At 42.4% G+C, this 288358-nt stretch overlaps 4 protein-coding genes across 8 annotated transcripts; 2 read left to right on the top strand and 2 right to left on the bottom strand.

Annotated features, from left to right (window-relative positions):
- Nucleotides 1–148296: 148296 nt before the first annotated feature.
- Nucleotides 148297–227532, bottom strand: asb3 (ankyrin repeat and SOCS box containing 3). Of its 3 annotated transcripts, none has more exons than XM_033025237.1 (10): nucleotides 227433–227532; nucleotides 213911–214120; nucleotides 211536–211694; nucleotides 206370–206482; nucleotides 202876–203011; nucleotides 181773–181950; nucleotides 180734–180931; nucleotides 169349–169600; nucleotides 153077–153210; nucleotides 148297–148853 (listed from the first exon to the last, which is right to left on the bottom strand). In XM_033025237.1, exons 1-10 carry the CDS (start codon nucleotides 227494–227496, stop codon nucleotides 148627–148629), a joined length of 1671 nt encoding a protein of 556 aa, XP_032881128.1. In that variant the 5' UTR covers nucleotides 227497–227532; the 3' UTR covers nucleotides 148297–148626. The 3 variants fall into 3 exon arrangements, with proteins under 3 accessions (XP_032881128.1, XP_032881130.1, XP_032881131.1); XM_033025239.1 differs by lacking the exon at nucleotides 227433–227532 and adding an exon at nucleotides 227191–227364; XM_033025240.1 differs by lacking the exon at nucleotides 180734–180931.
- A 118-nt stretch (nucleotides 227533–227650) lies between these two features.
- Nucleotides 227651–242674, top strand: chac2 (ChaC glutathione specific gamma-glutamylcyclotransferase 2). 2 transcript variants are annotated; one of them, XM_033025235.1, is made up of 3 exons: nucleotides 227661–227934; nucleotides 234385–234420; nucleotides 240937–242674. In XM_033025235.1, the coding sequence occupies exons 1-3, from the start codon at nucleotides 227800–227802 to the stop codon at nucleotides 241324–241326; spliced, it is 561 nt and encodes a 186-aa protein (XP_032881126.1). In that variant the 5' UTR covers nucleotides 227661–227799; the 3' UTR covers nucleotides 241327–242674. The 2 variants fall into 2 exon arrangements, with proteins under 2 accessions (XP_032881127.1, XP_032881126.1); XM_033025236.1 differs by lacking the exon at nucleotides 234385–234420 and having other exon boundaries at nucleotides 227651–227934.
- Nucleotides 242675–252083: 9409 nt separating this feature from the next.
- Nucleotides 252084–275772, top strand: erlec1 (endoplasmic reticulum lectin 1). 2 transcript variants are annotated; one of them, XM_033025232.1, is made up of 14 exons: nucleotides 252084–252340; nucleotides 253087–253191; nucleotides 256043–256123; nucleotides 259145–259222; nucleotides 259308–259374; nucleotides 260618–260670; nucleotides 266231–266454; nucleotides 266621–266759; nucleotides 268071–268232; nucleotides 270334–270393; nucleotides 271290–271414; nucleotides 273429–273506; nucleotides 273698–273773; nucleotides 275039–275772. In XM_033025232.1, exons 1-14 carry the CDS (start codon nucleotides 252176–252178, stop codon nucleotides 275108–275110), a joined length of 1485 nt encoding a protein of 494 aa, XP_032881123.1. In that variant the 5' UTR covers nucleotides 252084–252175; the 3' UTR covers nucleotides 275111–275772. The 2 variants fall into 2 exon arrangements, with proteins under 2 accessions (XP_032881123.1, XP_032881124.1); XM_033025233.1 differs by having other exon boundaries at nucleotides 252163–252340; nucleotides 259311–259374.
- A 6833-nt stretch (nucleotides 275773–282605) lies between these two features.
- Nucleotides 282606–284108, bottom strand: gpr75 (G protein-coupled receptor 75). Its single transcript, XM_033025234.1, has one exon. It carries the CDS (start codon nucleotides 284083–284085, stop codon nucleotides 282649–282651), a length of 1437 nt encoding a protein of 478 aa, XP_032881125.1. The 5' UTR covers nucleotides 284086–284108; the 3' UTR covers nucleotides 282606–282648.
- Between the last annotated feature and the right edge of the window lie 4250 nt (nucleotides 284109–288358).

The following is a 288358-nucleotide window of genomic DNA, read 5'->3' as shown; positions in this document are numbered from 1 at the left end:
AGCAGGAAACTCATATCATTGCTGCTAAAGAGATTGCCCTCCCATTCAAAATGGCCTGGATGTGTGTAAAGACATTCACTGATCCCCGTCCCGCTCACTAGGTGCACAGCTGAAGGCAAGGCTGGAGAGCAACCTGTCAGAGTGCAGGTGTTTCTGCATTGCATTCTTGCCATTATCAATACAACTGTTGCTGAGGTTACAGCCAGTGGCTGGACTGGAACTAGAGGTCTTGGGTGCCCAAACCTTTGGGCTTGGAGAGCATTTTCAGGTTGGAGCAGAAGACTGGAAATTATTATGTGGCATTATTTCCATTATTGGAATAACCCATTATTTCGGTATCAGTGTCACAAAAGTTCAAGATATCTTCATACTTAATCCTTCTGCTCAAATTCTAGTTCCCTCTCATCACGCAATTACCCACACTACACGGGTGGGTTTAAACTAAATAGCGGGGGCAAGGGGTTGACAAATTGGGAGTATAAGGATGGAGTTAAAGGGGAAGAGAGTGCAGGAAAAGTTACGAAAAACATACAAATTAATGGGACGGAAAGTTCAAGAAGGGATAAGAGAGTAAGGTCAGGTGAAATAGGAACTGGTGTGAGAGGGGAGGTGAATATCAAATTAAAAGTGTTATATATGAATGTGCAAAGTATAAGAAAGAAAGTGGATGAGCTTGAGGCTCAGCTAGAAATTGATAAGTATGATGTTGTGGGAATTACAGAGACATGGCTGCAAGACGAGCAGAGCTGGGAACTGATTATTCAGGGGTATACGTCCTATCGAAAAGATAGACAGCTGGGCAGAGGGGGTGGGGTGGCTCTGTTGGTAATGGCCAGTTCTTACGGTGCGACCTGAAGCAAGATGTCACCCGAGTGAAGTGGTCGTGGTCCAGCACGAGTTCCGCACGATAAAGAGTTCTCACGATAAAGAGTTCCCACGGTACTCGGCATTTCTGTTATTTGTGCGAGTGACTTGTCAGTCTCCCGATCTTTCCCGTTAATCTTGAATGAACATCGTGGACTGTAGTGTTGTTAATCACGTGGCACAAATGATGTTACTTTTTTTCACACGCTATATTGGGTTTTTTCACCCGAGCTCTTTAATGAGCTGAAGAATAATCTGTTTTTTTTTTAGACAAATGTTGTTTGGTGTGATGCACCTTCTCTCAATATGTGCAAGAAGTCGTTTTTTTTATTTTGTCAAATAGGAATAAAGACTGTGTCTCACATTGACTGTGATGATTGTCTTATTTTATTATCTACTGAGAGGTGAAACTTTCAGTCTGAAGAAGGCTCTCGACCCGAAACGCCACCCGTTCCTTCTCTCCAGAGATGCTGCCTGTCCCGCTGAGTTGCTCCAAGCAACTGGTGTCTATCTTCAAAGGACTGACCACCGGGCTGGATGTCGGGGCTGGTATGTTGCGTTTCACAGACCGAACTGTCCAATTAATAGTAACAGATGGGCACTCCCTCTCAATCACATTCTCTTGCCTTCTCCCCATAATCTCCTGACAGCCGCACTAATCAGGAATGTATCTATCTCTGCCCCTATTCTTCACCCTTTTGACAGTAGTTTTGTTTTATTGGAGACGCGGGAGACAGCGGATGCTGGAATACTGAGCAAAACACGAAGTTCTGGAGGAACTCGGTGCATTTGTGTTTAAGAAGGAACTGCAGATGCTGGAAAATCGAAGGTACACAATAATGCTGGAGAAACTCAGCGGGACAAGCAGCATATCAGAAGGGTCTCGACCCGAAATGTCACCCATTCCTTCTCCCCAGAGATGCTGCCTGCCGTCGAGTTACTCCAGCATTCTCTTTAAACCGGCATCTGCTGTTCCTTCCGACACATGCACAAGAAATAGGCAACTTTTTGGGCCGAAACATTGCCTATTTCTTTCGTTCCATAGATGCTGCTGCACCCGCTGAGTTTCTCCAGCATTTGTGTGTGGGGGTGGGAGTTGGGGGGAGGGGGGGGGGGGGAGAGATAAGGCAGCCTGAAGAAAGGGTCGCATGTCCATTTCCCTCCGTAGATGCTGCCTGGCCCGCGGAGTTCCTCCAGTCTTAGAAACTGCTTTAGACAAAAAGAGACACAAACTGCTGGAGTAAAATAGCTCAGCAAGTGAGGTACCTGAACACTCAAAAATGAAAAAGAATGAAAATGTGATTATTTCACCTCCCTTCAACTATTTTGTGTTTCAGCATGAGAGGGATTATAACATTAGAGACATTCATCTTGTAGTGATGTGTTAATGAAGAATTGCAGACATCAATCTGATAGTAAAAAATATATTTATTTAACAATGAGGTAAAACAAGCACTGACAATCAAACTGCTCAGTTACTCACCGTTCGCAGGAGTTCCCACGGTACCCGCAAGAGTTATTGCGGATATCGCACGGGCCACTGCGTTCATACAATATTGCAACGCTCACCAAAAAGTGCTCTAGGCACTCTTGGAGAAATTCAAAAATGTTTGAATTTTCTCCCGACCTTACCAAGTCACACGACTACCTGCCGTTAGCGCCACGGAGGTCCTCGGTGGTCCACGAATGCCGTACTGCTATCGCAGAAGGTTCCCACGATGTTAAATCTTGTTAAGTCTTGCTTCAGGTCGCACAGTGAGAAAGCCCTTTAAGGAATGAAATTCAGTCCCTTGCAAGGGGTGACATAGGATCAGGAGATGTTGAGTCAGTATGGATAGAACTGGGGAATTGAAAGGGTAAAACGACGCTAACAGAAACCCAAACAGTAGCTTGGAGATAGGGTACAAGTTGCATCAGGAGTTAAAATTGTCATGTAACAAAGGTAATGCTACGGTTGTTATGGGAGATTTCAACATGCAGGTAGACTGGGAAAATCAGGTTGGTACTGGACTCCAAGAAAGGGAGTTTGTAGAGTGCCTCCGAGATGGATTCTTAGAGCAGATTGTACTGGAGCCTACCTGGACGAGGCAATTCTGGATTTAGTGTTGTGTAATGAACCAGATTTGATAAGGGAACTCAAGGTAAAGGAACCATTAGGAGGTAGTGACCATAATATGATAAGTTTTAATCTGCAATTTGAGAGGGAGAAGGTAAAATCGGAAGTGTCAGTGTTGCAGTTGAATAAAGGGGTCTAGGAGGCATGAGGGAGGAGCTGGCCAAAGTTGACTGGAAAGGGACCCTAGCAGTGTTGACAGCAATGGCAGGTATTTCTGGGAATAATCCAGAAGATGCAGGATCATTTCATTCCAAGAAGGAAAAAAGATTCTAAGGGGAGTAAGAGGCGACCGTGGCTGACAAGGGAAGTCAAGGACATTATAAAAATAAGAGAGAATAAGTATAACATAGCAAAGATGAGTGGGAAGCCAGAGGATTGGGAAACTTTTAAAGATCAACAGAAGGTAGCTAAAAAGGTAATACGGGGAGAAAAGATAAAGAACGAAGGTAAGCTAGCCAAGAATATAAAAGAGAATAGTAAAAGCTTCTTTAGGTATGTAAAGAGGAAACGAATAGTTTAGACAAATGTGGGTCCCTTGAAGACAGAAAAAGGTGAATTTATTATGAGGAACAAGGAAATGGCAGACGAGTTGAACAGGTACTTTGGTTCTGTCTTCATTAAGGAAGACACAAACAATCTTCCTGATATAGTAATGGCCAAAGGATCTAGGGTGATGGAGGAACTGAAGAAAATTCACATTAGTCAGGAAATGGTGTTGGGTAAACTGATGGGACTGAAGGCTGATAAGGACTGATGGTCTGCATCTCAGGGTACTCAAGGAGGTGGCTCTAGAAATCGTGGACGCATTGGCGATAATTTTCCAATGTTTTATGGATTCTGGATCAGTTCCTGTGGATTGCAGGATAACTAATGTTATCCCACTTTTTAAGAGAGAAAGCATTATCGACCAGTTAGCCTGACATCAGTGGTGGGGAGTTGATTATTAAAAATGTAATAGCGGCGCATTTGAATAGCAGTAACAGGATCGGTCCAAGTCAGCATGGATTAACGAAGGGGAAATCATGCTTGATAATTATTTTCTGGAATTTTTTGAGGATGTAACAAGTAAAATGGACAAGGGAGAGCCAGTGGGTGTAGTGTACCTGGACTTTCAGAAAGTATTTGATAAGGTTCCACACAAGAGATTAGTGGGCAAAGTTAGAGCACATGATATTGGGGGTAGGGTATTGACATGGATAGAAAATTGGTTGGCAGACAGGAAACAAAGAGTAGGGTTTAACGGGTCCCTTTCAGAATGACAGGCAGGGACTAGAGGGGTGCAGCAATGCTCGGTGCTGGGACCACAGCTATTTACAATATACGGTACATTCATGATTTAGATGAAGGAATTAAAAATAACATTAGCAGATTTGCAGATGACACAAAGCTCGGTGGCAGTGAGAACAGTGAAGAGGATGCTATGAGGACGCAGGGTGACTTGGACAGGTTGGGTGAGTGGGCAGATGCATGGCAGATGCAGTATTATGTGGATAAATGTGAGGTTATCCATTTTGGTGGCAAGAACAGGAAGGCAGATTATTATCTGAATGGTATAAGAAAGAGCCGCAGATGATGGTTTAAATCGAAGGTAGACACAAAATTCTGGAGGAACTCAGTGGGACTTTGGAGAATTAAGCTGAGATTTCTGCTGCGTCTGCTGCTCCAGACTTATGATTGCTGTGAGTAAGTCCTTGGCATCAACGTTACCCATACAAGGGCCCTACTTTTATGGGGGTTGATTCCCGCAGCCCTATTTCAACATCAGTTGTAATACAATGCCAAAATTTAATGACAGTCGCCACTGAAACCCATTTTCTTTATCAAATAGTTTATTTAAAGTCTTACCAAGTAGATGGAGGAAGATACAAGGGAATATAAACAACTGTAGCTTCTTTTCATGTTGAGGTAGAAACTAATAATAATTTAATTCAGTTTACTCAATAAAATCAACGCAATATCTCCATATGAATGGATCATATCCCTTGAAAGGGGCAAGATTCAAGGGGCAAAGGTCCATCAGTATTTCTCATCACTTTGTCCCCAAAATATCCTCACACACATCACTATCTGGAACAAACTGCTTTGCAAACCTTTTTACCTTCCTCTTTTCTCACCCAGTGGAGATCAAAGATAATGACAAAATAAATAATCTTCAGTCTTGCTCTATTTATGAAATGAAAAAGAATGATTATTGCCTCAAACCCAGAGGGTAATCAACTTTCATTAACTTTTTAATCATTTACATCAATGAAAAGTCAGATTATTGGTTGAATCATTTAATGCTGATGTTTATACAATAAAATATCAAACTTACCCATCCATCCCTATACTGTATATCTTTTTGTCACTTTCTTCACCCACCTAATCAATTTAACTTGAATCTCAATATCATTTCTACCTCAAACATTACCCTGGAAGTGAATTTCAGAGGCTGCAAACATCTCTCACTTAATCTATGATAGACACAAATTGCTGGGGGAACTCAGCGGGACAGGCAGCCTCTCTGAATAGAAGGAATGGGTGATTTGTCGGGTTGAGACCCTTCTTCAGATTCGGTTAAAACCTGCATCTGCAGTTCCTTCCTTCACTTACTCTATGTTCAATACCTATCACATGTCACCTTGTATGTCACATCTTATTCTCGAGTTGAAAAGTAGTTTTCTAAATGCTCTGCCCCAATCTCTGGATTTGGAAAGACAGTGGTCAATTAGGGATAGTCAGCATGGTTTTGTGGGTGGGTGGGAGGTTGTGTCTCATGAATATGATTTTTTTTTTTTTAAAGTAATCGATTGTGTTGACGACAGAAGGACCATAGACTTGGTCTAAATGGAGTCATAGAGTCGTAGAGTGATACAGTGTGGAAACAAACCCTTCAGCCCAACTTGCCCACACCACCTAACATGTCCCAGCTACACTAGTCCCACCTGCCTGTGCTTGGTCCATATCCCTCCAAACTTGTCCTATCCATGTATCTGCATGGTAGGCTGCTCTGGTAGTATCCATGACTTCTGCAAGGAAGACTGCTCTGGAAGGTTTGATTGTATGCGTTCCAGGGAGAGCTAGCTAACCAGATGAGGAATTAGCTCCATGTTAAGAAGCAGAGGGTAGTGGTGGAAGGTTTGTTTTTTTTTCAACTGGAGGCCTGTGACTAGTGGTGTGCGTCCTAGATCAATGCTGGAGCTATTGATGTTTGTCATCTATATCAATAATTACGATTAGAAAGTGCAAGGCATGGTTAGTAAATTTGCAGTGGTACTAAAATAGGTGGTATCATAGACAATGAAGAGGGTTATCAAGAATGACAGCAGGATCTTGTCAAGCAGGGTTAGTGGGCTGATGTAGATCAAATAACGGAAGAAATGAATTTTGGGAGTCAAGCTGACAAGCGGTCAGAGAAAGTAGTTGAGGCAGGTACAATAACTACATTTGGATAGGCATATGGATAGGAAAGGTTTGGAGGGCTATGGGCCATATGCGGGGAATTGGGCAATGCTCAGAAGGGTTATCTTGGTTGGCATGGATGAGTTAGGCTGAAGTGTCTGTCTCTGTTCTGTATGACTCTATGACCTTATGACTATCATTCTGATATTTATTTTTAATTTCTCTCATAAAGTTCATAGGTGCTGCCTTACGGGCAGCTCTTTCTCACAGCTCCAAAGACATGTATGAAACAAACAGAAAATCCTGTAGATACTCAACAAGTCAGACAGTAACTGTGAATAGAGAAGCAGAGTGAAGTTTTCAGGTCAATTCATGTGAACAGAATTGGAAAAGTGAAAAAAAACATGCATCGACTGAATTGCAAAAAAGGATAGAACGGAGGGTCATTGCTAAGATGAAAACCACGAGGTGCCAATGGACACAAATGCTATTGATAACATCTTTGAGACGGTGATGAATGCTTGTTAGTCGTAGCTGAGTTAATTTGCCTCTGTAAGTCTCCACATCACATGTAAACACCGTAATGGACCTGCCGCTCCGAAGCATGTATTCCAGATAAGGCTCTGATTACAAGCATCTCCTGAGTGTAATTCTCTATTGGAGAGGGGAGACAAATAAAATAATAATGTGGCTTATTTTCGTGAAATGCTGTAGTGTTGGAGTAGCTCTACTAGTTTTCAGTCCTTCACACATGGGCCATATTCGGGTGTCAAGGGTTATGAGGATAAGGCAGGAGAATGGGGTTAGGAAGCAGAGATAGATCAGCCATGATTGAATGGTGGAGTAGACTTGATGGGCCGAATGGCCTAATTCTGCTCCTATCACCTATGAACATAAGTTAACAGTTCTCAACAGTTAATTTTGTTCGGTATAATCAAACAAATTTACATAAAGGCAAGTGCACTTCTGCAGCCAAATTGCATTTTATTTTATTTTTCCCCCTCTCCCTAATGTTTACTAATTCACACCATGTGAAAGCAGTTCCCTCAATTCCTTTTACCCTCTATTACATCTCTTGGTTTCCATTTCCTTTAGACATATAAGTCAGGAGCAATATAAATAAGCCTCCCGACTCACTATCCTACCAATCGCACTATCATCTGAAATATGATCAGAAGATGAAAATTCAATCCCACTCATTATTTGACATCCACATAAGCTCGGATATTTCTGCACTTTTGCAAGAAGGGTTCACTGAATGAAAGTGAGAGTAGAAACGTTAGTTTATCTTTACCTGACGAGCTCCAGGACCACATGTATTGGCTTGCTGGTTCATTTTAATCTCTTTACTACAGATGGGAGATGAAGCCCAGGTTTGTTCAATTTTGCGAGGCTCAGCGCCACATTAAGCTGCACACTCGCTTCCTGAGCTATCTCGAGAGCACTCACCGAAAACTTGTTTCCTTTCAGGAACTCTTTAATCACTTACAGTATAGTGTGTTAGTCACAAGGTGTGTTTTCTGCTTTAAAATATCCTGACAGTATTTTCAAAATCTATAAATGGAATCAGCATTCATAAATGGAAACTCGTCTTGAAAGGAAATGATACTCTCAACACCTCACAAGATAAATTGAAGAATTTTCCACGAAGAGATGATGAGGCACCTGACCCACTCCACATCTACACAAAATCGAGAGGACAAGAAAATGCCATTTCTGAAAACATGTTCACAAATTCTTCCGCCACATTTTACCTATTCATCGGGCACATCTTAAATACTCAACACATGGGAGTGTTGATTCTAAATCCTGTAATGGAACTTAGGAAGCACTAATGTGTTTCAAGTGATTGAATAAATTATTGTTATAATCATCTGCTGAACCTACAGTAGATTAAAGCGGTAACAAGGGTAAATTCTCTGAAGCAGCCAGCCTGGATGGAGTCCGTGAACAGGTAATGAATTCGTGCAACAATCAACTGACCAAAGTCTTTACTGAAATCTTCAACCTTTCACATTGACAGTCTCCCGTCCCCATCTGCTTCAAGGAAACTTCCACATCCAAACTCCGAGGAAAGTGAAATGACCTGAATCAATGACTACAGCCTAGTATCTCCACCACAACTATAACAAAGTGCTTGGCAATATTAGTAATGGCCCAAATCTGCAACAGTCTTCCAGACAATCCAGATCCCTTGCAATTTGTGTTAAGGATAAAGAGGTCTATGGAGGACGACAACTCCCTTGCACTATGTTCAGATCTGGATCACTGACGATCAGAGCACCAGGATGATATTCAATTAGTACAACTCAGCCTTCAGCAGGATAATATTGAATAAGCTTGTATGTAATATCCTTGACCACGACCCTGGGACCTCCATCTGCAACTGGGTTCTGGGCTTCCTAACTGGCAGACCTCAGTCAGCTAGAATGGTTGTAACATTTTCTCCATCCTGACCCTCAACAATAGTGCTCCTCAAGGCTGCTCAATCCCTAGCTCGACTCCCTGTACACCCATAGCTGTGTGACGAAGCACAAGGCCTGTAAGTTCACCACGATACCGCTGTTGTCCGCCAGATCAACAACAATGATGAGACGAAGTATAGGAATGAGATCAAGAACCTTGTGTCATGGTGTCAGGACAATGATCGAGCTCTTAATGTCCGCAAGACAAAAGAGTTGTGGAACTAAAGAAACGAGGGTTGAATGTAACCCTGTACTCATCAATGGTGGTGCTGTGTAGGATGCCTTCCTATGGTGCATCTGTAGAGGTTGGTCATTGTTTTTGGAGACGTATCAGGTGTTTTCTTACCATAGATTCACTGTGTTTCGTACAGGACAAATCATTATTGATATTTACATTCTCCACTCTTTACCCTATTTGGCTTTACTTTTATTGCACTTTAGTTATTTTGTGTACGGTCTCAGATTGCATTATAATCTTTGCATCGTTCTGCTGTTTTGCATTTGTCATTGTACTCATTGTTGCATCTGTCATTGTACTCATTGTTGCATCTGTCATTGTCATGTATACTCTGTACTCTATCAGCTTCATGCAAATTATAATGATTTCATTGCACTGGTATATATGACATTAAACTAATCTGCATTTGATTCAATCTCATGGAGAGGTGGCTGTGTAAGAGGGAACTGCAGATACTGGTTTACACCAAAGACAGTCACAATAAGCTGGAGTAACTCAGCGGGACAGGCAGCATCTCTGGAGAGAAGGAATGGGTGACGTTTCGGGTCGAGACCCAAAATGTTACCCATTCCTTCTACCCAGAGATGCTGCCTGCCCCGCTGAGTTACTCCACCTTATTGTGTCTGTCTTCATGGAGAGGTGGCTGCAGATTGGCACCTGATAGAAGCTCACCGAATCAGCAGGACATGAAAGTCGAGTACAAGTGTAAAAACCAAATGGGTGCCATCCAGCATTGCAGTCCCCAGATATGGCTACCTGTCTCTGTAGTAGTTTTACATGAATTTCAACAAACTCTAGATGATAAATAATATTTTCTCCCATGTCTGAGGATTTGTAACCCAATTTGGCAGGAGTAGACCATCTCAAACCTGTGCCAACTTGCTGTAAACAATGAAATTCAATGCAACATGAGAATTATCACCCACAAGAGGCTGTACTCAGATACCTGAGCGAATGATTGAGGTGAAATCAACATCAAAAATAGTCTGTGCAAAAAATGGACAAGATACTCAGGAGAAAAAGTATTGTCGGCACAATTAGGATTACAATCTCATTGCGGCACGGAGCTACTGCTTTACAGCGCCAAAGACCCAGATTCGATCCTGACTACGGATGCTGCTTTGTACGGAAATTGTACATTCTCCCCATGACCTGCGCGGGTTTTCTCCAAGATCTTCAGATTCCTCCCACACTCTAAAGACGTACAGGTTTGTGGGTTAATTAGCTTGGTATGAATATAAATTTGTCCCTAGTGTGTGTAGCGCAGTGTTAATGTGCAGGGGTCGCTGTTCGGTGCAGTCTCTATGTGGTATTTGGAAAAATAATAGCAATATGAAGACGCCATGACCAAAGCAAAGATACTAGAGCGGAGACGGAAGCCGGTTATGGAAATGGCGCTAAAGATTACCCATGACCTACTACGGCTTTTTCATCGAGTGGACTATCTTGCTCCGCTATAGTATCTTTGGTGCTGTCTGGGTGGAGTTTGTACGTTCTCCTTGTGACCGCGTGGGTTTTGGATGATGTTTCGGGTCGAGGTCTGAAGAAGGGTCTCGATCCGAAACATCACCCATTCCTTCTCTCCAGAGATGACTCCAGCGTTTTGTGTTTATCTTCGGTGTGCTGAAGGGCCTGTTTTTGCACTGTATCTCAAAATTAAACTAAATTCTCTATAACAAGCCCTCCAATCCAGGCAACATTGTCGTGAATATTTTCTGTAGCCTCTGTAGCTCAATCACAGCTCTCCCGTAGTGTGGCAACAAGTCTTGAACCGCTTCAATGCTACACCAACAGAAGCATTGGAAAAGAAAGTTTACAGCAGCCGAGCGAGAACAGTTCCAAGGAAACAGAAGGTCACAGCTCCATCTGTGCTTGACTGATTTCCTACTGCAGAGTTCTCATGGAAATTATAGACAGCCATGTGTTAAAAGCCTGATTTATTTGAAATCACTTCAACTTGTTACATTGGGAAGCCAGGATGCAAATGAAGGTGATCCAACAAGTTACAAAAATGAGCTTATCTTGGCACACAGATGACAGAGTAAAAAATATTTTTCAGAAATTGGAAACATTTCTCCTGATATTCACTGCACCTTGCTGTTTTGGCATATTGATATCTGTTTTTGCATGCTGAGACTTAATTACAGAGGTAAGCCCAGAGATTTCCATCTGAATTATCTCTCTCAACATGTAAAGTGGAATCTATTGTGAGACAAGTAGCAATGAATCCTGTTGTGATGTTTCGCTTTTCCTGATTGCCATAAAAATTGATTTAAAATGATTGAAATAACTATCAATTCAAATAATGTAGGTACCCAAAGTATTTAATATAAACACTGTTTTAAATTTCAAACGACAACTAATTTTTCCTTAAACACACACATTTCAGTTTTAATGATTGCATGAACTTGATGAACAAGAAACTTGGTTTCAGAAGACAAGATGTTCATATCTCCATTTAATTTTAACTCTGGGCTATATTGTTTCCAAGACCTTATGAAAGGGAATGCAGACTGTCGGATGGAGTGCAAAGTATTTTTTTATGCTTATGACTTTTTCGGACCCACCAAGAACTATGTATTTCCCCACCTATCTATCCATGTGATCACTACCAGCATTGCTCAGGCACCAACCCTCACCTGGTTATTACAACTCCCTTCTCTTGGTTCTCTCAGATCTTATTCATCTATTATCCACAATCTTGACCACTCAACAACCTACCATCCACACCCTTCAAGATAGAAATGTCTGAAGATTTGCAACCCTCTGACTAAATATGTTACTCTTCATCTCAGTCCAGATGGCTGGCCATTTCACTTAGACTGCATCACCTCGTTCAATGTTCAAGCATCTTCCCAGTCAATCCCTCTAAGAATCAGAATATTTCAATTAGATTATCTCTTACTATTCTGTGTTTGTGAAAGTATGATGAATGCTATTTATTCTCTCCTCTTGGACAATCCTCTCATCAAGGCATCATCGGTGAAACTTTTTTGTATACCCTTAAGAATAGCTTCCCTTTCCAAAAACCATGTTAAGTAAGATTAATTAATTTATGATTTACCAAGTGTACTACTATTATTTCCTTTGGAATGGATTCCATCAATTTCCCAACCACTGGCCTCAGATTAACTAGTCTGCACACCACTTTCTCTCCACAATCAGATGGTAGTGTTATTTTTGCCACTGATCAATCTGCCGGACCTCAGAGACCTTGCAAAGACCACAATCAACACATTCTCTACATCTTCACTTATCTGCTTTAGAAACCAGGGAGGGCAAAACCATCAAATCTAAGAATCCTATTCACATTATTCTCTTCCTTAATTTCCTCAATGTCTTCTTAAAAACAAGTCTTTATTATCTCTGCCATTTCCTTATTCCCCATTGTACATTCTCACGTCAGCCTCTGCAGAATCAACATTTCCTGGGCTACTTTCTTCTACTACATTCTTCATTTCTACATGAAGAAAGGCCTTCTGCACTCCTCGAGGAACAATGTTATATAGACATAGAGACATAAATATAGACATTCGCTTTGCTCGCCCTCATCTTTTCTGTTACGTACACTAATGCCCCTGTCCCACTTAGGAAACCTGAACGGAAACCTCTGGAGACTTTGCGCCCCACCCAAGGTTTCCGTGCAGTTCCCGGAGGTTGCAGGTGGTTGCCGGAAGTTGCAGGTAGTGGACGCAGGTAGGGAGACTGACAAAAACCGGGAACCTCCGGTTCCTCCAGGAACCGCATGGAAACCTTGGGTGGGGCGCAAAGTCTCCAGAGGTTTCCGTTCAGGTTTCCTAAGTGGGACAGAGGCAATACACATCGGCGAGACCAAATGTAAACTGGGCGATCATTTCGCTGAACACCTTTGCTCAGTCCACCTGAACCTACCTGATCTCCTAGTTGCTAAACACTTTAATTCCCCTTCCCATTCCCACACTGACCTTTCTGTCCTAGGTCTCCTCCATTGTCAGAGTGAGGCTAAACACAAATTGGAGGAATAGCATCTCATATTTTGCTTGGGCAGTGGTACGAATATTTTCTCTAAATTCAAGTAACCTCGTCATTCCCTCTCTCTATCCCTCCCCCACCCAAGTCACATTAGCTTCTCGTTTTCAGCCAACAAACAGCTAACAATGGCCTGTTTCCTTTATCCTTGTTACTTTGTTACATATCTTTCATTCATTGTTCTTTATCTCTCTACATCATTGTCTATATCTCTCGTTTCCCTTTTCCCTAACTAGTCTGAAGAAGGGTCTCAACCTGAAACATCACCCATTCCTTCTCTCCAGAGATGCTGCCTGTCCCGTTGTGTTACTCCAGCACTTTGTGTCCAACACATTCAGACATCTTGGTCAGCACAGACTAGCTGAGCTGAAGACCCTGCTTCTGTGCTGTCTAAAACTATGACTACTGATGCTTGGACCAAGAGCGTGCTGATTTTGGCATCCGACTGGCCCTGACAAATCTCAAACTGAGCATCAACGATTAGGATCTTATGCACAGAAGATGCTTGAAAGCACTATCAATTACAAATGCCATCATTTAGCTGATGATAAAGTAGATTATGTGTGTGGTAGTTTACTGGACTGTATTTCTTCGTGCTTTGTGAAGGGGACACACCTGGCCAATTTTCTACATTGGTGGATAATTCTGAACTATGTGTCATTGGCGCCACAGCTGGGTTGTTGTTAATGATATTTCCAGTGCTCAGCAGTTTCTGATTGAATCAAACTGACTGGGGAGTGTATTGATGGGGATCTCAACAGGAAGCTTCGCTGGATCATCTCCTCGTTACTTCTGGCTAAATGTGGCTGTGAATGCTTCAGCCTTTCGCATGCTGCCCCAACCATCATTGAGAATGGGGATGACACTGGACTCTCCCCCTCACAGTCGTTCCATTCACTAGGACTGTATAATGCCCCTGTCCCACTTAGGAAACCTGAACGGAAACCTCTGAAGACTTTGCGCCCCACCCAAGGTTTCCTTGCGGTTTCCGGAGGTTGCAGGTGGTTGCCGGAGGTTGCAGGTAGTGGAAGCAGGTAGGGAGACTGACAAAAACCTCCAGGTCAACTGGTTCATCTTTCCACAGATGCTGCTTGTCTGGCTGAGTTCTTTCAGCATTTCAGCTTTTGTTTCCGATTCCACCATCTGCATTTTTATTTGTTCTCCTACAGTTTGTTTCTCCTGGTAGTTTAATCTCCTTTGTCCCTCTTTTACCTGCTATCAATTTTTCGAACTCATCCTGTTTACTCAAACATTTCTGATCCTTGGGCTTTCTACATGGAATATTTATCTCCCATTTATAACTTACAATTTGCTAATAATTGGATTTTGATCCTGACATTGAATTTATTTACTTTCCATTCTTTAGTTTTATCATTCCTAATTCATTTAATCAGCTAAGATAGACACAAAATGCTGGAGTAACTCAGCGGATCAGCCAGCATCTCTGATGAAAAGGACTAGGTGACGTTTAAGATTGAAACCCTTCTTCAGCTGTTTTGATATTATTTCCTACATTTTTTCTGAACTTGGAGTATTCATGTTACCTTTAACATTAATGAAGGCTTCACTTCTTCACCTTCCTACAAATCTTGAAATTATTTTTAGTTTATTTGTATCTGAGAATTATTTTGCAACACCATCCATAACCCAAAAATCTTCTTCCCAACACTGGTATCACATCCCAACTCCTATCTTGCCTTAAAATCCTTTCCACTATCCCAGCAAGATCATTTTTCTAGTCTGGTTCAAGCAATCCTATGGAGAATAGAAAACCTGGGAAGAGACACAATAGATTCATTAATAGTTCAAATAACTGAAAATGATTTTATCCTTTAGGCAGGAAACTTCCTTTGATCAGTGACAGAGCTTCTGGCTCACAGTTGGCTTTCAATATTTGACATGTTTATTTAATATATTTCTTACATTTTAATATTTAATTAAATGGAACTATATTAATTTAGTTGAGTTTCACTTTGTTCATCCTTTCATGAAATTAGATAAACTTGTTTGAGATCTTGGCCAGAAGGATCTTGGAAGCATTTACATTGTATTGTCAAGCTCCCTGAAGTGAGAAAATGGGTGGGAAGTAGTTGTGTAAAACTGGCTGTGCTGGGATGTCTATTGCTATCAGAGAATGTATCTCCAGGAATTAATTGCCTTCAGTTTTCAGCAGTTAATATGAACATGTGAATGCGCATGTGGAAGTGATCCACCAAGCTTGTTCAATGACTTCATTTGAATGAACTTGTTGGTATGATTTCCACATGCAGTCACTCCGAAACTCTCCTGCTGATCCATTAGCCAGCAACTTGCAGGAAAAGACAATTTAAGAATATAAATTGTTTTGATGTTCCTCACATGTCCTAAGAATTATGAAATTCCAGCATAACTCAATGACTGGGACAGATCCTACATTTTAAATTTACTTGCTGGTCCATTGGCTGGTCAAACCCAGCAATGGATCCAACTTTCTTTTAAATATTTGTGCAATTTCAAAAACAACTGCATACTCACAGAAGTAAATGCCTACTGATTTATAAATCTATGTTTATCGAGCTTATGCACTGGACATTTTTGGCAACTCGCTCCAATTCTTCTGGAATGCCTTGCGAGTTTGGTTTAGTTTGATTTAGAGATACAGCACGGCAACAGGCCCTTCAGCCCACCGAGTCCACATCGACCAGTGGTCCCCACACATTAACGCTATCCTACACACACAAGGGACAATTTACTATTATACCAGGCCAATTAACCTACAAACCTGTACACTTTTGGAGTGTGGGAGGAAACCGGAGATCTTGGAGTAAACCCACGTGGTCACAGGGAGAATACAAACTGCATACCGAGTTTGTTCTGTACATATGTTCTGTTAATATCATCCAGAATTTGCAACGGGAGCCCAGGGATTCCGAGAATCCTTACAAATATATTTGCCCAGAAATCTGATGCCACAGTGGCGCAACGGTAGAGTTGCCACCACACAGCGCCGGAGACCCAGGTTCGATCCTGACCTCGGGTACTAGATGTGTGGAGTTTGCTCGTTTTCCCTGTGACAGCGTGGGTCTCCTCCCACATCCCGTGTGGGTTTTAGATTAACTGGCCTCTTTAAATTACCCCCAGTGTGTTGTTGGATAACTAGTGTGAATGGGTGAACAATAAACAGCCTGTTTATGCTCACTGTTCAGTGAGCCAAAGGGCCTAGTTCCATGCTGCAACTCTAAACAAAATTAAACTAAATCGTCAAATTGGTAGTCAATCCCAAATCAAAACCAACAGCTTTTCCAAATGTTTCTCCCATCTGTGATAAATGCCTATCTCAAAACGCTACTATAGTACACTCTTTAGTCTCTTGCATAAAACGTCATAAATTCTGGAATTTGGAATTTTCACAAAATTATTTTAAAATAAAATTGAACCCCAATACAGAACTGATTATCTTTGGATCAACGGAAGACGGATGTAAGCTGACCCCGTTTCAAAAATGTCTACTTAATTGTGGCTTAATAACGGCAAAAAAACGTATACCTAAATTCTGGAAAAATGCACCCACACCGACGCTCAAAATGTGGATCTCAAACATGTCGGAAATGTTACACCTTGGAGATATGAGATTCGTCCTATCAGGCAAATCAGACAAATTCTTAAAGATTTGGTCTCCATTTATCGATCTATTACAAGCATGTGGTGCAACACAACCTTAGAAATTAAGTCTTTCAAAACCGGGTGAGAGGTGGGTAAAGATATGAAGGAGGCATATCCCTTTCAATTTCTTTCTCTTTTTTTTCTTCTCTCTTTTCTCTCTCCTTTTCTTTTTCGTTTTGCTTAGTTCACATCACCTCTGCTTTTCCTTTTCGAGCTATACAATACTCTCTCTCTCTCTATATTTCTTGCTTTTCTCACCTTTTTTTTTCTACTATTAAATTTAAAATAAGAAGTTGTACATGAAATGTAATATGTTATTCATGTCTCATATTATTGTACATCACTTCTAATAAAAATATTTTAAATTAAAAAAAAAAAAATCCCAAATCAAAACCAACAGTTAAACAAAGAAGGTGCCTCATAAAATACAGGATGATTAGGGTGCAACATGCCTAGGAACAGAACATTAATTAAATTAGGGTCGAGAAGTAAATGCTACCTTACAGAGAATGGAAAACAAGGCAGCATTGACACAACCTGAACTAAACAGCAGTGTACTGATACATTCAATGCTTGGAGGATTACAGCTGGCAACAGATTGTTCACCTACAGAGGCAAAAGCTAGAAAAAAAGTCAGAGAAAATCATGACAGATAGTTCATAGCTCTGATCAGAGCATGTCCTGACAGCCTGACTAGTTCTGGTCACAGAGAAAGGCCACTTGACTTTTCTTTCATGTTAACAAGTTGAGATGAGAGCAGCTCCAAAGCACTCAAAAACATTGTCACCATCCTTGACAAAGTAGTTGCTTGACTGTCACCATGTATATTCACTTCCTTCATCGCCAGCTGGAGTGTGTACCATCTACCAAATGTTTTATTACTCTCCCAGCACCTCCCAATCCCGTGACCTCAGTTCAGTTCAGCTTATTGTCACCTGTACCAAGGTACAGTGAAAAACCTTTGTTGCAGGCTTACAGGTCAGCAGAAAGACAATACATGATTACAACCAATGCGTTTACTGTGTATAGATACATGATAAGGGGATAACGTTTAGTGCAAGATAAAGCCAGCAAAGTTCGATCAAGGATAGTCTGAGGGTCATCAAAGAGGTAGATAGTAGTTCAGCACTGGTGTGACCTCTACAAGAGCAGCAAGTGTATGGAAACTGCAAGTCGCACACTATCCTAACTAGGGAATTTATACAGGTGCCCTCTTTCAGTCTAATAAAATGGATGACATTGAAGCTTTGAAAAAGAGTAGAGGAGGATTGATAGGAAGTGGCTTAGTTATCCAGAAGGCTAAAATAGTATCGATGAAATGTTTTAGAGAAGCCTAGACTTGGGAGTAATTTGATGAGGATTTTCAATTATGTTTTTCACTAATGTTTTGCCTTACTTAGATTGATTTAAACTGGAGTTACATTCTGGTTATATTTCTGGATGTGTCATTCCCAGTGCTCACTATAGACCACTGGAACACACTGTCATTTCATGCAATGGATGCCAATACACTCAACTCCTTGCAAGAGCTGGAATTAGTTTAGCATTGTTGCAGTATGCACAAGTAGGATTTATATTTATAAAATTACTTTCCACATTTTTTTCAAATGTATCCAGGCATTTCCAATTCCACACTGCCAGTGAATTATCCACATCTGGCTCCATATTCACCAAATGAATACAGACAGAGCTTCATCAATAGCTTATTTTCTGGGCCACACAAACCAGTACATAATTGAATCATCCTAACTCTACTGTTCAGTGATTTCATTGGCAAACAAAGGGGCCAGATCCTCGCGCAATCCAGTGATGGTCGAATTCTCCACTTTTCCTTCTGGTCCTCGCAAATACCTCTACCATGTCCAACTAATTAGTGGTAGTAGTGAATGGGTCGATGCATCCTCCAAATAACGTTTGAAACAAATTTAACATTTCCTTTTGGACTCTCGACATAAGATCTGTTCACCATAAGCAGCATGTCCCTCCAAACCCTTTCACCCAGACTGGTTCACATCGTTCAAAGCTTTGGCATCATGTTCAATGTGGAAGTTAATAACCCCTTTCTAATTCAACAGCCAGACAGCTCACTCCCTATTTAAGCTTCATCATTGCTGGAAGGGAAGGACCCTTCATACATTAGTTCAACTTAATTATTCACTCTACTCCCTGTCCCACCCCTCCCAAAATACACAAACCTTCGCTGCCTGCATCCTTACTCATTCTTCATTCATGACAACATCTTCACCAGCATTGTTACCCTGACCACAGAATTATCAAATTCTTAAATGCTTTCTCTAATATCAAAAACATTTTTCAGCCATATAAGCCGCCACCCCCAGCCCACCGCCACACTCACAAGCCGGGGTCTTTCTTGAAATCTTCCCTGCTTGACCCTATTATCAGCCTTTCACTGAAACTCCCTCCATATCCCTCCAGTTCTGTTTATTTATTTATTCTCACTGCAAAGTACCTTGAGTTGGTCTCTGCATTGAATAACATAATCTAGGCAGGCACATCAATGAAGTGGTGATGGAGTTACTGCACTTTAAGTAAGACATCAAACCACGGTTTCATCTGCCTGTTTAGATGGAATTAAAAAATCCCACACACCACTCAGATAACAGCAAGCAGTTCTTCCACGGGCCCTGGTGAATATTCATTCCTCAGCATGCAACATGGAAATGCAATCGCATTGCACCCATCTCATGCATATAAAACTGGAAAAACAAAAAAAGATCCCAATTTCGGTCAGATATTTATTAAGGACTGGATTGCTACAGTCCTTAATAAATATTTGACCTTCAGTAAGTTAAAGTATCGACTTTCATGCTCAGTATTCAGCTCTCCTGCAATAATGGTGAAAGAGGGCAGTGGCAGGCATTAAAAATGAATCACTGTTAATTTTTATATTCTCAGCACCAGAGAACCAGGTGCGATCCTGACTACGGGTGCTGTCTGTATGGAGTTTGTACGTTCACCCCGTGACGGCGTGGGTTTTCTCCGAGATCTTCGGTTTCCTCCCACACTCCAAAAACCTACAGGTTTAAGTGTAAATTGTCCCCAGTGTATGTAGGCTTGTGTTAATATGTGTGTGTGTGGGGGGGGGGTCACTGGTCAGTGTGGACTCGGTGGGCCGAGCTGCCTGTTTCCGTGCTGTAAAACTAAACTAAAAAAAAACTTAAACTTTTTATAATTAGCATAGAGAATGAGTCAAGAAAGTGGTCAGAAATAAAACCAAATGTTTCTGAAGACAGATTTTGTAAAAATAAAGTTTTGGGATTACTGCATGGGACCATTAGTACTTGTTCCATTGCATGGGCTAATAAGGAATTTAATGTCGATCAGCATTACGTTCTGCCAAATTGAGCTGCTATTTTGATTGCCTGTCAGATATATTTTCATTTAGAATCCACACACTATAAAATATTCACCCTTTGTGATATTAAGGATCTGAGGTTTTTATTTAAAAAATGTAAGTTGCAATGAAGTTTAAATCAATCTTACTCATCCAACATTCTTCAAACACAGAGATTCTTCCTTTTAACCAAAGGAGCCCTCCTCTATTGTCAGAGTACATGTCATTGTGTCAATTCAGTTACAGTCTAATGTCTATTTTACTATTTCCATTACTTGATAAAACAATGCACAATATTCAAATCAATAATACTTTTTTTTTAAACATTGGTTTCAATATACTTGTTTAAAATATATTTTCCAAGGTTCACTAATGTGAAGCAGCCTTCACAGGGTAAATTACTACTTCTGTCTCTGCAGATGCCACTTGGACTCTGAAGCAGATTAAGTATTTTATGATTATATTTCACTTTCCTGCATTCATATATTTTGATTTCTGAAGACTTATCTGTTATAATAGAAATATTCATATGTATTCATAAATATTCAAGCCCTTTGCAGTTTACGTCAAAGATATGTGTGAGTAACATAAATGTATGTTATTATCTCACCACGTTATTTTAAAATGATTCTTTCAATCATTGTGAAGGCAGCTAAGGTACAAGTTGAAAGGTTTAATCTAGGAAGAATTATTTCAAAGATGGATATTTCAAAGGATAGCATCAGCTAGAATTTTTTGCTTTATTGATTTATTGCAGCTGCTCTTAGCAAAGACCAGCAGTTACACAATATTAAATTAACAATTGCAAAAAAGGGCCCCAGGAAATGTCACTGGTTATAGATTACTCTCTCGATAGCCATGCATGATTTCACAGAAGTGTTCCAAAAAAGAGCATGGTGAAAAGTACACTACTGTGACAAGTCCACAGGCTGAAACATATGAATTTGAATACACGGAGCATTCAGCAAGGGAGGTCGATCTCTTTAACTCTTTGACCACTGATTATTGCCTTAAAATATGTAACATTTTGAAATATCAGATCAAAATCTGCTGCCAAAGTAAATGTCAAAGGGAATGACACAGCTGTTCTTTTATATGTAAATGTCACAACTTTACCTGAGTGGAGATGAACCATTTTACAGTTTCTCTCCTGGTGTTGCTCCACTCCGGAAAATGGTTCTTCTTCACTGGCTCTACTTTCAAATGTATCAAGTCTTGGGAAATACATGTACTTGTTCATTATGCAAGAATTCATTCGTATTAGTTGATTAGCACAGGATTAGAATTGGTGTCAGAGGTTATGGGAAGGCAGGAGAATGAGGTTAGGAGAGAGAGATAGATCAGCCTTAATTGAATTGCAGAGTAGACTTGATGGGCCGGATGACCTAATTCTACTCCTATTCCTTATGACCTTATGAATTCAATAAGAAAAGTTAAATCATGTATTTCCAAGTCTAAGAATACTTTAAATGCAGTTATATTATTAATTACTCTCAATCGATTGCCTTAGTACTTAAAAGTGTTTTACACAAATGTGAAATCTCAATTTATCACATTTTAATTGTTTCTGAAGAACTTTGAAACTGAACTTTTTTGTTAATGTTTTTCTAATTATTTCAGTCGTTTTCATCTGTTAATCTGCATTTTGTTTTCTTTCCAATGAATCAAAAGCAAAAAAATTACAGATGCCGGAAATAGGAAACAAAGAGGAAAATACAAGAAATACTCAACAGATCAGAAAGCCTGATTATTTTGCTTAAAAAAAATAAGATTTGCCAGAATGTTACTAGGTTTGGATGTCTTGGGTTCTAAGCAGAGGCTGAAAAACGAGAATGATTTTACCTGGAGTTTAGGAGGATGAGAGTTTATGGAGGAATATTAAATCATGAAGGGCTTCGACAGGGTGGATAGTCATAGTCTTTAACCCAGGGTAGGAGGCTTTAAAACTAGAGGGCACAAGTTCAGAGTTAGCAGGAAAGATTTAAAAGGAATTTTTTCACACGGAGTGTGGTGGGTATAGGGAACAAGGTGTCAAGAAATCTTATGAGGCTGGTACAATTACAACACTTGAAATACATTTAGACAGGTACGTCTAAATGCTTGGAAAAAGGTTTAGTGTGATATGGTTCAAATGCAGGCAGATGGGTCTAGCACATTCAGACTCTTACACATCGGCGAGACCAAACGTAGACTGGGCGATCATGTCGCTGAACACCTTTGCTCAGTCCACCTGAACCTACCTGATCTCCCAGTTGCTAAACACTTTAATTCCCCTTCCCATTCCCACACTGACCTTTCTGTCCTAGGTCTCCTCCATTGTCAGAGTGAGGCTAAACACAAATTGGAGGAACAGCATCTCATATTTTGCTTGGGCAGTGGTATAAATATTTTCTCTAAATTCAAGTAACCTCGTCATTCCCTCTCTCTATCCCTCCCCCACCCAAGTCACATTAGCTTCTCGTTTTCAGCCAACAAACAGCTAACAATGGCCTGTTTCCTTTATCCTTGTTACTTTGTTACATATCTTTCACTCATTGTTCTTTATCTCTCTACATCATTGTCTTTATCTCTCGTTTCCCTTTTCCCTAACTAGCCTGAAGAAGGGTCTCGGCCTGTGTCCGAGTGGCCCTGACAAATCTCAAACTGAGCATCAACGATTAGGATCTTATGCACAGAAGATGCTTGAAAGCACTATCAATTACAAATGCCATCATTTAGCTGATGATAAAGTAGATTATGTGTGTGGTAGTTTACTGGACTGTATTTCTTCTGTGCTTTGTGAAGGGGACATACCTGGCCAATTTTCTACATTGGTGGATAATTCTGAACTATGTGTTATTGGCGCCACAGCTGGGTTGTTGTTTATGATATTTCCAGTGCTCAGCGGTTTCTGATTGAATCAAACTGACTGGGGAGTGTATTGATGGGGATCTCAACAGGAAGCTTAGCTGGATCATCTCCTCGTTACTTCTGGTTAAATGTGGCTGTGAATGCTTCAGCCTTTCGCATGCTGCCCCAACCATCATTGAGAATGGGGATGACACTGGACTCTCCCCCTCACAGTCGTTCCATTCACTAGGACTGTAGGGCTTCAGTCTAATCTTCTGAGATTGCTTGGTTCTATCTACTGTGTGTAACATAACACAAATTTAGATATGTATGGCAGAGGGGAAAAAGAGTTATTGGTTGAAATCTTTCATTAGAGTCATTGAGTCAGGAAACAGACCTTTTAACCCAACTTACCCATGCCAACCAACATATCCCATTCAAACTAGTCCCACCTGCCTGCTTTTGGCCCATATCCCTCTAAACCTATATCTATCCACGTACCTGTCTAAATGTTCCTTAAAAGTTGTGATACTACCAGCCTTAGCTACTTCCTCCGGCACCTTGCTCCATATACCCCCCACCCTTTGTGTAAAAAAAGTTACCCCTCAGGTTCCCATTAAAGCCTTCCCCCCTCACCTCAAACCTAAGTTCTCTGTTTCTCAATTCCCCTTTCCTGGCAAGAGACTCCATGCATCTACCCAATCTATTCCTCTCATGATTTTGTACACCTCTATAAGATCACCCCTCTTCCTCCTGCGCTCCAAGGAATAACGCCCTAGCCTGCTCAACCTCTCCCTATACCTAACTCCCTCAAGTCCTGGCGACATCCTGGTAAATCTTCTCTGAACCCTTTCAAACTCAACAACATCTTTCCTATAACATGGTGACCCAAAACATAACACACTAATCTGGTTTTGAATTCATTACCGGATGTTGCACATTATTTCAGGTCTTCACACTTTTAATTTCATAATTCTTCCATATGATTGGTTAAGTAGATATAGTTGCTTGCCCTGTGCTCTTATGTCCCAGATTCCCTACAATAGTGTTTCATATTTTTTATCCTTGCGATTCCAGGAACCATGCAAATATTATGAAAACAGAAAGGGAAAAGGAAAATTCTTCCTAACTCTGGACACCATCTATAGATTAGTCACAATAAATATTGGACCATTTTAAACTTTAATTTAAATTTGTGACAATTAAATTATCCTTTGATACGTTCAATTTCAAATCTAAGTGAGGAAGGACCAAGAAATTGTCAGCCTACTCTATTCAGGGCTCTTACATCAGTTCCACGCCAGTCACACCTTCCCATCGCTACCCCTTCCCGCCTTCCACAGAGGCCGCTCCCTCAACAACTCATTTGTTCACTCATCCCTACCCACCAATACCACCCCCTCCCCTGGTACGTCCCCCTGCAACTGGCAGGGGAAAGTACTGGATAGACTCAGTTAGTACTCGCTAGAATTTAGAAGATTGAGGGGGGATCTTATAGAAACTTACAAAATTCTTAAGGGGTTGGACAGGCTAGATGCAGGAAGATTGTTCCCGATGTTGGGGAAGTCCAGAACAAGGGGTCACAGTTTAAGGATAAAGGGGAAATCTTTTAGGACAGAGATGAGGAATAAAACTTTCACACAAAGAGTGGTGAATCTCTGGAATTCTCTGCCACAGAATGTAGTTGAGGCCAGTTCATTAGCTGTATTTAAGAGGGAGTTAGATGTGGCCCTTGTGGCTAAAGGGATCAGGGGGTATGGAGAGAAGGCAGGTACAGGATACCGAGTTGGATGATCAGCCCTGATCATATTGAATGGCGGTGCAGTCTCGAAGGGCCGAATGGCCTACCCCTGCACCTATTTTCTATGTTTCTATCTAACAGCAGGAAATGTAACACCTGTCCCTATACCTCCTCACTCGCCTCCATCCAGGGACCCCAGCAGTCCTTCTAGGTGAGGTAGACATTCACGTGCACCTTCTCTAACCTCATCCACTGCATCTGGTGTTCCCGATGTGGCCATCCGTACATCCGCGAGACTGAGCATGGACGCGATGACTATTTCGTTGAATACTTGCACTTGATCCACTGAGGACTACTGGATCTTCCGTTTACTAAGCATCTGAGCTCCCCTTCCAATTCCCATGCTAACCTGTCTGTCCTGGGCCTGCTCCATTGCAGAGTGCAGTTACACACAACCTAGAGAAACAACACTTCATATTCCGCTTGGGTAGCTTACAACCCAATGGTATGAACATTAAATACTCCAATTTTAGGTAACTTGCAACGCCCCCCCCCCCCCCCCCCCCCCCCGCCTTTCACTAACACATCGCTATATCCTCACCCCACCCTCTTCCCGTCTCCCCCCGTCCTCCCTCCACTCCCCCATCTGGACACCCACCTATTTCACCCCTCCTCCACCACCTCCTCCACCCTCCACTTTTCACACCTCTTCAATCCATTCTCACACCTTTCTCTAGCCTTTGTTCCAACTGTCTACCTATCAAACCCCTACTCGCCTGTGTCCACCTATTATCTACCATAGTTTGTCCTGCCTCTCCTCCCTACCCTACTTGCTTTCTCCCCTCTTTCCCCCCACAAAATCAGTCTGTAGGGTTCTGACCTGAAATGTCACCAACCCATGTTTTCTGGGGATGCTGCCTGACCTGAATTACTCCAGCACTTTGTGTTCTTTTGTGGAAACAAGCATCTGCAGTTCCTTGTTTCAACATCCTCATAAATCTACTGAGTTACTCCAGCATTCGATTTAAACCAGCATCTGCAGTTCTTTCCTACACATCTTCTAAAATCTTCACTGCGCTCTTTCAAAATTAAACAGCTTGCTTACTTACTATTCTTCACAAAACATTTAAATATTTTAAAATAGATAGAATGTTTGCTCTCTATTTTCCTTATCCTCAGTAAATAATTTCTGACACTTCAGCTTCAACCAAGGCGTGGAAGTACCATAAATGTCCTCGTGCAACTACAATGTCACTGAAATAATGTGCTCATATTCACTGGCGCAGCGTTAGAGTTGCTGCCTTACAGCACCAGAGACACGAGTTCGACCCTGACTACGGGTGTTGTCTATACACGAGTTTGTACGTTCTACCTGTTACCGCGGGGTTTTCTCCAGGTGCTCCGGTTTCCTCCCACATTCCAAAGACATACAGGTTTGTAGTTTAATTGGCCTGTATCTAAATTGCCCCTAGTGTGTAGGATAGAATTGTTGTATCAGTGGTTGACGCAGACTCGGCGGGCTGAAGGGCCTGTTTCCACACTGTATCTCTAAACTAAACTAAACTAATCTGGCTAATATGTCAGCATGGTTGTAATAAGTGTCATACAAAGTATTTTATTGATAATACGTTCACACTATCCAATAGCTTTCAAGGGTAAGTCAATGACTACCTCAAACTGCTTTTCAATTACAGTTCATTTTCTGTATATTTACACCTAGCTGGTACTGGTCTACATTTATCAATGTTAAAATTCATTCTAGCATCTGTCACTTTGCGTGCCTACACTGATCACTTTAATCACGCCAAAGAGAATCAATTATTTATCTATTCAAAAATCACCCATTCTGTGTCAGTCTCAAATATAGACTGGTGTGGAGAACAGAACAGATCCACGTGGTATAGTCAAGTGCCTGCTTTAACTATGCCACCAATTTATTATTTATTGCTACATGCAACCTGCTTTGGTTAAAGTGATGTTCAATCCTTCCAGACAACTCACAGTATATTAGAGGAGATCATCACTGATCTAACCTTGAAAATTGTTGGATAGTGTGACGCTATCCCTCATCTGCACCCCTGTCCGTTCCTCAAAACTTATTCATTCATGGAGATATTTGTATGGGAGCCAGGTTTGTCAGCAGAGAATTATGGATTTGCAGTTTGAACGGAATATAAGGAATAAAAGAACAAGTCCATATTCTGGGTGATCAAGCGGATCACTTTTCCACTGAACCTTATGTCTGTTGATTCCTTTATCCACAAACCCTTCAGCGTCAGAGCACCACAGCCCTGTGGCAATAAATTCCCATTATGCAACCTACTGCATCAAAACATTCCTTAGTATCTCAGTCTTTATCCTGAGATCAACTCCTTATTCTAAACTCTTCAGCAAGAGGATATTGCCTTTCAGAATCATTCATTTAATTTTCTCTCAGAATCTTGCAGTAATTATTCTGTAATTTAATGAGGCATGATCAGTTATAATCCTGCTCTCCACCTAGAGCAGCCCCCTCTTCATGGAGTCAATCGAATGTTCCTGTATTGCATTGACTTCACAGTACAAACAATGCAAATGTCCTTCTTTACATCTGGAGATCAAAACTATATACTGTTCTCCAAAAAAGGTCTCAAAGTCTAATACACTTTCTCCAAGACTTGTCATGGACCAGTACACAAAGAACATTCACAAGTTTCACACTGTTTTAAACCATTTTGTTCTTCTATTTTCCTTTGTATTCACTGAACAATCCTATATTTTTTACATACTGTGCTTCACCTTTCACTTCTTGCTCTTCTTAGTCTTAATTATCTGTATCTCTTTGAAGGTTCTCTAGGTCCTCGGCTTCCTCCTAATTTTTGTAACATCAAACTTAGAAATAAAGGCACATGACACACCTAAATTATATTCATAAGGCCCTGTATTGACCTCTGTGACACCACACCAGCACACTCGACTCAACGCCTGCCTACCTGAAACATATGTCCTGCTTTCTATCCTTTCACTAATCTTTAGACTTTAGAGAAACAGCATGGAAACAGCCCCTTTGGCCCACCGGGTCCTTGCAGTCCAGCGATCATTTTCCACACACAAGGGACAATTTAAAATTTACAGCAGCCAAACTCGGTACAGAGAGCACCCATCATCAGGATTAAGCCCGGGTCTCTAATAAGACCTATCCTGCTAATTATATCATCAAAGACAATTAGATTTACCAAACAAGACCATCTCCTCATGCCTAATCATATCATAATTTTATAAGCCCTGATACTACATCTTTATTGATGATTCCAGCAATTTGCCAACACATCAGGCAGCTAGGTCCCTGATTCTTATTTCCTCCCTCCTTCCTTTAAAAGTAGAAAGTGATTTCAGAAAATAAGTTTTAAACAAGCATGTTGCCGAGTTGCATATTTAGTGCCAAGACCAGAGGATAAATTTTATGCATAAAATTTGTAACAACCATATAAAGTACTTGTAAAATTCTTTGTCGAGCCCTCCTAATGATTAATGCAATAAATGTGGTCAATATAATATGTGCAGATCAAAAGGGTTCTGGTTTCAGTTTCCAACCTCTGCTGAAGCTGTGTGATCTTAGCCAAGATCAAGATGATTGCAAAGGCGCCACAATTAGCTGCGGGATCCTATGCCAGATACTTTTACATACAATCAGCGTTCTTGCTGTTGTTAATTGTGCAAAATACATGTATGCAGAGATTGCACCAGGATTTTGCTCAGTGTGATGTCTCCCTGCAGTAATGGTGCCAGAACCTCACAGTCAGGGAGTGAACCACTGTAGGTGTTAAGCCCCTGTCCCACTTTCACGACGTCTGCCGAGTTTGCCCTTGACTCATACTCGCAGCATGGTCGTCACGAGGTCGTAAGGGGTCGTAGGTAGGTCGTAGCAGGCCGTGATGCTAGTCGTAGGTACTCGTGGCATCAAGTAGGTCAGGGAGTTTTTTCTAGCATGATGAAAAATGTCCACGAGTAAAAAAGGTTGTGAATTAGGTTGTGAAAGTGGGACAGGCCCTTTATGCTGCTGGCTGGTCATAACTCTGGTGGGAAAGCAACAAAACACAGAGTGAAGGATCACAATTGACCAGATTCACTAAAGGGCAGCCATTTGAATAAGAGACTGAAAAGTGGTCAGTGTCACCTGAAACCAAATACCACCCCAGCATCAGCAAACACAGGAAGAAACCTGGTAGATATAATCCTTATGCAACAAAACTAATGTTTTGATTGCTCAAAAGTAAAGAATTCAACGTAAACAATAAGTGAAATTTAAGATTGCCGACCATGCAGAATCCTTATTTGCAAGAAACCATGTTTTTGACATTTGAATCTACATTTCAAAGGCACATGAGAATCTGTGATATAAGGTATTATTTTTACTGAGCAACAATCCAAACTAAAATACTGCAAAATCACTTACGACCAATATCTCAGAGAAACTTCCCAGATACAATACAATACCGTTTATTTGTCATTTCAACCTCACATGAAGTTCAAACGAAATTTGGTTTCTGCAGCCATACAAGAAAAGAACCAAGACACACACCAACACAATTTACACAAACATCCATCATGATGGAATCATGAGAGCATAGATGAGGCCATTTGCCCATCAAGACTGTGCTGATTCTTTGTAGAGCAATTGTAGCCCCAATCCTGCGGGACTTTAACATCTCGGAGCGGGCGATCCCTTTGGTCGCACTTTGGTGCTCCAACCTGCGGGCTTTAACATCGTGGAGCACACTGTCCCTGGTTAGGGACCGATTTCGGGGACTCCAAGCCTCAGGAGCTTTCAAGCTTTGAGAAGTGATAACCCACTTGAGAACCATGGGCGATTTTAAAATTTTACAGCCAGATTTATCATTTCTGAAACTTTTTAGATAACAAAGGAATCAAGAAAAAACACAAATAATGCCTTACTGTTGATGAAATGCAGTGAGCAAACGCGATAATTCCCAACATTTTCAATCTCGATATCTGCACGGCCAATGTTCGCCAACCACTTTAGCTGTTGTTGTCCCTTAAGCTCTCGCTTCCCTCTACCGTCATTTCTCCTCACTACTGGAATTCTGAAGTAGGATAAATGTCTCTCACGCTTACCCCGATTTCCATAATTATTTACAGCGCACAAAATTACCACTTCGGCGGTTTTTAACGGGCCCGCTACGCTGGAAACAATGGTAAGTGCTTACCTGCAGTTCATCGCGTGTACTCCAGTTGGCGTAGCGTCACAAAAGTACGGGTCACGGGGGTCGTGACCCGACTGCCGTGCAACCTCCCTATATCATTTACCCGTCACTTTGAATCTGTAACTCCTGATACATGAACCATTCGCTAATGTGAACATCTTCCATCTATTTTACTTCGGAGTCACGTGAGTGACTACGTGAAGACCCCGCCAGCACGCATGCGCTGCATATCATCTCTCGCATTGCGCAAACGACAGGCTGTTGGACCTCTGCTTCCAACAGCTCGGACCTGAAGGTAAGTTTTTCACTTTTTCAGGTCTTTTTTTTACTGCAGGAAGCGTTCAGAGCTCCTGCTGGACGTCCGAGGTCGGAACCCCAGCGCCAACCGGCTCCCTTCTACAGGGACTGCTGGGGGGTGGGGGGGGAATCCCGGCTGCGAATCGCAGGGATATCCGAAGCCGACCACAGAATCGCGGAGAAGCCCTTTATCAGGGACCGCGAGGGAAACCCTGTTTACTAAGCCACGCCGGCTCGGGGGAAGCCCAAAACCGAGGGAGCATTCAAAGGGGAAATCCCGGCTCCCGACACCGCAAGGATCCCTGCTACAAGGTTCCATAGATGCTGCTGCACCCGCTGAGTTTCGCCAGCATTTTAGATCCCAACTACAAGGGCCATGGGGAATGCCGACCGCAGGAAGAAGCCTGGCTGCGGGGACCACGGAACCTCAGAAGCCTGCAGGTAACCTGCCTTCCGGGACTGGGGGAAGACCGCGGGTAACCCGTTCTCCGAAACCGCGGGTAACCCGTTCACCGAGACCGCGGGAAAACCACAGGTAACCCGACTTCAGAGACGTGGACCGTGGGAAAACCGCGGATAACCCAGTTTCAGGGACCGTGGGAAGACTGCGGATAACCCAGCCTCGGGGGCCATGGGAAGACCACGGATAACCCAGCTTCAGGGACCGTGGGAAGAATGCGGATAACCAAGCTCCAGGGACCTTGCGAAGAACACGGGTAGAACCGTGCTTGGGGGAAACCTCAGCCACGGGGACCGTGTGGAAGACACGGCTAGGACCGCAGAAGAGCGGGTAGCCGGCGGCGAATTCGGACTCCGGCTGCCCGAGGAGGGTAATAGCCAGTTCTCACGGTGCGACCTGAAGCAAGATGTCACCCGAGTGAAGTGGTCGTGGTCCAGCACGAGTTCCGCACGATAAAGAGTTCCCACGATAAAGAGTTCCCACGGTACTCGGCATTTCTGTTATTCGTGCGAGTGACTTGTCCGTCTCCCGATCTTTCCCGTTAATCTTGAATGAACATCGTGGACTGTAGTGTTGTTAATCACGTGGCACAAATGATGTTACTTTTTTTCACACACTATATTGTTTTTTTTCACCCGAGCTCTTTAATGAGCTGAAGAATAATCTGTTTTTTTTTAGACAAATGTTGTTTGGTGTGATGCACCTTCTCTCAATATGTGCAAGAAGTCGTCTTTTTATTTTGTCAAATAGGAATAAAGACTGTGTCTCACATTGACCGTGATGATTGTCTTATTTTATTATTTACTGAGAGGTGAAACTTTCAGTCTGAAGAAGGCTCTCGACCCGAAACGCCACCCGTTCCTTCTCTCCAGAGATGCTGCCTGTCCCGCTGAGTTGCTCCAAGCAACTGGTGTCTATCTTCAAAGGACTGACCACCGGGCTGGATGTCGAGGCTGGCGTGTTGCGTTTCACAGACCGAACTGTCCAATTAATAGTAACAGATGGGCACTCCCTCTCAATCACATTCTCTTGCCTTCTCCCCATAATCTCCTGACAGCCGCACTAATCAGGAATGTATCTATCTCTGCCCCTATTCTTCACCCTTTTGACAGTAGTTTTGTTTTATTGGAGACGCGGGAGAGAGCGGATGCTGGAATACTGAGCAAAACACGAAGTTCTGGAGGAACTCGGTGCATTTGTGTTTAAGAAAGAACTGCAGATGCTGGAAAATCGAAGGTACACAATAATGCTGGAGAAACTCAGCGGGACAAGCAGCATATCAGAAGGGTCTCGACCCGAAATGTCACCCATTCCTTCTCCCCAGAGATGCTGCCTGCCGTCGAGTTACTCCAGCATTCTCTTTAAACCGGCATCTGCTGTTCCTTCCGACACATGCACAAGAAATAGGTAACTTTTCGGGCCGAAACGTTGCCTATTTCTTTCGTTCCATAAATGCTGCTGCACCCGCTGAGTTTCTTCAGCATTTGTGTGTGGGGGTGGGAGTTGGGGGGAGGGGGGGGGGGGAGAGATAAGGCAGCCTGAAGAAAGGGTCGCATGTCCATTTCCCTCCGTAGATGCTGCCTGGCCCGCGGAGTTCCTCCAGTCTTAGAAACTGCTTTAGACAAAAAGAGACACAAACTGCTGGAGTAAAATAGCTCAGCAAGTGAGGTACCTGAACACTCAAAAATGAAAAAGAATGAAAATGTGATTATTTCACCTCCCTTCAACTATTTTGTGTTTCAGCATGAGAGGGATTATAACATTAGAGACATTCATCTTGTAGTGATGTGTTAATGAAGAATCGCAGACATCAATCTGATAGTAAAAAATATATTTATTTAACAATGAGGTAAAACAAGCACTGACAATCAAACTGCTCAGTTACTCACCGTTCGCAGGAGTTCCCACGGTACCCGCAAGAGTTATTACGGATATCGCACGGGCCACTGCGTTCATACAATGTTGCAACGCTCACCAAAAAGTGCTCTAGGCACTCTTGGAGAAATTCAAACATGTTTGGATTTTCTCCCGACCTTACCAAGTCACACGACTACCTGCCGTTAGCGCCACGGAGGTCCTCGGTGGTCCACGAATGCCGTACTGCTATCGCAGAAGGTTCCCACGATGTTAAATCTTGTTAAGTCTTGCTTCAGGTCGCACAGTGAGAAAGCCCTTTAAGAGCTCAAACAGGAGACTGAAAGGCCTAGACTGAAGTCAGGCCAGGAGGGTCTCCTCCGACATGGGTTCGTCCTCGGACATTTTACCCATCCTAATTGGCCAGGGAGGGCCATATCAGCGCAGGTCTCCTCGAGAGCCTGTGGCAGCACCCTTTTCAGGGCTGCCTACAAAACTCCCTTCTGCGAAGGTGAGTGCGAGGAGTCTGAACTCGGAAGCATGTCCGAGGAACAGGTGCCGGCTGGGAGTTACCATGCACCTGGAAAGACATGGGTCCACATACACCAGCAGCCCTATGCTCCAATCAAGGATGGAAATCGAACCCGCATCGGGGACCTTTTGGGCTTACCATAAAGCCACCGATAGACATGACGGTAGGTGGGTCTGGTTCTTTCCGAAACGTGGGGTTGTGGACCATTTACAAGAAGGTTGGATGAGATAGTTTATATTGCACAGTACAAGCGAGACAGTCTAGGAATATGGCTGGAGTTGCCTCTTTAGGCAGGCTCGCTATTATGACAAATGAGGCCTGTTTATTATCAACAAGCCCAACTCGCATGTGCAGTATAGACATTGAAACTTCGTGACTATTAATTCCCATGGGGTCAGCTTCATTCACAGGGCACTGGAAATATCTGAAATTTAACTGGATGGGGCAATGATGGTTAAAACATTGCAAAATAGGCTAACTTCAGTTCCCAGGTTATTTACTAAATGAGTGCTTCGGCTGCTCAGAGTTTAAAAATATTGTTAAGAACTATCTGGATGAGATTAAACGCTGTATTTTGCTAAGTTAGCTGTATCAGCCACAAAACCCATTTGAGAAATTGGGTTCTCATCTGTCTAGATAAATTTAAATTGATACCAACTGAACTTATTGATGATTGGGATTACCTTTAACTCTATTTAATCGTCTGGGACTCCGCCCTGAGGTAAGGGATTGGAATTAATTGAAGCCCGTAACAAAACTGATCAAGCAACCTTCTATTCATCAAGTATAATTGGCTTACAGCTGTGCTATTTAGGCCTTTGCACAATCAGAACTATACAGCATGCAAAAGAAGTAAGCACTCAAGTACCATGTGGTCATTGTTACCAGCTCTATGCTATTCCACTAAATCAGTAAATCTTCAGTCAAATTACAAACTGATGCTATTGTTCAGGATGAGAAATTGCTCATGCCATCTAATTACAGATGTGGATGGGAGCGTTACCAATTCCTCAGTTACATGGTATCAACTACCTATAGACACTGGGTGCATTCTGTGGATTAAAGGTTTATGCGAATATGCCTAATCTGCATGCTCTAGTCCAAGTTGATACACTTCGGTGGTGGCAAATGTCTGTTTACATGGGTGCAAACAAGTCAAAATATCCGGTGATAGTTTACCCAACCCTCATTACGGTACATAATATGGGTGTTGGATCACAAAGTATTAAAATGCATTGTGAACATTAAAGACCAAGAAACTTGCATCCAGGCTCAATCACCAGTGGAAAATATGTGGCATATCAGTAGCGTTGGTTACATTCTAGCTACATTAAGGAGGAATGTTCTTTTATGTCTTCCTCCATTTCTGCCTCCTCAGACGGGTTTGCAAAATTCAGCAAGTTCCCGCCTCAGGCATTTTTATAGTGCCTGCCGGGCTTAGCCAACCATGGTTCCCACTGATGTGGGGAATGATAGAACCATATATGGTTATTCTAGACACAAGTATTGGTCTAGCCGTGACGCGGGAAACCGTCCTCAGCATGATATAATCAATTCTTTGACTTACAGAGACTGAGAAGACCGTTCCTGCAGCTGGGGTTGTTAAACCAACCATGAACGTGCTCGCTGCAGATCGCAGGGATAGCACCAAAAAATATCAATATTTCCTCATAAGGAGATGGGAGGTATTTGTTTTATAATTATATTACATATTCGGCACGGATGACTGACGTCTTGTAGTTCAGGCTCATATGAGGGCTTGACAAATCATGATGTCTAAAGTGCCATCTACCATACCTAAGTGCTTCATCATATTGGCTGAGAGGAGTAGAATCCACTCTGGGGGGTCACCCTCTGAGCTCTAGATTATGAAGGAAGTATGCAACTCGAAAACTCCCAGGCCTAGGGTCGCAGAGATATGGGGTGTTAACGTTGTGCGACGTCGCTTCGCTGAAGGGCTCCAACTACATCCCTGTCCTTGGGCTAACTCACTTTTAAGTGGTTATGCTCATAGCCCTGCATGCAGCACTACGGGTCTGGTCATTACATAAACGTTGACTGGATAGGATGATTATATCAGCAGGCTAAATAACACTTATGTTATGACTTAGTCAAGCAGTATAGACCAGGGGCACCAGATCTCTAACTAGATGTTCACATATCCCATGAACCTTCGATTGTGTATGTTCACACATCTACACCAGAATGTTAGATCACTAGAGCCTAGAGATTCTGAACTAGCAATATTGTTAGTTACATCTAGCGTCAAAGAAGGTATCACTTCAGACCATCTTCAGGTGGTTATGGGTCTGGCTTATACAGGAGTAAATACTGACATTTCAAATCACTCCACCAAGGCTGTAACAACCTCAGCAGCAGGGTTATGGAAGTTAGCGGGACCACATCCTAGCGGTTGCAGGATGGCCAATCTAGCAATTTTCCACACATTTAGTACTAACCCATTGCCAGATGGGGGGGTATTTATGAACTCTATGTTAAGTTCTGTTCATAGTTCCTCCCGGGTGAGGGAGGTTGCTATTGTCATTTTTCATGTCTGAATACGATAACATACTTCCTCCCCTGGTCAACTAAGACAGTGAGTGAAGCATGGACTCGTTCCACGGCATGAAATCACAGATCTTTAAAATCTTCACGTAGTCACTGAACAAAGAAAGTAGATAGTAAGATTAAACGAGAACTTGCCAGTTTGCGGTTTGATCTTTATTTTATGAGTTACGATGAGGGATTACGTGCCCTCCTCTATCATAAAGGTCAACTGGTATTCTAGGTCTTCTTATCTTACTATGTTTATTTCATCTACTGTTGTCTGTGATTTCACACCGCTGCTTTGAAGAATGTTGCGCATGCGTGCTGGCGGGGTCTTCACATAATCCCTCATCGTAACTCCTCATAAAATAAAGATCAAACTTCAAACTGGTAAGTTCTCGTTTAATCTTACTATTTACTTTCTTTGTTCAGAAATATATTTAGACATAATCTCCAAAAACAGGTTACAAATGTATTCTAGTCATAGTCTGGATAAAACCAATATCTTACAGGGCCACGCTCCACACAAGCAGTGAAAATGATCAGTGCAATGAGGAATTCTAATTTCTGAATAAAGTTCCATTAAAGAAACCACCCAGTTTGCATAAGCTATTAATTTCAATTTTTTTCAATTTCACAGAAGAGTGGTGTCAAACAGAATGGTTACTTTAAGGGGGAAACACTCCATCAAGTTTCAAAAATTAGAGTAAATTTAGAAACAAAAAACTCACATCATGGATTGTAACCCAACAGCTTAAATGTGCCATGGTTTAAAGGACAAAGGACATTTATTATCACATACACCAATTGGTGTAGTGAAATTTGACTACCAATTGGATAATTGATTTGAAAATCATTTGTTGCCATAGTGAAGAAATTCTCAGAAGAAAATCATTTGCTAAATCTGGGAAGATGAGAATTATCAGTTCATTATGGTCTGACTCAACTGAAAATGTTTAGTAAGAAATAGATGCAATGTTGAAAAAAAGTGTAGGTAAGATGTTAAAATCAATGTAGTTGGAGTCTTAGAAACCCAGAGAAGTGATACTTACTAATTCAAGATAATTAATGAGATTCCTTTCAGCAGCCTTTAAACACAGGCTATCCAATCTCTCCCCATAACTCAAGTTCTCCAATCCAGGCAATATCCCGGTGGAAAAATATGAACATAGAAGCCAAGCTTTGAATTAAGACTGTAATCAGTCCTGTCATGCAATGAGATTATAGAAAGGTACGTGAATTAATCAAAGTAATTAACCAGGATTAAATTTGGGGAAACAAGGTCAGAAAATGCAATTAAATTCCAAGATGTATAATTAGGGACTGTCTATTGACCAGCGACTACATAAAAAACGCTGTTTCTTAGACAATTGGTTTTAGGCAGGAATCTCGTCAATCTGCGTCAAACTCTACTGCCTCACCTTTACCACACACCCTTTCTCTTTTTATACGGGCCATCTCCCCTCTCCATTTTCGGTCCCGATGCAGAGTTTCAACCTGAAACATTAACAATTCCTCCGTCCCACCTCAAACAGATATAGCTTTACCTGCTGAGTATTTGCAGCGGGTTGTTTGTTGTTACAGATAGTAGGAGATCCAGCAGAACAGTTAATTGAGAACTACTGCTGAACAATCCCTATTGTGTCTTGTTAATTGAAATGAGCAACCTTCAGTATTAGACCCTTTAATCCTGCATCTGCTTAAATATCATCTTGCTATTCACATGACTTAATCATGCAGTTGCCCACTGCTCCAAGGATACTTTCTCAAAATACTCATTGAGATGAAGTACCACCTATGCTACTGGCCCACAGATCAGATGGCCATCCAATATGAACAAGGGAAAAGGAGATCAGTGTAAACAAGAGTCGTTCCAAACATGCACAGAGCAGCAGGTTAACAGTAGAGACTGCATGGCTTACGGCTGAATATCTCCAGCAAGTCCAGCTCAGTGCCTTCAGAGGTTTCAATGGTGCATTGAATAGCCCTCTTCCATCAAAGCAGGGCCTATTATTGTCACATGAACCGAGGATTACAGTGAATAGCATTTGTTTGTGTGCTATCCAGTCAGCAGAAAGACAATGCATCTTCTTCTTCTTGCGTTTGAGGCAGCAGAAGTCCACACCAGGGTGATGCCATCCGGTTCGACATCCGTAGGTGCCCGCCCTAAAAAGGGCGAATGCTCCGGGTTGGCGACAAGCTGCGGTGCTGCTGCTGTGTCTGTTTGTAGTCGTTCACCTGACTGAGGTCAGTTGACAGGGCTCACCACGGGGAGGTCGACAACATGAGCCCCAGACAATACATGATTACAATCGAGCCATTTACAGTGCCTAGATACATGATAAGGGAATAACGTTTAGTGCAAGGTAAAGCTAGCAAAGTCCGATCAAGGATAGTCCGAGGGTCACCAGAGAGGTAGATAGTAGTTCAGCACTGCTTTCTGGTTGTGGAAGGATTATTCAGTTGCCTGATAACAGCTGGGAAGAAACCGTCCCTGAATCTGGAGGTGTGCGTTTTCACACTTCTATACATTTTACCTGATGGGAGAGGGGAGAAGAGGGAATGGCTATGCTTTGCATGGAGCTCCATCCTTGCACTTTTATTCAAGCTGTCCCAAAATCAGTTCATGATGCTGCTGAAAAAACTCACCCAAAAACTCGAGCATTGCACCACAGGAGAATTATGACAGAATCCAATATCATTCATAAGCCTTTGAATGTAATTGTTTGCACGAAAGTCCAGTGGGACATAACACAAGACCTTGGATCCCAACTGTAATCGGTTGTGCATTTTCCCCATTGTTTGCTCAAACTTATAAACTAAAGCAGATGATACAGAAATCACAATAAACACATCCAGTAAACCAGGCTCCATAGTGTTGTGCTTGCTGTAAATTCAAGAATGTGCTTCCTAGATTTAAGTCCTGATTATTTAAAGCCCTGGGGCCCTGGTTCTGTCCTCTGGAGGTCACTTTGTATATGCCTCTCCATTATCAAGCCATACTGTATATTAACTATTAATTGCTTAGAAATTAGATTGCAAAGCATTGTTTATTTCAGCCCTGTGGACTGAAAATAACCTATCACAGAGTGAAATATGATCATGACCAATGTAACATCACTCTGGAATTTCAACCAAGCACTTCTCAGCTTGAGGCACATCTTCACATCCAATGTAATTTTCATAAGAGACATGCATCAAATAACAACATTTCCTGTACAGCTCTCCTTTTGAGTAGCTGGGGAAATTGTACAAAGCTGCCTAGGAATGAATGACCATCATTGGGTACTCTTTGATGACTAACCCATCAAAGCTAGTCCCTTCTTTGTCTTTAGTCAAAGTTTCCCACCACCACCCAAGATATCAGCTTTCACCCATTAACTTCACCCCCCGCACTAGCTCAGGGCCCAACATCCCCCACACTCCCAGTTCTCTCCCCGACCCATTGCTCAATATTCCATCCCACCCTCATATTACTTAGGTCCTGATACCCATCCATTAGCCATGGCCATTTATTTGAAAGCTAAACCAACTGCAAGCCCATTGGGACCTACTCACAGCCTCAAAAGCAGATGGAACATTTTTGTTTGCATCCTCAAAGCAAATGTAAGCTTGCAAAAAAAACCCACAAAGTGCTGGAGTAATTCTGCAGGTGAGGCAGCATCTTTGGAGAACATTTCCGAGATATGGGACATTTCCGGTTGAGACCCTTCTTCAGATAAGGTAGCAGTGCCAGGCTCTTGACTGAAATAGTGCTTGGTATGCTGTTGTTACAACCATTAGCACCCATTGGAATATCTCAGCCATTGCGTTTAATCTTCTTCAGTCAGCTTCCTTTAATATTGTGCAGCAACTTTATCCTCTCAGCCAAAGGCTTTGATATGCTGGACAAACAATGCACTGCCATTTGCAGCACCTATTTCATCAAGTAAAATAAAATAGTCGCAGACAAATTCTCAAAATGAACTATTTTTCATTCATGGCTCATTCATGGTTATGGTTCTCTCACTATTTGGCATTAAAGTCTTTACAACATGCAATAAACTAACCTACATCAATACTACATATTATTCACCATTTATTTGCCTGAATAAATTCTAATTTCCTCTGAGCTACTTTGGGATGACATGTCCACCGACAATGGTCTAACCTCATCAGACATTCAGCTTACAGCCCCTTTTTCTGATCATTAACATTGTGAATAGTAAAGGTTGCAGAACTAATGCTCCATTACAGCTCATCATATTCCACTAATGACTCCATCATTTTCCACTCTCTTTGAAGCATCCATTTTTGCATTTCACCTTTAATACTCAGCTCTGATGCACTTACTCAGAAGAGTTATGGGCCTGTCCCACTTGGCAATTTTTTAGGCAGCTGCCGGCGACTCTCATAGTAGTAGCAGGTCGCCTAAAAACAGGCTACGTCATCCTGGCGACAACCTACGACAGCACCTACATCAAAAGAAGTCAAGCTACGCTCATTGGCGTCACACTCACTGTCGCCAAACAATTTTCAACATGTCGAAAATTTAACGGCGACCAGAAAGGCACTACGACTTTCTGCGCGACTGAGGAGACTACTCCCAGCGACCACTGGCGAACATGGGGCAACAAACTAGTTGCCTGTAGTTGCCTAAAAATCACCTAAGTGGGACAGGCCAATTAGGGTGCAACCTAACCACTGCACATTGGCGATGCACTGAAACACAGCCACTTTGAAGCTCCAGGCGTCAGATTCCACTTTTCCCCTTAAGGTTAAATATGAATTCAGAAACAGAAAAGAACCCCTTCATCCATCCATCGCAACTACTTACAAGAATCAGCATTTTCCAATTCACTCTGGATTGATATTTGTTGATTGGTACAAAAAACTAAAGTACTGGTCTGGCAGCAACTGTGGATAGAAAGAGTAAACTTTTCAGGCAGATGATCTCAGTCTGCCTTGGCCTACGCGTTCTTCCGGTTGCCAAACATTTTAACTCCCCTTCCCATTCCCTTTCTATATTGACCTTTCTATCCCTGGCCCCCTCCACTCTCAGAATGAGGCCACATGCAAATTGGAGGAACATCACCTCATATTTCATAAAGGCAGCTTACAATCTGACAGTATGTATTCATTTCTCTAATTTCATGTAAATCCTGCATTCCTCCCCCCACCCCTCTCTCCCCCCGCCCTAGTCACCCTACCAGTTCCACTGCTCGCATCCTTGTACCCCTGTCATCAGCACATCTTCCCCAGCCAACAACGGGCCATTATGGACTCCACCCTTGCTGAGGTCATCTGTTGTCTGCCCTGTTTTGTTCTGGCCTTCTCTATCTTTCAATCTGAAGAAGGGTTACCTGAAACGTCAGCTATTCCTTTTCGGAGACGGGGAAATCGGCGATGACCCGCATGTTGAGCACGTTCACGTCCATCTCAATTTCCCTAATTGCCTCCACTTTATCGAATGTCAGGTCGGGTCCAATCGGTAGACAAGACAGCGCAACCGCATTGGCAGCTCGGCAGACTGTCGGTAAATAACTGAGATTTCCCCCCTGATGCAGGAGCTAGATCGCCCCTTTGCGGAGGGCCCGACCGCCAGCTATAGGAGTAAGATCATCCCGTTAATGGAAGGCTCGAAGCCCCCAACCGCGGGAGAACAAAAGGGAAGAGATTTAACTTATTTTCCACCTTCCATCACAGTGAGGAATGCAGAGGAGTCACTGTGGTGGATGTTTATGTTAAAATGTATTTTATGTGTTCTGTTGCTTTTTATTTGTATGACTGACTTGGCAAATTAAATTCCTCGTATGTCACAAAAGATACTTGGCTAATAAAATATTATTGTATTGTAATGTATTGTAGTGACACTGTGGAAGTTGCAGTATGACAATGGTTAAGATAGCTGTACAGCACAATGTGGAAACTGCCACAACACCTGAAGACCCTGCCTCTGACCTGCTCTTGTAGCCACAATATTAATGTGGCTGGTTTTGTTCAGTTTCTGCTCAGTGGTGACCTCTAGCATGTTGATGGTGGAGGCCTCAGTATTGGTAAACTAATTGAATGTCATAAGTGATAGGAGCAGAATCAGTCCATTCGACCCATCAAGTCTACTCCGCCATTCAATCATGGCTGATCTATTTCTTCCTCCGAACCCCATTTTCCTGCCTGCTCCCCATAACCCCTGACACCCGTACTAATCAAGAATCGATCTATCCCTGACTTAAAAATATCTATTAACGGCTTCCACTGCCTTCTGTGGCAATTAATTCTACAGATTCGCCCTAGCTAGTCATAGCTAGGTGTTTTGACTTACTCTTGTTGGAGATGGTCATTGCTGGCACTTTTGCAGAATAGACTTTACTTGTTGCTTTATCAGCCTATACCTGAATGTTATCTGAGTCTTATACCCTGCTGGTATCGACTGCTTCAATTGATCCAGAGCTGTGAATGGAATTGAACATTGATCAATGTTGGTTGGACATCGCCACTTCTAACCTAAATGATGGAAAGAAGGTCGCAGATGAAACAGCTGAAGATGGTTGGAGATTGAGTCCTGCCCTGGAGAACTCCTGTGGTGATGCCCTGCGGCTGGGATGATTGAATTCTGACAACCATAATTATCTTGCTTTGAACAAGATATAACTTGCACCACTGACACTAACTTCAGTTTTAGCAGGTGCCATGATGCCACTCTCACTCAAACGCTGCCTTGATATTAAGGGTGGCCACTCTCACCTCACTTCTAGAAATCAATCCATTAATTAATGTTTGGATCAATGCTGTGACAAAGTTTCGACCAAAGCTGTGATGTTTGGAGTTCACTGGTGCTGTTGATGATGAGAATCAATGATTAAATGCCCCCGATAGCACTGTCAATGACTGTTATCGTCACAAATATACTGAAGGCTGTGGTAAACTCGTTTGGATTTAAAAGCTTTCCGTGATTAGGATACACTTGGGCAACTCCGCACATTATCAAGCAGATACATGCATGCATTGTACCTGCATGGAACAGATTAGCCATGGGTGCTGCTAATTGAGCACCGGTCTTCAATAGATCTGGTGGGACATTGTCAAGTCAGCTTCTGTAGACCTTGCTGATCCAGAGGTTTCAGCTAGAGTTTGGTGTCACATGAATTGCATCAACACCAAAGTAGGTTGGTTTCTTTGAGGGTTGGGAAGTCTGGAAGAAGGAAGATGGGTCATTTATTTTGACACTTCTAGTTGTACGTGGTTTCTCAGCATGAGGTAAAGAGCAAAAATGTAGACAAATCGTAGAGGGATATAAGAGCAAAACCATTAATTTAGGTGAGATTCCAACTTCCATAATGATATCTAGAATTACTTTGGTGTGAAAGATTTAGAGAAGGTGGAATTTTTAAAGTGCAGGAAAGCATTTTGAGCCAGGACATATAGTCTGACTAGGGAAGGGACAGTACAGAATGTACTCTTGGCAAATGTAGATGGCCAAGTGTCAGAACAAGAATACTTTTGAAGATAGCGACCAAAACAGTGCATTTCTAGGTAATTATAGGAAAGGGATAAGGACTGTCATGTTTCAGCCACTTCTCTGGTATTTTAACAGGATCTGCTATCAGTGAGCATGTTCCTGAAGTCACCTCCTCCTGTCAGCCATCATTCCTCACTAGATGTAGCAGGATTGCAGAGCATTAATCAAATCAATTGGTTGCAAGAGCTGTTAGTTCTGATTGTTGCATGCAGATTTATGGTGCACATGAAGACCTGTATTGCAGCCTAAAGGGCCTGTCCCACTTTCCCGAGTTATTCACAAATTTTCCCGAGTTTTCCCCTTGATTCAAACTCGGAGAATGTTCGTAACAGGTCCGCATATTGTGGTAGCCATACACACATTGGAGGTGTTCATGGTGTGAAGATGGGGATTTGTCTCCACCAGCCCCATACGACTGTCGCTTCTATCAATGCTACCATGGATAAATGCTACTGCCAAAGGTAGATTGTAGCAATGTTACAAAATTTTGAGATTTTAAAAATCAAGTCTGTAATTTATCCCATCAGATAAAGCATAAAAATAAGTTTAATTTGACACCTAATTCACTTTCATATCTCAAGTATTTAAAAAGTTATGGCCATTTTCATACTGGGAAATGAGCATCTTGTTCCCTATTGATTTTCTATGGACATAACAAAAAAGCTGTGATCGTGAACAGTCAAAAGCCCATAACTTTCTTAAAAATTAAGAGAACTGAATGAAATTTTCAGTTATCATAGATTGAAGCATTCTGAAACAAATATAAAATAATCTTACTTGGATGACCTGAAATTAAAGCATATAATTAGTTAGTTACCTAATTGTAGCTAATTTCAGACTTCAATTACTAGATCTAAACATCTATCCATTTCTTAATAAATGATTAACATTTTTAAATAGCCTAAATGTCCAAATAATATTCACAAATAATTCACAATAAAACATGATTTTTAAATCTCATTTACATTAATTTATAGGCCAAATGGAAGGAATTTAGTGTTTAATTGCTGTAAATAAATGTCCATTTAAATCAGCTTTCCAGTGGGTCCCCGTGGAACGCGCTGGTTTAGAACGTTCACATTGCGGTAGATTTGTGCCCCAAATGCCGAGAAAAATACTGCGGGATATAATGGGCCCAAAATGAGCTACTCGCAATATTAAACTTTGTATAAAGGGATCTTTAGAAGCCCTTTTTAATGTAAAAATATACAGCCTACCTTCTGTGGTTTGCTTTATGAGACCCTGCGGTTGCTGGCGGTCGCGGGTTTAGAGATTGATTTTTAAACTACTATAACTATTATTCAAAGCCTTTAAACCTAATAATAGCTTTTGCGACGGGGTCTTTCAGCGATTTTTCGTTAATAATTAACTAGGCTGAACATTTTCGATTGGAACAGCTTAGAGAAAATCGCGTTTTAAACCCGCCCCCTCTAAACGGCGCCAAAATCGCGCACACCCACAGCGACAGATTTTCAGCGACGCTTCAGGTAGGCTTTGCAACATACCTATAGATTGGCAGCAAATGTGGAAGGAATGGATAGACGATGTTTCAGCCGGGACCCTTCTTCAGACTGATCGATCAATCTGAACAAGTGGCAAAATGTCTTCTGTCCATTTCTTCCACAGTTTAAAGGAGATGTGTGGAGCAGGTTTTTTTGAGAAATTGGTGAGTGCCTGGAACATGATGCCAGGTGTGGTGGTGGAGGCAGATACAATAGTTGGAATTTAAGTTGTCTTTTAGATTGGCACGTGGATACGCAGGGAGTGGAGAGATATGGATCATGTAAAGGGAGAGGAGATTAGTTTAACTTGGGGCACTGTGTTTGGCACAGTTATTGTGGGCCAAAGAATCTGTTCCTGTGCTGTAGGTGTTCTGTGTAATGTAGATCACTCCACAAGGACAAAACATCTTCTTTGCAAGTAGCTTTATGTGGTATTTGATGTCCATAATAGTGCAACACAGTGGCGCAGCTGGTAGAGCTGCTGCCTCATGATGCCAGAGACGTGGCTTCATTCCTGACCTCAGTTGCCACCTGTGTGGAGCTTGCGCATTCTTGCTGTGACCGCATGAATTTCCTCCACTTTCATCCCACATCCCATAGACGTGAGGGTTTATATGTTAATTGGCCTTTGTAAATTGCCCCCATATGTATAGGGAGCGGATGAGAAAGTGAGATAATATGGAACTAGTGTGAACGGGTGATCAATGTTGTGCGTGGACTTGGTGGGACTAAGGGTCTGTTTCCATGCTGTATCTCAAATTAAACTAAACATGGTTCCCTCCTGAGACTTGCTAACCCATTGCAGTCCGCAGGAGGAGCCATCTTGGTGAACGGCTGCTAGCCAGCAGCCGTCCGTTTTAAATCCGTTTTTTAAATAGTTTTTAGTGAGTCCTGTTTTTTGTTTGTAGGGGATATGGTCTTTTTAATGTGGGGGGTAGGTGTAAACTTTATTTCTAGGTCCCTACCTGGTCGGTGTGGCAGCCTTTTCTCCGGGCTGCCCATCGACCCGTCTTCGTGGCCTACCTGCGGGCTTGGAGCGCCGTTTCCTGGCGGGGACCGGCCAGCACCTCAGCCTCGGCGGCGGCACAGCATTGGAGTGCTGGAGCGGAGCTGAGTGGAGCGGGCGATGCCTTGCCTGGGTCGCCGCGCTGGAGCGACGCGCTGGAGCTTTGGCGAGCTGGACCGCCGAGAGCAACATCTCCGGGCTGCGGGTCTGCGGAGCGGAGAGGCGGCGTGCGGAGAGGCGGCGCCGACTTTTTCATCGGGAGCCTGGGAGCTCCAAACCGGCGCGGCCTTGTCGGCTTCGGCAGCTGCGGGATCCAACCAGCGCGCTTTGGCTGCCGCTGCTCCCTCTTCACACTGTGTTTTTGATTTTCTGTTTTTGGATTGAATTCTGTTTTTAATTTGTGTCTCTGTGATGTCTTTATTACTTGTTATATTCCGATTATATGTTCCGATTACTATGTAAGGTGTCCTTGAGATGTCTGAAAGGCGCCCATTAAATAAAATTTATTATTATTATTATTATTATTAATGAAAATGCTAGAGAATAGACTGCTTAAATCAGAAGCAGCCTCCCAAGGTTAGTTGCTGAATGCACTTCCCACGCCCTCTATCAAATTTAGTTTCCCACAAATTTTCATATTCAACGATCTTCTAAAGGAATGGTTATTTCTTTTAATTCAACACAACTCTCAAAAAAAATCTTCAGATTATACTTCTCTCCCCTCAATTGCCAACTAACTTCTGTAGATTTCACTTCAGATGTTTCTTTGTTTCCTTTTCATTTTATTAAGTCCCTCCAACATCATTTCACCAAGGCCATACACTGTTGTTAAACTAGAGCACTTGAAAATTCACTTAATATCTTTTGTTAAATCCATTGTCATAAAATTCCCAGATGCTTTGGGTTTGTTTGGTTAACTGCTGTCAGAATAATCACATTGACCCCTGGACCATGACTGAAATATCACACAAAAAAACACCCACAAATGCTGGAAACATGTGGTCATTTTGGAAAGTACGAATACTTCCTGTCTCTGTCCTCTCTTCTGATGGCATGAGAACCATTTTCTCCTAATGTCATGCAGCCTATGAGAGCATATCTAATGATTCTATGACTAAATAGTAATTAAAGCTTCAAACTAATTTCATGCTGCTGGTAAATTGTTGCAAAATGTCAAATGTGGCACAGTCTCATGATAATAATTAAAAAGAATAAATTTACAGTTCTCATGCTATTTTACAAGAATTAATCATCTCTTCTTGAAATCATGCAATATTGTCATATCTTGGTTCGTAACATTCTCATCTGTGCTGTGAGGTTGTGGATTTACACCCAATTTCAGGCCTTCAGTACATCTTCTGGACTAAAAATCCATGACTGCATTGAGAAGGTGCACTGGAGCCACTGCCTTTGGGTGAGCCGTCACCTCCATCTACATTATCTACATCTCGTGCTTTCCATGTCTCAAATTTGTTAATTTTCTCGTAAAAGGAGATGTCTGCAAGCAAACGCTACCAACCACCACAGTCCAAGCTGCAAGAGTGTGCACTGATGGATGCAGTGAAGTTTAGTGCAGCTACCTCAAGGACTGCGTAAGGAAGGACCGCAGTCTTTGGTCCTAAGGAGCTGAGTCCTGCACAATAGCCTCTCAAATGCATTAAGGAGAAAATATGAGTGGCGATGATATATATTAAGAGACAATAGTATATTAATGGTGCAATGGCTGCAGAGGCAGACATGCATTTACTGCATGTATTTGGAATAAAGTATTTCTGATGTTTAAATATCTATTTTCCCACAGTGCTAGATAATGGTATCTATCAAGTGTATTGATAAAAATAGTCATCGTATAATACCGATTGCCCAGATGGCAATATTCATTTTGGTTCAGAATGTAATGTAACGTGTCAACATATACTGTAAATGCATGACAGCATTGTAAATTGGCAAGCTATTTTCTGTCAGCTAAGAGGAGACTTTTGCAGGCCTCCCATAACACTTTTGCAGGCCTCCCATAACACTAAGTGACCGATATCTGAGGAAGGATGCGCTGGCTCTGGAGAGGGTCCAGAGGTGGTATACAAGAATGATCCCTGGAATAAGTGGGTTAACCTATGCTGAGCATTTGATGGCACTGGGCCTGTATTTGCTGGAGTTTAGAAGAATAAGGGGGACCTAATTGGAAACGTACAGAATAGTGAAAGGCTTAGATAGAGTGGATGTGGAGAGGATGTTTCCACTAGTAGAAGAGTCTAGGGCTAGAGGTCGTAGCCTCAGAATTAAAGGATGTCCCTTTAAGAAGGAGATGAGGAGGAATTTCTTTAGTCAGAGGGTGGTGAATCTGTGGAATTCTTTGCCACAGAAGGCTGTGGAGGCTGTCATTGAATATTTTTAAGATTCTTGATTAGTACAAGTGTCAGGGGTTATGGGGAGAAGGCAGGAGAATGGGGTTAGGAGGGAAAGATAGATCACCATGATTAAATGGTGGAGTAGATTTGATGGGCCGAATGGCCTAATTCTGCTCCTATCTCTTATGATAAGCATTGCATCATGCACACTCATCAGACTGTTACTGTTATCCGGACCACTCCTTTCCAGCGAGGCCCATGTGTAATGCTGCCCTCCAACGAGATCCGCCTGGGATTTGCTTTCCAGGCCATCAGGTCACCCTTCACCAATGTTACATGACCATCCTTTAAATTTTACACTCTGGTGTAAAATGATAAATTGATTGTGACCTCGTCTTCAGCAATGTGTTGTTTTTCTCCAACCATCCACTCATCAATTAGGTTCTCAGTTCTTGATGAATAAAAAATACATTGGAATAGGGCTAGTGCGATGGATAAGGAAGAGAGCAGGCGCTACATGCTTACAACATCCGTACCTAATTCAGTTCCGACTTTAGTTTCGTTTAGTTTAGAGATGATGCATGGAAACAGGCCCTTCGGCCCACTGTGTCCGCACCGACCTGCGATCCCCGCACACTACACTATCCTATACATATTTTTACATATATACCAAGCCAATTAACCGACAAACCTGTACATCTTTGGAGTGTGGGAGGAAACTGAAGTTCACGGAGAAACCCCACGCGATCACTGGGAGAACGAACAAGCTCTGTACAGACCACACCCGTAGTCAGGATCGAACCTGGGTCTCTGGCGCTGTAAGGCAGCAACATTGGCGCTGTAAGGCAGCAATACTACCGCTGTGCCACCATGTCTCCGCGTTCAGGCATGGATGCTTGGTCAGTCCGTTTTTAAGTCCAATTCCAGTCTCACAGCAATGAGGTTGCTTCTTAACTGTTTCCTGCATGGTCAGAGGAAGGGGAGCATGAGAAACATATTTAGATTAAGAATACTGTAATTGTGGCAGGTTACAGCTTCAGTGATATGGCAACTCCTGTTATAGCAAGCACAGTCCCCTCCATGGGACTGACGCCGCCTGTTGGTTTTATCTCATCCTGGAGGCCGCGTCGGTGAATAGCTCACCTGACATGCTTTCCAAAATTGGATAAATAATAGTTTATGCAGAAATGAGGTGACAATATCAGACTTGAAGGTACTCAGTGTGAGAATTAAGAGCAAGAAATAAATGTCAAGGACAAGTCCAGCAAGCAGGCTATGGGACAATGAATGATAGGAGCTTGGTGCATTGAGAAGTATTTGTCTCATAATACAAATACAGGAAATGGCAATGAGATGATGCATTCGTTGAGCTTGACTGGTTATCTAAGACCATTATACCTCTTGCAGCACTGCCATCCAATTCTTTGGACTTGACCCTTAACTTTGTCCTCCAAGCCAATTCACTTCCATTGTAGACACAAAATGCCGGAGTAACTCCGAGGGACAGGCAGCATCTCTGGAGAGAAGGAACTGTGACGTTTCAGGTCAAGACCATTCTTCAGACCTGAAACGTCACCCATTCCTTCTCTCCAGAGATGCTGCCTGTCCTGCTGAGTTACTCCAGCATTTTGTGTCTATCTTCGGTTTAAACCAGCATCTGCAATTCCTTCCTACTCACATCCATTGTAACCAGCTGACCATAGAGTCATAGAGTTGTACAGTACAGAAACAGATCCCCTGTGCTAACCTTTTTCTCAGTCTATTTTCCTATTTGCACACAGTAGGCCCACATCCTTCTATGCCTTGTATATTTGTTGGCCTGTCTAAATGCCTCTTAAACGTAGTATTTGTACCGAATTCCACCACCTCCTCTGCAGAGAGTTCCAGATATCAATACACTTTGTGTAAAAAATAACTTAAAAATAAAACAGAACCTAAAATTAAGAAACCTATCTCTTTTAATACCAATAGTTAATAATCCATCGTTTAAACCATCAATTATAGACAAATCATTCATACAATGGGAAAGAATGGGAATCAAAACGCTCGGAGATCTGTATGAATTGGGAAAATTACTATCATTTCAACAACTACAACTGAAATATAATTTGAAAAATAATCAATATTTTAAATATCTTCAAATTCGTGATTATCTGAAAAAATACACAAAAGACTATCATAATATGCCTACAGACTTACTGGATGAAGCAATGAAGACAAAGGCGGAATCAGCTAATCTAATATCGTACTTATATAACATCATCTTAAACATAGAAATACCCACAACTGATGGAATTAGAAGAGACTGGGAACAAGAATTAGCTATAAAAATTTCAAAAGAGAGCTGGGATAATCATTTACTACAGGTGCATAAATGTTCGATCAACGTACGACATACTCTCATCCAATTCAAAACATTACATAGACTATATTATTCAAAAACTAAAATAAATAAATTCTTCCCTAATGTCTAACCCATCTGCGATAAATGTCTGTGTCAAGAAGTTACCATAGCGCATTCTTTCGTTTTTTGTACAAAAATACAAAAATTCTGGAATGAAATATTTGACATCTTTACAAAATTAATTAAAATAAAACTGGTACCAAAACCAGAATGGATTATTTTTGGAATATCGGAAGGTAACCCTGAACTAAACGTGTTTCAGAAGAATTTACTCAATTATGGGCTAATAATGGGAAAAAAGCTTATACTTAAATTCTGGAAAAATGCGCCCACACCAACAATAAAAATGTGGATATCAGATATGTTTGAAACACTACATCTGGAAGAGATGAGATTCCTCTTAGCAGGCAAAGCAGCCCAATTCCAAAAGACGTGGTGTACGTTTTTGGAACTATTACAAGCATGAGGTGCAATAGTAATTTTAAAAATAAATAAATAAATAAATAGTACCAGGATCTGGCAACGGGGGGTAAAACAACAAAAACAGACTTGGTTGGTAGTTCCCTTTCTGCGGAGTTTAATGTTATAATAGAGCGATTGTTTCTCCTTTCTTTTTCCTTCTTTTCTAGGGTCTACTTTCTTTCTTTCTTTACTTCCTTCTCTAACTTCTTTTCTAAGGGGCTTTCTTTTCTCAACACTCTCTTGCACCTGCACGACTCTTGCGCACTTTCCTTACTTTCTTTACTTCTATCTTTTTCTTAAAGCTTAAAAAATGAAGCGGTACAAAAAAATGTATTAAGACATATGTGTTGTGTATTATTGTAACTTACCGTACTTCTAATAAAAAAAAAAAAATTTTAAACAAAAAAAAAACGTAGTATTTGTACCGAATTCCACCACCTCCTCTGCAGAGAGTTCCAGATATCAATACACTTTGTGTAAAAAATAACTTTCCCCTTAAACTCCTTCCTATCAATGTCAACCTATACACTCTTGTTCTTTATACCCCTATCATAGGAAAAAGATTCCAACTATCTTTCCTATCTATGCTTCATAAAATTATGTATATATCTTTGTCAGGAAACCCCCTCAGACTCCTTTGTTCTAGAGAACAACAAACCCAGTCTATCCAATTTTTCCATATTACTACATCCCTCCATTCCAGACAACAACCCAGGTTTACTCCCTCCAGCACAACCCCATCCTTCCTATAATAGACATAAAATACTGGAGTAACTCAGCGGGTCAGAACTCAGCTTCAGAAAGGTTCTTGGCCCGAAACTTCGCCTAGTCCTTTTCTCCAGTGATGCAGCTTGACCTGCTGAGTTACTCCAGCTTTCTGTGACAGTCTTCAGTGTAAACCAGCACCTGCAGTTCCTTCCTACACATCCTTCCTTTTGTGGGGCAACCAGAACTGCATACAATAGTCCAAGTGTGATCCAACCACTTGAGTTATCTTCTCACTTTCTATAGGGAACTTTACATCCATATTTGAGCAGACCTCCTCCTCTGAGGCTGCCAGTGTAATGCCTAAAAATCTTTAAAACTCACTCTCCCCAATGGCACATGATTGATTCATCCTTTCCAAGTCAGAATGAGCTCCCGCACATAGGCCAGCAGCTGCTGCTACCAGAGTGTCTCCTCTTTACGTTATGCAGGCTAACTTTTAGAGCTGAGCACTGACTCTGTTGGATTTTGTGCTGAGGCAAGGAGCCAGTGAACAATGCCATCAGTGCGGGTTGCACATTCGTGTGAATTGGCAGGCAGAACTAAATTGGCAAATGCTTACATTTATACAGGGTCTAGGGACACAATCTACTGCACTCCATGGAGTCGGGAATAGAGGTGGCCAAAATTTGCCTCACAATATCCACAGGTATTTTTCTGTCCTAAGGAAAGTGAAAGAATTTACAGGGGGCGTACTTATTGGCTTGTCCCACTTTTTAGGCGACTGCAGGAGACCATGCAGTCATCACATGGTCGCCACATGTTCGCGGGTGGTTGCCGGGGAGCCGCCTTCATGGTCGTAAAGAGTTCCCGCAGTCTGGGAACTCGTCACGGCTTCATTATGGTCACCGCAAATTTTTCAACATGAAACATTATCGGCGACCAGAATGAAGCCGCCATGAAGAGTAGCGAGATTTCTCGTGCCGTAGGTGGGTCGCCAGGAGGTCCCAGTGGGTTGCCAGGAGGTCAAAGGTTCTCGAAGGTTCTCGTAGGTTGTAGCCGGAGCAGACCGGTGAATTTCATTGGCTCATTGGGAAAAATAAACGTAAGCAGTAGTTTTCAAAACTAAGGACAACCAACTGGTAAAGCTAAATGTCCGCCGAGCTTCACAGCCGTGTATCTCTGGCTTCTTAAAAGTTATCTCCACTCCTTCTCCCCGTCTCCCCCCCCCCCCCTCTTTTAAAGGACTTATCGTACACTGTGATTTAGCCGTCTTAATTACAGCGCCAACCTTCCTGTCTGTATCACATTGGCTTTGCACCGTGTGAATTTCACTCAGACAGCACTCTCCCACTTGCCCTGACCCCCGCCTGCATAATGGGCTGGTGAAGGAAGCAGTGTGTGTGTGTGTGAAGATCGACACCAATCTAAAATGGGGCTACCTTTTATAGGTTCACGAAACTTGAGGGGCCGAACTACATAGGGGTGGTCTCTTTACAGTCCAATCAATCATATTAATTACATCAATACATTATTGACAGTTCCCCAAACAAATTACAGTCTCCCATACCATGTTTCTTGCAGAAGCTTCAGGAAGGAAGCCAACTAACTGAATAATGTAACATTTACTCTGGAACGGAAAACAAATCTGCCAGGACTTAACACCTTGGCCAATCAACAAACAGCAGGATAACTGTCTTGCAACATTATTTATATTATTTACAATGCCTTTGCAGCAATCCAATCATATCAATGCATTTAAATTTATTTACAGAGTTTTAATACATATTATTAATTAAGAGGAAATGAGGAAAACACCTGGATCTTTCACCATCCTGCATATCAATCTGAGGCTCAGATTGGTCGGCGCCATCCACAGCCTGTAATTTTCTACTGACAAAGGTTAAGCAATTCTGACAAATGTAGGGATTCTCCATTTTATAATGTCTTTAATTTGGTCAATATTAACATCAACATATGACAGTCCCGCCATCCGGGGAATTAAACTCGTGAAGCTACGCTGCACTCCCTCAATAGCAAGAATGTCCTTCCTCAAATTTGGAGACCAAAACTGCACACAATACTCCAGGTGTGGACTCACTAGGGCCCTGTACAACTGCAGAAGGACCTCTTTGTTCCTATACTCAACTCCTCTTGTTATGAAGGCCAACATGCCATTAGCTTTCTTCACTGCCTGCTGTACCTGCATGCTTACTTTCAGTGACTGATGAACAAGGACCCCCAGATCGCGTTGTACTTCCCCTTTTCCCAATGTGACGCCATTCAGATAATAATCTGCATTCTGTTTTTTGCCACGTGTGACTTAAAATTAGACACATTGCGATGTGGACAACCTTCGATGAGTCTTTCTCTCAGTCACATGGTTATCTGGTTAACTTAAGAAAAAGCATTGGCGCAGATAGAATAACGACACCTCTTCCCGTACTTGAGGGTCTCTTTAATATTGTAGACATCAAGTGTGTAAGAAAAATAAGCATTGATATATCCTAATTTCATATATGGTTGTGTTTGCTGGCAGAGGTGTGTAATATAGTGTCAATGTCACAATATCTGTGAGCTTTCAGTTTTGAGACTGTCACCACTTTAAACAATCGTTTCACTTTCTTGATTGGACTGCAGTTACCGCATGCATAGTGAGGCAGCAAACAAGAAATATGGCTGATAATTAATATAATTTTCCAGCAAAGGACTGTACAATGCGAGAACACATTTAAAAATATTTGACTCAAAAATGTTAAACTGATGAAGATGAAGACAAATGATATCCACTCTGAGCTCTACTTCACAACAGAGATAATTGTATCTTAATGACTCTTGATAGCTCCAGCTGAGAAAGTCATTTGATCGCTAGGCCATTTTACACGAAAATGTCACAACAAACCAAGGCTGATAATGCCTTGGATTGGGCAACTATCAACAAATAACTAAACGGCAGTGATTTATAGCTGGACATCACAAAGAATAGTTGAATATTTTCATAGGTTTACATCTACAAGTCACAGGTCTGTTATTGCGACGTTTACTGTAATTAAAGCAAAACTGTGGAAAGTGGCATAACAATGTTTTCAACAGAATGCTGGGAGCAAAGTTTTTTTTTCTTAAAGAGTCATTTGGGGTCAAGGATGATTTGCTTCCACACCAGTTCTGTGGGCGTAGATGTGTCTGATGTTACTGTTACACAAATGCAGAGAATGTTTGAAGAGCAGGATGGGTGGGTAGTTAGGGAGGTGGTGCACTCCTTCCACCATTTCCTTTGGGCCTCCACATGCTTCCAAAGACATCCGACTTTCTCAGTGCCATGATAAATACTCCTTCATTTTAAGAGGTCTTTGCCTGGATTCCCAAGTCAATGAGAATATTATTCTCCCACCATCCCACTCGACCCCTCTCTCTCTCTCTCTCTCTCTGCAAGTAGCCTAAAAAACCCTAGCTTTGAATAGATTCCTCTGGCCTCCTAGTAATCCTACCACAATGGAGTTTAGAGTGTCACTTTTCAGGAGCCTAGTGATGGGCATACAAGCATCCTCTGGCTAAATAAATTCCTAAACAATTCCTAAATCATCTCCATTCAAACTGATTCCATCTCACTGATCCAAGAGAAGTTGACCTAGAAGGGGATGCTGCTGTTGGTTTACCCATTCTGTAAGTGGTCTTGGCAGAAACAGTGCTGGTGCTACCTCTCTGGTCATTTGGAATGCCTTCCATAGATAATCCTTGCCTTATGTACAGGAGGTTGGGACTCAATGCTGTACAGAAGGTAGAGAGTCATTTCTTCCAAAGGCACCTGGAACAAACTTCCAAACCACATCCAACTTAGAACAATTTCCCAAAAGGAAAGCCAAAACCTTTAACAAAGTTATCCATGCACTACCAAAAATGACCCCTTGTACTGATTCAGCAATATAATGAAAAATCTGCCGACTCTGAAGGACTATTGTCGGATATGATGGATTGTTTTGATTTTTCGCTGATTCATATATAAACTAAAAACCTAGGCCAGAGATCTTTTGTCTATCCCACATCTGAATTCCACCAAACCTTTGGACTGACTGCAGTCAAAATCTGTATGTTTTACAAACTCTGTTTCACATGAAAGAAAGCTTGGAGTACCTGGAGTATTGCATACAGTTTTGGTCTCCTAATCTGAGGAAAGACATTTTTGCCTTAGAGGGAGTACAGAGAAGGTTCACCAGACTGATTCCTGGGATGTCAGGATATCATATGAAGAAAGACTGGATAGACTCGGCTTGTACTCGCTAGAATTTAGAAGATTGGGGGGGGGGGGATCTTATAGAAACTTACAAAATTCTTAAGGAGTTGGACAGGCTAGATGCAGGAAGATTGTTCCCGATGTTGGGGAAGTCCAGAACAAGGGGTCACAGTTTAAGGATAAGAGGGAAATCTTTTGGGACTGAGATGAAAAAAACATTTTTCACAGAGTGGTGAATCCCTGGAATTCTCTGCCACAGAATGTAGTTGAGGCCAGTTCATTGGCTATATTTAAGAGGGAGTTAGATGTGGCCCTTGTGGCTAAAGGGATCAGGGGGTATGGAGAGAAGACAGGTACAGGATACTGAGTTGGATGATCAGCCATGATCATATTGAATGGCGGTGCAGGCTCGAAGGGCCGAATGGGCTACTCCTGCACCTATTTTCTATGTTTCTATGTTTTGTGGAAACAGTTATACACTTCCAAAGATTGTAAACTTGCCATTGCATCTGCCATTGAGGAACATGAATCAAATGTCAAGTCAATCGTCTACAATCTTTAGCTGCTGATCCAAACAAAATTAGTTGCAATTGTCTCAAAATGGTTTCAAAATTGGTTTACTTGCAGGACCTCTCATCAAATCCAGCACTGCAGGGTTTAAGCAATTTTTAGATTCACTCCTCAATTTCATATTGCAGGCACATTGCACAGTGTTGAATCAGCTCACCACAAGTGATGGGGCAAGACAACAACTCAGGCAGCCCCATGAACGAGCCAAGTTGGAAGCAAAAGGCATGGTGCAGAGATGTGCATAGTAGGGCAGATTACTCAGCAAAGGGCAGAAAGGCCTCATAAACAAACGCCTCAACTTACCCCCCCTCCCACCTTGAATGTTTCAATTTGCCTTTAGAGTAAACATCAGTGTTACCTCCAACACTGTTTATACCCAACTATAAAAAATAGTTCCTTCAATAAGCATTGGACCCAATTGATAAAAAACAAGGAACTGCAGATGCTGGTTTACAAAAAATAACACAAAGTTCTGGAGTAACTCAGCAGGCCAAGCAGCATCTCTGGAGAACATGGATAGGTGACATTTTACGTTGGGACTCTTCTTCAGACTGCACCCAATTTAGCAGTTTCGGGTAAGATCATGTTTGCCCGATTACACTCAGACTGAGGGAAGATGAGTTCCAGGGATGGAGCTACCACTGGGTTTACACTCTGAACCGTCGCACAGATAAGAAACGTGTAACAGCTGTTACAAAGGTGCTGACCTTCCAACCTGTGGCATTAAGCTCATAAGTGATAGGAGCAGTATTAGGCCATTCGGCCCATCAAGTCTACTCCACCATTCAATCATGTTTGATCTATCTCTCTGTCCTAACCCCATTCTCCTGCCTTCTCCTCATAACCCCTGACCCACGTACTACTCAAGTCTGTCAATCTCTGCCTTAAAAATATCCATTGACTTGGCCTCCACAGCCCTTTGTGGCAAAGAATTCCACAGATTCACCAGCCTCCGACTAAAGAAATTCCTCCTCATCTCCTTTCTAAAGTAACATTCATTGAGAATTCATTGATATCAATGTACAAAGTAAAACTATATTTAAAACATAGACACAAAATGCTGGAGTAACTCATCGGGACAGGAAGCATCTCTGGAGAGAAAGAATGGGTGACGTTTCGGGTCGAGACCCTTCTTCAGGCTGAGTCTACCTTTGATTTAAACCAGCATCTGCAGTTCTTTCCTACACATCTAATTAAAACATGTTCCAATGGTATTTCCCAGCCATTCAATTGTTTAACAAAATTGCAAGTGATGTTGTAAAACATTCCTGCATTTTAGAAAAAACAGGCTTTAATATAGAGTAGCAAATTTAAAGGGGCTTTCTTGTTGGATGCCTGCTTGTTGCATTATTCTGTGATGAAGGGAAATTATATTCAAATCAGTGAGAAATATTCAATCAAAGAGAACCACTCTCGAAGGATAATTTGGATGTGTTTAGCGGAGAAATGAGAATGAACCGAAAAAGGGCTTAAACTGCTTGACTTCTCCATAATTCAAATGCCAGGAAAGAATGGACCTCACAGGATTGGTTTTAATACACTGGCAACGTGAATGACATTAGGTCTTGGGAAATAATTGTAATGTAATGTTTCTGCAACAATTAAAATCATATTGAATGAATCCTGAATGCTGTGCCTGAAAATACAGTACAACCTAAATATTCCCAAATGGTGTTCCGTGTCATGGCGAGTATAAATGTACTTAACTTTAACATACAAATTAATCTGAGTTATGTAATTGTACAAGCAGCATGCACATTGTCTAGCCCCATTCTTTCTGTAGCATGGTGATACATCCACTTGTATTACATGGGTAATTGCTCCAGTCAAAATGGCAGAGAAGAATTTGATACAATTTCATTCGGCATTCATGCAGTAATACTACCAACAGTCATTTACAGGCGTTAATGGTTATCATAATTGATTGGTCATTCGTAGTCAATGGGCAGAAAATCTGTCCCCCGATGTGTTACACTAAATTGTCATACTATATCTTTGATTATAGCAAAATGCTTTATTGTTAATACTTTTCATGGAGAACAGAAGCATGGAGAATAGAGAAATTATCAAAACGTTAATATGTTTAATTTAAAACAATTAACATTTTATCACTCAAACAACAGATCAGACATATTGCTTGTCCAAAAAACAGCTAATATTGTGAATTGACTGGAACAGAATAGAACTATGCTTCTATCTTAAATTTCAGTTGTTAAATGTCTCTATTTTATAAAGCATCCAATTTAATCTCATACATTTTTTATCAGCAATGTCATTATGTCCTGACTTCAACCCCATCAGAACGATAACTGTAATTTAGTTGGAAATGGGAGAGATTGGATATCAGTGATTCAGGAAAATCATTACCATCATAGAAGCTGAGAGTGAAATGTCTGGATCTCACTGGAATGTGTTCTGCTGGTTCAACTTTTCTATTTTTCACTGCTGCAGGTTTGAGCTGAGAGCAGCCAGTGGGGGCAATGGGGAAATCAGGAACCTTGAGATGGTGTTCAAGCAGGACATCTCATGGTCTGTCAATATCAGAATTTTCTGAAAACCTTTCAGTGAAAGTACATTTTACCCTGTCACTGGGGCAAGGCAACTCAAGGGTCGCATGGTAGCGCAGCGGTAGATTTGCTGCCTTACAGTGCCAGAGACCCGAGTTCACTCCTGACCACGGGTGCTGACTGTACGGAGTTTGTACGTTCTCCCCATGACCTGCGTGGGTTTTCTCCGAGATCTTCGGATTCCTCCCACACACCAAAGACGTGCACATCTGTAGGGTAATTGTCTTGGTAAAATTGTAAATTGTCCCTAGTGTGTGTAGGAAAACATTAGTGTGCAGGAATCGTTGGTCAGCATGGACTCAGTGAACCAAAGGGCCTGTTTCCACGCTGTATTTCAAAAATAATCTAAAACCAAACACCATGCAATCATCATGTGATAATGGCGAAAACACCACTCTTCCTAATAACCTGCTGTACCATCATGGTGCTGTCCAGTGATTAGTGTACCAGGACATCCAGGTCCTGCTGAAAATCAACGTCTCTCAAAAATATTTCACCCTATTTACCGAAGAGGATGACCTCACATTTTCCACCTTGCATTTCATCCTTCCTTGTTCACAAAACCTGGACAATATCCCCCTGGTGCCAACCTGCAACTTTGTTGCATTTACAGCATTTTGACAGTTTAACATTTGTCGGATATCAAAATGTACAATTTATCACCAAAACTAGTCTCCTTGGTCACATTTGCAGACAAAGGTGGGATAGAAAATAATGAAAACCATTGCAAAAAGAAAATCAGACACTCTTATAAATCTGTGTATCATGGAATATTATTCCTATGATAATGATTTGACGCGCTTACCTTTTACATTGATCGTCCACAGAGGCGTTGCAAAAAGTAAATCAATCTTTCATCACTGCATTTGCCACCTCGGTTTATTCTCAGCGCTGAGAAACAAAGCACATGAAGTTCAGCAAATGTATGACAGTCAATGAATGCAGAAATAATCTTTGCCATTTGAATAGCAGAAATAACAAAAAAAGATTATTTTGATCTGAAATTGACGAATTGGAACCACTCAGGAGTGTACAAAGGCAAACAATTTACAATGAATGTAACCTACTCCATGTGAAGCACACTAGCACCAATGAAGTGTAGAATACATTATCTTCATTGTTAGCAGTAAATGATTCACTTCATCCAGAACATCACTCTGAACAAATACTAATGAGATAATGAGAGAATGATTTGCTCAAACATTTCTAGTAAGTTTGAACAGTTTCTGGTCTCTCTACTTAAGAAAGGCATTCTGGAAACAACCAGTTGGTAAAAACCAGTCCACCCTCACAGCCCCCATTGTCACCACCCACATATCGAGAACAAATTGGATAATCAATGAATGAATGAAATAACTGCTTTGTTTTTGTTTCAGTTTCACATTGTAAATACACTTTCTTGGACTGCAGAGATCCAAAAGGCAAATCACTGAAACTCTTGCATTAGAGTAGCTAGGGCAACATTCATTTGTCTGAATTCAAACCAGATGTTTTCTTCTACGAAGCATTTTAATTAAATCTTTATCACATTTTCAACTGCTGGAAATAAACACTCGGGTAATTTATCGTGATTGGTTGGTTAGTCTGTGATTGGTTTGCCTTAGTCACAAATGACAATGATATTTAAAAGTGACAACTACTTCTTTGCTATATCTTGTAAGTTATGTTTTATTTATTTTCTTTCCTATCACCTGATTGTTGGTGCAGACAGCCAGTGTACACCTCAGATTCAGTTCATGTTGCTCGTGGGCCACCTGCTGGAAATTTTTAAAACACTGCAGCTCAAAAATAATCCCTGTCAATTTACCTTCTTTTAGGGGAAGAGCAGCTGCCTGGACCCATCAGAGTTCAGCTCTTTGCAGAAATTGACAGATTCAATCAATCCCAAGATACAAGGGGTTAACCAACGATATACCCTCTTCCCCTCTCCACACAACCCCACCATGTTTTCATGTCCTAATAGTTTACTTCTTCGCAGAGATTTGTAAATGAATCGATTGGAATCATGCATTGTCTTTCTGCTGACTGGTTGGCACGCAACTAAAAGCTTTTCACTGTACCTTGTGGCAATAAACTAAACTGAACTGACGATCATTTTAGATTGTGTTTTGCTATAAATCAGAAAGGTCACTGCAACAACAGAACATTTTGTTTATTCCCTTTATCACCAGGAGGAAGAAACTTGTGAACATTACTATTCGGTTACTCCCGGTCTAGAAATAACAAATAATGAAAAGGAAAATAAAAATACATCAGGCTCATTGATGGCCACAGAGGGAACAACCCATTTTTGCCGCTCACACACTACACCTTTACATCCCCCCCCCCCCCCCCCCCCCAAACTGCCTCGCAATTTCCAGTTAACTACAAGGAGAAACTATACAACAGAGGTGAGGTGGGAAATCCAGCACCAATTTCAAGAAAAGCTGCTGAAATGTCCCCCTTCCCTTTCCAGTTATATTCTGTGTGTTCAGACGTCTTGAGTCCTGTGACATTCACTTGTTGCTATGGAAGCCTGTTCCCCACAGAGCACTACTTTAGGAAGCGTACTTTGTTAATTAATGAAATGGCTTCATGCCAACGGCAGAAATATTTTGCAGCAGTGACATTATTATTCCACGTATTCTCACCTCGAATCAAATTCTGCAACTTTAGTGACAGGTTTGTTTGGTGGCCTTATGATGAATTTGCTGGGACTGGGAATATAATAAGGATAAGGAGGAGCAAATTCCAACTGGGAAGCAGCTTTCTAGCAGAAAACCTTCATGAGGAATTAATTTTCTATCCGAGAGACTAAAAGGGGAGGGGGAGGGGGGGGGGGGGTTAGATCAATCAAGACTGCTGGGGCAAATTTAAATGCAGCAGGTCTGTTTCCTACCAGAACTAAGCAGGAAATGAGTACAGAGTGGTTGCTGACAGCAGACAAGCAACATTCCTGCTGGCTTCCAAACAGGTGATGAGGAGGAGATTGTGGAAGGATGGGAAGGAGATAGGAGAGACTGTGACTTTCCTCTCCATCGAAGGACATCTCTTCATTTACCTTGAGAGCCTTTGTCCTTCCAGCAGTTGCAAATTGATTTACGTAGACAGGAAACCAGTGACAGTTTCCCCACCAAGGCCCTGGTTAAAATTCCACAAGGTCTTCCTGACATAAATAGAAATGTGATTTGCATAATTGTTATCTCCTTCAAGGAAGATGTTCATCTAATCTACAGCATCTCAGAGATTAATCCCAGTGAAAGATTCAGATCTGAAGACGTAGTGCTGACTTGTTCATTTCTTATCCCCATATGACAGTTTCCACAGTATAAATGAAATTAAGATCAAGCCATGGTCATAACAGTGTTGTTATGTTGGAAAACAAGTCTTGACTTTGCATTCTTTACAGTGATGCTATAGAAAACACATATGATATTGCTAACAAAACCATTATATTATTTGTAATGTTAGTCTGCAAAATAATAAGAGGATGAGCAAATCTTTTCGATATTTTTAATTCAACTCAGCACCATTGGCAGATGCAAAACCATGATATATCTTCCAGGTGTGGGAATGACCTTTCTACTTCCGTGCAATTATTTCTTTCTTGTTAACTAAATATGTGGCTATCACAGCATCCACCAATCTCCCTGGGGAACTCATAATCTGAAAGGGTTTTCAATCCACTCAATGTTATAATTCCAGTCGTTATATGATACCGATCATATATGTGTATTTCCTGGGATCTGTGCACATCTGCTTGTTCCAGGTAATGTTATCAGTGTGGGGAAGTGTAAGATACTTGATGTCAACTGAGAAAACCAGATAAACGTGCACGATGACTTAGAGCAAGCCTAGGCCTACTGATAGACACAAAGTGATGGAGTAACTCTGTGGGTCAGGCAGCATCTCTGGAGAAAATGGATAGGTGACGTTACGTGTTAGGACCTTTCCTCAGACTCTACTTAGGCCTTAGTCTACAGGACTCGTCTTTAACAGCATTACTGAGACTTGGGCTGCAGTAGCCTGCGCTAGTGAGGGGTTGAAAAACAAATCCTGTCACACTAAAAAGGGGAGATGTTTTGTGCTCCACAGAACCCCTTTCATTTTCCTTGGACATCCTTATCAATTGGTTGTATTACAGATTGCTGGACTGCTACAGAACTCCACAGTGCAGTCAGACTTTTGAAGGCAGTTGTCTGAGTTTTTGTTGCAGGACTCAAACCCATGGTCGACACAGTGATGACAGTAGATGCTGCATTATGGAGAGATATAACGGGTGGGTTCCAACTGTCGATCACTCTGCAGAATGTTACAGAGCTTTTCATCATCCTTGGCATCATATGATTTCTGGAAAGTTTTCCAATATATGGAATATTTGGATATGTGCACACACCAGTCTCCTTGTACACCATGGGCCATGAAATTCCTCACCTGTCCCCTCTGCAACATAGGTTCATAAGTTCATAATTTCGAAGAGCAGAATAAGGCCATTCAGTACATCAAGTCTACTCCGCCATTCAATCATGGCTGATCTATCTTTCCCTCTCAATCCCAATCTCCTGCCTTCGCCCCATAACCCCTGTAACCCCTGACACCCTTACTAATCAAGAATCTGACAATCTTCGCCTGAAAAATATCCATTGCGTGGCCTCCATAGCTGTCTGTGGCAATGTCCACAGATTCACCACCCTGTGACAAAAGAAATTCCTTCCCATCTTCTTTCCCAGGTATGTCCTTGTCTTCTGAGGCTATGGGCTCTGGTCTTAGACTCTCCCACTGGTGGAAGGATGTGTGTTCCATCTCATACTCTGGAAACTTAGTAGCTGCATAACTCTTCAGCCTGCCCTGGCTGCTGAACATTTTTCCTTTAGAGTTCCCTGCCTTAGAGTTCTACCTCCCCCCCCCCCCCTCCCTTCCCCCCACCACCACCATCCCCGAATTCAAGCTCCTGATGCATAAATGCATATGCAAATTGTTTAGATTATCAGCTTGAAAGCCATCTTTGCTGTATTCTTCCTCTTCCTGGTTAACTATAAGATTTCACATCGGATTCCATGTGATTTAACCATCTTCTGTCTAGCATCTGTCTTCTACCTTCAAGCACATTTTGTTCTTAATTGGCTAGCTCTCCCTGGGTCCCATATAATTTAAACTTTACTTTAGACTATAGAGATACATCACGGAAACAAGTCCTTCGGCCCACTGAGTCTACGCTGACCAGCGATCACCCAGTACACTGGCACTATCTTACACACTAGGGACAATTTACAATTTCACCGAAGCCAAGTATCCTACAAATCTGTACGTCTTTGGAATGTAGGAGGAAACCTGAGCACATGGAGTAAACCGACGCATCACAGGGAGAACGTACAAAATTAAATACAGAGAGAGAGCACCCGTAGTCCATATCGAACCAGAGTCTCTGGTGCTGTAAGGCAGCAACTCTACCGCTGCACCACTGTACCGCCCCAACCCTGTAAACTTACAGACTAATCTACCATGTGGTACCTTGTCAAAGGCCTTGTCTTTATAGACACGTCCTACCACCCAATCCTCTTGGTGACCAGAAAGATGGAAGAGTCTACTCCTGCTTCTGTTTCTTACTTTTTTTAAAGCTTGCTTCACCGTTCAATTTGGACATGACCAAACCTTATCCCAACTCCACTTTCCCACGATCTCTCGATTCACTTATTCCAAATAAACATTGACCTTTGCCTTGAGCATACAAAGGAACTGAGCATACACAGCCCTCTGGGATGGAAAGCCACAAATATTTACAAACCTTCAAATAAATCGGTTCCTACTCATCTCAGTCTTGATCCATCTGACAATGCATATTAATTCTTGACTCTCCAACTGAACAACCCTTTTGAATCCAACGGAATTTCGCATGTCTCCTTGAGATTGTCTCTGATTCTTCTGAACTCCTGCCATTAAATACCAAACGTATGCAGTCTTTCTTCAAGAAACGATCATTCACCCCCAGTCAATCTGGAGAATCTGCACTTCATCATCTCCTGTGCAAGTAAATCCTTCACTAAGTATGGAAATCAACACAAGGTCTCATCCTTTTGTACTCCATCCTTTGCAATGAACATGTGGTAAAAGAAAAAGGAATTAGACTTGAGACTTTAGAGATACAGCGCTGAAACAGGCCCTTCGGCCCACTGGGTTCACGCCAAAGATCTTAGAGTAGAGCAAGATGGTTCACTCTGCGAAAAAGCCGTAGTAGCTGATGGGTAATCTTCAGTGACATTCCCGTAACCGGCTTCTGACATGGCAGCAGAGCGTACTGCTCCGCTATAATTTGCTCGAATCGCCAATGTAGACGACCCGACCTGTCTGCAAGTTACCCACGAAAAACGAAAAGGTAAAGAAAAAATGTATTACTTTCTGTCGTATAGTGAAAATATTATTTAGCCTGCCCGATCTCTCCCTACGGCTCAGATAATCGAGTCGCATTATTTAGCTTGCCCGATCTCTCTCTATAGCTCAGATAATCGGGTCGTTGCCAGGACTCGACTATCTGAGCTATCAAGTGGGAGAGATCGGGGAGGCTAAATAATGACATTTCTTTCTGCCTCTCATACAAATTCAGCTGAACTTCTAGACCAAAGATCGTAGAAGGGACTATGATCTTTGATCTAGACTCTGTTGCACTTGTGCAGCTCCCATATCTAAGGGAACAACGACATGCCACGAGGAGCACACATTAAAGCCTTAATTTCCTTCCCAATGTATGATGACTGTAACCATATACATAAAACATATAACCATATACAATTCTATTCTTATGATCCCAACAATGTATTATATTATATGACATCATTTTTTTACTTTTATATTAATCTCTGTTAATGTCCAGCATCCTATTTGCTTCATTAATTGCTCTGTCAACCTGCCCCACCTCCTACAACGATTTATGCACCTGGTGTACATGTTTGGTTTTGTTCTTGTTGTAAGGCATGCATGCTGGTGTAAGAAGATTTTAATAAACTCTTCTACATTTAAGATAAATTGACATATTAGAGGAAAAATGTGTCTTCAATATACATGTCTCTCCCCATCCCTGAAAATATTTTTTGCATTTAAGTGATATGTCATCCATTCTGCAGGTATGTAGTTATAATCAAATTTGTTCTTATAAGTTAATCCTACATGATATTCTTATGTTAATCCTATATGATATTCTTATGTTAATCTTATAATAAGATTGTTCTTATAAGTTAATCCTATATGATATTTTCTGTAATTTCAGATGTCGACAGAACACTCAACAAGATCTCCAACGCTGAACTACGGAGTACCTGTCAATACTTGTCACCAGAATACTCGTCAACAAGATCTCCTACACCAAACTACGGAGTACTTGTCAAAGAACTGCTGTCATTGGTTAGCTGATATTCGAAATACTGCAACCCTATATATCACGCACACAAAACAATGTCAACTATGTAAATCTTACCATGAATGACAGAAATAAAAAGTGTTTATGAATTTCGATGGTGAATTATTTAAAATTGAGTGGATTGGTGCATAATCCATAAATCACAATAAAAAGTCAAAATGTGCCTATGTTCCTTCCACACCGCATGGGGAAAGTGGCCCGGGTCAGCACGGCTGGGCCGCCAGGGGTAATGTTGCGGGGAGGGCAGGAGTGTTGAGAAGGAGGGGGTCAGGGGATCATGCCAGCAACTCACTCAGTAGCTCGGGTGGCTGCGAGCAGCCGCTGGGACCGGACAGCGGAACTGCAGCTAGACCAGGGGCTCGCAGGCAACCTGGGAACTGCAGCTAGACACCTGGCCTCTTTGCAAAAAAGGTTGCCACCCCTGGACTAAACCAAACACTTGATCCTGTCCCGCCAGCCTTTGTGTAATTTATATTTTATTCACAATATTAGGATTTCGTAGAGGGAGAGAGAGAGATAGGTTGAATGAATGAATGAAAGAAAGAAAGAAAAAGGTTGCTCAACATATAATAGAGATCACAAGAAAGAAACAAGAGTATATATATATATATATATATATATATATATATATATATATATATATAATTAATATATATAGAAAAATATATGTTTGTGTGTTATATAATTATATGCATCTATATCACATATATATATGTGTGTATCACACATATACATATAACAAATATATATGTGTTTATATATATTATATATATATATATATATATATATATAATTGCCTTTATGGGTGCATACAAGCAGTTGTGAACAATGGGATTAGATGAATTACAGAGTGCAAGTTTAATACAAAAATTAATTCAAACATAGGACATGAGCCATTTAAAAAGAAAATTAAAAAAAACATTTAAAACATTTAAAAACACACAAACTGTTCCCCTGCAACGCTGATTACAGCAAGTTTAATACAAAAATCAATTCAAACACAGGACATGAGCCATTTAAAAAGAAAATTAAAAAAAACATTTATAACATTTAAAAACACATAAACTGTTCCCCCGCAACGCTGATTACTGAAGTTGGGTCGGGTTTAATGAAATGGCGGAAGTTACGCTCTGTTGCGTACTACACGTCAGTCCATTGGATTTTGCAGGAGTGGACCATCTTGCTCCGCTCTAAGATCTTTGGTTTGCGCTGTCCAGTGATCACCCAGTACACTAATATACACACACTAGGGACAATTTTACAACTTAATAAAGTCAATTAACCTACAAACCTAACTGTCTTTGCAGTGTGGGAGGAACCCGGAGAAAACCAATGCAGTCACAGGAAGAACCTACAAACTCCGTACAGACAACACCCATCGTCACGATTGAACCCTGGGTTCCTGGTGCTATCAGGCAGCAACTCTACCATTGCGCCATTGTGCCACCCACTATGTTTATGTTTGTGTTTCTACAGCAGCTTTAGTACCTTCAGGTTTTTCCAACTATACCATTGTGCCACCCCCCCCCCACACACACACACACACACACACAATGGTGGAGAACCTGTTTTTGTCATTTGGAATGAAAGTCAAATACTAGATGGGACACCACAGATCATCCTGGGCCCGTTTATAAGTTACTGTACATTTGTCTATTTTATCCCCTGTACATCCCCTGTTGCAGTAATGTAGTCAGTGACCCAGGGAATCTCAGCCTTATCTATCACTTCAATATTCTGATAAAAAAGACGAGAAACTTTAATCTGTTTCTTCCTTCACAGAGGCGGGCTGGCCAGTTTTCTGTTCTTTCGCATTCGCAGTATTTGCAAGGACTTTTTAAAATCTTCAAAAGCAGATTAATTTGGAATAGCAGATGCCCAAACAGAATGGGTGGTGTTCAAGGCTGATGACTGTATTTCTCAATTGAAACATTTTGCAGACATCTGCACAGTATTTTGATCACCCCAGCTGACTGGTAACTCCTTTTATGATGTTTTTTTCCCCCTCAGTGAACTCACTAAAATGAGCTGTAACTATCTTTCTGAACGTTCCCTTTTCTCTCATTGCAGACATCCCAGGCTGCAGTCTTTGCCGTTCTTGTGACTGATGAGAGCCAGTCCTTGCATTACTATTGCTGTACTGCCAAAACCGCCTCCCAACCCAGCCAGCCACAATGAGCAAGAGGGATAGACCATTCATTGCCACAATGAGCAAGAGGGATAGACCATACATTGCCACAAGCCCATTCTGTCATTTAGTTAAATTATGGCTGATTTGTACGTTGATCCAGCACATTTTTATCTATCACACAACTGCTATAAATTTTAACTGACCATATTAGTGCCATCTTCTACAAATATTGAATACCTAATAAGTTCAGTAGGTTCAGTAATATTATTTTTCAGAGATATTACATTTGCATTTGCAATCTTTGCACTGCTGTACTTCTATGAATGCACCAAAGAGATTGAGAGTGTGATTTGTAATGCCCAGCAGGATGGGTAAAATTCAATTTTTGAGAGACATTCAAATGAAAGCAGAATAAACTGCAACTGTGGCTTTCAGCCAGCAAATGTAATTGTAATTAAATGGCGTTAAATGAAAGGGCATTTCAAGCAATAATACTCCTTATGCATTGATATTTACCTAAAACATTCCATTATCAAACGTTATAATGGATTATAAAGTATTGTATTCCAGAGCAGGAAACTGAATCCTAACTGTATCTGAAAGGGACAATTCGAGATAATGCTCAGGAATTGGGAATGTAAGCCCAAACCACAATTAATGCATTAAATTCAGTGGGAGCATTGTTTTATTTTACCTTTGAAGGTGTCATGCAGGAAAATGCATTTGCTAATTATATTTAATCATATTTAAACACTTAGACCTCCTTATCACATTTCATTGCTGTGCAGGTCAAGAACTGATATTGTTCAGGTTTCCTGTTGTGTCCTTTAGGATCTAAGGTTCCTAAATTCTAAAAGAAAGCTTAAAAGCTTAGTTCAGAATTTAAACTGCTGCTCCGCTTCTCTCACAGATATATCTCCCCTATCAGTAGTGAATTCATTGTTGCTGGAATTTTCTCTGCAATTATGCATCGCAAGATACCTTTTGTCAAAATTATTTTACCACAACACTAGTGTTGCCAGCAGCTGCTCCAATACTGACAATCAGTTCAATGTGCAATTCTTGCGAGTATTTCTATGATAGCCATGGATTTGGAGGTAGAAAAGTAGTTGAATAGCAGATAGCATTAATTATCTGGTTCCTATTTAGCTACTTTATTGCATTAGGTTTTTAGATTACAGTTGGAAAGACAGTTTCTTCCCAGCTCCTATCAGGCAACTGAACCATCCTATCACCAACCAGGGAGCAGGTTTGACCTACCATCTATCTCATTGGACACACTCAGACTATATTTAATCGGATTTTACTGAACTTTATCTTGCACTAAATGTTATTCCCTTTATCCTGTGTCTGTACACTGTGGATGGCCTCATTGTAATCATGTATGGTCATTCCACTGAATCTGCTATCCTCTGGATAGCACACAACAAAAAAGCTTTTCACAAAATGACAGTCGACTAAACAAGATTTATTCTGGATATGCTACATGTGGGACTGCATCAGAGAGATTCCTCCCGTTCAAGTTCTTCCACAGAGACAACCCTCTGTGTAGGCGAAGATGGCATTGTATTTTTACATGTTGTGATGGGTAATTTTCTGTTCGGCAAACTCTACCTATTGGAGTGCCAAAATGGATTTGTGCTAGGGCCTCAGCTATTTATAATCTATATAACTGACGTAGATGAAGGAACAGAGGGCACTGCAGCCAGATACACTGATATTACAAACATAGGACTGAAACATAAGTTGTGAGGAGGCTGGAAACATAGAAACATAGAAAATAGGTGCAGGAGTAGGCCATTCGGCCCTTCGAGCCTGCACCGCCATTCAATATGATCATGGCTGATCATCCAACTCGGTATCCTGTACCTGCCTTCTCTCCATACCCCCTGATCCCTTTACCCACAAGGGCCACATCTAACTCTCTCTTAAATATAGCCAATGAACTGGCCTCAACTACCTTCTGTGGCAGAGAATTCCAGAGATTCACCACTCTCTGTGTGAAAAATGTTTTCCTCATCTCAGTCCTAAAAGATTTCCCCCTTATCCTTAAACTGTGACCCCTTGTTCTGGACTTCCCCAACATCGGGAACAATCTTCCTGCATCTAGCCTGTCCAACCCCTTAAGAATTTTGTACGTTTCTATAAGATCCCCCCTCAATCTTCTAAATTCTAGCGAGTACAAACCGAGTCTATCCAGTCTTTCTTCATATGAAAGTCCTGACATCCCAGGAATCAGTCTGGTATTTGCAATGTCATATAGATCAGTAAGTAAGTTGGCAAACATTTGGAATGTAATACAGGTTCACCACTGATTTACTGGCAATTGATGGCCTGGCATCTCCTTGAATCCGGACAACAATTATGAGGGCATTGCATGTGGCGCACGCTCTTTTGGGACATGTCCCTCCATCCTGAAAGAGTTAATCGTTTACTTCTTTGTTAATTGTTAATTCATTATTTAGGTTTCCAGCTTTAGAGACTCGGGAGGGGTATAATTAATGGGTCAGAGGTGTATTGATGAATTATTATTATGTGACCTATATTGGTCCAGCAAAATGGATAATCTGGCAAGGTTCTGGAACCGGAGTTGTTCTGAACTGGGAAGAAGTTCTCGACCCAAAACGTCACCCATTCCTTCTGTCCAGAGATGCTGCCTGTCCCGCTGAGTTACTCCAGCATTTTGTGTCTATCTAAGGCTCTGGAACCAGGGTTACCGGAAAGTCGATGGTGACTGTACAGGCAAATTTGAAATTATTCACATAAGTAGAAAATCAAAATATAGTTTAAATGGAGACGTTAATGAGCAGAATATAATGTTAAAACTACAAAGAAAGTGTACATAAAAAATGCAAGGGCTGTGAAAGTAGATTGGAAGATTGGCAAATTATACTTAGCACATGAGAGGTCTGTCCAAGTGCCTGATATCAGTGGGGAAGAAGCTGTCCTTGGATCTAGTGGTACGTGATATCAAGCTTTTGTACCCTTCCGTCAAACAGGAGGCGGGAATGATCATGCAGCGAGTGGTCCTTGGTTATGTAGGCTGCTTTCCTGAGGCAGCATGAAGTATAGATAGATAAGGGAGGTGTAGGATAGGAGGACTGTATCATGGACTGGGCCACGTTCACACTCTCTGCAATTTCTTGCATTCTTGTCCAGAAGCAGTTGTCATACCCAGGCTGTGAGGCATCCCGATAGGTTTCTTTCTATCGTGCATCCGTAGAAAATGGTAAGAATCATTGGAGACATGCTGACGTTCCTTAGCCAGCTGGGGAAGCAGAGGCCCCAGTGTTCTTTCACAGCCGTAGCAACAATGTGGTTGATCCAGGACAAAACTATTGGTGATATTTCCACCTAGGAACGAAGCCCTTAACCGTCTCCACTTCAGCATCATTGATACAGACTGAAGTTGATAGTCTACCCGCTTCCTGCTCAATTACCAGCCCCTTGGTTTTGCTGATATTAAGGAACAGATTGTTGTGATGTCATTTTACCAAAAAAGGTCTTTATTTCCTTCCTGTACTCGATTTCATCATCGTTTAAGATCCAGCCGACTACAGTGGTTCATCTCAAACCTGTAAGAGGAGTTAGAGCAGAATTTAACCACAGAGCCATGAGTGTATAAGGAACATAGTGAAGGGTTGAGAAGACAGCCTTTTGCTGGGTAATGATTTTGAGAATTATTGTGGAGGATGGGTTCATTGATAGAGAGGAAGGTAGTCTAAGAGTACAGCAAAATGTAGAACATTGGAAAATAGAGCAAAGCATTGATATGGAATTTAAACCTGACAAATGTTCGATACCAAATGCAAGGTGGTGCATTTAGGAAAATCAAATACGGAAGGGTATGTAAGGTAAATAGAAGGGCACAATGTTCAACTACATAGTTCCCGAAAATAATTAGTTCAGAGAATTATTGTGAAGGGTGGTTTTGTAGATAGTGAGTAAGGTGATCTAAGAGCAGAAAATATAGATCAGATGGAAAATTGAGCAAAGCATAGGTAACGGATTTAATCCTGACAAATTCTGGATGATGGAAGTCAAATAGGGGTAGGATATGTAAGCTAAATATTAGGGCACTATGTTCAAGTACATAGATGCCTAAAAGTGAGAACACATGTAGATCGGGTGGTGAAGATGGCAGAGTATGGTTTCTTCATAGGTTGGGCCACAGAATATAAAAGTTGGGAAATTATTTTGCAACTTTACAAAATACTGATTAGAGCACACCGATTATTATGTGTAGTCTGGTCACCACACTATAAGAAGGATGTAGTTGTATTGGACAGTGCAGAGAAAATTCATCAGGATGTTGCCCAGAATGAAGAGATTGTATAGATTGGGTTAGTTTTCCCTTGAGCAAACCATACTGTGTGACCTGTTAGAGGGATATAAATTATGAGGCATAGATGAGATAGATAGTCATAATCTTTTACTTATGGCAGAGGTATCAAGAAAAAAGAGGGCACAGGATTAAGGTGAGGGGACATTTTAAAGGAAACTTGAGAACGTTTTGTTTTACATGGAATGTAATTGATATAGAGAACTGGCCTTGGTTTGCAGTAAACTGGTTTGATTCAGATTTAATCCATTAATATTTCTTGTTTCTGATGATATCAGTGTGATTCTTTGAAGATCTTATCATATTCGGATAATGGTATCTCCAAACATGACCCTGACCAGACAAAAGCTGAGTAAGTCATTCCAAAAGTTTCAATTGGCAATCATTACCCCTGGAGTCAAACACAGAGTATAGCCTACAGCTTCTGTTGATAACACGACTCTGGCCATCCTGGAGTACCATGCATGACACCTGCCCCAAAACATACAACAACTCTCAAGCTTATCTGGAAGTTGCTCTTTACTAACAGCTGGTGCTGTGGGCAAGGTGACTTCTCTTCATATAACAACGTGAAACTATCTTGAACTTCATCATTAATAACTTGACAGCAACCGGGAATGTGACCTTAAAACAAAAGAGAGGAGAGCAGTTGGAGGAACTCAGCAGGTCTCAGCAGGTCAGACAGCATCTGAGGAGAAAATGGATAATTGATGTTTCGGGTCGAGACCCTTCATAGAATATAGAACACTGCAGCACAGGAATGGGACCTTTGACCCACAATGTCTGTGTCAAACATGATGCCGGGACAAACTCTTATCTGCCTGTGCATAATCTATATTCCTTCATTCCCTGTATATCCATGTGTTTGTGTATCCTGTTTATCCAAAAGCCTACGAAAAGCCACTGCTTCCACCACCACACATGGCAGTGTCTTCCAGGCACTGTCTGCTCTCTGGGTAAAAGAACTTGCCTCGCACATCTAAACTTGCTCCTTTCACCCTAAAGCTATGCCATGTAGTATTTGATAATTCCATCCTTGGAAAAGACAATTTAGACATTTCACCCTATCTATGCCTCTCATTATGGTATATACTTGTATCAGGTCTCCCCTTAACTTCTGATGTTCCAGAGAAAACAATCTAAGTCAGTCCAGAATCATCTTGTAGCTAATGCCCTCTAATCCAGGCATCATTTTAGTAAACATTTTCTAAATCTTTTCCAAAGTCTCTACATACTTCCTGTAGTGGGCAACCAGAACTGCACACAATACTCCAAATTTTTAGGCTTGTCTTGGCAGAAAAACCAGATCAATTTCTTAAGACATGGACACCCTTTACTGAATTTTTACAACAATAGTATGGTGAAACACAAATTTATATTTAAATCCGATGCTATGTTGGGTGAGGCGCAGGGGGGGGGGGGGGGGGCAAGGTATATCTCCATTTTTTCGTATTCCTCTATCTTTCTGCTACACTGCTTTGGTAGTTCAGGGGACTTTTTCTCGTTCTTCTTTACTCTTTCCTTTCACTTTTTTCTTTCTTCTTTTCTTGCTTTTCCTTTCTTTCCTTTTTTTCATTTTCACAATTTAGGTTATAAGGTTAAAAATGAAGCTGTACAATAATTGTATAATTCTAGATGCCGAACGTTTTATCTTTGTACAACTAATAAAAATTTTTTTTTAATTTCAAAAAGGAAAAAAGGGGGAAAAAAAACTCCAAATATGGCCTAACCAAAGTCCTATAAAGCTGCATTATGACTTCTTGATTCTTATACTCAATGCCTCAACCAATCAAGGCAAGCATACCATATGCTTTCTTTACTACTCGAGACTGAAAGACTACCCTTCATCTAAACTGAAAGAATGAAGGAGAAGCAGCCAATATAAAGAGGTGGGGAGAGGGGTGCAGCAAAAGTTAGCAAGCAATAAGTGTGTACTGGAAAGGAGGCATTGATCAGCACGTAACTATCAGCTGGGGGAGGGAAGGGTAGAGATAGCAACTGAGGCTGGGAGGTGATCATGTTGAACAAAAGGCTGCAGATTCTGGAATCCGATAGGAAAGGAAGGTGAAGAATGAAACTGATTGAGGAAGGGTGGTGGGAGATGGGAACAAGAGTGGAAAGGGAGGGGTGAGCAGTCGGAAGGGGACAGGATCCAGTAGTGGGAATGTCTGGGGTGGGGTTGAAAGAAATAGGGTGATAGGAGGCTAGTAAGTAAGGCAGGATGAACTGATCTCACCATTGCCTCTAATTCCTCAGGGGAATGAGAACATTCAGCATGTTGGCGAATACTTTACCAAATTTCTATAGATGTACGGTGGGGAGCATACTGACTGGTTGCATCACGGCCTGGTTCAATAATTAAAATGCTCAAAAATGAATGAGGATGCAGAAAGTGGTGAACGTTGCCCAGTCCATCACATGTATTGATATCCACACCATTGAAGGGATTTACATGAAGCGCTGCCTCAAGGTGGCAGCTAATATAATCGATGACTCACATCACTCGGGCCACGCTCTCATCTTGCTGCTACCATTGAGAAGAAGGTACAGGAGAATCATAATCTCCAGGTTCAAAAACAAAAACATCTTGAACCATACTGCACAAATCTAATCACAACCCAACCTCAGTACCAAATCTCTATGGACTACACATTATTAAGGTTGCAATACGTACTTTAGATTGCACTAGCAATATCTGGTTTACCCAAAATAACTGACTATATTATTACACATTACAACACATAATCCTCCGCCATTTCCTACACATTATTAAGGTTGCAATACGTACTTTAGATTGCACTAGCAATATCTGGTTTACCCAAAATAACTGACTATATTATTACACATTACAACACATAATCCTCCGCCATTTCCGCCACCTCCAACGTGACCCCACCATTCGCCACATCTTCCCATCTCCCCCCATGTCTGCCTTCCGCAAAGACCGCTCCCTCCGCAACTCCCTCGTCAATTCTTCCCTTCCCTCCCGCACCACCCCCTCCCCGGGCACTTTCCGTTGCAACCGCAAGAAATGCAACACCTGTCCCTTCACCTCCCCCCTCGACTCCATTCAAGGTCCCAAGCAGTCGTTCCAGGTGCGACAAAGGTTCACCTGTATCTCCTCCAACCTCATCTACTGCATCCGCTGCTCTAGATGTCAGCTGATTTACATCGGGGAGACCAAGCGTAGGTTGGGCGATCGGTTTCGCCGAACACCTCCGCTCAGTCCGCAATAACCTACCTGAACTCCCGGTGGCTCAGCACTTCAACTCCCCCTCCCATTCCCAATCCGACCTCTCTGTCCTGGGTCTCCTCCATTGCCAGAGTGAGCAACAGCGGAAATTGGAGGAACAGCACCTCATATTCCGTCTGGGGACCTTGCGTCCCTATGGCATTAACATTGAATTCTCCCAATTTTGCTAGCCCTTGCTGTCTCCTCCCCTTCCTTAACCCTCTAGCTGTCTCCTCCCACCCTCCCATCCGCCCGCCCTCGGGCTCCTCCTCCTCCTCCCCTTTTCCTTCTTCTTCCCCCCCCCCACCCCCCATCAGTCTGAGGAAGGGTTTCGGCCCGAAACGTCGCCTATTTCCTTCACTCCATAGATGCTGCTGCACCCGCTGAGTTTCCCCAGCACTTTTGTGTACCCCCGACTATATTATTTGTTGTGTTTGTTGCATTTAATGTGCATGTAAAGCTGTAAAGCTGGATTTAATTGTTCTGGTCCCTTGCAGGTACAATGGACTCGGGAATTCAATGATCATGCTGTTGGGGTTTAGAGTGAAGTGCTATTCTCCTGGTTTACGCCTGGTCTCACCCTGGCAATGGATGAGTCTGAGGACAGATAGGTCTGTGTGGAGCAAAGAACTGCAGATGCTGGTTTAAACCGAAGATAGACACAAAAATGTCCATCTTAGATCGGTGTAGAAATGGGAAGGGAATTAAAATGTCCGGTGACTGGGAGATTCAGATGTAATTCGAAGACAGAGCACAGATTGCACCTAGTCTGCATCCGGTCTCACCAATGTAGAGGAGGCCATATCTAGGGCACCACATTCAGTAGAGGAGGTTGGAGAAAGCACAGATGAATTTCTGTCTCACCTGGAAAGGCTGTTATGTTTCCCTGGAGGATGAGATACTTGTCCTGAGCTAGCAGGGGAAAGTACGTGTGCAGGAAGAGGGATGGATGGGAAAGGATGAACAAATCAGGGAATCACAAAGTGAGTGGACCCTGTGGAATGCAGAAAGAGTTGTGGTGGGGCAGATGTGACTGACAGTGGGATCATTTTATAGGGAGCGGAAATGTCACAAATTATGGATTGGGTGCAGAGGCTGGTGGGATGAAAGGTAAGAACTATTCCTGTTCGGCCTGGGGAAAAATGGGATGAGAACAGATATGCTGGATGCAGAGAAGATACAGGCGAAGGCTTGGTTACCGATAATAAAAAAAGTGTGTAGGAAGCTATATTGCATTTCAGATGTTCTGGAGTGGAAAGCCTCATCTCAAAGAAAGATGTTTCAGAGACGGAGAAACAGAGAAGAACATGATGACATCCTTTCGAGACACAAGCTGGGAAGTCTAGGTAGAGCTAGATAGAGCTCTTAAAGATAGGGGATATGGGAGAAGGCAGGAACCTGATTGTGGATGATCAGCCATGATCACATTGAATGGCGGTGCTGGCTCGAAGGGCCGAATGGCCTACTCCTGCACCTATTGTCTATGTATCTATGCATATATGTATCTAGCTTTCGAATCTGGTGGATTTGTGTTGATAACATATCTCCTGAGATGGAGACAAAAAATATCAGGGAAATTTGGGAAATGGTCTGTGGATTTGAGGGCAGTGTGGAGGTTAATGGTTAAATCGGTAAAACTGATGAGTTCTGTATGGGCGCCAATGCTGTTATCAATGTAGCAAAGAAAGAGTTGGGAATGCAGACTTGGGTGAAAGACTGCTCCACATATTAACATAGTGGCAGGCATAGCTAGGGCCCATGTGAGTACCCTTGGTTACATCTTTAACCTGTCCAAACTGAGACGAACAAAAGCAAACTTGTTAAGGGTGAAACCAGTTTGCACCAGATGGAGGAGAATCCAAGTTGAGGGGAACTGAAGCCAAGTTCTTGAAAGAAGTGAAAGTACCTACTCGGTGTTCAGTCTAAAATAAGTCTCCGAAGTTGCAGTGCTGTGAGAGGTTTTTCAACATGACAATATAATCACTCACTGTTTCTCCAGCTTGCTGATTGTACGTTCCAAATATATAGCTCTCCTTTATTTCAAATGGCCAGGAGTTCTCTTTAATCACTAATGTACTCTTGCAAATAAGGAGCTTTTCGCTTTCTGTGGAGCTGCAAGATTAATAAATGTGTGAAGTGTGTTGGAGCTAATTTCTATGATTAAAGTCATTTCCTTTCATTCCCACACTGCAGCTTTCAAAGCTGGGAAGGTCTTAGCACAGCCTGCACTACAAGAACGTTAATGAATTCAAAACAACATTTCTATGCTCACAAGATAGAATGTGATCAGTGCATAGTGCATAGGACGGACAGTACAGCACAAGAACAGGCCCTTCGGCCCACAATGTCTGTGCCGAACATGATGCCAAGTCCATCTCTTATCTACCTGCACATAATCCACCTCGCTCCATTCCCTGCATATCTATATGCCTATCCAAAAGTCTTTTAAATGTCACTATCATGTCTGCCTCAACAGCAGCATGTTGGAATTTTGTAGAATTCTCTGCCACAGAAGGCAGTGGAGGCCAATTCACTGAATGTTTTCAAGAGAGAGTTAAATTTAGCTCTTAGGGCTAACGCAATCAAGATATACAGGGAGAAAGCAGGAACGGGGTACTGAGTTTGAATGATCAGCCATGATCATATTGAATGGCAGTGGTGGTGCCAGCCCGAATGGCCTACTCCTGCACCTATTTTCTATGTTCCAGGCATTCACCACTCTGTTTAAAAGAAGTTACCTTGCACATCTCCTTACAACGTTGCCCCTCACCTTAAAGCTATGCCTTGGAGTAGTTGGGTTTTTTTTCCTTCCTGTGAAAAAGGTTCTAATTGTCTACCCTATCTATGCCCAGCATAATTGTATATATTTCTATCGTGTGTCCCCGTGACCCGTGTCCCCGCGGGAATGTGCCAACTCCACGAGGCAGCAGCAGAAATCAGGATTAATCCTGGGTCCCTGGCAGCTGTAAGACCATACTAGCTGTGGCACCACTGTGGCATCCTGCACATTTCTGGAAACTGAACGTACAGTATTCCAGAATTGTTACTGTGAAATGCTCTGGTTTAATTTGAACCATCGTAATGTTGGCTTGACACAGTTCCTAAATCTCTTTCGTTCTATGTATTCCAATTGCCTTTGCAACAATATAAAAATACAAGTTAAAGCTGCTGGATAGGTGGCGATTGGGGTCGGGACCTTTCTCAGACTTTTTAATGTCAATCAACACAGGTCGAACTTAAATATTAATCTCATCAGTTTCGTAAAAAACACAGCATTTTTTTTCTTGGGCCATCTTTCATAGAAACGTTGTTGAGGAACCTGCTAATGGTTACGGTTGCCTTTAATAAGAATACGTGCCTTCATATTTATTATCCAAGAAAGAAATGTCTATAATCATTCAAGCAGATGATGTAGAACTCCAAATAGGGTGCAAAGAAATATTGCTACACTAATGACCTCATGTAGAGATTTTATAAGGTGACATTACTATTGATAAGATGACTTTTAATTGGAATTCAGTGTAGTGTAAAGTGGACATTCAGCCTACTCCACAGTTAATTACCGCAAAAGATAAATGCAATTGGAACAGTTTAATTGAAGAGGGCCTCATTTTAAATAAGTCTGTGATGATTTGAACCTGCAGCCGCACTCTTTGTGAGCTTGTTGCTATGTTCTAAAATAAACAAGAAGGCAGTGAGCTGGAAATTCATGAGGCTTCACTCTACTGATGTAACTAATGAGACCAGAATTTAGTCGTTACACATTATCAATCTTGCCCAGAGAACCCAAACTAATCTCTGTTTTTTTTAACTTGGTCACAATCAGCTTCCACTGCCCCTCACCACCCTGACCCCATCCACTTTTACAAAGCAGAGTGCAATCTATCCTAAGATCTAAAAAAAAATGATCTCTGATCCTTTCTCCTGCTTTGTGACCATCCATCTAGAGAAGACAATCGATCATCCCTGGGCTAGAATGCGCTCCTGTGAAGATTTTGGCTGTAAAACATCCATGGCAGGTTCCAAGGAGCATGGCTGAAGCCTTTCAGGAGTTAAAATGTGAAGTTTCCCCAGAAAGCCTAAAATCTCCCACAAGACAACCAATTAACACAGGTTGTGTAGGAAAGAACTGCACATGCTGGTTTTAATCGAAGATGGACACAAAATACTGGAGTAACAGTGGGACGGGCAGCATCACAGGATAGAAGGAAGGGGTGATGTTTTGGGTCGAGACACTTCTTCAGACAATTAGCAGAGGGAATGAGCAGATATGTCAATAGCCCTTCACTCTCCCACCCAACTAGACTCACACCCAGAATTTAAAGTTCCGTTTCTAAAGAGGCTGAGCTTAAACATTGTTTCTCTTCTGCCGCACCAACATAAATGTGATTTATATCTTCTACATATCAGTGTTCCAATGACTGATCAATTTGTTATTGATGCATAATTATAATAACCTGCTTACGATGGGTTTACACATCATTGAAGAGAGTAGACTTCAACCTATAATAATTAGGTCTGAATAAAATTAGTAGTGAAGGCTCATAAAATAAATTATTTTGGGTGAATGTAACTGAAATTCTGTATCATTACTATGGAATGTTAAAATGGTTTTGCATGGGTTCAGTCAGAATGGAAAATGTAGGCAGATTAGAAATGTGGGAAATGTTAGAATGGATGAATACTTTATTGTCACATGTGAAAAGTCACAGTGAATCTATTTGTTTTGCATACCCAAGGTATGCAAAGAGTCACCACAGAGGGAGTTACTTCTATTTTTCAGTTATGCCCCTGTCCCACTTAGGAAACCTGAACGGAAACCTCTGGAGACTTTGCGCCCCACCCAAGGTTTCCGTGCGGTTCCTGGAGGTTGCAGGTGGTTGCCGGAGGTTGCAGGTAGTGGAAGCAGGTTGGGAGACTGACAAAAACCTCCGGGAACCTCCGGGAACCGCACAGAAACCTTGGGTGGGGCGCAAAATCTCCAGAGGTTCCCGTTCAGGTTTCCTAAGTGGGACAGGGGCATTACTCTACCATTCTTAAACCCATTGCTTTCTTTCTGTTTCAATACAAAATCATCAGTATCCCTCTGGTGAAAATCAAAAGCTGCAGTTGCCAGAAATCTGAAATAAAATCAGAAAATGCTGGAGGTACTCACCAGGTCAGGCAGTAGAGACCGTACAAGAAGAAATAGTGTTCACAGTGAAGGCCAAAGGCCTTTCACTAGAACTTTGATTCATTGTGTCTATTTCATTATTCACAGATTTTGGCTGACCTGCTTATTGGTTCCATGATATTCTGTTTTTATTCAGGATCCCTTTAGTACCTGGCAGATGAACAGGCAAAAATATTCAGATTGGTCAAAAAACATTTTTAAAAGAAGGTAATATTCTCACAGATCTTGGCTCACAACAGTCAAAGTGATTTGGGAACAAGTAGGGTGGCACTGTGAGCCTCAAGTCCATGCATCAGGAGTCTAACACGAACAGGAAAGAAACGCACCATATCACTGCCCTCCAGCCCATCTGCAGAACAATCTGTAAGTGCCCTCATCTGCACTTGTCTGAAGAAGGGTCCCGACCCCAATCGCCACCTGTCCATTTTCTCCAGAGATGCTGCCTGGCCCTTTGAGTTACTCCAGCATTTTGTGTCTATCCTGCATTTGCCTTGTTGATCACCTCAGAACCAGAGTGGAGCTAATCATCCTCAATCCTCAGAGACTACCTAATAAAATAGACCACCAAGTGTTGATCTCTTCTGTTGTTCAGGGGTTAATGGAGTCAGTGATGTGAGAATATATTTACGGGACAAATGATGACCATGATTCCAGTTGAATTTCAAGTACTTATACAGATAGAAACATAGAAACATAGAAAACAGGTGCAGGAGTAGGCCATTCAGCCCTTCGAACCAGCACCACCAGTTCTGCACCTAGTTCCTGCTTTCTCCCCATATCCTTTGATTCCAGTTGCCCTAAGAGCTATATCTAACTCTCTCTTGAAAACTCCTGGTGAATTGGCCTCCACTGCCTTCTGTGACAGAGAATTCCACAGATTCACAACTCTCTGGGTGAAAACGTTTTTCATCATCTCAGTCCAAAATGGCCTACCTGTTATTTTTAAATTGTGACCATTTAAGAATAGCACCATTGGGTATGTGGTAGGTTTACTCATCCTGTAGGATGGTAGATGGTCTGCACAGGCAGGAAGATCTGCACAGCACCTTGGAGCGCTGAGCTGACTGAAAAGGCAAGTGAGATATTCAGCACAGCATGGAGCAATATCAATAGTTTGATATTGACTGCAACAGTGGGCTTTAATTTAACTTACCCCATTGGTGCTGAGATGAGGCCTGCTGTGGCTGACATTATAAAGTTGGCACAAGGCATTGGAAGCCTACAAAGATAGGGACATTTTAGAAACCGATCTCTCGCTGCAACTCAGTTGTTGGCAAGCATTGCGTTTATCAGATTTCTGATTCATTCCTCGACACCAGCAGAAAATGTGCTTCAGAAGATATAGCATCTTTTGAAAGATCAGTTGTGTGCAAGGCCACTGGACAGCAATATTTTAACACATCAGGAGGGGAAAGATTTAAAAGGAACCTGAAGGGCAACTTTTTCACACACAGAGTGGTGGGTATATGGACAGAGCTACCAGGAGTTAGCTGAGGCAGATACCATAATAGCATTTAAAAGACATTTGGACAGGTGCATGGATAGGAAAGGTTTAGAGCGACATGCACCAAATGCAGGCAGGTGGACCAGTATAGTTGGGGCATCTTGGCTTGTATGGCCAAATTAGATAGAAGGACCTTTTCTCTGCTGTATAAGTTTATGATTCTATGACTCTATGACCACATACATTACTCCTGCTCTCCATAGTGCGTTGTGCTTCAGTATGAAAGTCCACACTGATTATGAGCCTAGCCTAGAGAGAACAACTTTGCACTTGGAACATCGAAGTATTACAATGTTTAATATAATTTCACACTTGTGTAGTTAATACAGTCATATAAACTGTTATAGGTTCATAGTCATACATTCAGCAAAGAGGTCCTACAAAAATCCCATTTTTATTATTCTCCCCATGTTCTCATGATCTCCACCATCCCTGCCCAGATTGTACCTCCCATCTTTTGCTCCCACTAGGTGCAGCGTAGACTGCTCAATTAACCCACCAACCGCCACATATTTTGGATGCATGAGGAAACCAGAGCAGCAAGAGGAACCTCACAAGATCTCAGGGAGAATGTGCAAACTCCCAGTACCTTTGTGTGCATGAAGAATCCAACATAAGAATCTGGACAACCAGAAGCCAAACACATTTAGCATTCAGGTTTTCAAACATTATATCAAGTAATGCCCAAAAACCTTGCAATGCATTTTCAATTTTCTGTGCCATAGTTTTCCCTTATAAAATAAAGGCTGCAGCTGTATCACTCAATCTATTGCATTTTGTATTGGTGCTGCTGTACTAGAACTCCTCCCTAAATTGTTGATACTGCAGCTGGTTTATTGTTAAGTGTCACCATTGTATTTATTGCGATTAAGATATGCTCATCATGATGCAAACTGGACCCTTGTTTCAGAGGGAAGACAATGAGCATGCAGCGACTGCAGTTCATTCGTGGTGGCGGTTGGCGTGTAGCAGCAATGTGGAGTGAGAGGGAGCAATAAAACAATGTTGAGGAGCAAGGCATTAGGTTTGTGTTTGCAGCGACTGCAACAAAGCAAGGTCCCGGCGTGTTGGATGCAGACACAAAACATAGAAACATAGACATAGAAACATAGAAAATATGTGCAGGAGTAGGCCATTCGGCCCTTCGAGCCTGCACCGCCATTCAATATGATCATGGCTGATCATCCAACTCAGTATCCTGTACCTGCCTTCTCTCCATACCCCCTGATCCCTTTACCCACAAGGGCCACATCTAACTCCCTCTTAAATATAGCCAATGAACTGGCCCCCTTATCCTTAAACTGTGACCCCTTGTTCTGGACTTCCCCAACATCGGGAACAATCTTCCTGCATCTAGCCTGTCCAACCCCTTAAGAATTTTGTAAGTTTCTATAAGATCCCCCCTCAATCTTCTAAATTCTAACGAGTACAAGCCGAGTCTATCCAGTCTTTCTTCATATGAAAGTCCTGACATCCCAGGAATCAGTCTGGTGAACCTTCTCTGTACACCCTCAATGGCAAGAATGTCTTTCCTCAGATTTTAACCATGCTGACTATCCCCGATATTGACTATCCCTCCTTGCCCTGGCAATGTGTGCCTTGGTGGCTCCACGGCCTGTGAATCCCACCTGGTTTAACCCCCCCCCCCCTCATGCCTCTTCCCACCCTGCCTTGGATTAAACTAGTTCATATTTATCCCCCCTTACTCGGTTATAGCGGACAATCGGAAATAACAATTTCTCCCTCCCCCCCCACATGATCAATTAAAACGATGGAGAAGCTATAATTTGTTTGATAATGCTGCTTAACATATACTTTGTTTCAACCATGCTATGATTTTATATATCAGCTGTCATAAATAATGATATAACAGCACTGATCTTTCTGCAATAAAAACTGAAGAACAATAAATGCTGGAAATGCTCAGCAGGTCAGGCAGTATGTGTGGAGAGAGAACAACAGAAGAATTTTCAAGTCTGCACCCTCTCAGTTCATCCGGAACAACTGGAAAAGAAATACCCTTGAAGTCGCAGAATAAAGCAGGGTGCTAATGGTGTGCTGCTCTTTTTGAACGGCTACAAAGAAAAACTTGGGCACTATTGACCAGTAAGCCTAATATCTATGGTAGGAAAGCTCCTGGAGAGGGTTCTGAGGGATAGGATCTTGGAGGACAGTGCTAATATTAGGGATAGTCAGCATGGTTTTGTGCATGGTTGATAAACCGGGGAGGGGGGGGGGAGGCTGTGGACATGGTCCATATGGACTTTGGCAAGGCTTTGTGTAAGGATCTGCATGGTTGGCTATTCTGGAATGTTAGATCAAGTGGGATCTAGGGAGTGCAAGCTAACTGCATACGGAATCGAGTTTAGTTAGTTTGGTTTAGTTCATTGTCACGTATTGTACAGTGAAAAGCTTTTGTTGCGTGCTAACCAGTCAGCAGAAAGACAATATGTGATTAAAATCGACCCATCCACAGTTTACAAATACATGATAAAGGGAATAATGTGAATAACGTTTAGTGCAAGATAATGCCCAGTAAAGTCCAATTAAAGATAGTCCGAGGGTGTCCAATGAGGTAGATAGTAGTTCAGGCCTGCTCTCTGGTTGTGGTAGGATGGTTCAGTTGCCTGATAACAACTGGAAAGAAACTATCCCTGAATCTGGATCTGTGTGTTTTCACATGTCTATACCTCTTGTCTGATAGGAGAAGGAAGAAGAGGGAATGGCCGCGGTGTGTCCTTGACTCGTCTTTGATTATGCTGCTGGCCGTGCCGAGGCAGCATGAGGTGTACATTGAGTCCATGGAAGGGAGGTTGGTTTGTGTAATGGTCTGGGCTACATCCACTATTCTCTGCAATTTCTTTCATGGATGGAGCTGTTCCCAAACCAAAGACGAACGGCTTCAATCATGAAAAGAGACTAGAAACAGAGGGGGAGGGTCCCGGCCCAAAATGTCACATATTCCTTTTCTCCAGAGATGCTGTCTGATCTGCTGAGTTACTCCAGCTTTTTGTGTCTATCTTCTAGAAACACTGAGATTGTTCATTAGCAGGAAAGTTTAAAGGCTGATTTGCCTCAGTTGCTCCAAATCTTAAGGGACTTTAAAAGAATAAATAGTGAAAACTGATCCAGAGGGCATCCGCCTACGCAAACTGGCCAAAAAAATAGAAGGCAATTGAGAAAGATTTTTCTTGCATGCGAGTTATTATTGCTGTGGAATGGACTTACTGAAAATGATTGAAAAAGCTTTGTTTTTTTATTTACCTAGAAAATTGGATATATAACGACAAAGGTGGAATCTGCAGGTTGCTGGGAAAGAGAAAGAAGTAGAAATAATTAGATAATATTTTCAAAAAGCCAGCATTTGTATTATGGTTCCATCTGTGCTATGTATCCATATGATGCTGTGCCTTGGCTAGGAATGGTTGTATTGCTTCCCATTCGGTTCATATGACAAACCAATAAATTTATCTCCGCTTAATAGTTATTCTGTAACTCATCTAAAATATGATATCGAACGGTGATATTGGAAACTATGCCAAACTCAGCTACTTGTTATATTTTTTGATTTAATCTCTGAATAAATTGAAGGGACGAAAAGGAGTCAGGACATCCCTAGTGTTGCAGCCAAAGAGACATTGGGGTCAATTTTTAAAATGGACTGGAAAATTGCCAGAAATTGCCAGACATGATAATAAGTATAAGAATGGACAAATGCGCCAGGTGACAGGAACTCCTTTTAACTTTGAATGTGGTTTCCGACATCCAGCAAAGTAAAGTCGGTTGGGACAAAAAAGCATTGTTGCCTCTCACACACGGCTGACAAACACCCAAGATCACCATCTCAAAGATAACTAGAGATTAGCAACAAATGTCAGCCCTGCCAGCACCACCCAGAAAGTAACGTTAGCATTACAGAAACAGGGTTGTATTGGTTAAAACTAGAGGAAAATGTATTTAATTTAAGCGGCATGATGGCGCAGCGGTAGAGTTGTTGCCTTACAGCGCTTGCAACGCCAGAGACCCGGGTTCGATCCCGACCATGGGTGCTTGTCTGTACGGAGTTTGTACGTTCTCCCCGTGACCGCGTGGGTTTTCTCCGAGATCTTCGGTTTCTTCCCACACTCCAAAGCTGTACAGATTTGTAGGTAAATTGGTTTGGTATAAGTGTAAATTGTTCCTAGCATGTGGAGGATAGAGTTAATGTGCGGGGATCGCAGGTCGGTGTGTACTTGGTGGACCGAAGGGCCTGTTTCTGCGTTGAATCTCTAAACTAAACTAAAACTACTGCATGAACAAAGCAAAAAAAATATTAAGCTGGAAATAAAAAAAATGAAATTGAACACTTAAAATACATTTCATGTCAACCTGTCAGATTCACTGTATTCTTCTCACTTTAGAAGATATTTGTATTGCCTCGTCATTGACTAATTTGCTGTCAATGCCAAGAAAATGGATTCTAACAAGCATTTTAGAGGTGAAGTCTGGATAGTAATTGTTTAAACTGTTCATTTCAAGAACTACAGTATATAAAGCAAAGCTTTGGCTGTGCCTTGTCTAACCTCCAGTCAAGTGCTTCACAAATTTTCAGGGAATTTTTCGGTTCATACACAGTGAAAGGTGGTAATTTACTCACAGCTCATACTTCACAGTTTAAGGATGTCCCAATGTCACCTTAATGCATTTACATTGTGTAAACTGGCAGGTTGTAGAAGCGCAAGAGAACAGGGATCTGCTCAATTCCCAATGTAGTATTTCTAACTGGCACCTCATCCATACAATGAGAGTTCGGTTTTCTTTAACAGATATGTACAATTCTATCTGATACATTTGTGATATGTGCATGTTGCTAAAATCAATGCTAATGTAATGAAGCTAGTCGACTGTAGTGTCTGTGTTTCCCATGTTTTGTTTGCATTTGAAGGCCATTAGCTAACCATTGTTCATGGGGTCAGGGGTCATAAATTAGTTAAACACAAGATAGGCACAAAATGCTGGAATAACTCAGCGGGACAAGCAGCATCACTGGAGAGAAGGAATGGGTGACGTTCCGGGCAGAGACCCTTCTTCAGACTTCAGTGCTGTAGTAACTTTAGTGTTAAGAAGGGTCTCGACCTGAAACATCACCCATTCCTTCTCTCCAGAGATGCTGCCTGTCCCGTTGAGTTACTCCAGCATTTTGTGTCTATCTTTGATTTAAACCAGCATCTGCAGTTCCTTCCTACATAGTTAGTTAAACACATTTCACTTCATCTAACAAATAGGACAAACCTTTCAACACTTAAACTGGCATTTTCTCTACTTACCATACTTGCTGACTGGTTGACTATTTTACAAATTCTACAAAACCCCTTCAGGACTGGATTATAACTATTAAAATCATTCAGAAAATACCAAACATGGCCTGCTGTAGCTGAAGCAACATCTGCTCAGCAATAACATAATCCCAAAAACTGTGCTGTCATAGTAATAAATGCATAATTCGACAAAAATGTACCCGGGCCTATCTACTCAGTCACAAGCATGCAAACTCTTTCACTGGCATTAATAATGCAGGCTCAACAGCAATAAGACGATGGATGATCTCCAGTTTCATTTGTCATTGCAGTCAGGAAGAAAATAGTTAAATCCAGGCTGTAGACAGCCAGTTATTTTTCTTCAGCCTTCGTCTTCCTTCTCCCCATGGCTTCATGAATAAACATGACAAGACTAAGTGGGACCTGTTGGGTCCCTATCACACAGGAAGCCTGGTCCCCCAACGCAATATTCCACCACTCACACATAGCCCCCAACTGCACAGGCACAGCTCATTTCCCCTCATCCCTAGCACTCTCTCCCCCTCCTCATCACCTACCCTCTTCTTTCCCCTCTCCTCCTCCCCTCCCCAATCTCTCCTTCACCTCTCTCCCCCTCATTTCCCCTACCCTCAGTCACTCCCTTCCTCCCTCCCTCCATAACTCCTCTCCCCTCCCTACTCCCCTCCACTCCCTCTATCCCCTCTCCTCCCCCACTCACCCTCCCCAGGATCTCGGGGTTGCCACTCCTCTCCTTTCTTGCGTGGCCCGGAGGAGCATCAGCCATCGGCGCCCTTAGAGCCAGGCCTTGGTTCGGCCCGGAAGCACCAGCAGCTACGGCCGCGCCGGCGTGTGGGCGGGAGCAGGGGGGGGGGGGGGAGAGCTCGGAGAAAAGATGGGGGAAGAGCCATGGGGGACAGGGGGGTATCACGGGGAGGGGGGCAGGAGCCAGCGAGGGGGACCAGAGGGGAAGGGGCTGGAGCTGCGGGGCATTGCAATGGTGGTGAGTTTGGGACTCACAGTGGGCTCTCCTCCGCCAGTATCGGACTCTCCGCTTTCCGTTTGTCGACATCTCCAACTCCGCCCCGGGCCGGGCCAGGCCAGGCCGCTTCCAGTCCCTCCGAAAATTGTGTCCGGTTCGAGACCTCTGCCGGCCACTTACAGTGTCCCTCAGCTCCAGTAAAGACGCGATGGTGCAGGAAGGGGCGGACCGTCCCAGGGAGTGACAGGAGAAAAGACCAATCCGTGCTGCGCTGACTGGCAGGAGAGGAGATCGATCTGCACACGCGCGGCTTTTACAATTTTTAATGCCTCACCCGCTGAGTTTCTCCAGCATTTTTATCTACCGTCGTTTTTTCCAGCATCTGCAGTTCCTTCTTAAACTAACCATATTTGCTGGTATCTTCCACTCTGAGGACTGACGCAAAAAATAGGTTCAGTTTGTCTGCCATTTCTTTGTTCCCCTTCACTACTTCTCCGGCATTATTTTCCCGTGGTCCAATGAAGTGCTTTGAAAGATTGGTTGTGGCATAAATCAATGCCAGACTCCCAAAGTAGATCCCTCGGAATCTACATACAGGAAGAAAAGGTCTCTGCAGATCACGATTTTCCTTTTACTACATTCAGTTCTGGATCACCGTGACAATTAGAACAATGGTGTCAGGATGCTGTTCATTGACTACTGCTCAACCTTCAATGCAAAAATAACAATAAAAAGGCATCGCTAAAGAACTAGACCTTGGCTTTGGGGCCTCCAACTGTAACAGCTTCTGGATTTCTTGACTGGCAGTCCTCAGTCAGGTAGAAATGGTCAAAAGATTTCCTCCGCCCTGCCCCTCAGCACTGGTGCTCCTCGAGCTTGTGTGTTCAGTCCTTTCTCTAATGCCTGTACACACATGACCGTGTGGCCAAGGACAGTGCCAACTCGATCTTTCAGTTCACTGATGATACCACTATTGTCGGATGGATCACTTACAAAGATGAGATGGAGTACAGGAAAGACAACAACCTTGCCTTTAACAAGAGCAGGGCAAAAGAGGTGGTAAGGAAGTGGGAACAGGGAGGGTTTGAAGAGGTTAATACAACCCTGTTCTTCTCAACAGAGCTTCTGTAGAGGTGGCTGGCAACTTCAAGTCCCTGAACATCCATATCACCATCAACCATAACCTGGTCCCTGTATCTGCAGATTTACTTTGTTGGACGTCTAAAAAGATTTGGCATGCCCACGAGGATTGTCTTAAACATCTACAGATACATTATGGAGAGTATTCTGATTGGCAACTGCTCTACTCTTGACCGCCTGACACTGGAGAAAGTGGCCTCTCTTCTACCTTCTGGGGGAAGATACCAGAGATTGAAAACCCAGAGGCCCAGACTGAAAAATGGCTCCTTCCCCATGACTAGCAGATTCCTGAAGCAATCACCTGTTCCCCATCCCATTTCTGGAAATGCTACCACATACTCTTACTCTACTGCTGTACTTAGGCATTCTTTTTGCACAACTTCAGATTACACTACAATCTTTGCTCCACAGTGCTGTTTTACACTTGTCATTTATTTACTGCCTGTATTTATAATTCCTGCGTGCATACAGTTTAGTCTGAGCTTCATTCAAACAAGGAATTACATTGCACAGAGATATATGTATATGACATAAAACTAATCTGGTTTAATCTTCCCGTTTTCTGACCCATTCCTGTAATAAAGTACTCAAGTCCTGCAAGGCTATGTCATGGCTGACAGGACAGAGAGTGTACTTACTGCTACTCACCATACTTACTGCTTCTCGTATATGTTGAAGCCACTTTCTCTATAGACTTTTGGTATCTCCCCAAACATCTCAAAATCTGGGTTCTTAGGGCGAGTGTAGAGTGACTTACTTTGGTTTATTTCTCCCTAAATCTTCTGGCAGTCTGCAATGCAGATCTATTGTAGACCTTCCATTTTGTTCTCGTTACTACTTCCTTTTTTCTCTTTCTATCTTAAAACTTGTCTTATTTCTAAATTTGCATTGCTCTGAAATATTTAATCAATTTCTCTTACCACAGATGCTGCCTGGCCTGTTGCATATTTTCATCATTCTCTATTTTAAAAGAGACTATTTGCTTGATTGTTGACTTTATAGCTGAAAGGAAGGAAAACAAAAATAGAGCAAAATAAAACACAAATTGCTGGAATAATTCAGCAGGTCAACCAGCATGTCTGGAGAATATGGATAGGTGACGTTTCGGTTCAGGACCCTTCTTCAGACCTGAAATGTCACCTATCGATGGTCTCCAGAGATGCTGTGTGACCCACTGAGTTACTCCAGGACTTTGTGCCCCTTTGTGTAAATCAGCATCTGCAGTTCCCTGTCTCTACATGGAGTAAATCACATATGTTTAATTATTTGAGTGTTTTAGGTAGGTTTATTTAATTACAATTTGAATCACTTAATTGTTTATCTAATTTTTCAGTTTTCTTATCGTTTGGGTCATTCAGAACCATTGGAAATGTCCTCAGCAGTGTGATAGATGAGGATTGCCCAGAACCACCCTTCGGACAAACAACACAAGGTCTCCCTGCAGCCAAGCAGGGTTTCAAAGTAGACACAAAATGCTTGTGTAACTCAGCGGGTGAGGCAGCATCTCTGGAGAAAAGGAATAGGTGACGTTTCTGGGTCGACACCCTTCTTCAGAATTTGAAACTTCAGCGTTGTCCCATGGCAGTCCGGTGCAGAGAAGGCCATCCCATTAAACAAGGCCGGATTCCTGACCACATGCAATATTTAAGTTTTCCAATTCTTTCACTTTATTTAAATTTTTTAATTATTTGTTAGTATTTTCATTTTGGTTAAATTGACATTTTTAATTTGTTCAATCATTGTTATTTGGATTATTTAAATTAATTTGACTAGATTTTAATTCTTTCCAACTACTGAAGTAATCTAGGAATAGTCCTAGGCAGGAGGTATCATCGAAGTTCATTGTCCCAAGGGTAGCTCCTGGATGCCAAGGGGAAGGTTGCTCGGCCCTCCTCGTCTGGGAAAGATAAAGAGGGGCAGGTAGGTAGAACAGACAGCGAGTCTAGCCCCCAACAGAAGACTGTCTGTCAGCCTATGGGAAGAAAGAGCATGCTCCAATCCCAGGTGACAGGAGAAATCAGGCAGTTTGTATGTCAGTGAAAAATTCTTCCTCATGGTGCAGCGGTAGAGTTGCTGCTGTCTGGTGCTGGAGACCCGTGTTCAATGCTGACCACGGGTGCTGTCTGCACAGAGTTTGTACATTTTCCCCGTGACCTGCGTGGGTTTTCTCGGGGTGCTCCGGTTTCTCCAAAGACATACAAGTTTGTAGATTAATTTGGCTTCAGTAAAAATTGTAAATTGTCCCTAGTGTGTAGGATAGTGCTAGTGTACAGGGATCGCTGGTCGGCGCGGACTCAGTGGACTGAAGGGTCCGTTTTTGCGTCGTATCTCTAAACTAAACCATGGTGCGCCTTACCAGTTTAGGCTTGTAATTGTTAAAAATATTCTTTGTTAAGATTCATATGGAAGTGAGATTACACATAATATCTTTTAACAGATAGGTGTTATGTGTAACTGTAAATGTATTGTAATTTTAATATAAAAGTATTCGGTGTAATTGCAAGGTAAAGGTATAATTGTTAAGGTAACTAATGGGTGAATTACATTTTTTATTCTTACATTTATGAGCACTGCAAATTAGTTATTTTCAGGTCCATTTTGTCAAAAAGATCATGTCATAATTCTAATGAAGCTACAGGAAGCTACAGCCATATTAATGACAATAAAAGATCAAATTGCACACTACTTTTAAATGTAATAGAATGGCCTTATGTATGTCTATCATGTCACTGAGCCAAGACAATTTGATTTAAGAAACACCTTGTTCAGAAAAATAATGAATGAAAATGGAGGTTCAGCTCCAATCACATTTAGTGAAATCATGATTTTTCCTCATGTATTCACAAGGTGTAGATGTCACTACAAACGCATTGTTTACCTAATTGCCTGGTGAACTGAGTGATCATGTCAGGCATGCAAGTGAAGTCTGGAGAGATTTGTAGGCCACACCAAGTAAGTACAGAAGATTTTCTTTCTCCATTACGATTGAGACCAGGGGGTTTTCATTCTAGATTTCAGTTACCCAGCATCATTCAAATACATGGTTCAATAAACTAGATCTTTGATTGTCCATCCAGCTACTTGACTACCATGTGTGACCAGGGACCCAATGCAGTGATAAGCTCTGAGAACTTGCTCACTTTATCTGATCTACCTATTTTCTATTGGTAGTGAGTGGCTGCATGGATTTTCTCCGCGATCTCTGGTTTCTTCCCACACTCAAAAGACATACAGGTTTGTAGGTTAATTGGCTTGGTATAATTGTAAATTGTCCCTGGTGTGTGTAGGATAGAGTTAGTGTGCGGGGATCACTGGTCGGTGTGGACTCGGTGGGCCGAAGGTCCTGTTTCCGCGCTGTATCTCTAAACTAAACTAAACTCCAGCTATCAATCAATAATGTCGTTTCTAGGATAAATGGTTTTGATTTGTTAGGCAGCAGCGGTCATATGTTAAATAATTATAATGGCATTTTTTTTAGTTTTTAGTTGCAAGCCAATTTTTTTCATTACTAAAATGTATGAATTTAACAAACATTTGTATTATTATTTTTTTCTCATCGCCCAATCCCTCTTGTAATGATTTGCCTGATCAATTGTTCAATCAGTAATTTTCTTGATTTCTTCATATTTCTATAAGAACTTGTGACACAATGGTAAATGGATCTGCTTATAGTACCCTTAACTATGTCTGCTGACTTGCCAAAGGAAGTTATCTGTCATCTTAAACAGTGTCAGATGAAGAGTTTAATATGAAATAGTGATCGAAAATGAACTAGCAGTAAAGGAGAAACACAAAAAGCTGGAGTAACTCAGCAGGTCAGGTGGCATATCTGGAAAAAAGAATTAGGTGACGTTTCGGGTCGAGACCCTTCTTCATACTGAGAGTCAGGGGAAAGGAAAACGCATTAAAGGGAATCTTCTTTCAAGATAGTTTCAGATTGCATTGCTAACTTTGCTGCAATAAAAATCACTCTTCATCCAATCACTTTTTTTAAATAGAATTTATCCCCATGGAACCATTTTTAGTTAGTAAGGGAATCAGGTGCCATCAGAGCAATTTAACCTTTTTCTCAATGATAAGTATGTGAAAACCTTATGTGTTGACAATCAATAGCTTACAGTCCCTCTGGATAGTTGCAGCAGCCTTTTTTAAGCAGCGTATTATACAAATTTATTTTAAATGGGATTGGTTGGAAGGAATTGCAACATGGGATTGATTAAAAATTAATTTTAATATTTAGATATTTTCCTTAGATTTCAAATTTAGGTGTTGTAATTTCTTAATAGTTTTAAGAGAAAAATAGTGCACTATTCAGAGCTTCATATTCTCTTCAATACAATGTGAATTAGGTGTATTCAAAATATTCCATAGCATTATGAATATAAAATTCATACAATAAGAAAAGCAATTTATAGAGTTGGTCATTCTGTACTACTATGGAATAAAAAGGATTAATCAAAGTCCGAGTTTGATCAATAATACCACTACCTACTTCTTCACTCTTGAAAGATGAGCTGTGTGCTCTGCAATATCTCAACATGCTGTACTTCTGTACTACAAAGGTCACCTTCTGAGTCATCCAGGTTCTTTGCAGCATATGGTGTTCTGCAGAAATTGTTTGTGGTAGAAGAGGCTTTGATCTTTTATGGTCTTAGCAGCAATTTCAGCAGTGATGTCGTTTTGTTAACATAAAAAGATTCTCCTGTCAGCTATTTGTAAAGTACTTGCGTTTTTAACAAGGATCTAAACCCTTCATTAATGCATATAGAAAGTTCTGAAACTCCAAGGATTATCACAATTTATGTGGTGCATGCTAACTCTTAGTTCCCTGATAAAATTAGTATGCCTACATTCACACATGGAAATTAAAACACATGTTAAACATCATTTTAAAATAAAACATACCAATTGAGGTCCTGCTCTCTATGAACAATTTTGAGAATGAATTTGACTGCATGAAAGTTTGCATGTCAGGTAATTCAATTCTGAGATACTCGGCACATCAATCACGATCTGTGCCCATCTACACCACAGGCACCACATTCACAATTTACTGGCATGTGCTTTCAAGAATGGTATTCCCTGCCAATAGCATCAAGTTTAAAGATGGCTTCCCATAATTTCAAGAGTTCGATTTTTTCCCCCTCATTTCTGCTTTTTTTTTATTTTTTTTTTTTTATTTTTTTTTATTAGAAGTACAGTAAATTACAGTAATACACATCACATATATCTTATTACATTTGTTGTACCACTTCGTTTTTCGAGCTTTAAAAAAGGTAGAAATAAAAGAAGTAAGGAAAGTGAGCAAGAGTCGTGAAGGTGCAAGAAAGTGTTGGGAAAAGAAAGCCCCTTAGAGAAGAAGTTAGAGAAGGAAGTAAAGAAAGGAAATAGACCCTAGAAAGAGAAGAAAAAAAAGGAGAAACAATCGCTCTATTATAACACAAAACTCCGCAAAAAAGGATATACCAACCGTGTTTTGTTTTTTTACCCCCCGTTACCAGATCCTGGTACCATTTATTTTTTAAATTACTATTGCACCTTATGCTTGTAATAGTTCCATAAATGCAGACCACGTCTTTTGGAAGTGGTCTGCTTTGCCTGCTAGGAGGAGTCTCATCTCTTCCAGGTGTAGTGTTTCGAACATGTTTGAAATCCACATTTTTATTGTTGGTATTGGAGCGTTTTTCCAGAATTTGAGTATAAGCTTTTTTCCCATTATTAGCCCGTAATTAAGTAAGTTCTTTTGAAACACGTTTAGTTCGGGGTTACCTTCCGATATTCCAAAAATGATCCATTCTGCTTTTGGTACAAGTTTTATTTTAATTAATTTTGTGAAGATTTCAAATATTTTGTTCCAGAATTTTTGGATTTTTATACAAAAAACAAAAGAGTGCGCTATGGTAGCTTCTTGTCACTGACATTTATCACAAGTGGGTGAGACATTGGGGAAAAGTTTATTTATTTTAGTTTTTGAATAATATAGTCTATGTAAAGTTTTGAATTGAATTAGAGTATGTCGTACGTTGATCGAGCATTTATGCACATATAGTAAGTGTTTATCCCAGCTCTCTTTTGAAATTTTTATAGCTAGTTCTTGTTCCCAGTCTCTTCTAATACCATCGGTTGTAGGTATTTCTATATTTAAAATAATGTTGTATAAGTATGATATTAGATTCGCTGATTCAGCCTTTGTCTTCATGGCTTCATCCAATAAGTCTGGGGGCATGTTATGATAGTCTTTTGTGTATTTTTTCAGATAGTCACGGATTTGAAGATATTTAAAATATTGATTATTTTTCAAATTATATTTCAGTTGTAATTGTTGAAATGATAATAATTTTCCCAATTCATACAAGTCTCCGAGCGTTTTGATTCCCATTCTTTCCCATTGTGTAAATGATTTATCTATAATTGAAGGTTTAAACGACGGATTATTGACTATTGGCATTAAAAGAGATAGATTTCTTAATTTTAGATTCTGTTTTATTTGTTTCCAAGTTCTAATTGTGCTATGTATCATTGGATTTTTATTGTAATTTTTGTTATTCAGATTCATTGGTGAGAGGAGAGTCGCTCCTGTATTACACGGAGAGCAGTCCTCTCTCTCCATTACAATCCAGTCCACCTGCTGGGCAGAGTTGTCCAGCAGGTGAATCATATTTTTAATATTTACTGCCCAATTATAGTACATAAAGTTAGGGAGCGCTAGACCACCCATCTCTTTTGGTTTACTAAGGTGTGCTCTTTGTATTCTGTGGGATTTATAATCCCATATAAAATTTGTAATGTCTGAGTCTAGTTTTTTGAAAAACTTTTTTGGAAGATATATAGGTATTGATTTAAATAAACATAGGATTTGTGGTAAAAAGATCATTTTTATAGCATTTATTCGACCTATTAAAGACATCGGGAGCGTTTTCCAGAATTTGATTAGATTATTTAGTTTCTTAAGTAAGGGACTATAATTGGCATTAAACATAGCGTGATAGTTTCTAGTAATTTCAATTCCCAAATATTTGAATTTTTCTGTGGCTATTTTAAAGGGGAATTTCAAGAGATAGAAACATAGAAACATAGAAAATAGGTGCAGGAGTAGGCCATTCGGCCCTTCGAGCCTGCACCGCCATTCAATATGATCATGGCTGATCATTCAACTCAGTATCCTGTACCTGCCTTCTCTCCATACCCCCTGATCCCTTTAGCCACAAGGGCCACATCTAACTCCCTCTTAAATATAGCCAATGAACTGGCCTCAACTACCTTCTGCGGGAGAGAATTCCAGAGATTCACCACTCTCTGTGTGAAAAAAGTTTAAAAAGTGGTGTTACATTAGCTACCCTCCAAACGTCTGCTATATTTGTATTTTTTATATATGTATTTAAGAGTTCACTAGTTTTAGATTTCATATTACCTCTTTGTTTTTGCATCGATTTATCTAAGTACGGATCTAAAACACAGTTGAAGTCTCCTCCAATTATAACATTTTGGTAGTTAAATTCTGCGATTGTATTCAAGATTTTATTGAAAAATTGAGGATTATCAAAATTGGGCGCATATATATTTACCAAAGTGATTGGCGTAGCATGGATCTCTCCTGTAACTATAAGATATCTCCCTTCCTTATCTGATATAATGTTCTTTGATTTGAATGGTATTCCTTTGCGAATAATAATTGCGGTGCCTCTGGATTTCGAAGTATGTGAGGAGTGAAATGTTTGGCCTATCCAATTCGCCCTCAATCTCATCTGATCTTGATGTTTAAGATGCGTTTCTTGTAGAAAAGTAATGTCCGTGTTGTATGATTTCAACTGAGCTAGTATTTTGCCCCTTTTAATTGGTTCATTAATACCCCTTATATTCCAGCTACACAGTGTGGTTCCTCCCATTTTCTTTTGTTTATCATCTTGCATTTTCGCTGATTTTAATACCCTTATTTATTACGGTGCATCCATACCTCAGGACTGGATATTTGGGGGGCATTTATATTACTAACTTCCTTTTGTGATTGTCCTTGAAAAAAAAACACATAGTAGTGACATATTGTGATTAAAAAAAAATTGAACAAGTAAAATTACAGTGTCTGGAGTATTCGACACTGTAGTGAGTGTCCCACCCGACTGTGGGATTCGACATCTATTCGACTTCCGAAGTTGATGTTGTACAATTAGCTCCGCTCCCTTTATTACTCTAAACCTAGGAGGGCGGTACCATTTCAAAATCAGTTATATTTCACCCAATTACACTATATATATATATATATATATATATATATATATATATATATTTCATTCAGACTTATCAGATCTTGTGTTCAGCAACTGTGAAATTTATATATCTAACACTTTCATCTACTAATTATTTATAATTAGTTATACCTTTGATAATAGTAAGCTGTTGGTTGAAAGGGTTAACCAGAATCAGGCTCCTGGAATTATGCCAGGTGCCTGAGTCTCCTCCCTTCCCCACACGAACTACATAGCACTTAAACTTTCAGTATTATCTACATTAGTTCTAAAATTTGTTATTTATTATTTCTTTATCCCTGCTTAACTGTCTCGCTCTATATACGAGCTAGTCAGTCTTTTTAACACATTATTACATTTTGCCCATTATATAATTCAAATTAGTTTCCATTTATATTTCTATATTAGTATTGTTAATTATTGTTAATTCTCTATATTTTGTAAAGCTATTTTAAGATCATAAACCGCCATTTGTCCTTGTGATGTTTTTCACATTCGGCTCTGCTGTTCGTCTCTGCGTTGCTTATCAGTCTTTCCTTCATTTTGAACAAAGAATGTCCTTGAGTTGAATTCCAAAGCATCCAAAGGAGATAAGGTGTCTAGACCAGCGCACGTGGAAATGCTCTTCCATTTTAAACTTTTAGAGAATGGTGTTTCTTCCCTTATCTTCAGGTGTTCTCTGTGAAGTAATAAAAGGAAAGAATTTGTCCATATCGTCCCGCTGCCTTGATTAATCTTCTGTTTCTGCCACAATCTCTTGGGCATATTTATAAGATGCGTCCGAATTAGTGAAAGTTTTCTCTTTTCCCTTGAAAGTAATACGCATCCTGGCCGGATAAAAAACGCCACATCTGACATCTTTAACTCCATGGAGAATCTGTCTTGTCTGTGACAACTTTCTTCTCTTTTGCACGATCTCATAGGGATAATCCCGGAGGAGTTTGATAGAGTCGTTTCCAAACGTCATCTTCACTCCGTATTTGATTTTTTTCATCAGCTCTTCAAGTGCTGAAATGTCCCGAAGTTTGATTATGATCTGTCGTGGGTGGGCTGGATCTGCTTGTGATCTTGGCTTAAATCTGGGTATTCGATGTGCCACTTCAATTTCCTGTTTGATTAAGTTAGCAGTGAACTCACGGGCGTTGTTTCTCTCTGCCCCTTCTGTTACTCCCAGTATTCGTAAATTTTGGCGTCTTGAGCGAGCTTCGAGATCAAGACATTTATCTGAGACTTTCGCCAGTTGACCCTTGAGGCTGTCTAGTTCTAGCTTCATTCCCTGCATATCTTCAGCCATTTGTTCAACAATTGTTTCCATGTCTTTCATTGCAGTTACATGTGAAGAAACAATTACATGCACAGCCTCAAACTTCTTCGTAGACTCTTCTTCCCCTTTATTAATTCTCCCCGTTAGCTCTTCTTGCACATCCTCAATTCATTTTTGTATAATGCCAATGCAGTCAATAACTTTTTGATTACCAGCATTGATGTTCGACATATTTTCCATCAATTTAACATTAATATTTTCCATCATTTTTGAGTTTCCAGCCTCAATATCCTTTCTCAGTTCTCTTACCGAGTTCTTTATCTCCTCCATTTCATTTTTCTCCTTAGTAGCCATCTCAGTCTTGGATCTTGTAGCCATTCCAGAATCCACTTCAGAGGTCTGTTCTTCCGTTTTCTGGGTTTTCAGTTGTTTTGAGATTGTTCTCTGAGGGCTCTGAGCTGGAGACGTTTTTTTCATTTAGAAGCCTTTATCCTCCGTTTAAATCACAGCGCTTACTGATGATGTCATCAGCGCGACGTCCCGGGGCTCCGGTAAGTTTTTTTAATTGGTCCTGACCTCCAGACCCGATTTTAACGCGAAAAATCGCGATTTTACAGCAGCGGAGCTAAAAGTTGCGACTGCTAGTCCAGCATGGCGCCATCGGAAGTCCTCATTTCTGCTTTAATAGTAACTTTAATTGTTACCTTGGTTCTAACCAATTCCAAAGTAATCTGCCTATTGTGGTCATTTTTTTTCAGATGCATTGAATTGATACACAATTCAAATTTGTCCTTTGGCAATTTTTTTCAAATTTCTATGAGGCCGACTTTTCAACAAATATTGTGATTTGACGTATAAACTAATACATCTGTACACTGTGGATGGTCCGTTTGTCTTTCCGCTGACTGGTTAGCATGCAACAAACGTTTTTCACTGTACTGAGGTACACGTGACAATAAACTAAACTAAACAAACGAAACTAGAAAAAATATCAATAATGAAGAAGGCAGACTGCACTAACATTCCAATGTGGGAAACAACAACAGTTGATTCCATAATCAAGCAGTCACTGATACAAGGTACACAAAAATGCTGGAGAAACTCAGCGGGTGCAGCAGCATCTATGGAGCGAAGGAAATAGGCAACGTTTCGGGCCAAAACCCTTCTTCAGACTGATGGGGGGGGGGGAGAAGAAAGGAAAAAGGAGGAGGAGGAGCCTGAGGGCTGAGGGAGAGATAGGAAGGGGAGGAGACAGCAAGGGCTAACAAAATTGGGAGAATTCAATGTTCATGCCACCAGGATGCAGACTCCCCAAGCGGAATATTTCCAGTCACTAATACAGTCTCACTGATTTGGTGAGTTCAGTGTCTACCACTGGGCTTAACAATAACGGGATGCCTATAATTTTGTGGTCAGTGGCAAAATGAAGTCAGTTGCCATTGACTTTGTAGAAGTTTTCCCTGCTGATCCAGCATTTTAAATTGTTTTTTATATGTAATTTTGCAATAATTATTCAGAGAGATGGGGAGACTAAAGTTAAAATGTTTTTTCAGGCCAAAAACAATAATTATGGCTTGGTATATCATTCAAAACTTAGTTATAGCACGTTAAACAGTGCATTATATTTTCAGTAATAAAAACAAAGAATGGTGGAAACATTCAGCTGATCAGGTTGCATCTATGGAAATATAAATGCAATTAACGTTTCACGTTGAAGGCCCCTTGTAGAATCTTTCAAAACTATGTTACAGCAAGAATATGTAAACAGTTAAAGTTGTCATCAATTCAGGAATTTCATGAAGATTGTTGCCTGCATGCCTTATTACTGTGCATTGGGGAAAGAAGCAGAGATCACCAACATCAACTTGAAGATACAGGTAGACACACAATGCTGGAGTAACTCAGCGGAACATGCAGAGAAGGAATGGCTAACGTTTCGGATCAAGACCCTTCTTCGCGACCCGAAACGTCACACATTCCTTCTCTCCAGGCATGCTGCCTGTCCCGCTGAGTTACTCCAGCATTTTGTGTCTATCTTCGGTGTAAACCAGCATCTGCAGTTCCTTCCAGCACCAACATCAACTTCTTGGTTTCCAGTATATCTGCACATGCATTGTCCACAGAGGTTGCTGTCACTTTCACAGCATAATAACAGCGATTCATGAGTTTCAGATTCAGATTCAGATTCAGAAAACTTTATTGTCTGTCGTAACAGAAAATCTTCTTTGACGTGGCTCAACATACAACCAGGACAATGTACTGATAAGCAGTCATACAACACAGATTTCTGCGAGCACACACAGTGTGTATAGATCTTAAAAGCAAGTATAAAGATTAAAAACTGTAAAAATAGACAAGATAAAAGTTGTGGATACGTGTAAAGTGACAGTGCGTCAGGGTTAATTTGTCCATTGTTCATTTTTTATTTAAGCTGTTTATGGCAATGGGTCTGATTGAGTTTTTGTGGATGTTTTTCTTGGATGGGGGACTTTATATCGGCGGCCTGATGGCAGAAGTTGGAAGGACTTGTGCAGGGGGTGGGTGGGATCCTGTGTAATGAGGTTGGCTTTCCTTTTAACTGCCTGGGTGTGGAGTACTGATAATTGATTTTGAGTTTTGCCAGTTATTTTGCTTGCTTGATTGATGATCCGGGAAAGCTTTGAATTGTCTTTGACAGAGGTGAGGGTGAACCAGGATGTGATGTTAAAGGTGAGTACAGATTCTATAAGTGATTTATAGACAGCTGTTAAAATGTCCTGTCTGACATCAAAGCTCCTGAGTTTCCTCAGCAGGAACAGATGTTGTTGTGCCTTCTTGTACACTTTCACTGCCATCTCAGTGTCAAACCCTAAGTTTTGAAATCAATACGATACGATACGATAGAACTTTATTTATCCCAGGTGGGGGAATTGATCTGCCAACAGTGATAAAACACAACACAAAGAATCCAGTCAATTTTTAGATAATTCTATGTAAAGCGATCCCAAGTTCAAATCAATCTTTTCCTGTACTGTATCAAATAAAATTCCTAAAAGCCACCTCATCTTTTAATCTCATGAAGACTCCATCAGTTTTGTGTCTTGTGAAAAACAATCATCATGTTTACTAAAGAATGGTTAGTTAAGCAAGTTTTTATTCCTAAATCAAAGATAATGTCTCTCGGCAACTATTATCTAAAATCACAGTTTCCACATCATCTTCGCGATCGGACTGTGGTTAATAGGATGGCAGGTTCCATTCATGCCACTCAAACTAACACCTACTTTTTGTACTTACAGCTAGAGGATTATAAAGTGGCTGAAAAAGTTCGCCAAACAAACTTGCCAACGTCTTTGTTCAACAGTGATCTATGGTATTAAGATGCAGCTTCATTGTGGGCTAGATAAGCACCAGGGAAAATGACTTCACTGCTGCTGTAAAGCACGTCAATGTATTGAAGGCAACAAAGATCATGGAACAAGTGTAGGACAATGTACTGACAACAATACCACATTACTTCCATTAAAGTGGATTTATGCTGATTATCCAGCAGAACGTGAACTCACTGCAGAGGGAGGATCTATCACAAAATTAACCGGACCAGCATTAAATCAATAATGCTTGTTGGCAGTTATAATTTGAGATTTATCTAATGTTACTTTCTATTCTTATGAAAGCTGTGAGATAGGTTGTCTTTCACATAAATGTTCTCATGATCTAATACCTGTTTCAAATTCCATCCAATCTACTGCAGAGAAACAGGCCAATTGGTCTCAGCTGTTGATTATCCTCCTGTTTACATCTGATTGTATCAACACATTCTTTCCCAAGAATAGACACAAAAAGCTGGACATTCTTTCCACTGCGGCGACCTAATTGGCAAGTTTTATAAACTTGTTTCGGAGAGTTTGAAAAAGTGTGATGTTGAAGACCTCCTTCGACCTCCTTCGACTATGTTGAAGACTAGCTTCGACTAGCTTTAATTTAGCTTCAGAAAAATTGGACACAGAATAGTGGAGAGTGAAGACGACCTCCTTCGATCTCCTTCGACCTCCCTTCAACTATGTCGAAGACTATCTACGACTACCTTCGACTACCCTCGATTACCTACGAATAACATGACGACCTACTACGACCTACATCGACTACACCTAAGAGTAAAAAAAATATTGATTTTTTCCATTGCGACCTTTTTTTACTCGCGGGCATTTTTCAGCATATTGAAAAATACTCTGCAACCTAGCTGAGACCCCGAGTATGCAGGGACTACTCTCGAGCATGAAGCAGAGTTACAAAGACCTCCTAGGACCTCGTGTCGACCATGCTGCGAGTATGAGTCGAGGGCAAACTCTTCTAAACTCGCCAATTAGGTTGCCGCAGTGGGACAGCCCCTTTACTCGGCGTGTTGGACAGCAACACTGTAGAAGAGGAATAGGTGATGTTTAGGGTCAAGACCCCAAGGAATTCCTCAGTATGAGGAAGGGTCCCGACGGAAAACGTCATTTGTTCATTTCTCTCCACAGATACTGCCTGACCCCGCTACGTTCCTCCATGTTACGACTCCCGAATACAAGTACTTCAGAGCCACGTAACACAAGTCAAAAACCAGGTTCAGGTTCAAAAACAGTTTTAATTATTCATTGGAACACAAAACTCAAACCTGATTTAAACAACCCAGTCAGGGATATGGATAAACCGACAAACAATTTAACAATGCTCCAGCCAGCCACGCTATGGGCCGTCGAACCGGAGATTCCAAAACCTGCCCAAAGAGATACAACCCTGAAACCAAAATACACGAAAACTCTAAGGTCAGCCCTTATCCGTCCCAATACAATATCTGTTAACAAGGAATGGTGAAAATACACAAAGTTCTATGCCATGTGGTCAGGCTGCCTCAGCCCCCACCAACAGTCTGCTCATCCGTCGGAGTCTACGACGAAGAGAAGAGAATCCTGGGAAGCTCTCGTATTTATACTTCAGATGAGTCACCCGTCACCTGACGCAGCTGGGCCAATCGGGTACAGGAGCCTTTAACACCTCGATTCCAGACTCACAGCCACGAGGCCTGTGCTTGGGAGAGAAACAGAGAGGTAAGTACATAGCATTCACCAGGAGGGGGAAGCGCCTAACACCCCCACCCAAAGATACTGAATAAGTTTCTGAAAATGAACTAAAAAAAACACCACCAAATTTCAGCAACTATTCAGTAACACAGACATCACTGGCGCGACAATGCATCAGCCAATACATCATCCTTGCCACGGATATGCCGGTCAAATTAGACAACCGCAAGGGAAGCGTCTCCAAAGCCTCAGAGTTACTCAGCTTTCCCTGCGTTACTGCCACAGACAACCGTGCCTCCCCCACATCACCACCCGTGTCAGGGGGCAGCACCACTGCAGCCAAAACAGGCTTAGAAGGACATAGCTCCGACACATCAACCTCCACAGGCTGCTTCCTGTCGAACCAGTCCTTCATCCTAGACTGAGCAGAGGCAAGATTACCCATTGCCAGTTCGTATGCCCTCCTCAGTCTAGAGCGAAAAGTACAGACGTGGTCTAAAATACTACGTTTTGTATCCTCCTGCAACCATTTCTCCTTCAGGACCCTCAACGGACCATGTACAGTATGCGCGAACACCAGGTCAGCAGGACTGAACCCTAAAGACTCCTGCACGACCTCACGCACCGCAAACATAACTAGATGAACTCCCTCATCCCAGTCTTTTTCAAACTCCAGGCAGTAAGTCCTCAACATAGATTTCAAAGTCTGGTGAAACCTCTCGAGAGCTCCCTGGCTCTCAGGATGATACGCACTGGAGTAACAATGCTTAATATCTAACAACTTCATTACCTAACAAAAACCTTCGACATGAAGTTGGTACCTTGGTCACTTTGCACAACCTTGGGCAAACCGAACAACGAAAAAAACTTAGTGAGAGACTTAACAATTGCAGGGGCAGTAATTCTACGCAAAGGGACCACCTCCGGAAAGCGGGTAGTCGCACACATAATTGTTAATAAAAACTTGTTGCCCACCCTTGTCCGAGGTAGAGGGCCCACACAATCAACTAGAATCCGCTCAAACGGCTCACCGACCACAGGGATTGGATATAAAGGCGCAGGAACAACCGATTGGTTCGGCTTTCCTGCCACCTGGCAAATGTGACAACACCTGCAGTGCTGTTTCACGTCCTTTTTCAACCCTGGCCAAAAAAAATTCCGTAAGATGCGGTCATACGTCTTATTGACCCCCAAATGTCCACCCAGAGGACCATCATGAGCCAAACAGAGTATCTCGTCCCTATACCGACGAGGCATCACAATCTGATCAACCACGCTCCAATCATCATGCCCAGATATATCCAAGGGAGACCACTTTCGCATCAGTAAGCCATCCCTTAGAAAATACCCCTTTGCTGTGGAATCCATATCCCCCTCAGGCACTGCGCAGTCGAACAGATCAGATAAACCTGGATCACTCTTTTGCTCCTCAACCACCCGGTCACGTGACAGTGACACCGGCACATTTCCAGACACTATCCCATCTTGAGATGGAGAAACACCCTTCACCACACAGGATCTATCATCCTGATCCCCAAAAATGCTCTCACTCAGGTCCACCACATCCTCAAACTTCGCCTGGCTCTTAGCCATAGCCCTCGTGACAGCACAAGCTGCGAAGACCTTTGGATGCTGCATAGCCAATCTATCAGGACTCTGCACCATCGGAACAGCCGTCACCTCAGGAGTGACTAAAACTCTACCTCCTGCCATGTCATTCCCCAAAATCACAGAAACTCCCCCAACGGGAAAACACGGCCGTAACCCAACAGTTACCCGGCCTGAAACCAACTCGGACTCGAGACGCACGGTATGCAAAGGCACTACCATGTCATCCATCCCGAATCCTACCACTGGGACACTTGACCCAACCGATGATTCCCCAGAAAACGGCAGTACACCATCCAATATAAAGGACTGAGTAGCACCAGTATCACGCAAGATGGATACTGGAACTTTATCACCCCCATCCTCTAGAGAAACAAAACCATTCATGATGAACGCAGAATAATTCCTACACTCATCAGACTCAGGCACCTCAGGTACGACAGGTGCCTTCTGTGCACCCACCAAAGCCACAGGCTTTGCAGTTTTCTGCTTCAGAACGGGACACGACTTTAACATGTGCCCTCTCCTTCTACAATAGTAGCACACAGGACCTTCATCAGTCCTTACATTTCCGTCAACCTTATTAGCTCGGACCTCCCCCTGTATCAACGTGCTGCCACTTGCAGGCACAGAAACAGCTTTGACACTGCCACCGGCGACACCACCACGATCAACCGGCCGTGCACCAATACTATAGGATCACCCAACAAAATCAGATTTATGAGTCAATACATACTCATCTGCCAACACCGCAGCCTTAGACACCTCATTCACCTTCTGCTCATTAAGGTAAGTAGTAACCCTCTCAGGGAGACAGTTCTTAAAGTCTTCCATAATTATCAAGGCCCGCAGTAGCTCAAAATCCTTCACTCCTTGAGAAGCGCACCACCTGTCAAAAAGTGCCTCCTTCTCCCTAGCAAACTCCACATAAGTCTGACTATCAAACTTCCTAAAGCGCCGGAACTTCTGCCGGTACGCCTCTGGAACTAATTCATAAGCCCTTAATACTGTAGACTTCACACACTCATAGTCCAGACTGCTTTCAACAGATAAAGACGAGTACACCTCCCGTGCTTTACCCACAAAGACACACTGCAATAGCAAGGTCCACACGTCCCTAGGCCACTTCAAGGACAAAGCCACCCGTTCAAACACTGTGAAATACTTGTCCACATCCTCCTCACGAAATGGGGGAACCAGGCGGATGTTCTTGCTCATATCAAACTCCCGCTCCCTAGAAGAAACCCGGGAATTATCTATTTCTTTTTCCCGCAGCTGAAATTCAGCCCTTTTGGTTTCCTCCTCAAGCCGTTTCATTTCAAGAACATGCATGAGCTCTTTCTCTTTTAACAAAGAGGCAATTCTCTGTGACTCAAGCTCCATCTCCTTCAGTTTAATGATGGCCTCCATGTTCTGAACTGGCTGAACAGAAGGTGGGGGACTGTCTGCACCACCAGGCAAAACCCCAGCCTCCACCAACGCAGCCCACAACTCCGATTTAATGGAGTGTTTCTTTGAATGCTTGTCAATAGTCACGGCATAGTTCTCAGCCAGCAAAATCAAATGCTCCTTCGTACATCTATTAAACAACTCCCGACTAGGAGCCTCAACAAATTCTTTCACCTTAAATTCCATTCTAAAGCAGCCCTAAACCACCAGCTAAAACCTGGGCACTAATGCTACCACAAACAGGGAAGAAAAAATTCCCCCACAACACACAGACTTCCTCAGTCTAGAAGCCTACCAAAAAAACAACCCCCTAAAAACGTCTAGGGTCCTCAAAACTTAGGACGAGCCCCCATTTTGTTACGACTCCCGAATGCAAGTACTTCAGAGCCACGTAACACAAGTCAAAAACCAGGTTCAGGTTCAAAAACAGTTTTAATTATTCATTGGAACACAAAACTCAAACCTGATTTAAACAACCCAGTCAGGGATATGGATAAACCGACAAACAATTTAACAATGCTCCAGCCAGCCACGCTATGGGCCGTCGAACCGGAGATTCCAAAACCTGCCCAAAGAGATACAACCCTGAAACCAAAATACACGAAAACTCTAAGGTCAGCCCTTATCCGTCCCAATACAATATCTGTTAACAAGGAATGGTGAAAATACACAAAGTTCTATGCCATGTGGTCAGGCTGCCTCAGCCCCCACCAACAGTCTGCTCATCAGTCAGAGTCTACGACGAAGAGAAGAGAATCCTGGGAAGCTCTCGTATTTATACTTCAGATGAGTCACCCGTCACCTGACGCAGCTGGGCCAATCGGGTACAGGAGCCTTTAACCCCTCGATTCCAGACTCACAGCCACGAGGCCTGTGCTTGGGAGAGAAACAGAGAGGTAAGTACATAGCATTCACCAGGAGGGGGAAGCGCCTAACACTCCAGCAGTTTGTTTTTCTTCCTTCTTCAATTCCTTTCTCCCTTTTATGCATGTCTAGATTTCACTCAGTGGCGCACACTCATTTACTCATTCACGCACTGGTCTCCACTGTTATTTTTGGTCATGTATTCCACATTCTTATCACATTTTTGGTAAACAGAGATTCCTCATCAATTATCAATGTGAATTTATTAGTGACCATCTTTTAATTATAATCTCGTTTCACTATCGTTTAACTATTGGCCACATTCTTTCTACCTCCATCCAATCAATTTACTTATCTTGAAGATTTTCATCAGTACAGCCCTCAGTCTCATCTTTTCTAAAGAAAAGCATCCATTATCGTTCCTGATACATATATATTTTCAATTTGTTCATGATCTCTTAACTAACCCTGCAAAACCCAGAGCTAATTATTATCATATTTGGTTATGCTGCATAATAAAAGGTTATAGACAATAGACAATAGATAATAGGTGCAGGAGGAGGCCATTCGGCCCTTCGAGCCAGCATCGCCATTCAATGTGATCATAGCTGATCATCCCCAATCAGTACCCCGTTCCTGCCTTCTCCCCATAGCCCCTGACTCCGCTATTTTTAAGAGCCCTATCTAGCTCTCTCTTGAAAGCATCCAGAGAACTTGCCTCCACCGCCCTCTGAGGCAGAGATTTCCACAGACTCACCACTCTTTGTGAGAAAAAGTGTTTCCTCGTCTCCATTCTAAATGGCTTACTCCTTATTCTTAAACTGTGGCCCGTGGTTCTGGACTCCCCCAACATCGGGAACATGTTTCCTGCCTCTAGCGTGTCCAAACCCTTAACAATCTTATATGTTTCAATGAGATTCCCTCTCATCCTTCTAAACTCCAGAGTGTACAAGCCCAGCTGCACCATTCTCTCGGCGTATGACAGTCCCGCCATCCCGGGAATTAACCTTGTATATATATCAACTGTCGAGACAAAAAGTGAAATGGCAGACATAATACTACTGACTGACTTTATTTACCATTTAAATGTTTTACCCATTTAACTTTATTTGCAATCACATTACTCCATGAAGTAAAAATATAAGGCATGGCATAGTAATTCCAACTGGCAGTGACTCTCATCAGAATGTACCATGGGAAATTCCTATTGCACAGTCTATGACTTTCCATCTGCTTTCACAATTTCCTGGGATTCATTTTCTGAAAATGCCAGTCCTCGATGGGAACAACAGATTTCAGAATCAGTCGAACGAAGCAAGAATTTGCAATAAATAAAACTAGGAAAACCCATTTAAAATGCCATTCGTCTAAATTCATTTGTCCAATGATTAAAATAAAATTGATGCTCATAAAATGTAAACCATCCACTTGCATGAACATTGTAGCTTTATTGTAGAAGGCGGGCCAAGGATCTGTATGGTGGTACAGCTCAGCGGACCCTGAGCCAACGCCACAAGTGATATTATATTAGCAAAAACCTGAGGTTGATTCTTAAAGGAAATGAGAAGTGTGGAATACTTTAGCAATCAAATTCCAAACCATTTGAATTGAATTGAATTGAATTGAATACCTTTATTGTCATTCAGACCTTACGGTCTGAACAAAATTTCGTGCCTGCAGTCATACATACAATCATACAATAAAAAACAACAATAAACACAAATTAACATCCACCACAGTGTAGCCTCCAAGCACCTCCTCACTGTGGTGGAGGCAAAAATCTTAGGGTTACTGTCTCTTCCCTCCTCTTCTCCCTCTGCGCTGAGGCGATTCCCCACCGGGCGATGGCACAAACAGTCCCGCGGCTCATCGAACCCCGCGAACGGGCCGGTTCAAACACCGCGGCCCGGGGTGGTCGAAGCTGCCGCCCTCCAGTCCAGCGGACGCAGCCGCTGGCCTGCGGCTCAACCCCGGACTCAAGTCATAGCCGCCAGAACGCCGTCCCAGCCACCGGAGCACCGTTCCAGCCCCGAGCCGGATCGCCCTCACGTGAGTGCCGCTCCTCCCTCGAGCTGGGCCACTCCGACGGGAGTGCCGTTCCTCCCTCGAGCTGGGCCACTCCGACGGGAGTGCCGTTCCTCCCTTGAGCTGGGCCACTCCGACGGGAGTGCCGTTCCATCTCGGGCTGGGCCACTCCGACGGAAGTGCCGTTCCACCTCGAGCTGGGCCATTCCGACGGGAGCGTCACAGCCCCTCACGAGAGAGTCTCAGCCCCTCGTCAGGCCGCCCTCACGGGAGCGAGCCCAGGGCGAGTCCTGACAGGCTCTGCCTCCGGAGCCTCGAGGTCGCCAGCTCCGCGATTATGCCACAGCGCAGACGGAGGCAGAGAAGGGGGATACGACAAAAAGTCATATTCCCCCGAAGGGAGAGACAGCAAGCCCCGTTTCAACCCCCCACCCCCCCCCGCACATAAACACAGCTTAAAAACCAAAAACGTAACTACACAAAACGAAAAAAACAACACAAAAAAGTAAAGACAAACGGACTGCAGGCGAGCCGCAGCCGTTCCCAGCGCCGCCACTTCCGGTTAAACCATTGGGTTTAAACAGCGAAATGAACATCCACTAGCAGGTCGGGATGGGTAAATTGGGAATGCATGGGACGTCAAGGATGAAGTGAAGCAGAGGGCTAGAGGTCTGAAAGGTGGATACGCGGATGGGGAAGAGGGAGGTCAAAAGTGGAATTGTTGGCTGGCGAGGAATTCAATTCAGATTCTTGCTGAGTTGGGAACCGCAGTAAATGAGCGGGCACAAGGGCAAAAGGTGAATTAAATTTAGGTGTGAGATAGTATGTAGGCAGCAGAATTTTACATGAATATTAAGCAATAGAGGATGAAAGTTTGGAGGCCTGCTAGGAGAAAATTGAATTGTAGAGTCTTGAGGTAATAAAAGCATGGATGCACCCACTTGAAGAGCAACCGGCATTATTACTGAACCAGCAGGCACCAAACGATTTTTGTCACTCATAGTTTAATTCCCTTGACTTAAAATAAATGTTCTGATGACTGCCCTTCACAACTGCCTTTGATAAGCTCATAGCATTGCAATTGTTTAATCATCTGCGTCAGGCCCAAACATTTATCATGAGTTGAGTAATGTTTTGGGAGGCAGTATAATGTATTGTAACTCACGACTGCTTGTCTAAACTAAACTAAACAAACTAAACTCATAAGATAATAAAAGCATCATGAAAATGTCTTGGTGCCCTCTGTAAGAGAAGTCAACTTTGCACAATCAGTTTAATTTTCAATCCACTTAGCAGAATTCATCCTTGAACTGAGTTAAATGGGGTTTTTTAAAGATATGTGCAATGCGTTCAAGCTCAGAAGGACAAAAAGTTAATCTTTATCAATGAGGGGAGCATGGAGATGGCTGAACCTCAAGAGTATTGCAGAATTAATGAACAGCTGGAGGAAGACACAACAGTGAGAATATTAATGAGGATGAAGAATTCCACCTCAAAAAAAAAGAACTTGTAACAGTTTATGTGCAGCAACACTTTGCTTACAACTTGAAAATACTCTCACACATACACACACACACAAAGGGTTTTGATCAGAAAAAAATAAGTGTATGTCACGTACTGAATGGGTCACTTGAGGTTTACAGGGGTATAGGAGGTCAAGTAAGACAAAATAAAATAACATTGGCAAGTAAGATTAAGGAGAATTCTGAAACCTTTTGTAAGTACAATTAGAAGCAAGAGGGAGGCTAACAAGGGAATAAGGTAATCCATCCCTAGAGCCAGTGGATATGAGTGTGACCTAAATGAATCCTTCCCATCAGTATTCACCAGACAGAAGGGAGGGTTGTACTAATGTTCAGAATGGTGGAATATTGGAGCCCATTGGGATATAAACTACTGAGGCCTGACGCGATCCAATTCAGGTTGTGAAGAGAAGCAAGGGAGAAGCGCTCATCTTTGTTAGCCATGGATAATGTACCAAATACTGGACATTTAGTTACTGCTGTCCTCCTGATCAAAAAGGAATAGAAGGATTAGACTGGAAACTGAAAGCAAGTGAGCCTTATTTCAGTGGTAGGGAATTTGATGCAAATGATTCCGAGGCACTGGATTTATTTTCATTTGGAAAGCCAGAGACTGATTAGGAGGAGTCAGCAAGGTATTATGTAGGAAAGATTATGTCCCACAAGTCTGATTGTTTTTTGAGGAGATTTGAAAATTGATGAAGAGTGGTATTTGTGGTCTACGTGAACTTTAGTAAGGTTTTTGACAACCTGTTGTAATTGGAGGCATGTTAGTAAAATTGATCCAAAATTGGTGATAGGAGGCACAAGGTATTGGTGGATGTAAGCCTTACGAGGGCTGGTCCCCCAATGCAATATTCCACCTCTCCACCAATTCCAATATTGGTGGCCAGTGGGGATGCGGGGGGTTTTCTGGAGCGCTAGTATGAGTGTTGGGGGCTGAAGGGACTGATTTTTCAGAGGGCTGGTATGGACAGTATGAAAAATCCTCGGCACCTGATGAGCGGAGGGGGACTCTGAGTAGGATGGCCAAAATCACAGCCATATGTGGTAGCAGTTTTTCTAAAATCAATATAAAGCACAAACAGGAAGTGATCAAGTTAAGACTTTTAATTATATAGAAGGCATGGCAACTTTAATTAGGCAAGGCAACTTTAATTAGGCAAGGCAACTTTAATTAGGCAACACAGCTTTAGCATTTCCAAACCAAAGGCAACACAGTTTTAGCATTTCCAAACCAAAGGCAACACAGTTTTAGCATTTCCAAACCAAAGGCAACACAGCTTTAGCATTTCCAAACTATATTTTCAAACCACATTAAGGGCACTGACAGGTCAGTAAAACTACTCACAGTTTAGTAGACATGTGTTCGGTGTTCAGACTGAGAGGCGTGACCCTCTCGCTCCCCCATCTTGCAGAGACTGACTGAGGTACTCAACACTTCCAGGTTTTATAGTTCCTCCGGAAGGGGCGTGTCCATCAGGAGAGAGAATCTCAACGTTTTTTAAACACTAATAACTCTTTTATTTTTCATCGATGGAAAAAAATCCTCTTGTCCTGCACAGCGGAGGGGGACTCTAAGTAAGATGGCCAAAAATCACAGCCGTAGGTGGCAGCGTTTTTTCTAAAATCAATATACAGAAGAACAGGAAGTGGTCAAGATCAGACTTTAGTAATATAGATGTGTGTGTGTGTGTGTGTGTGTGTGTGTGTGTGTGTGTGTGTGTGTGTGTGTGTGTGTGTGTGTGTGTGTGTGTGTGTGTGTGTGTGTGTGTGTGTGTGTGTACACATACATATACATTTCCCACAGCAACCCGCTGCTGCCCGCTCTCCCCCCCCCCCCCCCTTCTCTCCCCCAGCCACTCTCTTCCCCCCCCCCCCCCCCTCCCCCCCTTTTAAAAATAGAACATTTTTCTTGACTTTTTAATATATTTGTGAACTGTGACATAAGGAACAAATCTGTTAGACAAAGAGAAAAGCATATCTGTTATTGGGTTAATCGAATATGTTTTTGGAATATGTTCTGGCAAAATTCATGGACTGCATTCCATAATCATTTCCAAAAACTTATTGCATTTAAGCAAATATCCAATATGATCTTCTGATTGATTTCAGCATGTTCCTTTTCTGTAAATCAGCATCTTAAGCTGAAATTACGATTGAACGCTTTCACCCATACACATCATTATGGATGTTACTCTTTAAGGTGGTTATTACTTTAATAAAGTCTTGCAAAACATTTTAATATATAGAATGTTCCAACACACTGCACCACGCACATCACAAAAACGGTTACGGCAATACCAATGTAGTAAGGAATGATAATCTAAGAAATTAAGTGATTGCTAAAAAATCACAAATACCAATTGTTTAAGAATGAAAAGACAATTATAGTGAGCCCTGGCAAAATGTCTGCACTGCATTCTATTGCATATAATCCTTTATTATTTCCACATAGAGAGTAGGAACGAGAGTGCCATTAATGAAGGAACACTTGTCTATCTAATTACTTGCCCAAGCAATGCAGAATGAATAAAATGACAAAATAATTGCTGCTTAAAAATTGGTAATCCTTAAACGGTAAATAATGCTTTCTAACTATAAAAGGCGTACTTAGAGCGTCATTTTTTTCCCCTAAATTACACTGTGTACATATTCTAATTAAACACATCATTTAGATTATCACAACACAATGACTGCATCTTATACACTCTTACAGGAAATTAAGCTACTATGCAGATCTAAACCACTCTCGGGAAAGGGCAAATTATATTTACAAGAGTTGAAAAGCATTGAAAGGTCACGTATAAGGAAGCATTGGCCAAGCTGGATATCTTCTCACCATTGAAGAGATAACTGTGCAACGATCCAATAGAGATCATATCATGAACTGGTTTAGGTGGATAGATGTCAACAATTATTTTTCAATTCTTGGATATTCCAAAACTATGATGCCATGAATCCAAGATATAATGAGGAATCATTCTGGAGAAACATCTTTACCTAGAAAATAATAAGAAATAGAAATCTAACACTATGTGGACTTGAAGTGGTTAGCATTGATACATCAATGGGGCAGTAAGATTATCGTGAGGGAGAAAGACAGGAGTGGAGCACAGAGCTATTGGGGCAAGTGGATCGGGTTTAGTGCTGTAAAATTCTAGATTATTTTATTAAATTATTCCAAGCCAAAAACTACTTTGCATGTTACAAAGAAGCCGACCAACTTCACTCTCAGTTTTTAACCTATCCAATTCAGGTCTCATCAAATAGATGTTTGCTGAAGCATATGTTGATGTACGTTTACAAGGTGATGTATGTTAACTAAGGTTGATTAGTATGTAAATACTTATTACACAAGTCCTTAGCAGATACCCTATATTATGAAACATTACCTGGCTCACATAGTCTTTGGAAGTTGATTTACTCATTGAATCAACTGTATAACAAACACTACTTCAGTGAAGGCCTTTATTAACACCTAGATTTTCTTTCAGTTCCCAGTTTATACTATTCATATATGATCCTTGTATTCCATCCAAGTAGATTTCATGGCATGTGGCACCAATGAACAAACAGAAAGTCAAACTTTGTCAAACCAATGCCGTTGTATTTGTAGAATTTATGGAAAGAGAGAGAGCTGGGGAGATGGTATATTCACACATATCTATTGCAGACTGATTTATCTCCTTCCTGGATTGGCAAAGAATTCTCCTGTTAAATGAATTCAACCTATTTCCTGTTGCTGTCTAAATCCAACGTTAAAATTAATGCTAATTTCTTACAAACTGGCATTAAATTTGCTTTCAGTCAAAGTACAACTTTTGGGAAGCAGAAATGTCAAACTAGTGGAGAGTGGGCATAATTTTATATGAGTACAGAAAATTGCTGAAAATCATCTACAAGCAAACCAGTTAACAGGCGTTTATTCTTTAAGACATAAATTAACATAATCTTCATGTTTTTTTTTAATAGTTTAGAGAAAAATCTATATTGTTGGATTTTGTCTAACCAAACCAAAAAAAACATTATTAATTTTTCATTGTGGTTGCATTGGAAATAAATCAACATCTTTTGAAATCATACAATTGGTTTATTTTTGCAATTTTATACAGTGGATGGCATTTTTGATCTGCAACTATATTCAATTGTGTGGTGTGCCCAGTTATTAGCATATTGCCATAAGGACTAAATTCAATAACTCTGTGTACTTGATGGAACCATCATGTTTGTTCATTTTTAGCCAGCATAAACCCAATGATGTGTAGGAAGTGTGCAGTAACACTGACCTATACTGTAACTCCTAAACACACAAAGCTTCAAATTATGCAAAATCCCAACCTTTATTTAGCCAACCGTATGGAGCTTGGGCAGCTCTACCAATGAAGAACAAGAAGATAAATGAAAATCTGATGATGGTAATTATTATTTAAGATCACTTTACCACAGTGAATGGAGTGTGAGAGAGATGCAAAACTAGTCTTCTAATCACCAATGTGCAAAGGCCGTTTACGCATAGTCATAGAGTGATACAGTGTGGAAACAGGCCCTTCAGCCCAACTTGCCCACACTGGCCAACATGTCCCAGATACACTAGCCCCTCCTGCATGCGTTTGGCCCATTTCTCTCCAAACCTGTCCTTTCCATGTACCTGTCTAACTGTTTCTTAAATGTTGTGATAGTCCCTGCTTCTACTACCTCCTCTGGCAGCTTGTTCTATACACCCACCAACCTTTGGGTGAAAAGTTACCCCTCAGATTCCTATTAATTCTTTTAACCTTCACCTTAAACCTACTGCCCTCAATTCCGCTACTCTGGGCAAGAGATGCTGTGCATCTACCCAATCTATTCCTCTCATGCTTTTATACACTCTATAGCCATCTTTTCAGGCTTCTTTTTGTGCCAGATTAATTTATCTTTTGGGGATAATAAAGTTCCCCGGCTCACAAGGATGAATATGGAAATGTCAATCAATACACTTTGTTGATCCTTTACAGTCATAAAGAACACAGAATATCTAATAAGTAAGTTTGCTGAAGACACAAAGGTTGGTGGAGTTGCAGTGAGCCAGAACATTGCTGATCTTTTTTTACAAGTTCCCACTCAATAACGCTGTTGGTATCTCCTTTCAATCTGCCGATGATTGAGAGTAGACAGATGCAGTGGAAATTAGTCAGATTGGATTTGTCCTAAATTTTATTAAAGGAATAAATCTCGATACTTTTCCACTTTGCCAGGTAGAATGCCAGCATCGTAAGTGTACAGGAACAGCTTTAACTTGAGGCACAGATAATATTGGAGTTCAGGTCTTCAGCACTACAGCTAGGATGTTTAGTTTATTGTCACATGTACCGAGTTACAGTGAAAAGCTTCTGTTTGTGCGCTAACCTGTCAAAGAGGACTATACAAGCTGCCCATGGTGTAAGGATAAAGGATAACGGTACAAGATTGAGTGCAAGGTATAATATTGAAGTCTGATAAAGTCCGATTAAAGACAGTTCAAAGATACCCAATGGGGTAGATGGGAGGTTAGGACCGCACACTGGTTGATGGACCGTTCAGTTGCCTGATAACAGCGGGGAAGATACTGTCCCTGAATCTTGATGTTTTCAAACTCTGGACTTCTTGCCTAATGGGAGAAGGGAGAAGAGGGCAATACTGGGGTGAGTAGTCCTTGATAAAGTTGGGTTACATCTCCTTTGATTTATCAAAGATGGACACAAAATGCTGGTGTAATTCAGCGAGACAGGTGGAGGTGTTTGGTGAAGCGATCGCCAAGCCTACGCTTGGTCTCACCGATGTAGATCAGCTGACATCTAGAGCAGCGGATGCAATAGATGAGGTTGGAGGAGGTGCAGGTGAACCTCTGTCGCACCTGGAACGATTGCTAGGATCTACATCGGTGAGACCAAGCGTAGGCTTGGCGATCGTTTCGCCGAACACCTCCGCTCGGTTCGCAATAACCAACGTGATCTCCCGGTGGCTCAGCACTTTAACTCCCCCTCCCATTCCGAATCCGACCTTTCTGTCCTGGACCTCCTCCATTGCCAGAGTGAGCACCTCCGGAAACTGGAGCAGCAGCACCTCATATTCCGCTTGTGCAGTCTGCATCCCAGTGGCCTGAACATTAACCTCTCCAATTTCCAGTAGCCCTTGCTGTCTCCTCCCCTTCTCAGCCCTCTGGCTCCTCCTCTTCCTTTCTTCCTCCCGCCCCCACCCTGCATCAGTCTGAAGAAGGGTTTCGGCCCGAAACGGTGCCTATTTCCTTCGCTCCATAGATGCTGCCGCACCCGCTGAGTTTCTCCAGCATTTTTGTCTACCTTCGATTTTCCAGCATCTACAGTTCCTTCTTGAACATCAGAAGATGTAGAGTCATTGTGGATAGAACTGAGAAATTGTAAGGGTAAAAAGACCCAAATGGGAGTTATCTACAGGCCCCTAAACAATAGCCTGGATGTAGAGTGCAAGTTGCATCCTGAGTTAAAATTGTCATGTAACAAAGGTAATGCTATGGGAGATTTCAACATGCAGGTAGACTGAGAAAATCAGTTTGGTACTGGACCCAAGAAAGGGAGTTTGTAGAGTGCCTCCGAGATGGATTCTTAGAGCAGCTTGAACTGGAGCCTACCTGGGAGAAAGCAATTCTGGATTTAGTGTTGTTTAATGAACCGGATTTGATAAGGGAACAAGGTAAAGGAAGCATTAGGGTGACCATAATATGCAATTTGAGAGAGAGAAGGTAAAATCAGAAGTGTGAGTATTGCAGTTGAACAAGGGGACTATGGAGGCATGAGGGAGGAGCTGGCCAAAGTTGACTGGAAAGAAACCCTAGCAGGGATGACGGTGGAACAGCAATGGCAGGTATTTCTGGGAATGATACAGAAGGTGCAGGATCATTTCATTCCAAAGAGGAAGAAAGATTCTAAGGGGAGTAGGGGGCGACCGTGGCTGCCAAGGAAAGTCAAGGACAGTATAAAAATAAAAGAGAAGACGTATAAGATAGCAAAGATGAGCAGGAAGTCAGAGGATTGGGAAAGTTTTAAAGATCAACAGATAGTAACTAAACAGGCAATACGTGGAGAAAAGATGAAGTACGAAGGTAAGCTAGCCAAGAATATAAAGGAGGATAGTAAAAGTTTCTTTAAGTATGTGAAGAGGAAAAAAGGGAAAAAAAGTTATGACATATGTGGGCCCCTTGAAGACAGGAACAGGTGAATTTATTATGAGGAACAAGGAAATGGCAGATGAGTTGAATATGCACTTTGGCTCTGTCTTCACTAAGGAAGACACAAACAATCTCCAAGATGTACTAGGGGACAGAGGACCTAGGGTAGCGGATGAAACTGAAGGAAATTCACCTTAGTCAAGAAATGGTGTTGGGTAGACTGATGGGATAGAAGGCTGATAAATCCCCATGGCCTGATGGTCTGCATCCCAGGGCTCTAGAAATTGTGGACACATTGGTGATCATTTCCAATGTTTGATTGATTCAGGATCAATTCCTGTGGATTGGAGGGTAGCTAATGTTATGCCACTTTTCAAGAAAGGAGGGAGAGAGAAAGGAGGGAATTATAGACCAGTTAACATGACATCAGTAGTCGATTATTAAAAGTGTAATAGCAGCACACATGAATAGCAGTAACAGGATCGATCCAAATCAGCATGGATTTACGAAGAGGAAATCATGTTTGGCAAATCTTCTGGAATTTTATGAGGATGTAAGAAGTAAAATGGACAAGGAAGAGCCAGTAGATGTAGTGTACCTGGACATGCAGAAATTCTTTGATAAGGTCCCACAGAGGAGATTAGTGGGCAAAATTAGAGCACATGGTATTGAGAGTAGGATATTGACATGGATCGAAAATTGGTTGGCACACAGGAAACAAAGAGTAGGGATTAACGGGTTCCTTTCAGAATGGCAGGCAGGGACTAGTGGGGTACCGCAAGGCTCAGTACTGGGACTGCAGCTATATACGATATACATTAATGATTTAGATGAAGGAATTAAATGTAACGTTAGCAAATTTGCAGATAGCACAAAGCTGGGTGGCAGTGTGAACTGTGAAGAGGATGCTATGAGGATGCAGGGTGACTTGGACAGGTTGGGTGAGTGGGCAGATGCATGGCAGATGCAGTTTAATGCGAATAAACGTGAGGTTAAACACTTCGGTGGCAAGAACGGGAAGGCAGATTATTTTCTGAATGGTGTCAGGTTAGGAAAAGGGGAAGTACAACAAGACCTGGGTGTCCTGGTACATCAGTCACTGAAAGTAAGCATGCAGGTACAACAGGCAAGAAGAAAGTGAATGGCATGTTGGCCTTCATAACAAGAGGAGTTGAGTATAGAAGCAAAGAGGTCCTTCTGCAGTTGTACAGAGCCCTGATGAGACCACACCTGGAGTATTGTATGCAGTTTTGATCTCCTAATTTGAGGAAGGACATTCTTTCTATTGAGGAAATGCAGCGTAGTTCACAAAGTTAATTCGCGGAATGGCGGGACTGTCGTATGCTGAAAGAATGGAGCGACTGCACTTGTATTCACTGGAATTTAGAAGGATGAGAGGGTATCTTATAGAAACATATTAAATTATTATGGGATTGGACACGCTATATGCAGGAAACATATGTTCCTGATGTTGGGGGTCCAGAACCAGGGGCCACAGTTTAAAAATAAGGGGTAGGCCATTTAGATCTGAGAAAAACTGATGAGCAAAAACTTTTTCACACAGAGAGTTGTGAATTTGTGGAATTCTCTGCCACAGAAGGCAGCGGAGGCCGATTCACTGGATGCATTCAAAAGAGAGTTAGATAGAGCTCTTAGGGCTAGCGGAATCAAGGGATATGGGGAGAAGGCAGGAACGGGGTACTGATTGTGGATGATAAGCCATGATCACATTGAATGGCGGTGCTGGCTCGAAGGGCCGAATGGCCTACTCCTGCACCTATTGTCTATGTATCTATGAAACATGACCTCCGAATTTCTATACTCAATATGCTGACTGATGAAGGCCAAAAGCCTTTTTGACCACCCTATCTACCGTGATGCCACCTTCTAGGAACTATGTACCTGTACTCGTAGATCCCTCTGCTCTACAACACCATATCAGCCCCACCATTCAATGTGTAGGTCCTGCCCATGTTAGACTTTCCAAAATGCAACACCTTTGCAATTCCTGACCTATTAAATTGGAGAGAACTGCGGAGGTGTATCTTGTTCCCTTCTTCAGAGCCTTATCTTCGGAAATGTTCCTCAGTGAGCTGGAATTTTACTAAAGAACCACAATTCGTTCCAACTATCTTCATGGCATTTTCACTGGATGTCAACAGCAAAAGCAGACCAACGCCTCTACTTCCTTAGAAGGCTTAGGAAGTTTGGCACGTCCCCTACAACTCTCAACAATTTCTACAGATGCACCATAGCAAGCATTTTATCAAGATGCATCACGGCTTGGTTTGGGAACAGCTCCATCCAAGACATCAAGAAATTGCAGCAAATTGTGGACGCAGCCCAGACCATCACATAAACCAACCTCCCTTCTGTTGACACCATTTATACATCACGCTGCCTCGGCAAGGGCAGCAGCATAATTAAGGACAAGTCACACCCTGCCCACTCCCTCTTCTCCCCTCTCCCATCGGGCAAAAGGTATAGAAGTGTGAAAATGCACACCACCAAATTTAGGGACAGTTTCTTCCCATCATCAAGCAACTGAATCATCCTAGCACAACCAGAGAGCAGTGCTGAACTACTATAGACCTCTTTGATGACCCTTGGACTATCCTTGATTGGACTTTGATGGCTTTACCTTGCACTAAACATTATTCCCTTATCATGTATCTATACACTGTAAATGGATCGATTGTAATCATGTATTGTATTTCTGCTGACTGGTTAGCACGCTACAAAAGCTTTTCACTGTACCTCGGTACACGTGACAATAACTAAACTAAACTGAACCCATCAGTGTATGGCAGATAATGCAAAGCATGTGTGCATTGTTTTAAAGAGTACATGCCTTGCTTTAAAATATACCTACATTGGTTAAGATTTCAAATGAATCTGGACCCTTGGATACTATAAAATGCTTGTTTCATAGTCCAATTGTGTGATTCATATTCTATTTGGGACGAACTAGAGAGGGGATCAGTCTATATTGGACTGTCTGTCTCAAGAACAGTACCGGTTAATTATATTTCATTCAGACTCTTGGCTATTTTGAGTAGGAGTCCTAGCCACCTATTTCATGGCCTGCTCAAAAACTGTATCGAGTAAAGGCCCTCTGGAAGAAAATCAGGGCAACGATTTCTTAAATATTTTCAGCTTGTTGCTATCCAATAAGAGGTGGATAAGAGATTCGGAACAAAATGACCCCTTTATTTATAATTCTAACCATGTCCTCAAGACCAGTGACGTGACCAGACAAGGCTGCTTGATTCTGGTAACAGAATGGTGTAAAACAAGAAATACATTTATTAGATCCCGACAGCAACAGCATGCTCACAATATCTTGCAGTTTGAATAAAATTCCCTGCAGATTTTGTTGCAATCCTTTGCATATTTATTTTGATTTCCCGTATATTGTGATAAATTGACATTGCAGACATGTACTGTGGCCTTAGGTTACATTAAATGTTCATGAAATTTGAATGCGAGTGCATGCAACCTGGAACGATCCAGGAGAATTCCCATATGTACGTGCATAAAAAATTGAAACACAAGGAATATTTTTTTTTGCATTGAAAGTGAAAGTCCATTATAAAACCATCCCCAGTCACCAACCCTCAGTTTTAAATGCACAAGCTTTGTTCATTAAGGATGATATCATTCCTATTAAATAGAAGCTGCACTGTTTTATTCCCTAATGAAATGCAAACATTATTTTATCAAATCAATGAAGCTCCAGTGTGTATTAAGCTGTAGATATCTCAAAAGTAGTGTTAAAGTATAAGAATTATGAAATGCACTATATGACTGAAATGCATCTTATAACTGAAATACATCTTAAAACTGAAATGCATTATATACTTGAAATGCATCTTATAACTGAAACCCAAATAACGCAACACCTGGGTGTATAGAACAAACAACCTATTTTACCTGTACAACCTGCCGATTACATATCAAAATCTTTTTCAAGCATTTCTGAGGAATATTATTTCAACATGTCACTACAATAGAAATGTTGGAGAAATTCTTCTTTTAGTAATTCCATCGAAGATTAGTGTGACAAGGTATAATCATCGTTTACATTGCTTTGCCTTACATAGAATTTTCCTTTGCTGAATTGTGTTTGATGGAACATGGCATTACATTGGCTTGGTGGACTTGCCTTACAATGTGAGGAACCTGAGGGGTAGAGTTGCTGCCTTACAGTACCAGAGACCCGGGTTCCATCCTGATATGTATAGTATAGGTTCATTATTGTCATTATAACATGTAAACATGTACAACAAAATTAAAAATGCCAACCAGTCAGTGCACCATTCACACATTATCTAAAAGCTAACGATACGTAAAAGAGAAATATCTGAAATAAACAACTAAAATAAATAACATGAAAAAACCAAGCATAAACACACAACCATACATTCTTCTGTCGATTGCACAATCCCTTTGGTATGTAGCGCACCAGCGCTCATTTGGTGGCTATATTAAGTGTAGTTATTGCTGTGGGATAAAAACTGTTTTTGAGTCTGTTTGTCCTTGTCCTCATTGATCTGTACCGTCTGCCTGACGGCAACAGTTCAAACAGGGAGTGTCCAGGGTGGGAAATGTCCTTTATAATGTTCTGGGATTTCTTGAGACAGTGGGAACTGTGTAGGTCCTCCAAGGTGAGGAGAGGGCAGCCGACAATCTTCTGGGCGTTGTCAATAGCCCTCTGGAGCGCTTTCCTCTTAGCCGCTGTGCAGCTGGTGTACCACACGCATACACAGTATGTTAGGATGCTCTCTATGGAGCACCGATAAAATGACAGCAGCAGTCTCTGAGTGATGTTGTTCTTCCTGAGCACCCTCAGGAAGTGCAGTCTCTGCTGGACCTTTTTCAGCAGCACAGAGGTGTTCACGCTCCATGTCCGCCACCCTCTCCACACAGTCCCCTCTGATGATTAATGGTGTAATGTCCGTTTTTCTCTCCCTGTAGTCTATTATGAGCTCCTTGGTCTTTGAGGTGTTGAGGAGCAGGTTATTCTCTCCACACCACACTGTCAGCTGCTCCACCTCATCCCTGTAGGCGTACTCATCCCTTCCATGATGACGGGTGTTGGCTGTACCGAGTTTGTACATTCTCCCTGTGACCACATGGGTTTTCTCCGAGTGCTCTGGTTTCCTCCCACACTCCAAAGACGTACGGGTTTATAGGTTAATTGGCTTAGTTAAAGATTATAAATTGTCCCGAGTGTGTGTAGGATAGTGCTACTGTGCAGGGATTGTTGGTCAGCATGGACTTATAACCATATAACCATATAACAATTACAGCACGGAAACAGGCCATCTCGGCCCTACAAGTCCGTGCCGAACAACTTTTTTCCCTTAGTCCCACCTGCCTGCACTCATACCATAACCCTCCATTCCCTTCTCATCCATATGCCTATCCAATTTATTTTTAAATGATACCAACGAACCTGCCTCCACCACTTCCACTGGAAGCTCATTCCACACCGCTACCACTCTCTGAGTAAAGAAGTTCCCCTTCATGTTACCCCTAAACTTCTGTCCCTTAATTCTGAAGTCATGTCCTCTTGTTTGAATCTTCCCTATTCTCAAAGGGAAAAGCTTGTCCACATCAACTCTGTCTATCCCTCTCATCATTTTAAAGACCTCTATCAAGTCCCCCCTTAACCTTCTGCGCTCCAGAGAATAAAGACCTAACTTATTCAACCTTTCTCTGTAACTTAGTTGTTGAAACCCAGGCAATATTCTAGTAAATCTCCTCTGTACTCTCTCTATTTTGTTGACATCCTTCCTATAATTGGGTGACCAAAATTGTACACCATACTCCAGATTTGATCTCACCAATGCCTTGTACAATTTTAACATTACATCCCAGCTTCTATGCTCAATACTCTGATTTTTAAAGGCTAGCATACCAAAAGCTTTCTTTACCACCCTATCTATATGAGATTCCACCTTCAAGGAACTATGCACGGTTATTCCCAGATCCCTCTGTTCAACTGTATTCTTCAATTCCCTACCATTTACCATGTACGTCCTATTTTGATTTGTCCTGCCAAGGTGTAGCACCTCACATTTATCAGCATTAAACTCCATCTGCCATCTTTCAGCCCATTTTTCCAAATGGCCTAAATCACTCTGTAGACATTGGAAATCCTCTTCATTATCCACAACACCCCCTATCTTGGTATCATCTGCATCTAAGTATCTTTTCCATTAATTTGCCCACCACTGAAGTCAAACTAACAGGTCTATAATTGCTAGGTTTACTCTTAGAACCCTTTTTAAACAATGGAACAACATGCGCAATACGCCAATCCTCGGGTACTATTCCCGTTTCTAATGACATTTGAAATATTTCTGTCATAGCCCCGGCTATTTCTACACTAACTGCCCTCAATGTCCTAGGGAATATCCTGTCAGGACCTGGAGACTTATCCACCTTTATATTTTTCAAAAGTGTCAGTACTTCTTTTACTTTGAAACTCATAGTATCCATAGCTACTCTACTAGTTTCCCTTACCTCACATAATTCAATATCCTTCTCCTTGGTGAATACCGAAGAAAAGAAATTGTTCAATATCTCCCCCATCTTTTTTGGCTCTGCAGATAGCTGTCCACTCTGTCTCTCCAATGGACCAATTTTATCCCTCGTTATCCTTTTGCTATTAATATAGCTGTAGAAACCCTTTGGATTTACTTTCACCGTACTTGCCAAAGCAACGACAGATGGCACAGTGGGCTAAGTGTTCGGCTGGCAACCAGAAGGTAGCTGGTTCGAATCCCGCTTGGAGTGCATACTGTCGTTGTGTCCTTGGGCAAGACACTTCACCCACCTTTGCCTGTGTGTGTCCTTGGGCAAGACACTTCACCCACCTTTGCCTGTCTGTATGGAAGTAATTGTGTGAAGCACTTTGGGGTCAATGCAAGTTGACTAAAAATGTGCTATATAAATAAAGACATTATTATTATTATTATTATTATTATATCTTCTTTTAGCTTTTCTAATTTCTTTCTTAAGATTCTTTTTACATTCCTTATACTCCTCAAGCACCTCATTTACTTCATGCTGCCTATAATTATTGTAGATCTCCCTCTTTTTCCGAACAAGATGTCCAATTTCCCTTGAAAACCAGGGCTCTTTCCAATTTTTACTGTTTCCTTTCAACCGAACAGGAACATAAAGATTCTATAACCATATAACCATATAACCATATAACCATATAACAATTACAGCACAATTCTGTACTCTTAAAATTTCCCCTTTAAATGTCCTCCATTTCTCTTCTACATCTTTCCCATAAAACAAAATGTCCCAGTTCACTCCTTTTAAATCATCTCGCATCTCATCAAAGTTAGCCTTTCTCCAATCAAAAATCTCAACCCTAGGTCCAGTTCTGACCTTATCCATAATTATATTGAAACTAATGGTATTGTGATCACTGGACCCGAAGTGCTCACCAACGCATACCTCCGCCACCTGTCCCGTCTCATTTCCTAACAGGAGGTCCAGCACTGCCCCTCCTCTAGTAGGTACCTCTATGTATTGCTGCAAAAAACTATCCTGCACACATTTTACAAACTCCAAACCATCCAGCCCATTTACAGAATGTGTTTCCCAGTCTATGTGTGGAAAGTTGAAATCTCCCACAATCACTACCTTGTGCTTACTACTAATATCTGCTATCTCCTTACATATTTGCTCTTCCAATTCTCGTTCCCCATTTGGCGGTCTATAATACACCCCTATAAGTGTTGCTACACCTTTCACACTTCTCAGTTCCACCCAAATAGCCTCCCTAGATGAGCCCTCTAATCTATCCTGCCAAAGCACTGCTGTAATATCTTCCCTGACTAGCAATGCAACACCTCCACCTCTTGCCCCTCCAATTCTATCACACCTGAAGCAACGAAATCCTGGAATATTTAGTTTCCAATCACAGCCCTCCTGCAACCATGTTTCACTGATCGCCACAACATCATACTTCCAGGTGTCTATCCAGACTCTAAGCTCATCCACCTTTCTTACAATGCTCCTAGCATTAAAATATGCACATTTAAGAAACCCCCCGTCTCTTATTCTCTGTTTATTTCCTTTTTTTTCTTTCTCCTCTTGTGTTCGAGTGCTTCCCTTTTCTGCTTCCTGCCTCCCATTCTGTCTACTAGCTTTCTCTATTTGAGTCCCTCGCCCCAACCCTTCTAGTTTAAAGTATCCCCAGTGGCCTTTGCAAATTTCCCCGCCAGGATATTGGTCCCCCTCGGGTTCAAGTGCAACCCATCCTTTCTGTACAGGTCCCACCTTCCCCAAAAGAAGTCCCAATGATCCAGAAACTTGAATCCCTGCCCTCTGCTCCAGTCTTTCAGCCACGCATTTATCCTCCACCTCGCTCCATTCCTACTCTCACTGTCGCGTGGCACAGGCAGTAATCCTGAGATTGTTACCTTTTTGGTCCTTTTCCTTAACTCTCCTCCCAACTCCCTAAATCCTCCCTTCAGGACCTCTTCCCTTTTTTTACCTATGTCATTGGTACCTATATGTACCACGACCTCAGGCTCCTCTCCCTCTGATTTCAGGATATCTTGGACGCGTTGAGACACGTCCGAGACCTTGGCACCAGGGAGGCAGATCAACATCCTGGTCTCCCGACTGCGTCCACAGAAACGCCTATCCGACCCCCTAACAATAGAGTCCCCAATTACTATTGCCCTCTTCTTTTTTTCCCTACCTTTTTGGAGCAACAGGGCCGGTCTCTGTGCTGGAGGCCCATCAGCTGTCGCTACCCCCGGGTAGGCTGTCACCCCCATCCGTACTCAAACAGGAGTACTTATTTGCAAGGTGTACCGACATTGGAGTACTCACTCGTTCCTGCCTCTGCCCCTTGCCCTTCCTTAGCGTGACCCACATGTCTCTCTCCCGTGGTTCTGGAGTGACCACCTCCCTATAACTCCCCTCTATGACCTCCTCACTCGCCCTGACCAGACAGAGGTCATCGAGCTGCTGCTCCAGGATCCTAATACGGTCCCTTAGGAGCCCCATCTCTCTGCACCTGGTGCAGATGTGGACGTCTGGAGGGCCCTCCGACACCATGACCTCCCACATCTGACATCCAGAACAGTACACTGCTCTGGCTGTCATTCTCCCGCCTTACCCTGGATCCGATACAAGTATAATACAATAGAAACTGCTGGGAGAAATCAGCAGGTATCTGACTCACAAACAGCTGCTCCCTCTTGCCCTTTAAACTGCACCTTTATTATATAAACAAAAAGCACTGTACCCTTAGCCCACTGTACCTTTACTAAAGCACTGTACCTTTAGCCCACTGTACCTTTACTAAAGCACTGTACCTTTAGCCCACTGAACCCTTAGCCCACTGTACCTTTAGCCCACTGTACCCTTAGCCCACTGTACCTTTAGCCCACTGAACCCTTAGCCCACTGTACCTTTAGCCCACTGTACCCTTAGCCCACTGTACCTTTAACCCACTGAACCCTTAGCCCACTGTACCTTTAGCCCACTGAACCCTTAGCCCACTGTACCTTTAGCCCACTGTACCCTTAGCCCACTGTACCTTTAGCCCACTGAACCCTTAGCCCACTGTACCTTTAGCCCACTGTACCCTTAGCCCACTGTACCTTTAGCCCACTGAACCCTTAGCCCACTGTACCTTTAGCCCACTGCACCTTTAGCCCACTGTACCCTTAGCTCACTGTACCTTTACTAAAGCACTGTACCTTTAGCCCACTGTACCCTTGGCTCACTGTACCTTTCTAAAGCACTGTACCTTTAACCAGAAAGCAGAAATGCTAACCTGAGGTTGCACCCAATCAGCTGCTTCCTCTAGTCTGCTTCCGCCAATCAGCGGCTTCCACCAGAACCCTCCCTATAGAGTGTGGAACGTTACGGATTTCGGTAAAAGCCCTGACCCTCCTCCACTCGCTCCAACGGTCCCGGGCCTCTGTGAAAGAAATCCCCGTGCCCGATTTAAGTACTCACCGCCCTGACTTGGTGGGTCGAAGGGCCTGTTTTTGTGCAGTATCCCTAAACTAAACTAAGCATTCAGCAAGTACCTTGCCTTCATAACATCAGATGAGCTCACACTCAATCTTAAAGAACAGCACCTCATGTTCCACTTGGATAGCTGACAAGCCGACAGTATGAACAGTATGAATTTTACAATATTTAGATAACTATATTCTACAATATTTGGATAACCCCCTCCCCGTTTTCTTTCCCCCCCCCACCACCACTCCCCTATGCCCCACCTAGTCACCCCATATTTCCGCCCTCACCTTCCACCTACACTCCTTCCTCTGGCTTCATAATTCTTAACTCTTCAATTATTTTGTCTCACACTTTCAATCTTTTCATCTCTGGCCTTTGTCCAACCATCTGCCAACCAACCCCCCCCCCCCCCCCCCATTAAATCCAAGGCTTTGTCCTTCCCCTTCTCTCTTCTAGCTTTCTTCACTCACCCCCTCCATCTTCACCACAATCAGTCTGAAGTAGGGTCACAACCCGAAGCGTCACCTATCTATGTTCTCCAGAGATGCTGCCTGACCTGCTGAGTTACTTCAGCATTTTGTATATTTCTTTGTGAACTAGCATCTGCGGTTCATTGTTCATTGTTTATTCATATCTGCAGTGTGGCCTCACTGCACTCTCTTGCAAAGAAATCCTTAAACAAATTTTGTCTGTGACTTCCCTCCAAGCAACCTCCTCACTTTGGTCTCCTATCCTTATCTTGCTGTAGTAAACACCTGGTCTGTCAGCTACTCTTCCATGCTCAGTAACCAACCACCTACTTCCGAAGATAGACACAAAAAAGCTGGAGTAACTCAGCGGATTAGACAACATCTCTGGAGAAAAGAAATAGGTGGCATTTCGGGTCGAGACCCTTCTTCAGACTCTGAATGTGGATTTCAGTAGTCTTTTAACCTATAGCTGAGTAACTCATAAGTTTAGTAAGGGCTCTAGCAGCCAGTGACAGGATGCAAATCCACATTTTCAAATTGTAATTCAATGTAATAAAATGTAATAGGAATTACTGTCCATATCGGAATGGCATAAAGTGCCATTTTCTCACCGATTACTTTACTAATTAGCACCTTTATATTTGTTACTCATAAACTAAAGTACTTCATCGTGATTAGGTGGCAAGGATTATGGGGAGAAGGCAGGAAAATGGTATTAGGAGGCAGAGATCAGTTATAATTCTACTCCTATCACTTATGATCTTATGATGCACCAGTTGAAGAAAGCGAGCATTGACGGATGCCAGTCTTGCTTCACTTAAAAAGGAGATGGAACTAACCACAGGCAAGAGTAGGGACCCCAATTATCAGATGCTGGTCTACAAGTCAGGTTCCTCTTTCCCCAGGGAGCCAGGAAATGTACCATGATCTCCAGAAGCCCTCGTGGAGATCTTGGTAAATAAAGGACATTACAAAGGGTCATTGTCCGGAGCGAAACCGCAAAGGCATGCAGACAATATTGTAAAATGTTAAATTACCAAACATACAATAGTGAACAAGTTAACAAACAATCCCATCTTCTATTAATCACAACACTAGCCTCATATTCTGCTCCATGTAATACACTTTTATCATTCACCTAACAACAATCTCCACCATTCATTACTCCTAACATTCATAGACCCCACTATACACAAACAATTGCCTCTTATTCCAACCTTCCATCTTCATCACATACCCTCCACACATCGATCCACAATTCCTTCTCAATGGCTCATCACTCCCACTCACTGCTCAACCATGCTTTAAGCCCACATTACCTTGGGCAGATCCGCCTGCAGGGATTTCTTAAAGAAATTTCAATCCTCAATGGCATTCCCCGATTAAAGCACGGGGCATTTCAGATGCAAATTACATCATGATGGGACAGAACAATTCAGGAATACGACATTGCCACATTTGCACACTGAGCACACGGAGCTGATCGCCCCGATGCTGAGGGCCCGACCGCCAGCTACGGGAGTCAAGATCGTCCTGTCAACGGAAGGCTCGACGCCCCCGACCACGGAAGAGCATAGAAGGGAAGAAATTTGAACCTTTTTTTCGCCTTCCATCACAGTGAGGAATGTGGAGGAGTCTCTGTGGTGGATGTTTATGTTAAAATGTCTTTAGTGTGTTCCGTTGCTTTTTATTTGTATGACTGACTTGGCCAATGAAATTCCTCGTATGGTGCAAAACATACTTGGCTAATAAAGTATTATTGTGTGATTGATTGTATGCAAAACATACGGAACTTACTGGGAATGGAAGGAGGACACTAATAGGTCCAAGCAGACCTGCTGCCAATTTTCAGGATAGTCAAGGCTATGTCAAGATTCTCACAAAGACATTTATCTCTTTCTGGCAGAAGGAAGATGTATAACTAGTTGCAGCACGTATCTGGAGGCAGTAAGATGTCAATCAATCAATCAAATTTATTCATCACATACACAATAAAGTGCAGTGAAATGAACTTGCCAGCAGCAGTACAATCAAAAAAGAACACACAATACACAATACAAATTTAACACAAACATCCACCACAGCATTCTTCACTGTGGTGGAGGCACAAAGTACAGTAAATCCTCCTCCATTTTCCCCCCAATAAACCTCCGCAGTCGCCACTGTGTGGGCGGCCAGATGTACAGGCCCTCTCGCCTGAAAGGTAAGTCCCTAATCAATGCTTCCCTACCGGAGGCCACAGGCCGGCGATCGGAGCTCTTGTCATGCAATGTTCAAATAGATCATCCCCTGGATGGCAACGGTTCTGGCCAATATTGGAGCACATGTGGCTAGTGACAGGACCAAGTGAACTGAAAGGCGGCTCAGAGCTCTAATTCTCCTCTTCATGTTGAATCTTTCCTTCAGAACTCTATTCTGATTTATCTATAAGCTGAAGCTGGTGGATCATGCATCTCAAATTTGACCCCTCTCTGACCATAACATCACCACGGTCCAACAGTTTTTCGACGTTCTGGCAAATTCAGGACAACGACAAAATAACGACATTAAATCAAATCCTGTTTTTTAAAATAAAAACTAGTGATGCAAGTTACAATTAGTAAAGGTTATAATGTAAACCTGTGTTAAATCTGAGTTCTACTCACCTCAGTGATTAGCCGTGAAACAAGGCTTCCTTGTGTACCTTCGATTTTCCAGCATCTGCAGTTCCTTTTTAAACAAGGCTTCCTTGTACACTGGTAATCAGCCTTTGCATATCACAACCCCTTCCCCCCTTTGGAAGTATGCTGTGTCCCCTTAAATGCATTCCATTCATTCCTTTATCTGATCATGTATTGTACATCCCACCTTATCCTTTGATGTAGTAGGCCCTTATATGGTTCCTGGCTAGAATTTCTCAGAGTGCCAAGGTTTGAGTTTTTCAGGGTACTGTAGCGCAACGATAATCCCGAAATGAAGGCGAGGAGCCAGGAGGTATTTTAATCGCTGTCCTTCTCCTGACCAGACGAGTCTGCAAGAGGGAGATGGCACCTAAACCCCTGCCCTTTATCCCTGTAGCTAAGGGCCGCCCCCGTACTCATCCATTCCCGTGCCGAGTGGTTCAATAGTAGAAATGGCCCGACTCTTGGGAGCGGCCACAGGACCCCCTCCCCCACCCCAGAACAGGAGGCACAAAAAGCACCGGCGGGCGTACAACGGGAGGGAGCCGCGAAGGGGGGGGTGACCTCGCGGTCGAGGCTGAGCATCCAGCACCGGCTGGTCAATGTCCAAATGTGCCGGCTTTAACCGGTCAATCAACATGGCCTCCGGCCGGCCCCCCATGTCCAACACAAAGGTCGTCTGTCCGTGCTCCAGCACCCGGAACGGGCCTTCATACGGCCTCTGGAGTGGCGTCCGATGGGCATCACGGCACTGGAAGACATAGGGGCAGTCCCGGAGGGTCGATGGCACATGCGGGCGAAATGTCCCATGACGGGACGCCGGCACGGGGGCGAGCCTGCCAACTCGCTCACGAAGGCGCTGTAGAGTGGATGAGGGCGTTCCCTGCTGCCCCGGTGCCGACGGCACGAACTCCTCGGGCACCGTGCTTGGGGACCTGTAAACGAGCTCCACTGAGGATGAGGCCAAGTCCTCCTTCGGCACAGTTCGGATGCCCAGCAAGACCCACGGCAGTTCGTCCATCCAGTCCGGGCCGGAGAGTCGCGCCTTCAGCGCTGCCATTGGAACCTCTCCACCAGGCCGTTTGCCTGCGGGTGATAAGCCGTGGTGTGGTGTGGTGCAGCCGCACACTCAACCAGTGAGCCATGGCCGACCACAGCTCAGAGGTGAACTGTGGCCCCCGGTCCGAGATGTCCACCGGCGCCCCAAAGCGGGCAATCCAGTGCACGGACAACGCACGAGCGCACGTAGCCGTTGAAGTATCAGCCAGCGGTATGGCCTCCGGCCACCGCGTGAAGCGGTCCACCATCGTGAAGAGGTAGGTGATGCCCCGGCTCGGCGGGAGAGACCCCACAATGTCCACGTGGCGGTGGTCGACAATGTAGCGCGACGATAATCCCGAAATGAAGGCGAGGAGCCAGGTGTTTTGGGTGGTATTTTATTCGCTGTCCTTCTCCTGACCAGACGAGTCTGCAAGAGGGAGATGGCACCTAAACCCCTGCCCTTTATCGGCCGCCTCCGGACTCATCCATTCCCGTGCCGAGGGGTTCGATAGTGGAAATGGCCCGACCCTCGGGAGCCGCCACAGTACCCTAGTAATCATGTGCTGGTGTCTATAACTGATGTGCTGCCAAATAGTCCTTTGATCTGTCCTCGTACATATTTGATGACCCCCTTCTTGTGTTTGAAGAAGATGCTTAGTCTCATGTTCCTGCAAAGTCTAACAACTGTGCAAAAGTTTCTCTGTCCTTTTGTTGGTCCTGTGAGAATTTCCCAAAACCAGCTAGCAGTGTCTCCTTTTTTTAAAATCTGCAGTAAAACGACTATAGTAAATCAGATTATCTTCCAGAATTTGGTTAGAATTTCTAATGGTTTCATTTTTAAAAAGCATTTTGGGAATTTTATCTACTTGGAATATATTAATTTTAATTGCATTCATTCATTCTAACGACTCAGTCTCAAATTTGTCATTTTCAGTTTTACAAATTTCCTATTAATTGTGCATCTTGTCGAAGATGTGGTTACTCTAAATTTGTGACTTCCTTCTTTCAGATTACTAAGAATCCCCACCCAGCTCGATGACAGAAGCTGAGAGGCAAAACCGTATTGAAGAAATCTTTCCATTGACTAGACCTGATATATGGACACATCTGCTCAGACGATAGTAATTTAGCTTGTTGTCAAGTACAACTTCCAGCCAGCAGTGGATCACAGTGGAAGGAAATATCAGGTGGGTGGAGGGAAAGATTCAAAGATATATTCAAAGTCTCCTTGAAGAAACGTAACAATACCACTGACTATTAGGAACCTTTGTCCCAAAACCACTCAAAGTAGAGATAGATTATTTGGCATGATTTAGAGTCATAGTGTCATATAGCATGCTGACCAAGATGCCCCATCTAAGCTAGTCCCATTTCCCCATGTTTGGTCCTTATATGTTCATGAGTTGTCAGAGCAGAATTAGGCCATCCCACAAGACCTCCCTCTCAGGCACCTCCTACCCCATAAGTGGCCTGTTTGGTAGAGAGGGGGTGAAGGATAGCACTGAACAAAATCACTAGTCCTTAAAATGTATCATTTATAATAGGTTTGGAGTCTTATTTCTTGAGAGAAAAAATTATCTGTTGGAATTATTTATTTTATTTTCTCTGCTTTTCTGCTTTATCTTTCTCCCTCAATCCCATCTATATCTGCAAATCTATAATTTCTGTGTATGACTTAAATTTCATTTACATTTCTATCGCATGCGGAATCTCATTATTTCCGACCACTCATGGTTGCAATTTGCCCTCATTGGAAAAGATTGGATCAGGGGAAAGCACTCTTCTTTCACAGTGAAGGAGAATCCATACCGATGTTCTCAGCTATTTCATTGCTAGCCAAATGAAATGTTAAGGCCATCAAGGTCAGACTAATGAAAAATAAGTTAATACAGAACTCAAAATGATGTAGGGTTTTACTGGCTTTATCAATGCAATTGGGAGCTGGGAAGGTTGTATGAGAATAGAGGAAGAAATCAGGTGGTCTTCTGAGGTCATGTGTTGCCAACCCTGATTGGTACTGGTCTTTTCTCGCCTCCGTCCCTTTATGCCCCACCCCTTACTTTCAGTCTAAAGAAGGGTCCCGTTCAAAACGTCACATATCCATTTTCTCCGAGGATGCTGCCTGACCCGCTGAGTTACTCCAGCACTTTGTGTTTATCTTCGGTATAAACCAGCATTTCAGTTCTTTGTCTCTTGAGAAAATGAGAAATGTTTTCACTCAGATGGTGGTGAATGTTTGAAATCCTGTGCCTCAGGCTGAATAATTTCTAGATATGTAGAAAATCAAGGATATGGGGATAAACCAGGAAAAGTGGCTTTGAGGTACAAGGTCAAGTATGATTTTGATGAATGGTAGGGAAGGCAAAAAGGGTCATAAAGCTACTCCTGCAATTTCTTCATTCTTATTACTAGAATTAACAAAGAACATATTGAAAATCCCTCTTGCGGTGTTAGGTATAGGTATAACGTGTATTGCATATAAATGTGAATGTTTTTATTGAAACATTATGTCCCCCCAAAGAGATTGACACAAGAGTTTTCCAGGATTATTTAAATGAGCTACGATAGAACATTTACTTTCAATAATGAAATACATGTTCAAAAACTGTACAAAATGTAAAGTCTGTGATCATAATATTAAACTCTCAAGAATTAAACTAAATTAGTGATTGCGATAAACTAAAAAAAAAATATATTCAATATTAAACACTTGGCCAGAAATATCTGATATGGATAAGCTCACTTCTACCCTTGGCTCTCATGTTGTGGGCCCATGGGTGCCTGAGTCTGAGGTGGTGTTGGCACAACTTTTTAGATGATGTTTCTGTCTCCATAGGTGTTGCTTAGTCTGCCAAGTAATTCTGGGTTTTTTTCAGATTTCCATCATCTGTTGCAATGTGATCCCAATCGTTTAACGGCATTGGGCCTATACTCACTGGAGTTTAGAAGAATGAGCGGGGGGACCTCATTGAAACATACAGAATAGTGAAAGGCTTGGATAGAGTGGATGTGGAGAGGATGTTTCCACTAGTGGGAGAGTCATAGCCTCAGAATTAAAGGGTGTTCTTTTAGGAAGGCGATGAAGAAGAATTTCTTTAGTCATTGGGTGGTAAATCTGTGGAATTCTTAGCAACAGAAGGCTGTGGAGGCAAAGTCAGTGGATATATTTAAGGCAGAGACAGAGATTCTTGATTGGTATGGATGTCAGAGGTTATGGGGGAGAAGGAAGGAGAATGGGGTTAGGAGGGAGAGATAGATCAGCCATGATTGAATGGCGTAGATTTGATGGGCCGAATGACCTAATTCTACTCACATGATCAATCTTCACGACTTGACACATCATTCCTGTTTTCCCCTGCTTGATATCTTTATATGAATGCCTACCTCTGACATGTGTCGGGCAAGAACAATGGCACAATGGGTGGCAAAGTCAAATACCAGTGAGCCAACTTAGATCCTAACCACTGATGCTGACTGAGTGGACATTACATGTTCTCCCTATGACACTGTGCATCTTCCCCCAATATTTCAAAGATGTGGTGATCAGTTACTGTACACTACCCTTGTATAGGTGGGGGGTAGGAGAAATAGGGTGATGTGCACATAAAACAGAGGATAAATTACAGGGAAATCGTTAGGGAATGGGTTTGCCATGAAATACACTGCAAGAGAAAATGGCCTCGTTCTATGTTGTAAGATACTGTAATATGAAATAACCTCACATCTTCTTGATTAGCCATCAATAAACTTCTTACCTTCAATTCATTAGTCTCGGCACAGAACATTGCTTTTCAGTCATTCTACCTTTTCATTAAAATTGATAGACAGTAGAAAACATATTTCAGGATAGGCACAAAATTAAAAATTGTTGGAAACACAGCATGTCAATCATAATCTGTACAGGGAGAAGATAATTGTCAGGTATGCACCCTTGGAACCATTGATTGAAGGTTTGAAGACACTTTCTCAAATGTCTGAACTATTAAACAGTAAATTCTAACCATGTACGAATAAAACTTCAAAAACACTTCAGCAACATGAAATGGCTTTAACATGAAGCAACGTAGCTGTCTTTTCAGATGTTGATTAACTTGTTTTTCTTCATTTTATTTCTGATATTTGTCGAACTTTTTCATATCTCTATGGCATTCTCATTGGTTAGCCAAATTTTAATTAAACCTTATCAATACGTCTTGGAGTTTTGATAATTGCATTCACATTTGTTATTACTGCACCCATATTTTTGTAAACAAAGAGGATGTAAGACTGTATTAAAAATAACAATATGAATATTCAAAGAAAATGTAACGCTTTTTGGTTTTAGATACTTTTTGTAGCTTAAAATAGTCTTACATAGAAACATAGAAACATAGAAAATAGGTGCAGGAGTAGGCCATTCGGTCCTTCGAGCCTGCACCGCAATTCAATATGATCATGGCTGATCATCCAACTCAGTATCCTGTACCTGCTTTCTCTCCATACCCCCTGATCCTTTTAGCCACAAGGGCCACATCTAACTCCCTCTTAAATATAGCCAACGAACTGGCCTCAACTACCTTCTGCGGGAGAGAATTCCAGAGATTCACCACTCTCTGTGTGAAAAAAGTCTTCCCTCCCTTTGCATATTACAAATAAAAATAAAACAAAGCGCATCAAATATTTATCTTTCTGAAGGTCACGTGGTACAATAGTAATGCTGGTGAATAATCAATTAACTGACACATAAATAGTTAAAGGAAAATTCCAGTAGGGATGAGTTTTTGGAATCTTAATTCCAGTCTCCATTTTTCTTGAATATAGGTGATATTTTCATTCAAGCTCTTTCATTTTGTTCATATCATGCATGCCAAAAATTATATTTTGTGAAATTATGTCCAATTTATCTGAAGGTGAATACTTCCCTAACAGCCATTTAGGATCCGTGTTTTAAAATTTAATGACAAGCCAAACCCTGGGGAACATAGCAGCATATTTCAAATTAGTTTAGAGATACAGCGTGGAAGGCCCCTCGGTCCATCGAGTCCACACCGACCAGCGACCCCAGCACGTTAACACTATCCTGCATACACGAGGGACAATTTACAATGATGCCAAGCCAATTAACCGACAAACCTGTAGGTGGGAGGAAACCAAAGATATCAGAGAAACCCCACACGGTCACGGGGAGAACCTACAAACACTGTAAAGACAGCATCAGTAGTTGGAATCGAGCCCGGGTCTCCAGTGCAGCAAGAGCTGTAGGGCAGCAACTCAACCGCTGCACCACCGTGTGTGTCGCCCTTTCCATACTTATTTTCCACAAGCAACATTCCAGGGTAGTAATCAAAAGTGACTTTGATAGTTTGTCATGGAATGACTAGAGGCATGAACATTAAAATGTAATTTAAGGTCAGCACAATCAACAGTATATTAGATTTGGTTAACCACAATGGCTAATATATTTAATTATGCTTCGAAACATCTGCTAGAATAGTGTCATGAGAAAGATTTGTCCAGGTTTGTTTCAATATCACTGGAGGATGATTTGCACGTGTACAATTCATTATGCTTTGCAGGAATTGTTCAAGTAAATATGTGGGTCTTGAGTGATTTCAGAAGGAATTCTATATTAATCTGCTCTACATCCCTTCACAGCGAGAGTTCTCAGGGCAGTGGTTCTCTTCTGCAACTACTGCTGGAAAGAATGGGGGTTGGGAAATGGCTGTGAGAAGGGCTGGAATGGGCACAGGACTGGCCACCCCACTCCTTCAACCTCTACACTGGAGATCATGGCAAAGGTGAACAGCTGGGGAGAGGTTTAGTCTTGAGCACCTCTACTCCTTAGCCTACACCCCTATTTAATATGGTAGTAAAGCTATGGCCGGCACATTGGCAATACGGGTAGAGCTACCTCCTCACAGCGCCAGACACCTGGGTTCGATTCTGACCTCAGGTATTGGTTGCATGGAGTTTGTGAGTTCTCCCCGTTACCACATGGATTTCACCTCACATTCCCAAAACATGTGGGTTTGTGGGTTAATCGGCCTCTGTAAACTGCCCCTAGTATGTGGAGACTGGATGAGAAAGTGAGATAACATAGAATTAATGTGAAGATGATCGGTGTGAACCATTTGCCTGTATCCCAGCAGACTGCGACTCATCCTAACGGCAGGCCTGGTTCTCGTGCCACAGAATCCGAGATGCACCGCAGAGCCGAGCATCCCAGCGAGTGGGCCATAGCAAGCGAGGAGATCTACGCCGCAGAGAGGATGGAGGAACCCTCGAGCAACTGCTGAGATTGTAGCAGGGCCGCCAAGAGTGCAGGGGGGAGGTAGAGGTAGAGGTAGTGGTAGTGGTAGAGGTAGTGGTAGTGGCAGAGAGAGGCAGAGAGAGGCAGAGAGAGGCAGAGAGAGACAGAGAGAGACAGAGAGAGACAGAGAGAGACAGAGAGAGACAGAGAGAGCCGTGCCGACGAGTTCAACCTGGCGGGAGGCCACCGAGAACGAAGGGGGGACCTGGCACAGGACCGCTTGTGACGGGGGGCTTAGCCTGCCGCCGCAATAGAAGGTAAGGCTGTTCAATTAACTTTTTGTAACTTTGTCGGCGTGAGAAACTCTTTGTGTACTGCCTAGGTGAGGTCTGCTTTATGGTTTTACCAGATTATATGTAAAACAAAGAATCTTACTGTACCTAGGTACATGTGACGATAGTATAATTGAATTGAAAAAACTCTAGGCTAAGGGGCCTGTTTCCATGCCGTCTACAGCCTAATTTATGAGATTCTCCAGGTCACTGATCCCAGTACGAGTCAGGTGAAGCAGAAACTAACAGAACAATTCTCTCTTTCCACGGTACCAGTGTTCCAAGAATTGGAAGCCATTTTCAAGTACGAGCCATCCATTTACTTCTCTAAGCCTATTCTACCATTTGCCAATTTGCATGCAGGTGAGGTAATATACTAGAAATTATCACTCTTGTGGTTCTGCTATTCAATTTTTCCATGAGTTGCTCTTAAACTTACAGCAGAATTAATATATGTCATTAGTGTCAATGTGGAACATGACAATTAGATCCTTCCTCAGCCAAATTCCCTTCTTCTCCAGCCCATGTCCTTAACCCTCGCACCAGGCAGGCAACACAGCCTTTGGGACTCTGTCTTTTCAATAGAGAAGTGCCTGTTCCCTTAATTATCCTATCCCCTATCACTGTAATGTTTCCCTTCCACCTTGAATGTGCCTTAGTGTTATCGACAGTTTGCACATCCTGCCTCATCTACATCTGCATAAACCTAGTACCTGAGAGATCAAGGGCAGAAATTCCTCTGGAACTATCCTCTGGGTTCCACTACCTGCCTCTTCTGCAAGCACACAGCCTGCCCCGACCTTTTGGAGATAGCTAGTCTAAAGTGTGTAACTATAGGTAGACACAAAATGCTGGAGTAACTCAGCGGGGCAGATAGCATCTCTGGAGAGAAGGAATGGGGCAAGGAAAGAGCATTCATGTCGCGGCCCTGTTGCCACCAATCTTTGCACCACAAGAAGCGCAAGACACCATTTGTTTGCAGAAGCAGAGAAGCAGGTTCAGCTCTGGCTGAACGATTTCTAATCTTGTGATGTGGATTCGATAAGAAAAGTGAAGGAACAGGTGATGTTTTGGGTCAAGACCCTTCTTCAGACTGATTTTTTAAAAACTATATCCTGGGATACTATGTCCAGGGAATTTTACCCCCACCCTGATGTACTCAGATGCCAGTTTATTGGGCCTGAGCCCGATTTCCTTGATCAGCCAACACTTGCTGCAGCAGCGTAATAATGTAGGCTTTGACAGCTATTATGGTGCTCATTGAAATCACGAGTCTTTGCTGCCCTCCTTTGACCAGCAAACATTTTCACTGCTCTAAAAAGCTTTCTCAACCCAACTGGGAATTTTCCCTTAAGTTTATATGGACCTTACCACCCATTTACAAGAAACAATTTCAAATGGTGGATTACAAGTTCAGTCTGACTGATCCATTGTATTATTGTTTTCTTATTCAGTCTCCATGGTTTATTTTCCACTTACAGTATGACCTTCTGGCAGCTCTTCTAAGAGGTTTTCTTTAGGATTTATACATTCAGTGATGTTGTATTTAAAAATATTTTAAAATGTTCCTTCAACACCCTTGATCACTTTCCATTAGCCAGTCAAATATAAAATACAATCAAATCTCAAGCTAACTTATTTGGTGATAGCTTATAAATCATTAGTTTAATGGTTCTACTTAATTTCCAGAAAATCAGTCTCAAATGTCCCCTTAAAGACCATTATATTAAGCTATAGATTTAAATATATATATTTTCTTGGCTATAATACAAAAGATGAATGAACGAAACAAAATAACTATTACAAAAACATATTTCACCTTTCATCGAAGCAGACTATTTCAGTCCATCTAGACTATGCGAGATTTAAGGCACAATCTCATTTGATAGATCCTTTAATTTAAGCTCTACTAATTTTCTCCGAAACCTATTCTCCCAACATTTCTATCTACTACCCCCAATTTCTACCAATCATTTACTGTGGACATTTAACCAACCAGCTTGTTTGTGTTTGGGTTGTTAATGGAAAATTGAGGACCCTGGAGAAACCCAATATAAAAAAGGAAAGCTACATTCGATACTAGCCTTTTGATCCCAAATCTAACCCAGTCCGATTTCAGGTAGAATGCCATTCTCCTCTCTGCTGGGTTTGAGAGTTTGAGAGTTATTTTCCAATAAAAATCCAATCAAAAGGGTCTACATAAGAGATTCTATGGGAATTTTGAAAATAGTACTGAGGCAGGCAGAAAGATACTGCTGGAAATGTTCTTACTGTGATTTGAGGGTAAGGGCTGAAGCAAAGCAAGGGCTGACTACTCAACTGCACTATAGAGAGGCAATGGAGAATGATTGCATAGTCGACCATGTCAATGACTGAAAAGAGATCATGGAAAACACACATGGGAACTGAATAAATACATGAGGAAAATTTTACATTTAAAGGGAAAGAACAATGTTGTGGGACCAAATGGATAAATCCTTCTAAAGAGCAAGCCCAGCAATGATCCCAAGGATTCTTTCTCTCTCACATCTAAGGATTAGTCAAGCTCTGGTTATCAGCAAGAATCCACTGTTGAGCACATAGTGTTTTAATTCATCATTTTAATTGGGCCAAGCCTGGAAGAACTTTAACACTTCACATGACAATTTTTTTTTAAAATGGAGGTTATAGAGAATGCATTTAAGCAAGTGTTAGGTTTTAAAGGACTTCAGCCCCTCAATGAAATTTAGTGGAAATGTTGACGAGTACCACCCAATTTCTGGTCACAGTTAGCACCGAGTTAAATATTGCTGAGGAAGACATGGTTACCCTTTTTGCCGCTGTTGATGGTGCGGTGATTGGCTCTGATAGTATTCCAGGAATGTTGGGAGTGTATTTTGATTTCTATACAAGTGATGACATTAATAAACCTGGCAGTGATCCCACTCATCATAGTAGAATTCCCATTGTACAGTTTCTCAAAGAGGTAGGCCAATTGACGGATGAGAGATGTGTGAAGGAAGGTACAACATAATGGCTTTGCGGTTCAAGATCACATGCACGTTAGTGAAGCAGTCAGCCCACCAAGTAGAAGGAAGAGGTGTCAGAGGTTATGGGGAAAAAGCAGGAAAATGGGGTTAGGAGGGAGAGATAGATCAGCCATGATTGAATGGCAGGGTGAACTTGATGGGCCGAATGGCCTAATTCTACTCCTATTCCTTATGACATGAAGAGTCCTGGATGGGGCACGAATCGTGTCTCAGATTGCAGAAATCTACAAGGTTGATAAAGGTAAGTTTAATCCTTGCTTGTTCTAGGCAAGGAATTAGAATTTTTAAGTAGCAAAGATCTGAAATGCGCTTGATGCTTTTATAAAGGGTACTGCTGCCGGATGAGATCATGAGTCAATGTCGCGGGTACAGCAGGTTTACTCCCTGTCAGATTAAATGCAGTAGTTTCAAATAACATTAAAAAAATTGATGTACTGGTCTCATTGCTCAGTCTGATGACCACATGAAAAAGTCTGGGAAATATAGACCAGTGAGCATAACATCTGTGGTGGAAAGGATTCTGAGGGACAAAATATATATGCATTGGATAGACAGGGCTGATTAGGGATATTTTTAAGGCTGAGATTGATTCTTGATTAGTACTGGTATCAGAGGTTATGGGGAGAAGGCAGGAGAATGGGGTTAGGAGGGAGATAGATAAGCCATGATTGAATGGCAGAGTAGACTTGATGGGCCAAATGGCCTAATTCTACTCCTATTCCTTATAGCCTTATGGATTGTTAACATGGTTCTGTGCGTGGGGGATTTTTGTCCCAGGTATCTGATTTTTTTTTTTTAAGTAACCAAAAAGGTTGGCGAAGGAAAAGCTGTAGACATTGTCTATATGGACTTCTGCAAGGCATTTGATTAGGTTCTGCATGATAGGCTGCTCGCGAAGGTTTGATCAAATGGGTTCCAGAGAGAGCTAGCTGACTGGATAGAAAATTGGCTTTATGGAAGGTGATGATGGTGGAAGGTTGTTTTTTTAGACTGGACCCATTGACATTTGTGGTTTATATCAACAGGTTTTGTAAGCAAGGCTTTCTTTATAATGGTCTTCATCAATCAGGATATTGGGTACAGAAGTTGGGATGTTATGTTATAGTTGTACAAGGCGTTGGTGAGTCCACATTTGGAGTATTGTCTCCCTTTTGGTCACCCTACTGTAGGAAGGATGCTGTTAAGCTAGAAAGAAGGGCTTGAGGGCCTGAGCTATCGGGAGAGTCTGAGCAGACAAGGATGTTATTCCTTGAAGTGGAGTGCTGTTATAATAGCGTAGTATAAGATCATGAGGGGAATAGATAGGGTAATGCAGAGTCTTTTCCTCAGAGTAGGGGAATCAAGAATCCAAGGGAATAGGTTTAAGGTAAGAGTGGAAAGTTTTAATCAGAACCAGAGGGGTATTTTTTTCCTACAGACGGTAGAGGGTATATGGTATAAGCTGCTAAAGGGCGAAGTTGAGGCAGATACTGTAACAACATTTAAAAGACATTTGGAAAGAAGACCAAAGAAGAGCAAGGTGACGTGCCTCAATGACTATCGACCAGTGGCACTAACGCCGGTGGTGATGAAGTGCTTTGAGAGGTTGATCATGGAGCAAATCAACTCCTACCTCCACAAAAACCTGGACCCACTGCAGTTCGCTTACTGCCACAACAGATCAACGGTGGATGCGATCTCGCTGGCCCTCCACTCCGCTCTGGACCACTTGGACAACAAAAACTCATATGTCAGGCTGTTATTCATCGATTACAGCTCGGCATTTAACACAATCATCCCCTCCAAGCTGGTTACCAAACTCGCAGAACTGGGTCTCTGCGCATCCCTCTGCAATTGGATCCTCGACTTCCTCATTCACAGACCACTCTGTTCGTATTGGTGGAAATGTGTCAGCCTCGATAACAATCAGCACGGGAGCACCTCAAGGCTGCGTGCTCAGCCCCCTGCTGTACTCATTCTATACTCATGACTGCGTAGCCGGTCACAGTGCGAACTCCATCATCAAGTTCACTGATGACACCACTGTTGTGGGACGTATCACTGATGGGGATGAGTCGGAGTATAGAAGAGAGATCGAGCAACTGTCCATATGGTGCCAGCGCAATAACCTGGCCCTCAACACCAGCAAAACCAAGGAGCTGATTGTGGACTTTGGAAGGAGTAGGATGGGGACCCACAGCCCCGTTTATATCAACGGGTCGATAGTTGAAAGGGTCAAGAGCTTCAAATTCCTGGGCGTACATATCTCTGAAGATCTCTCCTGGTCCGAGAACACTAATGCAATTATCAAGAAAGCTCATCAGCGCCTCTACTTCCTGAGAAGATTACGGAGAGTCGGTTTGTCAAGGAGGACTCTCTCTAACTTCTACAGGTGCACAGTAGAGAGCATGCTGACCGGTTGCATCGTGGCTTGGTTCGGCGACTTGAGCGCCCTGGAGTGGAAAAGACTACAAAAAGTAGTAAACACTGCCCAGTCCATCATTTGCTCTGACCTTCCATCGAGGGGATTTATCGCAGTCGCTACCTCAAAAAGGCTGGTAGTATCATCAAAGACCCACACCATCCTGGCCACACACTCATATCCCTGCTACCTTCAGGTAGAAGGTACAGGAGCCTGAAGACTGCAACAACCAGGTTCAGGAATAGCTACTTCCCCACCGCCATCAGGTTATTAAACCTGGCTCGGACAAAACTGATTATTAATAACCCATTATCTGTTATTTGCACTTTATCAGTTTATTTATTCATGTGTGTATATATTTATATTATGGTATATGGACACACTGATCTGTTTTGTAGTAAATGCCTACTATGTTCTGTGTGCTGAAGCAAAGCAAGAATTTCATTGTCCTATCAGGGACACATGACAATAAACTCACTTGAACACTTGAACTTGACAAGTACTTGGATAGGAATGGTTTAGAGGGGTCAAACATGGGCAAGTGTAGATAGGATATCTTAGTCGCCATGGGCAAGTTGGGCCATAGCGCCTGTTTCCGTGCTATTTGACTATGACTGAATTCAGTTACAAAACATTGTTAGTTTTAGTTGCGCTTTAGTTGGGCGGCGCGACTCACGTCGCAGCGGCCTCTGCAGTCTGTCTGTCTTTTTGTTATTTTTTGTCCAGTTTTAATGTAGTTTTTATTTTTTTATTTTTTGATGGGGTATGTGTGTGTGTGTGTGTGTGTGGGGGGGGCGGGGGGGAAACTTTTAAAATATTTCCCCTGCACGGAGAACCCAACCTTTTCTCTGTCGGGTCTCCGTTGTCGTTGGGGCTGCAACGTGGAGCGGCCTCCAGCAGGAACGACCTGGGGCTCCAGTCGCGGAGCTGCGGAGCTACTCACCATCATGGAGCCGGCCGAGTTCGGAGCGGGTGGAGCTGTGGTGGCGCGCTGCTGTGACCTGACTCCGGAGATTCGGAGGCTTACCGCAGGTCTGGCAGAGAGTAATATCGGGAGCCCGCGGGTCCCTGCTGGGAGACCGCTTTTCGGGGCTTCCGCAACGGCGACTTCTCCTGCCCGAGTCGCGGGGTCGAGGAGTACCTGGAGCGGGGCCTTACATCATCGCCCGGCGTGGCTTCAACGGCTGTGGGACTTTGCTAGCGCCCGCCGGAGGCTCCAACAAGATCCGGAGCGCGGCCTTGCATCACCCGGCGCGGCGTTAATGGCCGCGGGACAATTGCCATCGCCCGCCGGGGGCTTTGACTCTGACATCGGGAGGGGAATGGGGAGTGCAGGGGAGAGATATGTTTTTTTGCCTTCCATCACAGCGAGGAGGAGATGCACTGTGATGGATGTCTGTGTAAATTGTGTTGTGTCTTGGGTCTTTTTTTCTTGTGTGTATGACTGTAGAAACAACATTTCATTTGAGCCTCTATGAGGTTCAAGTGACAAATAAATTGTATTGTGTATTGTGTATTGTGTAGTTGGAGGCCGATAACTATTGGTCTGATTTTACTCAAGGTTTTTGCGAAAGTTTCAGGTAAAACATTGGCTTATGTCATCACCCTGAATGACTGAGGACATTTTTGAGTGACTTGCAATCAAAATACCACAACTTTAAATTAAATTGTTAATGGGTGCCAAACAGAATTGGAAAGACCATGCAGTAGCGTTTAATCCATTTAACCTAGGGACTTTATTCCTTATGCCATAAACATATTATTAAGGTTCTTGCTTATACAGGCCTAAACACTTTACAGACTTCATCAATGACTTGCATTTTAATCTGACCACCACAATTGAAGGTGACAAAGTTAAAACAGGACTAATCCATCTAAAGAGGGGAGTGAATAGGGGCAACCTGGTTACTGTCATTTTATTCAATATCATGATTCATGAACATTTATTTAGATAAGGATAGCTGCAGTTTTATTTGGACAGTAAAAATGTTACCATCCCAGCATTCGAGGGTGCAGGATGGAACTCTGTGATGCCTCAGTTGGAAGTCCAGTTGAGTTTAGCAATGGTGAGCATAGCGTTGGCTGGTCTGTGATTTCCCTTAATGTCCCAGTCCTTACATTTCCAAGGAATAGAACCATGTGCACTTTTGGAAATTGAGGGAATATTTTCAGTAATTGAGCCTCCATAGCCCTATCCAGCAGAGAATTCTCAAGATCCACTGGCGACATGGTGGCGCAGATACAGGGACCCAGTGCCAGAGACCCAGGTTTGAACATGACTCCAGGTATTTGTCTGTACAGAGTTTGTACGATCTCCCCATGACTTGCAAGGTTTTTCACCCAGATCTCTGGTTTCCTCCCACATTCCAACACGTACAGGTTTGTCGGTTCATTTACTTGGTATAATCGTAAATTATCCCTGGTGTCTGTAGGATAGTGTCAGTATGCAGGCATCACTGTCGGCGTGGACACGGCGTGCCAAACGGCCTGTTTCCACGTTGTATCGCTAAACTAATCTGAACACTGCCCTATGGGCGAGGACATTTCACCTTACCTTAGTCCTGAATGTGTGGTTGATGGTTCGCATGGACTCGTTGGGCCAAAGGGACTGTTTCCATGCTTTCCATAACTCTCTGGCTGACCCTCTATTGTGAAACTGTGGATACATCATTCGTGCTTCAATCTGAACAAGCTCCATATGAATTTTTAGTGTTTTGTTTTCAGTCAGAGCAAACAGTATAAAATGAGTGACTTGGGAGGAAGTTTAACGAAGATTTGTGAGGCTAGTTTTTTAAATACCAATAAGCACAGATGCTTCTTATGTCCTGGCACATGTGGCTGAAGCAGCTACAATCGCAATGGTAAAGAGAAATTTAGACAGATACATGAATAGGTAGGTAACAGAGGAATTCAGACCATGTTGCAGAAAGATAGGATTCATTTATTTTAGCATCAAGATCAGCACCGACATGGTGAGCCAAATGACGCATTCAGTTGCTGTACTTTTCTATATTTACAAATATGTTTCCGTGTGGAGTAAAAGAAAATAGTGGAGAAAAGTATTTTGTGGGACAAATTTTAAGAGAAGCTCCTACAAAATTTGATAAAAATCCTGTATCTTTCAAAACCAGCAATGGCAGATCCCAAACTAAATATTTGAGCGTCCAATCTAATAACTGAGCAAGTGCCAGTTTACAACAGCTAAATCATCCACGCTTTATCTATTACCTTCCACATCTGCCGTTTTTGTTCAATTTTCCAAATTTTTAATGGAACTATTTACTGTTTTCATTTCTTCTTGATTCTCTGAAATTTCAGGAATGCCATACAATTTTAACACGTCCTTATAAAGCAGAAAATCATGCAGACAAGATGGGAGTGGTAACTGGCGAATACGTTGGTCAGAACGAAGTTGTTCACTTTCCAGTGCTGATCGAATTTTTAAACGACTGAGGTGAGCCAATGGAGGAATTTCATCTAAATTGGAACAGAAAATTAGGTAGTATTATTGATTAACATCAAAATGTAATGAAAAATAAAAATAATGTTATATACATTCAGTATAAATGAAAAGTGGATCATCACAGGCCTGTTGCAGTTCTCACTTTCGAGCAAGATGATTTCAAATTAGCATGGCATTACATATATAACCCAGTTACTATTTGTACCTGGATAATATCATGACTATACTTTGTTTTCTAAGTCCCATTTCCTAATACAAAACAATTAATATCAAAATTCCACTTCAATATAGACAAGATGCTCAAATTAAATAGTTTAAGACCAAAAAACAAACTTCTGGAGAAATCCAGTGGGTCAGGCAGCATCTGTGGTGAGAAATGGGCAGTTGACATTTCAGAGCAGTCCACGAGAAGGGTCTCCACCTGCTGAATTCCACCAGACGTTTGGTTTTGTTCCAGATTCCAGCATCTGCAGTTTTTTGATTTTGATTTTGATTTTGATTCAATTTATTGTCATTGCACTTTTCAGTGCAACAAAATGGTTTAGCCTGCAGTCATAACATAGAATAAATAACAAACACTCAACACAGTTTAAGTCCCAAAGTCATTGTCTCTTCCCTCCTTGCTCTCCCTCTGCGCTGAGGCAATCCAAGCTTCCGAAGTTGTGACCCCGCCGGGTGATGGTAGGTAAGTCCCGCGGCTGAATCCGTGCTCCGCAAGCGGGCCGGTTCAAACTCCGCGGCCCGGGGCGGTCGAAGCTGCCGAAGCTTCCGCCCTCCAGTCCAGCGGACGCAGCTGTAGTTGCGGGAGCTCCGGAAAACAGAACTCGAGCTCCCGATGATGTCGTCCACTGGCCGCGGCCGAGCCTCCGAGGCTCCAAAGTCGGGTCGGAAGTTGGGTCGCACCGCAACCACAGCCCCGAAGTCGGCCAGCCTCGTTGGTAAGTCCTGGCTCTGCCTCCACAGCCTCGAGGTCGGTCGCAGTTGGAGGCCGCCAGCTCCGCGATAGGCCTCAGCGCAGACAGACACGGAGACGGGGGATATGGCAGGAAAGGTTGCATCCCCCCAGAAGGAAGAGTCATAAAACATGGTACCCCCACCCACCCCCCCCCCCTCCCACCCACACACATACACAACTAAATAAACCGAAATAAACTGTAAAAACGGGACAAGGCAGCGCCGCCACTTCCGGAATTTTATGCCTCCATGCACTGAAGTGGTTTGAGCTTCATCATTCTTAACAGGTAGGATTACAACGGTAGCCTCTCAATCCTGTGAACTAGTTGTGACAGTTTTCAGAAAAAATACTCATCACTCTACGAGAGTGATCCACCATCTGCCACCTTGGACATTAGGAACCTCAACTGCCGACGAGTTTCATGTGTAACTGTACCAACATGGTCCAAGGATCCCAAGCTATCTATCCCCTGGCCAAAATACTGGATTGCTGCCACTGGCTTTGTTATCCTTGAGTAGTGGAAATGGAAAGTGAACAATCTGGAATTCGCCTTCCTGTGATGTTTGCAAATAAGTACTTGTCCATTAATATATTCAAGATAAAATTAACTTTATACTGCTCTGTGTTACCAACATTTATTGCCAATTATTTGTAATACTTAAAATAGATAAGGCATACCACTCTTTACATCTTGACAACCAAAAAAAAGAACCATCTGTTGCCGGCCCTGATTTATCCTGGTCTTTTCTTGCCTCCAGTTCTTCCCAACCCTACTTTCAGTCTGAAGAAGGGTCCCAACCCAAAACGTCACCTACACTTTTTCTCGAGACATGCTGCCTGACCCACTGAGCTACTCCAGCACTTTGTGTCTACCTTTTTCAAAAAAAAGAACCATTTATACCAAAAGTGGGTCATTTCTGACCAATTTTGCATCTACAAAATATGCTTGCGCCTCACATCTACACCATAATTTTGTATATTCCACACCAAACTTGTGTGGTACCTTTTGAAATAATATCTGTAAACTTTAGTAAATCCCCTTTACCCACAGCACATACTACCTTCCAAGGACTCCAAAATATAATTTCACTCTGATTGTCTATTAAAAAATCAATATTAACTATGCCAGGCTACCTTGATTTTTCCTAAATGCAAATCTACAATCTTTTTAATAATAATTTCTATTCTTTTTGCTATGTAAACTAACTAGCCTGTACGATTCTGCTGCCTCCCTCCTTTAATAAAGAAAAATTAACCCTTCCAATTAAACAAATCCTTCCCAAATCTAGGGAATTTTGCAAATTAAAAATTTGATTCCAATCAAATGGAATCTTCCCCAAAACTAGGGAATTTTGCAGAATTAAAACCAATACATTAACTAATCTATCGGGGCTCAATAACTGGTACCATTTACTGCGTGGTTGTAATTTTCTTCCAGTTCCCCCTCTTTCTAATTTCAGCTACTTTTGGGATGCTACTTTTATCCTCTAAAGTGAAGTCCAGAACATTGTCCGTTTACCCATCTATCATCTCCTGACTTTCCATCAGTAATTCCCCAGATGCACCATTGGTACAACCAATCCCTACTTAAACTTTTTTAAATATCTTCAATTATCTTCATAATCTCCTTATTATTAAACAGTTAGTCATTCTTTGCATTAAAAAAAAATATTTTGTTCAATCTGATCTAGCAACTGCCTAAATACAATTAAATAGTTTTCCTTTGGGTTTGCTACTATTCTCTCTCCGGAATATTTCTTTTTTTTTTTAAGTTTGTGTTTTCTGAGATATCCCCTTAAATGTTTACCTCAGTTAACTGTTCTGTAACCTAATTTACTACTGTCCTCTAAAAAATCAATCATGAGACATTTTCACCACAAGGACATTGATTAATCCTATATTGTGCATAATATGGGGTGGCACTGTAGCATAATTAGTTGTGAGGATGCTTCACAGTTACAGTGACTCGTGTTTGGTCCTGACCGATGGTGCTGCCTGTGTGGAGTTTGAACATTTCCCCTGTAGGCGAGTTTCTTCCAGTTGCCCCGACTTCCTCCCATATCCCAATGATGTGCAGTTTTGGCAACTTAATTGGTCACTGTAAATCGCCCCCAGTATGTAGGTGAGGGGTAAAATCAGGGGGTTGCGATTGTGAAGGGAGTTGATGGAAATGAGAGGAGAATAAAAGGAGGAAAGGAGATAAGACGATTGCCTTCCATCACAGTGAGGAATGTGGAGGAGCCACTATGGTGGATGTTTATGTCAAATGTTATGCAGTTGTGTGTCTTGTTGCTTTTTTACTGTATGGCAAAATAAATTCCTCGTATGTTGCAAAACATACTTGGCTAATAAATTACGATTAAGATTATGATCAAATGGATTAGAGAGGATTATAGTAAATGGCTGCTTAATTGTCAGCACTGATTTGACAGAGTGATGGGCCCGTTTCCGACACATAAATGTCAGGTCTAGCATAACCTGCTCTAAATTAATACTGTAACTTATACTGAAGGAACAATTTCTCCATCCATTACTTGATATTACAATCCCTACTATAATTGGCACCTTCTTACTATCTTGAGTGGGGGTAAGGGTAAAAACTTAATTGGGGTCATCAGGTGGGCACCCTCCTTCCTTGGTGTTTCGTTGTGGTGTTCCCACAACAACTCCAGAGGGCTCAACAGCAACACCTGGCGTCCCAGGTGCGCGTTCCCCTAAGTAGAAGCTGAAGCTAGCAAGAGACAAAGTTCGGCTAACATTTACATGCCCAGCCTGAAATGTGAATTCAGTTCCTATTTCCATGCTATCTGACCTGAGCAGTTCCAGCACTTTCTCTTTTGATGTCAAGTCAACAGGTTTATTGTCATATGCGGTGGTACAGCGAGCCACAAGTACAATGCATATCTTGCTTGCAGCAGAATCACAGGCACATAGACTCTGACTTGAGCTTTCCACCATCTGTTTTTTTCACTTTTCAACTTTTATCAGTACTTGACTCTCAACATTATTCCATGCAAACTGACATGGAGACTCTAACCCAATGAATTCAACGCTGAAGATTAATGCGTCACCATGCTCCTCTAGTCATTGCACTGCATTGCAAGAATTTGGCATATTAAAAACACGGAGCAGTGAAGGGACTAGACCAGTAGGGTATGTTGTGTATGCAGCACCATGTAACTGATAAAAAAGTAATATACATGAGTGTTTTATAAGTTCTGTTTTATTGACTATAATTATAATAAAGTCCCATTGTAATTTGTATTTAAAACAATTACATACCAAAATGTTGCTGCTCAACGCAAGTGGAGCTTGCATTGCGACAGAAAATAATCTGATCCACTGACAGAGGAAGCCTCTTCCAGTTTGTAAACTCCAGTACAAAATGAAGCATTCTGTCACCGGCTGTATTTAACCTGCAGATTTAAAAAATAAAATGAAATGAAATTTGAAAAAGGAAGATATTCAAATACCACAAAAGCACATAGAAAATGCAAAGCATTCGGCATCTGTATAGTTCTATATAACAAATAGTGCATCTGCAAATAAAGATTTGAGAAGGAAGACATCGTTTATTTTTTCCACTCCTTCTCCTTTGCAATTTAAAATATATATTTTTACTCACTTTACACATTCTGACAAGAAACCTGCTAGCTTATACACTGCTTTTCTTGACTGAATATCCCTTAGTATTATCTGTTCTAATTTCAGATTCCCAGCATCTGTAGATGTTTTGCATTTCATAGCACTGTTACTCTTCAGCAGAACAATGTAAAGGAAGCTTCCTCAATTGGTTTCCAGCCCATCACTGCTCAACTCAGGCAGGACCGACAAGTAAATATTTCAATAACAAGGAGCATGATAATGGGTAAGGTCATTTATCAGCAAGACAATGTTGATAATTCACACACCCTTACAGCTTAGCCTGTTTGTGACAGGTATTTAAAATGACTAATTAGAATTGCATTTAATATCAGCAAGAGAGTTGCCCCGGCCCAGATTTGTGCCTGAAGCCAATCCCTAGTACGCAGTGGGTCCCGGGCCCGACAGTGGTTAGGGTCAAGGAACTAGACACGTAGCTGCAGCATTTGAGCTTGCACCAAAGACTTCAGAAAGTCTCCACAACTCTCCTCTCAATTATCAGGGTAAGTTAACCAATGGCACTGCTAATTGTTCTTTCTAAAGTGTTGTGGATGTCCCTGAGCTCAGTACCCCTTCATTGGATTTATCTGCAAACTGATGACCAACATCAGCAACTGCAGCACTTTCAAAGATAGGAACTCTATCTGATCGCCTGTGGACTCCTCTACCCATCCATTGTTTCCACCCAGGCTCAACACCCACAACACTACCATGCTTCGATCAGAGGCCCATAGCAGCACCACCCCATCTGCTGATCAGATACGCACAGTTCACCAGTCATTGGCAGCTGACTAATCCCCTGATCCTCCCCATTGCACCCCACTCAAGCCACAGTTCCAACATCCAATCCACAACAATCCTCACATGAATGCCACTATTTCACACTTAGCCCTTAGACTTCCCTGCTTTTCTTTGCATCCTATACTGGTGCAAAGTGCAAAGAAAAAACGCACCCTTTTTGAGCAGTGGGCAGTGGGCCCACATCTAAAGCAACTGTTGGGACAGCATGCAATGAGGAATACACTGCCAGTAAATGTCCTGGCCAATGTGCATTCATGTCATTGGAGCCATCAATGAATTTCTCAAATTTCAGTGAAGGACATAATTGGGTATCTGAAGCTGGTCGCAGTATGTGTGAAGTGAGAATCATGTATGATATTTTGAAAAATATATATTATTTTTTGACAAAAGGCATGAGTGATGATGATCACTGGTATAAATCACAGTAAAGGTTTGATACAATTTTGTAAAGAAATGAAGCCTGATAAATAGCCAGAGATCTAATTTTAAAAACTGCTTTATCATTAACATTGCCAAAATGGCAGTGATAAACTTTGCATTCTTTCCAATTCAGAAAATAAAATGCAGCTTAGCATAACAGTATCTTTATTTACAGCAAAAAGGGATAGCAAAAGTGAAAGTTTAAATCCTAGGCATTCATTTTTTAAAAGCTTTAATTCTTTGGCAAAACTCGAGGTTTATTGCCAAAAAGGTTTTTTTTTTCTTTTCTTAAAAGAGTGCACACCCAGAAAATTGATGTTTCAGTTGTATCAGCAAAATGATACCAGGCTCTTGAGCCAAGCAAAATAATCAGTCATACTGATACTTGAAAAAAAAAAAAAATCAGAGGAAATGAGTTTCCAGTGATGGATTATGTAACACTACATTAATTCACACACCAGTTAACTTGACTTACTGTTGAAGATGGGTAAACTCACCATTGTACACAACACTTATGGGGCTTTTTCACGGGGCGACTTGACGCAAGATGTAACCAGAGTGAAGTGGTCGTGGTCTAGCACGATATCACACGATATAACGGGGTGTAGATAAAGAGTTCCCACGGTACTCGGCATTTCCGTTATTTGTGCAAGTGACTTGTCCGTCTCCCGAGCTTTCCCGTTAAATCTTGAATGAACATTGTGAACTACACGTGGCACAAATGATGTCACTTTTTTTTCCACACACTATAAATATCCTCCCTTGGTTGAATTGGCTCATTTGGAGACTAAGTAGTTTCGAGTACAGGATGGTGGTTTTTTTCATTGACGCGCTGTATGCAGCAGCCCACTATGTGCATCGAGGATGCTTGCGTGAAGGCAGAAGGGAGAGATTAATTAAAAAGAGAATTAAGAGGAAGTCTCACTGGGTGTGAAAGAGCAAAGAGGCCATCTCTGCGCTTACTACAATTCACAATTGGGGAGTGTGCCGTGGCAGGACAGCTATATTGATGGGTAGCCGACCACAGGAACACTACTGCATGTTAGCAGAAATGCATAGCAAATAAGCTGACTTTCTAGTGTTGTCCTCTGAAAAGTGCTTCCTATAAGATGTTCGTCCGCAAAACCTGCCATTTAGCACATTGCATTGTCCCTTTTAATGCCTGAGTTTAGGCTTGTTGCGGAGGTTAATGAATATAATGTGTTTAAAATAATCTAGCATGCCTCATTTGTTGATTTTCTTGTTTGCGAGGCCCTTTTATAGACTAATGTTTGGTGTGATGCACCTTCTCTCAATATGTGCAAGAAGTCGTCTTTTTATATTAGTCAAATAGGAATAAAGACTTTGTCTCACATTTACCAGTGCTGAATTGGCTTATTTTATTTTCTACCGAGAGGTGAACCTTTCAAACGTTTAAATAGCTCAACAATTGATGGACCTGAACACTCAAAAATGAAACTTAATGAAAATGTGATTATATCACCTCCCTTCAGCTATTTTGTGTTTCAGCATGAGAGGGATTATAACATTAGAGACATGTAGTGATGTGTTAATGAAGAATTGCAGACATCAAGCTGATAGTAAAAAATATATTTATTTAACAATGAGGTAAACAAGCACTGACAATCAAACTGCTGAGGTAAAAGCTTTATCACACTTCAGGCTATCATAAAATGTGGAGCCACCAACAGAAACAAAGTAATGTCCAAGAGGAAAAGACACACATATTAACATACAGACATTTACAGCAAACCCAATCTGTCGAAGATTGACACAAAAAGCTGGAGTACCTCAGCGGGCGGGACAGTCAGCATCTCTGGAGAGAGTCTGAAGAAGGGTCCATTTTGTGTCTATCAGTCATATCAATTTACACGCAAATCTTTGATCTTAAACTCATGGTCCAGTTTTGCTGCACAGCGTATTATACAAGTTCACACCAGTGTAATATCCGTGCATAACATAACACAATCAATGACTATCACTGCTGCTGTCCTAATTCCCCATTTACTCCCCTAATTCCCATTTACTGGTGCGCTCCTCTAATTCCCCATTTACTGGTGCGTTCCCCAAATTCACCATTTACTGGTCCCCTCCTGTATTGTTCTATTTTCTCTAAAATCGCCCTTCCCATTCCCAGGTTTAAAGCTGGGCTGGGATATTAAAACACAAGCAGACAGGGAATTTTGGAACGGCACTGCGGCACAATAGTGGAGTTGCTGCCTAACCCAGAGATTAGTGCGGGTGTCACAGGTTATGGGGAGAAGGCAGGAGAATGGGGTATGAGGGAGAGATAGATCAGCCATGATTGAATGGCGTAGACTTGATAGGCCGAATGGCCTCATTCTACTCCTATCAGGGAGAGTTAGATTTCGCTCTCAGGGCTAACGGAATCAGGGGAGATGGGGAGAAGGCAGGACGGGGTACTGGTTTTGCGTGATCAGCCATGATCATAGTGAATGGCGCTGCTGGCTCGGAGGGCCAAATGGTCTACTCCTGCACCTGTTTTCTATGTTTCTAAAGCCACACCATCATCTCTCATGGATGGACGGATGCTAGCCACAAGGTAACCTCTAATAACCTCTCTCTTCTCCCATTTCTTACCCTTCCCTCGCCCGCACCCCACCCCACCCCACCCCACCCCACTGTGGCCCATCTAGACTCGCACCTCTTTCAGCCCTCCCCTCACCCCTCTCACCCCCCCCCCCCAAACATTCCTTCCCCATGCTTCACAATCCTATCTTACAGACTATGCTTTAATCTAGGGTCTTTGTTCAAACCATCTGCCCCCTCGCCCATGTCCATCTATTACCTGAGATAGACACAGAATGCTGGAGTAACTCAGAGGAACAGGCAGCATCTCTGGAGAGAAAGAATAGGTTTAAGGAATGGGTGAGTTTGGGAAACCCATTCCTTCCATCCAGAGATCAAAATGCTGGAGTAACTCGCTGAGTTACTCCAGCATTTTGTGCATCTGCTGTTCCTTCCGACACCTGCACGCTTGATCCTGCCTCCTCTTTTCCAGCTGGAACCGAAACGTCACCTATCCATGTTCTCCAGAGATGCTTCCTGCCTGAGTTATTCAAGCATTTTGTGTCGAAAAGTGGAACTTGCTACGAAAAGTGGAATCAGATACAATCAGCAGGTTTGAGACATTTGATTTGAAATTTGAAATTTCCAAACACTTTTTAATCAACTCGCACCGAACGACTAGTTCCAAAGTTTTCGCCAGTTAAAGGATATTGAGAACACCTTTTTTACTCACCTTCTGTCCCCTCTGTCCAGCTTCCGGGTTTACCGTTCGCAGGAGTTCCCACGGTAACCGCAAGTTATTACGGATATCGCACGGATATCGCACTGGCCACTACGTTCATATAATGTTGCAATGCTCAACCACAAGTGTACAAGTCACTCTTGGAGAAATTCAAGCTTGCTTGAATTTTCTCCCGAGTCACCAAGTTACACGATTACCTGCCGTTAGCACCACGGTGGTCCACGGTGGTCCAAGAATGCCGTACTGTTATCGCACGAGGTTCCCACGATGTTAAACTCTGGTTAACTCTTGCGTCAAGTCGCCCCGTGAAAAAGCCCCATAAAATAACCAACAAACTTAAAGATTATTTTTTCTGATAATAAAAAACCTCAAATATTTTGAAGCAAAACAAAATAAACGAAATGCATGGTCAACATTAAATTACCATTAATGTGCCAATTTTCTTTCATCATGAACCATGAAGTCTTAAACTGAAGAATACAAACATCAAACTTGTAATGGAAAATGCCTTCATGAAGTAACTTAATGAACAAAATAAAGAATGTAGAGATTTGAATTTTAATTCAAGATCAAATAATCAGTCATTATTACCACCGCCACACGATGGCAGCCTCGCCAACAGTCTGTTTTTGTCTTGTTTTTGTTATTTTTAGTGTGTTTTAAAAGTGTGTGTTAATGTTCTCTGGTTTGTTTTATGTGGGGGGGTAGGGGAGGGGGTCGGGGGAAACTTATTTTCAATCTCTTACCTTGCCGGAGATGCGATTGTATTCCGGATCGTATTTCCGGTCGCACTGCAGTCTAACATCATGGAGCTGGAGGCCTTGCTCAGGACTGACTTTGAGCCCCGCCACGGGGCCGTGGACTTACCATCGGAGCCGATCCCTTGCCTGTGAATTTCACCATCGCGGAGCTCGCAGTCTTGGGTTGAGACCGATGTCGGGAAGCTCAAAACGACGCAGAAGGTTTCGACCAGCCCCAATCCGGGGTCAGATCGTCCAGCGTGGGGGAGCTGAGATTCCCCCCCGATGCAGGAGTTTGATCGCCCCGATGCGAGGGCCCAAACGCCGTCGGCTACGGGAACCAAGATTGCCCGTCAACGGAAGGCTCGAGGCTCCCCGACCGCGGGAGAACAAAGAAGGGAAGAGATTGAACTTTTTTTCGCATTCCATCGCAGTAAGGAATGTGGAGGAGTCACTGTGGTGAATGTTTATGTTAAAATGTATTTTGTGTGTTCTGGTGCTTTTTATTGGTATGACTGTGGCAAATGAAATTCCGCCTATGTTGCAAAACATACTTGGCTAATAAAATATGATTATGATTATTGTTATGATTATTATTTGGGCCAGATTTCTATTGTTCAGAATGAAACACGCCTAGCATAAGAAACATTGTAATTAAGAAAACAGTTTCTATTGCTCAGTTACTGTCATTGGTATTGGTTTACATTGTCATATGCACCAACGTAGCGAGTAATTTTGTTTGTGTTCTAAACAGTCAAATCATGACACACCTAAGTATAATAGGTAATGGCAAGGATAAAAAATAACCAGATTGTAGAATGTAGTCTTACAACATTGCAGTATTACAGCTGCAGAGAAAGTACAAATAAAAAGAAAGATGAAGGGCTGAAATAGAAACATAGAAATTAGGTGCAGGAGTAGGCCATTCGGCCCTTCGAGCCTGCACCGCCATTCAATATGATCATGGCTGATCATCCAACTCAGTATCCCGTACCTGCCTTCTCTCCATACCCTCTGATCCCCTTAGCCACAAGGGCCACATCTAACTCCCTCTTAAATATAGCCAATGAACTGGCCTCGACTACCCTCTGTGGCAGGGAGTTCCAGAGATTCACCACTCTCTGTGTGAAAAAAGTTCTTCTCATCTCGGTTTTAAAGGATTTCCCCCTTATCCTTAAGCTGTGACCCCTTGTCCTGGACTTCCCCAACATCGGGAGCAATCTTCCTGCATCTAGCCTGTCCAACCCCTTAAGAATTTTGTAAGTTTCTATAAGATCCCCTCTCAATCTCCTAAATTCTAGAGAGTATAAACCAAGTCTATCCAGTCTTTCTTCATAAGACAGTCCTGACATCCCAGGAATCAGTCTGGTGAACCTTCTCTGCACTCCCTCTATGGCAATAATGTCCTTCCTCAGATTTGGAGACCAAAACTGTACGCAATACTCCAGGTGTGGTCTCACCAAGACCCTGTACAACTGCAGTAGAACCTCCCTGCTCCTATACTCAAATCCTTTTGCTATGAAAGCTAACATACCATTCGCTTTCTTCACTGCCTGCTGCACCTGCATGCCCACTTTCAATGACTGGTGTACCATGACACCCAGGTCTCGCTGCATCTCCCCTTTTCCTAGTCGGCCACCATTTAGATAATAGTCTGCTTTCCTGTTTTTGCCACCAAAATGGATAACCTCACATTTATCCACATTATACTGCATCTGCCAAACATTTGCCCACTCACCCAGCCTATCCAAGTCACCTTGCAGTCTCCTAGCATCCTCCTCACAGCTAACACTGCCCCCCAGCTTAGTGTCATCCGCAAACTTGGAGATATTGCCTTCAATTCCCTCATCCAGATCATTAATATATATTGTAAATAGCTGGGGTCCCAGCACTGAGCCTTGCGGTACCCCACTAGTCACTGCCTGCCATTGTGAAAAGGACCCGTTTACTCCTACTCTTTGCTTCCTGTTTGCCAGCCAGTTCTCTATCCACATCAATACTGAACCCCCAATGCCGTGTGCTTTAAGTTTGTAAACTAATCTCTTATGTGGGACCTTGTCGAAAGCCTTCTGGAAGTTCAGATACACCACATCCACTGGTTCTCCCCTATCCACGCTACTAGTTACATCCTCGAAAAATTCTATAAGATTCGTCAGACATGATTTACCTTTTGTAAATCCATGCTGACTTTGTCCAATGATTTCACCACTTTCCAAATGTGCTGCTATCCCATCTTTAATAACTGACTCTAGCAGTTTCCCCACTACCGATGTTAGACTAACTGGTCTGTAATTCCCCGTTTTCTCTCTCCCTCCCTTCTTAAAAAGTGGGGTTACGTTTGCTACCCGCCAATCCTCAGGAACTACTCCAGAATCTAAAGAGTTTTGAAAGATTATTACTAATGCATCCACTATTTCTGAAGCTACTTCCTTAAGTACTCTGGGATGCAGCCTATCTGGCCCTGGGGATTTATCGGCCTTTAATCCATTTAATTTACCCAACACCACTTCCCGGCTAACCTGGATTTCACTCAATTCCTCCAACTCCTTTGACCCGCGGTTCCCTGCTATTTCCGGCAGATTATTTATGTCTTCCTTAGTGAAGACGGAACCAAAGTAGTTATTCAATTGGTCCGCCATATCCTTGTTCCCCATGATCAATTCACCCATTTCTGACTGCAAGGGACCTACATTTGTTTTAACTAATCTCTTTCTTTTCACATATCTATAAAAACTTTTGCAGTCAGTTTTTATGTTCCCTGCCAGTTTTCTTTCATAATCTATTTTTCCTTTCCTAATTAAGCCCTTTGTCCTCCTCTGCTGGTCTCTGAATTTCTCCCAGTCCTCCGGTATGCTGCTTTTTCTGGCTAATTTGTACGCATCATCCTTCGCTTTGATACTATCCCTGATTTCCCTTGTTATCCACGGATGCACTACCTTCCCTGATTTATTCTTTTGCCAAACTGGGATGAACAATTTTTGTAGTTCATCCATGCAGTCTTTAAATGTCTTCCATTGCATATCCACCGTCAACCCTTTTAGAATTAATTGCCAGTCAATCTTGGCCAATTCACGTCTCATACCCTCAAAGTTACCTTTCTTTAAGTTCAGAACCATTGTTTCTGAATTAACAATGTCACTCTCCATCCTAATGAAGAACTCAACCATATTATGGTCACTCTTACCCAAGGGGGCACGTACAACAAGACTGCTAACTAACCCTTCCTCATTACTCAATACCCAGTCTAAAATAGCCTGCTCTCTCGTTGGTTCCTCTACATGTTGATTTAGATAACTATCCCGCATACATTCCAAAAAATCCTCTTCCTCAGCACCCCTGCCAATTTGATTCACCCAATCTATATGTAGATTGAAGTCACCCATTATAACGGTTTTGCCTTTGTCGCACGCATTTCTAATTTCCTGTTTGATACCATCTCCAACTTCACTACTACTGTTAGGTGGCCTGTACACAACACCCACCAGCGTTTTCTGCCCCTTAGTGTTTCGCAGCTCTACCCATACCAATTCCACATCCTGCAAACTAATGTCCTTCCTTTCCATTGCGTTAATCTCCTCTCTAATCAGCAACGCTACCCCACCTCCTTTTCCTTTCTCTCTATCCCTCCTGAATATTGAATATCCCTGGATGTTCAGCTCCCAGCCTTGGTCACCCTGGAGCCATGTCTCCGTGATCCCAACTATATCATAGTCATTAATAGCTATCTGCACATTCAACTCATCCGCCTTATTACGAATGCTCCTTGCATTGAGACACAAATCCTTCAGGCTTGTTTTTACAACACTCTTACCCCTTATACAATTTTGTTGAAAAGTGGCCCTTTTTGATTTTTGCCCTGGATTTTCCGGCCTGCCACTTTTACTTTTCACCTTGCTACCTATTGCTTCTACCCTCATTTTACACCCCTCTGTCTCTACGCTCACACATTTAAGAAACCCTTTCCCTTTAACTCCATCCTCCACTAGCCCATTCGACACCCCACCCCCCTTATTCAGTTTAAAACCACCCGTGTAGCAGTGGCAAACCTGCCTGCCAGAATGCTGGTCCCACACCTGTTAAGATGCAATCCGTCCCTTTTGTACAGTTCCCCCTTACCCCAAAACAGATCCCAGTGATCTAAGAATCTAAATCCCTGCCCCGTGCACCAGTTCCTCAGCCACACGTTCAGGTCCCGTATCTCCCTGTTCCTGCTCTCGCCAGCACGAGGAACTGGAAGCAAACCGGAGATAACAACCCTGGAGGTCCTGCTTTTCAGCATTTTTCCGAGCTCTCTAAAGTCACGCTGCAGAATATTCATCCCCTTCTTTCCGACATCGTTTGTGCCGACGTGCACTACCACTTCCGGATGTTCACCTTCGCCCTTGAGGATTTTCTGCACTCTGTCCGTGACATCCTGGATCCTGGCACCAGGAAGGCAGCACACCATCCTCGCATCCCGTCTGTTGCCGCAGAAACCCCTGTCCGTACCTCTCACAATGGAGTCTCCTACTACAATGGCGTTGCCTGCCTTAGGCCTTTTTGGTTTTGGCTCAACAGCCCTATTCGCATCACAAGCCAGTCCGCCGCCCAGTGTAAACACCTCTTCTGTCCCGACAGCTTCTAAGTGGGTGAACCTGTTCACAAGAGGTACAACCCCCGGGGACGTTGGCATTCCATGCTTCCCTCCCGTTCTCACTGTCTCCCACCTTCTCTCTTCCAGTACCTTAGGTGTAACAATCGTACTGTAGGACTTGTTGAGGAACGACTCCGTTTCTCGGACGAACCGGAGGTCATCCACTTGCTTCTCCAGTTCCCCAACACGGCCCTTCAGGAGCTCTACCTGGATGCACTTTTCGCATTTGTAGCAGCCAGAGGTACCAGCGGTGTCCTTGACCTCCCACATACTGCAAGCATCACACTGAATCAGCTTGCCTGACATCTCCTTCTTTCGTCTCTCCCTCTGCAGTGTTTTGCGTAGTCTCCTCTCCTCAGCCTCCTCTCCGAAGACTCTCGAGCCAAAGACTCACACTTTTCTCACAGGGCACTTCACTCACTGCCGCTCCCTAAGAGCAGTCTTACTTAAGTTGACTGATAAATTGCCTGATTTACCAATTTACAAACCAAATTCCTCAGTTTTCAACTGTTTTCCCTGCACTGACTCACTTCTCTCCTCCCACTTGGGCTAGAGCCAATCAGTCGTATCTCTTGCTAATCTCCTCCTGCTGCTGCTGTTGTTGCTCCCAAAGCTACAGCAGTTCTGAGTCAAGTCTGCCTGTCCTTGACCTGTACTTAAACTGTTTTCACTTCTCTCCTCCCACTTGGGCTAGAGCCAATCAGTCGTATCTCTTGCTAATCTCCTCCTGCTGCTGCTGTTGTTGCTCCCAAAGCTACAGCAGTTCTGAGTCAAGTCTGCCTGTCCTTGACCTGTACTTAATCTGTTTTCACTTCTCTCCTCCCACTTGGGCTAGAGCCAATCAGTCGTATCTCTTGCTAATCTCCTACAAATGATGTAGGATTGGCAGATCAGGACTATACCCTTCGCTTATGAGAGGTATGTTCAGTATTTGATAATAGCAGAGAAGCAGCTGTTGCTGAATCTCGTGATACGTGCCTTCCAGCTTATGTATCGTCTGCCCGATAGGAGAGGGTAAAAGAGGAAAATATAAAACAAAGCTTTACACTGTACCTCCACACATGAGACAATAATAAACCTAGACCTATCTATCTCCTTCCTGTACTCTGTCTCAACATTATTTGAGATCCTACCCACTGCAGTGGTGTCACCTGCATGTCTTTAAAGAATGATGCCAACAGAGACTAGAACGGTGTGTAATAACTGATGCAGTGGCAAACCAAGCAAAAGCATTGCTTACTTTGAAATAAATTTAGCTCAAAGATGTACAATGAAACAACTGACCAATGCATTGATTGCTAAGCTACTGCTCTTTAATGATATAATCATTGTCGGTCAATCTTGGACTCTGGCCTTTGCAGCAGTCTCACCATCTCTCCAAGAATCTCCATCACAATAATTTACTGATACAGCTAATTTCTGTGTACATATTTTTATAATTTAATGCAGGATTATAGAAAATAATCACATTGCATGGTTGGTCTACTTTCAAATGACCACTGGGAAAAATAACAGCAGTTCTGCAATGTTAGGATTCTGATATAGAGCCACAAGAAGTCCTAAGTTTCTGGGCAATTGTTTATCAGTGTTTTCCCAGCTATGCTCTCCTCCTGATGATGTCCAGTGGTGAGGCACAAGGTTGTGGCAATTCTTACTAGTATTGGCTACTGTACCTAGATAACCTGTGAAAACAATGCTGAAGTAACTCGGCGGATCAGACGGCATCTCCGGAGAACATGGATAGGCGATGTTTCGGGTCGGGACGCATCAGAAGAAGTGTTCCGATCCGAAACATCACCTATCCATGTTCTCCAAAGATGCGGTCTGACTGCTAAGTTACTCCAGCACTTTGTAAACATTATAAAACGTGTAATTGAGATTCGGTTTCCTTAAGGTAATAAATCCCAATCTTTGACATTTTAATGTAGTCATTTCCAAAATGAATATCTGTGTTAAGACAGTTAAGCCTGGCCTCGGAGCTGGGACAGCAGCAGCGGCCGCCCGGCATCGGAGCTGGGACGGCGGCGGCAGCGACTGGGATGGCGGCAGCGGCAGCCTGGCCTCGGAGCTGGGGCGGCGGCAGCGGCGGCCTGGCCTCGGAGCGGGGACAGCGACAGCGGCTGCCTGGCCTCGGAGCGGGGACAGCGACAGCGGCGGCTTGGCCTCGGAGCGGGGGCAGCGGCCACACGGCATCGGAGCTGGAGCAGCGGCAGCGGCGACCTGGCCTCGGAGCTGGGACAGCGGCGGCCTGGCCTCGGAGCGGGGACAGCGACACCGGCGGCTTGGCCTCGGAGCGGGGACAGCGACAGCGGCGGCTTGGCCTCGGAGCGGGGGCAGCGGCAGCGGCCACACGGCATCGGAGCTGGAGCAGCGGCAGCGGCGCCTGGCCTCGGAGCGGGGACAGCGACAGCGGCAGCTTGGCCTCGGAGCGGGGACAGCGGCGGCTTGGCCTCGGAGCGGGGGCAGCGGCAGCGGCCACACGGCATTGGAGCTGGAGCAGCGGCCGCAGCGACCTGGCCTCGGAGCGGGGACAGCGACACCGGCGGCCTGGCCTCGGAGCGGGGACAGCGACACCGGCGGCCTGGCCTCGGAGCGGGGGCAGCGCCAGCGGCCACACGGCATCGGAGCTGGAGCAGCGGCAGCGGCGACCTGGCCTCAGAGCTGGGACAGTGGCGACCAGAACTCGGAGCTGGGGCACGTTCCGGCGGCAGCGGCCACTCGACCCGACCGCGGGCCCAGTGGACGACAGCGGCGGCTGGGACAGCAGCAGCGGCCTCGGCGCAGAGGGAGAATAAGAAGGGATGAGACAAAGACTTAAGACTTTTGCCTTCCACCACAGTGAGGAGGTGCCTGGTGAACTCACTGTGGTGGATGTTAATTTGTGTTTATTGTGTGTTTTGTCATTATTACTATATGTAGGACTGCAAGGCAACAAAATTTCGTTCAGACCGCAAGGTCTGAATGACAATAAAGGCTACTTGTTACTTGTTACTTGTATAGGTACAAATTTAACATGAACAGATTAATCTGGAGAACTTGAGGTTAAACAAAGTAAATCAAAGACCGACAACAAAATAAAACTCAGGTTAATTTTCACTTCTAGATTCTTAACAGAATACCAAATGCCAAGGCTTCGATTTGCTACCTGCTCTCGATTTGTACTCTTGCCTGGAATTTTTCATTACAAGGGAGTTTTTATTTTGTGCATAACAGAATTACAAAAGCTTTTATGTCCTCACGATGCTCCCAATAACAGATGCAATTTAATCTTCAAATGACAAATGATGTTTACTTCATGCCTCTATTTTTAATGTCTTTGGTCATGAAAAAATACAACCCCACCTGGTTTTCACGCAGGGATTAAATTGCAAAACCAGAAAATTCTTATCAGAGGAAATGATAAATGCAGAAGGCATGCCTCCTGCTACGAGTAGTCAATCATTCCAAATCTGGCAGGTCTGAGGAAGAGGGAAGAAATTGACTGGAACCCACAAATGTGGGGCAATGAGGGAGAGGGCGGCATTGTAACGAGAGCCCTGAAATTAATTTAAATATATATCTACATAATACGAATACTTTTAAAATGAGATTAGAGATATACGTGCACTTTCATGCCTAAACTGTTATGCATAATTTAGCAGATTTCAATCCTTGTTCATATCCCTAAACACCAGTAGAATTAGAGTCCCAGAGTCATAGTGATAGTGTGGAAACAGGCCCTTCCACCTAACTTGCCCACACTGGCCAACATACCCCAGCTAAACTAGTCCCACCTGCCTCCGTTGGTCCATATCCCTCCAAACTGTCCTATCCATATACCGTCTAATTGTTACTTAAACATCGGGATAGTCCCAGCGTCAACTACCTGCTCTGGCAGCTTGTTCCATACACCCAAGACCCTTTGTATGAAAAAGTTACCCCTCAGATTCCTATTAAATATTTCCCCCTTCACATTAAATCTATGTCCTTTGGACCTCCATTCATCTACTCTGGGCAAGAGACTGTGCATCTACCCGATCTATTTATCCCATGATTTTTTACATTAATTATTCCTCTCATAATTAAGGGAAGGGAATACCCTGATGCACTGCAAAGCAAGATAGCAAGCTTTAATGGCTATTGTTCAGTGGCTCTGCCATCCACCATCATGAATTGCTTTGAGAGGTTGGTCATGGAGCACATGAACTCCAGCTTCTCGGACACCCTTGATCCATTGCAGTTGCCTATCACCTAACTGGTCCACAACAAACGTCATGGTGCCCTGAAATGGTGGGACTATGTATAAACACTTCTGTAATTTCTACATGGTGAAACCAAAATGTATAAAAATGGCCTTTATTAAAATCTGGCAATGTGCACTTTAACCACATGTGATTTTTTCTATTACAAATCTCAAATTGTGGAGTACAGAGGCAAATAAAGAAATGATGGGTCTTTGTCCCAAACATTAAAGGGCCTGTCCCACTTTCAAGACCTAATTCACGATCTCTGCCGAGTTTTCCCTTGACTCATACTCGCAGCATGGTTGTCACGAGGTTATAGGAGGTCGTAAAAAAGGTCGTGAATTAGGTCGTGAAAGTGGGACAGGCCCTTAAGGAGGGCACTGTACATGGCAAGATTAGCAAGTTTACAGATGATACAAAAGTGGGTGGTTTTGCAGATCGTGAAGATGGTTGTGAAACATTGCAGCAGGATCTTGATTGATTGGCCAGGTGGACTAAGGTACGGTTGATGGAATTTAATACAGAGAAATGCGAGGTGTTTTGGGAAGTCTAACATGGACAGGACATACACAGTGACTGATATGGCTCTGGGGAGTGTTGTAGAGCAGAGAGATCTAGGAGTGCAGGTGCATGGTTTCTTGAAGGTGGAGTCACGGGTAGATACTGTGGTCAAAAAGGTTTTTGGCACATCGGCCATCAGTCAGAGTATTGAGTATAGAAGTTGAGAGGTCATGTTGCAGTTGTATAAGACGTTGGTGAAACTGCATTTAGAGTATTGTTTTCAGTTCTGGGCACCATGGTATAGGAAAGATGTTGTCAAGTTGGAAAGGGTACAGAGAAAATTTATGAGGATGTTACCAGGACTAGAGGGTCTGAACTATAGGGAGAGGTTGAGTAGGCTGGGACTATTCCTTGGAGCACAGGAGGATGAGTGGTGATCTTTGAGGTGTATAAAATCATGAGGGGAATAGATCGGGTAGGTGCACAGAGTCGTTTGCCCAGAGTAGGTGAATCGAGGACCAGAGGACATAGGTTTAAGGTGAAAGGGAAAAGATTTAATAGTGGTAATATTTTCACACAAAGGGTGGTGGGTATGTGGAACAAGCTTGCAGAGGAGGTAGTTGAGGCTGGGATTATCCCAACATTTAAGAAACAGTTAGGCAGGTACACAGATAGGACAGGTTGGGAGGGATATGGGCCAAACGCAGGCAGGTGGGACCAGTGCAGTCGAGACATGTTGGCCGGTGTGGGCAAGTTGGGCTGAAGGGCTTTTTTTCCCACACTGTGTCACTATGACTGGGTGCAGCCTTTTCCATCATGCAAAGTACCTCCACCCTCCACCGGTCACTTTGCAGGCATCATTGTTCACAGATTTTCAATTTACACAAACACCCACTCCAGCATAACAAATTTAAAGATCAGATACTGGATTATGAATATTGCTTTAGTGATATTATAGATAGAATGAATTAACTGCAATATCAAGATATGTATTAATACGTTACCGATATGAAACATTAAACTTCTGCTTATTGGTGTGTTGAAACCCATTAAAGGTTAATTCTATATGCAATGTTCCAATGAAAAGTTAGATGTATGTTACAATATGTTTTAAGCACATTTTTGAAAGCTGGAAAGATATCCACTGCTAATGGAACCTGTCGAAAATCAGGCAAGTAAGTTCACTACTGAAGTTAAATAAAATTAATTAAAAAGATTGCAATATTGCAAACAAATGTGTACATTTTATGTACTGCTACTTTAACTATAAACAAGACAATATTTCAAAAATAATAACTTGAAGCTTCTTCAACCGTTACTCACCAAGCTTCAGTGAGCAAATCCAAAGGATCCAATCCAGCCAATAATAAGTGAGGTAACCATTGTTTAAACTGTTGTTCTGATAATAATCCATATTTTACAATGCCTGCTAAATGAGCACCTGATGGTAATGGGTAACCTTGTTCCAGAAGAAACCGCAGCAAATGGAAGCACTGGTATTGCAGGCAATAACAATAATGAAGACCTGTTATAACAGCTCCAGCCTTAAGGAGCATGTAAATAATTGCAAAAAATCTGGGGAATAAAAAAAATAGGATTAGTCCAACTTCCTCTGCTTTAAAAAAAAAAAAAAGAACAAATATCCATAAGTAACGATCTTCAAAATGTATTTTATAATATTGATAAAAAATCAATAATCATTATTCATAGGTACAACTAAACAGATCATAGAATGGGAATATAGACACAAAATGCTGGAGTAACGTAGCGGGACAGGCAGCATCACTGGATAGAAAGAATGGGTAACGTTTTGGGTCAAGATCCTTCTTCAGACTGCAGAAGGGTCTTGACCCAAAACGTCACCAACGTCTCGACCGGAATCATCACCCAGTCCTTCTCTCCAGAAACACTGCCTGTCCCGCTGAGTTACTCCAGCATTTTGTCTATCTTCAGTGTAAACCAGCATCTGCAGTTCCTTCCTACACAGAGAATGGGAATATTTTGGCAGTTGCTAAAGCAAAGCTAATATTTCCTCTCTGGAGCCAAGCATAACCATCTACATTTGAATCTACAACTGAAAAATAGAGGCAAGTGTCAAAGTTACTGTCTAGATTGGCAGACAATGGCCAAGACGAACATGCATGCCACTCATAAATCCTGTGGGTAGGAAGCAGAATACTGCCCCTGAAATGTTGGAAAACATCTGACAGTTGCCAAGTGAAAGTTGCTCGGCTTAATCAGCTGTTATGCATTTTAAAAAGAAGGAATAGTTTTGGCATACAACATTTAATCAATTAACTTTTAGAAACTTAATCAATAATAACTACTTAAAACGCTTAAAAAGCTGAAAATAAATACTTAATTCTCTCAAAGATGTCTCCCCCAATGAATGCCTTGCATCAGGTATAACCTGAATTGATGGCTTTGTGGCCAAGTTTGCAGATGATAAGAAGATGGGTGGAGAGACAGGTAAGTGTTGAGGAATCAGGGAGTCTGCAGAAGGACTTGGACAGTTTGGGAAAGTGGGCAAAAACGTGGCAAATGGAATACAGCGTAGTGTATAGTCATGCATTTTGGTAGAAGGAATAAAGGCATAGATTATTTTGTGAATGGGGAGAGGATTCAGAAATTGAAGGTGCTAGGGACTTGGGAGTGTTGGTGCAGGATTCCCAAAATGTTAACTTGCAGGTTGACTTGGTAGTTAGGAAGACAAATGTTAGCATTCATTTTGAAAGGAATAGAAAATAACTAGGACTAGAACAAAGGGCAGCACAGTGGCGCAGCGGTAGAGTTGGTGCCTTATAGCGCTTGCAGTGCCGGAGACCCGAGTTCGATCCCGACAACGGGTGCTGTCTCTACAGTTTGTACGTTCTCCCCGTGATTGCGTGGGTTTTCGCCAAGATCATCAGTTTCCTCCCACACTCCAAAGACGTACAGGTTTGTTGTTTAATTGGCTTGGTGTATGTGTACAATTGTCTCTAGTGTGTGTAAGATAGTGTTAATCTTAAAGATAGGGATCACTGGTCAGTGCTGACTCGGTGGGCTGAAGGGCCTGTTTCCGCTCTGTATCTCTAAACTAAACTAAAACATAAAAGTAAGATATAATGCTGAAGCTTTATAAGGTGCTGATCAGACCACATTTGGAATATTGAGAGAAGTTTTGTGCCCTATATCTGAGGAAGACTGTGCTGGTCTTGGATGTTTCCAGTTCTGGGAGAGTCTAGGACCAGAGGGCACAGCCTCAAAATAAACGAACTACCTTTAGAATGGAGATGAGGAGTAATTGCTTTTGCCAGTGTGTGGTTGAGCTGTGGAAGTAATTGGCAGACAGTAGTGGAGGCCAAGTCCTTTGGCATTGTAAAGCGGAGATTGATAGGTTCTTGATTGATAAGGATGCTAAATGGAGTTGTGTTGAGAATGGGGTTGAGATGGAAAAATAGATCTGCCATGATCAAATGGAGGAGCAGACTCGATGGGCCGAATGGGCTAATTCTGCTCCAATATATTATGAACTTATGAACGAAGCAATCTCTGAACAGATTCCCCAACATAAATGCTGGGTAAGCATCCCAACTTCCGTATTCATAAGCATAGTAACACTGAATACTGAAGTTGCTGGCATTTATGTGGCAGTGTGCAAGCAGTATTCAGCTGTTCATCAAGAAGCATTAGTGTTGACAATTACTAGTCCTTCTACTTGCACGAATATGTTCCAAAACATTGTTAATCACAAATTATAGAAGGTTGAGTGTTAAAAAGTAATTAGCTCTGTACCAAATATAACCAGTGTCAAATTTGGACATTTAATTTTATGATGTCTCTGAATAAGACATCTTTAAAAAGAAATTGTTACTTTTGTACATGAGATAGTAGATTTTTTAATTTTGATTTGTACATGGTTCACTTTGGAAATATTTCTGTCACAGACTCGAACTGGATCTGTACCGAAACACCGAAGGTTGCTGATGAGAGATGGAAAGCAACATCATGTTAAAACATGAAGAGCAGCATTATACATAAATACTAGACCAGGTGTGGACCCATTGGGCCCCGTCCCCCAAGGCAATATTCCACCACTGGCCTATAACCCCCAACTGTGCAGGCGCGGCTGAGGGGTTCCCGTTGTGACACCAGAGATCCCCGTTGTGACGCGAGTCATGGCAACCCTCCCCCAACTGCGCCTCGCCATCCCTCTTCCTACCCCTATCCTCCTCCATACCCCATCCTCCTCCATACCCCCTCATCCCCCAGCACTACCTCCCCTCCTCTTCACCCTCCCTCTTCTTTCCCCCCCTCCTCCCCCCTCTCCTTTCCCCTACCGTCAGTCACTCCTTCCCTCCCTCCATAACCCCTCTACACTCCCTTCACCCCTCCTTTCCCTATATCTCCCTGCTCCCCTACTACTAACCTTCCCCCTTATCCCACTCCCCCCCAATCCCACTCCCCCCTCCTCACCTCGCCCACTGCCCTCCTCTCCATCCCCCACTCCCTCCATCCCCCACTCTCCCTCCACCCCTCCTCTCTCTCTATCCCCCTGCTCCCCCACTCCTCACCCTCCCCCCACAATGAAAATAGCATTTTTTTAAATGAAACCTCCCCCCTATCCCCCCTTCCCAAAATGAAAATTGCAATGTTTTTTAAAAAAAATGAAATTCTCAATGAAAATCGCGTTTTTTCTTTAAAATAACCAATTAATGTGCAATCATACCCATGTAAGAGTATAAGAATACATAACTTTGCTAACAATTGACATGTCTTCTATGCACCATACTTGAGTGTGTATTCATTGCCATCTCTTTGTATACTGCTGTTTGAACGGCTGCTTCCTGCTTTTAGCACCTGATGAAGATGATGTAGTAGCCACTTTGGAAGCCTCCCTCTCCCTCCCTCCTTCCTCTCTCTCCCTCCTCTGTCCCTCCATTCCCTCCCCCTCTCTCTTTCTCTCCCTCTGTCCATGGACTATGTTTAAAGCCCATAGCACTCCGGCCGGTAACGCTATATTTAGAACCCACAGTGCTTCTTAAAATTCTCATGCGTTAAACTGACAGCGCTCTGTTTAAACCTGGAGCGGGACAGATAGCGACTCTGGAGAGAAGGAATGGGTGACGTTTCTGGTCGAGACCCTTCTTCAGACTGAATTGAACTCCGTATTTAAAATACATATTTAACAACACAAAATCGTACATCAGTATTCCAGAAGATTAGTTAAGCATGATTTCCCCTTCGTAAATCCATCCTGACTTGGACCGATCTCGTTACTGCTATCCAAATGTGCCGCTATCTCATCTTTTATAATTGACTCCAGCATCTTCCCCACCACCGATAGCAGGTTAACTGGTCTATAATACCCTGTTTTCTCTCTCCCTCCTTTCTTAAAAGGTGGGATAACATTAGCTACCCTCCAATCTACAGGAACTGATCCTGAATCTATGGAACATCGGAAAATAATTACTAATGCGTCTACGATTTCTAGAGCCACCTCCTTAAGTATCCTGGGATGCAGACCACCAGGCCCTGTGGATTTATCAGCCTTCAGTCCCATCAGTCCACCCAACACCATTTCCTGCCTAATGTGAATTTCCTTCAGTTCCTCCACCACCCCAGGTCCTCTTGCCACCAGTACATCTGGGAGATTGTTGGTGTCTTCCTTAGTGAAGACAGATCCAAAGTACCTGCTCAACTCGTCTGCCATTTCCTTGTTGCACACTCTCCCTGCTGACGCTTTTATGATTTCCCATGTCTATTTCAACAAATATACATTCTTAACTGGGGATTTCTTGGGCCCTGCTGCAGTAAGACTGATCCAAACCATCTACACACATCAATTCAGACACGCTCCACTGGAGAAAAATATTTTCTGCAGGCTTGGCTCAAGCTATTTCTATTCTTATCACTGACAACCCAACCCAGAAATAAAACTATATTAAAAATGCCATCAAAATGAATAATAAACCAGCATCACAAATCTTACTAATGAAATTATATATTTTAACTATTTGGTTATATTTCGACAAAATGCACAAATTTGCACTGAGGAAAATGATTACATTTAAAGTTGAAGTTGTAGTGCGTGGGTCTCAAAAGGAAGCACGAAGTCCAGTGTTTTGAGAGGCACCTTTTATTATGTTCCTCCCGGTTGTAGGGAAGACCAAACAAGAGAAAGATGGCACCCAAACCCCTGCCTTTAAACCCTCTGGCTAACTGAACCACTCCCGTGCCGAGGGGTTCGACAGTATGATGGTACGACCCTTGGGAGCCGCCACAGGACCCCCCCCCCCCCCCCAGAACCAGAGGCACGAAACGCACCGGCGGACGCACGACCCGGCCAGCCCACGTGCGGAAGTCAGCCGATCGTGGGGCTTGCGGAGGCATAGGTGGAGGGACAGGTCGAGGGACCGGCGGGAGGACAGGTGGAGTGACAGGCGGAGGGAGCCGTGAAGGGGGGCCCCCTCGAGGCCGAGGTTGGGTCAATGTCCAGATGTGCCGGTTTCTAACGGTCAATCGACACTGCCTCCGGCCAGCCCCCCATGTCCAGGACAAAAGTCGACTGCCCGTGTTCTAGCACCCGGAACGGGCCCTCGTACGGCCTCTGGAGTGGCGTCCGGTGGGCATCACGGCGCAGGAAGACGTATGGGCAGTCCCTGAAGGCTGATGGCACGTGTGGGCGAAATGTCCCAAGGCGGGACGTCGGGACGGGTGCGAGCCTGCCAACTCGCTCGCGAAGGCGCTTTAGGGTGGATGAGGGCGTTCCCTGCTGCCCCGGCGCCGACGGCACGAACTCCCCGGGCACCGTGAGTGGCGACCCGTACACGAGCTCCGCCGATGATGAGGCCAAGTCCTCTTTGGGAGCAGTCCGGATGCCCAGCATGACCCACGGCAACTCGTCCATCCAGTCCGGGCCGGAGATTCGTGCCTTCAGTGCTGCCTTCAGCTGCCGGTGGAATCTCTCCACCAGACCGTTAGCTTGCGGGTGGTAAGCCATGGTGTGGTGTAGCCGCACCCCCAGCAAGCGAGCCATGGCTGACCACAGCTCGGAGGTGAACTGTGGCCCCCGGTCTGAGGAGATGTGCGCCGGCACCCCGAAGCGAGCAATCCAGTGCGCGGACAACGCACGAGCACACGTAGCCGTTGAAGTATCGGCCAGCGGAATGGCCTCCAGCCACCGCGTGAAGCGGTCTACCATTGTCAGAAGGTGGGTGATGCCCCGGGACGGCGGGAGAGGCCCTACAATGTCTACGTGGAGATGGTCGAATCGCCAGTGAGGTAGACCAAACTCCTGGAGAGGCGCACGGACATGGCGCTGGATTTTTGCCGTCTGGCACGGAATGCAGGTGCGAGCCCAATGGCCAACCTGCTTGCGCAGACCGTGCCACATGAAACGAGCGGCCAATAGTGCCGTTGTCGCCCGTATTGATGGGTGAGCCAGTCCGTGGATCACCTCGAACACCCTCCGGCGCCAGGGACGATGGGGCGCGGCTGACCGGACGACACATCGCACAGGATTGTCACTCCCCCAGGACCGAGAGGGACATCCTCAAGGCGGAGGCCGGAGATGGCAGTCCGGTAGGCGGGCACCTCATCGTCCGTGAGCTGTGCCACTGCCAGAGCAGAATAGTCAATTCCGGGCGCCACCTCGAACACGGCGTTGATAGCGGGGCGGGACAATGCGTCGGCCACCCGGTTCTCTTTCCCCTCGATGTAGCGGATAGATGTTGTATACTCCGATATGTAGGCCAATTGCCGCTGCTGTCGTGCGGACCAGGGGTCGGAAACCTTCGCCAGGGCGAAAGTGAGCGGCTTGTGGTCCGTGTAGGCGGTGAACGGGCGGCCCTCCAGGAAGTAGCGAAAATGGCGCACTGCCAGGTACAGAGCCAGGAGCTCGCGATCGGACGCGCTGTATTTTGACTGCGCACGGTTGAGGTGCCGGCTGAAGAAGGCCAGGGGCTGCCAACCTCCGCCCGTCAGTTGCTCCAGCACAGCACCAACCGCCGACTCCGAGGCGTCCACCGTGAGAGCAGTCGGGGCATCTTCACGCGGATGCCGTTCGGCCTCAAGAACGCTGCGCAGGCCTTTCAACGCCACAAGCCGCTCACTTTCGCCCTGGTGAAGGTTTCCGACCCCTGGTCCGCACGACAGCAGCGGCAATTGGCCTACATATCGGAGTATACAACATCTATCCGCTATAAAGTGATCTTTGAACCTTTCCCTCGTTTTCACTCTTCTAGCAATAAACTTTTGTTTTTGATATGCATATATTCACATCAGAAGTCATCAGACTGTACAAAGCAATGCATTTTTGCAAAACAGAATTTTAGGAAAAAACAATCAAGGTCCTTTCATTCTTGCAAAGGCTAATACTTCAACTTATCACAAAAGATTGCAGGTTTAAAGCCAAATTGGATTGCATGTAGTATGATGAAAAGCAGATTCACATGGGTGAGTTAGCCAAATGGCATCTTTCTTTATTATACAATTTTTTATACCATTACTTCATAACACATAACAACTTGAGGGTTCCCATTTCCTTCTCTCCTTGTATAGCTGCTCAAGTCATTTCCATTCCTGATATTCATTTTTATTTTCTATACCTCTGATAGAATATTCAACTCTTGGGCTTTCAATGACTAAAGCTGAAACAAGACACTGTTACTGATAATTTAAACACTGTAAAGAGCACACCATCTAGTGTTTTAACTCTCAGAATCAGCATTAAACCTAATGCAAAATGAAACCATAGTATCAAATCTTGTTCCCCATAATTTTTTAGTGCCCACATATACCCACACTTCATTATTTCATTATTTTTACTTTACAAAAACATATTTTTAGCTTTAACGCTATTTTAAAGCATCCTTCAGTGCAGATAATTAAATGACAAATCATAGAGCGAATTTTCTTTTTGCTGATTTATTTTAAAAAATATGAAACATGGCATTGGCTGCAATTGGATGGCAAAATGAATTTAAGGCCTTTGGCATACCATCATTTTCTTAATAAAAAGATGTGAAAACATTAAGCTCAATAGTAATGAAGTAAGCATTTTAATTAAACTACTTGAACCAAAATTACTTCTTCATATGCAGAACATTCCATTACACTAACAAATTAAATTACAAAAAATGATAGTGCACTATTTATTACAACCAAAAAATAGGTGTATATGATTTTCTCATATGTAATTTTTCACATACAAGCTTGTTTATTTTAATTTCTAGGAACCCCCATCTTCCCTTCTACTTTATCTTTTAACATTATTTACTATTTTCACAGGGAAAGATTTTAAAATAATTTATATTGATAATCTCTATATTAAATATAATGTTCAGGAAATTAAAATCACCAGACAGCAGGAAAATGGCATACAAGTAGAGCACACAATTTCTCTGGCAGCTATAGAAGTGGAAACAATTACACAGGTATTAAAAGAGAGAGATATTGGACAGATATATGGATAGGGATGTGTCAGGGCCAAATGCAGGCAAACGGGACTGACCAACTTGGTCGGCATGAACATGGTGGGCCGTAGGGCCCGTTACCGTGCAGTACCACTCGATGACCTTGTGAGCAACTTTAGATTTAGCTTAAGCACTTTGCATTTACTGAAGTGGGAAACCATTTGTGGTAAGCTGTTTAAAGTGAACAGGTAAACATTCACACAGGTTGCACTGATCGCCAAACGCTGCAACATTTTTGGCCCGCAAAAATGTGCCAAATATATAATGTGGCCCTCGTGCTGAAAAGTTTGGAGGCCCCTGCTCTACGGGCTGCGCTGTTTGCAACCCTCGCATTTACCATCAAGATAAATCGATGGGCTGATAGGAATTCTCGCACTTTAAAATAATCCAAAAATATTGTTCCTAGTTGTGACAGGTGAAAGTTTAATTGTTCACTGTGCCATGTATACTTTTTAACAAATATTCAAGCCTAGAACCCTCCTGAACCTTCACCAATCCTTTCACTGGTTTGAAGAGACTGTTCCCTTTGCAGCTCCCTGTTCTACCAAGCCTGATCTGACTGCAATTTCCCATGCAACCACAGGTGGTGCTATGCTTGTCTCTTCTTCTTTCTTCCCACCATCCTGGGAACCAGATAGCCTTTGAGCACAAAACATTTTTTTAAGCTTCACTTTTACAACCCTGACAATTCATGCAGCTGGCAATATAGGGTTTCATCAGCTGTCAAAGCCTTCAAGGAGATGGCTTCCTTGCTGTAATATTGGAAATCCTGTTTGAACCTGGGCCACTCGCCAGGAGACGGGGATGCTTCAGGCCAAGAGGTCCTCCACATCCAAATCTGTCAAGAAGGAGCACGAGGAAACTGTGGACAAAAATTACACTGTGTGGGCCTGGACCCGTAAGATTCACACAGACACAAGAGGCTAGAGCCTTGAGCAATAACAAACTGCTGGAGAATATCAGTAGGCCAGGCATCATTTGTGCAGGGACATTAACAATCGATATTTTGGGACCAGATGAAGGATCTCAACCCAAAATGGCAACTGCCCATTATTCCTCCACAATTGCTGCCTGGCCCATTGAGTTCCTCTAGCATTTTGTTCCAATAAGATTCAGCCCTAGAAGTCCAACACTGTCGACAACAATGCCTGATTGGGAGCCCGAAACATGTAAAATTCTCACCAAAACACCCAGCATCTGGATTTTGGAACTCTGTCCTTTTTTTTCATCATTTTTGGATCTAAACCCTGTAGGTGGATACCCTATAGCACCGTGTGCTATCACCAGACTCAATGCAACAGATCAAGATGGCAGTTCATCAGCACCTCAGCAAATTCAGTTAACAAAGAAATGTAAAATATCAGCAATGCCAACAAAACTCGCATCTGGAAAATGAATTAGAATAATTCCAAGCATTAATTATTATTTGTTTAGTGGTATCGAGCAGTTCCTTCATTGTCCATGACTCATTGTTCTCCAGTGTGTGCAACTGTTCAATTTTTTTCCTGAAGACTTTACCATATCACATTTAGTCTGACTTCACTTTTAATACGATACATTCAGTACACTCATCCTTTTTCTTCCGAGATGCTGCCTGACCCCTTGAGTTACTCCAGCACTGTGTCCATCCTCAGTATATACCAGCATCTGCAGTTCCTTTCTACATATTCTTCACAATTAGTGTGTCTGCAATTATGTTGCTTTATTACATAACCTGCCTAGATTTCAATGGCCCAGATTTAGTGGTATAAGTATCTTTGAATCTACAAGTACTTGCCATTACTGAAATGCAAATTATACAGCAACTTCCAGACAAAGTTAAGCATAGAATTAGAGAGCAGCAGTCCAAATTGCTGTGTTTCTTCCTATTCCTCACTGTACCAATAAGTTGGTGAAGGATTCATCACTGACCAGGGTTGCCAACAGTCCCGTATTAGCCGGGACATCCCGTATATTGGGCTAAATTGGTTTGTCCCATACTGGACCGCCCATGTCCCGTATTTGACTACTACTACTCTGTAATCACCAGATCTGATACAACAGCGTGCGTGTGTGTCGCATGTGCTATTGACACCACGCACGAGTGATTCACCTGTCATCCAATCACAGGCCCCCTTATGCGCATCAGTTGTACCCTCAATGTCACCCCCCCCCCAATGCCTCCTCCCCCTCAATGTTCCTCCCCAACCCCAATGGCCCCTCTCCTCCCCTTTAATGTCGCCTCACCTCCCCATCCGGCCCCCTTCTCCCTCGTCTGTGTACCCCCCCTTCCCCCCAGATCCGACCCATCCCCTTCAATGTCCCCTCCCCTCCCAACCCTCTCTCCCCCATCTCTGTAACCCCCTCCCCCTCCCATCCCCGTCCCCTCTTCCTCAATATCCCATCACCTCCCCCTCCCGTCACCTCCCCCCCCCGTTCCCCCCCGTCCCCCTTCCCACTCCTCTCTCTCCCTCCACGTCCCCTCTCCCCCACCCCTTGCATTCCCTCCCATCCCATCGAGTTATTCCTGGGATACAGTCACATAGCGTGGAAAGAGGCCTAACGTGCCCACACCGAGCAACATGCCCCGTCTACACCAGTCCCTTATTGTCCCTTACATGCCCCGTCTACACCCACCTTTTTGTCCCTTATTTGGAAGTGAGAAAGTTGACAACCTTATCACTGACACACATTGTGCACAAAACAAAAATTTCCAGCTACACAACATTTTGGCAAGCAGCTGTTGGGACTTGTGTTCCAAAATAAGCAAACATTTACCATCTTTCTGGCATGTAAAAAATGACCTTTATGAGTATGGAGTTCCATTCCTTCAAATGTTAATTATTGAAGAATTACCATAATCTTGTATAGAAACGTGTTTTGTTTTCCTTCCAGTCTATATGCACTCTTAATTCCAGATATTCTCTCTCTCCTTCACTTTCTAGTGAAAAATTGGTATCGAATTAAAAAATTCTGGATTACATTTATATACATTTCAAATTGTGTAGTTCACTAACAATTTTTCAAACGGATTAATTCAGATGATAACAGACCCTATTTAAACTGCTATTAGTTCCTAAGTAAAATAGTTTACGTAAAAATTGATCCAATATAAAATTCTGCAAAATTTAGTGACAGCTGGACCATTCATTCACTGCCATTTACAATATCGAGCCTTGTTTTATAAATTGTTTTTGCCGTGTCTGTGGATTTGACTACAAGGATCTTTTCAAATTATGCAAAAATAGTAATCAGTCTACGTTGAAGCGCCTACCTCTGAGAGAAAGCCATGCACAACGGTGATAGGCACTCATACAATGGACACTCTTGGGCATCTGGACTGTAACCAGATTGCAGCAACATTTTCAAGCATTCTTGCTGTCCTCCATACACTGCGGAATAGACGGGGCTCACCTTGTCTGTCCCTTTATCGCAGATTCGATCAGTGATTGGTATTAAGAATTCCAGAACTCTGCCAGACATCAATCAATACACATTATTAAATGAACATTATATGCACATCTAACTAAACAAAACAAAAATACTGCTCTTGCTTTTTGAATTGTAAATAACATAACATTCGGAATGATAAAGCAGCCAATGCAAATAAAAGTTTATTTGAACAAATTTGAAATAGCATGAATCAGATAAGAATTTCCATTGAAGATAGACACAAAAAGCTGGAGTAACTCAGCGGGACAGGCAGCATCTCTGGAGAGCTGCAATTAATAGACAACAAGAACATAGTGGAAGCTGTTATTTTTTTAAAGCATTTGAGGCTGGATCATATATCTGCTGCAATGAATATTAATGAAAAGTTAAGTATAAAAATGCAAATGTCAACCTGGAAAAGAAACAAAACCTGACACTCTTCAAGAGCTTGAAAGCAAACATTTATATGGACTTTGTAACTTAAGCAGTGGGCATACAAACAATGTACATTTCTTTATAGTGGAAAGAGGAAAATGCCTGAAAGCAAAATTCAAATGTTGGCAGCAAAAACTTAAAAATATATTTCTGGGTGAGCGTATTAGGTAAAGGGGAAATAGATAGGATTGAATCTCTTGAAAATTGAAAACATAAGAAAATTGAAATAAAATTAAAAATGCATTCTGGCACTTTTAAAGATATTACTTAAACATAAAAAGAAAGCAAATAAAAGCTTCATCGCTGATTCAAAATGCACTTTAGGATCTATTGTTCCTTGCAACACAATATGAATCTTCTGGACACCATGTTTAGCATAAATTTCACAATTGAAAAGTGCTTAAAATGTGCCTTTGTAAAAGCTCAGTTAGAGTGTGTGCACTTACTTGACTTGACCCATCTGGGCAGCAGCATGAATAGGTAACTGCCAATCATCTTCATTGCAGTAAAGGTTTGCATCAACCCCGTGTGACAGCAGTACTTCAACACATTCCACATGGCCTTCCTGAGCTGCTATGAACAATGGTGTGGCCTTATCATAAGCCTGGCAATTAACATTACTGCCTGCAAAATTGATTTTAGAAAGGTCATCTTACTGAAAGTTCAGTTCATGGTTCTTAACAGTACAGTGCATGCACTTAAAATATTAAAGTGCAACTAATTATTTACTTACTGAAATTCTTAAGGTCCTGTCCCACTTTCCCGAGTTACTCACGAACTCTCCCGAGTTTTCCCCTTGATTCGAACTTGGAGAATTACGGTAATAGCCATTCGTAGGTACTCGGGGCTATTTTTTTAAACTCATGGACATTTTTCAACGTGTTGAAAAAACGTCCCGACTTACCTGATGCCCCGAGTTCCTACGGCTGGCATTACGAACTGCTACGAAACATCTACGGACTCCTACGGCCTCCTAAGAGCTCGCTACCGACATTACCCGACATTCCCTGAGTGCGAATCAAGGGGAAAACTCGGAAGAGTTTGTGAGTAACTCGGGAAATTGGGACAGGGCTTTTAGCCTTTTTTATAATTATTAGGCACAAAATAAACTGAAAGAATGGTCATTAAAAAAAACACACGCAAGTGCTATATCTAAATTCAATTCACCCCCATTTAACGTCAATATCAATATCAGTTAAGAAATCAGGGGGAAACACTACGGCTACAGCCATAACTAGTCAAGTCAAGTCACATTTATTTATATAGCACATTTAAAAAACAGCTCTTGTTGGCCAAAGTGCTTTACATTTGTTATAAGAATAGTATAAACAAACAAACTACATACATACATATATATACATATACATATACATATATACATATATACATATATACATATATTAGGTATGTTGCAAAGCCTACCTGAAGCGTCGTTGAAAATCTGCCGCTGCGGGTGTGCGCGATTTTGGCGCCGTTTAGAGGGGGCGGGTTTAAAACGCGATTTTCTCCAGGCTGTTCAAATCGAAGATGTTCAGCCTAGTTAATTATTAACGAAAAATCGCTGGAAGACCCCGTCGCAAAAGCTATTATTAGTTTTAAAGGCCTCGTATAATAGTTATAGTAGTTTAAAAATCAATCTCTAAACCCGCGACCGCCAGCAACCGCAGGGTCTCATAAAGCAAATAGCAGAAGGTGGGCTGTATATTTTTACATTAAAAAGGGCTTTTAAAGATCCCTTTATACAAAGTTTAATATTGCGAGTAGCTCATTTTGGGCCCATTATATCCCGCAGTATTTTTCTGGGCATTTGGGGGCACAAATCTACCGCAATGTGAACGTTCTAAACCAGCGCGTTCCACAGGGACCCACTAGAAAGCTGATTTAAATGGGCATTTATTTACAGCAATTGAACACTAAATTCCTTCCATTTGGTCTATAAATTAATGTAAATGAGATTTAAAAATCATGTTTTATTGTGAATTATTTGTGAATATTATTTGGACATTTAGGCTATTTAAAAATGTTAATCATTTATTAAGAAATGGATAGATGTTTAGATCTAGTAATTGAAGTCTGAAATTAGCTACAATTAGGTAACTAACTAATTATATGCTTTAATTTCAGGTCATCCAAGTAAGATTATTTTATATTTGTTTCAGAATGCTTCAATCTATGATAACTGAAAATTTCATTCAGTTCTCTTAATTTTTAAGAAAGTTATGGGCTTTTGACTGTCCACGATCACAGCTTTTTTGTTATGTCCATAGAAAATCAATAGGGAACAAGATGCTCATTTCCGAGTATGAAAATGGCCATAACTTTTTAAATACTTGAGATATGAAAGTGAATTAGGTGTCAAATTAAACTTATTTTTATGCTTTATCTGATGGGATAAATTACAGACTTGATTTTTTAAATCTCAAAATGTTGTAACATTGCTACATATATACATATACATATATATACATATACATATACATATACATAGCACAACTTAACTTATTGTGCTAATTCAAGGCCAATCCTATCAGCCCAAGACTTTGCTGCAGATAGAGACAAAAAGCTGGAGTAACTCTCAGCGACGTAGGCAGCATCTCTGGAGAAAAGGAATGGGTGACATTTCGGGTTGAGATCCTTGTTCAGACCCGAAACGTCACCCATTCCTTCTCTCCGGAGATGTTCCGCTGAGTTACCCCAGCTTTTTGTGTCTATTTTCGGTTTAAATCAGCATCCACAGTTCCTTCTTACACACTTTGCTGCAGAAGTCACTAAGGTTAATGACTCAGTCCAAATTATCTTCAGATGCTTCAATTGTCCTTTCCAGTCCAAAAGCATCATAAGTAGAGATCTTCGCTGATTACTGCAATTAGAAGATGGGGCCAGTGTGAGGCGACTCTTTGCGTGGTGGTTCCTGAGAGGATCTACTATCATCTACTCTTTTAAATCTCTTTTCTACCTGTAAATCCAGATATTCTGCACTCTGCATCTTTCCCTTTGCTCTATTTGTGTTTGACTAGATTGTATTTATGTACGGTATTACCTGATTTGATTGGATACCATGCAAACAAATCATTTCATTGTACCTTCATGCACACATGACAATGACAAACCTAAAACCTAACCCAATGTTCAATATTGGTTGCATCTCCCCAGATCTTAAAATAGTTTTTGCATTAATTATTGTCCAGGGCAATATTCATAATAAGTGGTAACTGCACATCCATGACTACCTTCAATGAGTATAAACCTCTCATTGACATTTAATGTCATTACCAATGGCCTGCCCGCACCATCAAGTTCCCGTAAAGTTACCATGAGCAGAAGCGTAATATTGTGACCACTGCAGCAGAGGTTTGGTAGTGCAATACCTCCTAATATCTCACCTTCTTTCCATCTTTACAGCTCAAGTTAGAAAGGTGGTTCCATGAAAATTCAAGCTCACCCCCCCTTTCTTCCCCCCAACTCCTTTGCCCCACCTGCTCACACCTATTTATCCCCTCCCCCTACATTCCTTCCTCTGGCTTCACAATTTACAACTCTTCGATCCTTTTGTCTCACACGATTTTTTAACCTCTAGCCTTTGTCCAATCGTCTGCCTATCAAAAATCCCCTTGTCACGTTTTCTTTCCCCACAACCCCCACAGTCTGAGGAAGGATCCCAACCCAAAACTTCACATATTCATACTCTTCAGGGATGCTGCCTCATCCATGAGTTACTCCAGCACTTTGTGTCTCTTTTTGGCATCAGCAGATTCGTGTTTCTACAAAAGATATCGCATTAGATTCCTCTTTTTCCTCTTGCCGAGAGTATCAGGTCCCATTCAGGCATTTATGGATATAATACCAAATATACTACCAATAAAATCTCGTTATATGCAGATGATGTAATGTTATACTTTACTAAACCCCAAGTTAGTATTCCAAATGTTCTAAACATTATAGAACAATTTGGTTCTTTCTCTGGATACAGAATAAATTGGAATAAAAGTGAAATCATGCCAATAAAAGAACAAGACCCTTCTCAACTCCAACAATTTCCTTTCAGAATTGTTACTGAAAAGTTCAGATATCTTGGAATTTACATGACTAGAAAGTATTCCTCTCTGTTTAAAATAAACTTCCCACCATTAATCACTAAACTATATGCCTATATTCAATTTTGGAAAACACTTCCTATCTCCCTTATTGGTAGATTAAATGCCATAAAGATGATCTTCCTTCCGCAACTTTTATATTTATTTTATATTTATTTCAATATATCACCCCAAAAGTTTTTTTGTTTTTTTTAATTGATTCTATTGTCACTAGCTTTATTTGGGACTACAAAACCCATAGAATACACAAAATACATTTGTGCAAATCCAAAGAAAATTGAGGATTAGCCCTACCTAATTTTCTTTTTTACTACTGGGCAACTAATATTAAAAATATAACTTTCTGGTTGGACGATACATGTCAACATGTAAATTGGTTAAAAATGGAGAGGGAAGATTGTTTGCCTTTTAGTATAGACTCGATCCTCCTATCTCCAATACATTTGAATAATTCAACTTATGAGCAAAACCCGATTACAGATAGTACTATCTGTATCCGGAAACAGCTGAAATTTAGTCTTAAATTGAGAAACATGTCTCTCCTTCTTCCTATTGCAAATAATCCCTTGTTTAAATCGTCTACTTTAGATATGATGTTTGTTCAATGGAAGAAACTGGGAATCAATACTGTGGGAGACCTCTATAAGAAGGGGACTCTCTCTTCTTTTCAAGAACTACAGGAATGCCAACAATTTTTTTAGACACCTTCAAATCCGAGATTATGTGAAAACATATACACAAGACTGTCCTCTTATGGGCCCAGACATATTAGACGATTGTTTGAATAGATATGCCGATGCAAGTAATTTGATATCTTACATTTATAACACTCTTCTAAATATTGACACCCCACCCTCTGAGATTTATAGGCTAGCATGGGAGGACAAGCTGGGTTTAACCATTTCGGAAGATATATGGGGGGGAAACTATACATACACTACTGTTTTTTTAAATGCCAGGCATTGCCTGATACAATTCAAAGTATTGCATAGGTTATACCACTCAAAGATCAAATTGAACAAGAACTTCCCAACTGCCTCCCCTCTCTGTGATAAATGTCACTTCCAAGAAGCCACCCTAACCCATTCTTTTGTATCCTGTATAAAAATACAAAACTTCTGGATGGAAATATTCAATATCATTTCTAAAACACTCAAAATTCAATTGGAGTCAGATTCAAAATTAATAATATTAGGAATGTCAGAGGGCTGCCCTAAATTAACTATATTCCAAAGACGTTTCCTTGACTACGGTTTAATAACTGCGAAAAAACATACTTAAATTCTGGAAAAGATAACAGTTCCCACAGTGAAGAAGTGGATCACAGAAATGACAGAGACACTACATCTAGAAAAAAGGCTTGTTTTGTCTGACAAACCAGATCAATTTTCCCAAATATGGTCTCCTTTCATTGAATTTCTTCAACAACATAATGGTTGAACACAAACTCAAAACCGACACTAGGGTCGGGTGAGCGGGCGTAGGGAAGGATCTCCGCTTTTTTCACTTCTTCGTTAGTTCAGGCGTTTTTCTTTTTTCTCTTTAGTGTCTGTTTCGAAATTCTTTCTTTTCTTCTTCCTTTCTCTTCTTTCCTTCTTTCTTTTTTTCCGATTTAGTTATTAGTTTATAAAATGTTAAAATTGAAGCTGTACAAAAATTGTATAATTGTTATGTCGATTACTTTCTCCTTGTACAATTGCTTCTAAAAAAATAAATATTTTTAAAAAAAGATTCCTCTTTTTCAGCTTATACCTAGAATTGGTGCTGCTGAAGAATGCACTAAATTTAAAACACGATTTAAATTAATCTGAACAATTCAACTTATTTTCTATTACAAGATGTTATAATATGGACAGTAATCAAGATAAATACTACCCATTTTCAGTGATTTAAGTGAAAACGTCTGTCTCTCCATTGTTTACAAGATAAATACTTTGTGTGCTGTTTAAATGCCAAGGCATTAATCAAAACGTAGGTGAAATTTACTGGCATCCTTTCTCTGTCTAAGTTGAAGTCATTGCCATCAAACAACTTTGTTGGAATATTTATCTACACTATCAATCTTTGCTGAATATAGAGGAATTCTGGAGTCAATATGTAGACCATTTAGATAAATATGGCCCTCAATAATCTTCACAATTAACAACGGTTAACTTAACCCAGTATTACGATTTTCTGCATAACTTAGTGCAATATACATGCTGGGATATAAATGTAAATAGGTTGGTTTGCAAGATAGCATACTACACCAAAATTTGGATACGTGCGGACAGTGAGGAAGGTTGTCGAAGGATTCGATAGGATTTAGATCAGTTACAGATATGGACGGAGAAGTGGCAGATGGTGTTTAATCCGAGCAAGTGCGAGGCCTTGGACTTTGGGAGGTTGAATGTAAGGGGAAAGTATACAGTTAATGGCACAATCCTTCAAGGCATTGAAGTACAAAAGGATTTTTGGCTCCAAGTCCACAGGGTGCTAAAGAAGGTATCTGGTGTGCTTCACTTCATCAGTCAGGGCATTGTGTATTGGTCTGGAAGGTCTCGACCTAAAATGTCACCTATTCCTTTTCTCCAGAGATGCTGCCTGACCCGCTGAGTGACTCCAGTATTTTGGGTCTATCTTCAGTGTAAACCAGATTCTGCAGTTCCTTCTTGCGCATTGAGTATAAGAGTCAGGAACTCATTGTACATATTAATAACACTTTAGTTCAGCCGCACTTGGAGTACTGCCTGCACCTCTGGTTGCCACATTACAAGAAAGCTTTGAAGGGTGCAGGAGGAAACTGCCTGGATTAGTGTATTTGCTCGTTGGAGAGGTTGGACAAACTTGGGTTGTTTTCACTGGAGCGTCAGAAGTTGTGGGGAGACAAGAGAGAATTGTATAGAATTATGAGAGGTATGGACAGGATGGATAGTCAGAACAATTTTCGCAGGGTGGAAAGTCATCTAGAGAGGGCCCACATTTAAAATCCAAAGGGAAAAGCTCAAATGAGATGTGCAAGCATGTTTGTTTTTTGTTTTTTTACATAGAGTGGCGAGTGTCTAGAATGCGTTGTCAGGGGTGGTTATAGAACCAGATATGATAATACCGTTTAAGAGGCTTTTAAATAGGCACATGGATATGCAGGAAATGGGGGGATATGGATCACATCCAAGAATAAATTAGTTTAATGGCATTATGTTCGGCATAGCCATTGTGGGCTGAATGGCCTGTTCCTATACTGTAATTTCTATGCTATTTATACACATGCTACAGTATATATGAACCTATCAAGCTTGTGATATTACTTGAATAGTGTACCTTATTTATTTTATATGTTCATCAATTTACCTTCTGTAAGATCATGTAATGTGATTGGCATAATTACATTGATTCAAAGGCATTAAAAGGGCAAGTATAATAATTCCTGCCATAGTGGAAACACCAATATTTTCCTGTAGCTAAACCCAACACCTTCTGTGGATTTGGCACAGGTAGCAGATCTAAAAGAGGTTCAAATTTAGCAGTTCTGAACTTTTGTATGTTAGTGAACTTTTAACTATATTAAACTCGTGCTTCATTTAGTGCAGGATGACCCTGTAAATGCAATGAGTGTCAAGAAGGGTCGCTGGTGCATCATATATACGGATGTACCACTGACAGCACAGGGAACCTGGCTGAGGGCTCAGCTCTCTGCAGGTGCTCCTGCTGCAAAGCAACAGTTACCATGACTTCATCTCGGTATTGATCAGTATGGAGTGAACTACCAAGGCCACAAGCAGATGGTGTCTGCGAATACTGGCGTTAGCGGAGCTGGGAGAGAGGAACGCCACGAGTAAGATGCCATTGAAGTATGAAGCAATGCCACTACTATCGACATCAAAACACTCACTTGCGTGCAATTATACATTAATTACTTAATTGTTTAATATAGTAAGTCAACTAAGTCACCTTTGGATTTGGAGTTTGATACAATGGTACAGAAAATTGACTGTAAGGTCATCTTACAGTCAATTTCATTGTCCTATCTAGGACACATGACAATAAAACTCTCTTGACTTGACTCTTGATCTGGTATCCCGGTTTAGAACGCTGATGTCCTTCTCATGTGGGCACTGTCACCGTACAATAACAATTCCGTGATGGTTAGCATATTTGAGATACAATTTGTAGGTAAGGGAGGATATATGCATGACTATGTCATTAAGTGTACATCTAACATAGGAAAACATTAGGGAAATAATGTGGTCCGCACGCTAGCGCTTGGTTCAATTTCACAATGCTCGCTTTCATCACCATAAAAACAGTAATGCAATCTGCACCCGGTTAAGCCATTTTTTGTGTGAATTGAACATGAAAAAAGGAAATGAATCCAATTTCTGGGCAATTCTATCTTACATTTTTTCCTGTTTTATAAATCGCAAGTCGAAATGACAATAAACCTCAACCATTATACCACATAATATTACTGAATTTATAATTTATATTATACAACTTCTGAACAGGAAAATCTATAATAATGGTGGACGACAAATTCGAAGAACATTAAAAGAAACCAGTTCCTCAAATAATAACCACATGGTAATTCAATGCTCTCTCATCAAGATTGCCAACTTATTGCTTTACGTCTTTCTATTTCATTAGCAACTATTCCACAATTGTTCTGACCTTCACCTTAGACTGGGTTGGAATGTGCTCCACTTCAACCTGCAGTTTAGTGACATCACACAACACAAAGGCAGTGCAGGTATCAGTATATTCACACCCATGCAGTGAAGCATTAGAAGTAGGGAGATTGGATAGAGTCAGCGTCGTACAGCATGAAAACAGCTTCAGCCCAACTCGTTCACATCGACCAAGGTGCCTCACCAAACCGGTCTCATTTCCATCTACGTCTTTCAAATGTTGTCATTGTACCTCTGACACAATGCTCCATATATCAACTACTCTGTGAATAAAAATCTGTACTTCTGATCCGGCTTAAATCATTCCTCTCCCATCTTAAAACAATGCACTCTAGTTTTAGACTGCTCCACCCTGAGAAAAAGACTGATACCAGTCTATCCAAATGCTCCTTGTAATTCAACCCTTGTAGACTAAGCAACCTACTTGCAACTCTATTTGTGAACCCTAAGATGGTGGCACAGGCTCCCGATTATTTTAGAACGTTATGATATCAGCTCTGTAACAAACCAATCCAAGTGGCCAGAACATCTAGTGCAGCCACACTCATTTTCAAAGCTTATGAATGGGATTAACATAGTGAAGTATAATGGTCAGCATGGGTATGATGGGCCGAAGGGCTTGTTTCTGTGCTGTATGGCTTATGATTCTATAGATTTTTTTAAATTTAGTTCAGAGGTACAGTGCGGAAATAGGCCCTTCGGCCCACCGGGTCTGTGCCAACCAGTGGTCCCCGTACATTAACACTATCCTACAAAGTGACAATTTACATTTATACCAAGTAAATTAACCTACAAACCTGTAAGTCTGGAATGTGGGAGGAAACCTGAAATCCCGGAGTCAGAGGGAGAACGTACAAACTCCGTACAGACAGCACCCTAGTCAGGATCGAACCAGGTTCTCTGGCACTGCAAGGCAGCAACTATCGCTGCGCCACCATGCCGCAGATAAGGTGCTAACCTTCACTAAAATGGAAATTGAAGGATTGTTTGTTGCTATATTTTCAATCATATCATTTAATTAATTTACTATTAATTAAAAATAAAATCAACTATTTAATTTTTTAATCTTTCCAAATGTCTCTGATGAACTGAGATATGCAGAACCAGTAGATAGGGGTTTCAGTCATCAAGGAGCATGTCCAGTCAAGCCTAAGATGGTCTAATGTTATTAGTAAATGTCAGTGGCAAATCAAAATAAGTGATATATTGCATATGAGCAATGGACAAATTCCTGAAAATATCTAACCAGCACCACCAAGTGGAAGCTCAAAGGTAATTACCAAAACATGTTTTTAAATGTGGTCTGTTCATTAATTTACTAACGCTGATGGAATGCAGAGCCAAAACCTAATTGTCTTTCCTATAAATATGCGTCATTTAATGTTGCGTGGAAAACAAACTATTATTTTGTTCTTTGACCTGTGTTCCTTTTGACAAGGGAATGTTTAGTGCTATATTTGCTTCCTCAATCAGAGGTTCATGGAAATATTTTCAGGGAGTAAATTGCTAAAAAAAACATATATCCTCTGCTAATTCTTTCCTTGCTTTTGGCCACCGAGTTGATAGTTAAAATTTTGAATTTGCTACCTCAGACAATGGTTGAGGGAAAACTAAATAGATGCAAGGGAGAAATAATTTGACATACTTGCTTCGTGAAACCAGATAAAGAGAGTCTGGAGAAAATATGTGGAATATAAAAGCAACATGTATTTGCTGAGCCACATGGCATACAACAAAGAAACAGGCCCTACAGACCACCAGGTCCACACCAACCACGAAGCACCCACTTACACCATTTCTACAGTAATCCCATTTTATTACCCTGCAAATCCTAAAACTGCACCTGGAATTTACCACTTGCATTAGAGGTAATTTTCAGTGGCAAACTAAACTAACCTACCGACTTGCAGATCTTTGCAATCTGGGAGGAAATCGGAGAACGCAGAAGAAATCCATAACGTCACAAGGAAATTATGCACTCCTTGCAGACAGCACTAAAGTTAGGAGTGAACCCAGGTTGCTGAAGTTGTCAGGCAACAGCTCTTCTAGCTGTGCAAATCTGCCACCCAATAGTCTTTCATCATGCTGAAAATAAACCCTCCCATGGTCCACAACTAATTCCATTAATTACCACATATCTTTTCCTTTCGCAACTACCTATTCCCTGTACCCTATCTCCAATGATCACTGAACATTTCCCGCTCTGCATGTTAATTGATATTACACATATTTCCTTTGCCTGAAAGACCTTCTCTGATCTATAACCAGAGTCTTCTCATGCCTTGAAGAGAGTTGGCGTTACAGGTGGTGCTAGTGGCCTTCAAATGCATCATTGTAGATCCCCAGGACAAGATCACATGTATCGAGGACATTGTGGGAAGCTGGGAAATAAATTGCCTCGAACAGAGAGATTTATATCAATGATGGCCACGAAAATGGTGGATGACGACTAATGCATCTCTATTTTTGAAAGGCTGCAAGGAAAAGCTTGGCTTTGTGTGTGGGAAATCAGGTCTCATGGATTCGATTGAGTTTATTGAAGAGATAACCAAGAAGATCGATGAGGGCGGTGCAGTAGATGTTGTCGACATGGATCTTAGCAAGGCCTTTGACAAGGTACTATGTGGTAGGCTGGTCTGTAAGGTTAGATCACATGAGATCCGGGGCAGGCTAGCCAATTGGATGCAGAATGGGGTTGGAAGTAGGAGGATAATGGTAGAGGATTGTTTATTCTACTGGATGCCAGATACGAGTGGAGCGCCACAAGGATTGGTGCTCGGCCCAATGTGTTGGTTAATTATATTAATGATTTGGATGTGAATTGTTAGCAAGTTTGCAGATGACACTAAAATTGGTGATATAGCTGAGAGATAACTAAGATTACAATGGGATCTTGATGAATTGGGCTAATCAGTGGAGGAGTGGAAGATGTAGTTTGATTCAGCGAGGCGTAACATTAGACAAGTCGAACCAGGACAGGACTTGCTTAGTAAATCCTAGGGGCCTGGGGAATAGGGTAGAACAGGATGACCTAGGGGTGCAGATATGCATTCAATAAAAGAGGTGATGCAGGTAGGCAAGGTGATGAAGGTGGCATTTGGTCAGTGTGTTGAATACAGGGGATAGGGGCATCATGTTTAAGCTACACATTGGTAAGGCAACATTAAGAGAACTTTGTAAAGTTCAGCTCACTCTGCGACAGGGAGGATGTCATTAAACTGGAAAAGGTGAAAAAAAGATTTACAAGGATGTTACCAGGTCTGGAAGGTATGAGTTAAAGAGAAGCTAGATTTTTTTTAACTTGGAGATTTGAAGGCTGATTTGTGACCTTAGGAATTTATAAAATCATGAGGGGCATAGATAAAGTGAATTAGCCACAGTCTTTTCCTTAGGATATGGCAGTCAAAAACTAGAGGGTATGGATTTAAGATAAGAGTGAACCCAAAGGGCAACTTTTCCACACAGAAGGTGGTGCATATATGGAATGAGCTGTCTGAGAAAGTGGCAGGGGCAGTACAATAAAAACATAGATGTGAAAGGTTTGGAGGGATATGGCTCAGGTACCAGCAAATGGGGCCAACTCACTTTGGCAATTGCATCAGCCTGATCGGTTGGGACAAAGGGCGTGTTTCCATGTTGTATAGCTCTATAATGTTGACATGAACAACCTCAACTTAAGTCAGCTGTGATAGAGGAGAAAAAAAATTAAATCTGTCCCTTCTTTGTACTCCAGCGGTCGGGGGCCTCTAACCTTCCGTTGATGGGATGATCTTACTCCCATAGCCAGCGGTGGGCCTCCTCGTCAGGGCAATCAAACTCCTGCATCGGTGGGGAATGTCAGCTACCCCACACCGGGTGATCTACCCCAGATCAGGGCTAGTCAAACATCATGTGGTCTTGGAGCTTCCCGATGTCGGTCTCATAGAAACATAGAAAATAGGTGCAGGAGTAGGCCATTCGGCCCCTCGATCCTGCACCGCCATTCAATATGATCATGGCTGATCATCCAACTCAGTATCCTGTACCTGCCTTCTCTCCATACCCCCTGATCCCTTTAGCCACAAGGGCCACATCTAACTCCATCTTAAATATAGCCAATGAACTGGCCTCAACTACCTTCTGCGGGAGAGAATTCCAGAGATTCACCACTCTCTGTGTGAAAAAAGTTTTCCTCATCTCGGTCCTAAAAGATTACCCCTTTATCCTTAAACTGTGACCTCTTGTTCTGGACTTCCCCAACTTCGGGAACAATCTTCCTGCATCTGGCCTATCCAACCCCTTAAGAATTTTGTACGTTTCTATAAGTTCCCCCCTCAATCTTCTAAATTCTAGCGAGTACAAACCGAGTCTATCCAGTCTTTCTTCATATGAAAGTCCTGACATCCCAGGAATCAGTCTGGTGAACCTTCTCTGTACTCCCTCTATGGCAAGAATGTCTTTCCTCAGATTAGGAGACCAAAACTGTACACAATACTCCAGGTGTGGTCTCACCAAGACCCTGTACAACTGCAGTAGAACCTCCCTGCTCCTATACTCAAATCCTTTTAGAAACATAGAAACATAGAAATTAGGTGCAGGAGTAGGCCATTCGGCCCTTCGAGCCTGCACCGCCATTCAATATGATCATGGCTGATCATCCAACTCAGTATCCCGTACCTGCCTTCTCTCCATACCCTCTGATCCCCTTAGCCACAAGGGCCACATCTAACTCCCTCTTAAATATAGCCAATGAACTGGCCTCGACTACCCTCTGTGGCAGGGAGTTCCAGAGATTCACCACTCTCTGTGTGAAAAAAGTTCTTCTCATCTCGGTTTTAAAGGATTTCCCCCTTATCCTTAAGCTGTGACCCCTTGTCCTGGACTTCCCCAACATCGGGAGCAATCTTCCTGCATCTAGCCTGTCCAACCCCTTAAGAATTTTGTAAGTTTCTATAAGATCCCCTCTCAAGCTCCTAAATTCTAGAGAGTATAAACCAAGTCTATCCAGTCTTTCTTCATAAGACAGTCCTGACATCCCAGGAATCAGTCTGGTGAACCTCCTCTGCACTCCCTCTATGGCAATAATGTCCTTCCTCAGATTTGGAGACCAAAACTGTACGCAATACTCCAGGTGTGGTCTCACCAAGACCCTGTACAACTGCAGTAGAACCTCCCTGCTCCTGTACTCAAATCCTTTTGCTATGAAAGCTAACATACCATTCGCTTTCTTCACTGCCTGCTGCACCTGCATGCCCACTTTCAATGACTGGTGTACCATGACACCCAGGTCTCGCTGCATCTCCCCTTTTCCTAGTCGGCCACCATTTAGATAATAGTCTGTGTTTCTTCGCCCTAAAGTGACGGCGGGCGTCAAACTTTCTGCCCGGTTATTCTCCTCCCTTCCCCCCCCCCCCCCGAGAACAGCGCTTCAACGGCCCCCTCTCCCTCCGTCTGACGCGGTATATACTACCCGTCCGGATAGTAGCTGCCGCTCACTTAGCTTCCCCCACTTGCCGGCCCCGATGCTGCGGCTTCTCTCTCTCCGGTGGCCGCGACCGACATCGTTCCCCTTCCCCACCCGATCCTGCGGCTTCTCTCTCTCTCCGGTGCCGCGACCGACATCGTTCCCCTTCCCCACCCGATCCTCAGCCTCCGCCTCCGCCGCCGCCGCCCCGAGATCTTCGCCCTATCGGCCGCCCGAGCCCGACCGCGCTCCGCCTCCCCCCAGCTCCGCCGCCGTCTGCGCCTTGCTATGAATGCTAACATACCATTCGCCTTCTTCACTGCCTGCTGCACCTGCATGCCTACTTTTAATGACTGGTGTACCATGGCACCCAGGTCTCGTTGCATCTCCCCCTTTCCTAATCGGCCACCATTCAGATAATAATCTACTTTCCTGTTTTTGCCACCAAAGTGGATAACCTCACATTTATCCACATTATACTGCATCTGCCATGCATTTGCCCACTCACCCAGCCTATCCAAGTCACCTTGCAGCCTCCTAGCATCCTCCTCACAGCTAACACTGCCCCCCAGCTTCGTGTCATCCGCAAACTTGGAGATGTTGCATTCAATTCCCTCGTCCAAATCATTAATATATATCGTAAATAGCTGGGGTCCTAGAACTGACCCTTGCGGTACCCCACTAGTCACTGCCTGCCATTGTGAAAAGGACCCGTTTACTCCTACTCTTTGCTTCCTGTCTGCCAGCCAGTTCTGTATCCACATCAATACTGAACCCCCAATACCGTGTGCTTTAAGTTTGTATACTAATCTCTTATGTGGGACCTTGTCGAAAGCCTTCTGAAAGTCCAGATATAACACATCCACTGGTTCGCCCTTATCCACTCTACTAGTTACATCCTCGAAAAATTCTATAAGATTCGTCAGACATGATTTACCCTTCATAAATCCATGCTGACTTTGTCCAATGATTTCACCACTTTCCAAATGTGCTGCTATCCCATCTTTAATAACTGATTCTAGCAGTTTCCCCACTACCGACGTTAGACTAACTGGTCTGTAATTCCCCGTTTTCTCTCTCCCTCCCTTTTTAAAAAGTGGTGTTACATTAGCTACCCTCCAATCCTCAGGAACTACTCCAGAATCTAAAGAGTTTTGAAAAATTATCACTAATGCATCCACTATTTCTGGGGCTACTTCCTTAAGTACTCTGGGATGCAGCCTATCCCGCCCTGGGGATTTATCGGCCTTTAATCCATTCAATTTACCTAACACCACATCCCGGCTAACCTGGATTTCACTCAGTTCCTCCATCTCATTTGAACCCCGGTCCCCTGCTATTTCCAGCAGATTATTTATGTCTTCCTTAGTGAAGACAGAACCAAAGTAGTTATTCAATTGGTCTGCCATGTCCTTGTTCCCCATGATCAATTCACCCGTTTCTGACTGCAAGGGACCTACATTTGTTTTAACTAATCTTTTTCTCTTCACATATCTATAAAAGCTTTTGCAGTCAGTTTTTATGTACCCTGCCAGTTTTATTTCATAATCTATTTTCCCTTTCCTAATTAAGCCCTTTGTCCTCCTCTGCTGGTCTCTGAATTTCTCCCAGTCCTCTGGTAGGCTGCTTTTTCTGGCTAATTTGTACGCTTCATCTTTTGTTTTGATACTATCCCTGATTTCCCTTGTTATCCACGGATGCACTACCTTCCCTGATTTATTCTTTTGCCAAACTGGGATGAACAAATGTTGTAGTTCATCCATGCAGTCTTTAAATGCCTTCCATTGCATATCCACCGTCAATCCATTAAGAATCAATCGCCAGTCTATCTTGGCCAATTCACGTCTCATACCCTCAAAGTTACCTTTCATTAAGTTCAGGACCCTTGTTTCTGAATTAACGATGTCACTCTCCATCCTAATGAAGAACTCAACCATATTATGGTCACTCTTGCCCAAGGGGCCACGCACAAGACTGCTAACTAACCCTTCCTCATTACTCAATACCCAGTCTAGAATAGCCTGCTCTCTCATTGGTTCCTCTACATGTTGGTTTAGAAAACTATCCCACATACATTCCAAGAAATCCTCTTCCTCAGCACCCCTGCCAATTTGATTCACCCAATCTATATGTAGATTGAAGTCACCCATTATAACTGTTTTACCTTTGTTGCACGCATTTCTAATTTCCTGTTTGATGCCATCCCCAACTCCACTACTACTGTTAGGTGGCCTGTACACAACTCCCACTAGCGTTTTCTGCCCCTTAGTGTTTCGCAGCTCTACCCATATCGATTCCACATCCTCCAAGCTAATGTCCTTCCTTTCTATTGCGTTAATCTGCTCTCTAACCAGCAATGCTACCCCACCTCCTTTCCCTTTCTGTCTATCCCTCCTGAATATTGAATATCCCTGGATGTTCAGCTCCCAGCCTTGGTCACCCTGGAGCGATGTCTCTGTGATCCCAACTATATCATAGTCATTAATAGCTATCTGCACATTCAACTCATCCACCTTATTACGAATGCTCCTTGCATTGAGACACAAAGCCTTCAGGCTTGTTTTTACAACACTCTTACCCCTTATACTATTATGCTGAAAAGTGGCCCTTTTTGATTTTTGCCCTGGATTTGTCTGCCTGCCACTTTTACTTTTCACCTTGCTACCTATTGCTTCTACCCTCATTTTACACCCCTCTGTCTCTACGCTCACACATTTAAGAAACCCTTTCCCTTTAACTCCATCCTCCACTATCCCATTCGACACCCCACCCCCCTTATTCAGTTTAAAACCGCTCGTGTAGCAGTGGCAAACCTGGCTGCCAGCATGCTGGTCCCACACCTGTTAAGATGCAATCCGTCCCTTTTGTACAGTTCCCCCTTACCCCAAAACAGATCCCAGTGATCTAAGAATCTAAATCCCTGCCCCGTGCACCAGTTCCTCAGCCACACGTTCAGGTCCCGTATCTCCCTGTTCCTGCTCTCGCCAGCACGAGGAACTGGAAGCAAACCGGAGATAACAACCCAGGAGGTCCTGCTTTTCAGCATTTTTCCGAGCTCTCTAAAGTCATGCTGCAGAATATTCTGACAAACTTTCTGACATAGTTTGTGCTGACATGCACTACCACTTCCGGATGTTCACCTTCGCCCTTGAGGATTTTCTGCACACTGCCCGTGACATCCTGGATCCTGGCACCAGGTAGGCAGCACACCATCCTCGCATCCCGTCTGTTGCCGCAGAAATCCCTGTCCGTACCTCTCACAATGGAGTCTCCCACTACAATGGCGTTGCCTGCCTTAGGCCTTTTTGGTTTTGGCTCAACAGCCCTATTCGCATCGCAAGCCAGTCCGCCGCTCAGTGTAAACACGTCTTCTGTCCCGACAGCTTCTAAGTGGGTGAACCTGTCTCAACCCGAGACTGCGAGATCCTTGATGTTAAAGTCCGCAGGCGCGGTTGGAGCGTCGATCCCAGGCAAGGAATCAGCTCCGATGGTATGTCCATGCCCCGTGGTGAGGCTCAAAGTCAGTCCCGAGCAAGGCTTCCAGCTCCACAGTTAGGCCGCAGAGCGACCAGAGATAAGATCCGGAAAACAATCGCATCTCCGGCAAGGTAAGAGATTGAAAAAAAGTTTCCCCCGACCCGCCCGCCCACATAAAACAAACCAGAAAACATTAACACATACTTTTATAAACACACTAAAAATAACAAAAAAGACAAAAAGGACAGACATACTGTAGGCGAGGCTGCCATAGAGAAAATGGCAATGGAAGCTAGTGGATGCAAAATGTTAAATTTCCAAAATGTCATTGATTTGCAACAATTTCCAGTTACTAGCATATGTGATACCAAAAGGAGAAACAAAAGTCAAACATTAGTATCAATGAACATTCTGGAATGATGTTACATTGTTGTGCAAAATAAGTGGCACAAAATAATTAAAGAACAATAAGGGAATAATCGAATGCGGGAGTGTTAACAGTATGTGGCAGCACCTGCACGAATGGGTGTTAAAAAAGTGACCAGTTCTTAAGTCTAGATGTCTGAGCTTTCAAACTCCAGTACCTTCTTCCAGAAAACTGAGGGAATATAAAAGGGACTGGCCAGGATAACATACATCCTTCATAATTCCAGCTGAAACACTCCAAGAAGATGGACTTGATGGAATAAAGTGACAAGAAGGTTCAGATTTCCAAGAGCAGAGCGGTTGCCACATTTGGCGGAGATACATCCCATCAGAATATGACCATAGCGGATCTGTAGAAGTTCAAGAGAATCCTTGTGACATGCTGAATCTTCTCAGCCCTGCTAGAAAGTAAATATGCTTTAGGCATCTGAAAAGATACCTTTCCTGATCACTGCATCAGTGTGAAGGGACCAGGTTAAGTTGCTGGTGATATGGACGTCAGAGAACTTAAAGGGGGGGAAGAAGTTAATATTACACATGTGGGGGAAATAGTTAATATAAACGTGTGGACGGAGTACTGGTTAAGGAATGGGTGAGGTTCGGGTCGAGACCCTTCTTCAGACAGACATGATCTAGTATCATGTAATCACACAGATACATAGAAACAGAAAATAGGTGCAGGAGGCCATTCGGCCCTTCGTGCCAGCACCGCCATTCATTGTGATCACGGCTGACCGTCCCCTATCAATAACCCGTGCCTGCCTTCCCCCCATATCCCTTGACTCCACTAGCCCCTAGAGCTCTATATAACTCTCTCTTAAATCCATCCAGTGACTTGGCCTCCACTGCCCTCTGTGGCAGGGAATTCCATAAATTCACAACTCTCAGGGTGAAAAAGTTTTTTCTCACCACAGTCTTAAATGACTTCCCCCATATTCTAAGACTGTGGCCCCTGGTTCTGGACTCGCCCAACATTGGGAACATTTTTCCTGCATCTAGTTTGTCCAGTCCTTTTATAATTTTATATGTTTCTATAAGATACCCCCTCATCCTTCTAAACTCCAGTGAATACAAACCTAGTCTTTTCAATCTTTCCTCATATGACAGTCCTGCCATCCCAGGGATCAATCTCATGAACCTACGCTGCACTGCCTCAATCACAAGGATGTCCTTCCTCAAATTAGGACAAACACTGTACACAATACTCCAGATGTGGTCTCACCAGAGCCCTATACAACTGCAGAAGAACCTCTTTACTCCTATACTGAAATCCTCTTGTTATGAAGGCCAACATTCCATTAGCTTTCTTCACTGCCTGCTGTACCTGTAAGCCAACTTTCAGTGACCGGTGTACAAGGATGCCCAGGTCTCGCTGTACCGCCCCCCCCCATACCTAACCTAACCCCATTGAGATAATAATCTGTCCCCTTGTTTTTGCCGCCAAAGTGGATAACCTCACATTTATCTATATTATACTGCATCTGCCACGCATCTGCCCACTCACTCAACCTGTCCAGGTGACCCTGCAACCTCCTAACATCCTCTTCACAGCTCACACTGCCACCCAGCTTTGTCATCCGCAAACTTGTTAGTGTTGCTCCTAATTCCCTCTTCCAAATCATTAATATATATGGTAAACAGTTGTGGCCCCAACACCGAGCCTTGCGGCACTCCACTCGCCACTGCCTGCCATTCTGAAAAGGACCTGTTCACTCCTACTCTTTGCTTCCGGTCTACCAACCAATTTTCTATCCATGTCAACACCCTACTCCCAATACCATGTGCTCTAATTTTAGTCACCAGTCTCCCGTTCGGGACCTTATCAAAGGTTTTGTGAAAGTCTAGATACACTACATCCACTGGCACCCCTTCATCCATTTTACTTGTCACAGCCTCAAAAAATTAGTCTGGGGATACAGAGGAAATGTTCCGGAGTACTCTACATCCTTCATTTATATCTTGAAAAGACACCAAAAAACATATTTCCATTTCCCTCATATCCTGTTTGATCAAGAAAACATATTTTTGCTGATGTAGGAAATTCTGGAAATAAGAAAATTGGACAACATTGTAATATGTTAAACACAAGAGCTTACATACTGGGGAAGCATGATGGTTCGGCAGCAGTGGTAAGGCTTGCATGCCATCATTAACAAGGCATCACTTCCGGACAAGTGCAATGCGTTCTGCATACGCTTCAATAAGGAGAACACTAATGTGTCTTCTCTGGGCATCTTTGCCCCAGCTGGTATCGGAATCACAGTGAGCGGACCCGGTGAGTAAAAATGTCTGGACGCGAAGGTGTACCTGGTTGTGTTCTCAAAACCTGCGCAGACCAATTGGCTGGAGTTTTTACAGACATATTCAACATTGCATTAGTGAGATATGAGGCTCTCACTTGCTTTAAAAGGGCATCAATATGCCCAATAAGAATAAGATGAAATGCCCCAATGACTATCGACTTGTAACACTAACATCCGTGGTGATCAGGTGCTTTGAGAGGTTGGTTATGGCGCCTATCAGCTCCTACCGAAGCAAGAACCTGAACCCATTACAATCTGCCTACTGCCATAATAGATCAACGGAGGAAGTGATCTTGCTGGCTCGCCTCTCTGCACTTGGGACAATAAAACACATACATCAGGCTATTGTTCAAAGATTACACTTTGGTGCTCAACTTGTTACCAAGCTCAGGGAGCTGGGTTTCTGCTCATCCTTTTGCAACTGGATCCTCAACTTCCTCATCAACAGAGTGTTTCCCCGTGTATACTGTGAAGGCCTTGAATAAACCAGTTTCAAAAACTCACCAAAAGTTTCTACTAGATTGCCTTTGTGTGCTTTCCAAATCAGGTTAAACACACAATTCCCTCCAACATATTTCAAGTTACAAGCTCACTGTATTTATATTGAAAGTGAAAGAGCCCTCGGTTTATGCCATAGTCAGAGTGAGAGTGAGAAACAGTGCAATGTTCACATGTGTGGTGACAAGTGCTGATAACTGCTGTACTGACCCGCAGCTAATCCAAATAACATTCATAAAGTATATTTCCAGAGCACTATAAGAAGAGAAATATCTCAAAGCACTTCAAGCAATGAAGTATTTTTGGGAGAATTACAAAGAGCCTACATGATCAAGCAAATAGCTATGGCACTCCTAAAGTATGTTCAGAAATCTATTCATTAGAGATTGCAGAACTGACAAGAGATTGTTTTCACGTTACCAACCATTACTACATACAATAATTGCTCACAGAAATGAAATATCTTGCTAACTTATTATGCTACTCAAATTTCAAGCAGCAGAACCAAAATCAAAGATTAAGGTGCAGTAATCTCAACAGGATACCCCTATTTAGTGGTAATGAATAGAAACTAGCTCATTTAAAAGTAACCAGAACTTATCACTTCATTCTAACATAGCATTTTTTTTTTAAAGAACAATTACCATGTTGTATAAGGGTTCTTAAACTTTCCACTTTTCCATACTGAGCAGCAAGAAACAATGGTGTAATTCCATAATCATCCTTGGATTCTTTATCAGCCCCTTTTTCGAGTAGGAACTTCAACACATCCAAGTGTCCCTGCAAAATATAATTCAAAGACTTTAAACAAGTTATTGCTACAACTTGTCCAATATAATATGAAAACACATAACCAATTATCCTGTTTCATCAGACAGGTACGCGATCAGTGCCCTCCTCAAATCAGGCATCAGCATTTGCCATAATTAGAGTGAGAGAATACAAAACTGCCCACATCACATCATTACCTACTCTACCAATCTCTCTAATATAAAACACAGAATGCCAACAATAAGGGATCGACAGGAGTTGCCACAAAAAGACCCACACCACCCTGGCCACACTCTCATTTCACTCTTGCCATTGGGAAGAAGGTACGAGCCTGAAAGCTGCGAGATCCAGGTTCAGAAGAACGCTGTAACACCTTACTCTACATTTTGATATTTTCCCTTTGCACCATATGTTGTACAGGTGCACAACCTTTTATCCGAAGATCCAAATAACGAAAACCTCCGAATAGCGGCCATTTTTTCGGTCCTTGAAGAAAGGTCCTTGAAAACGTTCACCGAGGGCGGCCCGCAGAGGTGACAGCGGAACCTCCGGTCGGTCCTCGAAGAAAGGGGAACTAAATCCCCATTCATAAAAGAGAAGATGAGGGTATATTGCGCGGGAGGGTTAATAATTGACAATATGCTGCTGCCTGCCCGCTGAATTAAAAAGTTCCCACGGTAGACTCACGATATACAGTGTTTCGTGAGTCTTGCGTGGGAACTTTTTAACTCAGCGGGGCAGGCAGCAGCAGATTGTCGCTCGCTTCAGTTTCACCCCACCTACACCCCCTCTGCTTCCCGGCCATGTATGTGACCCCTTCCCTCCCCTCTCCAGCTCCCCGCCCATTGCACCGGCGCGGGGGCTTTGCACTGTCTTCACGTCGGCGATTGCAGCAGGACCGTGCCAGGACCAATTGGACACCGACCACCAGGCCCACCGCAAGCACGGAGATCCCAGAGACCCACAGCCAACAGCAGCCCAGCCCAGCCCCACTCCAACTACAGAGGAACCTGGGTTGCGGATGACGGGGCGCAGCTCGGGGCGTCGTAGGGGCCCATCGGGGAGCGGCCACTCAAAGCCACGCCGGGAGATGTAGGGCCCTGCCCCGGTCTTGATGTTGGAGCCCCCGGCGGGCGCTAGCAAGTCCGCGGCAATTTACAGCCACGCCGGGCGTTGCAAGCCCCCCCCCCCCCTCCAGGTCACTCTCAACCCCGTAATTCGGGCGGGAGAAGTCGCCGCTGCCGATGCCCCGCAAAGCGGTCTCCCACCGGAGACCCGCGAGCTCCCGGTGTCACCATCCACCGGAGTCGGGTCGCAGCAGCTCGCCCCCGCAACTCTCCACGCTCCGAAGCTGGCTAGCTCCACGGAGGTACGTCCGTAGGTCCACAGCTCCCACCGCCGCCCACCGACCCCCAGGCCCACTGCAAGCACGGAGATCCCAGAGACCCACAGCCAGCAGCAACTCCAGCCCAGCCCCGCTCCAACTCCAGAGGAACACGTAGGGGCAGAAGCTGATGGTGTGCAAGGTACGTCTTGTTCTTGGGGTGGCGGATGAGGGGGCGCAGCTCGGGCTGTGGGCAAACTGCCACTTGTCGCTGTAGCGGCCAAAGATCATAGAGGAGCTCCTCTATGATCTTTGGTAGCGGCCCATCGGGGAGCGGATTCCTCTGGAGTTGGAGGGGGAGGGGGGTATTGTGCTGTTTGATCGCCCCCTGCTATACCAGGGACAGGGAGACACAGCGGCTTTTTAGACTGGTGGGCAATCACTTCCAAAGTTCTGCCCACACAGTCAGTACACTTCTCCTACACTGCATTTCATACAAACATTTATTCTGCAAGAAAAAACGACATTGAAGACTCAAACTCGCGACCGAGTAACTGCCGGGATCAAGGCGCAAACTCGCGACCTTGCAGATATGAGCCGAGCACTCTACCACTGAGCCAGCCATTAAAATCTACGCTAAAAAATTTCCATTCCGAAGACCGACAAATTCTGAATTACGAAAAGTGTCTGGTCCCAAGGCTTTCGGATAAAAGGTTGTGCACCTGTACTTGTGAATCGACTATGCTCATGTATGGTATGATTTGACTGTATAGCATACCAGTTTATCCACTGTATCTCGGTACATATGGCAATAATAAACCAGTACCCATACCAATATATTGGAGAGTTGGCACCAAGAAGCTCTAAATCCACTAAGAATGAGGAAAACCTATTTGAATGCCCTCTTTCAGGCCAATAAGGAGTGCAGGGATTTGATAAATACCCTCACGGTAGGCAGATCTAGAAGATTGTGATGCATGAGATCCACAGTGACTTGGTCTTTTAGATTCAAAACTGACCTACTCATAGAAAGCAGAGGGTTGCGGTGGAAGGGTTGTTAGTCTGGCTGGACCACTGCAGCAATATGTCCTGGAACCTCTGTTGTTTGTGACATATATAAATGAATTGGATGTACATGTAGAAGGGTTGGTAGTAGGTTTGCAGACAACACCAAAAGTGGAGGTGTGAGCAGCGAGGAAGGCTGTCTATAAGTATTCAGTGGGATAAAGATCAGCTACAGAAATGGGCGTTGAAATGACAAATAGAGTTTAATCCAAGCAAATGTGAAATGTTGCACTTTGGGAGAGTGAATGCAAGGGGAACGTAAAGTGTTAATGGTGAGATCCTTAAGAACATTGACGTACAAATGTAGCATGGGGTCTAAGTCTATGGCTCGCAAAAAGTGGCAACTCAAGTTGATAAGAGTGGTAAAGAAGGCATATGATATGCTTGCCTTCATCAGTAGAGGTTTTGAGTATAAGTCAGGAAGTCAGGTTGCAGCTTTATAGGACATTGGTGAGCCTGCATTTGGAGTTCTGTATACAGTTCTGGTTAACCCATTACAGGAAGGATGTGGAGACTTGAGGGGGCACAAAGAGATCTACCGGACTGCTGCCCGGATTAGTGGGCTATAAGGAAAGACTGGAGAAACTTGGATTGGTTACATCAACAACGGTTGATGAGAGAGCTGATAGAAATATATTGTTATAAGAAGCTTAGATAGTGTGGACAGTCAGAACCGTTTTCCAAGGTGGAAATGTCAAAGACTCAAAGGCATAGCAACCCTCCACAGTGCAATAAATAGTCTATCATTGAGAGCTGTGCAGCCATCACCCCCAGAGCTACCACAAGGATCAAGTATCCCATTAGCCTCAGTCATAACGATAGTGCTTATGTTTAGATCAAATAATCTACTAGTATAAGGCCCAAGAGTCTACTTCAATTCAGGACTGAACTGCAATCAAATTTAAAATTAGTGCAGAAACTATTTTCTTGCCCAACTCGTCCATGCCCACCAAGGTGTCTTCATGAATGTTACGGTACCTGATAAGCAGCCTGGTGCACAAGACTCCATAAACATGCAGAATGGGCTCCATTAATCCTTGCTTCATTCTTTAATAGTGTTCTTACAATAGCTATGTGGCCCTTCTCTGCCGCTGCAATTATGAGGTCAAAACAAACAGTCAAACCTTTCCCCAGCATTACACAGTATAGTAATATACAAGATTGTAGCCACATCAATGTATATAGATAAATAAATGCATTTTAAATTATCCATTTTTGCAAGGAATTAAACGGAAACATTAAAATTATATATTTCCTAATATAAGTTAATTGTGTATCTGTAAACTATTTATCGTACTTCCTTCCAATCATTATTTTATGCCATAAATATATTGTTTAAAGCTATTTCCCCATAATTATGTAGCAATCATTATTTACAATAAATTATGTTGCATAATTGAGCTGAAACCCAATTAGCTACTTTGGTTGTTTCAAAATGTCCTTTTTCATTCTCTGGTGCTTATCCTGTGCAGTACAAGTTCTTATGAAATGACCAATCCAAAAAAAGGAGATTGCTTGTTGACTAACGAAGGACAGTTGCACAAGCGTTGATAGGGCCACATTTGGAGAACCGTTCAATTCTAGTTGCCCAGCAGTAGGAAGGACGTCATTGAACAGGAAAGAACACAGAAAAGATTTGAAAGGATATTACCAGATCTAGAAAGTGTGAGTTATAAGACAAAGGCAGATAGGTTGGGTTCTTTTACTCTGGAGTGTAGGATGCTTAGGAGTGAATTTAGAGGTTTATTAAATTTATGAGTGGCATAGATATCGTGAATAACCAGTCTTTTACCCAGGGTAGAGGAGTCTAAAACTGGAGGGCATAGGTTAAGGCGAGCAGAGAAATATTTAAAAGGGACCAAGGGGTATATTTTTCCACACAGGTGGTGTTTATATGGAATGCACCACCAGAAGACAGCACGGTGGCACAGTGGCAGAGTTGCTGCCTAACAGCGCCGGAGGCCCGGGTTCGATCCTGACTAGGTGTGCTGTCTGTACGGAGTTTGTACATTCTCTCCGTGACCGTGTGGGTTTTCTCTGAGATCTTCGGTTTCCTCCCACACTCCAAAGACGTACAGGTTTGTAGGTAGATTGGCTTGGTATAAGTGTCAAATTGACCCTGGATAGTGTAGATAGTGTTAATGTGCGGGGATCGCTGGTCAGTGGGCTGAAGAGCTGGTTTCCACACTGTATCTCTAAATAATAATACTAATAATAATTTTTTTAAATTAAAACGTGGTAGAGGTGCAAACAATTATGACATTTAATAGGGACTTCGACGGGTAAATGGTTAGGAATGATTTGGAGGAATGTTTGGCTCCTTGATCTTAGGGCTATGACTAAATGACTATTCTTACACATTTCTCTGATTAATATTCAAAGTACTGTGGTCTGGCTGTATAATTTAGAAAGAAAAATAATTTGCAGCCAATCTCCATGGTAGTAAAAGACCATCTTTTTTTCTGTTTGCAACTCCAAAGCTAACAGGGTTGACGAAGATTCAAGAAATGGTATATTTTATATACAATGTCACAAGGTGACGGTCGTGAGTAGTCGCCCAAAGAGTCATATATTTTTCTGGTCGCCGCTGGATTTTCAACATGTTGAAAAATTTCAGCAACCTGCTGCGACTATGGCAGGTGCCGGCAGTCGCCGAAAAAACTAAATTGCATAAGTGGGACAGGTCCATAACTCTAAAGGGCCTGTCCCACTTGGGGGTCATTTGCGCGTCACGCAAATGGCGAGCAAAGATTTTGTAATCCCAAAATCCTGGGGCGCCGCGCGCAACCGTGCGTCACTGACTACATCACCACAAACCATGCGTGCGTAATGCGCACCACGTGCGCGTAATGCGCACGTCGTGCCACGTAAATGATGTTGCGTAAATTACGTGCAAATGACGCCCAAGTGGGACAGGCCCTTTATACTCAATGCCTCGACGATTGAAGCTAAGCATACCATATGTCTTCTTTACCACTATATTTGTGTTAGTGTCACTTTCAGTGAGCTATGGACCCCATGATCCCTCTATACATCAATGTTGTTAAGGGTCTTGCCTTTAACTGTATACTTTACCCGTCAAATCAAGCTCAAATAGTGCAACACCTCACTTTGCTAGGTTTAAACTCCATTTGCCATTTCTATGCCCATATCAATAACTGATCATTGATAACCACAGAGGTCCCAGCACTGAATAATGATCAAAATAGGTCACATACTTCCAGCTAATATGACACCCTTCCACCAAGGGGAAGCCAGTTCTGAAACCAAACTATCCAGTCAGTGCGGACCCCATACATCATAATCATCTTGATCAGCCTCCACATGTAACTTTGTCAAATGCCTTACTAAAATCCATGTAGAAACATAGAAAATAGGTGCAGGAGTAGGCCATTCAGCCCTTCGAGCCTGCACCGCCATTCAATATGATCATGGCTGATCATCCAACTCAGTATCCTGTACCTGCCTTCTCTCCATACCCCCTGATCCCTTTAGCCACAAGGGCCACTTCTAACTCCTTCTTAAATATAGCCAATGAACTGGCTCAACTACTTTCTGTGGCAGAGAAATCCACAGATTCACCACTCTTTGTGTGAAAAAAAATGTTCTCATCTCGGTCCTAAAAGACTTCCCCCTTATCCTTAAACTGTGACCCCTTGTTCTGGACTTCCCCAACATCGGGAACAATCTTCCTGCATCTAGCCTGTCCAACCCCTTAAGAATTTTGTAAGTTTCTCTAAGATCCCCCCTCAATCTTCTAAATTCTAGCGAGTACAAGCAGAGTCTATCCAGTCTTTTTTCCATATGAAAGTCCTGCCATCCCAGGAATCAGTCTGGTGAACCTTCTCTGTACTCCCTCTATGGCAAGAATGTCTTTCCTCAGATTAGACCAAAATTGTACGCAATACTCCAAGTGTGGTCTCACCAAGGCCCTGTACAACTGCAGTAGAACCTCCCTGTTCCTATACTCAAATCCTTTTGCTATGAATGCTAACATACCATTCGCCTTCTTCACTGCCTGCTGCACCTGCATGCCTACTTTCAATGACTGGTGTACCATGACACCCAGGTGTCGTTGCATCTCCCTTTTTCCTAATCGGCCACCATTCAGATAACAGTCTACTTTCCTGTTCTTGCCACCAAAGTGGATAACCTCACATTTATCCACATTATACTGCATCTGCCATGCATTTGCCCACTCACCCAACCTATCCAAGTCACCTTGCAGCCTCCTAGCATCCTCCTCACAGCTAACACTCCCCCCCAGCATATGCAAACTTAGAGATGTTGCATTCAATTCCCTCGTCCAAATCATTAATATTTGGCTAGGGTTCCCATGCCGCTGAGAGGACTCTCCCGACTCTCCCGACGCCGGAACATCATCACCCGGCGAGGACGGCCTGGAACATCGGGCCTCCGTAGAGGCAACTGTGGAGGCCTCAATAGGCCCGACTATGGGTGGACATTGGGGATGGGACTGGACTTTGTGCCTTCCCCCATAATGGGAACCATTGTGGGGGGATGTTTTTTTATGTTAAAGCTATTTATTATTGTTATGTTTGTATTCTTTTTTATGTGCTGCATTGGCAAAAAGAATTTCACTACATCTAGGTGTAAGTGACAATAAATCAACCTTTGAACCTTTGAACCTTTAATATATATTGTAAATAGCTGGGGTCCCAGCACTGAGCCTTGCGGTATCCCACTAGTCACTGCCTGCCATTCTGAAAAGGCCCAGTTTACTTCTACTCTTTGCTTCCTGTCTGCCAGCCAGTTTTCTACCACATCAATACTGAACCCCCAATACCGTGTGCTTTATGTTTGCATACTAATCTCTTATGTGGGACCTTGTCGAAAGCATTCTGAAAGTCCAGATATAACACATCCACTGGTTCTCCCTTATCCACTCTACTAGTTACATCCTCGAAAAATTCTATAAGATTCGTCAGACATGATTTACCTTTCGTAAATCCATGCTGACTTTGTCCAATGATTTCACCACTTTCCAAATGTGCTGCTATCCCATCTTTAATAACTGACTCTAGCATTTTCCCCACTAGCGATGTTAGACTAACTGGTCTGTAATTCCCTGTTTTCTCTCTCCCTCCCTTTTTAAAAAGTGGGGTTACATTAGCTACCCTCCAATCCTCAGGAACTACTCCAGAATCTGAAGAGATTTTAAAAATTATCACTAATGCATCCATATGTAGACAATATCTACTGCCCTACCCTCATTAATCACCTTTGTCACCTCCTCAAAAAACTCAATCAAGTATAACATGACCTGCTAAGCAAAAGCCGCGCTGACTGTCCTTAATCAGCCCATTATCCATTAAATGCGAGTAAATTCGAAACTAAGAATCCTCTCCAATAGCTTTCCTGCCACTGATCTGAGACTCACCGGCCTACAATTTCCTGGATTATCCTCGTTTCCCTTTTTAAACAAAGAAACAACAACGTCTATGCCCCGGTCCTCCAGGACCTCACTAGAGGATACAAAGATCTTCATGAAAGCCCCAGCAATTACTTTGCTTGCCTTTCTCAATAACGTGGGATAGATGTAAGACCTTGGCGACTTAATGCTTTTCAAGAGCCCCTACACCACTACTTTCGAGCCCTCAAAATGACCAAGCATATTAGTATACCCCGCATCTCAATATCCACCCTATCTGTCGCCTTGAGAATGGCTAAATGCCAATTATTCCTAATCAACCTCTCTCCACCTATACATCACAAGATATTAAATTTTACATATCATGTTGCACTCCTTCCAGTTTCAGCTATCATTTGAAATTTGGAAGACAATTCTTTGTTTCAAACATCAATCCCCTGCTAACACAATCTACCTTTCCCTCTTTTTCATTTTTCTGACATGAAATTCATGTGTTTTAACAGACATTAGCTTCTCAAGCCTAATGCTTCTAATTGCATAGTCCTCAAATCTGATTGGTAAAGACGAAATATTGTATATAATAAATAAATTCTCTATTCACCCAAGTCCCGAAGCCAGGTTTCCCTCATTGCAACATTCACCTGGCACTTAAGAAACTTGTAAGTTTCAAAAAAGGTACGGGTCTCATTCATGGCAGACACTATCCGATGCCCTGCCAAGTTATGGTTAAGGTTTTACTTCCGGTGCCTTACCTAAAAAAAGTGGTGTTACATTCTCATTAGTGACAGCATTCGGATTTGCTCCTGCCTGCAGCAGAATCTGGACAATTTTCAAATGACCATGTTTAGCAGCAAGATGAAGAGCTGTTTCTCCTTCGTAAGTTTTCAATTCAACACCTGATGTCAGTGAAGCTAGGGGAAATAATATAAACATTTTTAATTCCACTGAAGATGCAGATCCCACAAATATCTTTCCAACTCACTCCCCTTCTCATGTGGCCTCCTTCTTTTTATATATTTAATAGTCTCACATCAAACATTCACCACTCCTCCCCCTTCATCTTCCAATTTCACATCTAAACAGGCCAAGTTCATGCAGTCAAATGGTTGGTGCATTCCAGAAAATCCCAACCCTGACATTTTGAGAACTATTGCTTTTTGGTTTGTTCTACCTCAGAAATGGAAGTATCAGTGTGCAAGAAACAAATGCAAATTAGTAAACTGAAAAATACCTACATTGTTATGGCATTATCAACATAAGGGACCTTGTCTATTTGTGAAGTACTTGGAATTAGTATAAAGGTGACACAACATTTGAAAGGGTGACGGAAAGTTTGATAAAATAAAAAGTTTACGTTAGAAATGGAGATGTACATGTCTTAGTAAGAAGTTCCAAAATAATGAAAATAATGCAAGCACTGTCTCTGCCTTTATTGAATGCGACAACTATCAATGTTTTGATGCTGGGTGAGGTTTCTGTGGTATTGTTGTCAGTGGCAGTCAGCAGATGGAATGCACAGATGGCAGCCAGAGGAAAAAAACATTCAGGGTTTATGAGGATGGAGGAAAATGCAAATAAAGGTGAACAAAATAAATAAGTGGTTTTAAAAATTACAATGTTATATTTTAATTCAATTTTATCTGGAACTAAGTAGAAACCTAGGTAAGTAAAGATTGAGACAGAATACATTGAGCAATATAAAGGTGAACAAAATAAATTAGTTTTCTTAAATCACGATGTTACTTTTTTAATTCAATTTTGTCTGGAATTTAAATAGAAATCTAGATAAGTAAAGATTGAGGCAGAATATATTTAACAAGATTTTATTGTATATGCTATTTATGAGAGTAGTAAATGGCATGGATAGTTTTTAATATAGTTAAGTCTGAAGATATAACTTTAGAAGAGTTTCACAAGGAGAGAAACTGAGGCAGGGATAAACGTAATCAGGTACAGACGCAAGGAAGAGCGATGGGAGAAATCCGAAGCAAAGATGGGATAAACGACACAGATTTTAGATGAGGGTTGCAAGGATGGAATAAAATAATCAACAAAAAAAGATGCTTTATGAAGGTTGAAAGACAGGCTCAGCTGCCACTGCATTGTTATGGTTAGGGCTGATGACATGATTGAACTTTCTGCTCATGATCCAAGTTTCCATTAATGCTGAAGTGTCTACAGAATCAGTCAAAGCAAGGCCAAAAATAAGAATCAGAAAATGAGGATGGAAGAAATTGCAAAAAGAAAGCAAAGAAATGCAAAGCATACAACAACATAGAGTCAAGCGAGTGATATCAAGGTAGAGCCTCTTAATAATACGGCGTTATTAAGATTCAATTTAAGTCTATGTAATGAGGTTTTCAACAGTTTTTATTTGGAGATGACAAAAAAACGTTTTCCTAATTCGGATTCATTAAAAATTGTGAATATGCAACCGTTCACAAAAAGCTTTAAAGGATTATTACTTGCACTTTACTAATTTGTATGATTGGTATTTATGAGACAGGGAGTGGTCCCATTTCAATAAAACAAGCAATCCAAATACTTAGTCATTTGAAAGAGTTAATCGCTATTATATCGTTTGCTGCCATATTTAACCCTTTTTGTAATGAAAGAGCTAAGTGCTATTGCATTGCTTGCTGGGATGCTTGACTGAATTTTTGTGGCTTTCCTGTTGTTTTTTTTTAGACAAGCTTTCTGGTTGAAGAGTTCAATCAGATAAGCGAGGCCAAGCTAGGGGAACTGATAACGGGACCAGGCACCAGCTAGCACAGAAAAACAGCTCATTGTTAGGACTGGACTGTTGCATCTTGGGGACTATAGCTAATGTCTTTAGAATGCTTGGTTTTAAGCAAAAGGTGAAAAACTCCATATTTGGGCTTGGCTGGTGCTTCTTGGGACATTAACTAATGCCCCTGATATTATGTGTACGTGACTCTTGTTGTATTAAAGACCCCAGGATTCTGTGTTAATTTGAGTGGTATTTTGGGAGAACCAGAAGTATCACGGGATACTTCTGGACTGTAGCATCTCCAGCCACTCCTGTCTGACATAAAAGTAAAGCTTGGATGGTCTACCTTAACTCATTGTATTTGTCTGTTTTTTAAGAAGTAAACCTTATCTGTACCTTTATGTAGTAAAAGCCTCAAGCATTTCAAGGTTGTGTGCGACGCAGCTTCATGGATTGGATACCAACCACGGTTGTCTGCAATATCAAGGCTGTGACCTTTTTTAATCAATGCTTTCAAAAGTTCTACATTTCCCTCTCGTGCAGCAAGTCCAGCTGCTGAACAGGTATCAGAGTATGCCTCTGTGAAGTCCATTTTCCAGCAATGAACTAATAGAGGAAATAAGTAATTTAAAGTTAATACATGTAAAATATAAAGTCGAAAGAAATAATTGCAAACGGTCATTAACACAATAGGACACAAAGTCCTGGAGTAACTCGGCGGGTCAGACAGCATCTCGGGAGAACATGGATTGGTGATGTTTCAGGTCGAGACTCTTCTTCACACTGACGTTTTGTGCGGAGACCCGACTTCAAACAACAATTCACCTGTAAACCATCCATATTCATGTTTTGTTTTCATATATTCAAAGGTAAAATTGTCAAGGACAGGGGTATTATAAGTATGTAGGGGACGATCTTTTAATACAAATGTCTTTAAAAACATTAAATAGAATTAAGATGTACAAAACCACTAATATCCAGGACTAGAAACTTAATTGGATCTTACCTTTGACATTCGATGGCATTACAATCACAGAATACCCAACACTAACAAGAAATTGACTTTTAAATTTCGTTGTACCATGTGCAATGACAATAAAGAGATTCATTCATTCATTCAAAAGTTAGTGCAATAGATATATAAACACTGCAGTTGCAAGGGCATGCAGAAGACATGCATCCTACTGCAAGTTGAATGCATCGAGGGAATAACAATCTGCAACTTGTTATTCCCAAACTTTTTTCCACCCTTGACAAAGGAACCTTGATGTTAGGATACAATGCAATGTCTAATTGCTTAAACGAGTGCCTCTCCAATGAAAACAAAGAAAATAGATGCCATCCAGAATAAAGTAACCCCACTTAATTAACATTTGGTCCACCACCTTCACCACTCCCTCCATTACAGTTGCCTTGTGGCCACCGTAAATACCACCCACAAAATGCCATCGCTATTTTGAAAACCCCTCCCAATCACCATATTGGACTACATAGATCGACAAGGAATTCAGACTATCACTTGCAAATTTTCCTTCCTCAAATTACATCCTGACCTGTGAACTCATTGATGCCGAGTCAAGATCCTTACCTATAGCCCTGAAGATGCCTCTTCACGACATGTTCAAGGCCACAGTTCTCAAAGCAATTATACAGAGCCCTCCATGATGTTTGGGACAATCGCCCATCATTTATTTATTTGCCCCTGTACTCCACAATTTTAGATTTGTAATAGAAAAAAATCACATGGTTAAAGTGCACATTGTCAGATTTTAATAAAGGACATTTTCATACATTTTGGTTTCACCATATAGAAATTACAGCTGAGGATACATAGTCCCCCACATTTCAGGGCACCATAATGTTTGGGACACATGGCTTCACAGGTGTTTGCAATTGCTCAGGTGTGTTTAATTGCCTCCTTAATGCAGGTATGTGGGCTCTCAGCACCTAGTCTTTCCTCCAGTCTTTCCATCACCTTTGGAAACTTTTATTGCTGTTTATTGTGCCAATGAGACTGAGAAACAAGAATAAAACTGTTAGGATACATCAGCCAAACTTTAGGGTTACCTAAATCAACTGTTTGGAACATCATTAAGAAAAAAGAGAGCACTGGTGAGCTTACTACTCGCAAAGGGATTGGTAGGCCAAGGAAGACACGGTTGTGGGGGTGCTATGGCCTGGGCATGTATGGCTTCTGAAGGCATTGGCTCACTTATCTTCATTGATGATACAACTGCTGATGGTAGTGGCATAATAAATTCTGAAGTGTATAGACACATCCTCTGCTCAAGTTCAAACAAATGCCTCAAAACTCATTGGCTGGCAGTTCATTCTACAGCAAGACAAGGATCCTAAACATACTGCTAAGGCAATAAAGGAGTTTTTCTAAGCTAAAAACGGTAAATTCTTGAGTGGCCAAGTCAATCACTAGATCTGAACACAATTGAGCATGCATTTGTAAGCAAGCTGGAGTAAGTGGGGGTGCTGCAAGCCGGCGCCCTGTCAGCAGCGTGTCCATTTTTTTCTACTTTTTTTTGTTTTTTTAGTATGTTTTAATGTATGTTTTTAATGTTCCTCTGTGCGTTTTGTGTCGGGGGTGGTGTGGGGGGGGGGGTGAGGGGGAAACCGCTTCGGTTGCCTACTCCACTGAGTTTTTCCAGGTCGCCTCCTCCGTGGCCTAACAACAAGGATCGCCGCGGCCTTTCCCGGAGACGCGCCCGGGGCTTCAGCGGCGGGCGCAGTGTGGACTCTCGACGTGGAGCGGGTGAGCCCTTGCTGGGGCTCGCCAGAGGGAAGCGCTCCGTTTCACTGGCCCACGACAGCCGGCAGCCTGAAGCCGCGGTCTGCACAGCTCCAGATGGCGCGGCGTCTATAGCCCGGGGTCTCACGTTGGGGACCCGGGGAGTAGAAGAAGCTTCCACCTCCGGCCCGCGGCCAACTTCTACCGCGGGCGCGGTGGCGACTTACCATCGCCGGGGATCCCTGGGGGGGAGCTTCGTCTGTCGGCCCTGCAGTCTGCGGTGCTTCTGGCTGCGGCGCGAACTTTAAATCTTCGACCGCCGGCCTGCAGCCTACACCAGCCTGAAGCCGCGGTCTCCGGTGGGGAAGAGCCGATCCCGGACTTACCTTGACTTTTACCTTGTCCTTTTACCATCTGGACGCCAGCAGCGATGGCTGCGGAGGGTTGAGGTCTCGACCACGGGGGAAAATGGAGGAGGACTGGCCAATTTCTGTGCCTTCCACCACAGTGATTAATGCTGTGGTGGATGTTTGTGTTAAATTTTTATTGTGTTTATGTGTTCTATATCATTGTACCGCTGCTGACAAATTCATTTCACTTGCACTTTATGTGCAATGTGACGAATAAAACTGATTGTATTGCATTGATTGTATTTTATATGCTGAAGAGAAAACTGAAGGGGACTGGCCCACAAAACAAGCATGAGCTAAAGATGGCTGCAATACAGGCCTGGCAGAGCATCACCAGAGAAGACACCCAACAACTGGTGATGTCCATGAATCGCAGACTTCAAGCAGTAGTTGCATGCAAAGGATAAGCAAAAAAATACTAAACATGATATTGCTGTGTCCCAAACATTATGGTGCCCTGAAATGGGGGGGACTATGTGTAAACATTGCTGTAATTTCTACATGGTGAAACCAAAATGTATAAAAATGGCCTTTATTAAAATCTGGCAGTGCACTTTAACCACATGATATTTTTTTCTATTACAAATCTCAATCTGTGGAGCACAGAGGCAAATAAATAAATGATGGGTCTTTGTCCCAAACATTATGGAGTGCACAGTATAACTAAGATACCAAAAACATAACATGAAGGCATATAATCCAACTTTGCTAATGATACTAAAATAGAGCAGGAATGTCATGTTGTCACAAATATCAGTGAAAGCATTAAATTGTAAAGATGTAATAATAGATTGAGCAAATGGACAAAAGTGTAGCAAATGAAAATCAACGTAGACAAATGTGAGGTCATCTACATTGGAACTGTAAAGGATCAAACATCGTATATACTCGTCATATTATTTTTTAAATATCTTGAAACAGTAAAGTTTCAAAAGGGGCAAAAATTTAACATTACAATTAGATCATTGAAATGCCTCGAGCTGATACTGTAACCCGATTTCATCCACAGGATCCATCATCTCGCCACTTGAGCACATGTCCACAAAACACAGACAGGAACTGAAGTGCATTAGTTAGTATAATGAGCCTGTCCTAACATTTCAAAAAGGCTAGGGGGATACTTTGAAGCAGGATCATGTGTTCACAAAATTATGTATTACTGACATATCGGCAGGCAAATGACTTATCACAGTAGTTTACACAGAAAAGGTCAGTCATAATATTGTGTATAAAATAATCTGCTGCAGGAACTTAGCAGGTCAAGCAGCATCCGGATGACACTAAGCTGGGGGGCAGTGTTAGCTGTGAGGAGGATGCTAGGAGACTGCAAGGTGACTTGGATAGGCTGGGTGAGTGGGCAAATGTTTGGCAGATGCAGTATAATGTGGATAAATGTGAGGTTATCCATTTTGGTGGCAAAAACAGGAAAGCAGACTATTATCTAAATGGTGGCCGACTAGGAAAAGGGGAGATGCAGCGAGTCCTGGGTGTCATGGTACACCAGTCATTGAAAGTGGGCATGCAGGTGCAGCAGGCAGTGAAGAAAGCGAATGGTATGTTAGCTTTCATAGCAAAAGGATTTGAGTATAGGAGCAGGGAGGTTCTACTGCAGTTGTACAGGGTCTTGGTGAGACCACACCTGGAGTATTGCGTACAGTTTTGGTCTCCAAATCTGAGGAAGGACATTATTGCCATAGAGGGAGTGCAGAGAAGGTTCACCAGACTGATTCCTGGGATGTCAGGACTGTCTTATGAAGAAAGACTGGATAGACTTGGTTTATACTCTCTAGAATTTAGGAGATTGAGGGGATCTTATAGAAACTTACAAAATTCTTAAGGGGTTGGACAGGCTAGATGCAGGAAGATTGCTCCCGATGTTGGGGAAGTCCAGGACAAGGGGTCACAGCTTAAGGATAAGGGGGAAATCCTTTAAAACCGAGATGAGAAGAACCTTTTTCACACAGAGAGTGGTGAATCTCTGGAACTCTCTGCCACAGAGGGTAGTCGAGGCCAGTTCATTGGCTATATTTAAGAGGGAGTTAGATGTGGCCCTTGTGGCTAAGGGGATCAGAGGGTATGGAGAGAAGGCAGGTACGGGATACTGAGTTGGATGATCAGCCATGATCATATTGAATGGCGGTGCAGGCTCGAAGGGCCGAATGGCCTACTCCTGCACCTAATTTCTATGTTTCTATGTTTCTATCCGTGGAGGGCAATGGACAGATTATATTTCAGGTTCTCCCTTCTTCAGATCATGCTGCAAATTTGAAAAAAAGGTCCCAAACCTGAAAGGTTGGCTGTCCATTTCCCTCCACAGATGCGGAGTACTCCAGCAGTTGTTTTTTCCCCCTCAATATCCCAGTATCTGTATTTTGTGTGTCTCCTGGTTGTCGCCCCCATGTTATGCTCAACAAGCAGGAAATTACTTCCTCAAGATCTCTGGGAATTTCAACCAAGCTAACCAGCATCAACATGTCACTGCTACACCCCCATCAGGAACGCTTACCGCTCCTTCCCTCAGCCACACTTTGGAAAATCTGACCACCTGGCTGTCCTTTTTCTTTCTGTGTCTAGGCAGAGACTGAAAAGCTCAGAACTGGCTTTTCTGGATTGGGCCATGATCATGAATTCGTCAGCGAATCTGAATGAATATGCCACAGTCGCTAACGACTTCCTATAGAAATGCATGGATGAGTGTGTACCTGCAAAAATATCCTGTATTGCACAACCAGAAGCCCTGGATAAACCAGATCTGTAATCGGCTGAAGGCTAAGTATGTGACGTTTACAACTGACGATTCAGCATTACACAAGAAATCCAGGCACGAGTTCCTGAAGGCCATTGCAAACACTTATGGTCAATTTCGGACTAAGCTGAAGTCACAGATGAACACTTGACAGCTGTGCAAAGCTTACACACCATCACTTCCTACAAGATGAAACCAGGTACAGTAAGAGGTAATGAATCTGGATGAGCACAATGCCTTTTATGCATGCTTTGAAAAGGCATACAGCAACACAGCCCCCTCAGTACCTGACGACCCTGTGATTTCCATCTCTGAGATGATGTCAGAGTGAGAACCCTTCAAAAGGGTAAACCTGCTCAAAGTATCCAGCTCAGACGACATCCCAGGCTGAGTGCTGAAGATCTGCGCAGACCGGGCTGGAGTATTCAGACATCTTCAACCTATCGATTCCGCAGTCGGAGGTCCACCTGGTCCATCGTACTAGCATCCAAAAGGAGCACGGTGACCTGCCTCAGTGACAGCTGTCCAGTAGCACTTATATCCATCGTACTAAGAACTTTGAGAAGTCCATTATGGCACGATCGACTCCTGCCTCAGAAATGACCTGGATCTGCCTCAATCTGCCAACCGTTACATTGTACCGCCACAACGGATCAGTGGCAGATGCTAATTCCCTGCTCTGCTCTGCACCATCTGGATAACAGAAACCCATGTGTCAGGCTGCCATTCAACTATTGCTTGGTGTTCTTGTTAGAGCAACTCCAGACTCAGCACCTAACAATGGCTCGTCAGAACAAATATGAAATTTACTTATTAAATAACCCGAAGCTTCAGTTTAGGCATTGTGCGGCAATTAATCCGGCATCTTTTCTTGTTTCACCCCCAGAGGAGCAGTCAGAGGCGGAACATGACTGTTTGTTTACAATCGAGGAGGAGATATCTGTGCGGGAGGACTTGAGACGCACCTATAGAGGACCCTGACATGACATTGTATGTAGATGGGAGTGCATCCATTGGACCCTGGGGTAAGAAATTGTCTGGGTATGCAATTATTAATCAAGATGGGGAAAACATAGAAGCAGCTGCCTTTGAATCACCTTATTCAGCACAACAGGCTGAATTATTTGCTTTAATTAGGGCTTGCATTACAGGGAAAAATTTAAGGGTAAACATATGTACAGATTCTAGATATGCATTTGTAGTAGTGCATGATTTCAGACAATTATGGAGAAATAGAGGATTTCTTACCTCAGCAGGGACTCAAATATCAAACAAACAATTGGTGACGGATTTATTAAAGGCCCTGATGCTACCCAGACAAATTTAGTCATGAAATGTAGTGCACACACAAGAGGACAGACCCCAACAGTCATTGGAAATTGTAGTGCCGACCAGGCAGCAAAAAAGTATCCCGGGAACGTAAGATGATGGTACCAGATGATGAGGCAAACTAAAAGTTTAAGTAACAGGTCTCCCTCGGAGAAGCCGAAGCCAACCATCCAAGAGATTGTTCAGTTGCAGGAGGAGGCTACTGAAAGGGATACAGAACGATGGAGGAAACTTGGGTGTACACTGGATGGTATGACAGGATTATGGACCACTCCAGCAGGGCAAACATGTATGACAGATCCTCTGGCAGTGTGGGCTATAGAGTGCATGCACTATGCTTCTCATTGCGGTGCAAGAGCAGTAGGAGACACTCTCATGGCTACTGGGTGGCATCCAAGGTTACAAACATTAGCTCAAAAAGTAGCAGTTGCCTGGTTTGCCAGAAATACAATCCTGGAAAAGGAATAGGTTCTGGAGATGGAAAGACACCGTTGCCCATGAGTCCTTTTGAGACATTACAGATGGATTACATCGAGTTAGAAAGGTGCCAGGGATAGATATGTACTTGTCATAGTCCATGTATTCAGCAGGTGGATCAAAGCTTATCCAACCCTTGATAACAAAGTGGCTACTGTTGTCAAGGTGTTAATGAAAGAAATTGTCCATAGATTTGGCATGCCTATTCGACTTAGTTCAGACAATGGTCCACATTTTATTGGGCAAGTTCATAAAGAGTTTTGTGAACAGCTGGGCATCCAGCAGCAGTTACACTGTGCTTATCGACCACAGGCTGCTGGACTTGTAGAAAGGGAAAATCAATTAGCTAAATTGAAGGCGTAGACTTGGTTGGATTAAATTACTCCCCATAACTTTATTTCAAATTAGAGTCACGCCTGCAGGGAAATCTAGACTGAGCCCAGCTGAAATTGTTTATGGTAGACCCCTAAGAACACCTTGGAACCAAAATGCGATGAAAGTTATAAATTTCCATATGACTGCGGAGATGACCGACTACGTTCTGGCTTTGACTAGAGCTTTGAGAGAATAACATTGTAGGGTAAGAGCAGCGTATGGTGAGTTGCCTCTGTTGACTGCTTCTACAAAGGTGGCGCCTGGAGACTATGTCCTTATAAAGAACTGGGTAAGGAAAGGGTTGGAGGTTCGCTGGGACGACCATACCAGGTTCTCCTAACAACTCCAACAGCAGTGAAGGTAGAAGGTAGAAATGCATGGGTGCATCTCCACCACTGCAAGAGTATCAGTAAGAGAGTAGGCTGCTAACTTATTTTGTTCAAGATTCTCTTAGAAAACATCATACTCTTCGAAGTCAAAAACAGATGCACCTGACACTACGGATGGAGAGGATTCGCGCTATGAAAACTTGGGTGGTGGAGACGCATCAGACAGAAATCATGAAGCTACGCCCAGGGAAGCTTGGTGAAATTACATCAGCATCTTCATGTTCGGATATCTGGCTAGAATGGGGTTATTGTTGTGTTTTGGTTATCATAATATGATAAAAGAGGGAAATGATAACATTGGCAAAATAAATGTCACAAAATGGAGGATCTCTGCATTCGCAAAGCCTGCTTGTTCTTTTTTTTGTGAAAAGCTGCAGGGCCATGACTCTCATGGTTCCAGGGTGTCTGGACCCTGGGAGGAAGTTAAGTACAAGGTGATGTCCAGATGTCCTCCCTATTGATAACATGTATGAGGGTTTTACAGAAAGAGCTGAGCAGGGTTGCAAATGGATGATCAGGATTGGTTGTAGACTAGGGTGTTGTAAAGTATTTTTAATTATGTTGCAGAGTGTTTGTGCTGTTATCTTGTGACTGGTCAATGTATGGAGCCTTGTTCAAATTGTTTATACTACCTGGGGAAATGTTTCTTTACTTTGGTGAACTGTTTTCCAACTAGACCCTTCTGTGGAAACAATGTAATGGGGTAATTTGTGATTGGGTTAGAGAACTGTCAATAAATATATTATATGATCTTTATTTGTGATTGGCTTGTAGGGGTTGTACCCCCATGTATTTTCACGCCACTGGTCTGATACAGTATAAAAGAGGGGACACCACATGGATCGAAGTCGATCTTCTGGAAGTGCACATGGGACTTTCTTGACTGTCTGGAGGTGTCTATTCACACGAGGCTGAAGGGCTTGGACGAGTAGAGACGAGGGTCGGACCCGCAGTGTTGGTTAGGTATCGTATAGGAAGTTCATTTGTGAGTGAGAATAAAGAATTAGTTGATCCAGTGCCTCACTCAGTGTTTTACTGAACTAGACTAAGGCGGTAAGCTATAGGAGCATAATTACAACTGGATGTTTAAGCACAGCTCCAAATCTGCTGGCAACACTACTGTCATTGGCCACATCATGGGTGGTAATGACTCAGCATACAGGAGGGACATAAGAGCACCTTGTTGAGTGGTGCTACTGCAGCAACAACTCACTCAACATCAACAAAAGCAAATAACTAATTGTTAACTTCAGAAAGGGGAAGTCAGGAGATTTCATTGGTGGGTCAGTGGTGAAGAGAGTTAGCAGCTTCAAATTCCTGGGCATTAACATCTGTCTCTGCCTAGCGCATGGAGCAGCACCTCTACTCCCTTAGATGTTTAACCAGATTCAGCATGCAACAAATACCATAACATTTTACAGATGCACTGTAGAAACTATCCTGACCTTATGGCATCAAGGCCATCCCAATACACAGTAATACAAGAGGCTTCAGAGAATGGTGGCCACAGCCCACTCCATTGCAGACACAACCTTCCCCATCATCAAAATCATCTTTGGGAGTCACTACTTCACAAGGGCAGCATCCATCATCAAGGATCAACCACCATCAAGCCTACACCCACTTTTCACTGCAAATATTGGGCAGCAGGTATAGAAATATGCCAGGTCTCTAGAGAGTGTTGTAGAGCAGGCAGATCTAGCAGTGCTGGTACATAGTTCATTAAAGGTGGTGTCACAGGTAGACAGGGTAGTCAAGTAGGCTTTCGGCACATTGGCCATCATAAGTTACAGGAGCAGAATTACATCATTCAGCACATCAAGTCTACTCCACTATTCAATCATGGCTGATCTATCTTCCTCTCAACCCTTCTCCCCCATAACCCCTAACACCTGTACTAAGCTTTTCACTGTACCTCGGTACACGTGACAATAAACTAAACAAGAGTCTGTCTTTCTCCACCTTAAAAATATCCATTGACTTGGCCTCCACAGCTTTCTGTGGCAATTAATTCTACAGATTTCCACCCTCTGGCTAAAGAAATCCATCCTCATCTCCTTTCTAAAGTTGTCCTTTTAATCTGAGGCTATAGCCTCAGGTGCTAGACTCTCCAACCAATAAAAAAAATCCTCTAAACATCCACACTATCCAGACCTCTCACTATTCAGTACGTTTCAATGAGGTACCCCATCATCCTTCTAAACTCCAGCGAGTACAGGCCCAGTGCCGTCTGTTAACTCAATCATCCCTGGGATAATTCTTGTAAACCTCTTCTGGTCCCTCTCCAACATCAGCACATCCTTCCACAGATATGTGGCCCAAAACGGCTCCCAATACTCCAAATGCAGTCTGACCAGTGCCTTAACTCTGTTTTTATATTCTACTCCTCTCAAAAGTAATGCTGGCGTTGCATTTGCCTTACTTACCACTGATTGACTTGCAAATTAACTTTTTGGGATTCCCATATCGGCACTCCCAAGTCCCTTTGCCTCTCTGTCAGTCAAAGTATTGAGTATAAAAATTGGAATGTTGTTATAAAGGAAGCTGGTCAAACTGGTTAAATAAGCTAGCTCAGTGCTGGAGGGGAGAGTAGACTCTGGGATGGAGGTGCTTGAGAGGCGTATGAGGCACAAGGTGCAGGTCATCCTGAAAAACCCCGGGCATCCCCTCCATTAATTCTGGAGAGTCAAAAGAGCACTCGGAACAACAACCGGCTCCTCTCCCTGCCCTGTAGAACGGAGCGGTTCAGGAGATCCTTCACCCCTGCAGCCATTAGATTTTATAATTCGGACCGCTAGGCTGTAGGGGGATGCATTTTGCAATTATTAATTTTTAACTGTTAATTATTGGTCTTTTTTTAAAGTATTTATTGCTCTCAGGTAGTGTCCACATTGTATTCTATGTATTTTCTGTCTGCGTTCGTTTTGAATCTGTGGGTTTGTTGGTTGGGAGCTTCTGGACATCTGAATTTCCCTGAGGGGATCAATAAAGTATTTATTATTATTATTATTATTAAATGTACAAGAATTGGTGAGGCCGCATTTGGAGTAAAAGTTTCAGTTTCGGTCACCCTGCTATAGGATAGATGTTAAACTGGAAGGAATGCAGAGAAGATTTACAAGGATGTTGTCAAAACGAGGGACTGAGCTCTTGGGAGAGGTTGCGCAGGCTAGGACTTAATTCTAGCACAGGAGGGTGAGAGGTGATCTTATGGAGGTGAATTCAATCATGAGCGGAATAAATAGGGTACATGCACAGAATATTTTACCGACAATCAGGGAATCAAGATCCAGAGGACATAGGTTTAAGGTGAGTGGAGAAATATTTAATAAGAACCAGAGGAGCAACTTTTTCACACAGAGGGTATACGGAACAAGCTAGCAGAGGAGGTACTGTAACGACATTTAAAAGACATTTAGACTGCTACATGGATAGGAAAATGGGCCAAAACCAGGAGGTGTAGATGGGCCATCTTGGTCGACATACACAAGTTGGACCAAAAGGCCTTTTTCCATTCTGTACAACGCTGTCTGAAGTCCCACACCAGTTCGGGAAAAGCTACTTTCCTGCAACTACCAGGTTCCTGAATCAGTCTCCACAATCTTAATCTTCTCTCAGCAATATAACACTATGGACCACTTCTTGCAAAACTATAGGTGTATTTCTATTGTTTTGCAGTCTTTTTCCTTTTAATGTTGCGTATAATTGATGTATAGTTATACTGCGTGTTAGCTGTGTATGTGCCAATGGTGCTGCTGCCAGCAAGATTTTCATTGTACATGTTCCTCCACATACTTGTGCATTCCAATTTGACAGCATTGAACGAGGAGGAGGGGTGCACAGCCTAATGGACGTATTTATTTTCTCTGAAAAATGGAGAAGGATTTGGATACCAAGAACACTGAATTTAAGAACACTGAAGATGGAGCCTGCATTTTCAACAGCAGAATGTAGGCCGTGTTGAGGGGAGGAAGGATTTATTGTACAGGAGGCACCTCACCTCCTGTACAATAAACAGAAAGTGACAGGTTTCCTCCATACACCAATCCCTCAGTCTGCGTAGGTCTACGCAATCTCCTGGTTGCTAAACACTTTAACTCCCCCACTCATTACCACCCTGAGTTTTCAGTCCTGAGCCTCCTCCACTGTCAAATTGAGGCCCAGCACAAATTGGAGAAACAGCACCTCATATTTCACCTTTGCAGCTTACAACGGCACAAATATTGACTTCTCTAACATCAAGTAATTCTTGTATCCCTTCTCTCCCCCATGCTAGTTATCCGACCAGTTTCACTGTCTTCCTGATTAAATGCCTCCTTGTCAGCTTCCCCACAGCTAACAACGAACCATTCAACATTTCCTTATCAGCATCTGCTTCGATCTGTTGTTTTCATGCCATACACCTCCATATGACCGTTCCGCAGAGACCGTTCCCTCCGTAACTCCCTGGTCAATTTGTCACTTCCTACCGAAACCAGCCCCTCTCAGGGTACTTTCCCCTGCTACACGTCGCTTTACCTCCCCCCTCGACTCCATCCAAGGACCAAATCAGTCTTTCCTGGTGAGCCAGAGCTTCACCTGCACCTCCTCTACCCTCATCTACTGCATCCGCTGCTCCAGGTTCCAACGTCTCTACATCGGCGAGACCAAGCAGAGGCTCGGCGATCGCTTCGCCCAACACCTCTGCTCAGTTCGTATTAACCATACTGATCACCCAGTTGCTCAGCACTTCAACTCCCCCTCCCAATCTGACCTTTCTGTCCTGGGCCTCCTTCATTGCCAGAGTGATGCCCAGTGCAATTTGGAGGAACAGCACCTCATATTTCGCTTGGGTAGTTTACACCCCAGCGGTATGAACATTGCCTTCCCTAATTTCAGATAGTCCTTGCTTTCTCCCTCCTTCCCCTCCCCTCCCCAGCTCTCCCACAAACCCACCCCCACTAGTCCGAAGAAGGGCCTCGACTAAATTTGCAACTAAATTTAAAGTAGCTCTTTCTTCCCAATAACCCTTTCTGGCTTAAGTCGTCCCTTCACCACCTCCAGTTTAAATTCAACTTGGAATATTTTGGAGGACCAAGAAACCAAGACCCGAAACGTCGCCTGTTCCTTCTCTCCATAGATGCTGCCTCACCCACTGAGTTTCTCCAGTATTTTATGTTTACCTCCATATAACATTTATGTTTTATGAACATAAACATTTTTATGTTTACCTTCCTGAGTCTCACTGAAGAGGTCTCTTGACCCGAAACGCCATTCCTTCTCTCCAGAGATGCTGCCTGTCCCGCTGGGTTACTCCAACAGTTTGTGTCTACCTTCGGTGTAAACCAGCATCTGCCACTTCCTTTCCTACACTAACAAAACGCCAGAGGTTGAGTTATCGGGACGGGATGGACAGGCAACCCCTGTCCTTGAAGCCGCCTGACCGCACCCCCACCTGCGGCCCATTACTCACCAGCTCCACCCGCCCTCAACCGCGGCGCTGAAACCCCGCCGGGACCTGCCCACATGGCTAACATCCCATTGGTCAACTTCCCGGCCTGACGTCATGGGGTCGGGTTGATTCCGGCTGTTCAATCAGAAGAGAGATAGGGCGGCGCTCGGCCTGCCGGGAGTTGTAGTCTTTGTGTGCTGCGGGGAACGTTGAGTGGACAAGCGGCCGCTCCAACTCAGTCTCCCATGCTGCCGTGCGCGCAGCCCAGTGCGCGCCTGCGCAGTTGCGGCGGGTGCCGAGGGTAATCGCGGGGCTCCCAGATTGTTCGTTGGTTTACAGTTAAAATCAAATTGTCCGCCGCGCCCCAACTGGCAGCGGCCGAGTCGCCATGTGGATATTCGGGTACGGCTCGCTGATCTGGAAAGTAGACTTCCCGTACCAGGAGAAGTTAGTGGGGTACATTCGGGGCTACAACCGCCGCTTCTGGCAGGGCAGCACCGACCATCGGGGCATGCCGGGCAAGGTGGGTGAGTGAGTGAGTGAGCGGCACCGACACCGACACCGACACACACACACCGACACCGCGGCACCGACACACGCACCGACACCGCGGCAGCGGCACCGACATACACCGAGGCCCCGACACACACAGCGGCACCGACACACACAGTGGCACCGACACACACACCGACACACACACCGACACACACAGCGGCCGCGGCACCGACACACACAGCGGCACCGACACACACAGCGGCCGCGGCACCGACACCGACACACACAGCGGCACCGACACACACAGCGACACCGACACACACAGCGGCACCGACACACACAGCGGCACCGACACACACAGCGGCACCGACACCGACACACACAGCGGCACCGACACCGACACACACAGCGGCAGGCGCCGGGGGGAAGCGGGGTGGACAGGGCTGGACCCTGGGTGCTGTGGAGAGAGTGTCGGGGAGGAGGGGATGTGGAGAGGGGGGTGTGTGGGGATGAGGAGGAGGTGAGGGGATGGGGAAGAGGTGAAGGGAGGGGGGATGTGGAGAGGGGGTGTGGGGAAGGGGGTGTGGGGAAGGGAGGAGTTGAGAGGGGCGGAGGAGAATGGAGAGAGGAGGGGGTGTGGAGAGAGGAGGGGGGGAGGGGTCATATGGGGCCGAGGGACCAGGAGTGTGGAAAGGGGCAGGCGAGGACCAGGTGGAGGGTCTGGGTGTTACGGACTGTAGATAGATTGGGGGGGGGGGAGCAGGTGCTATGCGGTGTGAAGGCGGACAGGCGATGGGTGGGGGGTAAGGTATGTGGAGGCGCCGGATGGGAGAGGTGCTGGGGTGGGTTGCAGAGGGGTCGTTGTAAGCAGGAGATGTTTGTGGTGGGGGGGGGGGGGTGTAGGGCAGGTTCGGGGAGGGCAAGCAGAGGGGTGGAGGCATAGAATAGCTATGGTATAAAAGGAGCAGGCGCCGGTAGGGGTACGGACTGGGGAAAGTTGCGGAGGGAGGGTTGAATAAGAGGCGCCAGGAGGTAGGTTGAGAAGAGGGGGCTCTGGGGTGATGTGAAGAAGGGTGGGTGGCAGGAGGTGGGTTGTGGGGAGCAGTTGTTGAGAAGGGTGGTGACCAATGGGGTGGGGTGTGGAGGCAGGTAGATGCAGGAGGGAGTGTGTGGGGAGGCAGATGTCGCGGTTGCGGGAGGGGGTCGGGGGAGGAGGGGGCTGATTTGCAGAGATGGTAGAGGCGTCCGGAAGTATCTGGAGAGGGGAGAGGTGCTGTGTGTGTGGGGGTGGGGGGGGGGGTGAATGTGCTGAAGCATGACATTTTACATGGGAGCAGGATCGGAGTCCCGGTATCTAAGCTTTAAAATCCGGTAAATAACATTGAACTGTGGCATCAGATGCCAAGAGGAAAAAAAGTGACGTAGTTACAGTGATTGAGACGTGGCTTAAAAGGTGTAACTGGACACTTGAAAATTCATGGATGCAAATGTTCTGGCAAAGGAGAAAAGGAAAGAACGGTGGGGATATGTTTCCAGGGCTGATTGAGATGGCCATAGAGTCATGTAGCATGGAAACAGGCCCTTCGGACCAACGTGCTGACCAACATGCCCCATCTACACTAGTCCCACCTGTCTATGCTTGGCCTTCTGAACCTATCCTTCCTATCCATGTACCCATCCAAATGTCCCTTAAGCGATATGATAGTACCTGCCTCAATTACCTCCCCCAGCAGCTTGTTCCTCATATCCACCACCCTTTGTAAAAAAAAAAAGTTACCCCACAGTTTCTTCCCGGTTAATTCCCGGGATGGCGGGACTGTCATATGCTGAGAGAATGGAGCAGCTGGGCTTGTACACTCTGGAGTTTAGAAGGATGAGAGGAAATCTCATAGAAACATATAAGATTGTTAAGGGTTTGGACACGCTAGAGGCAGGAAACGTGTTCCCGATGTTGGGGGAGTCTAGAACCCAGGGGCCACAATTTAAGAATAAGGAGTAAGCCATTTAGAACGGAGACGAGGAAACATTTTTTCTCACAGAGAGTGGTGAGCCTGTGGAATTCTCTGCCTCAGAGAGCGGTGGAGGCGGGCTCTCTGGATGCTTTCAAGAGAGAGCTAGATAGGGCTCTTGAAGATAGCAGAGTCAGGGGATATAGGGAGAAGGCAGGAACGGGTACTGATTAAGGATGATCAGCCATGATCACATTGAATGGCGGTGCTGGCTCGAAGGGCCGAATGGCCTACTCCTGCACCTATTGTCTACTGTCTTATTAAATCTTTTCCATCCTCACCTTAAACCTATGTCCCCTGATTCTTGATTTCCCCTGCTCTGGGCAAAAGACTATGGGCATTTACCCGATCTATTCCTCTCAGAATCTTGTATGCCTCGATAAGATCACCCCTCTTCCTCTTGCGCTCCAAGCCTGCTCAACCTCTCCATATAGCTCAGACCCTTGAGTTCTGGCAAATCTTCATAAATCTTCTCTGCACCCTTTCCTTCTGGACAACGTCTTTATATGGTGAACAAACCTGAACAGAATACTTTAAATGTGGCCTCACTTCACCAATGTCTTGTACAACTGTAACATGACTTCCCAATTTCTATGCACAATACAGAGTGATGAAAGTCAATGTGCTGAATGCCTTTTTGACCACCTTATCAACCAGTGGTGACATTTTCAAGGAACTATGTACCTGCACACCAAGATCCCTCTGCTCTACAACTGTCCACAGTGCCCTACCATTCGCTGTGCAGGTCCAGGCCTTGTTGGACTTTCCAAAATGTAACACCTCACATTTCTCTGTATTAAATTCCATCAACTATTCCTCAGCCCAACTGCCCAACAGATCAAGATCCTGCTGCAATTTTTGACAACCATCTTCACTGTCTACAATACCACCCACTTCAGTGGCATCTGCCAACTTGATAATTACGCCTTGTACGTTCTCATCCAAATGATTGATATAGATGACAAACAGCAATGTACACTAGCCACTAGTCTCAGGCCTCCAATCCGAGAAGCAACCTTCCACCATCACCCTCTGCTTCCTTCCATGAAACCAATTTTCTATCCATTCAGGTATCTCTCCTTGGATCCCATGGAATCTAACCTTTCAGAGCAGTCAACCATGCAGAACCTTGTTGAATGCTTTGCGTAAGTCCATCTATGCAACATCTACAACTACAGCTCTGCCTTCAATGATCTTTTTAGTCTCGTCTTCAGAAATCTCAATCAGATTTGTGAGACACAACCCCCTTTATACAAAACCATGCTAACTATCTCTAATCATCTCTTGTCCGTCTAAATGCCTGTATATCCTATCCTTCAGAATATTCTCTAGTAACTTTCCAACTACAGATGTTAAGCGCACTGGCCTATAGTTCCCAGCAATTTCCCTGCAGCCCTTCTTGAATAGGGGTACAACATTTGCCACCCTCCAGTCTTCTGACACCTCACTCATATTTAGTGGCGACTCGTAAATCTCAGCAAGGGCACCTGCAATTTTCTCTCTAGCTTCCCTAGTGTCCTCGGATATATCTGACCATGGTGCTGGAATGAACAAGATTAACAGAATCCATCAGATTAGGATTTGAGAAATAATAAGGCTACCATTAATCTATATTGGCTGCTTAAAAAAAAGTGCGAAGATGTTCAAGGGGTTTATCAGTTGCTAATTTGTAGACAGGTGCAGAAACTATAGCGTGGTGTCAGTGTGGAACTTCATCTGCCATTTGTGATTGGAATAATATTTGGATAAAAGTCAAAGTGCATAACAAATTCAAGAAGTGTGCTCAAGAGATCATTCTTTGTCAATATGTTCCTGCCCCAATGAGAAAAGGGGAATTGTTGGATTACTTTAGGGGAATAAGGAGGACCAGATTGACTTGTACATCACAGGAGAACACTTTGCCAGCTGTGCTCATAGTTTAAATTTGTGACGAGAAGTGCAAGGAGCAATCTACAGTAGAATTTCATAATCTGGCAAGATCAAAATCAGTGTATTCATAGACTCTTTGACCCAGGTACATTTAATTCAAAGACTAGCAGGCTAAATTGTATTAAAATAATGGGCAGCTTTTAAAAATACATAATTGGAAAAGGCCTACGGCAAGCGAAATGACTAACACTGCATAGAATGCTATAGATACATACTTCCATTCCTATCCTATGACTGAGAAATCCCTGTTTTGCTCTCACCCACTGATTGAAGGGATTCACATTTGAAAGGAAATTGATCAAGTTGTTAGAATTTAGAGAAATAAGTGGTCCTATGGAAACATTTGGAAGAAGTTGAAAAGGGTGTGTGCTAAAGAGATTCTCTTGTGTTGTAGCGCATCTAGAACTAAGGAGCATAGCCTCAAAGCACTATTTAAGAATTTCTCCTGTCCAGAAGATTGTTTTTAGAATTCTCTAGCAAAAGAACAAAGTGCAGGAACAACTCAGTGGGTCAGGCAGCATCTGTGGAAGCAAAGGGATAAGATGTTTGGCTTGGAATTTGGCATCAAGACTCCTGCAGTTTGCTTTTTGCTCCAGATTGCAGCATCTGCAATCTCCCATGGTTCTATATGGAAATCTCGACCCCGGATAGTTGTAGAGGCCAAGGCAATGAATATATGCAAAGTAGAAATGAACACATAGTTGAATGACAAGGGAATCAATGGATATGGGGAAAGAACAGGATAGCGGTAGGTATCAGATAACAACGTTCTTATTGAATAGCAGGCCAGGTTCAATTGGCCAGTTGGTCTGCTCCTGCTTATGTTCTTCAGAGATCATGCCCACTTAAGCCAAAAGTAGGTACACAAAATTGCTGGGGAAACTCAGCTGGTGCAGCAGCATCTATGGAGCGAAGGAAATAGGCGACGTTTCGGGCCGAAACCCTTCTTCAGCACCTCCTTGACCATAATACCAACTGCCTGCAAGGCACTTCCACTTCCTTTTCCAATTATGTATTTTTATTACGATATTTTATATCACAACCTCCTAAGCCAAAAGTAGTTTCTTTTTGTAATCAAGAACTATAGATGCTGGTTTATACCAAAGACAGATATAAAGTGCTGGAGCAACTCAGCAGGTCAGGCAGCATCTCTGGAGAAAAAGGATAGGTGATGTTTTGGATCAGGAGATTTGTCTACCTTCATACATGTTAGGAACTTCAGCACCTCCTTGACCATAATACCAACTGCCTGCAAGGCACTTCCATTGACTGCCCTTGGTATCCCAGTCCTCATGTCTTTCTCCACAGTTAAAGCAGAGGACAAGCACTCATTCGGGAGCTTTCCCACTCTTGTGACTCCACACAGAGTTGACCGCTTTGATTCTTGGGGGGACCCATTCTCTCTCTGGTTACCCTTTTTTCCCCTAAATATACATAAAATCACTTGGGATTATCCTTAATATTATCTTCCAGAGCCACCTCCTGTCCTCTTTTTGCCCTCCTAATTTCCTCTTTTAGCAAGTTCCTAAAAATCCTCCAAGAATATAATCGATCCGAGCAGACTATACCTGCCTTATTCTTCCTCCTTCTTGATAAGAGCCTCAATTTCCCTTGTCATCCAAGCTTCCTTACGCGTACCTACGTTGCCCTTCACTCTTAACAAGAGATTATAAACAGTTTTCTGAAGTAATATTTATCCACAACTTGTTTGGATTCTGCTCCAGGCTTCACAGCCTTGGCTAAACCTGGAGCTGATTGGATGGTTTGCGTTGGCAGTTCTCCACTCATTGTATGTTAATCTTTTTTCTTTATGACAGCCTGACTCCACCTTTCACTTTTTCTCCAGAGCCAATATTTGCAATAAATTAAGATTCTGTATGTGAAAAATATTGATTTTGGCTATTGAAAATAGTGACTTTTACAATTGCTTGATTTATTTTAATGCCCATATTGATTTTCCACAAATAGTTCTTAAGGTGGCAATGAACATCTGGAGTTCTTGTGTCGAATGCACTGGGATCAAAAGTTCTAGGATTTTGATACTGATATTTATGAAATGGCGATAGCATGCATTTATAGGCACAGGATGGGTAATGTAGAGGGGAGCTTGCCTCTGCTGCCCCTCTAAGTAATGAAAAATGACACTTATCGGAGATACTGTTGAAGAAACCTTTTCATGTGCCACAATGCAAGATTGTCCATGATGCACAATGGTAATGTTACAGTGTTAATGGTGATAATGAATGTTTAAGGTGATGGAATTGCTAATCAAGTAAAATAATGTTGTGCTTTTGTTGTAACTGCATTTGCTTGAGTAAATTCTTGCATGGGTCTTATAGATTGTGGAAAGGCTTTGGGATAACAAGAGACGAATCGTTCAGTTTTATTACCCGTATCAGTCTCGTTAGAACAGTTTCATTTAAAGCAAGAAATAAATCTTATTTGAGGTCTTTTAAATTGAGGCCAAATTTGGTTTTCCAATTAAATTATGCACAAACACGTGGTTTTATTTTTGTGTATTTCTCATTCCATCCCTGCAGCCTGGAAGAGTTGTCACACTTGTTGAAGATCCTGAGGTAAATGAACAATGCATAATTGTTAATCAGTCCTTTGAAATAAATGAATTTAAATGTATATGTAGTAACAATAACAGGTCACTAAGTTTTGTTAGCACATGTGTTTTCCAAGTATCTGATTTTCTTTGTAGAGCAATAGAGTTTAAGATTTTTCGTCTGAGTATTCCTAGTTTAAATACATCCAAAATGTGAATGATTACATGTTGAAAAAGCTGATCATGTTAGAGGTTACTGCTTGTTTAACGTGCACTGCCAGAACCTGTATGTTATAATAGTTTTAAATATAAATTTTAGGTGTATAAATCTACACATTAAACCTATAGAATACTAAAATACCATGCTATGTAGAAAACCACCACTGTAAAGTTGCAATTTCAAATCAAAGTGGCCTATTGATGATTATAACATCTCTTTTCTTGGTACAAATATTTTTCTACTCGTGTGCATAGCTATTTCAGAACATTTCTAACTTTACAATATGTAGCCTATGTTTCAGTGAGTCAGGTAGTGTTATTAAGCAAGTATGAGATGATGCTGACTGGTGCTGAACACTAACTATAGATGCAGTACACAGTAGTTTCAAATGGTGTGATTGTTCTTTTGTAATAGAGTTGAAGCTCATTGCACATTTCCCTTTTAACTGCCTCCTTTTCAATAAAGGGATGATTGCCAGAATGCTGCACATGAGAACATTGTTCACAGTGTACTGAGTAAAACGTAACATAAGTTACATTAGTGTTTCAACAACTTGCAGTTTTACATTGTCTTTAATGTAGTAAACTGTTCCCTGTTATTTGTACAGATTTTTCATTTCATCACAAGGTGGTATTTATATTTGGTCTGCAAAAGCTAGATCAGGAAGTTGGGTTGAAAGGAGCATCTTAAGACGGTGAGGTTTAATGTCATGAGTTTGGGTCAAATCATTCCTTGTTTTCATGTGGCTCAGTGCCATAACAGGGTTTATTCAGGCCTGAGAGAGAAAAACAATCTGTAAATGCACACTTAATGTTTGATGGAAGTTCAGTTTTTAGTTTTCATCTTTAGTTGAGATATTCTGTATTTAATTGAGTACTTGTGCAACGATAACATCTATTTTGTTATAAAATTTAGGAGAAAGGTTGTCTCATTTCAGTTTCTTATTTCAACAAAGCTGTTAGAATATAGTGTACAAGAGTTTCCCTGGAGAGAATACAAAACAAAGTCATCAATCGGGATCAGGAGTGTATTGGATAAGGATGATGCGTGCCGTTCGAAATATGGTACAGATCCACCACCGATTTTCCAGCAACTGATGGTCCGGCGCCTCCTTTAATCCAGACAAAATCACGAGAGCTCATTTGAAATCCCCCATGGAATGTTGCGCTTAGGCGGCCGACCTCGACCTCTTCGGGAATTCAGCACCGATCGATGGGCCGAATTTGCCCCTTGCGGCTGGGGCTCTGGAACTGGCCCGATCGGAGCCAGCAGATCCGTTCCCTCTCAACCAATGGTAGGGCCACAAAGGGATCTAGGAGTGCAGGTGCATGGTTCCTTGAAAGTCGGTTCGCAGGTAGATAAGGTGGTCAAAAAGGATTTTTGTACATTGGTCTTCATCAGTCAGAGAATGGAGTAGAAGTTGTGAGGTCATGTTGCAGTTGTATAAGATGTTGGTGAGACCGCATTTAGAGTATTGTGTTCATTTCTGAGCACCATGTTATATGAAAGATGTTGTCAAGCTGGAAAGGGTATAGAGAAGATTTACGAGGATATTGCCAGGACTAGAGGGTCTGAACTATAGGGAGAGGTTGAGTAGGCTGGGACTCTATTCCCTCGCGCACAGGAGGATGAGCGGAGATCTTCTAGAGGTGTATAAAATCATAAGAGGAACGGATTGGGTAGGTGCACAGAGTCTCTTGCCCAGAGTAGGTGAATCAAGGACCAGAGGACATGGGTTTAAGGTGAAGGGGAAAAGATTTAATAGTGGTAATTAAATCTGAAGGGTAACTTTCTCACACTAAGGGTGGCGGGTGTATGGAACAAGCTGCCAGAGGTAGTTGAGGCTGGGACTATTCCAACATTTAAGAAACAATTAGACAGGTACACGGATAGGACAGGTTTGGAGGGATATGGATCAAACGCAGGCAGGTGGGATTAGTGCAGCTGGGGCATGTTGGCTGTTGTGGGCAAGTTAGGCAGAAGAGCCTGTTTCCACACTGTATCACTCTATGACTCTGACTCTATACCTGCCTTAAGGATCAGGACCCACTCCAATTCACCTCCTGAGCAACAGATTGAAAGCAAATGCAATCTCCCTGGTTCTCCACACTTGGGCAAGAACACATGTGACAGGTTGTTGTTCATCAACTTTAACTGAACATTCAATACTTTTATCCTCTCTAAACTTATTGTCAAACTCAGGAACTGGGCCTTTGCTCATCCCTATGCAATTAGATCCTCAATTTCATAATCTGTACAAATTGGCAACACTTCCTCACTGACCACCAACACGGGAGCACTTCAAGACTGCACGCTTAGTCCCCTGATCTATTCACTCTATACGCCTGACTAACCAGATATGGCTCCGCTATCTTTAAATTCACCAACGATATCACTGTTGTTGGATGAATATTGGGTAACGATAAATTGGAGCATTGGAGTGAGATTAATAATCTGCCAGAACAAATTTGCTGTCAACATTAGCAAGCCAAGGAGTTGATTGTCGACTTCAGGAAGGGAAAATCTGAGGGTCTTTTATATTCTCGAACAACCCATAGCGCTTAGGCCGGTAGCGGTATATATTAGAACCCATAGCGCTGTGGCTGGTAGCGGTATATATTAGAACCCATAGTGCTGCAGCTGACAGCTCTTTGTTTGCATTGCAGTTCCTTCAATTTGCATTTAGCCTCACTCTGACAATGGAGGAGACCAAAGACACAAAGGTCTGTGGGGGAATGGGAAGGAGAATTAAAGTGTCCAGCAACCGGGAGATTGGTTCAAGCGGGCTGAGTGAAGGTGTTCCGCGAAACGATCGCCCAGTCTGCGTTTGGTCTCGCCAATGTATAAGAGTCCACATCTTGAACAACGGATTCAGTAGATGAGGTTGGAGGAGGCGCAAGTGAACACCTGCCTAACCTGAAAGGACTGCCGGAGTCCCTGGACAGAGTCAAGGGTGCAGGTATAACGACAGGTGTTGCACCTTCTGCGGTTGCAGGGGAAGGTACCTAGGGAGGGGGTGGTTTGGATGGGAAGGGATGATTTAACCAGGGATTTGCGGAAGGAATGGTCTCTGCGGAAGGTGGAAAGAGGTGAAGATGGGAAAATGTAGCTAGTGGTGGGATCCCGTTGGAGGTGGCGGAAATTTCGGAGGATTATGTGTTGTGTGTATTGCTTTGTGCGCCGTCTCTGGAGCGCTGTGTGTATTGAGTTGCGCGCCAAGTCTGTAGTGCTGTGTATTGCTTTAAGTGCCAGTCTGGCTGATAGCGCTTTGTTCTCAAAGGGGGGTGGAGGGGCCTCGCTCGGATGCAGTCCCCTGCCATTCGTTATAGTTTGAAGTGCTATTGACCAGGACTTACCGACGGTTATTTCAACAGCTGATTTCTTAACTGCCAGTCGCCAGTAAGCCATGTTAGTTCATGTACGCGAGTTCACCGACGGGCTGAGTCGCGACAGCACCGCGGACGGAGGCAGAGAGGGTCAGAGAGAGGTGTGCTGCTGTAAAACGGACCCCGCGCACACCAAGACAAGTATTGTTTTTGTTTTCTCTTGCCAATAAATCTGACTTGTAACTAGACAGATGAGTGTGCCTTTTTCTGTTCTACTAGCCAGATCCTTGAACCTGTTCCTTTGTAACAATTGGCGTAGTCGGCAGGATCTGACGAATAGAAAGGAAATGTTTGGTAAAAAGAAATAGCAAACAAGCTGGCGTTGGTGCAGGTCAAGTACTCCCACAACAACCTGCTGCCCTCAGTGCAGGGGAACCCATAGCAGGTGGGACCAAGAACCTCTAGACTTCAAGCCCTTTTAATGCTTTTAACGGGTCAGGAGAAGTTTATTGTTGTAAATTTCACTCGAATGGATCAACACTGGCATCTGCAGAATTTGATTGACACATTGTTTTGGAATGTATATGATGACTGCAAAAATTATGCTACATTGAAAGGTCACAGTGGAGCAGTGATGGAATTGATTTATAACACAGATGCCAGCATGCTTTTGACAGCATCAACGGGAACAACTGTAGCAGTGTGGGACAGTGAAACATCACACATCTTTTGTGAATTCATGTTATCCAACCGGCCGTGGACCACAGTTGGTCTGTACAGGAATCGAAGACGAAACAGTGAAGCTATGGGACATTCGGAAGAAGGCTGTAATCGATACGTTTCAAAACATGTACCAAGTACTGGCAGCAACATATAATGACACAAGTGATCAGATTATCTCTGGTGGTATTGATGACGGCATTAAGGTTTGGGACCTCCAACGAAACAAGTTAATTTGTACCATGCGTGGTCATACATACTCGGTGACTGGTCTGAATGGGGTAAAAGAGAACATCACCAACCTCACTGACCACATCCAGGACGCCGTAGAGAAGATTTAAAGGGTCGGAGAACAGCACCACGACTACAATCCCGGGAGGATGGTGGCCTTTCGGGGTGTTTGGAAGCTGGTGGACAAGTTACATAGTTACGTAGGGGCCGCCGTCGAGTATGGCTGCCCTGCCAGCAGCTGTTAATCTTTTCACCCTTTTTTTTTTTTAGTGAGTTAAAAGTGTTTGTTTTGGAGGTCTTTTAGTCTTTTTATGTGGGGGGGGGGAAAGGGGGAAACTATTTTTCTCAGTCACTACCTGGTCGGAGATGCGGCTTTTCTCCGAGCCGTGTTTTCGCCCCTTCCTAGCGGCCGTCTGGAGCGGCGTTTCCTGCCGCGACCGGCCGGGACTTCAGCTTCGGCGGCGGCACAGCGCTGGGGCGCCATCATGGAGCGGGCGATGCCTTGCCCGGGTCGCCGTGCTCTGGAGGGCTGGGACCGCCGACTCCAACATCGCGGAGCTGTTACTTAAACGGCTGATTTCTTACCTGTATAAAGACAGGTACCAGTAAGCCATAAGTTAGTTCATGTACGAGAGGGGTTCACCGATGGGCTGAGTCGCGATCAGCGCCGCGGATGGAGGCAGAGAGAGAGAGAGAGAGATGTGCTGCTGTAACCAAGCCAAGTCTGGTTTTTATTCTCTCTTGCCAATAAATCTGATTTGTAACTAAACTGACGAGTGAGCCTTTTTCTGTTCTGCTAGTCAGATCCTTGAACTTGTTCCCTTGTAACAGGGTCCATGAACCTGGCTTCAGCACATTGGTGGTAGAGTGAGTCAATAACTTCAAGTTCTTGGTCATCAAGAATGTTTAATTGTTATATGTACCAACAATAAAATTCTTACTTGCAGCATCTTAACAGCCCCATACATGCAGTACAGACAGATAATTTATAATTATATTAAAAATTCAATAAATCTATCACCGTAATAAATGTGCAAAAAAAAGAAAAGTTGACAGCACAACCAATATTCATAGTTGTTGAGGTAAGGGTGTAGTGTTCAAGAGCTTTATGGTTGTTGGGAAGAAGCTATTCTTGAACCTGGTAGTCACGGTTTTCAGGCTCCTTCCCTGTGGTAGGAGCAAAATTAGATGTGGCCACCCTGGTGTGGGTCTTTGGTGATATTGGCTGTCTCTTTGAGGCAGCACTATAGATCTCTTCGATGGAGCGATCAGTATCTGTGATGGAATGTCATTTTTCATTCTTTCTGTAGATGGCAATTAAACACTCTTGGGGAACAGGTACATGGGCAGAGATAAATACATGTGTAAATTATCACTTTCCACATTAATCAAACTTCATTAAATGATTATCTACCTTAACTAAGATTAATGAAACAAGATTGCAAAACCCTTTAAACATCAGTGGCACTCAGAAACATTCACTGTTATTAAACGTCATGTAACTGTTGGAGGCATTGGCAGAGCTAACATTGTGCTTTTTAGAATTTTCTGTCAGTGGCATTTTTGTGCTTGGGATCTTGCCATTTAAGGTCAGGATGACTTCTGACTGAGTTGTTATTGGGTTCAGTTCATATCTATATCAGTGTGAGTGCAAGCAGCTGCCTACGGGCAGCAGGTTCTGATCCAGTGGATAATTTCAACATGGATGGCTGTACCATTCATTAAAAACAGAAAATACTGGATATACTCAGGAAGCATAGAGAGAAACATAATTGACATTTCAGGTTGATCCAATTAAGTCACTAACCTTCAACATTAATTACTTTTCAATGACCTTTTTTCAGCATTTTCTATTTTATTTCTTATTTATAGCATTGCTTTTCCATATTATGCCAGGGTAATCATTCACCTGTTTATGAATGTTAATGTGGCCTTTATCTAACGATAAACTATTGCAAACAACGATAAACCATTGCAAATTATTTATGAATAAATATATTAATATTTTACACAAATAATGATTACCATATTTGTTTATGTCCAGGGTCTTGTTTGGGGTGTGGCGTATAAACTACCAGACGGAAAGGAGGAAGAAGTAAAGAAATATCTTGACTTACGAGAAAAAAATGGTTATAGGACTACTACTGTCACATTTTATCCTAAGGATACTTCAATTGGTCCTTTTCCTGTGATGCAATATATAGGAACATGCGATAATCCCAATTACCTGGGCCCAGCACCCTTAGAAGACATGGCTCTGCAAATTTTGAATGCCGTTGGACAAAGTGGAAGGAACACAGAATATCTATTTAAACTTGCTGACTCCTTACGAAGTCTTGTTCCTGAAGATACTGATGAACACCTTTTTTCATTGGAGAAGATGGTCAAGGAGCTTGTAGCAGGAAATGAGAAGTGTAACTGTGGAAACAATTGATAGAACATAGATAGGGGGGAAATTGGTTTTCACTTTAGCTTCTTACTCTGTTTTTATTTCTGCTATATTTTATTCCTGGTGATCAGCCACATAAACACAGACTGTATTTAATGCAGTGATATCTAAAAAATGAACTCCAAATTGCCCTACCAAAAGTGGGTGCTCTCATTGTTCAACTATGGTCAACTTGGCTTGGCAAAAGAAAAGTCCTATTTACTCTAGAGACTATACCAGATTTATTGTATAATTAAATACAAGAACATTTGCACTGGATACCTTGATATTTGTCAACATTTACTATAAAACTGCTGTATTGATTTAGAGATGCTGTAAGTTACATTTTAACTTGAAATGGTTATATCCAGTAAAATTACATTTATATGGATACTGTCATCCATTATTGTTGCTGTAATCAGCAGACATTCAGGGATTGTAAATGTATATTGTGATGCAAAATGCATCCCAAATATTGATCTGTTTATGTACAATATTTGATCATGAGTTTTCCTATTGTATATCAAATTTGTTGTTAACAGAATCTAGACAGTTTCTGTGAGATGATAGAGTTAATACCTCCAATTCAGTAACCTTCCATCTGAACCAGGAAATGCCAAAGATATCTTTAAGTGAGTGCAAGAGCAGGAAAGTTGGGGAAGGCAGGGAATAATAAAAGGGAAGGTCGATTATAGGGTGGAGACTAAGGAGTGAACAAATGACAAAGGAATTATACAAGGCAGGAGAGCCAAGAAATAGTTGATGCGACCAGCGGAGTTGTGAGAAATATCCTAACCAATATCATCGCCCTATAGTCTGAAAAGATAGTGGTAGTTATGATCTAAAAGTGCTGAACAGTATGTTGAGTAAGTTACCTTCATAATCACTGCTGCCATTTATTTTGGAATATATATGCTATTAATAGTTGCGCTGTTGCGCACACACACACACGCTGTACATATGTAGTTTGTGAACAGATTCTCCCCCTCCATTTGTGGGCATTAAAATCCAACTCATTTATTAATTACTGCCAAATAAATATATATACTTGGGAAAGGTGACGTTGCAAACTAAGTTACATACAGAATGTAAACCTCTAGGTATACATTTTTAGGTATTTCAAAGCTAAAAGGTTAGTCAAAAATATTGCTTGTTGACTTGCATTGAATATTTTAAATCGGGCTTTGCTCTAAGGTACTATGGTAATTCAAATTTGTCAAGCTGCTATCTTTTAGCATATGTGATCCTGTGCTTCATGAATGTGTTGTACAGTAATATCACTGATCAAACTTTATAATTTTGAATGAACCTCAAAACTGAAGGCACTTTTAATAAAATCAATACTAAATGGGAATGTTGGTTTGAAATGTATCCTATATCCAGTGTTTACATGCATATATTGTCATATTTAAAAATATGTACTATTTTAAGTTTGTGTGAAATTTTTTGGTCTGTAATACTGACATCAATTCATTGGGGATCTAACTAACAATCCAAGTTTGCTTGTTGTGACCTATTTATTTATACGTTTATTTTCACGATTAATTTCAAGAATCTATTCCTTCTAATTGGAATAAAAACAGATTCATATATTTGTATAAGAGAGGGGGAACATTTGATCTACCATACCTATGGTGGCACTGAGCTGTTACGGTGTAGATACATAATCCCAGGACTTTCCTCATCATGATAATTAGCTTGCTACAAGTCAGATTCAGTTTAGTTTATTGCCAGATACTGATGTACATATATTGTACTGATATTCCTTGTTCGCATGAAGCTCAAAAAGGTATACATCATAATGATTGACACAGGTCCATCTCCAATCTCTTTTTCTTAAATGAAAAGGAATTGCATGCATTCAGGTAACATTGCAGATCATGGTATTTTGTCATGTGCAATAACTTCCCTTTGTTTACCAACACTTCCATATGAATGGTATTATTCTATTCTTAATTTACCGCCTTGAGGTTTTTTATCTTCTGCAAACATTAACTGGATTTGAAAATAATTTTAATTTGTGTTACTGCTGTCTTTCCTTTAACTGGTGAACCACGTTGCCACCTGCTGCCACTTTTGGAATGTTTATTCTGTTAATCTAATGAAAATCTATTTAGACAAAATGTATTTCATTACTTTAAACTTTACTCTGTACAAAGATACAGATTTGTTATGAGTAGTGTTCAGTAAATCCATGTTAACCGTCTTATTCATCCGTTTCCCAAACAAGTATTAATTTTGTTTCTGACAGCAGTCTCTCTGACTCTTTTAAATTGCTGTCCTTTGGTTACTAAGTTTATCCCATTAACCTTTTGCCTAAATAATAATAATATATTTTATTGTCATTGCACATATGTGCAACAAGAAAAGTAAATAGACATGCTGTTACTTTTGCAATCCTCTTGTACTATTCATATGTATGGGCAGGACTGAAAGATGGTGGTCACAATCTCTGCTACCCTCACTCTAGCATCTGCCACAGCTGAAGCTGCATCCTCTCCAGAGGTGATGCATGAAATACTCTGGAAGCTATAATTCTGAAATATAAACAAATGCTGGAAATACTCACCAGGTCAAGCATATCCGTGGCAAGACAAATAATTAACAGGTCAGGTTGATGACCTTTCAATAGTGCAGAAACATTCACTCTCTGCTTTTGTCTGCACTGATGCGGTCTCAACGTTTGGATGTCTGACTCTTTTTCGTTTTAAAATGTGCCGACATTTTTTGTGTGACACACTTTTTTTCTGCTTTAACTCTATCCCCTTTATTGGAAAATATAAAATTGCCAAGCACTATTCTCAAAATATTTTTTTCCCGTAAAATGCACACTTAAGACTTAGATTTGGTTTTATATTAGCCACTAATCTTTTTCATCATCTCTTTGAGCTTATATATGTAATCAATTTCATTCACACATCTCCGCCCAAACTCTGCAGAATCTGGAAACTGTCTATTTTCCAGCTGCAGTCTGTTATATCTGACATTTGAGTTACATGAGATAGAATATACAGCACCGTAAGGGGCCTCTCAACCAACTCGCCGTTGCATGTGTCTCTACTCACCCCATGTGTCTACTCATTTCATCTGCCTCAATGCGGTCTTTCAGCAAATGAGAATGTATTTTTATCGACTCTTCATTCTTTATATGAAAGTCATTATTTTGAAAACCACATTCACATTTTCTCCCTTGAAATGCTGCAATTGTGGAATTTGAAAACAGCATAAAGTCAATTAAACTCATCAAGGATGAGTGGCAAGATGGCAAAGGATCACCAAAACAATTGACAAAGGAGCAGGAAGAGCAACCACCAACCAGCCAAACTGCTCCTTCTGCCTGGCCTGACCCAGACCCCAATTACTGCAACTCAAGGAGAGCAAGGAGAGACAAATGTGAATTGCAGAAGATGCATCCAGTCCCGAGGCAACGGGAAATTCAACCCACCAATCTCCCAAATACTCGGACGTGGTATTTATACTTTAGGCATTCCTAACCCAGGGAGGACCTGTACATTAATGATTGGATAAAGACTGTTGGCCTAAAATAGGACACCTTGATAGTGTCCTCTGTGATGTTCAATGGAAAGACTGAAACCTTGAAGATAATATTTCAAACTTTTTGGATAGCTGACAACTTAGAAAAGTGTCAAGTATCAAACAAGGTAGGAGCAGATTTCAAGAGGACAAAAAAAATTACTGGACTAGGATGGTAGATTAAATTTAATAGAGTTGCATTAAATTTTTAATGTAAACAGTAATTTTGGCAGGAAAAGTGAGGAGACATAAACATAAAAGTGAAATAAACTAAATGGTCCAATTCTAAAACAATGTAGGAACATATCTTTAATTGTGCATGCATATACCTTTAAGCTTTAAGGCAGGTTGAGAAAGGTTGGAGTTATTGCAATAGATCCAAGAATGAAGAATTTCTTGTGGAAGCACAGACTAGTGATCCTAGTATTTTCTCCAGTTAGGAGATATACAAAATCTTGACCAATTCAGAAAGAATAAGTAATTTATTAACCCCCCCCCCCCCCCCCCCCCCTTGCAGCAGATCCGCCAATAAACAGGCACAGATGTAAATTAATCAACAAATGAACGAAGGGGAGAGATGAAAGGAATGACATTTCAAGCAGAGGGGTACGATAATCCAGGTTGCACTTATGAAAATGGTAGGTGGAGATTCACCTGTGGTCTTTATTTGGTTATATGTTGTTATTTTTAAGTGGGCTGTATAATGAGTTGGCTGGATTGCTCTGCAAGAAGTTGAAGGGCCAAATCGCTTTGTCCTTTGATGATTACACACTTCTCTATCTTTGGAGTGCCGTGTACAGACTGCTCACTGCACCTTGGAAGAATTACTAGCAAGTTATAAGCTTGGATAATCTTTCACAGGTATGCAAAATTTTAAGTGGACCAGAAAGGTAAATCCAAAATCTCTTCAAATCATTGAACCGTTTTCTGATTCAAAGATAACCTAAAATTCAAAGAATTTAAATTAGTTTAAAGCAAAGTTGGTACCCTCCAAATCGATCATACCTTTGCAAAGATACACCGTTATGGAAATAATGTGGTTCAGCCCGATCTGAAGATGGTATGCAAATGTAGGGAATTTAAAATACAGTGCTGGAAGCGCTCAATTGGTGCAGAACATGCAAGAGAATCGTTGTTAACGCTTCCAAGAAATGAGTAATATCCTAATTACACAATGTGCTGAGTGTTTTCAGAGCTTTCTGTCCCCATTTTGCCCTCGATTGTTGCTGGGCCTTTGTTACACAAGGAAGATTAGCTCTTTGCAAGTATCTCAATGAGCTGGCACTACATAAATGTAGATTTGTGTTGTTCTACCCAGCACTGCTTTCAGTGCAGAAAGAGAGACACCACACTGCAGGAGCAAAATAAAGTGCCAGAGAAACTCATCGGGTCAGACAGCATCTGTGGAGGAAATGGTCAGGCGAGTATTGAGGTCAAGTCAAGTCACTTTTATTTCTATAGCACATTTAAAAAACAACTCTCGTTGACCAAAGTGCTTTACATTGGTGGAGGTACTAACGTTATACAACACTGGTTCATAGATTAAGTACATACATATAGCCCTCCCTCATGGGACGTCAAGAAAGGCTAGAGAGTAAAGATGAGTTTTAAGTCTCGACTTAAGAGTCGATGGAGGGGGCAGTTCTGATGGGAAGAGGGATGCTGTTCCACAGTTTAGGAGCTGCAACCGCAAAGGCGCGGTCGCCTCTGAGATTATGCCTAGGATGTTCAGTAACCCCAAGTCGGCTGATCTGAGGGACCTGGAGGTGATGTGGTGGGTAAGCAGACTTTTGATGTAGGTGGGGGCAAGCCCGTTAATGGCTTTGTAAACATAAAGAAGGATCTTGAAATGTATTCGGAACTGCACAGGGAGCCAGTGGAGAGAGGCCAGAATCGGGATGATCTGGTCCCTTTTTCGGGTGCCCGTCAGGAGTCTCGCTGCGGCGTTTTGGACCAGTTGCAGGCGGGACAGGGAAGATTGGCTGATGCCAGTGTAAAGGGAGTTGCAGTAGTCGAGGTGGGAGGAGATAAATGTGTGGATGATCTTTTCGAGGTCATTAAACTGGAGGAATTGTTTTATTTTAGCTATCGTCTGAAGCTGGAAGCTAGCTTTTACCACGGCATTGACTTGTTTGTCAAATTTCAATGCCGAGTCAAATATCACGCCAAGGTTTTTGACGTGAGGTTTGAGTAATGGAGTAGGCTTCCAAGGCTGCTGCTATCGTTTTGATTGAGTCTGAGGGGCCGAGAAGGATGACCTCAGGCTTACTCTCGTTTAGTTGGAGGAAGTTCTGGGCCATCCAACACTTTATATCCTCAAGGCAGTGGATAAGGTTAAGTAGATTTGATCGTTTTTTGGGCTTCAGGGGGAGATAGTTGTGTATCGTCTGCATAGCAATGGAAGGAAATGCCGTGCCTTTGAATGACTTGGCCTAAGGGGAACATATAAAGGGAGAAGAGAATGGGGCGAAGGATGGAACCTTGTGGAACCCCGCAGCAGAGGCTAGCTGGGGAGGAGAAAGAGTTGCCTATGTTAGTAGAGAAACTACTACCTTTGAGGTCGGGACAGATTCTTCAGAATGAAGTGTCGCCTGTCCCGCTGAGTTATTCCAGCAACTGTATGAAGGGTCCTGACCTGAAACAGTGCTTATTTATGTTCTCTTGAGATGCTGGCTGACCCACTGAGGTACTCCGGCATTTGTGTATCTTTTATTGTCAACCAACATATGCAACTCTCCTTATACCTCCTCCCTAACATCCAGCCAGGGACCCCAGCAGTCCTTGCAGGAGGTTCACGTGCACCTTCTCTAACCTCATCTACTACATTTGGTGTCCGAAAGTGGCAAGACCAGAGTAGGCTCGACGACTTTTTAACCAAACACTTGTTCTGCCAAGGCCTGCTGGATCTCCCAGTTGCTCCCCTTCCCATACTAACCTTTCTGTCCAGGGTCTCTTCCATTGCCAGAACGAGGTCAGGCGCAAACTGGAGAAACAGCACCTCATATTCTACTTGGGTAGTATAGGGAGGTTGTACGGCAGTCGGGTCACGACCCATGACCCATACTGTTGCGACGCTACGCCAACTGGAGTACACGCGATGAACTGCAGATATGCACTGACCATTGTTTCCAGCGTAGCGGGCCCGTTAGAACCCGCCAAAATGGTCAATTTTTGCACTGTAAATAATTATGGAAATCGGGATATGCGTGAGAGACATTTATCCTACTTCAGAATTCCAAAAGTGAGCAGAAATGATGGTAGATAGAGAAGCGAGAGCTGAAGGGACAACAACAGCCAAAGTGCTTGGCAAACATTGGCCGTTTGCTCACTGCATTTCATCAACAGTAAGGCACTATGTGTTTTTTCTTGATTCCTTTGGCATCTAAAAAGTTTGAGAAGTGATAAATCTGGCTGTAAAATTATAAAATCGCCCATAGTTCTCAGGTGGGTTTTTGCATACAAAAAGAAAACGCCTCTGAAGCAAAATTTATCATTTTTTTAAAAATCGTAAACCGTACATGGGTTTTGAATTACATTTTACTCGGATTCAAGGAATTACATAATTGTTAGCTGTTAATTGGACATAATCAACCTCAGCAAATTGACAATATCCTATTATTTTATTATTAAAGCTTTATTTCAGACACAGGTCCATATAACACATCAAACAGTACAAAGAATTACAAAGATACATTAAAAAATTGCATATTAGCCTAAAATATATATAAGCTATTGCACCAATGCCGTCTTAGCCTAGAAGTGAATCTATAGCAGCTTTTCAGAGGGCTGACTAGGGCTTCAATTATGTGGTTCTCTGATTTGTCCAGGCGACACATAAAACTAAACATCAGCTGTCTTAAGAGTGCCTCACAGGTTGGCACTCTAGTGGACACAAACAATTGACTGGCACTATGCCACCTAGGGACACGAAGTAGCAACCTCATTGCATCATTGTATGCAACCTTAAGCCTCTGCATACTCTTTTTCTTATAATTAGACCACAATTGAGCAGTATATAACGGTGTGATGTAGGTTCTGAACAGGGAACACTTCACAGAATCAGAGCACATATAAAACTTCCTTATAAGCATGGTGGCGCAGGCCCAACACATAATCCTCCGCCATTTCCGCCACCTCCAACGTGACCCCACCACTCGCCACATCTTCCCATCTCCCCCCATGTCTGCCTTCCGCAAAGACCGCTCCCTCCGCAACTCCCTCGTCAATTCTTAACTTCCCTCCCGCACCACCCCCTCCCCGGGCACTTTCCGTTGCAACCGCAAGAAATGCAACACCTGTCCCTTCACCTCCCCCCTCGACTCCATTCAAGGTCCCAAGCAGTCGTTCCAGGTGCGACAAAGGTTCACCTGTATCTCCTCCAACCTCATCTACTGCATCCGCTGCTCTAGATGTCAGCTGATTTACATCGGTGAGACCAAGCGTAGGTTGGGCGACCGTTTCGCCGAACACCTCCGCTCAGTCCGCAATAACCTACCTGACCTCCCGGTGGCTCAGCACTTCAACTCCCCCTCCCATTCCCAATCCGACCTCTCTGTCCTGGGTCTCCTCCATTGCCAGAGTGAGCAACAGCGGAAATTGGAGGAACAGCACCTCATATTCCGTCTGGGGTCCTTGCGTCCCTTTGGCATCAACATTGAATTCTCCCAATTTGGCTAGCCCGTGCTGTCTCCTCCCCTTCCTTCACCCTCTAGCTGTCTCCTCCCACCCTCCCATCCGCCCGCCCTCGGGCTCCTCCTCCTCCTCCCTTTGTCCTTCTTTCTTTCCCCACCCCCTATCAGTCTGAGGAAGGGTTTCGGCCCGAAACGTCGCCTATTTCCTTCGCTCCATAGATGCTGCTGCACCCGCTGAGTTTCCCCAGCAATTTTGTGTACCTTCCTTATAAGCATGTTGGCTTGAAGATAAATTTTACAGCGCTGTCGGTAGAGGTCTTTGTCATCCTTCCAGTCATCAGATATGACATGACCCAAGTATTTAATTTCCTCACACACAGCAAGAGGACTGTCTGACAAATAAAAGGTCGGAAAAGTTGATTCCCTGTCCTTAGCGCTTCTAATTACCATTATGCGGCTTTTCTTAGCGTTATACTTAATGTCATAATCAAGGCCATACTGAGAGCACACCTTCAGCATCTGCTGCAGCCCAGCACTATATGGACAGAGCAGGACCAGGTCATCTGCATACATCAGATGATTAACAATACTGTTGCCCACAAGACAGCCAGTTTTTAGCCTATTTAACTGATTTGACAATTCGTCCATATAAACATTAAATAAAATAGGAGACAAAATTCCTCCTTTCCGCACTCCGTTACTAACACAGAATGGAGCAGATACAACATTGTCCCATTTAACGTAAAACGTTTGATGGGCATACCAGAACACTAAGATTCTCACTAAGAATTTAGGGGCACCTCTATTTAGCAATTTTACAAACAAGTGTTCATGGTTAATTCTATCAAATGCCTTGGACGCATCAATAAAACATAGGAATACAGATGAATTCAGGCTTGTGTACCTGAACACAATCTCTTTAAGAGCATAGATACACAGGTCAGTTCCATGTTTTCTTTTGAACCCAAACTGATTGTCAGTAGTAAGGACATACATTTCTAGCTTTGTCAGCAGTATTCTCTCCAGTACTTTAGATAAGATACTGGCTAGTGCAATAGGTCGGTAATTATCAATACTGTTGAAAGGGAGTGGGTGTTAAGCTGTCAGGACATTTTATTATTTGCCAAATAAACATCTCAATAGCATAATGATAGAAAACTTACTTTTCCACACACCACTCATAAGTCTGGAGATTTTTTTAATGATAAATTTAACTTCAGAAGCGTTTTCTTTTTGCATGTAAAAACCCACTTCAGAACCATGGGCGATTTTTAAAAATTTTACTGCCAGATTTATCACTTCTGAGACTTTTTAGATACCAAAGTTAGCAAGAAAAAACACAAATAATGCCTTAGTTGATGAAATGCAGTGAGCAAACGCGATAATTCCCAATATTTTTAATTTCGATATCTGCACGGCCGATGTTCGCCAAGCACTTTAGCTGCTGTTGTCCCTTCAGCTCTCGCTTCTCTTTACCTTAATTTCGCTTCACTTTTGGAATTCTGACGTAGGATAAATGTCTCTCACGGTTACCCAGACTTCCACAATATTTTACAGCGCAAAAATTCACCATTTTGGCAGTTTTTAACAGGTAGGAAAGTACGCGTTTCGTGTATTAACATATAGCGGAAGCTGCAATGTCCTCCAGATGGATTGAGCGGCTCCATGCGTCAAGCCCTATGACCCGATGACCTTATGTGCTATATAACCCTGATTTCTCAAACCCAAAATCAACAAACAGCATCACCAGCTCTCTCCAGCCCAAATGTGCCACTTGGATGTGCACCCATTTCGCCCTTTCCCCTCCTCCATCATTTCTCCCCCCCACCCCACCTATATCCTCTGGCTTTACAATTCATGCATCTTGTATCATTATCCTACACGTGTTCTCTTTTTATTTCAAGCCTTGCCCACCCATCTTCCAATGGACCCTCCCCCGGCCAACTATCCACCTAGCACTTGCGGGCTTTGTTATATGCCTCCACCTCCCCTCCAGCTACAATCACTCTAAAGAAGGGTCTCGACCCGAAAGGTCACCTATCCATGTTGTCCAGAGATTGCGTCTGACCCGCTGAGTTACTCCAGCACTTTGAGTGGGTTTTTCTGCAGCCCCTCCTGTCTCCAACAGTCTGAAGAAGGGTCCCAGCCCGAAACGTCGCCTATCCATGTTGTCCAGAGATGCTGCCTGGCCAGCTGAGCTACTCCAGCATTTTGTGTGGATATTTCTCTGCAGTCCAACCCAAAGATCTTTGGTCCAACCTGCCTTCAGGAGGCTCTGTAGTTTCTCTACAGTCCCGCCTGCCTCCAGAGGCTTTGTGAAGCTCCTGTCTCCAGCAGCTGTGACTAGTCTGAAGAAGGGTTTCGGCCCGAAACGTTACCTATTTCCTTCGCTCCATAGCTGCTGCCTCACCCGCTGAGTTTCTCCAGCATGTTTGTCTACCTACTAGTTTCTCTGCAGCTCCTCCTGTCTCCAGCAGCTTTGACTCTGCTCTATAACCTTTGGCTTTGAATAGTTTATTTGCAGGACGTTGCGTTGCTTTCTGGTGGAGGCCGGCGCATGTGCGTCGACTGCTGCCGGCGGAAGCAGACGTGGCAGGCGGAGCGGCCGCCCAGTGTGTGATGAGGCGGGTGAGCGTGCGCGGAGTGTCGGCTAGTGCGCCCGCCCACCCACCCGCAGTGTCGGCGCGACGATGCCGTGTGAGCGGCTGCGGCCCGGCTCAGGCCCCGGCTGCGGCCTGGGGCTGCTATTGCTGCTGGTCGGCGCCGTGGTCAGGCTGAGTCGCAGCAGGACGGTGCCCGTGTTGAGCGACGACATCCCGTTCAGGATAACGTGGCCCGGGCCCGAGTTCTCGCTGGTCAGTATGGCTGGGCTCATCTCAACGGCCAGGGACTGAATGAACTCCTGGCTCAGCGTCTTTAGCGGTTGGTGGCGGCTGGGCAGGGTCCAGCTGAGTAGTGAACAGCCCACTTAGTATTACTGTGATGCCTGGCAATCAATGGGCTTGAAGGTGAAACCCCGTCAAGTTGGGCCTGTGTGGTTCCCAGATCTCCACCCAACCAGAGTTGTCACATTCCTTCTCACCAGAGATGCTGCCTGTCCCCGTACCTTCGGTGTAAACCAGCATCTGCGGTTCCTTCCTACACCCTTAAAACAAGTGGTGGGATGCTTGTGAACACTGGTTATACTTTAGATTTTGTTTGGTTACTGTCTGAAAATGCATAACAGATGTGAAATAGATTTAAAAGGAATGTTTTCACTGAAATGTTTTAGTGGAACTATACAATTTTTAACCAGTATAACGCTCCTTCCTAATCCCATACTGTCTTGGGCCTCTTCCATTGCCAGTGAGGTCAAGTGCAAACTACACGATCTGCCATGGACCTTTATCAACTCGTGTTATTTTTATTCAATAACTCTGATGCTACAGAATATTGTGAAATTATCCCAAAGTGGATTCATTATTTGTCTTAATAGTAATAGGCAATTGACGTTTAATTGTTGTGTTGCCAGTCACATCTAAAACTACAATTGTTTACTGTTTTGGAAAAATAATTATTTTCATTTTGTTCTATAGCAAATAATGTAATATTTTGATTTCAGCCAACAACAGGTGGCCTTTATAAACCTGGTGACTTTGTAATCATAACAACAGTTCACAATGAAAGATATAAATGTATGTTGCCATCAATTGGTAATGGAGACCAGGTAAGCCTTGGATTTGTTGTGACTTTGTTAAAATTGCTGTCTGTTTTATCTTTGTAATGTAATATATTACATATCAATGTCAAACGCATTCATTTCTAATGGCAAACTATGACTAAAAATAGGTTTAAGTGTGTATTTCTGTTTACCTATCTATATGCAGCCACCGTTTTGCTCTGTAATTGAAAGGAATTGAGTGAAATTGCTATTGTGTGAATCATTATAATGGAAATTTAGAAAGATATTTAACTTTAAATAAGTGTAGCATGGAGAGGTATGGACCTAATGCAGCAAATGATGCAGCAATTTTCATTCATTGTTAATGCATGAAGATATTTATGTTTTGCCCATAATTAATAGTCATCTGTAATTTTACCAATCATAAAACTATTTTTAAAATATTTTTAAATTAACTCAAATGCTGCTATATTACTAAAACTCTCATCTTGTTTCTATATTTGTGTGCCGGTTTGTTTGCCCGGTTTGTATTTGCACACAATTAGAATAAAGGGGAGGTCATTTAAGACTGAGGTGAGAAAAAACTTTTTCACCCAGAGAGTTGTGAATTTATGGAATTCCCTGCCACAGAGGGCAGTGGAGGCCATGTCACTGGATGGATTTAAGAGAGAGTTAGATAGAGCTCTAGGGGCTAGTGGAGTCAAGGGATATGGGGAGAAGGCAGGCACGGGTTATTGATAGGGGACGATCAGCCATGATCACAATGAATGGCAGTGCTGGCTAGAAGGGCCGAATGACCTCCTCCTGCACCTATTTTCTATGTTTCTATGTAAAAACGATACACGATAACGCAACAATTTTTTGGCCCATCTTACCATTGTCCTGTGATGTAAATTAAACAATTATTGTTCAGATTGATGCCATATTTTACAAGTTATTGACGTTTAAAACAACAAAAAAAACACTTTAAAAAAAACCTGTTTTCCATTTGCCCTGCCTATCAGCAGTGTTCCACCCCACAATGACATCACAATGGGATCTCATTTGCATAAAACCAACCTCAGTTTTAAAAACCACAGCAGCGTTTCCCTCACAATGACGTTACAATGGGATCCCAAATTTTTCTTCTTTTTTTTTTAATTAAAAAGGCCGTTTTCGAGAAAAAAAACATTGTGGTTTTCATTGTGAGTGGGGGGGGGGGAAATCGCGATTTTCACTGGGGGGTGGGGATAGAGGGGCGGTTCCTTTTTTTTTAATCGCCATTTTCATTGTGGGGGGTGGGATAGGGGAGAGGTTTCATCAAAAAAAATGTTTAACTCCGTTTAAAAAAAAATGTGATTTTCATTGTGGGGGGTTGCGATAGGGGGGAGGTTTCATTTTGTAAAAATTGCCAATTTCATTGTGGGGGGCGGGATAGGGGGGAGGTGAAGAGTGGGAGGAGGGGGTTAAGAGGGGTTATGGAGGGAGTGACTGAGGTTAGGGGAAAGGAGAGGGAGGGAGAGGTGAGGGAGGGTGTGGGGGAGGAGGAGAGGGGAAAGAAGAGGCAGGGTGAGGAGGAGGCGGAGGGAGTACTGGGGTATTAGGGATACGGATGGCGAAGTGCAGTTGGGGAGAGTTGCCGTGACTCGCGTCACAACGGGAACCCGTCAACCGCGCCTGCGCAGTTGGGGGCTATGGGTGAGTGGTGGAATATTGCATTGGGGGAACAGGGGCCAACGGGTCCCACTTGGTCTAGTAGACATTACAGCCACTTGCTGTTGTTGGGCTACATATAATATCAATATAATTATTTGCGTAATCATGTTTAATCCAGCCGCAGGTCTAGGACAACACGCAGAATGTTGTTCCGACATGCAAATGATCAGTTTGATTTCCAGTGTGTGTTGGACAACTTGATCTCAGCAAGTGTAGCCAGAATAAATCCAGAAATTTATTTTCTTATTATCTATGAACCACCTAATTTTTGGGTCCTCCTTATTTTCATCTATTTCTTTATATACTGTTACACCCTTCATGCTATCTCTTTGGCCAGATAGTCAGGGATGAGTTGCAGTTCCCTCCATTTAACTCTTGGTAAAACAAAGTATAAAGCCTCTACCACAAACTCCATACCCATACTAATTCTGTCCACCTTCCTGGCACATTTTACTTTGCTTTTCAACTAAACTGTTCACCACATTGGCATCCTATTTAATCTCATGGTGAATTTCCAATCCCAAAACATTGCACTTAAATGACCACTTAATTTCATCTTTGTACTATTGCCAGTGGCCAACACACCTCAGGTAATTTATGCCACTCTTCAACCATCATTATGTTACTTCCAGATCTGATTATCCCATAACTATTCTGGTGGGCTTCCCATCTACATATGAGCTGTCCTCCCCATGCCATTGATAACAATTACTTCTGTCTTTATTGCCCCTCCAATATTCACTACTGTTGCCAGTCTATATTGTAAAAGGTCTTTGAAACCCGATGAACTTTAATTTCTTGGTTTACGTCTTTGAAACAGTAACTATTTAGTCACTAAACTATTTGGCAATAATATATTTTGTATGAAAGACGTAAATATGTTTATGTTAGATTACTGCTGAACACCAAATGTGTCATAGAAATGAAAATTAGATAGGAAGATGCTTGCATTTAATTAACTCTGTTACAGTAGCATAACTGAGCCAGTAGAAAATAAATCATACACCTAATATTGTCTGATATAGTTGCATTTATATATATTAAATCATATTTTTATTTGGTGCTAATTATTTTAATTTTTCATTATATTTTATTGTGTGGGTAATTTAGTTTAGGAATATTGGGGAAATGTATCTAAAATGCGGTTGCCTATTTTCAGTATTTAATATCCACCAACATATATTTTCCTCTTTGCATTTAGGATGAAGATTATGATTATAAAGGTCATGGGCCTGGTAAACTATTGGAATCACTCCTTAAGCAGAACAGTTGCTCTTACAGGGTAAAAATGGTTGTAAATAATTCATAGAATATCATTAGAGTTATAGAAAATTATTATAATATTACATACAATTCAATCACATGCTTTTCTATTATTTTTACTTCCTATTCAAACATTTCAATAGGTGTTTTTCTTTTACTGGTGCTTCGAGGTGGTTTTGTTATTAATGATCTGTGGGTATTTTCCCACGTTGGTCAATCATCTGTACCCCATCACCATGTTGCATTTCATCGGTACATCTTTATCTCTCTTTAGTGTCCCTTCTAGATTTTCTACTTGTGGAATACACTTGAAACAAAAGCGTTGAAGTACTATTCTTAATTTAGTTACTTTTCCTAGTTCATCTAAATTGCAGACTTGCTTGTTCTGTGATGGATTATAATTAAATGTAAGCTAGTTGACACAAATCCCCTTTGATCCATGATATCATGTTATAATTTATTTTGCATATATTTTTGATTGGCAGGCCATTCTTTACGTCTTTAAATACATTTAAGTCCAGATGAAGGGTCCCAACCCAAAACTCCGACTGTTCATTTTCCCTCCACAGATGCCTGACTCTATAACCATGACATTTAGTGGCTTTTTATTATCACAATTATTTTGTGGCATGACTTCCTGGAATTTAGTCGTCAGCTTGGAGCAATTAGAGAAAACTACAGATCAGAAATAAATAGCAGTATATTTGAAAAAAAAGTTTTCATTTAACATCAAGCAATGTTTCATTTTATTTCTATCAATCAGTAAAGTATGTTCACTTGATAATTATAGTGAAATTTGTTTGCAAGTGTGAGGTGTTGCACTTTAGAAGGTCCGTCATTAAATATATAATTATTGGCATGACCCTTAACAACGTTGATGTAACAGAGAGATTTTGGGGTCCAAGTCCATAACTCCATGAAAGTGGCCACAGACATAGATAGAGTGGTAAATAAGCCGTGGTATGCTTTCTCTCATGGGTCAGGACATTAAGTACCAGAGTCAGAAAGTCATGATACAGCATTAGGGGACTTTCATTAGGCAGCCTTTGGAATATGGCATGTAGTTCTGGTCGCCCCATTACAGGAAGGATATGGCGGCTTTAGAAAGGGTGCCGAGGATTTTTACCAGTATGATGGCTGGTTTAGGAGTATTAGCTACCTAGAGAGGTTGGACAGATTTGGATTCTTTTCTCTGGAATGCCAGAAATGGCAGTGAGACCTGATTGAACTATATAAAAAATTAAGAGAGATAAAGGTCAGAACCTTTTTCCCAGACTGGATAGACTCGGCTTGTACACGCTGGAATTCAGAAGATTAAGGGGGGATCTTATAGAAACTTACAAAATTCTTAAGGGGTTGGACAGGCTAGATGCAGGAAGATTATTCCCGATGTTGGGGAAGTCCAGAACTAGGGGTCACAGTTTAAGGATAAGAGGGAAGTCTTTTAGGACCGAGATGAGAAAATCATTTTTTACACAGAGTGGTGAATCTGTGGAATTCTCTGCCACAGAAGGTAGTTGAGGCCAGTTCATTGGCTATATTTAAGAGGGAGTTAGATGTGGCCCTTGTGGCTAAAGGGATCAGGGGGTATGGAGAGAAGGCAGGGATGGGATACTGAGTTGGATGATCAGCCATTATCATATTGAATGGCGGTGCAGGCTCGAAGGGCCGAATGGCCTACTCCTGCACCTATTTTCTATGTTTGATGGAGTTGTGCGGGGCAAGTTATTACACAGAGGGTGGTGAGTGCCTGGAATGTGCTGTTGGGAGTGGTGTTTGAGACTGATACAATAGTGACATTTAAATTTTGATATGTTTATGGATATGGAGGGATATGGATTAGATGCAGGTAGTAGAGCTGCCAAGTAGTACGGATTTTCCGTATTTTGTACGGAAATGCGATAAGAATACGGATGTACGGATTTGCTTTGTAAAATTCGGATTTTTTAAAAATTGGCCCGACTTCCTGTTTCATCTTGCTGCTTGAAAAATGCAATAATATAAAATGTCATACTGTACCACTAAAAATTATAGCAGATTAAATCTATTAGTATTTAAAATTTCAAGATCTGGATGATTATTTTTGTATAACAGGTTTAAACAACGCTGTCAGTTTAGTGCGTGGGAATTTAAATGAACCGCTATGAGCTCTAAAAATAGCACTCCCAGCTGGAGAGCTATGGGCTTTACACATAGCACCACAGCGTTATGGGTCACAGACTGTTCGTGGAGGGAGAGGGGGAGGGAGAGAGGGTGGGGGGGGGAGGGAGAGGGAGGGATAGAGCGGAAGGAGGGAGAGAGAGCAAGGGAGGGAGAGGGAGGCTTCCAAAATGGCTTCTACATCATCATCTGGTGCTAAAAGCAGGAAGCAGCCGTTCAAACAGCAGTATACAAAGAGATGGCAATGAATGCACTGTCAAGTAAGGTGCGTAGAAGGCATGTTAGTTATGCATTCTTGTATTCTTACATGGGTATGACCGCACATATAAAATTTTTTTTTTAATCAGCAATATGGTGTCTTGTAAAAATACTGATTTCCTCAGCAAAATACTGATTTTCAGGTACTAGAATACTGAAATGCTCTGGCAAAACTTGGCAGCTCTGAGGTAGATAAGTGTTCGTCTTGGCATCATGCTTGGCACAGACATAGTGGACCAAAGGGGCATGTTCTTGTGCAGTACGATTCAACATTCTATTGTGTGTCATCACAACCAGCCAAATATTAATGTACTGTTGAAACATTTTTTTTTCATTGCTATATTAAAATGAAGCATTTATCTATAACCTCCAACAGTCAGAAAATATTGTAGAGGGCAGATGTTGTAATTATTGCCGTGTATACTAAGTAATTTTTGTTTGGAGGTTCAGGATACTATGAAGTGCATTGTACATAATTATATTACACTTCACAAATGTTCGGAGCTGTGTATTTTTGCTATTTTATATTTCCTACAATAATCTGTCTATTATTTTGTATTTGTCTTGACCTTAAAAAGTCCAAGCTAAATATTTCTAAAGTAGAGATTTTCATTTGCTACAGATTGAATCTTACTGGACTTATGAAGTGTGTCATGGAAAACATATTCGCCAGTATCATGAGGAAAAAGAAACTGGGCAGGTACAGTGATTGATTGTATCCATCAGTTGTTTTGTCAACTGTTAAGTGTTTAAAGTACTAATTTTTTCTTTTGTATCTCATTTAGCAGAAAGTTAATATCCAAGAATATTACCTTGGTTCCATGAGAGCATCAGCTGATTCTGAGACGAAAGGTAATAAATAAATATCAATCAGTATTTTAATTTATGCAATATGGGATATTCTTGTGGTAAGGTGCTATTTAAAAACCTATGAGCAAAATTACCTGGCTGATGATGATTGGATCAAAATCTGTTTGAAAGAGCAATAATAAAATATTCATACATAATTATTTCAAGTACTGAGTGCAGTCCACAAGGTTATGCTTGTTCACTTTTCAATTCATATTTACTTTGCACAAAACTTCAGACATCTGCATTACTAACCATGTGCATTCATACAGTAACTTTATGATTGTTATTGTTATTTATGTATACCGAGGTACAGTGAAAATCTGTGTGCTATCCAATAAAATCAGACAATACTATACATGAATACATTCGTGTCAAACATGAGTGCAAAAGGTAGAGCGAAGAGAAAGATACAGAGTGCAGAATATAGTTCTCGGCATTGTTATCACAGTAAAATGACTCGAGGCTCTTTGTAGGATTGACCATATAAGGCAATTACTTTTTCAAAGGTAGATTTCAAGGGGTCACTAATTGGAGAAGAGAGGGGTGGAATATTTTACAGAGGAAATTCCATACACGAGGATCCAGGCAGCTGATGATAAACTGAGATGAAGGGGATTTAATTCTTGAAGGTCAGAACCAATTCCTCTAGTATCTTTGGTCAGAACAGGCCATGGTTAAGAATTTAAAAATAATGCTATTCAAAGTCCTAAACTAATTTAATCCCAAGCAACATGAACATTTTTAATTTTATGCATTTTCATTTGTTGCAATTTTTATGGTTCATATTTGAAAAAATGCTTGAAGTGTTGTACAAAAGGCAGCATCCTGCAGACCAATAGAATGTAGATCTTAATTAAACAGCAATTAAAACTAATTGATCTTGGTCCTGTTTCAGAACAGAATGGAAACCTTTGTGATCTGAACGAGATGTGGCTCTGTAGTACAATTCAGTTACCTTTCACCTTGATCCAATGTAAAATCTTTCAATAACTAATTGACAGCAGAACAATTGCTCATTAACTTGGGCATTGTGGCAGCTTGCAGAGAAATATAAAAAGCTGGAGGAAGATGTGGATTGTCCCTGAGAACTGCTCAAAATGACTGGTTATTTATTCATATGGTAATTTTTGCTCATTAAGATGAATTTTCTGTGGTTAAGTACTTAACTCTCTGAAGGACTTGTCAGTTCTGAGTGATGTATGGATAATTGATGAATTCACTCACATTCTGGGGCTTTTTGTAGATTCCACTGCAGAGCAGCCAGATGAATCCGAAGCTGAAACTGAGCAACTTAAAGTAAGTCATTGCTGTTTCTTTGTAGTAGTTTTTACCCACTTTGACATGTTTATTACTTGGTTTGCATACAAAGTTTTGATGCTTAAATAATGTGTTGTGCATACTTGAAGTATTTAGGGTGCTTCAATGATTTTTTTTGTCGGAACAAAAGAGGTTTACCATTGGAAGTTGATAGAATATATATCTTGAATTTTACTAATAATAGTAATAAGCATTGTCCTTCAAGTCCTTCAGAATGGGATTTACTTTAATTTAGAAGAAAATGGGCTAACTAGGGGCAGTCATCGTGGCTTGAACAGCAGCATGTTATGATTTATGAACTTGATGGAGATTTTTGAGGAGTGACGAAGGTGAACGATGAGGTTACAGCAGTGGATGTTGCCTACATGTTTTAGTAAAGCATTTGATAAAGTCCCTCGTGGTAGGTTGAACGAGAAGATTAATATGCATGGTGATTGGTCATTTTGATTCAGAACTGGCTTACTCATAGACATCATAAGGTTATAGCGGAAGCTTGTTTTTCAGGCTAGAGGTCTGTGATCAGCGAGATCTGCAAGGATCTGTGCTGGGACCTCTGTTGTTTGTGATATTTAAACGACTGACATAAATGTAGTTAGAAATTTGTGGAGTTGCGAACATTAGGAAGGTTGTTAAAGTATACAGCAAAATACAGATCAGCCTCAGAAATGGGCGGAGAACTATCAGATGGCCTTTAATGCGATCAGGTGTGAGGTGCAATGCTTTGGGAGGTTGAATGTAAGGGGGAAGTTAATGACAAGCATTAATGGCCCTTGACAGCATTGATGTACAGAGGTGTCTTGGGGTCCAAATCTCCAGCTCCTTGAACATGAAACCCAAATAGACCACATGGTAAAGAAGGCAAATGAACTTAATGTTCTTTGGTTGGAGCATTGAATATCACAAAGTCTGGTTTCAGCATTATAGGGCTTTGGTTTGGTTGCATTTGGAATATTGTGTGCAGTTTTAGTTGTCCTATTACATGAAGGATGTGAAGGGGTGCGCTAATGCACACTAATAAAGAGGTTTTATCACATACGCACTTTTTCACGGCTGCTAAAGACAAAACATTGGAGGATGTCAGGTTTTGGGGAGAAGGCAAGAGAATCGATCAGGTTGGAGAGATTGAATGGCAGAGTAAACTTGATGGGCTGAATGGCCTAATTCTGTTCCTATCACTTATGATCTCAGTGGATTAGGGACCCAAAATGTCATGTCCCTTTCCCTCCACAGATGCTCCCTAACCCGCGGAGTTTCTCAAGATTCTAGCATCAACTGTCTCTTTTTCACAGCTGCAGATTAATTCACCTTGTCCAGGTTCACAGATTCTAGTATCTCAATCTGTTGTCCCATACACAAACAATATTTCAGATACTACAATCAAGGATATTCCTGTCCAAGATGATGCTTGACGATTCACCCTCATGTTCTGAATAAGCATGTGAATATCGCACAAGGGAAAAAATGTCCTTGATGACAATTGGTGCATAGTTATTTCTATAAATGCAAGAATTTCAATGCATGCACTCAAAATATACACCACTTAATACAAGGCCTGGATAGAGTGAATGTAGAGAGGATGTTTCGACGTGGAAGAATCTATGACCAGACGCCATAGCCTCAGAATAAAAGGGCGTATCTTTAGAAAGGAGATGAGAAGGAATTTCTGTTGTCGGAGGGTGAAGAATCTGTGGAATTTAATTGACATAGGCGGCTGTGGAGGCCGTCAATGGATATTTTTAACATGGAGATTGACAGATTCTTGAATAATAAGGGTGTCAGGTTATGGTGAGAAGGCAGGAGAATGGGGTTGAGAAGGATGGATAGATCAGCCATGATTGAATGCAGGAGTAGATTTGATGGGTCGTTTGTCCGAATTTTATTTATGAATATCTAAGAAATGGGTCTGGAACAGGCACGTGCCGTCAAGGTAGGCAGTGCCTACCCTGACTAAAATGATAAAATGGTAATTATTAAATATAAATAGTAAAGGCATGGGAGAATTATACCTACCTAAGAGATCGATCTATTAGGTAGGCATAATTCTCCCACGCCTTTCATCCGTAGTACATGTAATAGGTGAAAGTATGTGCAGCTCACGTGCCATCGACGCTGCTTCACCTTCAATGACGAGGGGAGCTGAAGGCAGCTGAAATTCTGCCTTTCCACCATGGACTACGTACTGCGCATGCGCAGCAGCCTACTTAGCATGCGCAGCGCAAGTTTATTGGTGGGTTTTTCAAACGTGGATTGTCATTATCTTAAGAAACAAAGAGAGAAGAATGGAGTTTGTGTACAAATAATGTGGTAAGTAAATTTCTTTGAGCTATATGTTTTTAAATACCGCATTTCCCGGTAATGAAGACGCTATTTTTTTTACCCAAAAATAAGGCACGAAAATTTACCTGCGTCTTGGAGGCCGAAGGTTAGGTTCTTGGCCAAGAAAGATAGACTTGGCTATCCCTCAGTACAGCAACATCAAGAACAATGTTTCTGTACTGAGGGTTAGCCAAGTCTATCCCTCATTGCTGGCAGCTGATGGGAAGCGGCTGTAAAGTGGGAAGCGGATGTAAAAGGACAGCGATCTGCCGGCCCACTCACCTCTGACAGTGCTCTCCATCTGAACACCTCTCTCCTGCCGCTCATCAGCCTCGCTCATGTCAGCCGCTTCCCGCAAATCCTTAAATTCCGACTGCCGCCAGGAGCAGGACATGGCTTCACTTGCTGCGCTGGGTGACATTGCATGGCATTCACTGCCCGGTCCCTGTCTTTCAATGTAGTGAGGGGACCAGCTCAAGAGCAAAGATCATAGAGCAGGTCAGCGGGCGATGGATAACAGGACAGCGGGCAGTAGAGCTTACTCCTGTGTCAGCACGAGTAGCGTCAATTGGTCCCTTGATCATGCTGCCATTTTGGGTCGAGGCCCTTCTTCAGCATGTGCAGTTTCTTCTTAAACAGTTTTCATTCAATAAGATCACAACTGATTCAACTTGTCCTGGTGTGCTCCCGTTTTTCCCACCATCTCTCCACCTGCCATCACCCTCCAGCCCCCATCCATTCAGTAATTCAGAATGGAGGAGATTTAGAAGCCTTGGGCAAATTGAATTGTTACTTTCTTTATTGTTATTTTTTAGAGCGTGAGAAATTCTATCTCCTGCCAGCCTTTTTTCAAAATTTAGCAACTCAAAATGTGGGTGCGTCTTCTTGCTTAAACGTGACTTTAACAAATTCATCTTTATTCCCACTTTTCTGTATTGTTTATGTTATCTAATTCAAATTACTGCATGATTCAAAATTAAATCTGAGTAAATTCATTAAATCTGAGTAAAACTAAAATAATGTTATTTGGTAATTGTAGAATAAATACACTAGTAAGTATAAAGATAAATGGGGTGGAAGTTGAAAGAGTGCATGAAAATAAATTTCTTGGGGTTATAATTGACGATAAAATAAGCTGGAAATCACATATTAAACATGTAAAATTAAAATTGTCAAAGTATCTCTGTATTATACAAAGCCAAGCAAGCTCTGGATTACAAATCACTCCGTATTCTTTATTGTTCATTAATTTTACCCTACTTAAATTATTGTGCAGAAGTCTGGGGTAATAACTATAAAAATTCGATACACATTAACCATGATGCAAAAAAGAGCAATTCGTATTATCCATAATGCTAAGTATCTGGGTCATACGAATCCATTATTTTTAGAGTCAAAATTATTAAAATTAGAAGATTTGGTTACATTCAAAACAGCTCAGATAATGTTTAGGGCCAAAAATAAAAATTTACCTGGAAACATTCAAAAATTATTTAACGAGCGTGTGGGGGGTTACAATTTAAGAGGAATATTTAACTTTAAGAAACAAAAAGTCCGTACGACTAGAAAAACCTTTTGTATTTCGGTTTGTGGAGTAGGAGTGTGGAATAAATTGAACGGGGAATTGAAGCAATGCACAAACATGAATCATTTTAAAATGATATATAAAAAAATAATTCTCAAGGGGTACAGGGATGGAGGGGATGGTTGACAAGTGGGGGTTGATGTTTATCTTGCTTTACTATTGTTTACTTATGTTTGGGTACTTCAGATATGAAGTTTGTATGTACATAATAGTTGTATGTATATATATGTCTGTAGGTATTATGGGAAATTGCCTAGGGTAGTATTATTATTAGTAATGAATTGATTTTTAAATATGGTAGAAGTGTTGGGGAAAAGGGGTGAGATTTAATAAGTTATTCTTCTCACTCCTTTTCGAGCTTGTACAGACACAGAGTTGGACATTGGAACTTTGATTTTGTTCTTCTCATTGCTTCGTAAATATTGATTGTAATGTCCAATTGTTTGATAATTTCGATTTTGTTAATATTAATGTCTTTAATGTCTTTACTTGTTCGGAATAAATAAATAAATAAATAGAAATAATTTTCTTAGAACTGAATTGAGCAATGTTAAAATTGTATGCATAAATACTGCATTATTAGATAAATGACAAGTTGCAATGCAAAATATGAATCAAAATCTCTTGCTTCACTTTTTAATAATGAATCAAATGATCTGTCCATTTACAATTCAATTTGGGTGTTTTAAATTTTCCAAAATCGAACTTATTATTTTATATAGGGGATTATCTAATTTTAATTTCATGTTACAGTAAAGCGGAATTAGGTTATAGCGGATGGGGCTTCCCCACAGTAATCAGACACCATTCTCTTTAAGAACACAGGCTGCTAGATACACTGCGTAGATTATTGAAATTGACAAGCAATTGCTTCGATCGACACTTAACTTAAGTCCGAAGAAAAGTCTCGACCAGAAACATCATCCATTCCTAATCAGAGATGCTGCCAGTCCTGCTGCGTTACTCCAGCATTTTGTGTCTATAAACAATGTAACAAACAACCTTCAGTATTTTTAGCTTGTGGTGACAAAAATACATTTTTAGCTGTTAAAAAGAACAGCAGGGCAGGTTAGTGTCTTTGGAAGGAGAAATTTAGTTCATGTTTAAAGTCAATGTCTGTTCACCCTGAACGCTGGGCGGGCAGTTGGTCATAGGAATCTTACTTAGAGCGGAACATGGTTTCCTCACACCGCCATCACCACCACCATTTTACTCCCAAACTAAATGAGGGACTCAGCAGCAGAGGCAGCGGTTATTGCCGTTCCCCAGCTGCGTTGGACAAGGTTGGGGCCACTGTACTCCTTGTGGTGAGTGAGGTCCCTCTGGGATGGGGCTCCAGGATTATGACCCAGTGCCTGGGCAGTGATGTTATCACAATTAGCAATAAAGGACACCATTTCCCCCCCCTCCCCATGGTTTATTAAAACAAGGGTTTACTGTATTGCTTTCTTGAATTGCTCTTAACTACTGGTAAAAGATGAAAAATAAATGTTCTCGGGATCTGTATATAATAGTATGAAGTAGCATTTGTATATGGGGTGTGTGATTCTGCACTGTTTTCGAATAATTCCTCATAATTAACAACCATGACTAAGTTTTGTCCAAAGTTGTTCAAAAGGGCAATTATTTTGTTTTAAGGTTCACACCAAAAACATCGAAGGACAGATCACACCTTATTACCCAGTAATTATGGGAAATGGTACGCCTTGCAGCTTAAAACAGAACAAACCAAGAGTAACCACTGTCATGTATGTCTGCCACCCTGAAGCCAAGCATGAGATTCTCTCTGTTGCTGAAGTCACTACCTGTGAATATGAATTAGTTATACTAACACCACTATTGTGCATCCATCCTAAATACAGGTAAAATAATTACATTTATTGTGTAGTCTTGAAAACTTTCTCGTGTAATAGAACTGAGGTATTTTTATATCCTGTAAATTTGACCTATTCTAGTAACATTATTGTAATTATATTTTTTAAATGATAATGTATTGGAGCATTGACTTTTTTTTTTAATGTTGCCTAGATTTAAAACCTCCCCTGTTAATGACATATTTTGCCAGTCGGTACACGGCTCACCATTAAGACCTCAAAGCCTTGAAGCATTAGAAAAACAGCAAGAAGAAATGATGAAACCACCTTTTAATAACCAAAGAGTCCAAGAGGTAACTTCTTACACCAGATAAAATTTTAAAATAATTTAATGAATAGCTAGGAAAAATGTTGTGTTCCAGGCTTCTTTCCACATTGCTCGGAATTGAGACATTTTTACCGAAACAAAGTAGGCCATTCAGCCCATTGGATGCATACCAGCCTTAGTTTAGTTTTTTGTCACGTGTACCGAGGTACAGTGAACAGCTTTTGTTACGTGCTAACTAGTCAGCAGAAAGACAATACATGATTACAATCCACAATGTACAGATACGTTATAAAGAGAATAACATTTAGTGCCAGTCCGATCAAAGATCGTCCAAGGGTCTCCAACCACTGCAGTTTATTCTCTCTCACACATGCCAATCAATTCTCCGTTAATTCTTTCTTCTGTTGACTACACAAAGGAATAACTTACTGAAATCATTTAACCTATCAGTGCATTTTTGCAATGTGGAAAGAAACCAGATCAGCCAGAGATAATATGCAGTTACAGAGAGTATGGAAATTCCACATAGATGTCAAGGTTGAACTAGGTTTCTGGATCTGGGCAGCTGATACAAATCACTTTGAATCTTACTGTCTGATTTTAAAATCAAGCCCATGAAATCATTACAATCAAATATTTACTGAGTTCTAAATTGGCAACTATTTTTCCCTGAAACTACAAATCTACCTACCGCTGCAATTATATCTTGCTTGATTTAAGTAATTATCTGTACTATTGTACTATGCCTGGTTTTAGTAACAATCTTAATTTGCAAAGATCTAATGCACAACATCAAAGTGCAGAATGAACGGTTATTTTCGTCTTCCATACAGCTTCCCTGTAACTTTCTTTGTTCTTTTTTAGGTGAGGAAAATATCATATTGGGGCCCCATCTCTGAAAAGCTTTCAGAATTAACCTGATTCATTATGTGTCAGCACAATGTGATCAAATATAAAAGTTACAGAAGCTGTGTTTCACTTTTCCCTGCCTATACTTAACTATTATTAATCCAATCTTTAATTATATTTGTAGTTATTAAGATTTGATTGCATATTTGCGGCTTTAGTATGCAAAGATCTGGGATATTATTCTCGTATATTAATTCAATGAGACCTCTTAATCTATTTTATATTTCCAATGGACCTTTATACAGTGTAATATTTAGAATATGTTTTCATATGGATAACTTTACATGCTCATTCCATGTAACTCCAAATAAGTAGCAGACTTTCTTCAATTTCAACTCTGAACTTGAGTTTTTTTTTCTATTTTGTAGTGTTGCTCGTGTATTGGAATTAATATCATTTAACGTTTTTATTTTTGATTGATTAACAGGAAATAGATGCAACATCCACAAAAGATGAAAAGATTTCATCCCACAAATCTGTCAGCATTGGAGGACAGCAGCCAGTTGCTGTAGGAACCATTCACATCTCCAAACTGACAGATGAACAGCTCATTCAGGAATTTCTAAGTGGCTCCTATTGTTTTCATGGGGTACGATTCTAGCCATTCCGTGGTATTTTTGTAAAAATACTGATAGTTAAATTACACATCACAATATCTATGTTCAGTGCTGACGCGTAAATTCAGCAATTTAAAATATAAAACTGGCAATTCCCAGCAGGTCAGGGCGGCAACTCTTGCGGCAGTGGAAACGGTTGGGTGATTGAGTTAACACAGCGGGCTAAATGGCGTTTACTATTATTATTAAACAACAAAAAGCTGATTGTGAAGGAGTTCACAAATAGGCAAACCATGCAGGGTGATGACACCATAAATCCAAGAGAATTTTTCATTATGCAAAAAAAAAGGCAGAATGCAATGGTGATGATAAGTTGCTACAAGGTTATGCTTAGGCCACTGAATTAGTCTTGTTTTTATTTGTGACCATGGCACATTTTTGCAAATCAAACTTGCCATTTTCCAATAAGCAAATGCTTAGTTTGAGTGGATTCAGACCACACAGTTACATTTATTTGATCTTGGTACCAAAAAGTTAATGTTCTCTAAGCCTGTGAGTAACATGTTGAGTAGTAACTCAAATTAAGTTTTAACAAGTAAAATGAGGCAAAGAAAATTATGTATGTGGTTTCCCTATCTGCCCCCTGGCTTTTGTAGCCATGGCTTAAGATGTAAGGAAGTTGCATTGTTGGCCTTGTTAACTACTCGCCCATAGCTGTTGCACAGTAAAGAGAAGCCATGGTTAGCTGGAAATATTAAATGTGCTATAAGGAAAGCTAAGGCCTCAACAGAGACACCAAAACTCCTTGAAGATGCTTAGTTCCTTAGCCAGAAGTGAGCACAAAAATAAGTAACGAGCATGAGATATTATAGTGAATGATTTTAACTTCCCCAAATGACCTCATACCTTAGTGGAAAATGAGGCAGAATTTGTTAGGCGTTTGCAAGGATTTATTGAAACACTTGTGTAGGAAGCAACTGCACATGCTGGTTTACACTGAGGATAGACACAAAATGGTGGAGTAACTCAGGCAGGTCAGGCAGCATCTCTGGAGAAAATTAATAGGTGCCGTTTCAGGTCAATCTGAAGAAGGGTCTCGACCTGAAATGTCACCTATTCCTTTTCTCCAGAAATGCTGCTTGACTTATTAAGTTACTCCAGCATTTTGTGTCTATCTTTTTTGAAACAGTATATTGATTGTCCAACCAGAGGGACCAATCCGAACCTTGTTTTGGGAAACAAGCCAGGCCAGGTGACTGGCGTTTCAGTGGAAGATGATTTTAGGATCAGTGATCACACCTCCAAAGGTTGTAAGATAGTTTATAATAAGGATAGGTCCAGACCTTGGGGGAAGATACTAAATTGGGGTAAAACATAATCCGGCAAGTAGGAGTGCTAGATGAGGTCTTGAAATGTTATTGGCATCACATTAAAGAAAACACCAAGGCTTTTTATATGTACATTAACAACAAGCAGATAACAAGGGAGATGATATAAAGTAGGGGATTTATGCTTGTTGGCAGAGGATGTAGATGTGGTGCTAAACAATCACTTTGCATCTATATTCACCAAGGAGAAAGACATGGAGGACCGTGAGATTGATACGGGGAATATTAATATTCCAGGGAGGTCTGATATCATGAAGGAGGTGGTATTGTGTCTCTTGACAAGCATTAAGGTGTATAGATGCTCGGGGCCTAATAGGATTTATCCCAGGTTATTGAGAGAAGCAAGAGAGAAGATTGCAGGGGGATTGACAAACGTTTTTGTATCCACGATAGACACAGGCGAGGTCCCGGAGAACTGAGGAGTAGCCAATGTTGTTCATGAGTCCCAAGTTAGTGGAGGGAAGTTGTTGGAGAGGATTCTTGGGGATAGGATTTACTCACATTTGGAAGAGAATGGGCTAATTTGGGTATTGCCAACATAACTTTGTGCAGAGCAGATCATATCTAACAAAATGAAGTGCCTGTTTTCCATGTCTGTTTCTTCCATTTTCTAATTTTATGTCATTTAGAAATTAATCTACTATTTTGCTGGTTCAACTATCCATTGTTAAAATGTTTTTTCAACTATTATTAATGATGGAAATGCACTTTAATTAATAAAAATGCTTCAATGTTGTATTAACAGGGTGTTGGGTGGTGGAAGTACGAATTCTGCTATGGTAAACATGTGCAGCAGTATCATGAGGTATGTGTTGCAGGAATGTAGTTATTTCATTTTAATGTAAATATATATACCTCTTTTGATACATTTTTGTCCAGACAGATCACTGTTAATCATTTCAAACAATGATAGGACCAAAAGCTGAAGTATTCAGTTTTGATACTGGGTGCAAAATGTATAAAGATAATATTCTTTTAATTAGAAAAATGTTTATCATTTTGAACACCAGTATTGTCATCTATTTCTCCCTGGTTGGACAAAGTCTTAACAAGATGCTGAATAATGCACGTTCTACCCCATGACTTACCTTAATCTCAAAAGAAGATTACCCACAGCTTTACCCACCCTGGCCTCCCACAGCTACCCACTTTTAGACTTTAGAGATGCTGTGTGGAAGCAGGCTCGCCCACCGAGTCTATGTCAACCATCGATCATCTTGTACAATAACCTACATGCACTGGGGATACTTTTACAACTTACTAAAGCCAATTAACCTGCACGTCTTTGGTGTGTGGGAGGAAAACGGGGCACCCAGAGAAAACCCATGCAATCACAGGGAGAACGTATAAACTCCGTACAGACAGCACCCTTGGTCAGAATCGAACCCATGTTTCTGGTGCTGTAAGGCAGCAACTACCGTTGCACCACTATGCTGCCTTTATTGTACTTGTCTGTTATTTATTCTCCATTTCCTTATCCTGAGGGAGATAACAACTCGTTGCCCAATTAGGAACTGGTGCAAGGACAGATTAAGAGGGATTCATCAAGTCTCTGCATCCAGGATACAGAAATTCTCATCATGTCAGTCAAAGCTGGATTGAAACCCAGCCCCTTCCCTGGCTTATTGTTCATGTGCTCCACAGAGATTATCAATAGCAATAAGGGTGTCACTGAATTAATTATGTGTGTGTTATCTGAAGGATAAAGGAGCTGGAAAAAACATCATAGTGGTTGGAACCTGGAACAAAGAAGAGCACATCGTATGGGCAACAAAAAATTCAGCAAGGTCTTATCAATGGAGAGAAAATGGAACACAAAAAGTGAGGTACATTTGTAGGTTTGTAATGTACAGGGATCTCTGTCTTAGCCTTGATATATTGTGCACACTTCCGCAGACCATATTTTGGGGTGATTCTACCACATTCATTAGTAACTGGTTGGTGATGCTTCTGTCAAAAAAAAATCCTGAATTGTGTCTGATGCTACAGGAACAGACCGTTCTTACGATTGTGTCACCTGTTCTGTTGGCAAATGAAGCAGCATCAGCGGAGAGAGAAGCAGAGTTGATATTTAGGTTAATGATTTTTCATCAGAAATGGAAAATTGAAAAGATAAAAGTGTTTTCAATTGCGACAATGCAGAGAATAGGTGAGAACAGGATTTGTCTGCAATAGGATACAGACCAAAATTGTCAGAGTAACATTTATTGTTTAAAAACGGCAACAATTTGAGCTAGAGAAAAAGAAACAAATTGAAAGAATACATCCACGTCCATGAAATCCATAAAGAGGAATAAAAAAAGGGCTATAAATCCTGGGGGCTGTGAAGTACCTTGTTGAAAGAGAAGATGCTGTTCCTTGCTTAGTTTAGAGGAGCCAGAGGATAGTGCAGTCAGAGCGAGTGGAGGACAGAGAAGTAATGACTGGAGGGGAAGCACTGATTCATCTTGGCCTATTGAACAGAGGTGTCCAACAAAGCAATAGTGCCATCCATGTTTAATTTCTCCAGGTAAAATGGGACTGCATCAGGAGCACTGACTTCTCCACCCACTGAAGTTACCTGAAACACTGCTTCCAGTATTTTCTATTTTTATTTATGATTCCCAGCATCTGCTCCATCGCTGTGCAACTTGTAACAGTGCACTTCCCCACTTTACTATTTTAGTGCAGCAGTATCAATATTTTTGTCAGCAGTGATAATCCCTGTTGTCCTTCTTGTAGAACAGTGTAACACTTCCCTGGGTTTATAAGCTATCTACAGCAACAAACTAGATATTTTTGAATCATATTTGGCAGAAGTCATTTTTTTTGGTAGTCCTGGATGTTAGTTTGTTCTTAATATTTTGGTATAGTAAAATTTATCAAGCATGTGTCGTTAATCCCAAATTGGCAGATTTTCCTGAGCAATGGGAATTATTCCAATTAATACTCCAGCACACTTAATTCATTTTTTGTTTAGCTGTTACACAGTAGTATTATGGGCCTGTCCCACTTAGACGGCTTTTCAGGCGACTGCAGGAGACTCTGCGGTCGCCACATGGTCGTCACATGTTCGCGGGTGGTCGCCTTCATGTTCGTGAGGAGTTCCCGCATTCTGGGAACTAGCCGCAGCCTCATTATGCTCGCCGCGGATTTTTCAACATGTTGAAAAATTAGCGGCAACCAGAATGAAACCGCTATGGAGAGTAGCGAGAATTCTCGTGCCATAGATGGGTCGCCAGGAGGTCCTAGTGGGTTGCCAGGAGGTAGAAGGTTCTCGTAGGTTGTAGCCGGTGCTGACCGGTGAATTTAATTGGCTCATTGGGGGGGGAAAAACGTAAGCAGTAGTTTTCAGAACCAAGGATAACCGACCGGTAATGTTAAATGTCCGCCGGGCTTCACCGCCATGTATTTCTATCTTCTTAAAAGTTGTCTCCACTCCTTCTCGCCTCCTCTTTTAGAGGACTTACCGTACACTGTGCTTTAGCCATCTTAATTACAGCGCCAACCTTCCTGTTCATCGACGTGTGTGTCTGTATCACATTGGCTTTGCACAGTGTGAATTTCACTCAGACAGCGCTCCCCCTGCTTGCCCTGTCCCCCGCCTGCATAACGGGCTGATGAAGGAAGCGGTGTGTGTGTGTGTGTGTTTTTTCTCTCCACTCTGACAGTCGCCGTTCCAGTTGGCGCTTTTTCAGGCGACTGCCGGCAACTTGACAGTTATGGGCCTCCCACTTAGCCTGAAAAATCACCTAAGTGGGACAGGCCCATAACTGTCTCAGTAAGTCTTTTGATCCTACAGCATTCAAGATCGCCAAACCATATTGTATTATTGCAAATTATTTTAATTTTCTTTTTCAGAGTTGTTTCGCATTTCTATGGAAATGGAGATCTTTGTGATTTAACAGGAAAACCACGACAAGTGGTTGTAAAATTGAAGTAAGTTGAGCACCAGCAGCTGCTGCACTGTCTTTAGACCTAATAATTCAATAGGTAATCTTCTGTATTTTCAAACTTAAATTCTGCACAATTTGTTTTCAATTTTCTGGACTAACTTTATTTTGTAAGTGACAATCACACTTTGCTTTGTATGCTTGTTTTCAAATAAACATATAATTCTTCTGCCGCAGGTGTAAAGAATCCGAGTCCCCACATGCAGTCACAATTTACATGCTTGAGCCGCAAAGCTGTCAGTACATTCTCGGAGTGAGTAAAGAGCGTTGCTTGTAATATTTTGCAGTTGCATTATTTGTAATGTATTTTACTATTTTAATGGAAATAAAATATACTTTTATTTATATTTTTAAACAGCACATAAAGCTGTACTGAAAATGGCCTTATTGATCATTTCTGGAGGACACTTAGAAAAGTACAGCTCAGGAACTGGTCCTTTCGCACATCATGTCAGTACCAAAATAAACTAATCTCTGCCTAAACATGATGCACATGCCTTCATTCTCTCCCTATTCATGTGCCAACATACTACCGTATATATCTCATCCGAGGTAGGGTGTTCCAGGCACCCATTGTATTAAAAAAATAAAAATAAAAAACTAGCCCCAGACATCTTTAAACTTTGTCCCTCTCACCTTTAAAGCTATGCTCTCTAGTCTTTGATATTTCAACCCTGAGAAAAGGGTCCTGTCTATCTAACCTACCATTGCCTCTCATAATTTTATATACTTTTATCAGGTTAATCCTCAACCTCCAGTGTTCCAAAGAAATCAAAACAACTGTGTCCATCATTGTAGAGCAGGGGTGTCAAACTCGCGGTCCGATTCAGCCTGCGGGATAATTTCCCCGATGCCATAGCGGGCTGCAGCTGTCCACGGTGCCGGAGCGGACTTCGTTCGCACGTGCGCGGCGCGATCCGGCGAGCATGGTCGCATTTTGCCTGTGACCTAAAATAAGTTTGACACCCCTGTTGTAGAGAATACCACCTAATACAGGCAACATTCTGGTAAACCTCCCTTCCACTCTCTCCAAAGACTCCACATCCTGTAATGGAGTGAACAGAACTGCACAGAAATGTAATACTCCAAATAAGGCCTATCCAAAATCTTATGCGGCTGTACGGCTTCATCAGTGTACATCCAACAGATCTTGCAAACCTCGCGTTCTTGTAGCAGTGTATCTTCAAGATGCATGTGTTTTGCTTTTTACAGAGCAAGGATTTTTGGTATAATCAGACTGGGAAGTAACATGAATGTAAGGTATACCATGTTAGTGGATAAATCAAGAGTATTCATAGCAAAGGTCCTTTCATATCTAGGAAACAATATTACTGCTATTGAAATATGATTATTAACATTGTAAACACAATAGCTTCACAACTGCATGAGGCTTTATGCCGTGAGTGAGCTGAGATGTACAGCAGTCCCAGGTTCTAGCTAATCGGCTTATTGCAGGGATGTACCCCTAGCATTGAACTCTGCTATATCCTAATTGCAACCCATTTTATATTTTTTAAGGTGGAATCACCAATAATTTGTAAAATTCTGGATACTGCAGATGAAAATGGACTGTTTTCAGCACCCAGCTAAACAGATGAACAAACTGGATTTTTGTTGGTGAGACAAAACTGTCTGTTCTGCATATTTGTGGACTGGACACAGTATGAAGCTCTTGGATGAAAATTTATCTCACATGACTTCCTTTTAAAATCAAACACCTGGAAATCAGTATTTGAGGCATTCTGTACAAAATAAACAGAGAAACTGATATACGGTGATTGATTGTAAATACACTGTATAAAAAGACTGCATTGGAATACTTTTGAATTTGTATAACATTTGAAATAACACTTGAAACTTGTACATCTGCTGTGCTAAATGTAATTTTACAAAGATGTAAATTTTAAATTTAAACTTTTTCCAGATCTCTCTTGCAAGGGTCATCTTTGAGTTAAATTGTTGCATTTCTTGATACTTTAATAGCTTTTGAATATATTTACTACACCCCAACTACTGGCTCCCAGAATTTCGCCCATAAATCTTTTTTATTGTTTGTTGTTTTCCATTCAGTTTTTATAACACTTTAAAAAGTATTATGACCTCAGATTCTCCATACTTAACTTTTCTTCTTAATTAATCTGAGTAAGCAAATATTTGCAAAATTGAAGTAACATTATTCATACTTGTATCATAACAATGCACACAGTTTTCTTTTGTCAGTGAATAAACATTCAAGTGCAAGTTGTGCAAAATGATTCACAGTGGATACATTTATAATTGAAGAAATAGTACCGCATAGCATTTAAATTCTGTTCACTTGCGCATCTGTAAGAATTAATTAACTGCAGATCAGGAAGGTCACAAATTCAATCCCAATTCTATCATCACAGTGAAACGCATCGATTAACCTCGAGATATTGGGTTGGATAGGGAACTATGGAGAAACAAAAGGTAGACCCAAAATGCTGGGATAACTCAACGGGACAGGCACCATCTCTGGAGAGAAGTAATGGGTGACATTTCGCGTCAAGACCGTTCTTCAGTCTGAATGATAAGGATATGATCTGTTGAGGTGTTAGAAAATGTTTTGGCCATGGATATTATCATTTGATTAGATACTGTGGGACAATTTGTGGGTCAAATAGTAACTTCCATAGTGGACAAAATTGATCATGTTTTGCAGTGGTGGATGGGGCAGTAGGAAGCTCTTTGGCTGATGTGCTGAGCATTTCCACATTCTCATTTTTTGGTTTTAAATTTCAGCAACCGCTCTAATCTGCTTTTCTCTTTAGTTTTATATCTTCTTTCACTTTATCCCAATCCAATTGTCCCTTGTTGGTCTGCCAACCAGACCACTCCATAAATAATGGAATCCTGTCCTTTTCCATAGGAATCCCTTTGACTAAGCTCTTTCCACCTTCCTCTCCCCACAACCCATCCTCTCTAAAGGTTGTTTTTTTTCCTTTTCCTCATGTTCTAGAAGCAGAATGAGGCTATTCGGCCCATCAAGTCTACTCTGTCATTCAATCATGGCTGATCTTTCCCTCGCAACTCCATTCTCCTGCCTTTGTGCCATAACCCCTGACACCTTTACTAATCAAAAATCTGGCTAACTCCGCCTTAAAATATCCATTGACTTGGGCTCCACGGCCGTCTGTGGCAATGAATTCCACTGTTTCACTTTCAATGAATTCCACTGTTTTACTTTCTTGTTCTGATGGACCATATTAGACCTGAAACACAAACACAAACTCTGTTTCTCTCTCTACTGAAGTATTCTAATATGCTGAGTATTTCCGCCATTCTACTTTTATTTCAGGCCATTTTAATGTAACTGAGTGGATGGTAAATTCATCTATAGAAGGAAACCTGCAACAAATACTTGAAAGGAAACTAGGTTGAAGAAAAATGCACAATTGAAGGGGGGATCTATCAACAGCAAGAGGCATGAAGTGTATCAATGTTCACCTTGCTCCAGAAAAAGTGAAAAATATTGTTATTCTTCAAAATACTTCCAAAGACTGCTAGTTTTGAGTATTTCAGATTGGATGGCTGTAGCACTTGGCAAATCCTAATTTACATTGAATAAAGAGACCTCCATTGTTTTCAGGTAGATAAATTAAGGAACTATAACACGGCTCACTCAAAGGCAGCAATACAAAGTTTAATTTTGCAATTAAAATTTATTTTAACGTTTTGAATGTTTGAATTTCACCCTTGAAAGTAAAACAAAGTGCTGGACTAACTCAGTGATTCAGGTAGCATCTCTGCAGAACATGAATGGGTGATGTTTCGAGTCGGGACACTTCTTCGGTCTATTCATGTTCTCCAGAGATGCTACCTGAGTTACTCCAGCATTGTGATTCTTTTTCATAAATCAGGATCTGCAGTTCCTTGTGTTTAATTTTTCCTTAAATCTGCATTAAAAACCTTTTAGAAATGGTGAACATAAAATTATAATTTTGACCTTAGCCCATAGTCTCTTGGGAAAGGAAATATGCCATCCTTCCCTGCTCTCCCTAATATGCAACTCTACCTAATATTGCACTTAGTTGCTTGTCTTTTGAAATGGCTTGCTAGAAATTCAGTTTGGAGAGCAATTGGGGACTGCCAGAGATGTCTGCATCTGATGAAGGAATAAATGTCACCTCATTTATTCTTTCAACTGAATTTTCTGTTTCCTTTTGAGATGGGTTAGCATTCATTTCTCTTTGCTCTCAGTATTCTGCAATTTCTGTGAATATGCCTTTTTTTTTTTTTTTACAAACCATGGATGAGTCAATTGATTCATGTAGCACAGAAATAGGCCCTTTGACCCACCCTATCCATCAATTACTCATCTATAATAATCCCATTTATCACCATCTGGCCTATTATGCGTAGGTGACTCGTCATTGTCCAGATACCTCTTAAATGTAAAGAGTATGTCCCTTCACCACCTTCTCATATATTTGCCAGTGTTTTATTATTTCCCTGTGTTTTATTTACCTTTGCTTAGTTCAGTTGGATTTTATGCATAGTATGTTTCAGGTTGCAATTGCCCTCTGGGTGAAAAAAAAATCCCCAGATTCCATCCAAATGTCTTACCTTAATATCTATATCCTGGTGTCTTAGACAGCACTACAAAAGGAAAGACTTCCATTTTTCCTTTTGATGACTCATAATTGGCTGTGCCTTTATCAGCACCCCCCCCCCCCCCCCCCCCCCCCCAGCCTCCATTGCCCAAGGAAAACAAACCCAGCCTTTCCATCTCACCTCATGACTGAAGCACTCCAAGTCGGGCAACATCTGGTGGATCTCCTCTGTGCCCTCTCTAGTCCAATTCCATCCATTAATGTGGTGTTCAGAACTGCGCAAAACATTCCTGTTGTAGTCTAACTTGTTTATTTGTTAAGTTGGACCACAATAATAATAATAATATATTTTATTGTCATTGCACGTCAGTGCAACGAGTTTAGTATGCAGCTTCCAACCGATGTAAAAGAAGAGTGAAATAAATAAATAAGCTGTGTGACATGGCCATCCGAGGGAGACAGTCCAGGGGAGGTGGGGGCACTCAGCAGGGCCGGTTTAGAGCCGCTATAGCTCTGGGAATAAAGCTGTTTCTGAGTCTGGAGGTTCGGGCGTAGAAGGCCTTGTAACGTCTGTCGGAGGGAAGTAGTTCGAACAGTCCGTTACAAGGGTGTGAGGAGTCTTTATGGATGCTGACGGCCTTCCTGAGGCACCGTGTGTGGTAGATGCCCTCCAAGGCTGGTAGCTGTGTCCCAATGATCCTCTGCGCTCTGTGGACGACGCGCTGAAGAGCTCTCCTCTCCGCCTCCGTGCAGCTGAGATACCACACAGAGATACCATACGTTAATATGCTCTCTGTGGTGCAGCGGTAGAACGTTGTCAGCAGCTGTTGGGGCAGACCAGTCTTTTTTAATGTCCTCAGGAAGAACAGTCGTTGCTGTGCCTTCTTGACCAGCACAGCGGTGTTGGTGGACCATGTGAGGTCCTCAGAAATGTGAGTGCCCAGAAACGTAAAGCTGGACACTCTCTCCACACTTTCCCCGTAAATGGAGATTGGGGCGTATTCTCCATTATGGGACCTCCTGAAGTCAATAATCAGCTTCTTGGTCTTGGAGGTGTTTAGTGACAAGTTGTCACGTGTGCATCAGTCCACCAGGTTCTGCACCTCCGCTCTGTATTTTGTGTCATCACCGTTGGTGATCAGCCCAATCACTGTTGTGTCGTCTGCAAACTTGTGTGGGGGGTGGGGTGAGGGGGAAACCGCTTCGGTCGCCTCCTCCATGGAGAGGCGACTTTTTCCAGGTCGCCTCCCCCGTGGCCTAACAACGAAGATCGGCTCGGCCTTTCCCGGAGACGTGCTCGGGGCTTCAGCGGCGGGCGCAGCGTGGACTCTCGGCGTGGAGCGGGTTAGCCCTCGCTGGAGGGGAGCGCTCCGTTTCGCTGGCCCGCGGCAGCCGGCAGCCTGAAGTCGCAGCCTGAAGTCGCGGTCTGTAGAGCTCCAGCTGGTGCGGCGTCTACAGCCCGGGATCCCTCGTGGGGGATCCGGGGGAAGAAGAAGCCATCACTGCCGGCCCGCGGCCAACTTCTACCGTGGGGCCGGCATGGACTTACCATCACCCCTGGAGGGGAGCTTCGACCGCCGGCCCTGCAGTCTACGGTGCTTCTGGCTGCGGCGGGGACTTTAAATCTTGACCGCCGGCCTGCGGCCTACAACAATCTAAAGCCGCGGTCTCCGGTGGGGAAGAGCCGATCCTGGACTGACTCTGGACTCTGGTCCTGTCCATGGAGGAGGACTGGCCAAATTGTTGTGCCTTCCACCACAGTGATGAATGCTGTGGTGGATGTTTGTGTTACATTTTGTGTGTTCTTTATTATTGTATCACTGCTGACAACCCAATCCTTGCCGGGTCACTGCTCGTGCGGTCGACCGGTTGGTGCAGAGAGTAGCTTTGAATGTTTGTCTCTTCGTTGATTGTGTTCCTTTCTTTTTTTAAAAAGCTACTGTAAAGCGCCCTTTAAATTGCCCCTCGGGGATGAATAAAGTGCTTGATTGATTGATTGACTGTTGTGTCGTCTGCAAACTTCACGATGGTGTTGGTGTCGAATGCAGGAACACAGTCGTGAGTGAAGAGGGAGTAGAGCATGGGGCTTAGTACACAGCCCTGTGGTGTGCCGGTGCTCAGGGTGATAGTGGAGGACAGGTGTGAGCCCAGTCTCACTGCCTGCGGTCGCCCCGTCAGAAAGTTCAGGATCCAATCGCAAATCCAAACACCTTCCACTTAATTCCTTTGGCCACCTCATGAAGGTGACCATCCAGTATGACTTCTTTACCATTCTATTTACCTGTGCTGCCACCATCAGGTGGACTTGTGTCCCATGGTCCAGACAGTGTGCTAGAGAATCTCAGTACAGAAATAATAAAAAACGTTCTATGGGAAAAGGGGAAAATCACAGTCTGCCACTAATCTTACAATTTTTAAATTATCCATTGACTGACATAACTACCCTACATATTGATGTGGCCAAAATGCATGAAAAGTAAAACATTTGGAATATATCTAATAAATCTAGCGGGTACAAGCAATAATAATAATGGTAAACTCGATTCTTCAAAATGCTTATTCAACTATGGAATGTGGATTCAATGCCACAAGTGAGTTCTCACTGAGATGTTTGAGTCAAGAGTGTTTAATTATCATTTGTAAATTATAACAGTACATTGAAATCCTTACTTGCCACAGCATAACAGGCCGGTGAACACAAAACAGGTTGATAATAGATAATACACAAACATTCAATTGATTAATAACCACAAATATTAATGCATTTTTTTAAGACAAAGTTCTTAGTGCAACCAAATACATTTCAAGTTCATGATTGAGGTTAGTGTTGTGTAATGTTTCAGAGGCTGCCTGTTGTTGGGAAGAAGCTATTCTTGAACCTGGCTGTCGCAGACTCCTATACCTTCCTCCCGATGGTAGGAGTGAAATGTGTAGCCAGGGTGATGAGTCATTGATGCGGTATGAAACTGAGAAAGTGGAAATAATGGAAGACAAATCTCTCCTGGATATTCTTGTAAACTTTTGAAACTGTTGGATAGTGGAAGAGTTCAGAAAAAGTTATCAGTCTGGTTTCAGCTGTATACTGCCAGACCTCTTTGGGCAGCACACGAGTGCAGCAGTAGAGTTGCTGCCTTACAGTGCACGATCCTGACTAAAGGTGCTGTCTGTACGGAGTTTGCACGTTCTCCCTGTGAACCACGTGGATTTTCTCCGCGTGCTCTGGTTTCCTCCCACATTCCAAAGACTTGTAGGTTAATTGACTAAAATATCCCTGGTGTGTAGAATAGAACTAGCGTACGGATGATCACTGGTCGGTGCGGGTTCGGTGGGCTGAAAGGCCCATTTCCACTCTGTCTCTCAACTAAACCTGAGGAGGTCTGTAACAGTCGACATACTTGGTTTAAGTTATACTGTACAGTTACAGGTACAACACGCAACGTAACAGAAGTATTTTGATTAGGGCTGGTATTTTAAGGACAGTGATGCACTATTTGCCAGTGTTTTATTTACCTTTGCTTCATTTTGTTGGTTTTTATGCCTTACAAATAATGTGTATTTAAACATTCATTGAACTTGCCTGCATGAGCATTCACTAAAAACAAGCGTGTACATGTGTTCAAAAATATTTGTGAAAATAAGTTTGGAGCATAATTGCAACGGTCATACTTTTCTGATGTTCCTCCAGTGCACTTTGATAAATTGACAAAAACAGAACTGTTGACATGCAATTGGGTGCTGGCACTGTGGGTCTCTTTCAACCTGTTGGGATTGGTATTTCTTTGGCAGAGGTATTTCCACGCTCCAGAACAAAATCAGGTATTTTTGCAGTATGGTAATGCATGGCATCAAGTGATTTGGCAAATCCACAAACAGCATTCATTGGTGGCCAGCTATTTGGACTGCTTGAAGGAATGACATTTGAAATGCTACAGTAAGACTCAACACCAGCTTTGGCTGCCTCGCCAAGTCTGTCTGTCCTTTCTTCTTTTTTGTAATTTTTAGGATGTGTTAAGCAGTATGTTTTAGTGTTCCTTGGATTGTTTTATGTGGAGGTGTGGGTTGGGGAGAACTCTTTTTCAATTTCTAATCTCGACGGAGATGCGATTTTTTTCTGTATCGTATATCCGTCCCCTCTGCGGCCTAACATTGTGGAGTTGGCGGCCTTTCCTGGAGACCGACGGGCGTTCCAAGCCGCGGGAGTCTGCGGGACTTTAACATCGCGGAGCTTGCGATCCCTTTGCCGGGGACCGAAGCTCCAGGCCTGTGGACTTTAACATCTTGAAGCCTGTGGTCTGGTAACAAGAGGTCGACTCGGGAGCTCCATGCCGTGGAGAGAGTTTCAACTGCCCTGATGCAGGAGTTTTGATTGCCCGATGGGGGCTTCGATCACCCCGACTGCGGGAGAACAAAGGGAGAAGATAGAATATTGCCTTCCATCACAGTGAGGAATGTGGAATCCACTGTGGTGGATGTTTATGTTAACTTTTATGTGGTTGTGTGTCTTGTTGCTTTTCACTTAGTATGGCTGTATGGTAACTCAAATTTCACTGTACCTTAATCGGTGCATGTGACAATAAACTGAGCTTGAATACTTGTGTTGATTGGGATCGAGATATTTTGTGGACAATTATGGCCAACGGGCATTTGGGGGGTGAATATACTACCAATTGAGTGACTGGGTCCATAAGTCTGATCTGCCAACTTCCCCTGTGGTCTAGAAGACAGCTTATAAACTGAACTTTTTTCATGATGAGACGATTTGTGTCTATTCGCATGCAGACCACCTTTACCCACTGCCCAGAACCAATATCTACAACACCAGCAAGCAAGACCCACGCTCTGTGTGTCCCAGGCAATTCTCCTACGAAGCCCAGCACTGCTGCGTGAATATATAAATGGATTTAGACCCGATTTGAAGAATATCAATGTGAATCCAAAAAGCTTAAACTGATTTAAAATAAAACTACTCTGCGGTGTTGACACGTCTTGCAAGAAGGAGATTCCCAATGGCAGGTAGCAAACTATTACCGTCAGCACAATGACAACACATGTCATGACAGCCTTCGAATCTTTTGTGCCTGGTAATTTCACCGAGGACGATCGACTCAACCTATTTTCAGAAGCCTTGACTCGAGAACGTCCTTGGGAGTGTTCGTGCATGAGCTGGAGTTTATTTGGGCGAAGAAGCTGTACTGCAGTCTGTGCGTTGACGTTGTCTGTTCTCTTGAGGGACTTGGTCCTTAATGTATCAACAGTGACGAATGCACACTTCCTTACATGTGCATTTCTCTTCAGGGCAAGAGCTATCACCACATAGGAAACCGATACGGCTCCCACGCAAAATGCAAAATCTGTAACATATAGATAGAGAATGACTCTACCATCCCTATTAGAGCAACCAAAAAGGGGAACGCATACTCTGGAACTGTCAGGATATGTCCGGAAGGTAGTCAGAATAGCAAGGGTGAAACTTAAGGTCCACAGACTGATGGTTAGGATAAATAAAGAGCGAGAAGAAGCTGTTGTATTGTGCTGCTGACCAAGCACCATGCGCAAGCGATAGAGAGCTATCGATGTCACTGATTTAAGGGACATTATTATCAATCCAGCACTGGTGAGGTGAAAGGTGAAGCAGAAAACCTCGGAGACGTTGCTATCGGAATCAAAAAATAAAATGAAAGCGAACATGGGTGTTGTCACACAGCAAATGAATAGGTCACAAAAGGATAGGTTCAGGATCATAAAGTCAAAGTTAGTCCGAAACTTTCTAAACACTGGATCAAAGAAGGATAAGAAGACGACCAGGTTGCCGTAGGTCCCCACACAGAATGTCAGTAGCAGCAGGAGGGTACAGGTGGCGAGAGTGGTCGTGCGGATCAGCTCCTGGAGATCGCCTGTGGGGTCACTCGCATTGCCCCAGGCAGTCGAGTTGTTACTGCCATGTGGCAAGCCCAAGTCCACAGAGGGCCGCCCTCTGTGTGTTATGTTCATCGTTCCGCTCGGATGTCCCGAGAACCCGGTTCTGAAACACAAACTGGTGCGTTACCGAATTGAAGCAAAAAAACCCCGCAGGCTCTGGAGATTTGAAACAAAAACTGATCAGATGAATGCACAAGGAACTGCAGATGCTCGTAACATCAGAATTAAAGGACGTTCCTTTAAGAAGGAGATGTGGATGAATTTCTTTGGTCACAGGGTGGCCAAGAGGAGTTGAGTATAGGAGCAAAGAGGTCCTTCTGCAGTTGTACAGGGCCCTAGTGAGACCACACCTGGAGTATTGTGTATAGTTTTGGTCTCCAAATTTGAGGAAGGACATTCTTGCTATTGAGGAAGTGCAGCGTAGGTTCACAAGGGATGGCGGGACTGTCATATGTTGACAGAATGAAGCGGCTGGGCTTGTATACACTGGAATTTAGAAGGATGAGAGGTAATCTTATTGAAACATATAAGATTATTAATGGTTTGGACACGCTAGAGGCAGGAAACATGTTCCCGATGTTGGGGGAGTGCAGAACCAGAGGCCACAGTTTAAGAATAAGGGGTAAGCATTTAGAACGGAGATGAGGAAATACTTTTTCACACACAGAGTTGTGAATTCTCTGCCACAGAAGGCAGTGGATGCCAATTCGCTGGATGTTTTCAAGAGAGAGTTAGATGGAGCTCTTAAAGATAGCGGAGTCAAGGGATATGGGGAGAAGGGAGGAATGGGGTACTGATTGTGGATGATCAGTCATGATCACATTGAATGGCGGTGCTGGCTCGAGGGACCGAATAGCCTACTCCTGCACCTATTGTCTATTGTGAATCTGTGGAATTCTTTGCCACAGAAGGATGTGGAGGCCAAGTCAATTAATATTTTAAAAGCTGTGATAGATTTTTGATTAGTACGGATGTCAGGGGTTATGGGGAGAAGGCAGGAGAATGGGGTAGGAGGGAGAGATCAGCCATGAATTCCCTCCTGGGATAAATAAAGTTCTATCGTATGATTGAATGGCGGAGTAGACTTGATGGGCCGAATGGCCCTATTCAGCTTCTACCACTTATGACCTATGCTGCTGGTACCTTGCGCAAAACACCAGGTGCTGGAGGAACTCAGCACATCTGTGTAGGAAATGGACAGATGGAGTTTCATGTGGGGCCCATTCTTCACACTCACTCTTCCCAGACTGCAAAAACAAACACCCAAGCCTCAGCAAACATCCTCCTCTGAGACCCAGTCGCTGGTATTGGAAAGGATCGAACTGGAATCTAGACTTTGAATCCGGAATAAAGCAACTCGCTCCGGGACCCTCCCCGATCCAGCCCGGCCCAGCTCACCTGCAGGAGCGGTCCCGGGAAGGGCGATGGAGGCATCAACCCCGCCGCTCCAGCCGCACCGGGGGCAGAGTTTTAGTTTTCTCCGGCCCCCAGGCGCCACCTTGACTCCGACCCGTCTGCCGCCGATATCTCCTGAAGGCAGCAACACTGTGACGGGGACTTAACGAGAGCGACTCGACCCTGGCCGGTCCCCAGGAGACCGTCAGACGGCGCACTGCGCCAAGCGGCTGCGCTCAACCCATGCCGCCGCTGCAGAGCTGCTGGGAGAGAGTCAGAGTGCGGGACTGCCCGGTGTAAGGGGACGGGACTGACCGGTAGCAGCGGGGGGTGACCGGTACAGGAGGGGGGTGGGGGACGGGACTGACCGGCGTGAGACTGTCTATGATGAACCGGAGTCATTGACAAGACTGACCAGTGTCAGAGTGCGCACCCTCCAGCGGGCCAGTATGAAACTAGTAAAATAGCAGGAGGCCATTCGGTTCTACTGCGCCATTCAATAAAAAGCATTGTGAAGGATCTCCCTCAATATCCCTTGATGTGAGTTTGTACAGTGTGCGGCCAGAGGCGGGGAGTGCTGTCCTGAATGTGTCCAGGCGCACAATGTACAGTCCTTAGCGGGGAATCCAATACAGAGTTGGCCACTTCCAGCGGGTGCAGTGCAGGACTGGTGCCAACTTGAGTCAGAGAGCTGCATGTTGATCAGTTGGCATTCTGCATTTCCCTGCATTTGGCCCACGTCCCTCTAAACCTTTCCTATCCAAATGTCTTTTGAAAGTTGTAATTGCATCCTCTTCCATAGTTCCTCTGGCAGCTCATTCCAGATATAGACAACCATCTGAATGAAAAGGATGCCCCTGAGGTCCCCATAAAACCTCTCTCCTCTCACCTTAAGTTATGTCCACTTGTTTTAGAACTCTCAACTCTGGGACGATTGTATGCTTTCACCTTATCCATGTCCCTCTTCCTGGTGATCTTGTACAGATCAACGAGATCACCCTTCAGCCTTCCATGGTCCAAAGAAAAAAGTCCCTGCCTATCCAGCCACTCCCTGGAACTCAGGTCCGGCAATATTCTAGTGAATCTCTTCGGCATCTTTTCCACCTTAATGACATCTGTCCTAAAGCCAGGTGACCAGAACTGCACATAGTACTCCAGGTGTGGTCTCATCAAATACTTGAACAGAAAGTATTTTGCAGAGGAATCAAAGAATCGTCAAATAAAATTTTAAACAAATAAATTAAAACAAACAACAGAAAATGCGGCTAATGCTCAACAGGTCAGGCAGCATCAGTGCAAAGGAAAACAATATTAAGGTTCCAGGTTAAGTGCACTTCATTGGATATGTGAAGGAGAGAAAAAAGTTAGTTTTAAGTTGTAGGGAGAGAGTGGGTGCTACATGAATAGTGCAAAGATAATATTTCTGGGGGCGTGGCCTAGCTTGCAACAGGGATAAATTACAGATTAAATCACTTGGTTGATTTTAAAGGGAGAGCATAATGTAAATATAAATTACAGAAATGACCCTAGTGTGTCCACAGTTTGAGCGCTATGTACAAACTTAAGGGGCTGTCCCACTGCGGCGACCTGATTGGTGAGTTTATGAGAGTTTGAAAAAATTTCATGTTGAAGACCTCCTTCGACTATGTTGAAGACTAGCTTCGACTAGCTTCAGGAAAATTGGACACCGAATAGTGGAGAGTGAAGACGACCTCCTTCGACTATGTTGAAGACTATCTACGACTACCTTTGATTACCTTCGACTACCCTCGATTACCTACGAATAACATGCCGACCTACTACGAGTAAAAAAAGGATCGATTTTTTCCATGGCGACCTTTTTTACTCGGGGGCATTTTTCAACATGTTGAAAAATACGCCGCAAATAGCTGAGACCTCGAGTACACGGGAACTACTTTCAAGCATGAAGGAGTTACAAAGACCTCCTAGGACCTCGGGTCGACCATGCTGCGAGTATGAGTCGAGGGCAAACTCGCCAGACCTCATGGATTAGGTTGCCGCTGTGGGATAGCCCCTTTACTCTCTCCCATTTTATAAAAGACATTCATTTTTGGGGGGAGTAGCTGGCTGATTTAAGATCTTCGTACAACTAATCCCTAAACACATTTTTTGTCTGTATTGTTTTTTTCTCTAAAGGGAGAAAGGACAAAAAATTCCCAAAATTTCTATTAATTAGATCCATGTAGATTTTACAGAATTCGATCATTGGGAACATTCTTGACAAATTGAGAACAAAATGAAGAGAAATATTGGAAATATAATCCCATTAGACCAGCAGCCAGAATTCTCGAACCCCTGCTCCACAGACGCCAGTTTGCATCTGGCCATGGCAACTGGGGAATTTACACTAAAGTAATTACAAAATCAAAGAAAAATAATTGCGCTACTGCCAGTAACCACAAGAATATCAGAAAGTGTTTTAAAGATATTTGTCTGACAAACATCCTTGTTGGGTCTGCACAATACATGACTATCTGTCCCTGATTAAATCTTATCTCTGTAAGCTTCGATGTCAGCTTCTCCAAGCTAACAATGATCTATTTGACATTTTCTTGATCTGCATCTCCTTTGATGTCTTGTTTTCATACACTTCTTATCTCCGTGTTCCCTCTCCTCTAACTTTCAGTCTGAACAAGGGTCTCGACCTGAAATGTCACCCATTTCCTTCTATCCAGAGATGCTGCCTGTCCCACTGAGTTACTCCAGTATTTTGTGTCTATCTTCAGTGTAATCCAGCATCTGCAGTTCCTTCCTACACATATCCACTAATTTTGTTGGCTCTTAAGTTTCTCAGTTCATGGGCAAAAATGATCAGCCTGCCCAATGATGTCCATGCCCTGGGAACGAATAATGAAACCAGAATGTTCAAAGTTCAAATGGCAACACAGTTCATGGAGTGAGAAACAATGATGGATGCCAGGAAGGAACT

This window comes from Amblyraja radiata, chromosome 8, assembly GCF_010909765.2.
Source record: "Amblyraja radiata isolate CabotCenter1 chromosome 8, sAmbRad1.1.pri, whole genome shotgun sequence".
NCBI lineage: Eukaryota > Metazoa > Chordata > Chondrichthyes > Rajiformes > Rajidae > Amblyraja > Amblyraja radiata.
This window is presented reverse-complemented; position numbering and strand designations above follow the sequence as displayed.

Bases quoted from the DNA above. Each gene is read 5' to 3' on its own strand.
- asb3 (XM_033025237.1), bottom strand. From the start codon at position 227,496: ATGTTAGCCATGTGGGCAGGTCCCGGCGGGGTTTCAGCGCCGCGGTTG. The intron at 180,932-181,772 runs GTAAGTGCACAC...GATGTCTGGCAG, and splicing joins GCCCAGATGGGTCAAGTCAA to AGTTCTGGAATTCTTAATAC. The intron at 169,601-180,733 runs GTAGGCGCTTCA...TTTATTCCCCAG, and splicing joins TGCATGGCTTTCTCTCAGAG to ATTTTTTGCAATTATTTACA.
- chac2 (XM_033025235.1), top strand. From the start codon at position 227,800: ATGTGGATATTCGGGTACGGCTCGCTGATCTGGAAAGTAGACTTCCCG. The intron at 227,935-234,384 runs GTGGGTGAGTGA...CCATCCCTGCAG, and splicing joins ATCGGGGCATGCCGGGCAAG to CCTGGAAGAGTTGTCACACT. The intron at 234,421-240,936 runs GTAAATGAACAA...GTTTATGTCCAG, and splicing joins CACTTGTTGAAGATCCTGAG to GGTCTTGTTTGGGGTGTGGC.
- erlec1 (XM_033025232.1), top strand. From the start codon at position 252,176: ATGCCGTGTGAGCGGCTGCGGCCCGGCTCAGGCCCCGGCTGCGGCCTG. The intron at 259,375-260,617 runs GTAATAAATAAA...GGCTTTTTGTAG, and splicing joins AGCTGATTCTGAGACGAAAG to ATTCCACTGCAGAGCAGCCA. The intron at 268,233-270,333 runs GTACGATTCTAG...TTGTATTAACAG, and splicing joins GCTCCTATTGTTTTCATGGG to GGTGTTGGGTGGTGGAAGTA.
- gpr75 (XM_033025234.1), bottom strand. From the start codon at position 284,085: ATGAACATAACACACAGAGGGCGGCCCTCTGTGGACTTGGGCTTGCCA.